General features: G+C 46.2%; 1 protein-coding gene across 1 annotated transcript; it reads right to left on the reverse strand.

The window, feature by feature from the left end:
- Nucleotides 1–49,417: 49,417 nt before the first annotated feature.
- LOC147108362 (zinc finger and BTB domain-containing protein 7A-like) lies at nucleotides 49,418–179,396 on the reverse strand. Its single transcript, XM_086004959.1, has 3 exons — nucleotides 178,286–179,396; nucleotides 75,937–77,091; nucleotides 49,418–61,022 (listed from the first exon to the last, which is right to left on the reverse strand). The coding sequence occupies exons 1-3, from the start codon at nucleotides 178,372–178,374 to the stop codon at nucleotides 60,542–60,544; spliced, it is 1,725 nt and encodes a 574-aa protein (XP_085861085.1). The 5' UTR covers nucleotides 178,375–179,396; the 3' UTR covers nucleotides 49,418–60,541.
- Nucleotides 179,397–237,025: the final 57,629 nt, after the last annotated feature.

The raw sequence follows: 237,025 nt of genomic DNA on the forward strand, positions 1-237,025 counted from the left end.
CTGGGTGACACTGGCCAAGTGGAGGGAGGCATGCAATTATAGTGTGACAGGCAAATGTTGGCATAGGGTGTTGCTATTAATAACTGACGTAAACAACATGATTCAAAAATCATGTCGCATGGTTTAAGTATAACATGGACAGGAAGTGCACACAGTTGCAAGAATTCTAATTTATAACTGACATCCTGTTGCATTTCTCATAATCAGTGAGTGAATATACTAAAGTGACATCTGAAGTGAGAAGATGTATGTGTGACTTTTTTAGGAAGTACAAGTTATTTGAAAGATTTGTATACAAGGGGGCAACAAAACAAAATTCCACATTCCACCTGACAAAATTGAAGCAGGGAAAATATGGTAAGTATATTAAAGGAGCTGTGACCCATTATGTGACATAAATTGTTACTTTTAGGTGTTACCAAATGACACAATCCCAATGTGTGACAAAAATTGTTACACAGGAAGTGTGTGCAGTTGGAGGAAATTTAATAGATACTGAGGAAATTGGGAGCTGGATTTATATTGAAATATAAAGTGTGAGAGAGGAGTTACACTGAGACAGGAGCTGTGTCATATGCAGCCATGGTTTCCTGCAAGGCTTTGAACTTGGAGACAGGCTGGATGATGTATTAGATCTAAGTTAAAATGTCAGATCTTCCTCGACTCAGGGCCTGGAACCTGACGGCAGGCCAGCTGAGGACTGCATTTTAAAAATTACCATGTTCTCAATTCACCGCAGGCAACCAGTGAGCAGCCAAAGAATCAGATTTAAAATTTACAGTGTTCCCTGTTCACCACCTTCTCAATAATTTTTGAACTTGCTCAGTACAGCAAGTAAGAGACTGGTATTAAAATAATTTTAGTCAGCAACTAAAATTAACTACCACAAGGAGTAGTTGAATTGCAGAGATGCATTTAAGGGGTTATATAAGCACATGAGGGAGGAAGGAATAGAAGGATTATACTGTTGTAGATAGATGAGGGTGGGAGGAGGCTTGCGTGGAGCATAAACACTGGCATAGACCAGTTGGGCCAAATGGCCTGTTCTGTGCTTTAAATTCTATGTAATATGTAACTATTTTCCCTCTTATTTTGGTAAATTCAAACAACATTGAGACTAAGATCCTAACCCTCTACATAACAGCATCACTGCACTGGAACTGTGAATTTCAAAAAGTTATCAGGCTATTGCAACAGCAATTTCACTCAACGGGCAACAATTTATTCAGTTTTAATGAAAAAAAGGAACTTGCATTTGTGTGCGTTTCATGTCCTCGGGTGCAATACAGCCAATGAATTGCTTTTGTAGCGTAGTCACTGTTGTTTTGTAGACAAATGTGGCAGATAATTTGTGAACTGCAATGTCACACAAAAAGATCAGTAAGACCAGGTAATCTTTTTGGTAACAACAGAAAATGCTGGAAAAACTCAGCAGGCCAGGCAACATCCGTGGAGAGAAATTAGAGTCAACGTTTCGGGTCAAAACCCTTTATCAAGACTAAAGAGGCACAGGGAATGAAATAGAGATTGAGGCCGGGCTGGGAGAGAACAAGAGAAGAGACATTAAGAGGTATCCAAAACGAGACGAGATGGTGATAGGATTAGTGGAGACAAAAGACGGCTCTAGATTAGGTGTGAAATGCGCTGGCAGAATGGGAGACAGCTGCCATGTGGGAGAGAGAAAAAAAATGGAAAGGTGGGGGGGGGGGGGGGGGAAACCAAAACAAAGGTGTGGATAAAAAATATAAGTAAAAATGTAATAGGGGCCGAGGTTATGATCTGAAATTGTTGAACTCGATATTGAGTCTGGAAGGCTGTAAAGTGCCTAATTGGAAGATGAGGTGCTGTTCCTCGAGTTTACGTTGAGCTTCCGTGGAACAATGCAAGAGGCCAAGGACGGTGAGGTCCGAGTGGGAATGGGGTGGTGAATTAAAATGACAGGTGACCGGAAGCTCGGGGTCACCCTTACGGACTGAATGGAGGTGTTCCGCAAAGCGGTCACCCAATCTGCGTTTGGTTTCCCCAGTGTAGAGGAGACTGCATCGTGAGCAGCGAATACAGTATACTAGATTGCAAGAAGTACAGGTAGACTATCCTTTATCCGAAAACCTCGGGACCAGCCGTGTTTCGGTTTTCGGGAAATTTCGGATTTCGGAAGGTGAGCGAAAACACTTCGGTTTTCAGAGTAATTCGGTTTGCGGGAGTGCGGATAAAGGATACACTATCCCTTATCCGAAAGGGTGGGGGTCGGCGGTGGCTCGGCGGGGGTCGGGGTTCAGTCGGGGTCGGCGGGGGTTGGGGTCATGTGCACGACTTACGCTGAGCGATTTCGGTTTTCAGAAGTCATGCTTTGCGCCACTTTCGGCTTTCAGAGGTTTTCTGGTTTCGGATGTGCGGATAAAGGCTGGTACACTTACGCTGAGCGATTTCGGTTTTCAGAAGTGCGGAAAAATGCTACACTATCCCTTATCCGGCTAAGCCTGTAAGTCGTGCGCCACTCTGGTCATGTCGTGCGCACGACTTACGCTGACCGAAAAAACCTTCAGTTTTTAGAGGGTTTCGGTTTTCGGAAGTTCGGATAAAGGGTAGTCTACCTGTACAAGTAAATCGCTGTTTCACCTGGAAGGGGTGTTTGGGGCCCTGGACAGTGGGAAGGGGGGAGGTATAAGGGCAGGTGTTCCATCTTTTGAGGTGTTAATCTTTTTGGTAGTTTTGGTTGAGGGATAATTATTGGTCACGACACTGGGAGAACTCTTCTTCAAATAATACCGTGAGATCTTTTATATCCACCTGAGCAGGCAACCAGGACCTCAGATTAACATCGCCTCTGAAAGATAGCACCTTCAACACTGCAGCACTCCCTCACAACTGCACTGAATTAACATTAAATAGAGTATTTACAGAATTTGGCAAATAGAAATGGTACAGATAAACATAGAGCAGGATTTGGTAAATGAAGGAAATGTAAACCACCAGTGATTTATTTTTAGTATCCTCATACTGTATGTAACTAACTGTTAAATTATAGAGCAGAATATTGTAGAACAGACTAAGAAAAAAGTAAAAATGCATACAAAACTCGCTTTGTATTCCTTACATGGACAACTGTCAAAGTGTCAATTGTTCTTTTAAAGTTCTGTTTCTCTGAAGTTCAGAGTGACAGTTTACTCATAGCTCATGGGTGATACTATATATAGACTGTTGGTTGTGTAAGCTGTGCACACACCACGCTAAAGGAGACTTCAAAAAGATGTGGCTACGTTTCACAAGATCACACGACAACAGATGAGGAAGGCCATTCGGCCCATTTTCAATTACTCATCCAGAGCGATCCTGCAGTCATCCCATCACAGCATCTGGCGATTTCTTAAATGCCTCCAGTATTCTACCTGAGAATTCATTGCATATGTTGATTGCTATATATGTGAAGAAGAACCTCCCGCCATCAGTCTTAAATTTGCCTATCACCAGTTTAAACCTGTGCCCTTTTTTCCTATTTAGCTTGACATAGTTTTCCAGGTTTACCCTTTCTGTCCATATGTGCCAACCATTTCACACTGATGTTCAGCACCTTGTGGGGCTAGGTCACCCTATTGCTGTTAGCCGACAAAGATTATCAGGCAGGATCAGGCATCTCTCTTAGTCGTGCTCCTACCCAAATCCTGCTGTGAATGCACCAGACCAGTCTCTGCTCCTCTTAACACCGCCCCTAGCACTAATGGGAGAATTCCTGCGGGAAACTCTTCTAAGAGCAGGAAATCTCACTGAACAATACAAAATAAAAATGGTAATTTTGCTTACAAACTTTCTACCTGTTCAACAGAATTATTCACTTATGATCATTGACTTCATGATTTGCATGTATTTACTAATAAATTCTGGGTCTGGATTAGTGTAAGTGAAAGATTTCTTTTCCCTCGCATTTTTATCCCATCCTTTCCTGAACGTGCATGGCTCATTCTAGCACTTGTTTTCCATATCAGGACAAGCCAGCTATTCTTCATCTGTGAGCTTTGACATTGAGGCCGGAATTTTCTGGGGTGTCAGCGGGCAGGATCGGTGGTGGGAAAGTGTTTTGTTTTGACCAGGTCTGGAACCCACTGCAACGTGCCTTTCCCAATGTTAGGTCTGTCAGCACTGAGCAGACCTGACAGGCAGCGGTGGGCAACCCAATTAAACTCATTATAATGCACTTAACAGATCCTTAATCGGCTTTTTTAATTTACTTTTTAACTTCATGGCCATGGGAACCACGTCTGTCAACCTGAGGCAGGAGTTCAGTGGCCATTGCTCCAACTGATTACTTGACAGCTTCAAATGTACACTAAAAGCTCCCACCTGACAGATCATTACTTTCCTCAGTCACAAGCTGTTTCTCAGTCCATTTCCAGCACAGATTTTGCAGGCTTTCTACTTTCCACTCTCACCTCATTGGAAGAACTCTTACCATTGACAGAATGCTTCTGTCATCTCTATTTCACCTGCCATCTATCCCATCAACATGGGTGCCCTTTATAATGTCTCACCTTGGTCCTCAGAATCCGACCACAATGAGCCCCAACACCAGCAGCACCAACAACAACAGCAACCTTCTCCGCAATCACCTGATGCTGCACAGGACAGAGGGCATCAGCAACCGAGCACATTGCTGCACGGGAGGCCAGGGATGGCCTCACCATGGCCAGATTTACTTCACTTGACACTACACCCTGGCTGCCACATGATGTGCCAGGTTGGCACCACCCCACACCAACACCATAAAGCACCCTACAATGTCCAAGGCATTCCTTTCACACCACCATTGTGGGGGGTACCGTTATGTCTCACCATTCACTGCAACTCACTAAGCCACTTCCAAAGGTGCACACAATTCTGTCCAAGAACAGAAAGTGTTGAAAATAAAGGTTTCAATGTTTGAAAGCATATTAACAGAAACTTTACATGAACATTGGATAAAGCACCAAAGTGGCTATCCTTGGGTGTTGTTAGTTGGTATGATTGCACTAGTATGGGGGGTGGCTAATGAGAAGGGGATGTGATACTGTAGATAGGGAGGGATAGGTGGAGGTGCAAGGTAAGTTGGTGTGAGTAAGGAGTAGGGTAGGGAAGGCAGAGTGATGGGGATGTGATGAGAGGCACAGGAGGATGAAGGTGAGTGTGGTTTTTTACTAATGTTTCATGATCTAATGAGATAATTGAAGGATTTGCGCCACTGCACCCAGGTCCTGATGACATCCCTGCTTGTGACCTCTTTTGCAATGTGTAACCAGGCAATTTTGGACTCCTGGGGAGGTGTCTTCCACCCATCAGAAGTGAAGAGGACCCCCCTGCGTGCTGTGACTCCCTCCATAAGCATATGAGGGAGTCATGGGAGAACCTGGGTGTAGCCCTGCACCACTGTGCAGTCATTGTCAGTGTTTGCAGAACTTCAATGCTGTAGAACACTGACAGCAGAAACATCAAAAGAAAGTTGGCCATGGTCCCTTTAAGGGAACCGGCTGATGACGGATCATGAATGACATCACCAGACCCGATTCCTCTAATTGGGCCGGGAAATGCGCTGGGCGGGCATAACAAGCCCTATCAACGTAAATTCATTTTAGGCAGCGGGATGGAGCCAGCAGCGGGGCTGTGACCCGCCACTGACATCACCCATCCTGGACCCGCTGAGGTGAGCAAAGTCCCAGCCTGAGTGTCTGTAGGCCATTCGACTAAAACCGATATTGTCTTTGCTGCAGCTGAAACTGTTTTTGTCCTCCCAACATCCATACATGCATTCACACGCGCACACACACACTTACTTGCACACCTACATGTACACACACTTATCCAGCAGGGCTCACTAATGTTTCCTCTCCCTAGCCCAGGGACACTGTACCACCTCTACTGCCAGCCTGACTAAGACTAACTAATTCAGCAGAAAACAGGATCAAAGATCATGCTACATTTTTTGTAGTTATTTTTCATGGGTTCAACATCAGACCACTCCTGTAGGTGAGTCATAGAAACATAGAAGATAGGAGCAGGAGTAGGCCATTCGGCCCCTCGAGCCTGCTCTGCCATTCAATGCGATCATGGCTGATCATCCAAATTCAGTACCCGGTCCCTGCTTTCTCCCCATACCCCTTGATCCCTTTAGCCTTAAGAAATATATCCAACTCCTTGAATATATTTAATGAATTGGCCTCTACTGCCTTCTGTGGTAGAGAATTCCACAGGTTCACCACTCTCTGGGTGAAGAAATTCCTCCTCATTTCTGTCCTAAATGGCCTACCCCTTATCCTTAGACTGTGACCCCTGGTTCTGGACTCCCCGACCATCGGGAACATCCTTCCTGCATCTAGTCTGTCCAGTCCTGTCAGAATCTTATAAGTTTCAATGCGATCCCCTCTCATCCTTCTAAACTCCAGTGAGTACAAGCCCAATCGACCCAATCTCTCCTCATACGTCATTCCTGCCATCCCAGGTATCAGCCTGGTGAATCTTCGCTGAACTCCTTCCATGGCAAGAACATCCTTCCTCAGATAAGGCAACCAAAACTGCACACAATACTCAAGATGTGGTCTCACCAAGGCCCTGTACAACTGCAGCAAGACATCCTTGTTCCTGTATTCAAACCCTCTCGCTACGAAGGCCAACATACCATTTGCCTTCTTAACCGCCTGCTGCACCTGCATGCTTACCTTCAGCGACTGGTGTACAAGGACACCCAGGTCTCGTTGCACTTCCCCTTCTCCCAATCTATTGCCATTCAGATAATAATCTGCCTTCCTGTTTTTGCCACCAAAGTGGATAACCTCACATTTATCCACGTTATATTGCATCTGCCATGCTTCTGCCCAATCACGCAACCTGTCCAAATCATCCTGGAGTTTCTCGGCATCCTCCACACAGCACACACGCCCACCCAGCTTTGTGTCGTCTGCAAATTTGGCGATGTTACATCTAGTTCCCTTGTCTAGATCATTAATATATTGTGAATAGCTGGGGTCCAAGGACCGATCCCTGCGGTACCCCACTAGTCACTGCCTGCCACTCGGAAAAAGACCCGTTTATTCCAACTCTTTGCTTTCTGTCTGCCAACCAGTTCTCTATCCAAGTCAATACCTTGCCCCCAATCCCATGCGCCTTAACTTTACACGCTAATCTCTTATGCGGGACCTTATCGAAAGCCTTCTGAAATTCCAAATACACCACATCCACTGGTTCTCCCTTATCTATTTTACCAGTTACAGCCTCAAAAAAATTCCAGTAGATTAGTCAAGCACGATTTACCTTTTGTAAATCCATGTTGACTTTGTCCGATCCTGTCACTGTTTTCCAAGTGCTCTGCTATTACATATTTTATAATGGACTCTAGCATTTTCCCCACTACCGATGTCAGGCTTACTGGTCTGTAATTCCCCGTTTTCTTTCTACCACCTTTTTTGAATAGTGGGGTAACATTAGCTACCCTCCAATCCATGGGTACTGTTCCAGATTCCATCGAATGTTGGAAGATGATCAGCAATGCATCTACTATTTCTAGGGCCACTTCCTTAAGTACCCTAGGATGTAGATTATCAGGCCCTGGGGATTTATTGGCCTTCAATCCCATCAATTTCCTTAACACCATTTCCCTATAAATACTGATTTCTTTCAGTTCCTCCCTTTCATCAGACCCTATGTTCCCCGACATCTCTGGGAAGTTATTTGTGTCCTCCTTTGTGAAGACAGAACCAAAATATGTATTTAATTGATCTGCCATTTCTTTGTTCTCCATTATAAATTCCCCTGATTCTGACTGCAAGGGACCTACGCTTGACTTCACCAATCTTTTTCATTTCACATATCTATAAAAGCTTTTACAGTCCTTGCACCGTATGGCCTGTATTTACCTGCCCAATATCTAGATAATTTTTAGCATGCAAAGGGTTCAAACAGTGAACCCTCGCTTTGGCCACTGGTTGTATTACCTGCCCTCACATGACCTTCCTCAATTTCGGATGGTAGTAGAGTGCACATTCATTAGAACGTGGCTTAGGCCATAAACTGGCAAACAGTAAATGGATAAGTGAACATAATCAAATGACACGTTGTAGAATTACAGGCTTAATTATCTCTCTTTTAAGATAGAATATAACAAGTCATGCCTACACTAAACTGCAACGTACACTGGACCAGGCACAAGGTCCATGAGTATTAACCTTAACATAGAGATTTGTTACTGACTGTTCACAGAGCCCCACTCCCCCACCATATCTTTCTCATTGCTTCAGACAGAATACTCAATTTGAACAAGAGAAATACTTTCAAAAGCTGACCAAAAAACAATATTTTAATATTTATCTCAAACTCAAAGAGCAGTTAATCAAAAATATACAAATAAAACCCTATAAGATTATTTGAATTGAAAGAAAAAATGAAATTTATATAGCGCCTTTCACGACCACCTCACATCCCAAAGCGCTTTACAGTCAATGAAGTACTTTTTGAAGTGTTGTAATGTAGGAAACGCGGCAGCCAATTTGCGCACAGCAAGGTCCCACAAACAGCAATGTGATAATGACCAGATAACCATAGGTCCAAAGTCACCATCCCTCCCAAGCATGCTTCACGTACCACATCATGTCTCAAATTACTCATATACTGTATCCCAAATTGTTATTTTTATGTCTGTATCTTCCTGAAGTCGCTTAGAGTCCTCTTCATAGTGTCTGTATCTTCCTGAAGTCGCTTCGAGTCCTCTTCATAGTTAGGCATGTTTCCTTCTGTTGTGTCATCTGCAAATTTTGATATTGTGCCCTATACCCAAGTTCAGATCATTTATCTATATTGAGAAGAACAATAGTCCCAACACTGACCCCTGGGGGACACCAGTGTTTACACTCTTCCAGTCTGAAAAACATCCATTACCCACTGCTCTGTTTTCTCTCCTTTAACCAACTTCCTATCCATGCCACCACATTTCTGTTATTAACATTGGCCTAATTTGATCAACAAGCTTCCTATGCAGCATCTTGTGAAATGCCTTTTGAAAATCCATATACATCGAGTTACATCATCGAGTGTACAACACAGAAACAGGTCATTCAGCCCTTCTGGCCTATGCAGGCATTTATGCGCCACATGAGTCTCCTCCCACCGTACGTCATCTAACCCTATCAGCATATCCTTCTGTTCTTTTCTATGACATGTGAGTATCTAGCTTCCCCTTAAATGCATCTATGCTATTAGCCTCAACTACTCCTTGTGGTAGCGAGTTACACATTCTTCCCACTCTTTGGGTCAAGGAGTTTCTCCTGAATTCCCTAGTGTATTTATTAGTAACGATCTTATATTTATGACCTCTAGTTTTCGACTCCCTCACAACTGGAAACATTTTCGCTATGTGTACCCTATTAAACTCTCTAATTATCTTAAAGACATATATCAGGTCACCCCTCCATTTTCTAGAGAAAAGAGCCCCAGCCTGTTCAGCCTTTCCTACTAAGTATATCCTCTCAGTTGTGGTATCATCCTTATGAATCTTTTTTGCACCTTCACCAGTGCCTCTATTTCCTTTATATAATATGGAGACCAGTACTCCAATGTTCTATATAAGTTGAACATAACTTCTCTGCTTTTCAATTCTATCCCTCTAGAAATGAACCCCTGTGCTTGTTTTTTTTTATGGCCTTATTAACTTGCGTCACTACTTTTAGTAGTTTGTGTATCTGTAGCCCTAGATCCCTTTGCTCCACTACCCCATTCAGACTCTTATTATCCAAGCAGTATGTGGCCTCCTTATTCTTCCTACAAAAATGCACCACCTCACATTATATATGCAACATCCACTGCATTTCCATTTTCAATACACTCTGTTATTTCCTCAAAAAGCTCTATTAAGTTTGTCAGACTTGGCTTGGCTTTTATAAATCCACGCTGGCTGTCATTGCTTAATCCATGTTGGTTTATAACTTGGGATATGTTCTGGGAGGCAACCCCGCTTGGATGGAAAGCTACCTGCTGTGCGGCGTGCTCATAGACAAGACTGTTGTTGGTTGGCAGTGAGATTTACAAGAAGCTCTTTGTATCCATCCCATTAGTCAGCCGCTTGGCTTGTTTTCCGAAAAGACTCATCAGAAAAATAGGTAAACCACTATATTCCACCAAACCATTGTTTAATCATGGTTTGATAAAGTGCTATCCACAGGAAACTCTTGGTGCTTCCGCCTACAATGGCTCACTTCAATATAAATGATCCCATTTGGTTCATTTTTGAGGGTCTCACGAGCTGTCGCCAGATCTTCACTTAAAAGCACAAAGCCGGATTCCCTCCCTCCTAGCAACAACTTGAGAAAAAGTAAATAGGGGATAGTGGAACCCAGAAATCAATGGCCTATGCTTGAAGGCCACTTTCCTGGTATTGTGTAGCCAGAACTCCTGGCTAGGATCGACTCAGGCAGTTTATAACACAAACAGCAATAAACTAGTCTCACCGATAGTCTAAGCAGACCCCTGTACATCTACAGAGGCTGTAAAGGTAATGCCAATGCTCAGGGATGATGTTATCAATCTGGTCACAGTCATCTATTTTCCTACTTGCAAGTTAAAAAGATCTGTAATGGGAAAGAGGCTTGGTCTAAAAACACAACATTATAAAAATTGTGTCTAAGGCAACACACCCAGAAGAAGCATTCAGTGGCATTTGATGTCTGTCTTTTCTTATATTTTCTGCTTCCCTTCATCAGTCATAATTATTTCTACAATATTTCTACAAGCCCACAGTTAATGATGGACTGTCTTTTGTTTAGTGAATAAATATTCCATTATTTCATGTTATCTAGCTGCTTGTGTATAGAATGTGAACATATAGAGTGGGGAGTTGCTGGTTTGCACCGAGCTTAGCTTGATTCTGGGATCTTAGGAGGAATTTTAACCCCCAAAAATGGATGGGTTGATGTCCGGGAGGATAAAGTGTTAAAAAACTGAATTCTGACCCCAACCCGCCTCAACCCCCACTTCCGGTTTTAACAAAGGTGGGGGGGGGGACAGCCAACCCGCTCCCAGGAGGTGGGTTGCCTATTTAAATATTATAATGTGGTTGGCGTGCCTCAGATTTAACCACCATTTCAAATTTAAATCTGACTGGTTGGGTTTCTCAGACCTCGAGGAACCCGCCAGCTAAAGTAAGGCAAGGACTGCTGGATCCAGGAGGTAAGTACCTTTCCACTTACCTGCTGGATCCAGCGTCCTGCCTCACTCACCCTCCGCGATTGGTCAGCCACCCACCGCCCCGGGCCTCCGATTTTCCTCCTCCCCGAGGCCACTGATCGCCTTCCCTGCTTTCCCCCTCTGGTCCCAATGTTCCTCTGGCCCCTGATCCTCCTCCGGCCCCGATTCACACCCCCGAAGCTCCTCCAGCCCCTGACCACACCCACCCTGCCCCCACCCGATGCTCCTCCAGCCCCCAATCACCTTCCCAGCCTCCTCCCTCCAGCCTTGATGCTCCTCTGGACTCAACCTCCACCCCCCCCCCCCACCCCATTGCTCCTCCAGCCTCCTGCCTCTAGCTCCTATTGTCTACTGGCTCCTGACTACCGCCCCCCCCACCCCAATGTTCCTCCGGCCCCAATCATCCTCCAGCCACCCCCCACCCCAATGCTCCTCCAGTTCCTGATTGTCCTCTGGCCCCCAACCACCACCCCCCCACCCCACCGATCCCACCCTCCCTCCTCTCTGTGGCCTACCCGCCTGCAGCCATCCAGCCTCTCCATCTGGCTGGCTGCGGGTGGGAAACAGAGCTTTGAAATGTTAATCAGGCCCTGCTATAAAATTTGGCGGGTCCTGCGGGAAACCCGTTCTCCCGGGTTTCCCACCCGCTTTCTAGCACCCCTGCTCCCAACCCACCTCCAGATTAAAATTCTGGCCATAGGGTGGGGAGTTGCTGGTTTGCACCTAACTCACTGGGTGATGTGCCAAATAACTGCCCGAATCCGTGAAGTTAAAGCTTAAGACTGAAGCCTTTTATTAAGTAAGAATCATGGCAGAGTTAACAGAGTTCATCATCGACCGAGCCCTTGGTAGAACATACCAGAAGAGGGGCGGGGCCAGGGAGGAGCATTAGTGGTTCCCCCCGGTGGAACATTCCAGACATTACAAGTACAAGTACAAATATCAGAACACAGAGTTATTTCATCACACTGGGGCTTCGCTTGATTCTGGGATCTTGTTCTCTTAATTCTTTGGAGAGAAAGCAAACCTGCAGTTCCAAGTGAAAGGCACCAGGTGGTATTGCAGCACATAGAAAGAAAGAAAGACTTGCATTTATATAGTGCTTTTCACGACCACTGGACGTCTCAAAGCGCCAATGAAGTACTTTTGACGTGCAGTCACTGTTGTAATGTAGGAAACACAGCAGCCAATTTGCACACAGCAGGCTCCCACAAACAATAATGTGATAATGATCAGATAATCTATTTTTGTTATGTTTGTTGTGTATGTACCTTTAAGAGAGAACTGTTTTACAGCTCCTGTATACTGTAGTACCGGCAGTGACCACACCTGTATATAAAGCTGGAGCAGGCTTCTGTACTTCAGTCTTGAGACTACTCTACTCTAGTAAACACCTGTTGATTGTTAAGTTACAGCCTCCGTGTAGTTCTTGGGGAAACATCCTATTTAAAGAATCACAGATCTAACAGTGGCGACGAGGTTGATTCGAATCTGCCTGCAACTCTGCATTTCCCGTCAAGGAGTCGCTCCGGGAGGACGGTGGAAGAAAGTCGAGGCCAGAAGCACGGGCGTCGATCACGAGCAACCACCCAGTCATCCGGCAGCAAGTGAACATCGCAGGAGTGGCTGTTGAGAGCCACGACGATCCAGCAACAGACTGGCAACAGGTGCAGCGCACACCCTTCCCGGACAGTGGCGGCGGGAGCCGACCAACGGCGTAGAAAAGCCGAGCAGCGTCGACGGGGTAAGAGAGAGGGTGAAGCGCACAGGGCGCGGCCAGGGGTTAAAGAACCGAGTGGCGTCGAGGAAAAACAAGCAGAGAGAGAGAGAGGGTAAAGCAGCAGCCGGGTTCAGGACCGAGCGACGGCAATGGGAAAGGCGCACAGGAGAACACGCAGAGCACAGCCAGGGCTCAAGGGCTGAACTGCGTCTGCGGGGAGAAGAAGGGAGAGCGCGGGAGACGCCATTGAGCTGCGGAGAAGGGAGAGCGCGGGAGACGGCATTTTTTTTGAAGCCGCAGCGGAGAAGGGCGAGCGCGGGAAGGAAGGAAAGCGTGGGAGACGCCATTTTGTTCCAGCGGAGAAGAAGGGAGAGCACGGGAGACACCATTTAGACAGTTAAATTACACCCAGGGATGGCGAAGAATGGCAGTATCACGGCGTTCGACAATGAAGTCGAAGATTGGGCTACATATGTGGAACGCATTGAGGTGTACTGCAGGGCGACTGAAGTGCCAGATGCTAGGAAAGCACTGGTTTAGTTAAATTCCATGGGTGCAAAAAATTATGGCTTACTGCGAAACCTGATAACCCCAGAGAAGCCCGTGGAGAAGAATTTCGAAAGTATAGTAGAAATCCTACAGGACCACTTATGCCCCACACCACTGCTGATAGCAGAAAGATTTAAGTTCCACAAAAGGAACCAGCATAAAGACGAAAGTAATGCTGAGTATTTAACGGAACTGCGCAAGTTATCGAAACACTGCCAGTTTGGAGCGGGACTATCAGATACGTTAAGGGACAAGTTTGTGTGTGGGCTTCAAAGTGAAGGAACCCAGAAACGGCTTTTATCAGAAAAGGATCTTACGCTGGACAAGGCTTTCAGCATGGCAGTATCACACGAAGCAGCCGCACGGGGCGCTGCAGAGATACAACGGAGACCGCAAGAATACGGCACCAATGAAATGTCATATGGAGCAGGGAAGTGTTATCGCTGTGGCAGAACAACACATGATCAGAAGGATTGTTGGTTCAAGGACCAAGTGTGCAGACAGTGTGGAAAAACAGGACAAATAGCAAGAGTCTGCAGGTCAGGGAAGAAAACCAACAGCAAGAAATCTCCACAGGAGAAGTACAAAAAGGTACATAAGGTGATGGACAGTAGTTCAGACGAACAGGGAAATGATACAGACTCCAGAAGCAAGGAGCTGGGTTGTCTGAAACTACATAAGGTAACCAAAATGGAGGATCACCAGACTATCTGGGTCACACTCAAGATAGACGGAGTCCAAGTGAAAATGGAATTGGACACTGGATCAGCCCTAACAGTCATAAACCAAAGGGACTACAAGCGGCTATTTCCACATATACCCTTGAAAGCTACAGAGATTGTCTTGAAGACGTACACGGGGCAAAAAGTCTACCCCAAAGGAAAAATAAGGGTGAAAGTGATATACAAAGGCCAGGAAATACCTAAAATGGACCTATATGTATTGCCAGATGGAGGACCACCACTACTAGGACGTGAATGGATCCGGAAGATACAATTAGATTGGCATTCCATACAGGCACTGAAGGTTGAGGCCAAAAAGGATGCCGACGCCACACCTGGACGACTGTCAAAAATGCTAACTGACGCACAAGAAGTGTTCCAGGAGGGACTCGGAACAATAAAAGGCATAACAGCAACGATTAAAATAGAGGAAAATGCAAGTCCAAAGTTTTTTTAGGCCAGACCAGTGCCTTATGCGATCCGACCAGCCGTTGAAGCAGAGCTGGAAGGGTTGGAACGTTCAGGAGTACTGTCCAAAGTAGACTGGAGCGAGTGGGCTACACCCATCGTCCCTGTAATGAGGAGGTCATTGAGTAATACGCCTGGGGAACCAAAGAAGGTCCGCATCTGTGGGGATTTTAAGGTGACAGTGAACCCAGTCCTTCACACGGTACAATATCCGCTTCCACGGATTGAGGATATTTTCGCCTTGCTATCTGGAGGTAAACGCTTCACCAAAATTGATCTGGCCCAGGCGTACTTGCAAATGGAGGTAGAAGAAGCCTCGAAACAATACCTCACGATCAACACTCATAAAGGTCTCTATCAATACAACCGACTGGTGTTCGGGGTAGCATCGGCTCCGGCTATTTGGCAAAGGGCACTGGATCAAGTCCTGCAAGGGATTCCAGGGACCCAGTGTTATTTGGACGACATCCTGGTCACGGGCGAAAATGATAGTGATCACCTTGCCAACCTGGAGAAGGTGCTCACTAGATTAAAGGAATATGGGCTACGAGCTAATCGCCACAAGTGCGAGTTTTTCCAGAAGCAGATCTCGTATTGTGGCCACATTATTGATGAAGAATGGTTACATAAGTCTCCTGAAAAGATTGAGGCAGTAGTCAAGGCTCCAGCACCGGAAAATGTGTCACAACTGAGGTCGTTCCTCGGGCTGGTAAACTACTACCATAAGTTCTTACCAAATTTGTCTACAGTAGTACACCCACTGAATACCCTACTGCAAACGGGGGTACCATGGAAGTGGAATGACGAATGTAAACGAGCTTTCCAGAAGTGCAAAGAATTGATCACATCAAAAGAGGTGTTGGCCCATTTCAACCCAGCACTACCAATTCGGTTGGCATGTGATGCATCACCCTGTGGTATTGGAGCGGTGCTGTCGCACAAATTCCCAGACGGGTTGGAGAGGCCAGTAGCCTTTGTGTCTCGGTCACTAACCTCAGCCGAGCGCAACTACGCCCAGATCGACAGGGAGGCCCTCAGCCTAGTATGGGGAGTAAAAAAATTCAACCACTATCTGCATGGGCAGAAGTTCACCTTGCTGACTGACCACCAACCACTTGTCTCCATCTTTAATCCAAAGAAGGGCGTTCCGGTGATGACTGCACAACGGTTACAAAGATGATCCCTTTTTCTAGGGGTGAACCAATATGAAATAGAATATAAAGGCACGAAACAGCATGGAAACGCTGATGGGCTATCACGCTTGCCACTGCCTACTGTGGAGGAAGCACCAGCAGTGGACCCTATCGAGATATTTTATTCGTCAATAATTGAACGATTGCCAGTAACTAACATGGATATAGAGAAGGAGACCCGCAATGATCCGACACTGTCTTGGGTATATGATTTGACGGTGAGGGGATGGCCAACACATGGCGACTCACTGTTGCCAGCATTCTCATCCAGAAAAGAACAGCTGTCAGTATGCCAGGGGACAGTGATGTGTGGATCCCGAGTGGTGGTTCCACCCAAGTTAAGGGAGAGAGTGCTAAATGAGCTTCATGAAGGTCAGCTGGGAGAGGTGACAATGAAAAGCCTTGCTAGGGCTTATGTGTGGTGGCCGGGGATCGATCAACAAATCGAGGACCTAACCAAGAGCTGCTCAGGATGCCAGAAGGTCCAAAATGCACCACCACATGCCCCTCTACACCCATGGGAGTGGCCCTCCTCTCCATGGCAACGGGTGCATATTGATTTTGCTGGTCCATTCATGGACTCAATGTTCTTAATAGCAGTGGATGCTCACTCAAAATGGCCTGAGGTGATAAAAATGTCCTCAACCACTACAGAGAAAACGATTGCAGTCCTACGGACCATATTTGCCAGGAACGGCTTGCTAGAGCAGATTTGCTCTGATAATGGACCACAGTTTGTGTCCGAAGAGTTTCGGAAATTTATGAGAAGGAATGGGGTAAGGCATTACACATCCGCCCCGTATCATCCAGCCACAAATGGATTGGCTGGGAGGTTCATACAAACCTTTAAAAAGGCGATAAAGGCCATGTGCGACGATGAAAGTCCACGACAGCATAAGGTGGACAATTTGCTATTTGCCTACAGAAATGCGACACATGCAGAAAAGACATACTTGCTCTCGAGTCAGTACAAAGAAGGTTCACTCGGTTAATCCCGGGGATGAGGGGATGGACATATGAGGAGAGGTTGAGTAGATTGGGACTCTACTCATTGGAGTTCAGAAGAATGAGAGGCGATCTTATTGAAACATATAAGATTGTGAAGGGGTTGGATCGGGTGGATGCGGGGAGGATGTTCCCGATGATGGGTGATACTAGAACTAGGGGGCATAGTCTTAGAATATTTTATCATCTCAGGCCATTTCGAGTGAGCATCCACTGCTATTAGAATAAGGGGCTGCTCTTTCAAAACTGAGAGGGTGGTAGGTCCATGGAATATGCTGCCCCAAAAAGCTGTAGAAGCTACATCATTACATAAATTTAAAACAGAAATAGACAGTTTCCTAGAAGTAAAGGGAATTAAGGTTACGGGGAGCGGGCAGGAATTTGGACATGAGTCTAGGTTCGGATCGGTCATGGCCCTGTGGGTAGCGGAGCGGGCCCAGGGGCCGTGTAGCCTGATCCTGCTCCTATTTCGTGTGTCTAATTCTGTTGGATTCAGGAGATGGTTCTGTGATAGTAGATTGGCGGTTAGGATCAGATCAGCCATGATCTTATTGAATGGCGGAGCAGGCTCAAGGGGCCGATTGGCCTACTCCTGCTCCTATTTCTTATGTTCTTACCAACCAGACCCCGGCCATGATGTTCTTTAACCGAAGGTTGAGATCTCGTCTGGATTTGCTCAGACCAAATGTGCGAAGAAATGTTGAGGATAAACAATTCCAACACATCAATGAGAAGCGGACAAGGAGCTTCAATGTAGGACAACCAGTCTTGGCCCGTGGCTACCGAACAGAGAAATGGCAACCCGGAACGATATGCACACGGCAGGGGCCATTAATGTACACAGTGGATGTCGGGGAGAACATTGTGAGACACCACGTCGACCAGATCTTAGCGTCACAGGAACGAGTCAACCCCATGTCTCGAGTACCTGGGGATGAACCCGACATACCGGTAGCATCTACCTCAGAAACAGTAGCAGTGGAAACTGATGAACTAACCGACGAAAGGGGGCCAGAATCGCCTCCGCACCAAGAACAAGAACCTCAGGGAAGGCGCTATCCAGAAAGGATCAGGAAGCTGCCCCAAGACTGAATTTATAAATGGACTATTTTCAGTTAATGTTGCATGTTAAAAATGTTAATTGTTAAATGAATGTTATGGTACTGTTAATCTAAAAGGGGAGGAATTGTTGTGTATGTACCTTTAAGAGAGAACTGTTTTACAGCTCCTGTATACTGTAGTACCGGCAGTGACCACACCTGTATATAAAGCCGGAGCAGGCTTCTGTACTTCAGTCTTGAGACTACTCTACTCTAGTAAACACCTGTTGATTGTTAAGTTACAGCCTCCGTGTAGTTCTTGGGGAAACATCCTATTTAAAGAATCACGGATCTAACAATGTTGAAAGAGGACACTGAGGATAACTCCCCTGCTCTTCTTCGAAATAGTGCCATGGGATCTTTTAAGACGGCACCTCCAACAGTGCAGCACTCCTGCACTGGAGCGTCAGCCTAGAGTTTTGTACTGAAGTCCCTGGAGTGGGACTGTGAACCCAAACCTTCTGACTCAGAGGCGAGAGTGCTACCCACTGAGCCACAGCTGACACTGAGTTTACATCTCAGTAAAACACAACTAGTTGGTCAAGAAATATGATTTTGGATCAGACCTATAAACTTGCAATTTAATCGGGACATGCTGATTAGCAGGTGAATTCCAATCCAGTCCTAACTTTGGAGTGATATTCATGAGCTTCAAAATGTTCTCCAAGCCTAACACTTGGTCCTATGACTTTGTTCTGAAGTTAAAAGAGTTCAAGTAGTTCTGAAGTGCTTAATTTGTTCTTTTCTACACTTCCCAATAAGAAGTAACACCGCATTGTATTTTGATGATAATTTAAAGCCTAAATTACAGACCATCAACATATAATAATTCATTAATACTTCTGATTGAGAAGTGCCTTAAAAAAAATTAAGCACATTCCAGACCTAAAGGCCTAGAAATTGGATATGGCCCGAAAACGGACGCAGGCATCGTTCAAAGTGGTGCATGCAGCACGCAAAATTCGTGCTGCCTGCTCATTATAATGATTGCAGTGCTGATCTCAGTGCTAAAAGCATTGCTGATTGGCTTAGTGCTGAACAGGGGGGCCAATATCGGGTGCAGTCTACTGGCCAATAAAGTTTGGTCTGGGCTCTCTGAACTCCTTAAAGGGGAGGTGTTTTGTTGCAGAAGCACCTCATTGTCATTGTGGACAGAGCCATGGCCCAACAGCCAAGGGAAAGGGCAAGGAAATTTTTGGATGCGGCACTGGAGGCCCTGGTCCTGGGGGTACAAAGGCGCCATCAGGTTCTCTGCAGGGGGCAAGAGGCCTTCAATGCTGAATGCCAGAAGGCTGTGGGTGGAGATCCCTCAAGCCATCAGTGCGACGAGTGTTATCCCCAGGACCTGGATCCAGTGCTGCAAACAGTTTAATGACCCCACACAAGTGGTCAAGGTGAGTGAATGCATCATCAAATGCCATATCCCACCATCTGCATCACAAGCCTGACACACTGTTCAATGCACCACACTCTCATCACTCACCTTCCAACAATCTCTAGCAATCACTACTCATACCTCACAATCTTGGCTTTATTTTACCCCCACACGCTTACCACTGTTGCAAGACTCACACTCACATCTCACACCTTGCACACACTTCCAGCTATTCAACCGTGGCAAGCACGTCACCCAAACACATTGCATCACACTCACTGATGCAATGTCAGGCAAAGGTGGCATACAACCGCCAGGAGCAGCAGCAGAGAGGTGAAGGGCAAGCCAGACTTCAGAACCTGACGGAGCTGGAGGAAGAAGTTTTCGACATAATTGGAGGGGCAGTCACAGAGTTCGTGGCGAGCAGGGAGGTTGAAAGCATTGTTGACAATGACGGTATGCTCTTACCTAATCCTTCTTCTCACATCCCACTTCCCCCTCATCCCACAATCTCTTTTCACTTACAAGCTGCTGATGGATAGCTTGCTTCCGCCCCCCCCCACCCCGCCCCCTTCCCTCACCACAACCCGACCCTTGTGCCTTTCTCCTTTCAGATATCCAAGAACTCCCACCTGGCCAGCCAGTCCCTGAAGTGATGGAGGGGGATAGTGATAGAGGAGAAGATGACACACTATCACTGCATCTGACACTCGCAGACACCAGCTCAGAAAATGGCACTGCGCATACTTTAGAGGGTATTACAGAGGTGGGATCTGCACGTGGTGAGTCACTGAGCTCGAGTGGGCTGCAGCCAGGCTGAGGGAAAGGGTAGCTCGAGTGCAGCTTCTCGGAGGGCGAGTTCGTGCACGAGTTCTGCTGCGCAGGACTCAGATGAAGACCTTGATGGGGTGGCCTTCAGTAGAAGGGTGATGGGCATGCACACAGAAATGCTAGGTGCAATGGCAAGCCTGCCAGAGAGTCTCTTGTCAGTGTCAAGGAACATGGAGGAGACCGGCTCCAACATTGTACGGGACTTTGCATGGAGCTTGGAGCCCATGATTTCCAAGATGGAAATGATGGGCAACTCCATGAGAGACTTTGTGGACCCAGCCATGATGCTGCATGTGATAGGTGATGTCGCAGCTTCAATTGCAGAACAGGCGGAAGTGACCCAATGTCTCAGTGCTGCAGCAGAAGCTCAGACTGCTGCCATCGTGGCTGGGTTTACGAGTGTCAAAAGGGGCTTGTCGGGTCTCACAGCACTCTAGCAATCTGTCCCCCAACAGATGGCCAGGACTGCTGAGGTGCCGCCCCGGCAGTGGCTCCGTGGAGCAAGAACCTGCTGTCCTCTCTCAGGATGACAGCATCCATACTTCCACCACTGCCACTCCACCAGTGCCCTTGCTGCTGCCGGTCAGCCAGCCAGCCAGCCCAGACTGCTGCCACCCATGCCGAGGTGGTGCAATCTACGGATGGGTCTTCTAGGCCTAGAGCTGCTCAAGGTCGTCCTGCAAGGCCATCTGCAGTCTCCCCCACTGAAAATCAGCAGCCTTCCACCAGCCATGCTGCAGCCACTGGGGAAGTACTTCGTAGGAGTACTAGAGTAGGAAAAGGTACACATAGGACAGACACTAAGGGAATGCACAAGAGTGATTAGTAAACGTTTTGATTTTCATTTGAAAAATTTATAAATTATGTTTGGAATGTTTGTTTTGTGGAGGCTCTCATTTCACCTTTGTGCCCAGGAGGATGCTGTGATGTTCCATGACAGAGGGATGGTAAGATGTGGAAGCGGTGAGCAACGTGGATCTGGGGTTTCATTCATTGGAACCGGATGCATCTGTCTCATAGTCACCCTCACCAAATGCACTGCATCCATCTTCACTCACTCACAAGTCTGTTTTTTCGCCTCTTGAGGGGGAAGAGATCGCAAAACACAAGGGAGAGGAACAGGACTGGAGGTGGGCAGTTACAAATAGTACAGCTCACAGATACAGAGGAGGATGCCCTAGAGATAAGTGGCACATCTGTGTCCCTCTCAGTTGGAGATGGAGAGACAGTGAGTTCACAGATAGCTGGTGACAGAATTACAATATCTCTGACACACATATGCTGACTTCATTTCATCAATGACTGAACTATGAGAAGACTGAGTATGGTGATTGTCAAGATTGTGACTTTGCCACGACTAAATCATATCCCTTTCTTTTGTCTTCCAGGGCCGTTTCACGTACAGCAAGTGTCACAGAACATCCACGAGGACGATTCATCAGAGGACCTCATTCCTTCTGAGGATGCACGATCACGGGACCTACAGCCATGTACCAGCGCAGATACTCACACTTCAGTGGGTCACACCTCAAGTGTGCACAAGCAGACACTGGTGGCAGGGACAGCTGTGGGGAGTCTGCGTTGGGGGGCGCAATCCTCTCCAAGCTCTGCTCAACTGGACACAGATGCTGAACCCTGGGGGCTTTTGTTGAGAAGGAGAATGCTAGAGGTGCATCAGCAAATTAGTGAGGTACTGACAGACATGCCACGCACACTCTCCACAATAGTGGCGAGGATGGAGGAGTCTAACTTGATCGCTAGTGCTTTGGTGGCGCAGAGAATTGCGAGAATGTCTGCCATGAAGAGAGAGAGTCCACCTCCATGGAGCTTCAAGCAAGGCTCTCAAATGAGTCAACGCAGGCCATGACTACAGCCGTACAGACTTTTGATGCCAACTTGTCTGCCTCTTTAAAAGGATGACAGATACCTTATCCGTGGCCTTACAATGTGTCATTGATCTTCACCAAGCTGCTCTCCAGCAGAGTGATGTGGCGCTGGCCCAGAAGAGGGATGGTGGTGAAAGGGAACATGGAAGTGGGGACTCCACTCAAAGCGCTCCCACTGCTCACCCGTTGCACCTCAGCCAGTACCTGACATGCTGCCTCATCTCTCGATGGCTGAGTCTGTCCCTGCACAGGTGCAGGTGTAGCAGTCTTTGGCAGGGCCCTCGGGCTCCAAAACCCAGAAGGCATCGGCGAAAAGCATCTCAGCAAAAAAGGCAGGGATCTGAGCTTCCTGCCTGTACCTCTGCTGAAGCCACACGGGCTGCACCACGTAAAAGCGGTAGGAAGTGTAAGTTGAAGGAATTGCAATTCACCAAGGGAATGCACATGGGTGTTTGACAAAATGTTATGTTATTAAGTTTCTTTTTTATATAATGCCACATAAAATTTAATGATTTGCACCATTTCCAAGTCTTTCCTATTACTGTGTCCTTCGTGTCAACTCGCCCTTTCTCTTGATGAATGTCAATACATGCCGGGACCCATTGGGCGGATGTGTACTGGGTGGATGAATGGTTGAAGAACTGTTTAGTGGAAAGGGAGGGGGTGTAGTTTGGTGTTGGCAGTGGGAGCGGACAGCAGGATTTCATTTGTTACGTTTCACACCAGGTGAACCTTGACAATACCCGGGCAGCAGTGCAAGCGGCTGGTCTGGCGATGGGTGTAATGTATGTACCTTTAAGGGAGAGAACTACTTTTTACAGCTCCTGTATACTGCAGTACCGGCAGTGACCACACCTGTATATAAACCCTGAGTAGTGATCTGTGTTGTGTATGTAATATGTGTGCTACTTTGAACCTATGGACAGGACTGCACTACTTGTTGGGCGTAGTGATACGCAGTACCACTCCTGGCCATAGGGGTATAAATAGTACTGTGGGTACTGATCCCCCTCAGTTCCCGCCTGTGGGCATGAAGTAAAGAGCTACGTGTAGTCCCTACCTCCAACCAGCAAAGACCTGTTTTATTGTTACTGATTAAGTCTGAGTATTAATTACTTGAACAACTCACAGACTTAACACTGGCGACGAGTCAGGTTCTTACCCTGCGGCAGTTGAAGAGAGGTTTCAAACATCACCACCCCACTAGAAGCGACAGGCTTTAGGACTCTGAAGCCTCCATCAGCGACTGACAGCTTCCAGCGACTGACAGAAGTCTTTCTGCAGTTTCCTTGTTCAACCTAGGTGGTGGGGTAAGCCGTGCAGTGTTGGCTGCAAAGACAGGGCTGGGGAAGTTGGAGAAGATAAGGGCGATCGCAATCCCTGATAAGAGCCGCGGTGAAACGCGCGAGCGGGTAAGCCAGAGCCCGGGAGGGAGCGAGCAAGAGCCGCTTCGGTCGGGAGCCACTTCGCGATCCAGCGATCGCATCCGCTGATAAGGGCAGCACTCGGGCGATCGCGGCGAAGATAAGGGCCGCACTCGAGGGCTGAAGGGAGACGGCGTTGGGGGACGGGTGAAGACCGCCAAGCGCGGGAAAACCGCCATTTTGTGGGCGGAGGACGACGGCAAGAGCGGGAAGCTGCCATCTTGGATAGCAGTAAAAAATAAAAAAATCTGAGAAATTGCAAATCTACAATGCCTAAACACGGGAATATTAGCACCTTTGATAGTGACCTCGAAGATTGGGCCATATATGTTGAAAGAGTAAAAAATTATTGTAAGGCCAATAAAATTCGTGACCAAGATAAAGCTCTAACATTATTAAATTTAATGGGTGCGAAGACATACGGGCAATTGAAACACCTGTTATCACCAGATGAACCGGCGGATAAGACGTTCGATGAGATTGTTACTGTCCTGAAAGATCATCTAAACCCCACGCCGCTGATGCTAGCGGAACGATTTAAATTTTATGACAGAAGGCAGCTACAGCATGAAAGCAATGCTGATTATTTGCTGGAATTGCGTAAATTAGCGAAATATTGCCAGTTTGGAACGGGACTGACAGAGGCACTTCGAGACAAATTTGTGTGTGGTTTATTTAAACAGGATACACAAAAGTGACTGCTCGAGGAGAATGAGCTGACGCTTGAGAAGGCGGTCACTATGGCAGCAGCATACGAAGCCGCAGCGAGAGGCACGGCAGTAATGCAGCTACGGTCACCGGAGCTCAGTGCACACAAATTGGGTGTGAGTTCTGGCAAATGTTATCGTTGTGGAAAGACAACGCATGATCAGAACCAGTGTTGGTTTAAAAACCAAGAATGTAGAACTTGTGGTAGGCTTGGACATATAGCTAGAGTATGCAGGTCAGGGAAGAAGACCAGCAACAAGAAGTCACCGCAAGGAAAATACGCAAAGGTACACAAGGTGACCGAACAGGAGTCCGATTCAGACGCTAGCAGTAATGAACTGGCTAGCTTAAGAGTACTCAACGCTGGTAAGGGTGCAGACCTCCAGACAATTTGGGTCACTCTTCAGATAGAAGGAGTCCAAGTAAAACTGGAATTGGACACTGGATCGGCATTGACGGTCATAAATAAGAAAGATTACGGAAAGTTATTCCAACATATTCCCCTACAGGATACGGGGATTATATTGGAAACATACACGGGGCAAAGAGTGTACCCCATCGGGAAAATAGAGGTTGCAGTGGTCCACAAGGGCGAAGACAGTCAAATAATGGACTTATATGTGATATCTGAAGGAGGTCCTCCACTACTAGGACGGGAGTGGATTAGGAAAATTAATATGGACTGGCATTTCCTACAAACAATAACGAGTGAGAACTCGGTGAAGATAGTCGGCCCAGACTCTGGAACGGATGATGGTAAGCCCAACTCAGGTGCAAAAGACAAAGTTTCAGCACAGAATTCCACTGAGCAACAACAACATAGTTTAACTGTGGATTCTGAGTCTGGCAAGTCTACTGATGTGCCCATTTCTGAGGGACACCGGGCTCGAACTCAACTCCATTTCAAACTACAACAGCAATTAGAACAAATGCTTCGCCGTTGTGAGCAAGAGTTGAATGCAACGAAAGAGTTCTTTGATATAGAGTTGGAGAATCTGGAAAGACAACAGAAGCAGCTGATGGAGAAAATGGAGCAGGAGCACACAAAACGTCTGACGTCAGAGGAGTTAACGGTCAGCCAACTCCTGCATATGCTGAAGGACAGGACTCTGAAATGGGAAAAACTTGAACACGAACTTCAATATTCAAACGAAAGGGGTTCGGAGCTCTCAAAGGTTATTGGAAGAGCTGAGGTGGCAACACAGACTGAGATGACTGCAACAGAGCAGCCCTTGGATGCCAAAAGTACGCTGACTCACGTCAACATAGAACAACAGACCGCTGAAACAGCTGCTCCGGTAGAGGGATTGAATAGTCCGATCAATCAATCTCCAAAAGAAGTTGAAGTAGTAAAATCTCAAATGAGGTCATTAGTAAACGACTTGCTGAAAGCCCAGAAAAAGCTGGATGAAGAGGTACGCATGAAGAAGTCTCTTCAGGAAAGATGTCTGGACTTGGAACAAAAGCTGGCTAACGCCCAGCTGGGTATGGAGGAAATAGAAGACCCTCTCGCTGGCCTAGATCAGGACGACACCGAATATTACTATGTCCTGTCCTGCCCAACTTGTAACTTCGACTCCCACCATACAGAAATCATGGAGGAGCACCGAAAGTCTACGGAACATCAGGAGAAGGTGGCTCTACTACGGAAAAAGGAGGGAGAGAAGGAGGAACTGCGCATGCAGCTGGCAGCTGACAGTGGAGCCCAGAGAGTCTCCAAGAAGCAGAAAAGGAAAAGTCGAAACAGAAGATGACCCATCTGAACCATTATTACCTCTACCAGATCACACACGTGGTCCCTCCGAATGGAGCCAATTCAGTTCGGAAGTTCAAACTGTTAAATCCATGGAAGGACTATTGAATGAGTCACTCCAGCAACGTGAACCGACTCCACCACAGAGATTGAATCTGTGAACTGTTTTCCGCAGAGACTGAATCTGTGATCTGTTTTGACATGAAGTTATCTATGTATCTATGTTATTCTGTTATGTAAACCTGAAGTTATATATGTATATATGTTATTACGTTATGTTAAATGGGGAGATGACTGTAAAGCTAGGAAGGGAGGAATGTTGTGTATGTAATATGTGTGCTACTTTGAACCTATGGACAGGACTGCACTACTTGTTGGGCGTAGTGATACGCAGTACCACTCCTGGCCATAGGGGTATAAATAGTACTGTGGGTACTGATCCCCCTCAGTTCCCGCCTGTGGGCATGAAGTAAAGAGCTACGTGTAGTCCCTACCTCCAACCAGTAAAGACCTGTTTTATTGTTACTGATTAAGTCTGAGTATTAATTACTTGAACAACTCACAGACTTAACAATCTGTACAGTTAGTTCTAGAGTAACCCTCATTCAGTAAACACCTGTTGAATCGTTCCCTGCAGTCTGTTGTCTGATTATTGAAGGACACAACATTAAGATACACGGATCTAACATTGGTGACGTGGCAGATTCGAACCTACCTGCAACTCTGCATCACCTCCCAGGGATTCGCTCCTGGAGAACAGTGGAAGAAGGTCGAGTCCAGAATCACGGGCGTCGACCACGGGCAACCGCCCAGTCATCCAGCGGAGATTTGAGCATCGCAGGGGAGGCTGTCGAGAGCCAGGCTTGGCTTTCCAGTCACGGTGGTCCAGCGAAACGGGCTGGCAACAGGTACTGCGCAGACCCTTCCCGGACAGCGACGGGCTAGAGCCCGACGGAGCGGCACAGAAAAAGGCCGAGCAGCGTCGACGGGGGAGAGAGAGAGGGCAGAGCGCACAGGGCGCAGCCAGTGTTCAGGACCGAGCGGCGTCAACAGGGGAGAGAGGCGCTTCCATTGCCACGAGGACCGCAGAGAGCGGCGTTGGCAGCAGCGCAGGAGCAGCGCACGAAACCCACAGGGCGTCGCCATTTGCCACGAGGACCGCCGAGAGCGGCGTTGGCAACAGCGCGGGAAACGCCATTTAAAGCCGCAGGGGGGAAGAAAGGAAAGCGTGGGAGACGCCATTTTAAGCCAGTCTAACCTCACCCAAAAATGCCGAAGAGTGGCAGTATCACAGCGTTCGACAATGAAGTCGAAGATTGGACGACGTATGTCGAACGCATAGAAGTATACTGCAAGGCGAATGAAGTGCCAGATGACAAGAAAGCGCTGGTATTGTTGAATTCAATGGGTGCCAAAACGTATGGCTTACTACGAAACCTAGTAACCCCAGAGAAGCCAGTAGAAAAGGATTTTGAAAACATAGTGTCAATCCTACAGGACCACTTAAACCCCACACCGCTGCTGATAGCAGAAAGATTTAAGTTTCACAAAAGGAACCACCACAAAGATGAAAGTAATGCTGAGTATTTAACGGAACTGCGCAAGCTATCGAAACACTGCCAGTTTGGAACGGGACTAGCAGATACTTTAAGGGACAAGTTTGTGTGTGGGCTTCAAAGTGAAGGAACCCAGAAACGGCTTCTATCAGAAAAGGATCTTACGCTGGACAAGGCTTTCAGCATTGCAGTATCACATGAAGCAGCAGCACGGGGCGCTGCAGAGATCAACGGAGACTGCAAGAATATGGCACAAATGAAATGTCATACGGAACAGTGAAGTGCTATCGCTGCGGCAGAACAACACACGACCATAATGATTGCTGGTCCAAGGACAAAGTGTGCAGACAGTGTGGAAAAGTAGGATACATAGCAAGAGTCTGCAGGTCGGGAAAGAAAACCAGCAGCAAGAAATCTCCACAGGAGAAGTACAAGAAGGTACATAAGGTGACGGAGTGTAGTTCAGACGAACAGAAGAGTGATACAGACTCCGGAAGCAAGGAGCTGGGTTGTCTGAAACTACATAATGTGATCAAAACGGAGGATCACCAGACTATCTGGGTCACGCTCAAGATAGCAGGAGTCCAAGTGAAAATGGAATTGGACACAGGATCAGCCCTAACAGTCATAAACCGAAGGGACTACAAGCGGCTATTCTCACATATACCCTTGAGAGATACAAAGATTGTCTTGAAGACGTACACGGGGCAAAAAGTCTACCCCAAAGGAAAAATAAGGGTGAACGTTATATATAACGGCAAGGAAGCACCAAAAATGGACCTATATGTATTGCCAGATGGAGGACCACCACTACTAGGACGTGAATGGATCCGGAAGATACAGCTAGATTGGCATTCCATACAGGCACTGACTGTGGCTGACAAAAAGGATGACGACGTCACACCTGGGCGACTGTCAAAGATCCTAACTGACGTGAAAGAAGTGTTCCAGCAAGGACTCGGAACACTAAAAGGCATGACAGCGATAATTAAAATTGAAGAAAACGCAAGCCCAAAATTTTTTAAGCCCAAACCGGTACCTTATGCGATCTGCCGAGCCGTCGAAGCAGAGCTGGAGAGTCTGGAACGTTCAGGTGTACTGTCCAAGGTAGACTGGAGCAAGTGGGCTACACCCATCGTCCCTGTGATGAAAAAGTCGTTGAGCAGCACGCCTGGGGAACCAAGGAAGGTTCGCATCTGTGGGGACTTTAAGGTAACAGTGAACCCGGTCCTTCACACCGTACAATATCCACTTCCGCGGATTGAAGATATTTTCGCCTCGCTATCTGGAGGGAAACGCTTCACTAAGATTGATCTGGCCCAGGCGTATCTGCAAATGGAGGTAGAAGAAGCATCAAAAAAATACCTCACAATCAACACCCATAAAGGTCTCTACCAATACAACTGGCTGGTATTCGGGGTAGCATCAGCTCCGGCTATTTGGCAGAGGGCAATGGAACAAGTCCTGCAAGGGATCCCAGGGACCCAGTGTTATTTGGACGACATCCTGGTCACGGGCGAAAATGACAGTGATCACCTTGCCAACCTGGAGCAGGTGCTCACTAGATTGCAGGAATATGGGCTCCGAGCTAACCGCCCCAAATGCGAGTTTTTTAGAAAACAGATCTCGTATTGTGGCCACGTTATCGATAAAGAGGGGTTACATAAGTCCCCAGAGAAGATTGAGGCAGTAGTCAAGGCTCCAGCACCGGAAAATGTGTCACAACTGAGGTCGTTCCTCGGGCTGGTAAACTACTACCATAAGTTCTTGCCAAATTTGTCTACAATACTACACCCACTGAACACCCTACTGCAAACTGGGGTGCCATGGAAGTGGAGTGACGAATGTAGACGAGCTTTCCAGAAGAGCAAAACACTAATCACATCGAAAGAGGTATTGGCCCATTGCAACCCGGCATTACCAATTCGGTTGGCATGTGATGCATTACCCTACGGCATTGGAGCGGTGCTGTCGCACAAATTCTCAGACGGCTCAGAGAGGCCAATAGCCTTTGCGTCACGATCACTAACCTCAGCCGAGCGTAACTACGCCCAGATTGACAGGGAGGCCCTCAGCCTAGTGTGGGGAGTGAAAAAGTTCAATCATATCTGCACGGGCAGAAATTCACCTTGCTGACTGATCACCAGCCTCTTGTCTCCATTTTTAATCCGAAGAAGGGCGTTCCGGTGATGACTGCGCAATGACTACAAAGATGGTCACTTTTTCTAGGGGCGCACCACTATGAGATTGAATATAAGGGCACGAAACAGCATGGAAATGCTGATGGGCTATCACGCCTGCCACTGCCTACTGTGGAGGAAGCACCAGCAGCGGATCCTGTCGAAATATTCCATTCGACTATAGTTGAATACCTACCAGTAACTAACGCTTGTATCGAAAAGGAAACCCGAAATGACCCGACACTGTCTCGGGTATATGATTTGACGGTGAAGGGATGGCTAGCACATGGCGACTCACTGTTGCCAGCATTCTCGACAAGGAGAGAACAGCTGTCAGTGTGCCGGGGGACCTTGATGTGTGGATCCCGAGTGGTAATTCCACCCAAGTTAAGGGATAGAGTGCTCAATGAGCATCATGAGGGTCATCTGGGAGGGGTAAAAATGAAAAGCCTAGCCAGGGCTTATGTGTGGTGGCCGGGAATCGATAAACAAATCGAGGACCTGACCAAGAGCTGCTCAGGATGCCAGAAAGTCCAAAATGCACCACCACAGGCCCCTCTACACCCATGGGAGTGGCCCTCATCTCCATGGCAACGGGTGCATATTGATTTTGCTGGTCCATTCATGGACTCAATGTTTTTAATAGCCGTGGATGCGCACTCGAAATAGCCTGAGGTCATCAAAATGTCCTCCACCACCACGGAGAAAACTATTGCAGTCCTACGGACCATTTTTGCCAGGAATGGCGTGCCAGAACAGATTTGCTCCGACAACAGACCACAGTTTGTGCCCGAAGAGTTCCGGAGGTTCTTGAAAAAGAATGGGGTAAGGCATTACACATCCGCCCTGTATCATCCAGCCACAAATGGATTGGCTGAGAGGTTTGTACAAACCTTTAAGAAGGCAATAAAGGCTATGTACAATTACAACATTCCGTTGCAGCACAAGGTGGACAATTTCCTGTTCGCCTACCGGAATGCGACACATGCAGTCACCAACCAGGCCCCAGCCATGATGTTCTTTAACCGAAGGTTAAGCTCTCGCCTGGATTTGCTCAGACCAAACGTACGAAGAGATGTTGAGAGTAAGCAATTCCAGCACATCCATGAGAAGCCAACAAGGAGCTTCAATGTAGGGCAATCAGTTTTGGCCCGCGACTACCGAACAGAAAAATGGCAGCCAGGAACGATATGCACACGGCAGGGCCCACTAATGTACACAGTGGACGTTGGGGAGAGCATCGTGAGACGCCATGCTGACCAGATCCTAGAGTCACAGGAACAAGTCAACCCCATGCCTCGCCCATACGTACCTGGTGATGAACCCGACGTACAGGTCGCATCTACCCCAGAAACAGTAGCATCGGAAGCTGATGAACCAACCGACGACAGGGGGCCAGAATCGCCTCCGCACCAAGAGCAAGACACTCGGGAAAGGCGCTATCCAGAAAGGATCAGGAAGCCTCCCCAAAGACTGAATTTATAAATGGACTATTTTCAGCTAATGTTGCATGTTAAAAGTGTTAATTGTAATTAGTTTGATATTTAATTGTTAAATGAGTGTTATGGTACTGTTAATCTAAAAGGGGAGGAATTGTAATGTATGTACCTTTAAGGGAGAGAACTACTTTTTACAGCTCCTGTATACTGTAGTACCGGCAGTGACCACACCTGTATATAAACCCTGAGTAGTGATCTGTACAATTAGTTCTAGAGTAACCCTCATTCAGTAAACACCTGTTGAATCATTCCCTGCAGTCTGTTGTCTGATTATTGAAGGACACAACATTAAGATACACGGATCTAACAATGGGTGTCCCATCTTCATCCTCCTCCTTGTTCTCTTTATCTGAAGATGAGTGATGAGCCCCTTAGTCCTCTTCCACCTGCAGTACTCTCTGCCTTCTGGCCCAAGGGATAGGAGGCAGAGAGTAATGGTGAACGAATGCTTTTCTGACTGGAGAGAAGTATGCAGTGGGGTTCCCCCAGGGTTGGTATTAGGACCAACATTTCCTCTGTGCAGCGCTCTTCCGGTCCCACGCAGCCCAGGACCGGCTTTTCCAATGTTAAATTTCAAGCATATGCGAAACTGTGAATGGGCCGTGCAGCCCTTTAAAGGGGCCCTGCACCCCCAAAAAATTAGGGAAACATTGATTAGGACTATTGCTTTTCTTGTTAGATATAAATGACCTGGACTTGGGTATAGGGAGTACTATTTTGAAGTTTGCGGATGATACAAAACATGGTAACCATAATAATTAGTGAGTAGGATAGTAGCAGACTTCAGGAGGACATAGACAGACTGGTGAAATGGGAAGACACATGGCAGATGCAAATTAATGCAGATAACTGTGAAGTGATGCATTTTGGGAGAAGCATAAGGGAGGTAGTATAATCTAAATGATACTATTTTGAGGGGAACACAAGAGCACAGGGACCTGTGGATGCATATTCACAAATCTTTGAAAGTGGTAGGGCAAGTTGATGAGGCAGTTAAGAAAGCATCTGGGATATTTAGCTTTTAAATAGGGGCATTGGATACAAAAATGAGGAAGTCATGCTAAACCTTTACAAATCTCTGGTTAGATCTCAGCTGGAGTATTATGTACAATTCTGGGCACCACATTTTAGGAAGGAGGTTAAGGCCTTGGAGAGAGTACAGAGGAAGTTTACCAGAATGATACCAGGGATGAGGGACTTCAGTTATTCAAAATTATGAGGTGTTTTGCTGTAAGATTCTATGATTCTATTAACCTGTGTCGTCACTTTTAGTGATTTGTGTATCTGTACCCCTAGACCCCTTTGTTCCTTTACCCTATTTAGACTCTTAGGGGGTGATTTTCCCAGCCCCGAGGAGGTGGGTTTGGAGGCGGGACAGTTGGCAAAATCTGAGGGCGGCTTCGTTCCTGCCTCCGCGCAATTTTGCCAGAGGCAGGTTTGATGGGTGCGATTCGGTCCCACCTCCATCAGTCGGGAGAGGTAGTTAAGACCCTTAAATAGTAGTTAAGGGCCTCTATAATCCAATTTTGACAGGCCTTCGTTATTTTACCACATTTTCAGCGTGTTGCACGACCTTCCTAAACCACGCCAGCTAATCATGGTGGGTTGACAAGTGGGTGGCCTCCTCACAGCTGCAGCTCCACAATTAAAACGGAGCTTTCATCAGGGAACAGTTGCAGATGGCAGAACTTATGTTCCAAAGGTCTTTCAGCACTTTTATCAGGCCTACCGAAGTCGGAGTTGCTGCAGGTTCTATCTCTCAACTGTGGGACCTCCTTGGAAGACCCTCTCCCCACTTGGACTGAGCGCTTCCCCAACGGCAGTATCTGCCAGTAGCATGGGAACCATTTATTTCCTTTCACCATGGACCACAGATTCGGATGAGGAGCAGCCATGGCAGCAGCAGAACCAGGCAACTCAGCAGCAACAGCAGCAGGAGCCCCAACCTGATGCTGCACAGGGCAGAAGGCGCCAGCGCATGGAAGCACGTCGCTGCAGGAGATACCCTCAAAACTGGGTTTACAGACAGAGGATGAGCTACCTCAACATGACTGAGCAGCAGTGCCAAAGGAGGCTGTTTCGCGAGAGGTTGTCGGAGACATCTGCGTACTGCTGCACCAACACCTGAAGCCCAGAGGAGCGGGTGGACACCCCTTACCAGTGGCTGTCAAAGTCACCACCACACTCAACTTTTTTGCCTCAGGCTCCTTCCAGGGATCATCAGCGGCATCTCCCAGTCGGCCGCCCATAGCTGTATCACGGAAGTCAGCGATGCCCTTTTCGCAAAGGCCCACAATTACATCTACTTGTCAAGGGATCAAGCAAGTGTAACCGCGCGTTCAGTTGGCTTTGCAAATATGGCAGACTTGCCAATGGCGCAGGGCGTCATAGACTGCACACATGTGGCCCGTAGGGCACCCCATCAGAACCCAGCTATTTTTGTCAACCGCAAGGGCGTCCACTCCCTCAACATACAGCTGGTGTGTAACCACAAGAAGGCGATTTTGCATGTTTGCCAAGTTTTGTGGTAGTTGCCATGACTCTTTCATCCTGTGGCACTCTAGTGTTCCTCCGCTCTTCAACCCGCCAAACCAACTAAACAGATGGCTCCTTGGTGACAAGGGCTACCCCCTGAAGAAGTGGCTAATGACGCCGATCAGGAGGCCAGCTAACGAGGCTGAGGAGCGCTACAACACCAGTCACATTTTGACCAGATCCATTTTCGAGCAAACCATTGGCTTGCTGAAGATGCGATTCCGATGCCTTGACAGATCAGGTGGAACCCTGCAGTATTCAGCAGCCAGGGTCTCCAGAATGGTCATGGTCTGCTGTGCACTGCACAACATGGCACAGCGTTGTGGCTTGCAGCTTCCTGATGAGCAAGTGGCTCAGTTCATAGCCTCCTCAGATGAGGAGGAGGAGGATGAGGAGCAGGAGGAGGACCGAGCGGCGGCATATCGACCAGCAGCAGCGGCAGCACGCGAGCACATGGCTGCCCATGATGCAAGGGATGCACTAATCCTGGCCAGATTTGCATAGGTTGCCCATTTTGGCACATATCCTTGGCTCCATCTTAACACATGATAGACAATGACATGACTCTCTGGCCTCCTTTCACTCTGGCCACCAACCTGACCACGCAAGTGTCGCGGAGCCTGCAATGTGGAGCTGCCTAAGGCAAAATAACAGATGCCATGACGCCAACAATTTGCCATCACCTCATTTTTATACATTCAAACAGGGATGGCATTTTGTCAATAAACAGAAACAATCACCCAAGTGCTTAACCCTGTGCTTTATTTTTCTCTTACATGTGCTCCTACGTGGTGCTCCCCCTGTGGCTTCAGCAGAAGTGGAGGCCCCTTGCTCACTTTGATGCTGCTCCTGCTTCGACACCTTTGGCAGGCGTCTTCTGGGTTTACGAGCCTGTGAGGGCTCACCAAACGTCTGCTCATCCTGCGGCAGTGCAGGGTCTGAGACGCCCATCTCAGTTGGGTGCGGACTCTGGTGGGGCTCTGACCGAGGGCTACGCAGTGGCATGGAAGTGTGAGCGCTTGGAGAGGAGCCCCCACTTCCTTGTTCTCTGCCACCAACTTCCCTCTCATGGGTCAGCTCCACCTCAGCGCTTGCAAGTGGCTTGAGAGCACCTTGCTGCACATCAGTGGGGCCATGGGGACCCGTCTCTGCACTGGCAGACCTACGCAAAAGGACTTCCATGAAGCTCTGGTTTCTCTGCTCAATAGCTGCCCATCGCTCCTCCAGAGATGTCAGTCTATTCTGAACAATCACCATGTTTTCCTGACTCTGGTGACTTATTTCCTCCATGGCCGTAGCTAGCCTTTCCACAGAGGTTGCCATCCTTTCCGTGGTGCTGCGTATATGCGCCATTGCCTCCCCAACGGCACTGCTCAGGTTGGGGTTGGACTCCTCCATCCTCTCCACACTGGCAGTGACCCTGGAGACAAGACCCGTCAGAGACTCCTGCACCTGCTCCTGGAGTTCCAGCACCGCTCTTCTTCCGGATGGACCCAGAGGCACAGGGTCCACATGCAGCAGAGCAGAGTTAGGAGAGTCCTGTGACCTCCGACGAGGACTCTCCACTGCTGTCCCTGTCTCCACCACCTGCTGATGCTCACCTGTGAGCTGTGATACACCAGGTGACAACACTACTCTATGTCCCGAAGGTCCCACCGAGGTGTGCGTATCTGCGCTGGTGCTGGGTGTGCTTACCTCTGCTGACGCTGCATCCTCAGAGGTTGCAGGCTCCCCTGAGGAGTCTTGCTGCTCAGTCTCTTCCTCGTCGACATGGGGGGGGGGGGGGTGACTCTGTGGATGGTCCTGTGGGGGAGTAAAGGCATGGGTTAGACATTTGACGGAAGTGTGGCATGCACATGCAATAGTGCAGATGCTCAAGTGGCTTTCTAATTATGTACACCAGCAGCCATTTCAGTCACTCAAGCAGTGTAAATGAGAGAGATGCAAAACTATTCTGTCACCAGCTTGCTCTGCTTCGCCCATCTGTCCGTCACCCACTTCCACCTCCACCGGCGATGTCCAGGGCCGTCTCTTCAGCCTGGGTGAGATGGGCTAGGGAAGGTGGCCCTCCTCCTGTCTTCGCCCTTTCCCTTCTATTGTGGGCTCTCTTTTCCTGCAGCGAGGGAGACAAGTGGAGTTGATGGAGTGAGTGTAGAGAGTCCAGAGCATAGATGCTTAGGAGACAAAGATGGAGTGAGGTTCCATGTCCAAGGGCCCTCCCTGTGCATTGTTAGTCGTTGTCATTGCATAACATTGAAAGGGAGTGTGAGGGCAGCATAGTTGAATAGTGAAGTGATTGGGTTCATAGAGTGAGAGGGATGGTGAATGGTGCAAGGGTTGTAAGGGCAAAGTGGGATGTGTAGGAGGAGGTTGACAATGCAGAGTGCTGGTGATGAGAGGAGAAGGGGAGCAGAAGGAGCGTCAAGCTGAAGGTATACTCACTTTGCCTGATCTTACAAGGTCATTGAACCTTTTACAGCACTGCAACCATGTTCTACTGCACACTGATCTGGAGGTGATATCCCTTGCCAGCTGTACCCACACAGCCTTGGTTTCTTTGGGAGGCCTCTTCCTCCCAGATAAGGGGAAGAGCACCTCCCTGCTGGCTCTCGCCCCTTCAACCAGCATACCCAGTGCCTCACTGGAGAACCTCGGGGAGGCCCTTGCCTTGGAGCTGGCCATTGTTGAAGGAGATAACAGCTTGGGGGTGGTGCAGCATTGACTAAAAACCAGTGGAATGAGCCAAGGCAGCAAGCAGCCCTTAAATGAAGCTGGATAAGTGACGTCAGCAGAGGCGAGTTTCAGTCCCAAAAGACTAATTGGCCCAGGGGAACCCACACCTCTGAAATCAACTGGCCAATTAGGTGAAAATCACAAATTTTTCCCACCTCTCAATGGAGGCGGATTTGGAACCCACCCAAACCGAAATCCGCCTCCATTGGGAAAATCGCACCCTTGTAATCCAAGCAGTATGTGACCTTATTCTTCCTACCAAAATACACCACTTCACACTTATCTATATTGAAATTCATTTGCCAATTAAGAACATAATAGGAGCAGGAGTAGGCCATTTGGTCCCTCGAGCCTGCTCCGCCATTCAATAAGATCATAGCTGATCTTCTAACAAAACTCCACTTTCCTGCACTATCCTCATATCCCTTGATTCCCTTAATAACCAAAAATCTATCGATCTCTGTCTTGAATATACTCAACGACTGAACCTCCACAGCCCTCTGGGGTAGAGAATTCCAAAGATTCATCACCCTCTGAGTGAAGAAATTTCTCCTCATCTCAGTCCTAAATGGCTGACCCCTTATTCTGAGACCCCTGGTTCTGGACTCCCCAGCCAGGGGAAACATCCTCCCTGCATCTACCCTGTCAAGCCCTGTAAAAATTTTGTATATTTCAATGAGATCACCTCTCATTCTTCTAAACTCTAGAGAATATAGGCCTAGTCTACTCAATCTCTTCATCGGACAATCCCCCCATCCCAGGAATCAGTCTGCTGAACCTTTGTTGCACTCCCTCTATGGCAAGTATATCTTTCCTTAGGTAAGATCAAAACTGTACACAATACTCCAGGTGTGGTCTCACCAGGCCCTATATAATTGCAGTAAGACATCTTTACTCTTATACTCAAATCCTCTTGTAATAAAGGCCAACATACCATTTGCTTTCCTAATTGCTTGCTGTACCTGCATGTTAACTTTCAGTGATTCGTGTACAAGGACACCCAGGTCGTTCCGAACACCAACATTTCCCAATCTCTCACCATTTAAAAAATACTCTGCTTTTCTATTTTTCCTACCAAAGTGGATAACTTCACATTTCTCCACATTATATTCCATTTACCATGCTCTTGCACACTCACTTAGCCTGTCTATATCCCCTTGAAGCCTCTGCATCCTCCTCACATCTTACATTCCCACCCAGCTTTGTATCATCAGCAAACTTGGATATATTATATTTGATCCCCTCATCCAAATCATTGATATAGATTGTGAATAGCTGAGGCCCAAGCACTGATCCTTGCGGTACCCCACTAGTTACAGCCTGCCAACCTGAAAATGACCCGTTTATTCCTACTCTCTGTTTTGTGTCCGTTAACCAATCCTCAGTCCGTGCTAGTATATTACCCGCAATCCCATGAGCCCTAAATTTGTTTAATAACCTCTTGTGTGGCACCTTATCGAATGCCTTCTGAAAATCCAAATACACCACATTCACTGGTTTCCCCTTATCTATTCTGCTAGTTACAACCTCAAAAAACTCTAACAGATTCGTCAAACACGATTTCCCTTTCATAAATCCTGTTGACACTGCCCAATCCTATTATTATTTTCTAAGTGCCCTGTTACCACGTCCTTAATAATAGATTCTAGCATTTTCCCTACTACTGATGTCTGGTTAACTGGTCTGTAGTTCCCTGTTTTCTTTCTCCCTCCTTTCTTAAATAGTGGTGTTACATTTGCTACCTTCCAATCCACAGGAACTGTTCTAGAATCTATGGAATTTTTGAAGATGACAACCAATGCATCCACTATCTATATAGCCACCTCTTTCAAAACCCTAGGATGTAGGCCATGAGGCCTAGGGGATTTATCGGCTTTCAGTCCCATAAATTTCTCCAGTGCTATTTTTTTACTAATACTAATTTCTTTCAGTTCCTCATTTTCGCTAGACCCTTGGCTCTCCACTATTTCTGAGAAGTTTTTTGCATCTTCTTCTGTGAAGACAGACACAAATTATTTGTTTAATTTCTCAGCCATTTCCTCATTCTCCATTATAATTTCTCCTGTCTCAGCCTATAAGGGACCCACATTTACTTTCACTAATCTTTTCCTTTTTACATACCTATAGAAGCTTTTACAGTCTGTTTTTATGTCTCTCATTCTATTTTCCCTTTCTTTATCAATTTCTTGGTCCTCCTTTGTTGAATTCTAAAATCCTCCCAATCCTCAGGCTTACTGCTCTTTTTGGCAACATTATAAGCCTCTTCCTTTGATCTAATACTATCTTTAACTTCTCTTGTTAACCACGGTTGAACCACTTTTCCTGTGGGGTTTTTTGCCTTAAAGGAACGTATATTTGTTGTAAATTATGTATTAATTCTTTAAATGCTAGCCATTGCTTGTCTACCATCATACCTTTTAATGTAGTTTCCCAATCTACCTTAGCCAACTTGCCCCTCATACCTACGTAGTTTGCTTTGTTTAGATTTAAGACCCTGGTTTCGGATTTAACTAAATCACTTTCAAACTCAATATAAAATTCACACCCATTTTGCAAGTTTATTAAAGTCTTCCTGTATTTTGTTGCATTCTTCCTTTGTATTAGCTACACCTCCCAATTTGGTGTCATCTGCAAATTTTGAAATTGTACTTCAAATCCCAAGTCCAAATCATTAATGTAAATTGTGTACAACAGTGGTTCAGCACATGCCCGTGGAACACCACTTCCCACCTTTTACCAGTCTGAGTAGCTACCCTTAACCCTTACTCTCTGTTTTCTGTTTTGTAGCCAGCTTGCTATCCATTCTGCTACCTATTCCATGACTCCACATCCTCTGACCTTAGCCTCGATAATTTAATTTTGTATTTCCTCTTTGCTTTCCTACTTGTTTGTTTGACTTCTTTCCTAATCTTTTTGAATTCCCATTTGTCACCCTCTCCTTTATTTTCCATGTACTTAGTGTATGCCTTTTTCTTTAGTTTCATTATTGGCTAGTTTGATCTTGTTTTCAATGGAATATATTTCTCCAGTTTTATAGCGCCTTTCATGACCTTAGGTCGTCCCAAAGCGCTTTACAGCCAATTGAGTACTTTTTGAAGTGTATTCACTATTGTAATGTAGGAAACGTGGCAGCCAATTTGTGCACAGCAAGGTCCCACAAACAGCAATGAGGTAATCGCCAGATAATCTTTTAGTGAAATTGGTTGAAGGATATATATTGGCCAAGGCACCCAGGAGAACTTCCCTGCTCTTCTTTAAAATAGTGCCATGAGATCTTTTACGTCCACTTGAGAGGACAGACGTCTCATCTGAAAGACGCCACCTCTGACTGTGAAGCACTCCCTCAGCACCACACTGGAGTGTCAGCCTAGTTTATGTACTCAGTCTCTGGAGAGGAACCCACAAACTTCTGACTGAGAGGCGAGAGAGCCACAGCTGACACTATATACATTTTACCATGTGCTCTCACTCAAAGTTACCAACACTTTCTGCAAGCTGCAATTAACCCTGATCAGTTTTCATTAAGAGGTGTGAAATATTTTGTCTGTTGGGGGGGAATGAGAATCTGTGCACTTAGGGGAGTGACTGGTCCATCAAAGCTGCGAGAATCTGTGCCTTTAAATGGAATCTGGATTCCAAGTTAAGAGTGGGAGAGAAGCGGAGGTAAATGAAGAGCAATGGATAGGTGAGCATTTAGGCATATGGGGGAAAAATTCGGTTGCTTTGCGTCTCCCGTTAGCGCCCAAAGAGCGGCGCTCGTGAAATTGACCAGTCATTTTGAGGCGGCTCTAAACACTACCGCCACGATTTCCTGCGCCCACAGATCGTGACATCAGTCGAGTGTGCAACGCCCCGGTAGCTCCCCGGACCAGATACTGAGTGGCACCCCCTGCCTTTCCGCCTGCCATTAGCAATGACAGGTTGAGGGGAACATGTTGCTGTCGGGAAGGGACTGGGGGAGTGCTATATAAAGGCGGCCGCTTCCTGCCTTTTTTTGTCGGCAACATTTTTGCACCACGCATTCTGAGAGAGACTGAACTTCTGGAGCGATTCAACACTGTGTGAAGGAGTTTTGGGTACTGAGCAGCACTTTGCAGGTTCATTTTGATTTGACCTTCCTTGCATTGATTTAGAAGAGACTATGGAGGTTGCACTCGGAGCTCTTTCCCTGGGCCTCTCCATTGTTCTTTCCAGTAGAATTGATGTACAGCTCTCTCCAGGCTGAGATTCAAGGCTGCAATGAGCAGGGTGTGGATGGGGAGCAAGATCGACCCTCCCCTTTAAGAACTGGTCGGCGCCAGTGTGTCTGTGTTCCATTGCTGACTGACATCACATGAGCTTCGTCAGCGCTCTGAGGTAGCGCCTCGTTCCTCGGCGTTAGCACCTTAAGAGAAGTGTGTAGCACCTGATTTAGCGCTCCAATCACCTCCAGGGGCGACAGAAGCTAAATTTGCAGTCGGAGGCGATAATTAGCGCCAGGTGCTAAACTTTGCGCCCGGCCGATAATTGCGCCCCAAACAGGGCAATACCGAATTTCTCCCCCATAATGCCCACATGGCAATCAGCAGCAGCTTGTCCCACAATTATCACTTCCCCTACCCAGCCCACCAAAATCACTCCGGTGAAAATACTGGGGAGCGCTGAAATTCCAGTAACTGGAGAGTGGGCGGATTGCCCGCTGTGATGCCAGAATTTGGTGCAGAACTTTTGATCTGCTGGACTGGTAAGTTCCAGTCCAAATATTAGTCTGGGCATGGGGTGGGGGTGGTGGGGACGGGGGCATGAGTAAGTCTTCCACCCCACCCACACTGTCTGTCTAGAGACTGTTTGGGCGAGTGTCCAGGAAGTTTCCAGGCTACCCCAAGAATTCCACCCATTACGGTTTCCCTGCGCCAGCAAAATGTTCATCCTATCCTGGATTTTAAAGGCCCCAAAAGGATTTTTTTTTTTAAATGATTGGCCTTTTCTCCCTTTAGGGAATTCAAGGATAATTTAGGCAATTTGTCTTCAGCCCTTTAATGGCTTTTGGCTCTGCTAGTGGCGCACCATGGCGACTCTCTGATTTTCCTTCGGTCAGTTGGAGCGAATGTGTCTGATGCGCCCTGCAGGTGCAGTGTGCCCACAATTATGAAAATGACCTTGTCTCTGTGACTTGGGCCTGGGTCTATGGTTCAGGCTGCAGATGGATGGGAATCCTACGCCACTGAACTTCTGCTTGCTGGGTGGGACTCCAAGAATTTCAGGGCACTGGTTATTATCTTTACATGATGTGTATTGGAGCATCTCTCAGAAATTGTAACTGCGATTCCTGGGACAGTGTCCCTCGCTCTACAGGAATAAGTAATGTGAAGAGGAGGTGTTTTGTTTCTTTTGGGAACTTTGCAGTGAGTCAGGTTAAGGAATGGCATCCCATGGCTCAATGGTAGCACTCTCGCCTCTGACTCAGAAGATCCTGGAACCAAGCCCCACTCCAGAGTACATAATCTATGCTGACACTTCAGTGCAGAACTGGGGAAGTGCTGCATATTGGCTTTCAGATGAGATGTTAAACGGGTCTGTCCTCTCAGGTTAGCGATATTCTTAGATTGTGAAAGGTGCTATATAAATTCATGCTCTTTCTTTTTACTTATACCGAGAAGATAGGGAATGTTTTTGTTTCAGGATTCTAATTGGGGACATTTTTCTTAGTTGTTTCACATGATGCTATTGACATCTTTTGGTAGCATTTTTTATTAAATCACTAGCTGGGGAGCCCCGCGTTGCGAGGGCAATTTTGGGGCGCGAGGGCAATTTTGGGGCGTTTGGTCTCCCTGCCCCTGTGTGTCCCCCCTCTCCCTGTCATGTCCTCTCCCTGTCCTATCCCTCCCTCCCCTCCCCTCTCTCCCTCTCCCCCCCCCCACTCCCCCACTCCCCTCTGTCCCTCTCTCCGGCCCCTCCCCCTGCCTAGCGCCTGAGGTCCGGTGCCGTTGCTGAGGTCCCCCGCGTATCGCGCGGCTGATGGACGGCCGCTGCGGGCGGGCGGGCGGCGCATGCGCGGTGAGTGCGGGCGGCGCATGCGCGGTCAGTGCGAGCGGCCCGCGGGAGCCGGCAAGGCCGTTAGCGAGCGGGAAACTTCGGGCGGCGCGCCCGCGCTCCGTCCGCGACACCTGAGAGGGGGAAGTAGAGAGAGACAGAGAGGGAAGAGGAGAAGGAGAGAGAGGGAAGAGGAGAGAGGGAAGAGGAGAAGGAGAGAGAGGGAAGAGGAGAAGGAGAGAGAGAGAGAGAGGGAAGAAAGAGAGAGAGAGAGAGAGAAATTTTTTCAGCTTCAGGCCCCGAGTCCCCCCTGCGCGAGGGTGAGGAGGAGGGGGGGGTTGCTAAACACAATATAAAACTCAAATAAATTGTTAATTAATTGCCTAACACATAATTGAAATATTTACCTTAGTTCCCTAACACACAGAAAGTGTGGGGGAAAAAATCGTGGAAAATCAAGATGGCGGCCACTCACCTCGGTTCAGAAGGATAAGGCCCGCCCACACACGCACCGATTGGTCGACCGGTCAGGTCACCGAAGCGTAGGATTGGTCAATCGTCGAGTCACTCGACACAACTGTAGGAAGACCTCGACGTCACACGGTCGCTAATGAGATGCTAATGAGTGGAACGCTGAACGTTTTTGGGATACCGTGGGCGGGATTTTTGTCCGGCCGAAACGTAAATACGCCTATGACCGGTCCGGAATCGCAAGCTTTCTTTTGAGGCGACGCGCGCGTCGGTACGCTCTGTAACTTCCAAACGTATAGAGACCAGGCGGACAGACAGACAGACATCGGGACAGACAGAAGAGCCGCTTTATATATATAGATAAGTGTAGGCCCAATACCAGTAGAGTTGTGGGGTACAGAGGACTGTAGGGCCTAGAAATTGGGTTGGTAGCGCCGGCGCGGAGCGCCTAAAGAGACCTAGAATTGGGGCGAAGTGCTATGTTGGGGCGGACGCTATGAAGATAGCGCCAACTCAGATATTGACTATACATTTAGCGCCTGCGCTAAGTGTTTGCACGTGCTCGCGAGCGCAAGCAGCTCATGACGTCATTTCAGTATGCAACGCCTTTTAGGAGCGCCTGAGCGCATATTGGGTGGCGCCCGGAGCCTTAGCGCCCAGCGCTATTAGTGACTGTTCGAGGGAGGGCTAACAGGCCCTTCTCGGAGTAGGGGGGCGCTATTTAAAGGGGACAGCTCTACTGCAGAATCTTCTGCCACTTGGCCTGCTCATTGCGCTCGCTGCTAGAGAGAGTTGGCGAGCTAATGTGGAGCGGAGTTCTGGGATTTGAGCTTTACAGTACTTGGTACCTTCAACCCTGTCCGAAGCACTTGCACCACTACACCTAAAAGCCTTTTGACCAACTGGCATCGGAATGGGAGCTTGTTTGGAGGGCGACGGACCTCATCTGCACTCTGTGCAGCAGTCACGACGACCTGCCTTGCCCTGCGGGGAGACGGTGGCTGAACTTGCCTATCCCCCCTGCGTTGCTCCATGCCGCTTGGTCCGACAACTGGTTCATCCTCAGAGCCACCCCCCCTCCCCTCCAGGGGACTACTATCCCCAGTCTGCAGATGTCTCCGCTCCCCGGATTCTGCAACTGCTGGTCCGGATTCCTCCTGGTCCTCGCCTCCGGTGGCACTGGCACTGGCAGCTTCAGCGCGTTGAGCCCGAGTTGGTGCTGCTTCATCTGAAAGTGGGAGGTGGAAGAGTGGCTTTAGCAAAAGGACAGGTTTGCTGAAAGGCATGCCAGATTGCGGCAAGGCTCTGACATGGCTGCACACTGAGGATGCATGCTGGCGGGGGGACCAAGTGGAAGGCAACAGGTGGAAAAGGTGAGAGTCTTACCCTCGCTGTCGGTAATGGGGTCGGCAGATGCAGTGGTCACTGGACCAGACAGACGTCCTCCAAGTATCTGGTGCACTCTCTCCTCCAGATCCGTGAGAGTGACCACTTGTGCAGGTCCGCCACCAGTTCGACGCTGCTCCTTTCTAATCTGTGCCATCTTGGACTGCAGGGGAAAGAAGGGGAGGTTCTGTTACATGAGGCCTTGAGACCTCATCGCATGCCCCCCATGGTGCAAGAGCCCTTACATGAGGCCTTGAGACCTCATCGCATGCCCCCCATGGTGCAAGAGCCCTTACACGAGGCCTTGAGACATCTGTCCATGTGTGTGGCCAGAAAGGGCCATGGGTGCATACTGACAGATGGCCATTGGCGCATCATTGCAGCAGGGTGCCTGAAGTCAGCTGCAGATGGAGGGAAGCACAAGTTTGGTAAACCATCACTCACTCTAACGGTCCGTGTGAGGTCGTTGAATTTCTTCCTGCACTGAACAGGGGTCCTGGTCGCCATGCTGCTGGAATTCACCCTCACAGCAACCTCCCTCCAAGATCGTCGATAAGCCTTCTGATTTGGCCTCTTGCCATTATCCGGATACAGGACCTCTCGACGGTGTTCAACTGCAGCCACAAAGTGGTCCAGAGCCTCAGCGCTCTGCTCTCTGCCTAACCTTCTCCATAATGCACAAGTTTCTAACGCCAGACAAGGGCGAGCGCCGAATCTGAGGCCTACAGGGCGTTGGGTGTTTAAGCTCAGTCTGACTGACCCGCCCCTTTAAGAGCCGGCCGGCGCCTGCAGGCCTCGTGCTTTCCCGTAATTGAGTTCACCTGCGCTGCGCCCGTCCGCGTCGATATTGAGTAGCGCCTGACCTTTTGCGCCTTAAGAGCACCGTGCAACGGCTGATTTAGCGCCTCAATCCCCTTTGGGGGCGATGCAACCCAATATCGCGCCAGGCGGCGATAAGTTTCGTCTGGCTATAAACTTTGCGCATCGCCATTTCTAACGCCTCAAGCGGGGCTATACCCAATTTCTAGGCCGAGGTATCCAAAAAAAATGGGGATCATTTGAGATGTGTTAAGATGGGAACCCAGCCAGCTGTATGAGTCCAACATTCAGTTACTGTGTGAATCAACTTGGAATGAGATTTGCATGCCCATTCTTACCTAGCCTTGTACTTCTGGACAATTAACCTAACTGAAGGAAAGGTCAAACATTGTATTTGAAGATTTGGGAAATACATCTATCCTATTGGTTAGTCTATGCTGTCTTCCAGATGAGATATTAAAACAAAGTTGTGTCCACCTGTTCAGGTAGATGTACAAACCCACAGCATTATTGAAAGAGCAGGGAGCGCTCAGTGTCCTACCCAACATTCTCCCTCAACCAACACCAGGGTTAACTGGTCAGTTATTTAATTTGCTGTTTGTGGGACCTTGCTGGGTTTGCCTACATAGCTACAACTGGTAAGTAATTCACTGGCTGGGATGTCCTCTATATCTGCAAGGCGCTACGTAAATGCAAGTTGCTTCTTTCTACACCATCCCTAACCAAGAGGGCAAAGTTCTCTCTCCTAAGCCTTTGCTGCTGTGAAACCAGTTAGGAGATACATTAGGTAGGTCGAAGTAACTGACTCCTTCAACTTCCCCCACATGTATGTGGAGCTCCAAAGCAATTAACCCAATTGTCCTCACTAGAGTGAAGGATCTGTGGGAATACCCACATGTACGTTTGGAATGCCATTATACTGCAGCTACTGCTGAAACCAGCTGCATTTATCGATGAGGCACTGGCAGCAGACATAGGAATTTCTAGACGAAAAAAGACCAGTCCATCTAGTTTACCTTCTACCACCCTGGTATTCGCATGATACAACAATAAAGGAGTTGTTGACGAATCATAGCAATCAATTAGTCTACAATAGACCCAGACATGAGGCGAGGATATCCCAGTGGTGGAGAGCTTTGGGAACCATAGGTCCAAAGTCATATGTTCCTCCCAAACACGCTACACTTACAACATGTCAAGTCTCAAATTACTCATATACTGTATCCAAAATATTATTTTCTGAAAGAAATCTATCTAACTTGCATTTGAATGAATGAACATGTAGGATTCGCAAAATTGAACTTTATATTATAAAGTGTCGAATGGCAGAAGAGGCCATGATTTTAAAGACTGTTTTAAAAGAAGCCTAGGAAAAAGGGGCATTCAAAATGGCCGCCAGACCCCGTGACCAACTTATTGGGACACTTTAAAATGGTTCCTGCAGTCCTCAGACAGCTTTGTGGATTCAGCCCACAGTAAGTTCTGGAAGCCGTTTCTGAGAGAACGAAACCAGACACCCACTTATATACATATAGATTGGATGCAGATCCAGTCAAGATTGGCCTGTAGATAAAGGCCATCTAAATGTTTACCCAGACAAAAGGGAACAGTTTCATATTCATGAGAAGAGCATCAAGGACCCATTAAGGACATCACCAGGACATAAAAACAATGAAGGTCATTCCAGACCAGAGGTGGCCCATTACTGGCCATCCAAGAACAGTTTAAAATATAATAACTACCCCGTTGTGCTCCCAGCCCACCAAAATTAAAACAAAAGACTAACCTGATTTGGCGTGAGATAAGGGCTTCTGATGAGAAGTATATCTGGGAACCCGGGGGTAGAAAGAAAAGCAGTCATCGTGGTGCTACCATCGTATCGGTGGTGTCATCGCTAGAAGAAGGAGAAGAAGACGGTTCGAGCCGGCGTCACGCCCCAGGGTAAAACATCGGGAGATCATCGACCAACCCCGGGCCGTTGACGAAACGGGAGGCCATCGACCCACTCCGGCTCGGGAGAAGAGACAATAAAAAACTACAGAAGAAACTATGGGGGCCAGCCCGAGGCTCCTCTGACCGGGGTCGAGCAGACGATCCCCAACCCCGCCGACATCCAGACCAGCCGGTGTCCAGCCGTCCCCGACCCCCACCTCAGGAGAGAGGTGTGGCGCAGCTCGCTGGTGCTCCACCAACCACGTGGAGACAGGACGCCTGAAAGGATCAAACGCAGACCTGTTTCAAAACCTTACACTTCCTAGTTGGATTGGTGAGCATGTTTCTGGCCCTTCATAATCAGATCTAGATAGGTTTAAGGGGTGGACATTTAAGGGTATAATTAACATGAGTTGTTGCCCCTTGATGTTCCGTGTGTTTCCCCATTTCATGGTCGTCGTCGTCGTACGTGTCTTCACACTGTTCCCTTTGGGGAACTGTATGAAGTGGTGGAAGGATTTCTGGCCGCGTTTAACGCTCCTTCCGTGACCGTAACCATCTTCGTACCAGCCATTAGGGTGGTTAGTCCTATGGCGGGAGGGTTTTACGGGCTCCCACAACCCATACGGGGGGGGGGGGGGGCACCCACACCCACGGACGCAAGTATCCCGCTGGATGTCAACCCAGAATTTAGAGCCGGAGCTCCGACTCCACTTGCCGGGACTGTCTGGAGCGGGGTTCGAAACCTTACACCTTCTGGCCCAGCGGCGGGGATGCTACCGCTACGCCGAAGGCCCACTCCCATTTCATGGTGATCTTTGTAGAGTATAATATGCCTGTATTTGCCTTAGTTAGTATTGTGTCATTATGATTTGTTTGTGTTTTTCCCTCCCATGTATCCTCTTATTTGCTTGCATTTGATTTGTTTTACTTTACGCAATAAAATTCCATTTCGTTTCATCAAACTTGGTCTATAAGAGTTTTCTCTACATTGTAGTTCCTGCCCCAAAGTCCAGAGTATAGAATCTAAGGGGCGAGTGGGTCAAACCACTCAGTTTTCCTGTGCAAGAGAGGCCTCTAGAGAGAGAAACCTCTGCGATCTAAAGCCCCTTACAAACACTCTCTGCTTCCACCATCTCCCCAGGGAGCTTTTATACTGCAAATTGACAGACACCAAGCTCTGTGAACATATGCTTTCCGTCACTAATTTTTAATAGTAGGAAAGAAAATTGGGCACAAATCCATTGGCCTCCTAACTTATAAAATGTGGCTTATCATTGAACTGGAGGTGAACTGCCTCACACTGCTTGCCTTGGGTACTTTTCGGTATCATATCGGGATCTGACAGCCGAGTTATACTGGCACTTCACATGTTGCTGTGCACCCAAAACAGCTTCACATTGATGCAATACTGCAATATATATACATCCTAAAATTCCACACACAAGAGGCGAGTCAAACAACAAAGGTGCTTTGCACTCTGCTAAATAGGTGGTGCAGGTTTCTTTGTTGTGATCAGTGCAAACATTTTGCCAACACTGCAACTGGATGGATTAGTGAACAATCAGGCAACTCACTGCAGCTTAATGACTAATGTGACGCAGAGGTTTTTTTTGACAGACTTTTGAAGTTTGCTGAGGCAGTAGTCTGATTTAGTATCTATAGGTTTCTGACCCCAATCCTCTCTGATCCCCAGAAGCATGTAGAAGTGAGGAGTCTTGGAGAAACTGGCCAGTTTTCTATGGGGCAAAAGCAGGTCAAGGAAAAGAGGGATAGATTTTAAAGAGTGTGAAAAGGGCTAGTGGATTTCCTTGTAAAATTTACTGATGGTGGATCAGGGGGATATACACACCCCACTGGCCAGGCTTCCCACCTATTTGCAAGTCCTGGACTGGGCATGTCTCAGACAAGTTGGATTGTCCTCCCTCCCCCACTCTTCATCTCCTCACTCGCATCACTGGTGTCCACAATCCTGGCACTTCCCCATTAAGGGGTGTATTACTTCTTCCTGCCAAAGGTAAGAGGTAATAGTTCAACCCTGCAGGCAAAACCAGGACTCGTTACTCTAACCTGCATAGCTGGCATCAGTATTTGTATTCATCTATAATCTAGTGCAGTATTGTACCAAATCATGGACAATAAGTTTGCTGATTCCTTTGATTTCATGGTAAATGCTGGGTGAACAAATATCCATTATGATTAGATTGTAAATGTAACTAAGAAGATAGTGTGAGGATGATTGGAAAGACAAATTAACCTACCCTGGGAATACTATCTCGGCACAATCTGGAAAATTTAAGTTTGTGAACTATGGAGGCACACGAGGACAAAGTTCATTTTAAAAAAAAGTCACACAAACACATCTTGGGGAAACTCAAAAGTCATCTATTAGTGCAAAAAAAATAACATTTCATTTAACAAGTTACAGTACAATCTTCAAAAAGTAACGTACAGCTTTGATTGCTTCGCAAAACTAACCCTGAAGAGGAGTGAAAACATATTTTTATGTTTAAAAATGGGTTTGAAATCTGCTCGGTGACCGCGACGAGTCTTCGATTCCGTCTGCAGAAATTCAATTACCTTCGTTACACTAAACCAGCACCCTGCTGGCTCCGAGTAGACGGTCAGGAACGGGGAAGTACTGAATGCTCTCAATCTCAGTAAAAGTGACTTTATTCAGTAGGAATTAAAAGCTTTAGGAAGGAATTAAGAAATTTAAAAAAATACATTTGTTAGCCAGTGACAGAGAACAAGTATTGAAAGGCGCCAAACTACATTCTTACTGCCTTGACCAAAACCTGAATTAAATTACTCCTAAGGATTACAAAGATGATGCTCGTGGGCTTATGACTAGCTGAGCTAGGGAAGTCCCAGACTTTATCTTTCCCTCCGCACCGCCCTGCCCAATCAATACTTGATTAGCTGACATTAGCTTGGGGGAGGGGGTCGTAATTGCCATCAGTACCCTTGGGGTTAGGGGGAGAAAACTGGTCAGGCTCTCACTCTCGACACCCACTGCTGGCAAATGTGCATATGTAGATGCTGCCCCTGTTAAAATACCCCGCCTACACATGTGAAGAATTACCACCTGGTGAATTACCCAGCTAGCGGTCAATGCATTTAGTGGAGGGACGGAAAATTGGCAAAGGGGAAAGTGTGTTTAAATGGCCAAGAAACTTTGTAAAACCTACAACAAATCTGAACCGTGTGTTGTTTTCTTCTTTGTTTCTACTGTCAAATCCAGTAGATTAATAACCTCCTAAGCTACATTGGAATTTAAACATACAGACCATGAAGATCCCAGTTCAATTCCAAGTCTGTGATGTTAACCATTGCCCTGGTTGAGCTAAGTTAAGATTGGCTTCAGCACCCATGGGCTAGGAAAAGAAAAAAGCACAGCTAGTGAGCTGTGCTGAAACAAGTGTGTGTGTGCGCATATATACATATTATATATATATTTGTAATAGGGATGTCAGGTGAGGTCAGGAGCAGGTTTGATTGTGATGAATTTCATGATAAAATAGTCTGTCAACACTTGCTGTCTAGGCTTTTGTGTGAAAAATAGCCACAAGTGGGTACCAGAAAGTGGTCAGTGTAACTGCAGCCTTCAGGAGACAAGGGAAGGACACACGAGAAAATTGGGGGGAGAAACAGAGATAGCAACAGATGAATGAACTTGATAAAAGAAAACAGGAACAATCCAATGGTTTGTAGTCAACTCAAAAGCTGTATGTTTACATTTCTGCACAAACAGATTGGTGTTACTGCTCTGCTTTATCTTTTCCTCAATGTTCTCCAGGGTGTTTAAACCCATTAATGAACATGCAGCTGCTACCTGTACCTGTCCTTGTGCCCTGCTAAACCATCCTACCAGCAGACCTAAAACCAGTTTAGACCTAGATGTCCCCAGTTAAACACGGTCTCACAGTTTTTCTGCCATTGTTTGCCCAATTCAGTCAGAGTTACCAGCCTGGCACCTGAACTCCATTTCTTCGGTTTACGTCAGGAAGAAACTGGAGATATGCATTAGGCTGCCTGAATCAGACAGACAGGAATCCCACACGATTCACTGCTAATTTGACCCCAATATTCAGCAAAAAAACACAGGATAATAGGCCAACAATGGTAAGATACAAGCTCGTGTCTGTGATTCCCTGCGTGACACATTCCCAACCATGGTGTGCTGACAGGAGGCAGAGCAGTGATTAAATGGTTCCCACTGAAGTGGGAGGGGGAGTCACAGACAAGAGAACTACTACTCCGGACAGAGCTGTGCAGAGCCCGGTTCACAACAGGAAGTACCTTTCTTACCAATGGGATTAAACTGGGACTTAACAACTATCCGCATTATGTGAAGATTCTAATGCCAGGCGGTTGGCTTGTTCCCAGCCAACACAGACTGGCACCATAGGGAAAGCAGGACGCAAGAGGACCCAGCAGATTTCAAGCTATGTTTCCAGTCTTAATGCACTGATAATCCTGGGGTGGGGGTGAAGTATCTGGCCATGTTGTGTTAAGCTCTTTTAAAGCCCAGGCAGAAGTATAAAAAGAGTTTTTATCATGGCGTGCTCACCTTTGAACTCAATCCAGCCCCAGCAACCTATGCTAAGCGATTCTAGGGACTGGGACTGGGACTGGCAAAGCGTGAAACGAGTTACTGGTGGGACAGTGAGAATGGCCTGCAGTAACATCCAAATTCAATTGCTCACAAAGTAATTACACGGTTGATACTCATATCACAATATACAGAATACAGCTTTTATTTTCTATACTAAATTTGGAGAAACTTAAAAAAAACATTCAAGGTATTTAAATAAAAAACACATTACATTTTTGGGCTTATACCCAATGAATATTTCTTGAAGGTCTACGACATAATTTTTTTTTTTAAATCACTTAAAAAAAGACAAGATGCAGGTTTGGTAATTGGAATAACCAAATTAATAAAATAAATATAGTCGCAGACAGTTCCTGTCATACAGGATTTTTTTTGGGGGGGGGGAAGAAGGAGGGTGATAATGAAACACTAATGTCAAATTTTCTCGAGCAAATTTCAAACCTTGGATCCCACCCTATGATAGAACCTGAGAAAATACCCATCATCCATTACAGTACAGCATGTCATTACACAACGATAACAGTAAGGCATTACATCATTCAGCCACAGCAAGCAAATACAAGGCTTTGGTATCTACCAGACCTGGCTTCCTTTCCAGTTCTTGAGGTCCAATAGACATTGGAGAAACCCAACAGAAAGGTCAGGTACTGTTTCTAGAAATCCACTAACATGTTGAAGAGATTTTTAAAAATGCATGGTTATTTAATTTCAAATTAAAACTTCATTGTGATATATTTGACAGGCATGATGATTGGAGAAGAGGAACAATTTAAAATGTAATATACGTATCTAGGGCGGCAGGTAGCAAGGCCAGAGAGAAAGTGTGACTATAGCCCAGAAATGAGACTTGGGGACAAACGTTTAATGCGTTCACATGATACTCCTTTGTACTGTATCTTAGCAGAGGTGTTAACCCATTTATAGTAAATGAGAATGGAAAGAAATGTCAAACACGTTCAGTGTTTGTCCACTAATATTGACATCACAGAGCTTATAAAATGCTAATAAAAGGTGCTTTCTAATAGAGCTTAGGGTATCTGTTAGATAGTAGACAGGAATGGGCGAGTTTCCATAAGCATTCTCGGACTGGCAGTCTCATATACGTCAGGAGACTGCATCTGCCCATTCCTTCCCTGCTTGAATCTATTAAAAAGTAGCAATGCTGTCAGCACTATTGCCAGGGTCACATAGGTTCGTTTGCAATCTCTGAGCAGACACCTTACACTCCCCTAAGTATTCGGCTTATGTCTGCAAGGCATTTCAAGAGATTAAAAAAAAATCCATAGTGCTGCCAATACAAGAGCCAGGTCAGCACTAACCAGGCGGCCGTGCGAATTTCCTGCCTGGTTCTGAAACATAATTGCCTTCAAGGTTTTGTTTGGTATGTGTAATTTTTCCAGACCTAAACAGCTCTGAAGCTTGTTTTGCTGTTTCATGTACGAGTCTCTCAAGATGCTCTGTGCAGGCGATGTGGTGGTTAGTAAGTGCGAGCTGTAGGACACCATGACACACCGTTGACAGATCACTGGGTTTCTGCGCAACCTGGGTGTCCAGTTCTGCTGTGCCTGTAATGGGGGGTGGGGGGGGGGGGGGGGAGGGGGTGGAGAAGGAGGGTGGAAAGTGACTAGTCCCACAGAAGGAGGGCAGGGAGAAAGTATAATACAAAAACAAAGTTCTGCAACAGGCCTTTTTAAAGATCAAATGCTACGTTAATGACTGAGTGATAAATAACATTACATTGGTCGTACTGAACTGTTGCAATTTAAAAATACTTAAAATCAAAGATATATTACATTTAACTAAGAATCTCACTCCTCAGAATGATTCAAGGAAAATGATGAACTTCAAGAACTGGCAGAAAAGATTCCCACAGATTCCCAAAGCCCTGCCTGTATTCCAAAGCGCATTATTATAAATATAATTCCCAAAACATTCCCAAGCTGCCAGTTGTGTAGAGTAAAATCCTTTAATCTTCACATGCCCCCTATTTTGCTTGTGTGTGTATATGCGTATTTTATCATATATTTTAAATCTTGCCTGTTGGAATTTAGTTTTGTTGTAAAATTCAAAAGGTTGTGCAACAGTGCACTCAAATAAAAGATATGAAACTAAAAAAAGAAATGGAAAAAAATTTAAACTGGGCAGAAAAATTCAAAGTGTACAATATATGCATAACAGTACTCAATTTCTTTGGATTTTTTTCAGTATAAAAACTAAGTAAGTATTTTGGACTACGCTGATTGATTTAGTGGTTTTATTTACAACAATAAAATTTACCAATAGCCCAAAGTGCAATTTTTATATTCTCTCTCTCTTTCCCTCCCCAGCTTAAGAATCTATGCACACAAAGTATGGAATGTTCCCTCTGTGCTTTAACAATGAATTATACATGAGATGCCACTCCACTTCTAGGCTCCTGTGCTGATGCACCATTTCATTTTGGAATAAAGAATGGAAACTCATGAAACACAACAGGAAGTTTTCTAAATCCAATTTTAGCCTGCATTCCTGCATCATAATAGTAACAACCCTCATTTTCCCAGATGATAAACTACAACAAGGAGGGGCTGAGGGAACATTAAACACAAGAAAAGTCAGGGACGCATAAAGGCCATTCAGCCCATAAAGGCCATCTCTCTAACACACGGACTCTCTCAACACAGCATCCAACTGCACCTCGAAAATCCTCTGTTTTCATCTCTACAATACTGCCTGCCAGGCCATTCCAAACCTTTTGTCAATCAGAGTTAAGAGCTTCTTTCCAATATATCTTAAATTTACTTTTCACTCCTCATTTCTAATGCTCTCTGGCCCTACTTTCCTGATATAGTGATTTACTTTATCTGTATCATTTAATATTTTCTACACTTCCAGGAGATGCCCTCTTAGCCGTTTTTGGACTGTAAAGACTAAGCTTCTCTAATCATTCCTCATAGATTGTCCCCTTTACACATGGAATCAGTCTCATTGCTCTTCTCTGCACCCTCTACAATGCTCCAGGGTTATTTGGTTTTCTCAAATTGCACAAGCTGATTTTTCAGTAAAACTACCACATGAAGAGTCAAGGTGGCTTAAAACCATTCATCCTAACATGTGGCATAAAAAACATTTAAGGTGACAGTAACCCTTGTGAACTCAAAAACTCTAATGTCATGGGATATCAGAGCAATTACCCCCAGCTGGGGAGGAGAAAAGATTTTGAATGAACCAACATGCAGTGCAGGTATTGTAGGAGGCAGTCATTCTGGGCTATGGTAGGGTTTCTGACGTGCTTGTGTAGGATTATTGGCCACATGATATAGAACAGCCAAGTTGGATATTCAACTGGCCATTGATTAATTGGGTAAAACTGCACAGATTTAAAGATTAGGTCAATGTTCAGAATTCAGAAGGAAATAAATTTTGACCACTTACTATTTTGTGATTAAAACAATCTCAATTTAAAGGATAAAATCCTCCGGTTGATAACTTTATGCAAGTATAAAACAGCACTTGTTCCACCAAATCACTGACAGGAGGAATTTCATCCCTATAATTTTTCCATCAAGTGTTTTGCAGACACTAATTTAAAATATTTGGAAACAGCTTGCACTGTTTTAGTTTCTCCCCTTCGTTCTAAAACTTACAAAAATATTAAACTGTTAAATTTTAGTCATTATGGGTACTTATTTATCTCCCACATTACTGTAAATTAGCACCCAGCAATGGGCAAAAACAGTGTGCAAGAAAATGTATTCATTAATCCACCCAGAATAGTTAAGTAACGGCTGTAAACACATTAAAAATAATTCAAATTCTTCAACTGAAATGATTTTCTGAATCACTGTTCGCAGGACTCCAGTAAGTACAACCTCCACCTTCTTCCAACTGCTAAAGGGATTCATTAATCATCATCTCAGGAACCACAGCTGAAATGATGCCAAAACAGAGCCTATAGTAGTTATGAGGCGTGCTTACATTACAGCTTAATTCTAAAATTGCAATCTAACTCTGGAGTCAGGGCCTAACCCGATTCTGTAGAGAAGCACGTGACTCCCTGGAGGGGGCAGTCTCTCACTACATACCATTTGACACAGTATGATGGTTAAATGTAGTGTGGCATCAAACCAGGTTTAAAAATGCTCAAGGTGGGTCCCCTACGAACTCCCGAACACTAATAAATTAACTCTGCATGGTTAAGGCTTGAACACTGCTTCCTGCACTGTCTAAATATTTAAATGTTAGCTGCTGGGCGAGGAGCTCTGCCTATTCATGTAACCACATATGCACAGAGTTTCCTCCTGGGCAGGACATGGAGAGCCAACCAGGGCATTGCCCACTGAAACCTGCTAGCAAAAGATCTAGCCAATGTCTATCAGAAACTCATACACACCTGCTCACCATCAAATTGAAAGCTGTGAACACTGCCCTCCCTCATAAATTTCAAAACGTTTTGAGAACAGAAGAAATAAATAAAAAGGCATTTGTATTTTATTCAGAGTTGGTGATAGTACTGGTCAAAGCTGAACTCAAAAACTTCAATCGTACGTCTTCAGAACCAGAGTCAAAATCATGTTGACCTAATACTGACTACATTTGACTGAATGCGACATATTTAGGATGTTAAAACATTTGTTAATACCACATATTTTGAATGGCTTGTCGTCATCCGCCACTTCCCCAGTCACAGATTTGTGGATTAGAGTCCCAGGGACCCCAGTTCTGAGCGGCACTGTCCTAATGTGTCTCCACTGACACTGAATTAGGGTTGCCAATTCTCCAGGATTGTCCTGGATTCTCCAGGAATTAAAGATTCAACTGGACACTGCTGTGAGAAATCCAGGTGAAAAGGGGCGTTAATAAGAAGGGTGTATTTTTCATTTTCTTTGAACACTTTTGTTTATTAGTTATAAAAATATTGGGATATCACTCTACCTCTCTCCTCTTCCTTTAGGTCACTCCTTAAAACCTATGCTGTGACCAAGCTCTGTCCTAATATCTCTATGTGGCTCGGTGTCACATTTTGTCTGGTAATGCTCCTGTGAAGGGGCTGGGGCGTTTTACTACGTTAAAGGTGCTATATAAATGCAAGTTGTTGTTGAGATGGGATAAAAAGCTGTTTGACCGGGTGGGGCGGTTGAAGGCGGGAGGTCATTTGAAGAAACCCTCCAGGAATACATCTGCAAGTGAAATGGAATGATGGAGGGCAAGAGTGATCGAATGGAAGAGATAGATACAAGTCCTGGAATTAAGTAGATGGCATCACAGTCAGCACTTTACTCTTGGGCAATTGTACCCCACGCATTGTACAGAGTGGTCGTTGGTGAATTAAATCATATATATATTTTGGTCATTAAACATTTGCTTTATTCCCCAAAATTATTTTTTATGCAAAGACTTGACATTCACAAATTGTTAACAGCGAGACTTGTTTGTGGCATTTTCCCCCTCCCAAACTAATTTCAGAACGCCAAATTAAACTGTGCGAGTAGGACAAGGGGACCCAGGTTCCAACTAGTGAAAGGTAACATTAAGACCTTTATCAGGAAGCTTTTCTTCAAACACACGGAATCCATCATCACATGGAATGGAGCGATGGTGAAGGCAAACACCCTGGATTCATTTAAGAAAAAACTAGATGCAGCAATTGGGGGACGGGGAAAGTGTAAAGCTGGATGGATGAATTAAGATGGGACGAATGGCCTTCCTCATGGCAAGTAACTTGTGGTTTTAGAGAAACTGAAGGAAGTCATCAGCTGCTCACTACTTTAGATCCAACATCATCTGAAACCCGATTCACTTTCCTTCACCTACCAAGCAAAAAAAACCCACCCAACAGTTGAAATTTTACTACATGGCTTCAGTAGATCGTGTGTGTCAAGACGATTATTATGGTAGGAGAGCTTGATTAAACCAAGACCAAATGCAACATGATGCCAGAGCAGAGAGGGGGACAAGGAGAACAGTTTACAATAATCCAGTGACTAGACAAAACTTCACAGGGACTAGAAATTAGAGGTGGGGGGGAAAGAGAGGATATTTGAATATATATTATATATACATACATTAGACATACATACATATTTGATTGCCCACAGACAAAGATATGGCTCCCCTGCTAATCACTTTGCTCATCCAAAATGAATTGCCTAGTATTTCCATGAGGCACAAGTATTTGCAAAGGATATGGCTCTGAACCTGATCGAGTAGGGTTAGCTGCTCAGTAAGTCCAATTAAATGGCCCAGTAGTTTTCCATACCAGCCCACAACTTCAAAGTTAGATTAACTAATGCTGTGTTTCATGAGAATCCCAAGTACAATGTTAGTCTAGAATTCATACAACACTTTATCACATTCATCATTGGGATACAAGAAGTTAACAAATCTGCACAAATACATGACGAGCCTCTTCATTTGAACACTCTCAAAAATACCACATCCCCGCATATCGCATTCATCTTTTTTACTGCTCCTTCTATAATAGAGAAGCAATATTTAAAAAGAAAAATTTAAACAAAAAGAGAACCCTCCTATATAACACACGCCTTCACACTTTCATACAACTCCCAAGGGTAGCATTTTAGAGAGGGTCTATGGTGTGTGTAAGAATGACAAAATGCTCTGAACACAAATATATATAATTGAGCTTTGACTGTTGGTATCTTGACCTTGCTGACTATTCAACCAGAAATGTATGCTAAAGGTGTATTCTGCATCTAACAGTGCCTGTTCCTGCATGTTGAAGATTTTTTAGTGCAAAAATAAGGAATGTGGTAAATGTTGCCTGTAGTGGTGTCTAACATTCATTCCCCTCTAAGCTCCCATACCTGCTCCTTTTCACACAGTGCTGAAATACACATCTTGCCCCACAAGTTCACTATCAAAAAAAGGCCAATCCATTAAATAAAATCTTATTAAGTGAAATATATATTATTTACACACCCACACTAGGACTTGTTAGCCAGAATGATACACCCAATGTTGCTTCAGTTCTCCATATGAGACTGGATATAGTTTGGAGGGAACAAGACCAACTGGAGAGGGCATTGTGGCCAGCCTGCCATGGTTAACCAATCAAAATCAATGAGCAATTATAGAGTAGTTGGCTATTCAATTAAATAGTTGAGAGAGATTGGGAGCTTCCCTCACCAATTATAAGCACCAAACCTATTGTTGCATGATAAGAGTTTTAGTATACATTCTAAAAAGGTCATTTGAACGCTCCTCTCCTAAATGTCAACCAATCTCTAAAACTCTACTGTAAATAAATGGTCAGCAGGCTCTCCCGTTCCAACCGTGCTAGATTGGTGTGAATGCCTTTGGAGGTTGTGTTTGGCTGCTTTAGGTATTCTATTTGGCTGCTTTAGGTATTCTAGTTGGTAGTTAAGTGTCTGATGGTAACTGGAGGAGTTATTATAGAAATACTTTCATCTCAGAGGCTCGAGATCTACTTTTCTTGTGAGCTCTGCTGGAGCAGCAACCAAAAAGCTCTCAAGCACACCCACAATGCATGCCAAGTTACCTCCGATAAAGGCTATATTGGGCAATAACCTTCATCTTCTTGCCTGGATACACACTGACAAAGCCAAAATTGTACTTGGATTTTACACCAGGCAAGAGTATTGTATGGCCAAATTTAGTTACCTGAAAACAAAAGGCTACAGTCGCCCGATAAATATTAATTGGGATGAAGGCTTTTCTCTTCAACAATGCATCAGGCTGCTAGGATTTCTCAACATCTCACAAGGCTTTCAAGAGGGAATTGCTAGAAAATTAATTTACAATTTCTGCCATAAAATTAAATAAACCTGATTATTTTCTTTTAAAATCAGTTTTCAATCTCATTTTCTTTTCCCCCTGCCTCATATGGACCAAACTGATCAAGACTGGACGAGGGCCTTGTACGACCTAGCCCAAATTGAGCTCTTGGCTATAAGTGCAATGAGCTTAGAGGGTCTATATAATTATGTTACAAAATAGAATTAGTAGTTTTCTCACCCTTTCCCTTTCTCCATATTTGATTGATTAGGGATATCACTTGTAAACATTTTTACAAAGGGTCCTGATCCACATACTGATGGAACCCTCTGTATAAAAGTGCTAGGCCTTCCAAATTTATTGCTAACCTGAAAAGGTGTAAGCCCTTCCCATACCATCTCACTCCCGAATCCTTTCAAATTCACTATTGTCACACACGCTGTACATTCAGTAAACGTTCTTTTAAAAACAACTAAATTCTTAGATTTTAAACCCGTCTGCACAACAGCAAAAGGTTTTTTTTTAAATAAAAATTATGTGGAACCTGACTTTGGAAACAAAAAACTAAATTTTCTTTTAAAAACGCTAAGAAACTTGTTTTACTATAATCGATCTCATTACAGCTGTTCCTGTCCTGTGTTTGTACTGTATATTCATAAGATTGAACATTAAAAAATAAAAGCTACTTACACCAAACTATGAATTCAAAAAAAATATCATAATTTAACGTTACTTTCTAGTTGATTAAAATTAGAAGTTGACCAATGCTAATACTGGGTACCTGTGGTGATATTGGGGTGAGTACCTGTATTAGCCTTGGCCGCTGATACATTAATCAATTAGCATCATTTGCACTGAGAGTCAGCAAACATCTCACTTTGTACCAAGGATGAATACTCAGCAGTTACCAGGGCCTGAAGAGTGTAGCATAGGTCAACTCCTACTTAAGATTCTAGCAGTGATTTCCTTTGTCTAAACTGTAAAACAAGAGGTCTAGCACTGTACTACCAAGCTATTTCTGAATTAAAGTAAAAAATCCTTCTTGCCCATTTTTGTTTAAAAAGGATGAGGAACTACTTATAGAAGGTTTGTGCCCCTTTTCCCTGCCCATCCCCCTGTTACCATGATTTGGTTTAGCTTTCACACAATTGGCTTTTGCTATCCTCAATCATATCCTCGTCTACATTCAGCCTCTCTGGCTCTTCATTCTCCAAAATCTTGGAACAATCTTCTTCAGATCGATCTTCAAAGTGCTGTTGGTTGCTGTTTTCTTCCAACTCCATGCTCAGGTTGGCAGCCTCCTCCCCGATGCCCTCTCCACAACCAGGATCATTCGACCCCTCGGGCACAAGGCCGCTGGTGTCCCTCACCCGAGGCTTGCGTCCCCTTGTGGAGGGGGTGCCATTGCAGCCCTCCTTTTTAAGGTGCCTGTGCAGGTGGTCGGAGCGGACGAAGGTCTTGAAGCAGGCATCACACTGGTAGGGGCGGAGGCCCGTGTGGACGCGCATGTGATTCTTCAGGTCGTAGTTGTGCGCAAACGCAGCTCCGCACTCAATACACAAGTAGGGCTTCTCTCCCGTGTGCTTCCTCATATGAACTTTTAGCTTGTCCTGTCTACATAACAGAAGAAAAAGACACAGGTTAGAAAAGGGAAAATTTCTACTGACTTGACCCTCAAAGAAAATGAGCAAATCTCTAGAACATTTATCCGACCACCCTATATCTTCTCTTCAATCTACAATCTATTTAAACCAAAGCCTTGCTTGGCCTCGTCACTACTCTACTCATTGCTCTTCTCTCCTACTCTATTAAACCATAGTACTGTAGTCTTTGGACTGTGGGCCTCAGCCCTTCCTCTAGGTTTCTACATTAAAAAAACCCTCCTGTGTTCAACCTGTTTCACGGTCCCTGCACCAGGAGCTTGTGTGTTCAACTGAGCACTCATAGGGTTGTGTTTACATTTACTATCATAAAATTTAATTCTGTGCCTAACCAGATTAATTATTCATCTTTTTTAAAAGCATTTAATCAGGCCCATTAAAGGATGATGTGGCATTAATACAGGGTTGATAAAATACCAGAAATTCCAGGAAACAATGCCCTTTTAAGAATGAAATTCAGGATTTAGTAAAGTGATTCTTCCAGGCACTAGTTTCACATTCAAAGCAGTAAGGGCGTAGTCAGAGATGGGAAAAGTGTAGGTGTGAACATGTGGGCAGTTGTGCAGCAAGACCATGGGTGGGGGCGGGATCTGAGGGCAGGTTCACACAGAACATTTCTGACATCTGCCACCTCAGGCTAATTATACAAGGGCGAAGGCTCCAACCTGCAATGGCATAGTAAGCACAATAGCGTGCATGAATTTTTCCTCTTTCCGGCTGGCCCTACTATCCCTGGATCCTAGGACTCATGCTGCCAAGTTTCACCCAGCCCTTTAAAAGAGCTCGAGACAATCCTCACAGATGTTTTTGTGGTAAACACCAATTGTTTTGAGCAATGTATCAGTATGAGATTCCGTGCAAGGGGCAACGATGTGCTATCAAAATTACTGATACAGGTTTTCCAAAACAGCTTAAAGGGGCATTGCCATTCCCTCTGAAGACCGAGCGTTTTATGACTACCACCTGAAGCTGAGATGGGATTAGGGCTCTCAGTTCCTCTGTGGCATTTTCTGGCCCTATATATTTATCGAGGAGTTGTGTTGGGTCTCACTGCTGCTGATAATGGTTCTCGGCCCATTTAAGTATGGTTCGAAAAAGAGCTGATATATTACAAGAAAAATTTTGTTGCCAAAATCCCTATTTTGTGTTGAGCTGGAGATACAGGGGGTTGGGGGGGGGGGGGGGGTTAGCATTTCTACACAGCTGTAAAGGGAGCAATTTTCATGGGCAGAATTTTCACCAGAGTAAGTTCAACAATATAATTATGTGGCTTAAAAAGCTTTTGCGTGCAGATTTGAGTTTTTTTGCTTAATAAGCATGACAGCCAGTAACAATAGTTCGATTTTCAGGACAAGAAGGACAGAGGTGGAATCCTGAAATATGAAATCCTGATGTAGAAAATATTTTCCGTTTTCTGACATCAGCAGATCAACATTACAGCGGAGACGATGTAGGAGTAAGGATCTTACTAAGAGAATGTGTGACCGGTTCGGCAACATAACACAGTGTTTACCACCACACGACTGAGGATACACCCTGCAATGTGCTAATTAGAGGGTAGTGCAGGTGGGGGCAAGGACAAGCCCTAGTATTGTTCAATTGCAGTTGCAAAAGTGATAGGAACTGTAAGCTTGTTACTGAGAATGGCCCATGTACATATCTTTTCAGCTTAATTTTCCTACCCCTTGGGAGTCTTTCTACAGAAACTCCTTTGAAAAAGTGTAGTATTCGTGTGTTCTGGTAGCCTGGGCTTCCCATTTGTGCTTTACTGATTATTAACCAGAGGAGGGTTTCTGACCACTGTTCGCGAGTGCAGTTTGTGTCTCATTTGTCATTGCAAGTCGTGTGCACTGATGGATAGACACTGCCCCTCACTGATGGCCACAGCCGGAGGTATTGAGTTTGCTGCCGTACCAGAGTATTATCAGGAGCTAACGATGATGGGGAGCAGCCCAAGGTTGACCCAAGTCCCCAAGACATCCAGAGGATGTGGCTGCCCAGAGGAAGAGGTGACATCTCTGCCTGAGCTCTCGGCTTGGTACCTCCCCATGGTAGCACAGCTAAGATTAGCAACATGGTGGGTTTGGATTTGGCAATGAACCAGTATCCACCGCTCCATTAATTCTTGTGCGCTGAGCCACCTTACCAGCCTCCAACTAGAATAGCATTGCCACAGTGAGTACCAGATAAAATTAATTTAGACCAGTGCTTGCTCGGGTCAGGAAGATGAGTTTTCACTGTGATGATGCCTGAGCTCTCCAAACACCTCTGTTGAAGCACTACTCCTCAGTAATGATTGTTATGTGTGCGGCTTATGTGTGGGAGGGCACCAATCCTCACCCAGTACTTTTCCCTGGTTTTTCTACACTGAGCAGCTACACAACATCATCACAGTGAAAACTCATCTTCCTGACCTGAGCAAGCACTGGTCTAAATTAATGTTATCTGGTACTCACTGTGGCAATGCTATTCTAGTTGGAGGCTGGTAAGGTGGCTCAGCACACAAGAACTAATGGAGCGGTGGATACTGGTTCATTGCCAAATCCAATCCCACCATGTTGCTGATCTTAGCTGTGCTACCATGGGGAGGTACCAAGCCGAGGTCCGGGGCAGGGGTCGAGGAAGTGCAGGGAATAACAAGGAGAGTTGTCACTACGCTGCTGTTGTTCACCTCTAGCAGGAGACCAAGACTTTGGTCACTCACTGTTGGAGCTTGGTGTGGTGATAGCATTCAGCAGCATCCTGGGCGGCTGAGCAGTCCTGTTTAGGACCGAACCTCTAATCTAAATTGGGAGAGGCTAGGAAGAGGTGCCCTAAAAATTGCTGATTTATCTATTCCCAGTCAGCTATCTCCGGGTGATGGGTCTTCCCTGAATGTGGTCAAAACACAGCAGATAAAGTATGGAAGAGTCTCAGCTCAAGAATGACTGCTTGTGAATGCAAGAACGCTCATGAACAAAGCAGAGTATCCAGAGTGCCTTAGTCACGAGTTAATTCTAGCACATCAACATTGCGGTCCTCAAATAGCAGATAAAGACCTTTTAGAACGTGGTGGGAGTACAATTTTGCAGCTTATGTGAATCTGGACTGATTTCCTATCTGAGGCAGCATTATAAACTGGCCCAAATGTCAGTCAAATCTATTAATCAGCCGATGACCATGCTGTTTCATCAGCGTTCATAACTCTACCACGACAAGCGCTGATGAAACTGGGGATTAATTCACTCATTTTATAATGACCTGGACATTGTCATTGCCTCAATATCACACATAACAAACTACACATCCTTGGTGATTTCAATACTAGAGCTGAAATATTACCCAGAGCAAAGTTTGAAGCAACGGAGACAGCAACACCAATAGCAATGGGCTCCTCTTTCGCACCAAGTATTTAAAAGATCGACTTGTCATCACCATTCCAGTATAAATCATCATGATACATGCAATTATAGATTGTCATTACATGCCAGTGTGAATTCCAAGATACTCAGTGTTATTTTAGTCAAGCGAGTGGAGGTGACTGTTGGACAGAATATCCTCCAGTAATAATTTAATTCTCACTCAGCTTTGCTACTAATCATCGTAGGCAAACTAGCAACTCCTCAGAAATACTGGAGTGTGAAACAACTCCAGAATCCTACAATACAATATATATCATTGCCATCACAGTTAGCAATGTTCAGGGGGTTCAGGCCAATTGGAAGGTGCTCAAAGAGAAGGTCCAAACCACAGTACTGGACACAATTGTCATACTGTTAAGGCTGATTCAACTAAAACAACACTAAGATACAGAATCTCCAACCTGAGATCAGTTGATTTTGGTTGATTCAATGGTGGAGCCTCTGACTCGCGGAAGCCGAGACTGTGCTCACCCAGGTGCAGCACATAAATTTTAAAAATGGGATGTGATTGATGGGACAAGCCAGCAGCTAAGAGAGACTGAGAATATTTATGAAGTTCTGTGCATGAACAGAATAACTCTAGAACTGAACTGCTGAATTGGGAACCAAGGAAAGCTATATGCCTACAGAGAAATCTGAAATCCTCAATCATCGGAAGAAACTTTCTATCTAATTGGATCAGAGTTATTGAAGACACAGACAACACCCCAATCAGGACAGCCTCCTAAACCATTCACTGTCCAGGGAAGTACTTCTCAAGCACTAATTAAGGGAACAATCGCAAGGCCCAGGACAGGATGGAATAGGTTTACATACAAGATAGAACAACATTATTGAAATAATTTGCTGCAGACCTTAAAACAAGTATGGGATGAAAACAAGGTACAAGATCTCAAGACCGCATCTATTGGCACCTTGAACAGACAGGGGAGAAATCAGATTGTAGGCGCAGTACTGGATAGGGTATTACTCAACAGTCTGATAGCTTTGGTCTTGGACTACTCTACCGCAGACTCAACGTGACTTCCAATCGAACTAGCAGTGACAAGGTATATATAGCAAGACAAATACAAGAAATATGCAGGGAACAGAACATGGACTTGTACAGGACATTTCTTGAAATAACAAAAGCTTTCAAAATCTGTAATTGGAGGATCTTTGGAAGCTGCTTTCCAAATTTGACTGCCCTGAATAATTTATTAATAAGTAAACGCGAGTGCAAAAGACAAGGCTGAAGCGTTCGCAACTATCTTCAGTCAGAAATGCCGAGTGGTTGATCCATCTCGGCCTCCTCCTGAGGTCCCCATCATCACAGATGCCAGTCTTCAGCTAATTCAATTCATTCCACATGATACCAAGAAACGGCTGAGCGAATGGAATACAGCAAAGGCTACAGGCCCCTACAACAACCCGGCTGTAGAGCTGAAGACCTGTCCTCCATAACTAGCTGTGCCTCTAGCCAAGCTGTTCCAGTACAGCTACAACACTGGCATCTACCCAACAAAGTGGAAAATTGCCCAGGTATGTTCTGATCATAAAAACGACAAATCCAATCCGGCCAATTATCACCCCATCAGCCTACGCTCAATCATCAGCAAAGTGAAGGAAGGTGTCGTCGACAATGCTATCAAGTGGCAATTACTCACCAATAATAACTTGCATTTATATAGCGCCTTTAATGTACTAAAATGTCCCAAGACACTTCACAGAAGCGTTATAAAACAAAATTGGACACCGAGCCACATAAAGAGATATTAGGACTCACCGATGCTCAGTTTGGGGTTCCGCCAGGATCACTTGGCTCCAGACCTCATTACAGCCTAGATCCAAACATGGACAAAAGAGTTGAATTCCAGAGGTGAGGTGACAGTGACTGCCCTTGACATCAAAGCAGCATTTGACCAAGTGTGGCACCAAGGAGCCCTAGATGGTTGTGGTTGTTGGATGCCAAACATCTCAGCCCCAGGACATGGCTGCAGGAGTTCCTCAGGGCAGTGTCCTAGTTCTAACCATCTTCAGCTGCTTCATCAATGATCTTCCCTCCATCATAAGGTCAGAAGTGGGGATGCTGTCTGATGATTGCATAGTGTTCAGTTCCATTCGCAATTCCTCAGATAATGCAGTCCGTGCCCGCATGCAGAAAAACCTGGACAACATCCAAGCTTGGACTGTTGAGTGGCAAGTAACATTTGCGCCACACAAGTGCCAGGCAATAGCCATCTCCAACAAGAGAGCATCTAAACACCTCCCCATGACATTCAACAGCATTACTATTGTTGAATCCCCCACCATCAACATCCTGGGAGTCACTAAAGACAAGAACCTTAATTGGACTAGCCACATAAATACTGTGGCTGCAAGAGTAGGTCAGAGACTGGGGGCTAGATTTTCGGGGAGCCGTCAGGCGGGGTTTCAGGCGTGTGGGGGGGGAAAAATCCCGACTTTGGGGGTCCCGACACCATCCTGCTCAAAACCCCACCCCACGTAAGTTTCAGGGGCGGCGGGTACCCGCCCCGCACTGGGACCCGCCGAAACCAGGCGGGAAGGGATTAGTGCCGCAGTTTTTAGCCTAATCCCCATTTTGAGGGGTTTCGTGTGGGTTTCCCGACGGCTCCAAACCACGCCAGGTTAGAGCAGCGGGCCGTCGGGTTGAATGAGTTGGAGGGGTCACGCTGTCGGCGCTCAGGTGAGTGATGGGTGCATGAGTGTAAAGGTAAGTGTGTTTGGTGTGTCTAAAGTGTGTAAAGAACTTTTACTTACCTTTACTTACCTTAACAGCCTTTCTTCCTGTAGCCGTCGGGAGCGTATCACTCAGCCGGAACTGAAAGCTGAACGGCTGCGATCTGTCAAAAGTGACAGCCTTCAGCTTTTAGTGCTGCTGAGATTTCTAAATGAGTCAGCGCAGAAGGACTCATCTTAGAAATCAGACTGTCAATGTTTCACAGCTTCAAACAGCTGTAAAACACTGATATTTAATCTGTCAGAAATCTTGACAGATGAAATTTCAGTCTGTGACATCACCTGTTGCCGGGTGGCCCCTAATTGGCCTGCTGAGTCCGCTGGGCGGGCTCAACAAGGTCAATCAAGGGAAAATCGCGCGGATTGGCCGGACGTCGAAGTAGGCGGGTCAGAAACCCGAAAGGGGAAGTCCCGCCTTCTTCCCGACAGGTTCGACAAAATCGACCCCTGGGTATTCTGCGGTGAGCGATTCAGCTCCTGACTGCCACCAGCCCCCCACCCCGCCCAAAGCCTTTCCACCTAAAAGGCACAAGTCAGGAGTGTGCTGGAATACTCTCCACTTGCTTGGATAAGTGCAGCTCCAACAACACTCAAGAAGCACGACACCATGTAGGACAAAGCAGCCCGCTTGATTGGCACCCCATCCACCACCTTAAACATTCACTCCCTCCAACACCGGCATACCGTGGTTGCTATCTGCAAGATGCACTGCAGCAACTCACCAAGGCTTCTTCAACAGCATCTCCCAAGCCCGCGACCTCTTCCACCTAGAAGGACAAGGGCAGCAGGCGCATGGGAACACCACCACCTCCAAGTTGCACATCATCTTGACTTGGACATATATCGCCGATCCTTCATCGTCGCTGGGTCAAAATCCTGGAACTCCCTCCCTAACAGCACTGTGGGAGAACCTTCACCACACGGACTGCAGCGGTGGGGAAATCTCCAAACTGTTCCGTATCTTTAACATTGAAAAGAAAGACTGCATCCTTGGACCCCATCTTTTTGGCTTCATCTTTGTGACCGTGTTCAATGGGAATGGTAGCTTAGTGGTATTGTCACTGGGCTAGTAGTCCAGAGTCCAGAGACGTGAGTTCAAATCCCACCACGGCAGCAGGGGAATTTAAATTCAGTTAATTAAACAAATCTGGAATAAAAAGCTAGTATCAGTAATGATAACCATGAAACGATCAGATTGTCGTAAAAAACCCATCTGGTTCACTAATGTCCTTTAGGGAAGGAAATCTGCAGCAGCAGAATTGTATTCCACCACAATCTGTAACGGGATATGTGTCGGTGCAGGCTCGATGGGCCGAAATGGCCTCTATCTGCACTGTGGGGTTTCTGTGTGTCTGTGTTTCTGTGTGTGTCATGGCCCGGCATATCCCTCACTCTACCATTACCATCAAGCCAGGGGACCAACCCTGGTTCAATGAGTGTAGAAGAGCATGCCAGGAGAAGCACCAGGCGTACCTAAAAATGAGGTGCCAACCTGGGGAAGTTGCAACACAGGACTACATGCATGCTAAAAAGCGAAAGCAGCATGCTATAGACAGGGCTAAGTGATCACACAATCAACGGTGCAGATCAAAGCTCTGCAGTCCTGCCACATCCAGTCGTGAATGGTGGTGGACCATTAAACAACTAACGGGAGGAGGAGGCTCCATGAATATCCCCATCCTCAATGATGGTGGAGCCTCTGTGAATATCCCCATCCTCAATGATGGTGGAGCTCAGCACTTGCAAAAGACAAGGCTGAAGCGTTTGCAACCATCTTCAGCCAGATGATCCATATCGGCCTACTCCTGAGGTCCCCACCATCACAGAAGCCAGTCTTTAGCCAATTCGATTCACTCCACGTGATATCAAGAAACGGCTAAGCACACTGGATACAGCAAAGGTTATGGGCCTCGACAACATCCCGGCTATTGTGCTGAAGACTTGTGCTCCAGAACTAGCTGTGCCTCTAGCCAAGCTGTTCCAGTACAGCTACAACACTGGCATCTATCTGACAATGTGGAAAACTGCCCAGGTATGTCCTGTCCACAAAAAGCAGGACAAATCCAACCTGGCCAATTACTGCCCCAGTCTACTCTCAATCATCAGCAAAGTGATGAAAGGTGTCATCGACAGTGCTATCAAACGGCACTTAGCAATAACCTGCTTCACAGATGCTCAGTTTGGGTACCGCCAAGACCACTCGGCTCCCAACCTCATTACAGCCTTGGTCCAAACATGGACAAAGGAGTTGAATTCCAGAGGCGAGGTGAGAGTCACTGCCCTTGACATCAAGGGGGGGTAGAAATGCTCCACTGGCTGAGGGAAGGGGGGGGGGGGGGAACGCTCCACTGGCTGGAGTCATACCTAGCACAAAGGAAGATGGTTGCGGTGGTTGAAGGTCAATCATCACAACCCCAGGACATTGCTGCAGGAGTTCCTTAGAGCAGTGTCCTAGGCCCAACCATCTTCAGCTGCTTCATCAATGACCTTCCCTCCAACATAAGGTCAGAAATGGGGATGTTTACTGATGACTGCACAGTGTTCAGCGCCATTCACAACTCCTCAGATAATGAAGCAGTCCATGCCCGCATGCAACAAGACCTAGACGACATTCAAGCTTGGGCTGATAAGTGGCAAGTAACATTCGTGCCACACAAGTGCCATGCAATGACCATCTCGAACAAGCGAGAGTCTAACCACATCCCCTTGACATTCAACGGCATTACCATCAACATCCTGGGGGTCACCACTGACCAGAAACTTAACTGGACCAGCCACATAAATACTGTGGCAACAAGGGCAGGTCAGAGGCTAGGTATTCTGCGGCAAGTGTCTCACCTCCTGACTCCCCAAAGCCTTTGCACCATCTACAAAGCACAAGTCAGGAGTGTGATGGAATACTCTCCACTTGCCTGGATGAGTGCAGCTCCAACAGCACTCAAGAAGCTCGACACCATTCAGGACAAAGCAGCCCGCTTGATTGGCACCCCATCCACCATAAACATTCACACGCTCCACCACCGGCGTACCGTGGCTGCAGTGTGTACCATCTACAAGATGCACTGCAGCAACTCGCCAAGGCTTCTTCGGCAGCACCTCCCAAACCGTGACCTCTTCCACCTAGAAGGACAAGGGCAGCAGACGCATGGGAGCACCACCACTTCCAAGTTCCCCTCCAAGTCACACACTATCCTGACTTAGAAATATATCACCGATCCTTCATCGTCGCTGGGTCAAAATCCTGGAACTCCCTCCCTAACAGCACTGTGGGAGTACCTTCACCACATGGACTTCAGCAGTTCAAGGCAGCAGCTCACTACCACCTTCTCAAGGGCAATTAGGGATGGGCAATAAATGCTGGCCTTGCCAGCGATGCCCACACCCAATAAACAAATTTTAAAAAATGTGGCCACCAGAGAGTGGAGAAAGAGGTGTATAACCAGTTCTGTACTGAAGGGAAACTATCCATCTATGAAGGCTCCAGGTCAAGACGAAGGACAAGGAAAAAATTCTTTGGGATCTAGTTCTCACTGATATTACAGAGAATTAAAGAAAAAACTTGCATTTCTATAGTGCCTTTCATGACCTCAGGATGTCACAAAGCACTTTACAGACAACAAAGTACTTTTGAATTGCAATGTAGAAAACATGGTAGCCAAATTGCACAGAGCAAGCAACGAGATAATGGCTAGATAATCTGTTATAGTCATGATGGTTGAGGGATAAACCAGGACACGGGGGGAGGTGAGCGTGCTAACCGCTGAGTCACAGCTGACACGCTAATAAATATTGTAACAGGGAAACTGACCCTTCAGCCCAACCAGTCCATGTTGCAGTTTATCCTCCACAGGACCAGTAGTCTTCACCCCAGTTGCTGCCTCATCCCACCCCGTTCCCATATTCCTTTGGTCCTCAGAATTATTGATGGTATTCCTCCTATTTTAGTATCATCTGCAAATCTGGTCACCACTTCCTCTTGCACTATATCCAAATCATTGATGTACACAGTGAAGAAGTGGGTTCAGAACAGAACCCTGTGGGACACCACTATCTACTTCCCTAACACTGACATCTTGTCCAGGTGGAGGCCATGTTGGTGAAGGTGTAAAGGAATGGGCTGGTTGAGAATGGCAGACAACAGGTCTTTCTGTAATCGGGAGCTGAAGAAGAGAAATGCTCCTCTGGGGCCAAAACAAAGCCCTACAAAAACACCCTGGAACAGAATTCTCAAGCACTATGAAATTCAGTTCAACTTCTGGAAATTACAGCCAAGGTTAAAGTGGAATGGATAGGTTGTAATTTAATAATTCCCCAAAAACCCAGAATTTATCAAAACCAAGAGAGAGAGATAGGTAAAAAGAGTGCTGATTGTAGTCCCCCAGGGACCAATACCGGGAAAACTACTGATTCTAATTTATGATTTGGACTCAGAAACTCAATGCAAATTTATCAAATTTGAAGATGATGCCAACCTTGGAGGGCAGTTAAAATTGAGGAGACAGCTTAGGAAATAAAATTGAGTTGGACAAAATATGACCGTGTACAGAACAATGACAAATGAAATGTAACACGGACAATTGTAAAATACTGCACATAGAGAAAGAAACATGAACGGTGGCATAGTGGTTAGCACTGTTGCCTCACAGCGCCAGGGACCCGGGTTCAAATCCGGCCTCGGGCGACTGTCTGTGTGGAGTTTGCACATTCTCCCTGTGTCTGTGTGGGTTTCCTCCGGGTGCTCCGGTTTCCTCCCACAGTCCAAAGATGTGCGGGTTAGGTTGATTTGGCTATGATAAATTGACCCTTAGTGTTAGGGGATTAAATACGTGAGGTTACGGGGATAGGGTGGGATATGTGTCAGTGCAGGCTCGATGGGCCGAAATGGCCTCTATCTGCACTGTGGGGATTCTGTGATTCTGTGAACATATGGACTCCATGAATGGTTTGGAATAGCTTAGAATGAAACTGAAGGAGACTTGGGGCCTTGGCAGACTCAATGTTCAATATGTCCAACAATTGTAGAGCAGCAATCAACACATCAGATAGAATGCTAAACTATATAGCCAAAACATTGGGGTACAAGGCAGAAGAAGTCATGCTCAAATTGTATAATATACAAGTCAGAACACACCTCGAGTAAAAAAAGAACTTGCATTTATATAATTTCTTTTAAGCCCTCAGGACGCCCCAAAGTGCTTCACAGCCAATGAATCACTTTTGAAGTGAAATGAGCTTCTGACCACAAATCCGCACCATCACTAAGACCGCCTATTTCCACCTCCAGAACATCGCCTGACTCTGCCCCTGCCTCAGTTCATCTGCTGCTGAAACCCTCATCCATGCCTTTAGAAACATAGAAGCAGGAGTAGGCCATTCGGCCCCTCGAGCCTGCTCCGCCATTCAATGAGATCATGGCTGATCATCCAAATTCAGTACCCTGTCCCTGCTTTCTCCCCATATCCCTTGATCCCTTTAGCTTTAAGAAATATATCTAACTCCTTCTTGAATATATTTAATGAATTGACCTCAACTGCTTCTGTGGTAGAGAATTCCACAGGTTCACCACTCTCTGGGTGAAGACATTCCTCCTCATCTCAGTCCTAAATGGCTTACCCCTTATCCTTAGACTATGACCCCTGGTTCTGGACTCCCCCGCCATCGGGAACATCCTTCCTGCATCTAGTCTGTCTAGTCCTGTTAGAATTTTATAAGTTTCAATGAGATCCCCTCTCATTCTTCTAAACTCTAGCGAATTCAAGCCCAATCGACCCAATCTCTCTTCATACGTCATTCCTGCCATCCCAAGTATCAGTCTGGTGAATCTTCGCTGCACTCCCTCCATGGCAAGAACATCCTTCTTCAGATAAGGCAACCAAAACTGCACACAATACCTCTAGACTTGACTATTCCAACGTATTCCTGGCCGGACTCCCAACTTCCACCCTCCATAAACTTTAGCTCATCCAAAACCCTGAGCTCATCCAAAACCCTGCTGCCCATGTCCTAACTCGCACTAAGGCTCATTCACTCATCACCCCAGTGCTCGCTGACCTACATTGGCTCCCGGTCCGGTAACGCCTCAATTTCAAAATTCTCATCCTTGCTTTCAAATCCCTCCATGGCCTTGCCCCTCCCTATCTCTGTAATCTCCTCCAGCCCCACAACCCTCCAAGTTACCTGCGCTCCTCTAATTCTGTCCTCTTGAACATCCCTGATTTTACATCTCTCAACCATTGATGGCCGTGCCTTCAGCTGCCAAGGCCCTAAGCTCTGGAATTCCCTCCCTAAACTTCTCTATCTCTCTTTCCCTTTTTAAGATGCTCCTTAAAATCTACCTCTTTGACCAAGCTTTTGGTCATCTACCCATATATCTCCTTATGTGGCTTGGTGTCAAATTTTGTTTTATAATGCTCCTGTGAAGTACCTTGGGACGTTTTACTACGTTTTATAAATATAAATTGTTGTAGTCACTGGTGTAGGAAAACGCAGCGGCCAATTTGCACTCAGGATGAAATAGCAATAAAATAAATGACCAGATAATCTATTTTAATGATGTTGGTTGAGAGGTAAACTTTGGCCAGGATACCAGTAGATCTCTCCTGCTCCTCTTCGAATAGTGCCATGGGATCTTTTACGCCCACCTGAGAGGGCAGATAGGTCCTCGATTTAACGTCCCATCCAAAAGTGGGCGCCTCCGACAATGCAACATTCCCTCATTACTGCCCTGGAGTGTCAGCGTGGATTACTGTGTCTGGTACTGAAAACTGTGTTTGGTTTAGTTATGAGACACAAAGGAGGCATTCAAGCCATGAGGCAGCTCAGCGAAGAGTCACGAGGCTGGTCCGTTGTGTCAAGCGATTAGTTATGAGGAAAACCTGGACTTTCAACTTTTAAAGGAAGCGACTGAGAGGTGGTCTTATAAGTATACAAGACAATAAATGGTATGGAAAAGGTAAATCTGGAATATTACCTCAAATTAAATTACAACAGGAGAACAATGGGACATTAGTTCAAACTAGTAAAAGGCAAATTTAGGACTGATGTCAGAAGGTTTGCTTCATGTATGGAATGAGCTTATATGGAATAGAGTAGTGGAGGTGAAATTTAAGAAGAAATGAGATGCTGCTGTGGGAAGAGTGGAGGGTCTTTCTGGATGGGTGAGTTATGATGGGCCGAATGGTCTTCCTCATCCTTATTTTTCTGATCTAGGTGATACAGAAGTGGCGGATATCAAAGTAACATTAGATGGAGAGTAGACGCAGGTGGTAATTATCTTGGTCTCTTCTCTTTCCTGCCCTGCTTCCCCAGTGCTGGTGACAAATTCTTACTGCACATTATAGTGATTCAAAATACTACAGGAGACTGGGGGCTATAAAGAAACAACTGAAGCAATAAGACGTCAATAAAAACTTTCCAGTGTCAATGCTACCCCCCACTTTTCTTGAGAATGTTTCTTTTATTCCCCTCCCACCTCCTTCACACTTATGACTAAAGGCAGACAGAGTTAGTTACACTGTAAGCATTACCACTGAAAGAGAAAAGGCAATTGCGAGCTGCAATATTTCAGTGGGTTTATGTCACAATCCAGACATTTGAGTGCCAACAATCTGAAAACGTTCCATTCCCAGTCTGTGAGATCAGTAGAAAATCAATTGGACCTGTTTATATTAAAACAGCTGCTGTAAAATCCAGTGTACAAGTTGCACCTCAATGCAGGTCATAAACCTTGAGGGAATAGCATCTGCACCACAGTGAGTTATTGTTCCAACATACTAGTCTCAGGTGTGACGTACGTACTTTATTTTTAAAACTAAGTACTGTACACCAAGAAACACATGAACATGACAATCACCCAAACCAACCTACGACTCTAGATACCCGCTCTAACAACACAGTCATGCATCATTTCCACTGTTCATTCAGCCCTGAGTAGATGTGTTTTAAACCATGTATAAATCTGTGCTTTAATAGTTAAACTTTATCAGTGTTGTTGTGGAATCCTGTCAGTGGAGACAGCAGATCTTTATAACAAAATTAACAAGTTCACATCAGGTAACCAGTGAATGGCCATTATGAAGATTCCCCCTCACAGTGCTGTGCTTTGTATATTGCCATATTAGTGGCCGTCTCTACTGGTTTGTGAGATGAATTCATCTTGAATTCACACCAATGGTAACTAGTATTGTGATTGATACAGGCCATGGAAGCTTACAATATTAATTTTGGCTGCATTTGAGAATGATGTGATAGTATTTAAATTTAGGTGACATGAGCCACCCAGTCACAATCTGTAATGCAGAATCTTACTGTAGCTCTGCCAATAGATACTGGAGGCCATTGCAGACAGAACCTTATGCCAACTGGTGGCAGTAGCTGCAATACATTCAATCTGTGTAGCTGGACCCAAACTTTTCAACACTCCCAGGTCCTCAGCTAGTGTTGTAAAAATGAGTGCCTTGGCCCCTTCCCTGACAGCTCAGTGAGTTGATCCAGCGAGTAGCTGAGCCACATAGTGCAGGTTCAATCCCAGTCTGCGCTGTGTCATACAATCTCAGCCAGCTGAAGTACTGCAATTGGTCTCTGTGTTTGGTTTAGGGTGAAGGAAAATCTGACATGGTTCCTGCTCTGAATTATCATAAGCCACGAGGAAACGAGAGAAAATGGAGAAAGAAGAAAACACAACACTGAGTTAATATACTCAATATTTAAAATAATACGATGATCTACCTTGTGAAGCGAACACTACAGATGTTACACTCGTACGGTTTTTCTCCCGTGTGAGTCCTGATGTGACGTGGCAGTTTTCCTGCTCCCTGAATCACCTTCTCACAGATTGGACACTTCTGGAATGCCTTTGCTCTCACTTTCTTCTCGCTCTTTTTGGACCAGGAAGAGTAGCCTTCACCCTCGAGGGAAGGGTTGAAAAAATTCAAGTATGAATCAAGATCATTCTCCTCTTTCACTAAGTTCTTGCCGTATGTCTCATCGACTGAGTTTATAATCTGCTCAAGGAAGGCTCTGGAGGAAATGGGTTCTTCGTCTTCCTGGTTTAGCTCCGGTTTTACCTCTTCAGTTGGGATGAAGTTTGGATGCATAGCCAGTTCTTGGTGTTCCAGAAGCCCTTCTTCCTCGTGAAGATGGAAATCACTATAGTCTCCATTCTGTGAGGGGGAAAACGGAGGGCCAGTGACATCCTCCCTCTTGATCCACAGAATGGATTTGTCCACGGTTTGCGTTGGCTGATCGTTTGCCGCCATTTCTGGATAAACCCCTTGTGCCTTCTCTGCCAGCTCTTCACTAACTCCATTTTTAAAGTGCACTCTTGGAAGGTCTTTCAGTTCAAGACCTGCCCATTGGCTGTCAACGTGTCCATTGGCCGGACTGCTTTGGAAGTACTCTAGATATTCTTTTGCTCGAAGGAGGTTTCTCTGATCAATTTGATCTACATAATCTACCATCTCCTTGCTGGCCAGGGCATTTGATACAAGGAGATCATGGCAGACGTTGCTCACACATTGGATCTCCAGTAGTCTTGCCGCATTTAAAATCTCATTTACATTCGAAGTGCTTATAGTCAGGGTTGCCGTGTATGCAAACTCCAGCAGTGCCGAGAGAGCTTCTGCTGTGACAAAGTCTATTTCATAAACATTCTGTTGGTCCACGATGGCTCCCAATGTGAAGAGCTTTTTGAAGTACTGACTGCAGGCTGCAAGGACTGATCGATGGGTCCGAAATTCCTGACCGTCCACTATGATGATAACATCACAGAGATAACCATAGTTCCTCTGCTCATTAAGACTACTGAGAATTTCACTGCTGTGATCTGGGAATGGGATACCTATAGGGCCATCTACTCCACTGGCCATTTTCATGGACAAAAGTCTGGAAGGGGAAAAAAAAGAAAAAGATTTAGCGACATAATTGTGGTCACAAACAATGTTAAACACACTAACAGATAAAAGGGCTAATAAAAAGAAAAGAAAGGCCTTGCATTTCTATAGCACCTTTCACAACCTCAGGAATTCCCAAAGCACTTTACAACCAATGAAGTACTTTTGAAGTGCAGTCACTGTTGTAAAGTAGGAAAGGCGGCAGCTAATTTGCACACAGCAAGGTCCCACAAACAGCAATGAAATAATGACCAGATAAACTGTTTTTTTAATAATGTTGGTTCAGGGATAAATTTTGGCCAGGACACCAGGGAGAACTCCCCTGCTCTTTTTCAATCTTTTGGGATCTTTTACGTCCACCTGAGAGGGCAGACGGGGCCTTGGTTTAACATTTCATACAATAGACGGCACCTCCAACAGTGCAGCACTCCCTCAGAACTCAACTGGTGTGTCGGCCTAGATTACGATCAAACAACCTTCTGACTCAAAGGCTGGATTGCTACCAGCTGAGCCATGGCTAAACCCATAATGTGCAGTCCGGGAATAGGCTACAGCACCGCACACAAAGAGTTTAGAAGAGCCCAAGCTTGTAGAAATTACACCAGATAAAGCAGCAGGTTGAAACAATTTTCAATAACTTGGTGTTTGAATAGCTTACGCTGTGTGATATCTATGTGGAAGCGTCTAAAGGAATTTCTCACCATTAAACAGAGATTGTCTGCACAAGATTTTGAGTATCAGGAGAGGAGCTTGATTTAGAAAAGCTAGGACTGCAAATGCATTACACGTAGACAGTGCTCCTTTAAGTCCTCTAAGCCAGTCTGCTTGAAATGACCTTGACAGGCTCTCGACTGCCACCATACTTGATACTGGGGAGAGACTAGTTTCAGAACAATTCCCTTTAACAGAACAGCTAACAGCACCAAGGTAACACATACCCCAAAACAAATTAACACACACACCTTAAGGAAGCAAGTCATTAGAGGAATTCAAAACTTAAAGCTATCTTTGACCTGTACCATTCGTTCTGGTGTCTTTCTGCAGGGGATGGAAACAATTCATTCGTTCTCTTCTCAACCACCCCCACCCCTCAAAAATGCCTTTCAATTAATGATAAACTTCAGTTACGCAGAGTTAGACTGTGATGGTTATGAGTTCTGTGTTGACAGAAATAGTCTTTCTGCTGCAGAAGAACCTGTGTTGCAGTCAGTTGATTCATCTACAGGCTGTTGATCAACTGGAATTCTGCTCTAACCTTTTACAGTATGACCTTAAAATGGATCAACGGTTGAAGTACTGTCCTTTGCTGCCACTTAACATATAACACTTTAACTATCACAATGAGTTGCCGCTGGTCTCAAAAAGGACAATGTTTTTGTATGAAGTAGTTTTTATGAAATTTTTGAAACTCTGTTGAACAGGTTGCACCAAGTGTTCTGTTGCAAAGCAGCCACAGCGAGGTAGTAAATTACTTGTGGCACTGCCTGTGGCAAGTTGATGAATACAAGTTCTTTTTTGTTACACGATAGTGCCAGAGTGACATCAGAAACTTGCTCCACAGAGCCACCTAACGGTCAGAGCATGCAACCACATCATGATACTTGACAGAGCAACATTGATGGGAAATGTTGACATACCCATTTACAATGATAAATGTTGACAGGTAAAAATCATAGAATGATACATCACAGAAGGAGGCCATTCGGACCATCGTGCCTGTACCAGGTAGAGATAACAATTAATCCCACTCCTTTGTTCTTTCCACAAAGCCCTGCAATTTTTTTCCCCTCAAGCATTTATCCAATTCCCTTTTGAAAGTTACTATTGAATTTGCTTCCACCGCCCTCTCAGGCAGTGCATTCCAGATCACAACAACTCGCTGCATTAAAAAAAGTTTCCTCCCATTGGCAAAATAACCAGAGGCAATCACCTTAAATCTGTGTCCTCTAGTTACTGACCCTTCTGCCACTGGAAAGTTTCTCCCTTTTTACCATTCATGATTTTGAACACCTCTATCAAATCTCCTCTTAACCTCTGCTCTAAGGAGAACAACCCCCGCTTCTCCAGTCTTTCCCCATAACTGAAGTCCCTCATCCCTGGTACCATTCTGGTAAATCTCTTCTGCACCCTCTCCAAGACCTTGGCATCGTTCCTAAAGTGTGGTGCCCAGAATTGAACACTACTCCAGCTGGGGCCTAACCAGTGTTTTCTGAAGGTTTAGCATAACTTCCTTACTTTTGTACTCTATGCTTTGATTAATAAAGCCAAGGATCCCATAGGCTTTTTTAACAGCCTTCTCAATTTGTCCTGCCACTTTCAAAGATTTGTGTACATACACCTCCAGGTCTCTCAGTTCCAGCATTCCCTTTAAAATTGTATCATTTAGTTTATATTGCCTGTGATAAAAATAATAACTTCCGGGAAGTTATGTCATCACTTCCTGTGAACTGTGAACTGTGTACATACCTCACTTCCTGTCATGTGTCACTTCCTGTTGGACTGGTATAAATACTGGTCTGTTCAGTATTGTAAGAGGCTTCTACCAGAGGCATGGTAAAGACCTCTCTTGTATATAGTGTGTTTATAAGTTACTTAAAGCTTACTTTAAAGTTACTTGATGGTAAGCCTCCTTTTTCTTACATCAATTTAAGTAACTTAGTATTTACACTCACGAATACTAGACCTTCGGACAAACTCGGAATTAAGGATCCAGGGAACCACCCATCATGGAGAAAATCCTTAGACCTATTCGTCTGGACTTGGACCCGAATGCACCAGCAGCTGGCAGGGTATGGAAGCATTGGTACCGTACTTTTGAGAATTTTCTGGATGAATGTGAAGCGGATGCTCCTGCTAGATTGAAGATACTTATCAATTATGTGACCCCAAAAGTGTTCGAATATGTTGATGAATGGGATAATTACGATGAGGTGATTCGGGCACTTAAGAAACTGTATGCCAAGACCCCAAATGAGGTCTATGCTAGACATCTACTGGCCACAGCCCGACAAGGGCCAGGGGAATCAATTGACGAATTCCTGCAAGAACTTCGCAGGCTCAGCGTAGATTGTAACTTTCAGGCAGCCTCAGCTGAGCTGTACCGCCAAGAAATGATTCGTGATGCTTTCATCTGCGGGATTGCCTCTCCATTTATACGCCAGCGTCTACTAGAAAGTAAAACACTTGAGCTACAAAAAGCTTTTGACCTAGCTTGTTCACTGGATTTGGCAAAGAGAAATGCAGACCTCTATCAGCTGCCCAGATCTCGATCTGCTGCTGTAGCTGCAACCAGACAATTCAAGCGGTCTCAGGTGAACCCTATCATGGGGGAATCTAATTCTGATAATTCTGATGAAGAGGAGGAGGACGACCCCACTTTAGCAGCCTCTTGGCAATCTAGGAAGGAATGCTTCTTTTGTGGAGATGCTTTTCACCCTAGGAAAACCTGCCCTGCTCGCAATGCAATCTGCAGTTATTGCGGGAAAAAAGGACACTTTGCTAAAGTTTGCCTATCAAGGGCCTCTACGAGGGCCAATCCAGCTAAGGCCTACCGAACTGCCCCAATTAGGGCCTATCAAGATGCTCCAGCTAGGACCTATCAAGCTTCCTCTCGAGCTCTCTCCCGAAGAAGCACACCGAGAGTTTTAGCCACTCTCTGTGCAACGACACCAATTACAGCTGCTTGCCCACAGAACCTGTCTCATGCTGCCACAAAAATTTCAATTAAAAGGGCATATCTTAGATGCCTTAATTGACTCAGGAAGTACTGATAGTTTCATTAAGGAACAGATTGTTGCGAAATTGAAACTACATGTCTTCCCATCGGACCAGGCAATTGCGATGGCCCAGTCATCACTTAATACCAGAATCTCCGGCTTTTGTGTTGTTGATATGACACTTCATGGTCGTATGTATCCCTCCACCCGACTTTCGGTGCTCAAGGACTTATGTAGTGATCTCCTCTTAGGACTGGACTTCCAAAAACAGCATAAGAAACTCACCATTGAGTTTGGTGGATCCAAACCCGGACTTACTATTTCTAATATACCGTCTAAATTACCATTTTGTGCATTATCAGCAGCTTCACTTGATGAACCCTCATTATTTGCCAGTATTCCGCCTCAATGCCAACCGATAATAACGAAATCGCGGCGCTTTAATCAGGAAGACCAATCTTTTATTGCGGCTGAAATCTCTCAACTTCTAGCAGAGGATATCATTGAACCATGTTCGTCGCCCTGGCGGGCTCAAGTCGTCATTGTCAAGAACCCTCTAAAACCTCACAAACAGCGACTATGCATCGATTATTCGCAAACCATCAATCAATATACCGACTTGGACGCCTACCCATTGCCACGCATTGATGATATGGTTAATAAACTGGCCGAATACAAAGTGTTCTCAACTTACGATTTAAAAAGTGCCTATCATCAGTTACCCTTGAAGGTCTCAGATAAGCAGTACACAGCCTTTGAGGCTAATGGACGGCTGTACCAATTTCGTCGCCTCCCATTCGGGGTTACTAATGGAGTGGCTGTCTTTCAACGGGCAATGGATGGCCTGGTTAAGCAGGAAAACCTAAGGGACACTTTTCCCTATCTTGATAACATTACCATTGCAGGTCACGATCAACAGGAACACGACTCCAACCTCCAAAAATTTCGGGATGCCCTCCATCGCCGTAATTTGACCCTGAATGAATCCAAATCTGTTGAGTCGCAACCGACCATCAACATCCTTGGCTACTGCGTAGGCAATGGTATCATTCAGCCAGACCCAGAAAGACTTCACCCGCTCCAAGAGCTCCCGTCACCTAAGAATCCGGCTTCTTTACGTCGGGCTCTCGGTCTGTTTGCATACTACGCTAAATGGATTCCTCATTTTTCGGACAAAATCCAACCCTTGCTGCATGCTAGATCATTTCCACTGGGAACAGCGGCTGTTGCAGCCTTTAACCTTCTCAAAAAACAGTTGGAGAAAGCGGCTCTTCACTCCATTGATGAGAATCTCCCTTTCGTGGTTGAATGTGATGCCTCGGAGGTGGCGATCTCGGCTACTCTGAATCAGGAAGGTCGTCCTGTAGCATTTATGTCCAGGACCTTACAAGGTGCCGAGCTACATTATCCTCCGGTTGAGAAAGAAGCCACAGCCATCATAGAGGCAGTACGGAAGTGGAACCATTTTCTAGCTCGCCAGCACTTTACATTGATCACGGACCAACGATCAGTCGCCTTCATGCTCGATAATCGAAAACGAACCAAAATTAAGAATAATAAAATACAACTTTGGAGGATGGAACTGGCCTCTTTTGGTTATACCATTCTCTATCGGCCTGGCAAGGAGAATGTGGCCCCGGACACCCTCACACGGGCATTCTGCTCCACTATGTCATCCTCCACCCTCATGGATGTCCACAATGGTTTGTGCCATCCTGGCGTTACGCGCATGCTACATTTCGTACGATCACGGAATCTCCCTTTTTCCACTGGAGATGTAAAGAAAATATGCTCAGAATGCCGGCTTTGTGCGGAATTAAAACCTCAGTTCTTCCGCCCCTCAGATGGTATACTCATACATGCAACCCAACCGATGCAACGACTTAGCATCGATTTTAAGGGCCCAGTGCCCTCTTCAACTCGGAACACATATTTGCTCGCCATGATCGACGAATATTCACGTTTTCCGTTTGCCTTCCCCTGCTCCAATATGCTGGCGTCCACAGTAATCTCCTGCCTTGAGCAGGTATTTTCTCTCTGTGGCATGCCGGCTTATATTCACTCAGATCGGGGTCCATCCTTTATGTCGAGGGAACTCAAGGACTACCTCTCAGAACGGGGAATTGCTACAAGCAAAACAACACCATACCATCCCATCGGAAATGGGCAGGTAGAGAGGTATAACGGTATCATCTGGAATTCCGTACGTCTCGCTTTAAGATCTCGGGGCCTACCAGACCAGCAATGGGAAACAGTGCTTCCGGATGCATTGCACTCTATACGGTCCCTGCTTTCTACAGCCACAAATACTACACCTCATGAGCGGTTCTTTGGATTCCAGCGTCGCTCATCTCATGGGACATCACTCCCGTCATGGCTAACTACTCCTGGACCTGTATTACTCCGAAGATACGTTCGGACGTCTAAAAATGACCCTCTTGTAGACGAGGTCGAACTAACCGATGCCAACCCCACCTATGCAAACATACGATATTCCGACGGCCGAGAATCTACCGTATCATTACGGGATCTGGCTCCCTGCCCACCAGGACCTAGTGGGACATCGGGTGATGGCATTTCACCAGGAAACTCTTGGGACCTATCGGGTACTCCTCTCCAGGATCCTGATCGGACACCAACTAGCTTGGTGCCGGTAGAACCCCGTGCTCAAGGTTGCGACCCTCCCAGTACCACGCATGAAAGTACTGGTCTGCCACAGACCAGCTCTGCACCTCCCTCTGAACAGAGGCAGTCTGACTTTGAACCTATTGGGGCTCGTACTCGAAGCCATGATCTCCCCGACCCTTCACAGGGCAATCCAGGCCACACGGACTCTGGCCAATGGCCAACCGCATGTAAGCGGACCAGCGACCCTCTACGACGGGAATCCAAACGGGTGCGACTCTTCCTTGTTCGGCGGCTGCGGACCAAAAGGTAGACCACAGCCTCCTAAACCTGCAGGAGGGAAGAATGTGATAAAAATAATAACTTCCGGGAAGTTATGTCATCACTTCCTGTGAACTGTGAACTATGAACTGTGTACATACCTCACTTCCTGTCATGTGTCACTTCCTGTTGGACTGGTATAAATACTGGTCTGTTCAGTATTGTAAGAGGCTTCTACCAGAGGCATGGTAAAGACCTCTCTTGTATATAGTGTGTTTATAAGTTACTTAAAGCTTACTTTAAAGTTACTTGATGGTAAGCCTCCTTTTTCTTACATCATTGCCTCTCCTCATTCTTCCTTCCAAAATATACCACTACACACTTCTCTGCCACGTGTCTGCTCATTTCACCATGTTCTCCAAATATGGCCAAAAAATTGTGACAACAGGAGGTAAGGTTTGTGGACAGGAAGTGCAAACCTTCAACAATATTTTTCATATTTAGATAATGCCAGGCGCGACGTCTCATCATTGTACTGATGATCAGGTCACCTTCATGTATGAGCAGTCTTTTCCAGTCCTGGACTGTCCCATGCTCCTAATGATATTGGGACATATTGGAGGTGATTTGTTAAATATGTCGAATGATGTCTCATGGGGAATTTCCTGGAGTTCGCTTAATTGCTTTAGGGAGGTGGGCAGATATTTCCCAGAAATTGGCCGAAGTTTCCCGCACCCCTCTGGTATTTACCCCCAAGAGTTAACAGTACTAGCGATTAGGGACGGTGGTGCATGAGGTTGCACTGTCTAATGGGCCGGCTAGTCTTCTCTTTTGCCTTACCTACACAAGCCCTTTGAAAGTTATACACCTTCACTACAGATTATTTGCCATTTTCCTACTGGTGTAAAACATATTCGAAGAGCAGCTCTTCCTGTCAACATTTATTATATTTATATAGCGCCTAAAATGTCCCAAGGTGCTTCACTTTGACACCGAGCCACAGGAGGAGATATTAGGACAGTTGACCAAAAGAGCTTGGTCAAAGAAGTAGGTTTTATGGAGCGTCTTAAAGAAGGAGAGAGACGGAGAGGTTTCGGGAGGGAATTCCAGAACTTAGGGCCTAGGCAATGGCCGCCAATGCTGGAGCGATGAAAATCGGGGAAGCGCAAGAGGCCAGAATTGGAGTAGCGCAGGGATCTCGGAGGGTTGTAGGGCTGTAGGAGGTTACAGAGATAGGGAGGGGGCGAGGCCATGGAGGGATTTGAAAACAAGGATGAATTTTTTTTTTAAATCGAGGCGTTGCTTAACCGGGAGCCAAAGTAGGTCAGCGAGCAGAGGGGTGAAGACTGAATGGGACTTGGTGTGAGTTAGGACACAGGCAGCAAAGTTTTGGATGAGATCAAGTTTATGGAGGGTACAAGGTGGGGGGCAACCAGGAGAGTTTCAGCAGCAGATGATTTGCAGGCTTATTATTTGTGAGATATGATGTCATTGGCATTAAGGAAATGTAGCCGATGTTCTCATGTGAGAAGATGGTAAAAAATGTCCAGCATTGAAACAACAGCTTCAATGGTGGAACATACTGGGTGGGCTGAATGGCTCTTTCGGTTCCTACACTATTCCATCTGGTTGAAGTCAATTATCAGATGATCTATTCAGTTGCTCGATAAGTTGCAGGGCATGTTTCAAAACACAGCAATACCACCACAGAGCATTGCAGGACTGTCAACACAGCCCAGAGGGCACTTTGTTCGAGTGAATTCCTAACTTTGGTCATTCCTACTAGTGTTTCGTGCCATTAATTGCTGTTTCACAATCTGAAATAGTTCCCATATTGGAATTATTTGATAAGGGACTCTGCTACTGCTAAAGCTCTCCTGACTGATCCCTTCAGAGTCTCAAGTGTGAATCTTAATCAATGACTAGGATTCAAATTCCAGACTCCTTCAAGAGTCCAACACTGCACCGATGCAGCTGCCAGGCAACTTGCACTACACCTCATTGTATTTTTAAAAAAGCATTCGTTCTAATAACTAAATGGAACAGACAGACTCGGGCATATCTGAGCTAGTTAGATTACAGCAACAACAAATTGCATTTATATGGCGCCTTTAACATACTAAAACATCTCAAGGCGCTTCACAGGAGCGTAATCAGAGAAAAATTGACACCAAAGGAGGAAACATTAGGACAGATGACCGAAAGCTTGGTCAAAGAGGTAGGTTTTAAGCAGCATCTTTTCCATAGAGAAGATAGACGTTGAGAGGCGGAGAGGTCGAGGAAGGGAATTCCAGAGCTTAGGGCCTAGGCGGCTGAAGACACAGCCACCAATGGTGGGGCGAAGGAAGTCAGGGATGCACAAGAGGCCAGAATTGGTGGAATGCAGCGATCTTGGAGGTTTGTACGGCTGATGGAGGTTACAGACGGAAGGCGAGGGCATGGAGGGATTTAAACATGAGGATGAGACCTGCCTTGTTTGAATGAATCATACTCCAAATATATGACCGGAGAAAGCTCAATTTCAGTAGTCGCTGGGCTTACTCTTGCATTATGTGAAGGATACTGGCATAAACAAGTTTTATTTCTAGTGATGGGCTATTATATTTGTCTCTCATCTTTGGTACGGTATTAAGACTATTTGCCAGCCAGACATCCTTAATTGCATTCTCTTCCCCTGTGACTTCACCTTAATGCTTGTTTCCCAATCCAGTTGAAGGCTGACCTTTCAGACTCCACTCTTCCTGTCCTCTGGAATTCTCTCTCAAAATTATTTTGCTTTCAACCGTTCTCTATCTTAAAAAAAACACCTAGAAATCTTGCTTTGACTGCGCCTTCAGACTTGCCCCTTATACTTTCTTCCTTTTCAGTTCGGTATCCACCTTTCTGCTTTGTTAAGGGCTCGACTATGTTTTCTTTTACATGAGGAGCATTATATAAATTCTAGTTATTAGCATCATTACCTTTTACAAGCAAGATAGAAGAGATGCATGGATTCTATCTTACACCTAATGACTACAACTCATCTATTTATATCACACCCTTAATAATACAAAAATGCTTCACGTCAGCCGTGGCTCAGTGGTAGCACTCTTGCCTCTGAGTCAGAAGGGTGTCGGTTCAAGTCCCACTCCAGGGATTTGAGCATATAATCTAAGCTGACACTCCAGTACAGTACTGAGGGAGTGCTGCACTGTTGGAGGTGCCGTCTTTCGGATGAGATATTAAACCGAGGCCCCGTCTGACCTCTTAGGTGGACGTAAAATATCCCATGGCGTTATTTTGAAGAAGAGCAGGGGAATTCTCCCCGGTGTCCTGGCCAATATTTATCCCTCAACCAACATCATTATAACAGATTGTTTGGTCATCATCACATTGCGGTTTGTGGGAGCTTGCTGTGTGCAAATGGACTGCCACATTTCTTACATTCCAACAGTGACTACACTTCAAAAGTACTTCATTGGCTGTAAAAGCACTTTGGAATATCCGGAGGTCATGAAAGGCGCTATATAAATGCCAGTCTCTCTTTCTTTCACAAATGCATGGGAGAAGAGGTGACGGGAGGTTTCGCTGAAGAGAAGGGTTTTGGAGAAGGCTTTTCTAAGAGAGAGAGAGAGAGAAGCGGAGAGACAAAGCGATTTAGGGAAGGAGTTCAAGGAGAAGGGTCCCCAAGGCAGCTCAAGGCTCCGCCACCAATGTTGGGGTGACCGGGGTGGGGGTGGACAAAAGGCCAGAGTAAATGGCTAAAGGATGTAGGGGATATAAGGCTGGAGGAGGCTGCAGTGATTGGGCGGGGCAAGGCTGCAGACAAAACTGAAGACCAGGATCAGCAGTTTAAATTTAATACCCCGAGGGACGGGGAGCCATTGTAAGCCAACAAGAATGGGAAAGATGAGCAAGTGGGACTTAATGCAGGACAGGATATGGACAGCTGCATTTTGGATACGTTGGAGTTGTGGAGGGTGACAGGCCAGCAAGGAAGGTGTTAGAAAGATTGGGTCTAGAGGTGACACGGATTAGGGTTCATCCAAAAGCATGGACATGCAAAGTGATTGCAATTCAGAGTTGGTTTAGAGCTTGCATGTCCAATCAAACTTGGGGACCATACACTCTCACCCATCTCTTTATATATCAACATATACCTGCTTCAGTAATAACTTTTGCCTCAATTTTCTCTCCCTGTGCTCCTAAAGGTAATGACCTGTTCTACAGTTTCATGGGCGTCACTAACTCTCTGGTACTTCACCCATTCTTTGTATGGTAGCCCAGACTGCGAGTCTTGACAGCCTATTTAACTGTGGGATAGGAAAGGGAGTGGGGCATCACAGCCTAGCCCAGGGCTGCCCTTGCCCACAGATCTTTCCGCAAGGGTCACTGACTAGCAATCGGGAATGGGAAACCAGGATAATGCTTCCATCTTATTTACCCAGGAATGAAAGGCAATTTTAGCATTATGTTATTTGAACTGAAGTACAGAACAGAGAGCAGGAAAAATATAAGTTTGTTAATTAAAGGGCAAACATAGCACATAATAGTTACTTAAGAACTTCTTTCATGTGCTCAAGCTAAAGACCTGAGCAACATAATTCTATAGCCACGATTTAAAACCAGGCTGAGAGGTCAGCGTGGGGGCAGGCTTGCCCAAACTCGCCCATGTGACACCTCGGCCATTTTAACTCCCGAGCCTCATAGCCCAAGCCCGACTCCTGCCCGAATTCAGCAGGAATGACATGGAGGCCAGTGGGCAGGAGCGGGAGAGGGGCAAACGAGTAGGCTGCCTCCAGGTACCCGTGGGACCAGGTCCCAGCAGTCGGGGGGGGGGGGGGGGGGGGGGGAAGAGGAAGTGGCTGCTCCTCCTGACCACAAGGAAACAGTAAAAAATAAAAATCACTGATCTTCTCGGCCCACTGCTGTTCATTGGTGCCCATGTTCCTGCCTAGGCCTGCACAAGACATCGAACGCTCGATACGAAGTAAAAATAGCTTCAGGGTCTGAATGATGTCATCAGACCATGATTTAGGCATCTCAATGAAGCCCTCGCCTGCTTGGGCTGAGGGCCTCAAATGCTGTCCAAAACACGCCTGTTAAAAGACGGCGAGTAGCATGCTGCTGCCATTTTAACCCCCACCCACCCCCCACGCTCCGCTCTCGTTGGGGGGTTAAAATCAGGGCTTATACATTTTGATAGGAAGATAATATCAAACAACATTTCTAACTCTGGCTAAGTCATCCATCACCCCTTAAGTAAAACCAATTTTATCAATGATTTGAGAATATGACTGTCAGATGATGGTTATTGAGCTACTGGGATTATAATTTCCCACACATGGAACTGTAGGCTACTAATGAGCTGGAGCACTGAACCTAAGCAAGGTTTATGGCTGCAGTCAATGTTAAAAGGGCCACGTCACCTTTCAAAATAACCAATCAGAACAGAAGCTCCCAGCAATCAATTCAAGGACAAGGGGAGTGAAGGGCCACGGAGCCTCTTTTGTTGTAATAGGTTTATAATAACAGGTGTCGAGATGCAGTCCATGATGCACGAGGTAATCTAGCTAATTTGTACTATTGACAATGTTCAATTACATTACAGCTGTAAATTCCACATTGCATAATCCTCCCCACGATATTGTGGCATTAAATCGAGGATTTCAGAAGTAACGATTCAGAGTTAAGACAAACGGACAAGATCATCCAACATTTCTTCAGCTGAGGAATTCTTGGCTACCCAACAATTGCAAACAGGTTTATTTTTGCTTTCAGTACAGAGCGCCCCTTCTATTTTTGGTCAGCTGAGTGGCCGACACACATCTTTCAGATGAAATGTTAAACCTAGGCCCCATCTACCTGATCACGTGGGCAAAAAGATCTTAAGGCCCTATTCAAAGAAGATCAGGGAGTTCCCCTGCTGTATTCATCCCTCCACCAACATTTTTTTAAATCTAATTTGCTGTTTGTTGGACCTTGCTATGTACAGATTGGATGCCGTGTTTGCCTACGTTACAACACTGACTGCACTTCAAAAAATGGAATTCATTAACTGTGAAGCACTTTGAGAGGTCCTGAGCACTGGGAAGCTTTAATACAAATGCAAGCTAGTTCATTCATTGTCTGTTGGTCAAGCATCGAGTTCTCCACATCTTGTATAGTACAGGCCAGACGCAGAGTAAAGCTGCATGTACTTCGCCCCACCATTGGCGGCTGTGCCTTCAGCATCCAAGCCCTCAGCTCTGGAATTCCCTTCCTAAACCTCTCCACCTCTCTCCTCCTTTAAGACGCTGCTTAAAACCTACTGCTTTGATCACCTGTCCTAATATCAGCTTCTTTGGCTCGGTGACAATTTTTTTGTCTGAATACGCTCCCGTGAAGTGCCTTGGGAAGATATACTACGTTAAAGACGGGATATAAATGCAAATTGTTGTTATTGTCCCTTCAACATTGCTTAACCTTAACCTCAACAGAGCACCTCCTTCCTCTCCTCATGCAAAGTTTTCCATTTCTCCATCCTTTAAATTAGATCTGCTGCATCTGTCTAAAACTAAATCAGGATGTGAACTAGTTACAGATGATCTCAGTGCCACCCTCCTCCCCCATGCTAGGGAAGGGGAAGAAAACAGCCAGGGCTCCTGCCCCTGATTGCTATCTAATGACTCCATGCTAGAAAGTGTATGTGGTAGCTAGCCCTTGTGTGAAGACCGGATTGGATTTGACTGATGCCTCTATTGTTGAATAACCTGCTGATATTCAGTGGGTTAATTTCTGCGCCTTTTTCCCCCCTGAGGTTTTCCTGGGCTCTTCCACCGAGGTTTTCCTGGGCTCTTCCACCAACGTTACGGCAGGCGAGTGGGAGAATCCCTGCCAATTAAGTACTTTTGAAGTATGGTCACTGTTGTAATGTAGGGAAATGTGGCAGCTAATTTGTGCACAGCAAGGTCCCACAAACAGCAATGTGATAATAACCAGATAATCTGTTTTTTAGTGATGTTGATTGAGGGATAAATATTGGCCAGGACGTAAATTGTGCCATTTTACGTCCACCTGAGAGAGCAGACGTAGCCTCGGTTTAACATCTCAAACGAAAGACAGCACCTCAGACAGTGCAGCACTCCCTCAGTACTGCACTGGTGCGTCAGTCTAGATTTTGTGCTCAAGTCTCTGGAGTTGGTCTTGAACCCACAACCTTCTGACTTAGAGTACAGAGTGCTACCCACTGAGCCACAGCTGATGCCGGACATTCAATGCCCAAAGTGGTAAAGGGAGAAGGGCTTCATCTATCAGCAGTTGATACCCTTACTTTTATTGAGCAGATAAATTCACACTCTTTCCCCTTCCCCAAAAACATCTGAAGCTAAAATACACAACGCATTAAGATTAGCAAAGAAGCATATTGCTCCTCTTAACTCTACTGTGCAGCAGGCCCTGATAATGCACCTCTCTGGACAAACTGCAAAATGCCCTCAGCATCACAGGGTATTGTAATGATTGTTATAGCTACAGCTTTATGGAATTTACACGGCAGGGACTCACATTCGTGTGTACTTCAGCAGTGGGCTGAGCTGGGGGCAGGGGGTGAGGGTCATTGTACTGAACACACAATGGGATTATGGAGCTCGAGTTTGTGTAGGATCAGTGGACCGGTGACAAAATTACAGAACAAAAAGGGAAAAAAGAATTTCATTTAAAAAAAAACATTGTAGAATCCCTTCAGGGCCATGTGCGAAAGGAATTCTCAACAACAACTTACATTCATATAACGTAGGAAAAACATCCCAAGGCGCTTCACAGAGGCATAATGGACGCTGAGCCAAAGAAAAAGATATTAGGCGGGGTGACCAAATGCTTGATCAGAGAAGTGAATTTTAAGGAAGGTCTTAAAGGAGGGAAAAAGAGGGAGATGGACAGATTTAGAGAGCAAATTCAGAACATTGGGACTCGATGGCTGAAGGCACGACCACCACACCAGGAATTACCCCCCCTTTTAAAAAAACAACAAAAGAAAGCTGTGTGTGGATTGCCTGATGCACAACATCTGCTTGTCCATCTGCTGGGACAAGTGGACTGTATCTTCAGGTGACCAATCTCTGGCCAGCACTTCCTTGCTTGCTCAAATTGGTTGGGGCCTAAATGATTGGCCCTTTAGCTACATTTCTCAATTAAAGAAAAATCTAGTCACGAACTGCCTTTACTGGTCAATGCAGGATGAACTAAGAAGAGTATTCTTCTGTAACCAGATTAAAGAAAAAAATTGTATTTATACAATGCTTTATCACATCTCTCAGGAATGTCTTGAAGCTCTTCATATACAATTAATTACTTTGAACTACAGTGACGGTTATGGAGGCAAACACTGCAGCCATTTTGCACACAATAAGATCCCACAAATAACAATAAAATAATTAATCTGTTTTGTGTGGTGTTGGTCAAGGCAGGAATGTTGGAGGATAATCTGATCCTCTTCGATTAGTGCCGGGGGATCTTTAAAGTCCATGTGAATCATCAGAACAGGCAGTCTTGGCCTCTATTTAATGTCACATATGAACAATACAGAATGCCTCAGTACAGCCCTGAAGCTATAGCTTACGCCCTCAAGTCATGAAATGAGGCTTGAACACACAACCTGAGTCATTTCTACTCCCCTACCCAACATGTATTCAGGTGGATAGAGGCAGGAGTGCTACCCACTGAGCCAAGCAAACTCACACAAAACTAATCAAAAAAACAAGCTTAGAGGCCTCTCTGTCACTTCTTTAATTTACCTCAGGACTCTTCTCACCAATGCCGTTTACACTTTAAAGATCACAGACCATGTAAGCTGCAACAGATACTCTGATGAGTCAAGTTTTTAATTGCCTATAGGCAGTGTTGCACAATCAGAAATGCCCAGGCGTGGAACATACAAAAGCTCAGCCAATTAAAGTGTCATCTGCTGTACCTATCTATCGGTTCAATAAACCAAGCAAAGAAGTGATTGTCAGTTGAGGGAGTTGCATAACCGAACGTATAGGAGAGTTTATTTTGCTTCAGATTTGGGTGTAGAGCGTACCCAGAGAGGTTCTGTACTGGGATGGGATGGTCAACATCAGAAGTACAAAACTCCACAGGCCTAGATATGTGCGGGGCGAGTGAGCAGCAATGACCCGAGCATCGCTGCTTTACTGAACACAAGAGATCGATGAAATCACATGATGAAGCCCAGAGAGTTGGCAGTTCTGGTTTTTTAATTTCTCCCTCACCCCATACCTCTGCTCTCGCTGGGGTACAGTTCAACGAAGCCTTGGCAAAATGACCATCACTCACACGCGCTTCAGGAAAATATTTGTCTGAAGTGTCGGAGATCATGGCTGACTCCAGTCACACCCTCCCCCACGGGTGAGACCACGCAATCATTGTTCCAGTTTTTTTGGACCCCAAAGGAAAAAAAATCTATTTCTTTCAGGACTGCAGTTATACATGTGCCAGTGAGATTTTCTTAAAGGCAATAAACCAGAAAATATTGGAAATACGCAGCAGGTCTGTGAAATGATAAAAGTTGTGGACGTGTGCCAAAGAGGGTCTACGCCAAAACATTAACCTTTCTTTTCCCTTTTCAGACACTGACAGATCTGTTGTGTACTTCCAACATGTTCTGGTTTATTTCTGATTTCCAGCATCTAAAGGTTTTTTTTCTTCTCATTTCTAATTGTTCTGATTAATTTTTGTTCTCATGGGAAAATGTCTATCTTGGCTGAATTGGGATGAACATCTGTATCACCACTAAACCATCTTGTTAATCCCTAAATACCAATGGCTCCAGATGTAAAATTCACCCTTTTGTCCGGTGTCACATCACATCATAAAAGGGCTCACAACAGCTTCAGAAATGAATGGCCGACATTTCAATACCATGGGACTTGACTGATAGGTTTGCGAAACTAGGTTTGTCTTTCCTTGATGAATGACGTATCAGTAGTGGGGAATGGACCATGTTTACAAAACAGCCGCATCCAGTGTTGGCAGCAAAGACCTTCAATTCAAATATGGCACGCAATGTAACTTTTTATTGTTAAATGCCTGGTAAAAGATTCCTCTAACCTGCCCCAGCAATGTACCTGAACCCTAACCTCAGTCTGCCCCAGCAATGTACCTGAACCCTAACCTCAGTCTGCCCCAGCAATGTACCCTGAACCCTAACCTCAGTCTGTCCCAGCAATGTACCCTGAACCCTAACCTCAGTCTGTCCCAGCAATGTACCTGAACCCTAACCTCAGTCTGTCCCAGCAATGTACCCTGAACCCTAACCTCAGTCTGTCCCAGCAATGTACCCTGAACCCTAACCTCAGTCTGTCCCAGCAATGTACCCTGAACCCTAACCTCAGTCTGTCCCAGCAATGTACCCTGAACCCTAACCTCAGTCTGTCCCAGCAATGTACCTGAACCCTAACCTCAGTCTGTCCCAGCAATGTACCCTGAACCCTAACCTCAGTCTGTCCCAGCAATGTACCCTGAACCCTAACCTCAGTCTGTCCCAGCAATGTACCCTGAACCCTAACCTCAGTCTGTCCCAGCAATGTACCCTGAACCCTAACCTCAGTCTGTCCCAGCAATGTACCCTGAACCCTAACCTCAGGCGATCAACCTTTTGGACCGTGCGACTTTCCATTGCTCACACCCATCAGCTTTCTGACTTCTTTGCGTCTGACAACTTGATAAGGAAGAAAGAACTTGCACTTCTGTAGCACCCTTCATGTCTTCAGGACATCCCAAAGTGCTTTACAGCCAAGCAATTACTTCTGAAGTGTAGTTGCTGTTGTAATGTAAGGGAACACGGCTGCCAATTTGTGCACAAAAGGTCCCCACAACAGTAATGAGAAATAACCAGATAATCTGTGTTTGGTGGTGTTTTGGTCAGAACACTGGGAGAACTTCCCTGCTTTTCTTTGAATAGTGCCGTGGGATCTTTTACGTCCACCTGAAAGGGTAGACAGGGTCTCGGTTTAACGTCTCACCCAAAAGACAGCACCTCCAACAGTGCAGCACGCCCTCAGTACTGCACTGCAGTGTCAGCCTAGATATGTGATAAAGTCTCTAGAGTGAGACTTGAACCCACAACCTTCTAACTCCGAGACAAGAGTGCTACCACTGACCCCAACAGTCCTAATTATGGGTAGTTTTATACTGTGGACCTTTGACACAAGTTAGAAGTAGCTGGAATACTATTCCCAAATAGTGCAGTACCAACACTGTATGGGATACAAATAAAGTTGTTGCCCGAAGGCTACTACTCCCTCGCCTCATGGTACCTCTGCAACCTCTCTTGGTCTCAGGCCATGCTTGTCACCCTCTAACTCTGGCCTCCCATGCAGCAGTCCCTTGCCATTGGCTGTGGCAGAGCCTTCAGTCATCTTGGCCTTATTCCCTGGTGCTAGCTCCCTAAGTCACCTCAAAACCTATCTTTCTGACCACTATTGGTCATCGCTCCTAACTCTTCTATCACTGCCTGGCAGCCGCATTCTCCTGTGAATCATATAGGCCTAGAAATTGGGTATAGCCCCGCTTGAGGTGTTAGAACTGGCGCTGCGCAAAGTTTATAGCCAGACGAAACTTATCGCAGCCTGGCGAGATATTGGGTTGCATCGCCCCCAAAGGGGATTGAGGCGTGAACTCAGACGTTGCACGGGGTTCCTAAGGCGCAAAAGATCAGGCGCTACCCAATATCGGCGCGGACGGGCGCAGCGCAGGTGATCTCAATTACCGGAAACCACGAGACTTCCAGGCGCCGGCCGGCTCTTAAAGGGGTGGGTCAGTCAGCCTGAGCTGCTACACTCAACGCTCTGTAGGCCTCAGTATCTGCGCTCGCCCTTCTCTGGCGCAAGAAACTTGGTGAGGATGGAGAAGGTGAGACAGAGAGCAGAGCGCTTCAGCACTGAGGCTCTGGACCAGTTGGTGTCTGCAGTTGAGCGCTGTCGAGATGTTCTGTATCCTGACAATGGCAAGAGGCCAAATCAAAAGGCTTACCGGCGATCTTGGAGGGAGGTTTCTCAGAGGGTCAACTCCAACAGCATGGCGACCAGGGCCCCTGTTCAGTGCAGGAAGAAATTCAACGACCTCACTCGGGTCGTTAGGGTGAGTGTTGGTTATGCAAACTTCTGATTCCCTCCATCTGCACCTAACTTCGAGGACCCTGTTGCCATGATGCCCCAATGGCCATCTGTCAGCAAGCACCCATGGCCCTTTCTGGGCACACACATGGACATTTCACTCAAGGCCACATGCAAGGACCCTTGCACCATGGGGGGCATGAGATGATCTCTCAAGGCATCATGTAAGGGCCCTTGCACCATGGGGGGCATGAGGTGATCTCTCAAGGCATCATGTAAGGGCTCTTGCACCATGGGGGGCATGAGATGATCTCTCAAGGCATCATGTAAGGGCTCTTGCACCATGGGGGGCATGAGATGATCTCTCAAGGCATCATGTAAGGGCTCTTGCACCATGGGGGGCATGAGATGATCTCTCAAGGCATCATGTTACAGAACTTCCCCTTCTTTCCCCTGCAATCCAAGCTGGCGACGATGCGAAAGGAGCAGCGTCGAACCGGTGGCGGACCTCCACAAGTGGTCACTCTCACGGATCTCGAGGAGAGAGTGCACCAGATTCTTGGAGGACGTCTGTCTGGTCCTGTTACCACTGCAGCTGCCGACCCCATTCTCGACAGCGAGGGTAAGGCTCTCACCTTTTGCAGCTGTCTCCTTCCACTTGGTCCCCCCGCCAGCATGCTTCCTCAGTGTGCCGCAATCTGCCATGCCTTTCCGCCAACCTGTCCTTTTGCTAAAGCCACTCTTCCACCTCCCTGCTTTCAGATGATGCATCACCAACTGGGGCTCCACGCCCTGAAGCTGCCAGTGCCAGTGCCTCCGGAGGCGAGGATCAGGAGGAAGCCGGACCATCCGTTCCAATCTCAGGGGAGCATAGACATGTACAGACTGGGGATAGTAGTTCCCTGGAGGGGAGGGGGGGGGGCTCTGAGGATCAGGCAGTTGCCGGACCAAGCGGCATGCAGCAACGCAAGGGGGGTAGGCAAGTTCGGCCACCGTCTCCTCGGAGGGCAAGGCAGGTAGTGATGACTGCTGCACAGAGTGCAGAGGAGGTGCGTCGCCTGGCTGAAATGAGCACCCAGGCCCGGCTCAGGCACACTGAGCTGATGGCTGCAGTGGGGAGGATGCCTCAGTCAATAGATACACTGGCAAAGAGTGTGTTGGACTTCGGGGCAACAATGGACAGGATTCTCCAGGGTTTCGGGGCAACAATGGAGAGGTCTGTCGAGGGCTTCGGGCCAACAATGGAGAGGACTGCCCAGGGCTTCGGGGCAACAATGGAGAGGTCTGTCGAGGGCTTTGGGCCAACAATGGAGAGGACTGTCCAGGGCTTCGAGGCCGCTATGGAAAGGACTGTTCAGGGCTTCGGACAATCCCTGGAAAGGTCTGTGCAGGGCTTGGCCGAGGCAGTGGAGCGGTCAGCACCGGCCTTGTCCGAAGCAATGGTAAGAACTGTCCAGGGCTTCTCCGAAGCACTGGCACCTGGCTCACAGGTCCTCACTGCTGCCACGCAGTCACTTGCCGGCCTCGTCCACACCCAGATTGAGGCAACGCGAACTCTCACTGCAGCCACCCTATCTGCATCAGCTAGGATCACCCCGGGCCCTTCCAGTCCCATACAAGGCCAGGAATCAGTGGAGCATGCGATTGTGGCGGATGAGCCAAGCCGGTCCCCTCAGAGAGCCAGTGTGTCGTCCGACAATGGTGCAGGTGTCCTCTCTCGGCAGGTGACCATTCCACATGCCAGCGCTGGCACGTCTGCAGTGCAGCTGCCACCACCTGCAGTGCACACTGCTTCCAGCCATGCTCAGATCAAGCATCCTGCGTCCGCACCCTCCAAGCCCAGAGGTCGGCCAGGCCGTCCCTCAGGGGCTTTTGCGCTTCCAGACAGTCAGCAGGTGTCCCCCAGCCTTCACCCCGCCACTGGGGTTCAATTACGTAGGAGCAGCAGGGAGGGAAGGGGCCGAGCACGAAAGAGAAGTCATTCTCCATCAAGGGGCCAGCAGTAGAGGGAGGTGCTGAGACGTTTCTTTGGCCAAAATCAAGGAGACCCTCACCTGTTGGAATTGTTGGAAATAGTTTGTTTAGTTTGGCGGCTTTGCCGAAGAGTTAACTGTTATTTTGTTAGTTATGGTTTCTGTTGACATGACGTTGTTTTGCTGTAATGAAAGACTTTTGTGACAATAAAGAGAAGTTTAAATGTGCTATGGTGTACGTGACTAATTACAGTGATGCTGGCCTTCAGAGGCTTTCAAACATCCAAAGTGCACAGCAGTTAAGACACTCATCATTCCGCCAGAGGGGCCTCGATACGAGTCCTCATGAGCCTGTGACGGATGGCCCTTCCACTTTCAGGAGCCCTTCCATCTTCCTCCTCCTCCTCCTCGTCCGCATGTTCCTCCTCCTCCTCCTCCTCCGCCTGCTTCTCCAGGGTCAGAGGGAAGGTGATGAATTGACGCCTTCGCCTATAAAGGGCAGCTGTAACTTGCCGGATGCAGCAGTGGACTGCAAACCGAGAGATATTCGCGATGTCCCCAATGGCTCACTGAAAGGATCCGTTGCCATAAAAATTGAGGCCAACAGTCAGTTTAGCAGCCACCGACAGAGGTCATGCACCGTAGATGCGGCTGCAGATTCTCAGCAAGCAGGTGGCACAGCTCAGTAACAACGTCCATCCCGAATCGGAGCCTTCGCACAAACTGCTCCTCCGACATGTCAAGGTATGACACCTGCTGCCTAAAGACCCTCGCAGCATACCCTCGGATTGGCCGACCGCCATTGCCCCTCCTCCTTCTGGCCAATCCCGGCCCTCTCTCCCGCCGTCTCTCTGCCCCTTTATAGTGTTCGGCCATGAGGCCGTCGCCCTCCAAAGCATCTCACATTCCGATGCCAGTTGGTCAAAAGGCTGTTAGGTCTAGTGCTCCAACTGCTCCGGATAGGTTTGAGGGTTCCAAGTACTCTTATGCTAAATTCCAAAAACTCTGCTCCACAGTAGCTCACCAACTCTCTCCACCAACGATTGCAATGAACAGGCCAAGTGGCTGAAGCTTCTGTACTAGAGCTGTCCCCTTTAAATAGCGCCCCCCGACTCCGAGAAGGGCCTGCTAACGCTCCTTTGAACTGTCACTAATAGCGCTAGGCGTAAAGGCTCCGGGCGCCACCCAATATCTGCTCAGGCGCCCCCAAAAGGCGTTGCACAATGAAATGACGTCATGATCTGCTTGCGCTCGCGGGCGCGCGCAAACACTTAGCGCAGGCGTTAAATGTATAGTCAATATGGGAGTTGTCGCTAGCTTCATTGCGCCCGCCCCAACATTAGCTTACGCCCCAATTCTTGGTCTCTTTAGGCGCTAACCGCTGGCGCAAACAACCGAATTTCTAGGCCATAATGTTTTATTATAGAGATGCAAGTTGTTATTGCACACAAAATGCTGGGCCCCACAACGTAAAGGGGATAAGCTTCTGAATTCAATACAATCGCTGCCATTACAAAAATGACACTGAGTTTTACTGGAGATCTGCTTTCAAAACCACTGGACCAACAAGATTGGGAGATTGTTCTGAAGCAATGCTTCTTCAAAAAGATTTTTTTTTAATGCAATGCCCTCTAAAAGGCAATTATGTTTTACACCTATCCTAAATCTTAAGACATCAAATTATTTATTACCCCAATCCAGATTCCAGTTTTCATACTTTGCAACCAATACTTTATTTCTCTAGTATAGTATTGCAGTTGTTGACCTTTGCCCTGCATTACCTTGGTAACCAGAACATGGGAGTAGGGGGCAGGGGGTCTAGGGCAATAAAACTGTTTCTATCCTACATCAGAGTCCAATGTATTTCAGTCTGTTTCACTAATGTGTGCATTTTTATCAAAAAGAGCCCAGTGATTCTCAAGGTGACCAAGGGATCTGTCTGTGCAGGAAACAGGTAGGTGACTCATGACTGCCCCAGTGGGTAAAAAGGTTTTTGCCTGGGGTGGTACTGAGCACCCCCCACCCCCCTACATCTTATTCAAACTCTGGTCTGTGGTTGGTGTTAGATCCGTGATTCTGAGAGTATGATGTTTTTCAATAACCACACGGATGCTGTAACTTAACAATAAACAGGTATTTACTGGAGGAGGGTAGTCTCAAGACTGGGGGTACAGAGGCATGCGCAAGGCTTATATACAGGTGTGGTCACTGCCAGTACTACAGTATACAGGAGCTGTAAAAGTAGTTCTGTCTTAAAAGGTACATACACTACAATTCCTCCCCTTTTAGATTAGTAGTACCCCTAATATTCAAATAACAATTAACACTTTAACATGTACATTAAACAACAATAGTCCATTTATAGATTCAGTCTTTGGGGCGGCTTCCTGACGCTTTCGGGATAGCGCCTTTCCTGAGGTTCTTGTTCTTGGTGCAGAGGCGATTCTGGCCCCTTTTCATCAGGTAGTTCATCGGGTTCCACTGCTACTGGTTCTGAGGTAGATGCTACCGGTATGTTGGGTTCATCCCCAGGTACTCGAGACATGGGGTTGACTCGTTCCTGTGACGCTAAGATCTGATCGACGTGGCGTCTCACAATGTTCTCCCCGACATCCACTGTGTACATTAATGGCCCCTGCCTTGTGCATATCGTTCCGGGTTGCCATTTCTCTGTTCGATAGTCACGGGCCAAGACTGGTTGTCCTACATTGAAGCTCCTTGTCGGCTTCTCATTGATGTGCTGGAATTGTTTGTCCTCAACATTTCTTCGCACATTTCGTCTGAGCAAGTCCAGACGAGATCTCAACCTTCGGTGAAAGAACATGGCCGGGGTCTGGTTGGTAACTGCATGTGTCGCGTTTCGGTAGGCTAACAAGAAATTGTCCACCTTATGCTGTAGTGGAATTTCATCGTCGCACATGGCCTTTATCGCCTTCTTAAAGGTTTGTACGAACCTCTCAGCCAATCCATTTGTGGCTGGATGATACGGGGCGGATGTGTAATGCCTTACCCCATTCCTTCTCATAAATTTTCAAAACTCTTCGGACACAAACTGTGGTCCATTATCAGAGCAAATCTGCTCTGGCAAACCGTTTCTGGCAAATATGGTCCGTAGGACTGCAATCGTTTTCTCTGTAGTGGTTGAGGACATTTTTATCACCTCAGGCCACTTCGAATGAGCATCCACTGCTATTAAGAACATTGAGTCCATGAATGGACCAGCAAAATCAATATGCACCCGTTGCCATGGAGAGGAGGGCCACTCCCATCGGTGTAGAGGGGCATGTAGTGGTGCATTTTGGACCTTCTGGCATCCTAAGCAGCTCTTGGTCAGGTCTTCGATTTGTTGATCGATTCCCGGCCACCACACATAAGCCCTAGCAAGGCTTTTCATTTTCACTCCCCCCAGATGACCTTCATGTAGCTCATTTAGCACTCTCTCCCTTAACTTGGGTGGAATCACCACTCTGGATCCACACATCACTGTCCCCTGGCATACTGACAGCTGTTCTCTTCTGGATGAGAATGCTGGCAACAGTGAGTCGCCATGTGTTGGCCATCCCCTCACCGTCAAATCATATACCCGAGACAGCGTCAGATCATTGCGGGTCTCCTTCTCTATATCCGCGTTCGTTACTGGCAATCGTTCAATTATTGACGAATAAAATATCTCGATAGGGTCCACTGCTGGTGCTTCCTCCACAGTAGGCAGTGGCAGGCGCGATAGCCCATCAGCGTTCCCATGCTGTTTCGTGCCTTTATATTCTATTTCATATTGATTCGCCCCTAGAAACAGGGACCATCTTTGTAACCGTTGTGCAGTCATCACTGGAACGCCCTTCTTAGGATTAAAGATGGAGACAAGTGGTCGGTGGTCAGTCAGCAAGGTGAACTTCTGCCCATGCAGATAGTGGTTGAATTTTTTTACTCCCCATACTAGGCTGAGGGCCTCCCTGTCAATCTGGGCGTAGTTGCGCTCGGCTGAGGTTAGTGACCGAGACGCAAAGGCTACTGGCCTCTCCAACCCGTCTGGGAATTTGTGCGACAGCACCGCTCCAATACCATAGGGTGATGCATCACATGCCAAACGAATTGGTAGTGCTGGGTTGAAATGGGCCAACACCTCTTTTGATGTGATCAATTCTTTACACTTCTGGAAAGCTCGTCTACGTTCGTCATTCCACTTCCATGGTACCCCCATTTGCTGTAGGGTGTTCAGTGGGTGTAATACCGTGGACAAATTTGGTAAGAACTTGTGGTAGTAGTTTACCAGCCCGAGGAACGACCTTAGTTGTGACACATTTTCCGGTGCTGGAGCCTTGACTACTGCCTCAATCTTTTCAGGGGACTTATGTAATCCCTCTTCATCGATGACGTGGCCACAATACGAGATCTGTTTCTGGAAAAACTCGCACTTGTGGCGATTAGCTCGTAGCCCATACTCCTTTAATCTGGTGAGCACCTTCTCCAAGTTGGCGAGGTGATCACTGTCATTTTCGCCCGTGACCAGGATGTCGTCCAAATAACACTGGGTCCCTGGAATCCCTTGCAGGACTTGATCCATTGCCCTTTGCCAGATAGCCGGAGCTGAGGCTACCCTGAACACCAGCCGGTTGTATTGATAGAGACCTTTATGAGTGTTAATTGTAAGGTATTGTTTCGAAGCTTCTTCTACCTCCATTTTCAAGTACGCCTGGGCTAGATCAATTTTGGTGAAGCGTTTACCTCCAGATAGCGAGGCGAAAATATCCTCAATTCGTGGAAGCGGATATTGTACCGTGTGAAGGACTGGGTTCACTGTCACCTTAAAATCCCCACAGATGCGGACCTTCTTTGGTTCCCCAGGCGTATTACTCAATGACCTCTTCATTACAGGGACGATGGGTGTAGCCCACTCGCTCCAGTCCACTTTGGACAGTACTCCTGAACGTTCCAACCCTTCCAGCTCTGCTTCGACAGCTGCTCTGATCGCATAAGGCACTGGTCTGGCCTTAAGAAACTTTGGGCTTGCATTTTCCTCTATTTTAATCGTTGCTGTTATGCCTTTTAGTGTTCCGAGTCCCTCCTGGAACACTTCTTTTGCGTTAGTTAGCATTTTTGACAGTCGTCCAGGTGTGACGTCGTCATCCTTTTTGGCCTCAACCTTCAGTGCCTGTATGGAATGCCAATCTAATTGTATCTTCCGGATCCATTCACGTCCTAGCAGTGGTGGTCCTCCATCTGGCAATACATATATATCCATTTTAGGTATTTCCTGGCCTTTATATATCACTTTGACCCTTATTTTTCCTTTGGGGTAGACCTTTTGCCCCGTGTACGTCTTCAAGACAATCTCTGTAGCTTTCAAGAGTATATGTGAAAATAGCCGCTTGTAGTCCCTTTGGTTTATGACTGTTAGGGCTGATCCTGTGTCCAATTCCATTTTCACTTGGACTCCGTCTATCTTGAGTGTAACCCAGATAGTCTGGTGATCCTCCATTTTGGTTACCTTATGTAGTTTCAGACAACCCAGCTCCTTGCTTCCGGAGTCCGTTTCACTTTTCTGTTCGTCTGAACCACTGTCCATCACCTGGTGTACCTTTTTGTACTTCTCCTGTGGAGATTTCTTACTGTTGGTTTTCTTCCTAGACCTGCAGACTCTTGCTATGTGTCCTGCTTTTCCACACTGTCTGCATACTTGGTCCTTGAACCAACAATCCTTCTGGTCATGTGTTGTTCTGCCGCAGCGATAGCACTTCCCTGTTCCATAGGACATTTCATTGGTGCCATATTCTTGCGGTCTCCGTTGTATCTCTGCAGCGCCCCTTGCGGCTGCTTCGTGTGATACTGCCATACTGAAAGCCTTGTCCAGCGTAAGATCCTTTTCTGATAGAAGCCGTTTCTGGGTTCCTTCACTTTGCAGCACACACACAAACTTGTCCCTTAACGTGTCTGCTAGTCCCGCTCCAAACTGGCAGTGTTTCAATAGCTTGCGCAGTTCCGTTAGGTACTCAGCATTGCTTTCGTCTTTGTGTTGGTTCCTTTTATGGAACTTAAATCGTTCTGCTATCAGCAGCGGTGTGAGGTTTAAGTGGTCCTGTAGGATTTCTACTATGCTTTCGAAATTCTTGTTCACCGGCTGCTCTGGGGTTATTAGATTTCGCAGTAACCCATAAGTTTTTGCACCCATGGAATTTAACAAAACCAGTGCTTTCCTAGCATCTGGCACTTCATTCGCCCTGCAGTACACCTCAATACGTTCCACATATGTCGCCCAATCTTCGACTTCATTGTCGAACGTAGAGATACTGCCACTCTTCGGCATCCCTGGGTGCGATTTAACTGTCAAAAATGGCGTCTCCCGCACGTTCCTTCCTTCCCGCGCTCGCCCTTCTTCTCCGCTGTGGCTTCTAAAAATGGCATCTCCCGCGTGCTTCCTTCTTCTCCGTGGCCCAATGACGTCTCCCGCGCTCTCCCTTCTTCTCCCCGTGGACACTGTTCAGCCCTTGAGCCCTGGCTGTGCTCTGCGCGTTCTTTTTTTTTTTCTTGACGCCGCTCGGTCCTGAACCCGGCTGTTGCTTTACCCTCTCTCTCCCCGTTTTTTTTTTTCTCTCGACGCCGCTCGGTTTTCAACCCCCGGCTGCACCCTGTGTGCTTCACCCTCTGTCTTACCCCGTCGACGCTGCTCGGCTTTCTCTCCGCCGTCGGTCGGCTCCAGCCGCCGCTGTCCGGGAAGGGTCTGCGCTGGACCTGTTGTCAGTCTCTTGGTGATCGTCGTGGCTGGGGAACCAAGCCCGGCTCTCCACAGCCTCCCCTGCGATGTTCACTCTCTGCCGGACGACTGGGCGGTTGCTCGTGGTCGACGCCCGTGTTCCTGGCCTCGACTTTCTTACACCGCCCCCCCGGAGCGAATCCTCGAAGGGAAATGCAGAGTTGCAGGTAGATTCGAATCGACACTCGTCGCCACTGTTAGATCCGTGATTCTGAGAGTATGATGTTTTTCAATAATCACACGGATGCTGTAACTTAACAATAAACAGGTATTTACTGGAGGAGGGTAGTCTCAAGACTGGGGGTACAGAGGCATGCGCAAGGCTTATATACAGGTGTGGTCACTGCCGGTACTACAGCATACAGGAGCTGTAAAAGTAGTTCTGTCTTAAAGATACATACACTGCAGTTGGATTAACTAATTCCAGCTGGGACACCAGTTAGGGAGCTATGATTGGCTTTACTGTCACTGGGCACAAGGTGAAACAAAAATGGAGATGGGGCACTCATTCCTGATCATTGCCCAGTAACCCCTGATAAACTACGGTAGCATCTCTTTCTTAATTTTGTTTTTGCATACACCAATTCAAGCACCCAATGTCAACTTCCCCAGGTAAGGTACAGCACAGCCAGAAACAGAGTAAAGCTCTCTATTCTCCAAAAATGTACCTTAGGACATCTCCTACTGCATCAGTTTTGTCATTTCTCACACCAGCCATCCTGTGAAAGACTGCCAATCAGTGCCAAATGAGAGAGTTTTGTACTGTAGACCCATGCCCACTAGGAACTAGATTGAAAGTTTGGACCTATGATTCCCAAAGTTTTCCACCACTGAGTTTTCCTCATGTCATGTCTGGGTGTCTTGCAGGCTTTCAAAAAAAACTATTCTTGGGATATGGGCATCGCTAGCAAGGCCAGCATTTATTGCCCATCCCTAGTTTCCCTCGAGAAGGTAGTGGGGAGCTGCCTATTGAACCGCTGCAGTCTGAGTGGTGAAGGTGCTTCCACAGTAGGGAGGATTCTGACCCAGTGACAAAATGGACGATATATGTCCAAGTCAGGAAAGTGTGAAACTTGGGGGGAACTTGGAGGTGATGGTGTTCCCATGAACCTGCTGCCCTTGATCTTCACTGTCAGCAAACAAAGACTTTTGTCCCACTGAATCCAAGTCCTAGATGTGAAAGGCCAGTATCTACCCACTGCATCAACCCATTTTTTGCATGCATCCTCCTCTCACAGTGACACACAGATAGACGTACACACAGCAAATACAAGATCAGTCTCAGCTGTGAGAGCCTCAAATACCCTGCTAACACACTGTCTCGGCTCACACACAAAGAACAGCTCTGAAGGTGCGAAGGGTTGTTGACATCCCTGTAACTATAGCCCAGCATGAGGCAGCTCCTTGGGGGACCAAAGAATGGTGACAGGTTAGCAATCTTCCCAGTCTCTTGGACACAAGAAGTTGAAACTAATAAGCCGGTGTCACCTGCAGTATGGGTCCCTTTAAGTGACAATAATTGGCCGTTTTCGAGAAACAAAGTATTCCAACATACTGCATGGACATTGCTGAAACTATGGCCATTCGCTTTCATTCTGACGAAAGGTCATCAACCTGAAATGTTAGCTCGGTTTCTCTCTCCACAGATGCTGCCTGACCTGCTGAGTATTTCCAGCATTTTCTGTTTTATTTCATACTTTTATGTTGGCCTGGTTGCACTGACATTTCATAAGGCCACTTCTCTCCAATTTCCTTTTGAAAGTCAGTACTAAATCTGCTTCCATCACCCTTTCAGACAGTGCATTCCAGATCATAACTCGCTAGTTGAAAAAAAATAATCTTCATCTAACCTCTGGCTCTTTTGCCAATTACCTTAAATCTGTGTAATCTGGTTACCAACCCTCTTGCCAGTTTATCCCGATCTACTCTATCAAAACACTTCATAATTTTGAACACCTCTAGTAAATCTCCCCATAACCTTCTCTGCTCTAAGGACAACAATCCCAGTTTCTCCAGTCTCTCCACATACTGTAATTGGTCCCTCATCCCTGGTACCATTCTAGTAAATCTCCCCTGCAACCTCGCTAAGGCCTCGACATCCTTCCTGAAGTGTGGTGCTCAGAATTGGCCACAATGCTCCAGCTGAGGCCTAACCAGTGATTTACATTGATGTACATCACAGGAATAGGCTATTCGGCCCAACTTGTCTGTGCCAGTGTTTATGCTCAACACGAGTCTCCTCCCAGCCCTCTTCATCTAACCCAGTCAGCATATCTTTCTATTCCTTTCTCATTAAACAATGTAACTTGGCTTGGCAGTTCTAGTAATATTATAAAGGTTTAACATAAGAAAATTAGGCTCACAGGAGTGACTTATATACTAAATTTGACAGTACTTTGCATATGATCCATCAGCACAAACCTCCCGTTACTATATTATCGGTCACAAGATGCTACCATTCAGGTGAAACGTCACGAACCAGCTGCAGTACCCTTAGCCTGCATCATAATCAAGCAGGTCTCATTAACCATCATGAGCAGGCCCAGAAGGAAATACTACTTTCTTTTTAAAAATGTATGCATTTAAATCATCAAAATACCAAGTACCTAGGACTGATTTAACAGCTATAATTATCGCATGCTGACCGATTTAGGATTCCATCTGAACCACCGTAATTGACTTACAACTTTCCTCTTGGCTCCCAGACCTCGATGGTTTACTGCCGATCAAACTGTCAATAAACACACTTGCTTAGTCTGCACTTAATCCAACACTCACCAATAATCTCTCTGTCCCTAAACTTGAGCATCATTCTTCCCCAAAGCCCAGGAGAGTTCTACATTTTGGCAATTGCCCAGTAATTTGCAACCGCAACCCCCCCCCCCCAAAAAAAATTATATGCATCAAAAATAAGCCATTAGTCAGCATCACTTGTGGGGTTCAGGGGGGGGCTTAGGAACTGCTCACTCTTTGCTTTCGCAGTGTATGGTGTCATCCAGAGGCCACGACTGCGTTAAAGCTTCCTGCCCCTCCGTTCCAACACCTGATGAGATGGTGCTTCAGGGACCAACTTGTTTTTGCATTGCTGGCAATTAAGGAACACAAGCTGCTGTGCTTAAAAACCACTGGAACGCTTCCTTGGCACCTGGGAATGCTTAGTTTATGTCAGCCCTTTTTGGTTTCCATCAGAAAGCAGGCAGACTAAATCACAAGCAGTGGCTCACAGTGTATACACTTACCGGGATAGACAGCCGCCTTTTACACAGACAGCATTATTAAAAAAAAAACACACATCAACTTCCCCGTGGCCTTCTGACATCCAGTTATGTGACTCTGTAACAGAGGCCCTGGCTCCAGTCCAGTGACAACTGCTTATAGAAAAGCGAAAGTGGAGGTCAGTGCAGGCAGACTGCAAGCAACGCAGACGGGCAGTTTTTCATGGATGACATTCAGCCTCTCTCAACTTCCGGTTTACTAAAGTTATACTAAACAGAAATTGTGCCATGCAGCATAATCAGATTTAAATGATTTTATTCTGAAACTCTGCAGTAGATTTTTTCCCTGAGCCATAGATTTTTAAATGATTATACTCATCAGCTCATTTCAATAACCTGTTCATGCACTTAATAATAATACAGGATCCAATATGGATTCCATTCCAGAGTGCAACTTCAACATCAGAGCGCTCTCGCCTATTTTGGAGTCATAAGGCCCCAGGGAGCTTCATTTCCCCAACAACACTCAGAGCCCATCCACACCAAGAGCTAGGGGACGAGAAACGATTGCATTTTTTTTTAAACAGTAGCCCACAACAAAGAAACAGAAAGATATATATTTTATTTATTAGCGTGTCAGCCGTGACTCAGTGGGTAGCACTCCCGCTTCTGAGTCAGAAGGTTGTGGATTCAAGTCCCACTTCAGAGGCTTGAGCACAAAATTCTAGGTCGACACTCCCGTGCAGAAGGAGTGCTGCACTGTTGGATTTGCCGTCTTTCGGATGAATGTTAAACCCGTCTGTCCTCTCAGGTGGACGTAAAAGATCCCATGGCACTATTCAAAGAAAAGCAGGGGAGTTCTCCCCATTGTCCTGGTCAACACTTATCCCTCAACCAATACATAAAACAAATTATCTGGTCATTATGCCATTGCTGTTTGTGAGAGCTTGCTGTGCGTAAATTGGCTGCCATGGTTCCTACATTACAACAGTGAGTTTTTTTCCCTGGGCCTTAAGTAGAAATAAATATAATCAATAAGTACTTCATTGCTGTAAAGCACTTTGGGACGTCCTGATTTTGTGCTCAAGTCTCTGGAGTGGGACTTGAACCCACAACCTTCTGACTCAGAGGCGAGAGTGCCAGGGCTGACATCTCAATACACATGAAATGTCACTACAAAGGCACAGCGACACAAAATTTATGGGTTCAAAGCATTTCTGGGCAGTTGTACACTCAGCTACAGTTCTAATGTTTCTGTGCGAGAACCAACGGTTAATTAAGAACATCTAGGACAACATCAATTAAAATAGCAAATTTGGGGGGGGGGGGGGCAGTTTTGAGGAAATAAACCAACAAAATAAGAGACATTTATACGAATTCTGGAATTATTAGAATTTGTAGGACCATCATACATTTACTGCAATAGAATTCTATCTTGTGTTCAGCCATAATGTTATTTACCTGCAAAAATAAGCAGCTGGGGGTTCAATAGCACACACATGGCTGACGTTGCTCACAAAGGCTGTGGAAGCTACATCATTAAATAAATTTAAAACAGAAATAGATAGTTTCCTAGAAGTAAAGGCAATTAAGGGTTACGGGGAGCGGGCAGGAAATTGGACATGAGTCTAGGTTCGGAATGGTCATGGCCCTGTGGGTAGTGGAGTGGGCCCAGGGGCCGTGTAGCCTGGTTCTGCTCCTACTGTGTTCTAATTCTGTGTTAGATTTCAGGAGATGGTTTTATTCCTGTTCCTGGCTGGGGGGGAGATCGCCTTTACAGAAGGTAAGTACTGTAGAAAACATAGGGACAGTGATCTCCTGGAAGAATTTCGATCGCCTAGATGGGTCGGAGAGGAATTTCCCAGATTTTTTTCTCCCAAATTGGCCATTGGGTCTTCATCTGGTTTTTCGCCTCTCCCGGGAGATCACATGGGTTCAGGTGGATGCAGAGTGATAGAAGATTTGAGGTTAGGATCAGATCAGCCATGATCTTATTGAATGGTGGAGCAGGCTCGAGGGGCCGATTGGCCTACTCCTGCTCCTATTTCTTATGTTCTTATGTTCTTAAGATGTCACTTGAAATGGAAACCGCCCAGATAGCCTCGTCACTTCGAACCCTGCTCCCTGCCTGCAGCCATTAATGGACACATGGCATTAATTAGTACTTGTTGAACTAGGGCTATGATCAGGGGCACTCGTTTACAACAACTGAGCCAGTCAAATTCCATTGTTATTACACGGGATTCCAGGATTTTAACTGGTGTTTCAGGAACCAGATTCTGGAATTTTGTCTATTTTTCCTTGAAAGCCGTAAATCAGTGGACTCGGTTATGGTAAATCCATTGGGTAGCCAGCTTCATTTCTAGAGAGGGCTTTAAACTAACTAGTGGGGGGGGGGGGGGGGGGGGGAGGTTCCTGGAGAGCAAATAATAAAAATAACAACAGAGAAGGTCATAGACTTAGGTAGCAGTGGGGAAATTAAAAACCAGAGTGTGTCAGGAAGGGGCAGAAGGTATGGAGTAAAAGGTAAAGTAATAAAAAGGGCAAAAGCAGGAACTAAGTGTCACAAAACATATTTGAAAGTTCTCTATCTGAATGCACGTAGCATTCGTAACAAAATAGACGAGTTAATGGCACAAATAACTACGTATGGGTATGATCTTGTGGCCATTACAGAAACATGGCTGCAAGGTGACAATGCCTGGGAATTAAACATACCAGGTTATTTAACGATCAGGAAGGACAGGCAGGAAGGAAGGGGAGGTGGGGTGGCTATGTTAATAAAGGAAGGAATCACTGTAATACAGAGAAATGATATTGGGTCAAAAGATCAGGATAATGAAACAGTTTGGGTGGAGATAAGGAATAATAAGGGGAAAAAACACTAGTGGGCGTAGTCAATAGGCCTCCGAACAGTTGCAACTCGGTTGGACGGAGTATCAATCAGGAAATAGTTGAGGCTTGTAATAAGGGAACATCTATAATTATGGGGGATTTTAACTATCATATTAATTGGACAAATCAAACTGGGCAGGGCTGCCTTGAGGATGAGTTCATTGAGTGTATTAGGGATGGGTTTCTTGAGCAGTATGTAACTGAACCGACCAGGGGACAAGCAACCTTAGATCTGGTCCTGTGTAACGAGACAGGATTAATTAAAAATGTCCTAGTAAAGGATCCCCTTGGAATGAGTGACCACAACATGGTTGAATTCCATATTCAATTAGAGGGTGAGAAGGTTGGATCTCAAACAAGCGTGCTAAGCTTGAATAAAGGAGACTATGAAGGTATGAGAGCGGAATTGAGTAGAGTGGATTGGGAAAATAGATTAAAAGGTAAGACGATACATGATCAGTGGTGTACATTTAAGGAGTTATTTTACAACTTCCAAAAAATATATATTCCACTGAAAAGAAAAGGGTGTAAAAGAAAAGACAGCCATCTGTGGCTAAGTAAAGAAATTAAGGATAGTATTCGACTAAAAACAAGGGCATATAAGGTAGCCAAATCTAGTGGGAGGATAGAGGATTGGGAAAACTTTAAAAGACAACAAAAAATAACAAAAAGATTGATTAAGAAAGGGAAGATAGATTATGAAAGTAAATGAGCAAAAAATATAAAAACAGATAGTAAGAGTTTTTATAGTTATATAAAAAGAAAAAGGGTGGCTAAAGTAAATGTTGGTCCCTTAGAGGATGAGACCGGGAAATTAATGGTGGGAAATATGGAGATGGCAAAAACACTGAATGAGTATTTTGTATCAGTCTTTACAGTAGAGGACACGAAGAGTATCCCAACACTGGACAAACAGGGGGCTATAGGGGGGGAGGAGCTAAACACGATCAAAATCACTAAGGAAGTGGTACTCGGTAAAATAATGGGACTCAAGGCGGATAAATCACCTGGACCTGATGGCTTACATCCTAGGGTCTTGAGGGAAGTGGCGGTAGGGATTGTGGATGCATTGGTAATAATTTTCCAAAACTCCCTGGACTCAGCAAAGGTCCCGGCAGACTGGAAAACTGCTAATGTAACACCCTTATTTAAAAAGGGCAGTAGGCAGAAGGCTGGAAACTATAGACCGGTTAGCCTAACATCTGTGGTAGGTAAAATGTTGGAGTCCATTATTAAGGAGACAGTAACAGGACATTTGGATAATCATAATTTAATAGGGCAAAGTCAGCATGGTTTTATGAAGGGGAAGTCATGTTTGACAAATTTGCTGGAGTTCTTTGAGGAAGTAACATATAGGGTGGATAAAGGGGAACCAATGGACGTAGTGTATTTAGACTTCCAAAAGGCATTTGACAAGGTGCCACACAAAAGATTATTGCTTAAGTTAAAAAATCACGGGATTGGGGGTAATATTCTGGCATGGATAGAGGATTGGCTATCTAACAGAAGGCAGAGAGTTGGGATAAATGGTTCATTCTCAGACTGGCAATCAGTACAATTTTTTACAATTTAAATCGCTTTATTGGCATGATAAGTCACATCTTATGTTGCCAAAGCATCAAAATACATTTATGGTTTAGCAGATAAACGCAGTTCTATTCATACAGTGTATAAACAGGTATATCCCTGAGTGTATAAACATACATTCGCATTGTCTATATATATTTTTTTTTTTTTTTTTTTTCTTAGTTTACTGGTTGTCCCTCTGTTCATGGCAAGCTGTAACATAGTGCGCCGCCAGTGTTATACAGCTTCTCTCCTCTCCCAGTAGGAATGGGAGTTTTTGGTTGTCATTCAGTAACTAGTGGTGTTCCGCAGGGGTTAGTGCTGGGTCCCCAACTCTTTACAATCTATATTAACGATTTGGAGGAGGGGACCGAGTGTAACATATCAAAGTTTGCAGATGATACTAAGATGGGAGGGAAAGTAGTGAGTGAGGAGGACATAAAAACCTGCAAGGGGACATAGACAGGCTAAGTAAATGGGCAGAGATTTGGCAGATGGAATACAATACTGGAAAGTGTGAGGTTATGCACTTTGGCAGGAAAAATCGTAGAGCAAATTATTATCTTAATGGCAAGAAACTGGAAAGTACTGAAGTACAAAGGGATCTGGGGGTCCTGGTGCACGAAACTCAAAAGGTTAGTATGCAGGTGCAGCAAGTGATTAAGAAGGCCAATGGAATGTTGGCTTTCATTGCTAGGGGGATAGAATATAAAAATAGAGAGGTATTGCTTCAGTTGTACAAGGTATTGGTGAGACCGCACCTGGAATACTGCGTACAGTTTTGGTGTCCATACTTAAGAAAGGACATACTTGCTCTCGAGTCAGTACAAAGAAGGTTCACTCAGTTAATCCCGGGGATGAGGGGATGGACGTATGAGGAGAGGTTGAATAGATTGGGACTCTACTCATTGGAGTTCAGAAGAATGAGAGGCGATCTTATTGAAATATATAAGATTGTGAAGGGGTTGGATCGGGTGGATGCGGGGAGGATGTTCCCGATGATGGGTGAAACTAGAACTAGGGGGCATAGTCTTAGAATAAGGGGCTGCTCTTTCAAAACTGAGATGAGGAGGAACTACTTCACTCAGAGGGTGGTAGGTCCATGGAATATGCTGCCCCAAAAAGCTGTAGAAGCTACATCATTACATAAATTTAAAACAGAAATGGACAGTTTCCTAGAAGTAAAGGGAATTAAGGGTTACGGGGAGCGGGCAGGAATTTGGACATGAGTCTAGGTTCGGATCGGTCATGGCCCTGTGGGTAGTGGAGCGGGCCCAGGGGCCGTGTAGCCTGATCCTGCTCCTATTTCATGTGTCTAATTCTGTTAGATTCAGGAGATAGTTCTGTGATAGTAGATTGGCGGTTAGGATCAGATCAGCCATGATCTTATTGAATGGCGGAGCAGGCTCGAGGGGCCGATTGGCCTACTCCTGCTCCTATTTCTTATGTTCTTATGTTCTATTTCGCAAAGCTGTGCTCCCAGCAAGCACCAGACTCAAACTGCTGACTAGGGACATTGGTTTACTGTGACTGAATGAGTCAAAACGTTTTACAGGGAAAACCAAAAATCAGTGGCCTTCTCTAGAATGTATAAAGTGACCAATATGCCCGATAATCACCGCCAGTAATCTGAATGAGTTCAATCCAGTGTTTCTTCCATAGAATTCTGGAATCTTTACTGACATTCTGCATGCCACAATTCAGTTCATTTTTCGAAGACTCGGGGCTAAAAATTGAACAGTGCCCCATTTGGGGCGTTAACTTTGCCAGGACGCTACTTTTAGCGCCCCGGAAAAATTAGTGCCCACGTGCCGGAAATTGAGTGGTTGCGCCCCAAGAGGGAAGCAGGGTGCTGCTGGAAGCGCCCCGCATCCCTCTTGGGGTGCTGCGAGTCAATATCGCGGCAGTACGCGACGCAGTACTGCAGGCCTTCCTCCCCTTCTTAAAGGGGAGGGACCTTGCACAGCGTGACCTGGGGCCCCCGAGGATCGAGAGTGCTGGCAAAAGAGCCCGGCACTCAAAAGAAGTGCCGGGCTCTTGGAGCGCAGCTGGCACTCCACCGGGGTGGGGTGCTGTTCAGGAGGCCACGGACGGGAGCGCAGGCAGGTGGCCAGCAACAAAAATGGCCGCCCGCACCGCGCCTTTAAATTGCGCCTCCCCGGCTGCAGGTAGGCCCCACTGACCCCGTTGGACATAGCGTCTGGCGGTAAGTCAGGGGGCGCTCCCAAAGATCGCGGCCGGGGTGCGAGCAGGCCGCTGCGCATGGCGATGATGTCATCGCCGGCGGTGCAGCGCCGCGGGGCGCTACCAGTTGGCGCCGCTGCTAAATTTCATGGGAGGCGTGGGTGGCACTGTGCCCGGGCACTAGTTGCTTTGCGCTAATGGAAGGCGCAAAGCAACCCAATTTCCCCCCCCCCCAAAGGTCTTGCTCTCAAGATGTCTTTGTTCCAGCTGTGCCTGGCTCTACCCGGTGACATTAACCAGCATAGACAATAAAAAAAAGCAGACACTTGTACAGAACTGGACTTAATAGTCAGCTGTTTGCTGCTTTATAAAAAGGGACTTTTTAAAAAATAAAGCTGCTTAGTTCCTGGAACAATATTCCCCTAAAAAAAACCTGAACCGGACCAGCTAATATTGAGTGGGCTGTATTAAGTTACAGCTATTAGTGTTAGCTGTGGGAGCACTCTCGCCTAAATCAGAAGGTTCAAGCCCCACTCTAGAAACTTGAGCACAGTACTTAAGCTGACACTCCGGTGCAGTACTGAAGGGGTGCTGCACTCTGAGGTGCCGTCTTTTGGATGAGATGTTAAACCAAGGCCCTGTCTGCCCTCTCAGGTGGATGTAAAAGATCTCACGCAACTATTCAAAGAAAAGCAGGGGAGTTCTTCCTGGGATTCTGACCAACATTTATCCCTCAACCAACACCTATAACAGATGATCTGGTCATTTATTTCATTGCTGTTTGTGGGAGCTTCTGTGCACAAATTGATTGCCCCACTTCCTACATTACAACAGTAACTGCTTCATTGGCTGTAAAGTGCTTTGGGACATCCTGAGGTTGTGAAAAGCACTGTATAAATGCAAGTTCTTTCTTTAATGAAGGCTTAATTGTGGAATCACATAATTCACACCCAGGTTACATCGCGGAGAACATCATTTGTGTATATAAAACCCAACTGGTTCACTGGGTCAGATGGCTCTTTGAAAATGGCAGATGGAGGATACACCAGCCAGTGGCTGCTCACAACTGCGCTCTTTCCAGCTGAACTTCCTGTAACCTGAGAGCAGATGCAGTTTAATGCAAATCTACCGATTGTGCCAGCTTGTTCCAAACATGCCAGAGCTCCGTTAAACTGTGAAATCATGCTGATTTAAAATATTTACACGAGTCGTTCAGAATAGGCAGAGACAAAAATGTGTTAATAGTTGCAAAAGACATTCTGTACTCAGAGGGGTTGATGTTATGAATAGGATAAAACTTGGGAGTCAAGGGGTTCTGCTGCGCTCAAATCTTGGGTGCCAAGTTCAAAGGATTTAAGAAGCGCTGTCCTTCTGATGAGATGTTAAACTCTCTCAGGTGGACATAAAAGATCTCAAGACACTATTTTGAAGAAAAGCAAGGGAGTTGGCTGCCACGTTTCCTACATTACAACAGTGGCTACACTTCAAAAGTACTTCATTGGCTGTACAGCGCTTTGGGAGGTCCTGAGGTCATGAAGGATGCTATATAAATACAAGTCTTTCTTTAGTCAGCAAAACATGGAAGATCATCACACAAAGCCCATCATTTTTCAGTCTTTAGTCATCTCTCTCTATTTGCATTTATACTAGTTACCCCCACTGATCCAGTTGTCTGCCAGGACTAATGTACTTTTCTGGTTACAAAAAACACTACAGACAACAGAAACAGTGGCCAGTTGTCCATTATGGAACTGAGCCCTGCAAACCAAGGTGGTCATAGGTTCAATTAAAGGTCTGTGCCTTGTTGGCTGATCCGAACTAGGACAGAGGTGGGGGGTCTAGGGGTCATACCATTGACCTTAGTAAGCCTGGGTTTGAGAGGATTACATTTAAAAATCTCGTAAGAAAGGTAAAAATGCCAAGCACAATCTCTCAGCTGTGAATGTAGTATATTTGGATTTCCAAAAGGCATTCGATAAGGTGCCACATAAAAGGTTATTACACAAGATTAGGACTCACGGGGTTGGGGGTAATATAGTAGCATGGATAGAGGATTGGTTAACGGACAGAAAACAGAGTAGGGATAAACGCATCGTTTTCAGGTTGGCAGGCTGTAACTAGTGGGGTGCCGCAAGGATCAGTGTTGGGGCCTCAGCTATTTACAATCTATATTAATGACCTAGATGAAGGGACCGAGTGTAATGTATCCAAGTTTGCTGATGATACAAAGCTAGGTGGGACAGTAAGCTGTGAGGAGAACACAAAGACTCTGCAAAGGGATATAGATAGACTAAGTGAGTGGGCAGTAAGGTGGCAGATGGAGTATAATGTAGGGAAATGTGAAGTTATTCACTTTGGTAGGAAGAATAGAAAAACAGAATATTGTAGGAACGGAGGTTCCTATCTGAATAAGGTATTCGACTCGATGAATCAAATCAACAGGTTTTAATGAACAACGAAGTTAACAGGGAAACTACAGCAGAAACGGTACACAGGTCTATACAGCTTGCTGGGCACTCGACGACTACTGGAAGATTCTGGAAGCGGACGTCATGACGTCATCGCGTTCTTCGCGCCACTGGTGGTCACGTGAACGGCGTCATGACGTCATCACGTGGAGTGCAGGAAAACACTATACAGTACAGTTTAAAGGTGCAGTCCGCGGTTGCACTACACTGTAGTTAAAGGGATTATTACCAATTGTTCTGAGACCCTTGGTGGCTCCGCCACAGGCGCCCCCCCCAGAATCCACTTTAACGGACATTGTCAACCGAGTAGGAGGCTTAATGATCCTGGCCGAACGGCGACGAAATTCAGGCAGCGGAAACGGGGCATTAGTGGAAGGACCAGTGCCGGATTGCGGCAGAAGCGGCGTCTCGGCCGAGGCAGAAATGGTAGTCAGAGGCGCAGGCGCGTCAGAGGCCGAATCGGGCTGTTCGACGGTGGGCTGGTGCACGGCTGGTCTGGCGGCTAACATCGGCCGCGGCGAGGCGGTTGGGCAACCACGACAGGCTCACTTCGATCCAGGTGGGCTGGTTTGAGCCAGTCGATAGAGACGGTATCAGACTTTCCACCGACTTCGACTGTGAAAAACTTTTCCCCTGGTGCGATGACACGAAAAGGTCCGGTATACGGTGGCTTGAGTGGGTCTCTGTGACCGTCCTGTCGAATAAAGACATAGTCCGAACTCATGAGCTCTGCCGGGACGTGAGGCCTCTGCAGGTCATGGTGCGAGGTTGGGATGGGCAGGAAATTCCTAGCCGCCTCCTGATGAAGTAGGAGCTGTTGAGCTGCAGACCATGGTTCGGTGTGTGGAGGGAGAAAGTCACCTGGTACTCTGAGTGTCTGGCCATAAACCAGCTCAGCCGATGAAGACTGAAGATCCTCCTTTGGTGCTGTCCGGAGGCCTAGCATCACCCATGGAAGCCTGTCCACCCAGTTGGGTCCCCTCAAGCTGGCACGGAGGGACGCTTTGAGAGACCGATGGAACCTTTCGCACAGGCCATTCGTCTGCGGATGGTACGCGGTGGTACGGTGCAGCTTGGTTCCCAGGCCTTGTGCCACTGCGTTCCACAGCTCTGATGTGAATTGCGGACCGCGGTCCAAGGAGATGTCCGATGGCACCCCGAACCGAGCCATTCATGACGAAAGAAATGCCCTGGCGACGTCTGCTGCAGTGGTAGCGGCCAAGGGAATCGCCTCTGGCCACCTGGTGGTCTGGTCTACCACCGTCAGGAGGTGTGTGAATCCCCGCGACCCGGGAAGGGGACCTACTAAATTCACGTGAACGTGGTCGAAATGGCGTTCAGGCAGCGGGAAGTTGGCCACCGGAGCCTTGACGTGACGGTTGACTTTGGATTTTTGGCAATCGACGCAATTGTTTGTCCAGTCCCGGACGTCCAAATGCATGCCTTTCCAAACGAATTTGCGGGACAGTAGCCGCTGAGAAGCCCGCATCCCCGGGTGGGATAACCCGTGGATTGCCTGGAATACCTTCTTGCGCCATTCGACCGGCACAATGGGCCGGGGCACTCCCATGGATGTGTCGCACAAGAGCGTGGTTCCTGCCGCTTGAAACGGCACGTCTGCAACCTGCCAACTGGAAGGCATAGTCCTAAACGCTTGTACCTCTGGGTCTGCCAGTTGATCCTCTGCCAGTCCGACGAAATCGATGCCCAGGTGGACTGCCTGGACTGGAACCCGGGAAAGGCAATCTGCCACGAGATTATCCTTGCCTGACATGTGCCTCAAATCCGTTGTGAATTCGGATATAAACGTGAGGTGGCGCTGCTGCCGAGCTGACCAAGGTTCTGCCGTTTTGGCCATGGCGAAGGTGAGCGGCTTGTGGTCCACGAATGCAGTGAACGGACGGCCTTCTAGCAGGAAACGGAAATGCCGGATGGCCAAAAACAGGGCTAGCAACTCTCTGTCAAAAGTGCTATACTTTCGCTCGTTCTTGCGCAGTTGGCGGCTGAAAAAGGCTAACGGCTGCCAACCTCCGTCGACCCACTGCTCTTGAACCGCTCCGATGGCGTAGTCGGAGGCGTCCGTAGTGAGGGCAACAGTCGCGCCCGGGAGTGGGTGTGCTAGCATAGTTGCATCCGTCAACGCCGCCTTGGTATCGCGGAATGCCTGGTCCATTTGCGGTGCCCAAGTGAGAACATCCTTGCCCGACTTTCCTTTTAGTGCTTCGTACAGAGGTTGCATTAACCGGGCCGCCTTGGGGACAAAACGATGATAAAAATTTACCATCCCCAAGAACTCTTGTAGGGGTTTGACCGTGTGAGGCTGCGGGAATGCGGTAACTGCCTCTACCTTGGTGGCTAGTGGGACGGCGCCTTCTGGGGTAATCCTGTGTCCCAGGAAATCAATGCTGGATACTCCAAATGTGCATTTAGCCGGATTGACAATAAGGCCGTGTTGGCTGAGTCGGGCGAAAAGTGTACGTAAATGGGCCATGTGAGCTGTCGTATCCTTGCTGGCTATTAGGATGTCGCCAAATATACAAAAATGAAGGGCAGGTCCCGTAAGACAGAGTCCATCAACCGCTGGAATGCTTGCGCTGCGTTTTTCAGACCGAAAGGCATGCGGAGGAACTCGAAAAGGCCGAACGGAGTGATGACTGCCGTTTTGGGGACGTCTGGAGGGTGCACTGGAACTTGATGATATCCACGAACGAGATCCACTTTAGAAAATATAGCGTTGCCAGCCAGATGTGCCGAAAAATCTTGGATGTGGGGAATAGGATACCTGTCTGGTGTCGTGGCGTCGTTTAAGCGTCTGTAATCCCCGCACGGTCGCCATCCGCCACCTGGTTTGGGTACTGTATGCAGTGGGGAGGACCAAGGGCTGTCCGAACGCCGGATGATCCCGAGTCGCTCCATGGTCTGGAACTCAGCCTTTGCGGCTGCCAGCTTGCCGGCTTCTAATCGCCGCGCCCGAGCGTAAACGGGTGCTCCGGTCGTGGAGATATGGTGCTCCACCCCGTGCCGTGTGCTTGCAGCCGAAAACCTAGGCCTGGTGAGCTCCGGGAATTCGCCGAGCAGGCGCGTAAACCCGTCTTGTGATGGAATCGCACAGGCCACCGACCAGGACACAGCGGTGCTGCGGTGGCAGGGCACTGCGTGGAAAGTGGACGCATTAATGAGGCGGCAGTGTTGGACGTCGACCAGCAGACCGTTTGCACAGAAAAAATCAGCACCCAGGATGGCCTGTGAGACCTTAGCTGTAATGAAGTCGCAGACAAAACGCTGACCGGCGAAGGTTAAGTTTACCGTCCGTTTCCCGAACGTACGCATGGCAGCGCCATTTACTGCCACGAGGGAAGGCCCCTGGCCGCCGGATAGTAGGTCCAGCTTTGAAGCAGGGAGGATGCTGCACTGGGAACCAGTGTCGCACAGGAATCGTCGGCCCATAACGGAATCCGTAACGTAAATGAGTTTGCCCGCTGAGCCCGCCGCCATAGCTAACTTGCTGTGCTTTCTAGACCTTGTCGTCCGTCCGGTAGGACGCGGGCTTGTTGGAGTTTTTTTTTTCTTGAGGGAAACTGCAAGGAGGCCGGCAGCATCGAGCTTTGGCGCCAAAACGGACGTGGTACGCGCACCATCCTGCTGGGGGAGGGCTGGGCTTCGCTCGTGTGGGGGAAAGGCGCCTCGTGGCTGCACAACATTGCTGAGTAACAGTAAATATCTTGTCTGCCTCTGCAGCGAGTTCAGCACCATCTGTGATGGCAGTGTTGGCCAAGGCCGCCTGCACCGGTTCGGGTAGCTGGCAGAGGAAAAGCTCACGGAATAAAAAGCATTGGGGTTCCGCGCCCAACAGCGTGAGCATTTGACTCATCAGCTCTGACGGTTTTGAGTCCCCGAGGCCGGGCATGGAAATAAGCTTGCGTGCCCGCTCCGACTTATTAAGATCAAATACCTGTAGCAAACGGGCTTTAAGCGCTTCGTACTTGCCCTCCTCCGGTGGGTTTCCAAGGATGCTGACGACCCGTGAGGCCGTGGCACTGTCGAGAGCGGCAACCACGTAATAATAACGGGTCGCATCCGCTGTGACCTCCCGGAGAGCGAACTGTGCTTCTGCCTGGAAAAACCATGCTGCTGGCTGCTGTTCCCAGAACTGCGGCAGTTTAAGGGCGACGGCGTTCGTGTTCATCCTCGACGAAAGTTGTCCGACGAGATCGGGGTCACCAATGTAGGAACGGAGGTTCCTATCTGAATAAGGTATTTGACTCGATGAATCAAATCAACAGGTTTTAATGAACAACGAAGTTAACAGGGAAACTACAGCAGAAACGGTACACAGGTCTATACAGCTTGCTGGGCACTCGACGACTACTGGAAGATTCTGGAAGCTGACGTCATCGCGTTCTTCGCGCCACTGGTGGTCACGTGATCGGCGTCATGACGTCATCACGTGGAGTGCAGGAAAACACAATACAGTAGTTTAAAGGTGCAGTCCGCGGTTGCACTACACTGTAGTTAAAGGGATTATTACCAATTGTTCTGAGACCCTTGGTGGCTCCGCCACAATATTTTTTAAATGGCGAGAAACTTTCAAATGTTGGTGTTGAGAGAGATTTGGGTGCCCTCGTGCAAGAAACACAGAAAGCTAGCATGCAGGTACAGCAAGCAACAAGGAAGGCAAATGGCATGTTGGCCTTTATTGCAAGGGGTTTGGAGTATAAGAGTAAGGAAGTCTTGCTACAATTGTACAGGGCCAGGCAGATACCTGAAGTACTGTGCACAGTTTTGATCTCCTTGGAGGCGGTGCAATGAAGGTTCACTAGATTCATTCCTGGGATGAGAGGGCTGTCCTATGATGAGAGATTGTGTAGAATGGGCCTATACTCTCTGAAGTTTAGAAGAATGAGAGGTGATCTCATTGAAACATACAAGATTCTGAAGGGGATTGACAGGGTAGATGCTGAGAGGTTGTTTCCCCTGGCTGGAGTGTCTAGAACTAGGGGGCATAGTCTCAGGATAAGGGCTCGGCCATTTAAGACTGAGATGAGGAGAAATTTCTTCACTCAGAGGGTTGTGAATCTTTGGAATTCTCTGCCCCAGAGGGCTGTGAATGCTGAGTCTTTGAGTTTATTCAAGGCTGAGATTGATAGATTTTTGGATTCTAGGGGAATCAAGGGATATGGAGATCGGGCGGGGAAGTGGAGTTGAGGTCGATGATCAGCCATGATTTTATTAAATGGTGGAGCAGGCTCGAGGGGCCGTATGGGCCTACTCCTGCTCTTATTTCTTATGTTCATACATTAGACATGCCCAGGCTTTTAGCTGTAACATGCACACCACCTCTCCCCCCCCCCACCTCCGTTAAACCCAAAAATAGGCAGGTTGGAGTCGGGATTCACATTTTTAACACTTTAACCTCCCACCCATTCTTTGGGGTTATAAGTCCCCCCATGGCCTCGTCATAACCACCACCTTGTTCCGTCAGAGAGATAAGTACAAGGCTTCATGGCAGCACCCTCGTTCCAAGCACTGGCATCTGCTGGACTACGTCATCATCCGAGTGAGGGACCGCAAAGACGTCCGCATCACCCGCGCCATGACAGGAGCGGACGACTGCTGGACAGACCACCGCCTAATCCGCTCTGTCATCTCCATCAATGCAGCTCCAAAACAGCGGCGGCAACAGAAACAATGCCGCAGGAAAATTAACGCTGGAGCACTCAAAGACCCCGCTAAGAAAGCCCTATTCAGCCTGCGCCTCACAAATAACCTGACGACTCCCAGTGATGCAGAGACACAGAGTGCCCACAGCGTCTGGTCTGCACTCAAGGCCTCCATAATCAACACCTGTGAAGAGACGCTCGGTCACTCAACCAGGAAACACCAAGACTGGTTTGACGAGAATGACCAGGAGATCCAGGAGATAATAAGCTGCAAGCGCAAGGCATTTCTGATCTGGAAACAGCAACAGAACTCGAGAGCAAGAAAGCAGCTCTACAGAAAACTCGCGACCTAAAGAACAGATGGTGGGTGGAGAAAGCGCAGGAGATCCAGCAGCTAGCCGACAGCCACGACGTGCGTGGATTCTTTAGCGCAGTCAAGACCATCTACGGCCCAAGCACCCAAGGCCCTTCCCCACTGCGGGCCAAGAACGGAGAGGTACTCGTCAAGGACAGGGAAGCAGTCAGTGCCCGCTAGAAGGAGCACTTCGAAGATCTCCTTAACCACGACTCTGTCTTCGACACGAGTGTCCTCGACTCCATCCCACAGCATGCTACCCGCCACCATCTCAGCACAACCCCAGCCCGGCATGAGGTTGAAAAGGCCATCCGACAACTGAAGAACAACAAGGCCTCAGGAGCAGATGGCATCCCCGCCGAGGCACTAAAGCATGGCAGAGAAGCACTACTGGCGCGAATTCATGAACTCATTTCTCTTATCTGGAAGGAGGAGAGCATGCCAGGGGATCTCAGAGACGCCATAATTGTGACCATCTTCAAGAAAGGTGACAAGTCCGATTGCGGTAATTACAGAGGAGTTTCCCTGCTATCTGCCACAGGGAAAGTCATCGCAAGAATCCTCCTCAATCGCCTTCTCCCAGTGGCCGAAGAGCTCCTCCCAGAGTTGCAATGCGGATTCCGCCCACTAAGGGGCACAATGGACATGATCTTCACTGCACGTCAATTACAAGAGAAATGCAGGGAACAGCACCAACCGCTGTACATGGCCTTCTTTGATCTCACAAAGGCCTTCGACACTGACAACCGTGAGGGATTATGGAATGTCCTCCTCAAATTCGGCTGGCCTCAAAAGTTTGTCACTATCCTCCACCTGCTTCATGACGACATGCAAGCCGTGATCCTGACCAATGGTTCCACCACAGACCCAATTCACGTACGAACCGGGGTCAAGCAAGGCTGTGTCATCGCACCAACGCTCTTCTCAATCTTCCTTGCTGCAATGCTCCATCGCACCATCAGTAAGCTCCCCACTAGAGTGGAGCTAATTTACAGAACAAACGGGAAACTGTTCAACCTCCGTCGCCTCCAGTCCAGATTCAAGGTCGTCCCATCCTCTGTCGTCGAATTACAGTATGCAGACGATGCTTGCGTCTGCGCTCACTCGGAGGTCGAACTCCAAACCATCGTAAATACCTTCACCGAAGCATACGAGAGCATGGGCCTTACACTAAGCATCCGTAAGACAAAGGCCCTCTACCAACCTGCCCCCGCCACACAGTGCTGCCCCCCGATTATCAAAATCCACGACAAGGCCTTGGACAACGTGGACCACTTTCCATACCTCGGGAGCCTACTGTCAACAACGGCAGACATCGACGACAAAGTCCAACACCACCTTCAGTGTGCTAGTGCAGCCTTCGGTCGCCTGAGGAAGAGAGTGTTTGAAGACCAGGACCTCAAACCCGGCACTAAGCTCATGGTCTACAGGGCAGCAGTGATACCAGCCCTGCTGTATGCCTCAGAGACATGGGCCATGTACAGCAGGCACCTCAAAGCACTGGAGAGGTACCACCAACGCTGCCTCCGCAAGATCCTGCAAATCCATTGGCAGGATAGGCGCACCAACGTCAGTGTTCTTGCTCAGGCCAACATCCCCAGCATCGAAGCTCTGACCACGCTCAATCAGCTCCGATGGACGGGTCACATCGTCCGCATGCCCGATATGAGACTCCCAAAACAAGCGCTCTATTTGGAGCTCCGGCACGGCAAGAGAGCCCCAGGTGGGCAGAGGAAACGCTTCAAGGACACCCTCAAAGCCTCCTTGAAAAAGTGTAACATCCCCACCGACATCTGGGAATCCCTGGCCCAAGACTGCACAAAGTGGAGGAGAAGCATCCGGGAAGGCGCCGAACACCTCGAGTCTCTTCGCCGGGAGCAAGTGGAAACCAAGCGCAGGCAGCGCACGTCAACCCAAGCACCCCACCTACCCACCCCTTCAACCACTGTCTGCCCCACCTGTGACAGAAACTGTAGGTCCCGCATTGGACTCATCAGTCACCTGCAAACTCATTTTTAATGTGGAAGCAAGTCATCCTCGGTTCCAAGGGACTGCCTAAGAAAAAGTCCCCCCGAAGTGTCAGCCGTGGCTCAGTGGGTAGCACTCTCACCTGTGAGTTGGAATGTTATGGGTTCCAGTTCCACTCCAGAGACTTGAGCACAAACTCTAGGCTGACACTCCAGTGCAGTGCTGAGGGAGCACTACACTGTCAGAGGTGCCATTTTTCAGATGAGAAATTAAACCGAGGTCCCGTCTACCCTCTTAGGTGGACATAAAAGATCCCACGGCACTATTTCAAAGAAGAGCAGGGGAATTCTCCCCGGTGTCCTGGCCAGCATATATCCCTCAACCAACATCATTAAAAAAATAGATTAGCTGGTCACGATCACATTGCTGTTTGTGGAACCGTGTGCTGCATAAATTGGCTGCCACGTTTCCTACATTACAACAGTGACTACACTTTAGAAGTACTTCATTGGTTGTAAAGTGCTTTGGGACATCCTGAGGTCGTGGAAGGTGTTATATAAATGCAAGAGAAAAAAAAATCACATTACAGCCCATGAGGCACCTCGTGGTATTGAACTCCTCAATCTTGGGGTGTGGTGTGGTGTGATTTGGCTATGCAACCTATTTTGCCTACAGAGGGGGTTCTTACAAGAGTGATTTTTAACAGGAGCCTGAAAAAGTGTTCCCCATCACCCTCCCAAAAATTCCAATGGCCAGCCGGCACTACGTAGCCATTCACAGCTGCTGTGGCAGGAACAGGTCACTTCTGAAACAGTCAACTTCAAATAAAACAATCATTGCTGGACTCCAGGGAGAGCCTGTGCTGCAGCCAGTGTGGTATCTCTGGCAGAAGCAATGACCAGGATGCAATGTTTGTATTTCGAAGATTAACTTAAGATGTAGTGACAGGTACAATGTTTTGCTTTATAGACTTGGTAAAATGGTGTGTGCATTACTTTGAAATGACCATGGTGTGGAGATGCCGGAGTTGGACTGGGGTGGACAAATGTAAGAAGTCACACAACACCAGGTTATAGTCCAACAGCTTCGAGACACACGACAACGCAAAATCGTCGAGCAGAAACTGATAGCCAAGTTCCGTACCCATGAGGACGGCCTCAACCGAGATCTTGGGTTCATGTCACGCTACATGTAACCCCACCTGACGCAGGGTCATCCAGACTCGAGTCGACATTGGCTTGTTCTCTCTACACAGACGCGGCCGGACCTGCTGTGATTTCCAGCCAAAAAAAATGTTTTTTGTCTGTTTTTTTGTTTTTCATACAGACATCAGCATCTGCAATATTTGACCCCTTGTGACCCCACCTCATTGTTCTTTGATGTAATGTTTCCCTGACTGACCTGTTTGGACACCATTCACACCTTTGACTGCTGTGATTATCTCTCTGCCGAGGTGTGATAAATGGCAGTTGGAAAGGTTACCTGTAAACATCTGACATGATTCTCTGACTATATAAGCTGTGTCTTTATGCATTTCTCCACTTCACCTGAAGAAGGAGCAGCGCTCTGAAAGCTTGTGATTTCAAATAAAGCTGTTGGACTATAACCTGGTGTTGTGTGACTTCTTACATTTGAAATGACCTGCAGTGGTAGCAGGGTGGAGCTTTCCCCCTGCCTCTGCCAGAGGAAGCAGTTCTTGGAATTGGGATTTTTTGAAGGGCTTTTTAAAAAAAAAAGTCAAGGCACATCCTTTTAAATTCCACCTGATTTCCAATCACTTCCGACCACGATTATTTGGCTGAAGATGTAGGGGAGTTCAGGCTCCTGTTAAACATCACTCCTGTACGACCACACCTCTATGGGCAAAATAGGTCTCAAACCAAATCACACCTGACCCCAACTTGGAGGAGTCCAGTATCACGAGGCCCTGTGATGGATTGTGCCAATCCTGCTTCAGGACATCATTATGTCCAGTATTATGGACTGGCCAGCTCGTGGCCACTTTCAGTTAATCACCACTTTTTGCACATGGTTGTTCACTGTGTACCAGCTGCCCAGTGTAACTCCAGTGGACAGAATATCCTTTGGGAGTTGCTCCCCCACTTTTTCAGGGATTTTCCTCCAATAGTGATGGGCGATGTAGAATTTACCCAAATCTGAAGAGACCCAATTCACGGGGTGCTGAAACGAAGGGAATAAGACATCTGACGCAAATTTCCCATAATTTATTTGCAACCACGCAACGCTGGGCACTAGGAATTCCCGTGCTTTCATGGATTCCAGTATTACAATGGCTTGCAGAGTTGGTCATTTCAATTTTAAGTGGCCCGGAGGGAATCAAATTGATCTTAGGGAAATCGATTTAGCGCCCCAGCCCCATGAAAGCTACATGTTTCAAAAATAAACTTCAAACATCCTCTTCAGCTGACCCGCAGCCAGCTGTCCTCAAAGCACCAGAAGCCATTTTCTGCATTCCAGATGAGACGTTAAACTGAGGCCCCGTCTGCCCTCTCAGGTGGATGTAAAAGATCCCATGGCACTATTTGAAGATAAGCAGGGGAGTTCTCCTGGTGTCCTGCCCAACATTTATCCCTCAACCAACAGCAGTAAAACAGATTATTTGATCTTTATGTCATTGCTGTTTGTGGGAGCTTGCTGTGCGCAAATATGTGTTTCCCACATTACAACAGTGACTACACTTCAAAAGTACTTCATTGACTGTAAAGCACTTTGGGACGCCCCGAGGTCATGAAAGGCACTATAGAAATGCAAGTTCTTTCTTACTTTCTGCCCTCAACCCACCCAAGGCTGGCTCCCCGACAGACATGGGAATCTAACAGGAAGCCCAACTAAAATGCATTAATTACTCAGATGCAGGCCAGGATGTGGAGCTCAGGGCTGGGCTACTGGGGTGCACAGATCGCTCACCCCGGCAAAGATACGCTGGAATTCTGCCAAATGTTTACCTATCTCGTGCTGATGCTATCTCAAAGATGTGTGGCGTGACCTCAGTCTAAATGGACTACTGAATGAGTGTTAATTGGTTACGTCTATCCATTCTTGATAACGATCAGAAAACGTAGTGCTGGCCAGCCTACCGAAGGGGTAAACCATTACTCTCTATTTGGGAGATTCTTTGCAAGTGTAAATACCAAGAAAACTGGTCAGGCATTTTTATATGCATCTCTGAAACCTATTCATAATTAGCAGCTTTGCTTAATTGTGAAAGAAATAAAGACTTGCATTTATATGGTACCTTTCATGACCTCAAGACATCCCAAAGTGCTTTACAGCCAATTAAGTACTTTTGAAGTGTAGACACTGTTGTAATGTAGGAAATGCGGCAGTCAATTTGCGCACAGCAAGCTCCCACAAACAACAATGACCAATTTAACTCTTGATAATACAAGATAGCCTTTTATTTTCCTTTGGCCCAGTTTGGAACTCAAAGCAAAGAGGGGTATAAGGTGGTATAACCGTTTTTCCGTATCAAGGTTTCTTCAGTGTATTCCTCCTTTGGCAGTTAGCTACAAGCTAGGACTAGGGGAATACTCTATGAATATCCAATTAAACATCTACACATGACATCACGGACATTGGCTCAAAGTAAAACTGTAACATTGTAGACAACAGCCAGGAGGTGGTTAATTATTTGAATCAGGGACTTAAGTCAATTGAAATTCTATAATCAAATGAAATCTGCTGGATTTGCTCTTGCTTCTGTTTAATTTTGCTTCTGTTTAATTTTACTTCTGTATTGAAAGAGATTGTAGATTTGAGGCCTGAAATATATGGTTCGTCAGAATGCAATTTGCCTATCAAAGAGAGCAGAAGCTGACAGCAACCAGCGAATCATCCTCATTAGGGATGAAAGTTTGAACATTAGGCATGCTTGGGATTGAACATTCTGAAAGGGGGCCAAGCACTTGCCCTCAATGCCCTAGAATGTTGAACTAAAGATGCGGAACTACCCGAGTTCCAACACATTAACAGACAATTACATAGTGAACAAATACATAAGCAGTTTCATGTCGAGATTCAGATGACTTCAAATGACAATAGCAAAATATATCAATCGGCTGAATCCTCAGAAGAGATTACAGTGTTGAAAGCACTATGATGTATTTATTCTTACAAAAATTGTAATGTTCGTGGGGAGTAGTTTTATTCCCTTCTCGCTCAGTTATTCCCCCACCCTACAGAGGGAGAACATACATAAAATTTATCAAATAGTTTGTGCATTTACGAATAGTTGAGAGGAAGCAGATGTAGATCCAAATGAGAGTCAGGGGGTCAAAATAATTACAGTAAAAACCAGTGTATATGTGGCAACTCCATAAATTCTACATCAAGAGCTAAAAAGAACACTGGTACACCAACCTCCTCCCTGGTTCACATTATCATTCATCTTCACTAGCTTAACGCACTGTACTTTAGAAAAAAAAACCTTAGTCCCAGATCAAAAAGTGTCATTGATTTCCATCTGTACCACTCAGTCTCTGGGTATAGGGCGCACAATTCAGAGTAAAATCATTAAAACCGGGAGCAAGTGTCTGCGAGGATGTGGAAATCACAACTTGCAACAGAATGTGTGCAACGGTCATGAAGTAAGATGGCGAGACTCACCTAATTAAACCTTGAAAAGGTCAAGGCTGGTCACTGGCCAGCAGCACCTACGCTGGAATCTAAAATACTGATGCCTAATCACATTGATTATTAGTATGTGGGGCGGAAGCATGCTGGTTTGGTTGCGTAGCAGATGCATCGAATTAACTTTATTTTGTAATTGCCCATGTTATAAAAATATCTAAGCCAAAAAATTCCCATGTGGGCGGTTTGGTGAGGTCACCAAAATCAGGTACTTGCGTTTTTAAAACCTACACGCTACAATGTCATTCTCAAACTGTTCCAAGTTATGAACATCAAAAGGTCATTCTCCCCACCCCGCAATCAATTTCTCGGCTTCACCAACCTCTACAGCCCGTTGACAGGAGAGAGAAAAGACACTGGTTGTGGTTTACCTTCAAAAGCACATCTTCCCATCAGCACTTTCCATTACTGAGGTTTTCAACCAGTCCTAAACTTTCCTGTCTCAACTTCTGAAAGATTATGTCAGCTGCCCAAATGAAAATAGCCCTTCTCTTGCAGAAAATGTGTTTTTATTAATATAAAGCAAGAGCAATAATGTGCTAGTTATAAAGAAAAGAACTTGCATTTATAAAGCACTTCATCACTACTTCAGGGCGTCCCATTGCAATTTACAACCATTTTTGAAGTGCAATCACTGGAAACCCAGCAGCCAACTTGCACACAGTAAGATTCCACAAATAGCAAATAAATCAACCAGATAGTCTGCTTTTGGTGATGTTGACTGAAGGAGAAATCAGGAGAGGAGATCTTTTATCACCACCTGAGCAGGCAGACAGGATCTTGGTTGAAGTCCTCAGCTGAAAGACAACATTTCTGACAATGCAGCACTCCCTCAGTCTGGCACTGAAGTGTCAGCGTAGATGGAATCTGGCGTGGGGCTTGAACCCACAATGTTCTGACTCAAGAGGCAAGAGTGCTTCTAATGAACCAAAGCTGACACAAGCACAGGATAGAAACCAAAGTGGTGCGCCGATAACAACCTGGCCCTCAACATCAAGAAAACCAAAGAAATCATTGTGGACTTCAGGAAGTCGAAAGGCGGAAGTCACACCCCCATCCACATCCATGGGGCTGTGGTGGAAAGGGTGGACAGCTTTAAGGAGGCTGAAGGGATGTAACCTGTCACCCCTGATCCTCTCTAACTTTTACCGCTGCACAATAGAGAGCATCCTGACGAACTGTATCACAGTATGGTATGGCAGCTGTAGCTACTATGACCGGAAAGCCCTGCAGCGGGTAGTCAAAACTGCCCAACGCATTACCGGCACCCGGCTACCGACCATAGAGCACATATACCAGAAACGCTGTTTACGGAGGTCACGGACCATCAAAGACCCTACCCACCCCAGCCACAGTCTGTTCGCCCTCCTGCCATCTGGGAGACGCTACAGATGCATTCGCACCCGAACGACCAGATTTAGGAACAGCTTCTTTCCCAGGGCTGTCATCCTACTGAACTCCACAAATAAACTCTAAAGCCTGCACATCTGCCAATGCACTTTATTATGGTTATGTTTATGTTAATGTATTACAAGCCAAATGAATGTTGAATGTTTAAATGTCTTAATCTAAATGTACACTCTCAGGAGCCGCAAGCCTACATTTCGTTGTACTGCACTTGTGCACTAACAATGACAATAAAGTTGATGATTATTATTATTATGAGCCTACTGCTTTTCCATTATGCAGCCTCTAGGATCCACAGACCCCAGTTTGAGAACCCATGCATTATAACAATGCAGTTAAGTTTGGACAGTACTTGGTGCAGTGAGGGTCTGATAGCTCTACCCAAACGCAGCAGGGCTTTGGTGTATACAGTGTGTGGGTTGATGGTGGTGGAGAAACGTTTTTTTTTATGCTTGGGTCACAGCATCAACTATTGCCACAGCAACTCAGGTGAACCTCTTCTCTCTCCCTCCCTCACCCCGAAAGAAAATGACTAGTAGAAATCTGCACCGTAGCTTCTCACCAATAGGGAAGTTGCACTTTCGAAAAAATATATACAGGAAACTTTTTTTTAATCCGGCACCGCCGTGGTGCCGGTTCATCAAAAATTCCGGATAACCGATAGTAAAAGATACAGAGAGCTGAGAGCTCCGTATAAAGCAACAAACCCTGTTGCTCAGGTGCAGAACAATGGCCACAAGTTCCAAGGATCTCTGAAGCTTAGCAACAGCTGCAGCCACACCCAATTGCACAGCAACAGATCGAGGAAGGCAAGTAATATGAAGTAAAACTTACCTGAACCTACTCCTGAATTTTGCCAGTTAACCGAGATTTCCAGTTATTTAGGTGCCGGTAAATCGAAAGTTTCCTGTATCTGCCGACACTCAGCTGGCAAATATGTAAAGGGGTGATGGAAGAGTTGAGCAGGCCTCAAAGGCTGGGAGGGACCAGGAAGACTGAGGGAGATGAATGGCCAAATCAGATACAGAAAGCACTTGGATTATTTCCCAAGGGGCTTTAATGTTTAATGAATCCAAATACAGAAAATAATTAACAAGCCGAACAGTAACAGCCCTGAAGTTTGATAAGTTGCAGCTCAAAAGGGAGACTGAAGATCAAGTTGATTTTTTTTAAAATTAGGTAATGGCTGTGACAGTATAAATATTTCCCTTTTTTTTTTGCTGTTCTTTAGATTGGAGCACACAGTGAGTCATTCTCCAGCCGAGGGCTGAGACACAGCACATTCTCAGGCCTCTGGCTCTTCCTGCCGCTGTTTCAGTGTGGAATCTGGGAGACCAGCATTCATGAACTGCCTCCAGCCATTTTACACTACTAAATCCAGTTCCTTTGTTCCGTTTCTCATGGGTCTATGAGCCGTTGCCAGGAATAAGGGAGCATGACAAAAAAAAAATCTGGGAATAAAAAGCTGGTATCAGCAGGTGACCATGAAGCTGTCGGATTGGTTCACTAGTGTCCTTGAGGGAAGGAAACCCGCCGTCCTTACTCGGTCTGGTCTATGTGACTCCGGACCCTCACCAATGTGGTTGATGCTTAACTGCCTTCTGAACTGGCCTAGCAAGTCCGTTGTATCCTAGAAATGGGCAATAAATGCCGGCCTTTCCAGCGACAACCACATCTCATGAATGAATAAAAAGTATAAAAGTTGGGAACCTGCGCCTAGACATGGTTTTCACGAATCGGAAATAAAAGTGTGGAAGTATAAAAGCAGCTTTAAACAATTTCTCTGGGCAGAGGAGAGAGAGCGCCACACTCCCAAAGAAATGGTTTACGGCTGCTTTTATACTGGCGCTGGATGAATGACACTTGTTTAACTTTCCTCCTTCCTGGAGGGGAACACTTCCTTCAAAATTCCAGGCAAATAAGGCGTTCATCATAACTCAAAGGTGGGGGAGGGGGGGGGGGTGCGGGAGAATGAGAAGAGGGGAAAGACAAAAAGCTGTATCTAATCACGCTGAAATGCAAAATGTTGCTGGACCTACACAATTCAATAGCAGCACTAATGCTCAGAGAAAGAATCGCCTTTGGTGCTGCTCAGCTTGTTACCTTACCAGGCACACGTTGCTATCTCACATTTGGCTGCTAATTGTCAAGATTAATTTTGACTAGAACACAAAAATCAAAAATTACCATAAAATGCAAGGTGTTGATCATTTATTACAATTTTTTTTTTTTTTTAAAAACACAATCCTTTTGCACAGACTCTACTGCTACGGACAGATGCATGTGTAGGAACACGCAGTGATTCATTCACTGACTAAAAGGGAGGGCTGTGCCCCCCCTCTACCCCAAGCAGGATGTGGCTGTCAGTGGCCATCACTGGCATTTTGTTTTCAGTCGATGAGTAAAATAAACCATGCCAGCTAACTGGGCTTGGCTAGATGGGCCAGAGAGGCATGGCAGAGTTACGAGCTTCTGCCCTTTTACTTCATGACAGGGTTTTGAGGAGGGAGAAGGCCCCAGTGTCATTTGGTCACAGTGGGGAACAATGCTGCTGTTTGCCACCAGTAGTGAAAGTGTAAACACATACGCTACTGATTTTGGTTCGTAGAAATCTTCCTTCTAAGTTACACGAGTGTGCATATTTGGTGCTTTTTGACACTTCATGATGTGTCTCTGCAAGCAAATGAAAGCCGGCTTGCCAAGGGATCTCGCATTGGGGCAGTGACCTCTTTTAAAAAATAAAAAATAAAAATATATATTTTTTTACAATGACAACCACACCCATCTATATAATAGATGCAGATCATTTTCACGGATTAATCATTACTACAGCTTTAGTAAACTTGCCCCCTTCCTTGATTGAGGGCATGTAGGTAAAAATATCAGCTCCTGCTTGGAACTGTGACCTCCTATTGGAAAGTGAGTTTGTTGGATAGCAGAGCCTACATTTTCCAAACCAGATCACCCGTTTTACTAGTGTAAATCGGTTTGGGTTTACACTGGATTGGAAAATGGGCCAAAGTAGTCAACCAGAACCCGGCCCACTTATGTTCCGCCCCTTTTCCCCACCGTAATTTCCAGCAGACAGGAATATGGTTGGGTGGGGGTGGGGGTGGGGAGGGGTGTCCTGCATGCCATTTCCTGACCTGGCGTTGGTTCCAACCGATGCCCGTGTGAAATGAGCATTCAGGGTTGCTAGAAAATCCGATGCGAGCGATAGTTCACTTAAACGGCACAGCAAAGTAAATTCATTTCTTTCATGGTTTATTTTCTCCATTGGCACTTGGGCCTTTGAATGAATTGCTTGAAATGTTGTTTATGCCCCCAGCACCATTACTGGCACTGATGGGAACCTACCTAGCTGCCAGCTTTGGAAGGCAAGGAGGAGGAGGACACCAGCAGTAGAACGATGATCAGATCAGGCAGGTGACCTCCCAACAGTACCTGCAAAGGCAGACATACGAGAGCTCACTTTGCCATACGATTAGTGTGGAAACAGCCCGATTCCAATCTGGGCACCAGACCCAAAGGCAATACAAAGTTATGTGAATGTCTGATTAACAATAATGTTGGATGTTTCTTCTGAAGCACCCCATGTCGTGCTTTAACTGACAGTTCATGAACGGGTGATTACCCTGTGTACCTGATCGGACATCGCCATGATGCCAATCATATGGACAGGTCTTGGCTCAGCTAACTGGCAATGACTATGGAGAACGGCCTTCACAGGCTCCCGGTCATCACAGAACAAGATTCAGAGCAGTGCCAGCGCCTGCAGGTACCATTGTAGCTCGGAGCTGGTTGAAGAGGTACGGTAGTGTAGTGGTTGTGTTACTGGACTAGTAATCCAGAACAAGATTCAGAGCAGTGTCAGCAGCTGCAGGTACCATTGCAGCTCGGAGCTGGTTGAAGAGGTATGGTAGTGTAGTGGTTGTGTTACTGGACTAGTAATCCAGAATAAGATTCAGAGCAGTGTCAGCAGCTGCAGGTACCATTGCAGCTCGGAGCTGGTTGAAGAGGTATGGTAGTGTAGTGGTTGTGTTACTGGACTAGTAATCCAGAACAAGATTCAGAGCAGTGTCAGCAGCTGCAGGTACCATTGCAGCTCGGAGCTGGTTGAAGAGGTATGGTAGTGTAGTGGTTGTGTTACTGGACTAGTAATCCAGACTGAGTTCAAATACCACCACGGCAGTTCGAGATTGGAATTCACTTAAAAAAAAATAATAATCTGGAAATAAAATATAAAAATCTGGTGTCAGTAAGTGACCATGAGGCTGTTGGATTGTCGTAAAAATTCCAAATATGTCCTTTAGGGAAAGAAACCTGCCATCCTTGCCCAGTCCTATATGTGACTCCAACAACAACCTGCATTTATACAACCCCTTTAATGCAGTAAAACATCCCAAGGCGCTTCCCATACCAAAGCAGTTGACTTTTAACTGCCTTCTGAAGTGGCCTAGCAAGCCGTCAGTTGTATCAAGTGCAGTTGTGTTTAATTGCTTGGGCAACTTGGCATGGACAAGGGAAGGTTGCCAGCGACACCCACATCCCGAGGATGAATTAAAATAAAATCAGTTCAGGCTCTGATGACCCACATAACTGTTGACACTCACTACCCGGGGTCATAGCCACTCGGTCAGGAGCCAGAGAGCTACCACAGTGGTACCCAAGTGCATCACCAACCTTTAGAAGAGCAAGGGCAAAAATTGGAAACAATAAAAAAAAACCTAGAACACAGTATTTCACCTAGTTTATATTCTAGCAGATGATAAAGGACTCAACACCCAGAATTGAAAACCCAATCCAGGGATATCATTCTCTTGAACCTTTTACTTTTAGCACAATGCCAGTTGGCTCCTGGGGGCTGGGACAATACCAAAAATGACCTCGCTGCATCACTTTCACCTTTTGTATATTTCAGATTACCACCTGTCTCCTGTGAGCCCACTCAAGGCCCTTCAATTACTGCAAGATGGGCTCTTCTGTGCACTGAATGAGCAGGGGGAGTTGGCTAATCCAACAGCAAATCACAAGACTCAGAAAATTGGACCCGTGATAATGTTGGCTGTGTGGGGTTCCGCCGTTACATTAGCGATACCTGTGTCAACTTTGGATCAGTTGACTACACTCTTGCCTCTGATTGGGGTTCCACTCCAGAGACTTGATCACATAATCTAGGCTGACACTCCAGTACTGAGGGAGTGCTGCACTGTCGGAGGTGCCGTCTTTCGGATGAGATGTGTTGCTGCTCAACTGGACTATCTGAAGAAGAGCAGGGGAGTTCTCCCATTGGCCTGGCTAATATTTATCCCCCAACCAACATCACTAAAACAGATCATCTGCTCATTCCTGTTTGTGGGACCTTGCTGTGCGCAAATTGGTTGCCACTTTTGCCCACATAAAAATAGTGCCGACACTTGAAAAAGTACTTCATTGGCTGTGAAGCGCTTTTGGACGTCCAGAGGACATGAAAGGTGCTATTTACAGTCAATGCCTCTTGCGTAAGGCGTGGTTTGCAGGCTGCAAGTTCGGACAGTGAAGTCATTGCAGCTGGCAACGTACATGTGCCGCTTGTGTGGAGATGGGGACGGACAGACACACGGGGTGAATCCATGTAGGCCGGCCAGCCCAGCACTTTCTCCCCCTCCCTCAGCCACTCACACCGAGAATGACAACTCGGAGGAGGTTAACATGAGAGTGACTCAGCTTTCATTTTTAGAAAAAAGGAATTGGGGGAAAAAAAAGACTCTACAACTTGACAAATTATTAGTGGCAAAATTATTTTACCACTCACAAATTCAGCCTGCAGCAAGCCTGCCCTTTTAACAACTACAGAATAGTCTGGGGCCACTCGGGCAGTAGAAACTCCAGAGATGATCTATCTGATCTGATCAAAGTCCATTGAGCAGGATGTGCAGAAGAGAGGCAGGTTTACTGCTTTCCTGTGACAAAGAATTCATTGGAGTTTGGGAGGACCACACACTCAAGTACAATAAAGCCCACACCAGTTGCTCAAAGAATCAGTTTGTAAGGGCAGTGTGCACAGTAACCATGGCGCCCGGTTCAAAGGTTGACCTTGTGTTCTCAGCCAGGATGGCAATAGGCGGAGCTACACCTGGCCTCAGTGCCTGTAATTTGAGTAAGGGAAACCCAGTGCATGCTCCAAAACCCAGTGATGGCCAATCAGTTCTGTCTGCGTAAAGAACATCAAAGGCAGCACCTCAGGTTGCCGAGGCCACTCATGACCAAAGAAAGAATGAATTTGCATTTACAGAATGCCTTTCATGACCTCAGAACATCCCAAAGTGCTTTACAGTCAATTAAGTATTTTTGAAGTCAATGTTGTAATGTAGGAAACGCAGTAGCCAATTTGCACACAGCAAGATCCCATAAACATCAATGTGATAAATGACCAGATAATGTTTTACTGATATTGGTTGGTCGTGAAAGGCGCTATATAAATGCAAGTCTTTCTTTTGAATGAATGTTTTGATTTTTTTCCCCCACCAATTCATAAACTAATCATGGGTATTGAGCCAGGCTTAGTGAGGCTATTGCATCAGCCATGGTGACGTTACCCACCCTTCTGTATATGAACACTGTAAAGTGATGTGTAAGACATCACCATGACAGCACAAACTCTATTGATAGCACAAATATACATTTGCATTTGAAAACTGTGCCTCAGGGGAATTAAAGGGGCGGTGTCCAAATACAGGAGTGTGTTTGGGCAGGCTCCACTCCCACAATTGCCAACTGTGAGAATCGTGCAGCTTCACTGTGCGCTGGGCCGCCTCCCACTAGAACTGCGGCACCCCTGTTGTACCCCCAACACTAGAAACGTGCGTTTTAAATTAGTGTTTAAATGACAAGGAAAATTCATTTCAAACACCAGATACGAATATGCTTTTCTCTCCACTGTAGAACCACACAGCACAGGAGACCGTTCGGCCCATTGCTCTTGTGCCAGCTCTCTGACAGAGCAATCCAATTAGTCCCACTCACCTGCTCTTTCCTCATAACCCTGCAAATTTTTCCTTTTTATGTATTGATCCGATTTCCTTATGAAAGTCACTGTTGAATCTGCTTCCACCGCCCTTTCAGCAGTGCATTCCAGATCACAACTCGCTGCATAAAAAAAACTCATTTTGCCCCTGGGTTTTATTTGTCAATTACCTTAAATCTGTGACCTCTGCTTAGTGACCATTCTGCCACTGGAAACATCCTTATTTGCTCTATCAAAACCATTCATGATTTTGAACACCTCTATTAAATCTTCCCTTGATTCTCTGCTCAAAGGAGAACAATCCCAGCTTCTCCAGTCCCTCCACATAATTAGGCAGAATAAAAATTGGTACATGAAGACTCAGCAAAATCATGCTGGGGTTGTAGGTAAACCAAAGATTGCCCAGTGCATCCACACCCTGGCTCAACAAGTGATGGGCGATCAATTGTGGTTGAATGTCTGAAGAAAGATGGAAGGTGTTGTGTATGTACCTTTAAGGGAATAACTGGTCTTAGACTGCAGTACCGGCAGTGACCACCCCTGTATAAGAGGCCCTAGCAGGCTCCTGTAGTTTCAGTTTCAAGCTGGCTCTTGTTCAGTAAAGTACCTGTTAAACTGTTCTCCCGAAGTCCGTGTATTATTGAGGCGCGGACTTTACAGTGGCGACGAGTAAGTTCAAACTCACCTGCAGTGTGGCATCATCTCACGGGGATCTCGCCTGAAAGGAAGGTCCTGGAAGGTCGTAGTCTGAGCAACGGGCGTCGACCGAGGGCAACCGCCCAAAGAATCCATCGGTGTTTGGAGAATTGCGGGAGAGACTGTGGTTCCAGCGAATCGTGCTGGTAGCAGGTAGTGCGCTGACCCTTCCGGACTGCGGCGGGCTCAAGCTCGATCGAGCGGCTCTACAAATCGGGCCGCGCAGCGTCGCCGGGAAAAGAAAATGAGAGAGGGTGCAGCGCACAGGGCGCGGTCGGTGCTCGAGAACAGGACAGCGGAGAGAAACTAAACGGGGGGGGGGGGGGGGGGGGAAAAAAGGAAAGCGAGACGCGCCGAAGCTGCGGGTCACTGCCATTACCCCGTAGAACGCTAGGAGCAGCGTGGCAGTAAGGGGAAGAAGCAAAAGCGCGGGAGGCGCCATTTTATCCCGTTGGGGGAAGAAGCAAAAGCGCGGGAGGCGCCATTTTATTCCATTGGGGAAGAAGCAAAAGCACGGGAGGCGCCATTTTAAATCGCCCAAGATGCCGAAAAGTGGCAGTATCACTGCTTTCGACAACGAGGTAGAAGACTGGACCACGTATGTGGAAAGAATTGAAGTGTACTGCAAGGCAAATGAGGTGGCTGATGGAAAGAGGGCGTCGGTATTATTAAATCTGATGGGTGCGAGTACGTATGGCCTATTGCGGAATTTAATTACCCCAGCTAAACCAATGGAGAAAAGTTTTGAGGAGATTGTTGATATCTTACAGGAACATCTAAGCCCTACACCACTGCTGATAGCAGAAAGATTCAAGTTCCATAAAAGAAACCAGCACAAAGATGAGAGCAATGCTGACTATCTTACGGAACTACGCAAGTTATCAAAGCACTGCCAGTTCGGAGCAGGACTGGCAGACACCTTACGGGATAAGTTTGTCTGCGGGCTCCAAAGTGAAGGAACCCAGAAACGACTACTTTCAAAAAAGGACCCGACGCTAGAACAGGCTTTCAGCGTGGCAGTATCCTACGAAGCAGCAGCACGGGGAGCTGCGGAAATACAACAGAAACCACAAGAATACAGCGCTAACGAAATGGTGTATGGAGCCGAAAAGTGCTATCGCTGCGGCAGAACAACCCATGAGCAGAAGGACTGCTAGTTTAAAGACAAAATATGCAGGCAATGCAGGAAAATGGGACATATAGCAAGAGTCTGCAGGTCAGGAAAGAAGACCAACACGACAGGAACTACTAAGGAACAGTACAGGAAAGTAAAGAAACTGACAGATAGTAGTTCAGAAGATCAGGAGAGTGATAAGGACTCCGGGAGCAGGCGACTAAGTTGTTTAAAGTTACACGTGATCGCAAAAGAAGATCACCGAACCATTTGGGTCACCCTCATGATAGCAGGGTCCCCAGTGAAGATGGAATTGGACACAGGATCAGCCCTAACTGTCATGAATCGACGAGACTATGAGCGGCTATTCTTACACATACCCTTAAAGGACACGTCCATTGTATTGAAGACATACACGGGGCAAAAGGTCTACCCCAGAGGAAAAATAAGGGTGCCAGTTGAATATAACGGAAAGGAAACACAGAAACTATACATGTATATACTACGAGATGGAGGACCACCATTATTGGGACGTGAATGGATCCGAAGACTACAATTGGATTGGCATTCCATTCTGGCACTAACTGTGACTGACAAAAAAGATGATGACGTCGCACCTGGACGTCCGTCACAAATTCTATCTGATGCGGAAGAGGTGTTCCAACAAGGACTTGGGACTCTAAAAGGAGTAAAGGCAACCATAAAGATTGAGGATAACGCAACCCCAAAATTTTTCAAGGCCAGACCGGTGCCATACGCGATACGCCCAGCTGTGGAAGCTGAACTGGAGAGTCTGGAGCGTTCGGGGGTGCTGTCTAAGGTGGACTGGAGCGAGTGGGCCACACCCATCGTTCCTGTAATGAAGAAAGCATTGAGCAGCACGCCTGGGGAGCCAAGGAAGGTTCGCATCTGTGGGGACTTCAAGGTGACTGTGAACCCAGTGCTGCGCACAGTACAGTATCCGCTTCCGCGGATAGAAGATATTTTCGCCTCACTATCTGGAGGGAAACGTTTTACAAAGATTGACCTGGCTCAAGCGTATCTACAAATGGAGGTGGAAGAAGCATCTAGGAAATACCTCACGATAAACACTCACAAAGGCCTTTACCAGTACAATCGACTGGTATTTGGGGTAGCATCGGCCCCGGCTATGTGGCAGAGGGCAATGGAACAAGTCCTGCAAGGGATCCCGGGGCCCCAGTATTATTTGGACGACATCCTGGTTACGGGCGAAAATGACAATGAACACCTTGCCAACCTGGAACAGGTGCTCACGAGATTGCAGGAATAGGGGCTACGAGCCAACCGTCCCAAATGTGAGTTCTTCAGGAGACAAATCTCGTATTGTGGCCACATGATTGATGAGGAAGGGTTGCATAAGTCGCCGGACAAGATTGAGGCTGTAGTCAAGGCTCCAGCACCGGAAAATGTGTCGCAACTGAGGTCGTTCCTTGGGTTGGTGAACTACTACCATAAGTTCTTGCCGAATTTATCTACAATTCTGCACCCACTGAACGCCCTCCTTCAAGCTGGTGTAACATGGAAATGGAGTGATGAGTGTAAGCGTGCCTTTCAGGAATGTAAATGCCAAATCACTTCAAAAGAAGTATTGGCCCACTACAACCCAACACTACCGATTCGGTTGGCATGTGATGCGTCACCTTACGGCATTGGAGCGGTGCTGTCACACAAATTCCGTGACGGTTCAGAGAGGCCAATAGCCTTTGCGTCGCGCTCGCTAACCTCAGCCGAGCGTAACTACGCCCAGATTGACAGGGAGGCCCTCAGCCTGGTGTGGGGGGTGGAGAAGTTCAATCACTATCTGCACGGGCAGAAATTCACCCTACTGACTGATCATCAACCCCTGGTCTCAATTTTTAACCCAAAGAAGGGCGTTCCGGTGATGACGGCGCAACGGCTGCAAAGATGGTCACTTTTTCTAGGGGCACATCAGTATGACATAGAGTACAAAGGTACGAAACAACATGGAAACGCTGATGGACTGTCGCGCCGACCGTTGCCTATGGCAGAAGAAGCACCTGCAGTGGACCCGGTAGAGATATTCCATGCGACCATAGTCGAATGTTTGCCTGTTACAAACGCAAATATTGAGAAGGAAACCCGAAATGACCCGACACTCTCTCGGGTCTATGATTTGACGGTGAAGGGATGGCCAGCATATGGCGACTCACTGTTGCCAGCATTCTCGCCAAGGAGGGAACAGCTGTCAGTGTGCCGGGGAACCTTGATGGGTGGAATTACCACTTGGGATCCACACAAGTTGAGAGATAGAGTGCTCAATGAGCTTCACGAGGGTCATCTGGGAGGGGTAAAAATGAAGAGCCTAGCCAGGGCGTTTGTGTGGTGGCCGGGAATTGATAAAGAAATCGAGGATATGACCAAGAGATGCACAGGATGCCAGAAGATCCAAAACGCTCCACCACAGGCCCCGCTACATCCATGGGAGTGGCCCTCATCTCCATGGCAACGGGTACACATTGATTTCGCTGGTTCATTTATGGACTCAATGGGCTGAAAATTCAGTAGGGTTAGCGCCCATTTTGCGGCGCTAGAGGGCCTAGCGCCGCAATGATAGCCGTTTCTGAAATTCACTTCGGCGCTGCCATCGGCGTTAGCCGGTTGCGCTGCGCCGGCACCGATGACGTCATCGGTGTGCGCAGCATCCCGGTTGCCGTGGCAACGCGCCCGAACGCCGAAATTCAGTTGCGGCCGCCTCGCCCGTGGCAGCCGCAACTAAGACTCTGGCAACCGAGTCTTACACAAGTTAGCGCCGGCGCATTAAGGTCGCGCGGCGGCCGGCCGCTTTCCCGCCGGCCGCCTGCCCGCACCTCCCTCCCCGGACTCCTCCACCCCCCCCCCCCCCGCGGAACAGATGCGTCTGGCCTGCAAGCCCGGCACTTGTCCGAGGTGCCGGGCTCATTTTTGAAAAAATCAAACGGCCAGCGATCGGGTGAAGGCAGTGCCTCCTTAACGGGAGGAGGAGGCCTGCACTTCCCCAGCCTGCCGCACCGCATCGGGTGCCGCAGCGCCGGATTAGCGCCGCAATGCGGCACTCAGCGCCCATTGGGAGGCACTCACGCCCGCCAGTAGCGCCGGCAGCCGTCTGGGCGCGGCGCTACTGAATTTTTGGCGCGCGCAAGGGAATTAGCGCCGGCGCTAAATTTCCGGCGCTAAAGCCCTGGCGCGGCGTCAACTCAATTTCTAGGCCAATGTTTCTAATCGCTGTGGACGCCCATTCGAAATGGCCAGAGGTCATTAAAATGTCCTCCACCACCACGGAGAAAACTATTGCAGTACTAAGGACCATTTTCACCAGGAATGGGTTGCCAAAACAGATCTGTTCCGACAATGGCCCACAGTTTGTGTCTGAGGATTTCCGGAGGTTCCTGAGGAATAATGGGGTGAAACATTACACATCTGCCACATATCATCCAGCCACAAATGGATTGGCTGAGAGGTTTGTTCAGACCTTTAAAAAGGACATAAAGGCAATGTATAATGACGACATACCACTGCAACACAAGGTGGATAACTTCCTGTTTGCTTACCGGAATGCGACACATGCAGTAACCAACCAAACTCCAGCCGTACTGTTTTTCAACCGGAGACTAAGATGTCGCTTGGATTTGCTCAAACCAAACATAAGATGAGATGTTGAGGATAAGCAGTTCCAGCACATAAATGAGAAGCCAACCAGGAGCTTCAAGATAGGGCAACCAGTCTTGGCCCGCGGCTACCGAACAGAAAAGTGGCAGCCAGGCACGATATGCACACAGCAGGGACCACTAATGTACACAGTGGATGTTGGAGAGAGCATCGTGAGACACCATGCTGACCAGATTCTAGAGTCACAGGAACAAGCCAAACCTGTACCACAAGCATGTGCACCTGGTAATGAGCCCGAAGTACAGATTGTGTCTACCTCAGAAGCAGGGGTATTGGAAGCTGACGAACCAACCAATGACAATGAGCCAGAATTGACTCCACCGCCAGAACAGGATACTCGAGAAAGGCGCTATCCAGTCCGGATCAGAAAGCCTCCTCAAAGGCTGAACTTATAAATGACTATTTCAGTTGATGTATATATTACTGAGAAAATTGTAATTGTAATTAGTTATTATTTAGTTGTTAAATGAATGTTATGTACTGTTTATCTAAAAGGGGAGGAATTGTTGTGTATGTACCTTTAAGGGAATAACTGGTCTTAGACTGCAGTACCGGCAGTGACCACCCCTGTATAAAAGGCCCTAGCAGGCTTCTGTAGTTTCAGTTTCAAGCTGCCTCTTGTTCAGTAAAGTACCTGTTAAACTGTTCTCCCGAAGTCCGTGTATTATTGAGGAGCGGACTTTACAGAAGGTCACTGACCTGAAAAATTAACTTGCTTTCTGTCCCCACAAATGCTGCCCGACCTGCTGAGTGTTTCCAGCATTTTCTGTTTTTATTAAAGGTGCAGGTTGATCAGGCCATTAATAAAAACTAATGTAATTCTAGATTTTATCACAAGAGGTATTAAATATAAAAGCCAAGCAGAAATGATGAGCCTGTATAAAACCTTAATAAGACCCCAGTTAGACTATTATGTGCAGTATTGGGCCTCACACTACTAATAATGAGGGTTTAGAAAGGGTACAATGCAGATTCACAAGTATCTTACAAATAAGACAGACAGACTTTAAAAATCGGGATAAAAAACAGAAAATGCTGGAAATACTCAGCAGGTCAGGCAGCATCTGTGGAGAGAGACAAACACAGTTAACGTTTCAGGGCAATGGCAGTTCTGACGAAAGGTCATTGGTCTGAAACATGAACTCAGTTTTTCTCTCCATAGATGCTGCCTGACCTGCTGAGTATTTTCAGCATTTTCTGTTTTTATTTCAGATTTCCAGCAACCACAATATATTGCTTTTTTAAAAATTGGGTCTTTTTTCATTTGGATAATGCAGATTAGGGGACTATATGATAGAAGTGCTTAAAATTATGAAAGGATGGGACAGGGTGAATCGAAGCAGACTGTTTCTAGTAATTAAGGGGTGTAGATCTAGGGGCCATAAGATAGAAGATTAAATGCAATAGAGAGAAGATAAATTTTGTTACACAGAGGTTACCAGGGGTGACGGCACAGTGGTATACAGTCGTGAAGGAGTGGCCCTGGGAGTCCTCAACATTGACTCCAGACCCCTTGAAGTCTCATGGCTTCAGGTCAAGCATGGGCAAGTGAAACCTCCTGCTGATTACCACCTACCGCCCTCCCTCAGCTGATGAATCAGTACTCCTCCATATTGAACACACTTGGAAGAAGCACAGAGTAGCAAGGGCATAGAATGTACTCTGGGTGGGGGACTTCAATGTCCATCACCAAGAGTGGCTCGGTAGCACCACTACCGACCGAGCTGGCCGAGACCTGAAGGACATAGCCACCAGTCTGGGCCTGCGACAGGTGGTGAGAGAACCAACACGAGGGACGAACCTACTTGACCTTGTCCTCGCCAATCTACCTGTCGCAGATGCATCTGTCCATGACAGTATTGGTAGCAGTGACCACCGCACAGTCATTGTGGAGATGAAATCCCGTCTTCACACTGAGGACACCCTCCATCGTGTTGTGTGGCACTACCACCGTGCTAAATGGGATAGAATCAGAACAGATCTAGCAACTCAAAACTGGGCATCCATGAAGCGCTGTGGGCCATCAGCAGCAGCAGCATAGTATTCCACCACAATCTGTAACCTCATGGCCCGGCATATCCCTTGCTCTACCATTACTATCAAGCCAGCGGACTAACCCTGGTTCAATAAGGAATTTAGAAGAGCATGCCAGCAGCAGCACCAGGCATACCTAAAAATGCAGTGCCAACCTGGGGAAGCTGCAACACAGGACTAAATGCATGCTAAAATGTGGAAGCAGTATGCTATAGACAGAGCTAAGCGATCCCACAATCAACGGATCGGATCAAAGCTCTGCAGTCCTGCCACATCCAGTCGTGAATGGTGGTGGACCATTAAATAACTGACGGGAGGAGGCGGCTCCATGAATATCCCCATCCTCAATGATGGTGGAGCCCAGCACGAGTGCAAAAAGCAACGCTGAAGCGTTTGCAACCATCTTCAGCCACAAGTGCCAAGTGGATGATCCATATTGGCCTACTCCCGAGGTTCACCACCATCACAGAAGCCAGTCTTCATCCAATTTGATTCACTCCACGTGATATCAAGAAACAGCTGAGCACACTGGATACAGCAAAGGCTGTGGGCCCCGACAACATCCCAGCTGTCATGCTGAAGACTTGCGCTTCAGAACTAGCCGCGCCTCTAGCCAAGCTGTTCCAGTACAGCTATAACACTGGCATCTATCAGTCAATGTGGAAAACTGCCCAGGTATGTCCTGTCCACAAAAAGCAGGACAAATCCAATCCAGTCAGTTACCAGCCCATCCGTCTACTTTCAATCATCAGCAAGGTGATGGAAAGTGTCGTCGACAGTGCTATCAAGCAGCACTTACTCACCAATAACCTGCTCACTGATGCCCACTTTGGGTTCTGCCAGGACCACTCGGCTCCAGACCTCATTACAGCCTTGGTCCAAACATGGACAAAGGAGCTGCACTCCAGAAGCGAGGCGAGAGTGACTGCCCTTGACATCAAGGCAGCATTTGACAGAGTGTGGCATCAAGGAGCCCTGAAAAACTGAAGTCAATGGGAATCGGGGGGAAAACTCTCCACTGGCTGGAGTCATACCTAGCACAAAAGGAAGATGGTTGTGGTGGTTGGAGGTCAATCATCACAGCCTCAGGACATCGCTGCAGGAGTTCCTCAGGGCAGTGTCCCAGGCCCAACCATCTTCAGCTGCTTCGTCAATGATCTACCCTCCAACAAAAAGTCAGAGGTGGGGATGTTCGCTGATAACTGCGGTGTTCAGTGCCATAGATAATGCAGCAAGACCTGGATGACTGTCAGGCTTGGGCTGATAAGTGGCAAGTAACATTCGCACCACACAAGTGCCAGGCAATGACTATCTCCAACAAGCGAGCATCTAACCACCGCCCCTTGACATTCAACGGCATTACCATCGCCAAATCCCCCACCATCAATATCCTTGGGGGGGTCACCATTGACCAGAAACTTAACTGGACCAGCCACATAAATACATTGGCAACAAGAGCAGGTCAGAGGCTGGGTATTCTGCAGCAAGAGTCTCACCTCCGAACTCCCCACAGCCTTTCCACCATCTACAAGGCACAAGTAAGGAGTGTGATGGAATACTCTCCACTTGCCTGGATGAGTGTAGCTCCAACAACACTCAAGAAGCTCGACACCATCCAGGACAAAGCAGCCCGCTTGATTGGGACCCCAACCACCACCTTAAACATTCACTCCCTCCACCACCAGCGTACCGTGGCTGCAGTGTGTACCATCTACAAGATGCATTGCAGCAACTCACCAAGGTTTCTTCGGCAGCACCTCCCAAACCCACGACCTCTACCACTGATGCGCTATCAATTCTAATAAAAGGCTAGGCAGAGTTCAGAACAACAGGCTTTTATTAACTACTGAATTGCACTTCAGACAGATCAGGACTATGCCTCTAGTGGACGACCGAATGCCAGGAGCTGCCATGCGGCCGCTCTTATACTCGGTAGCCCAGGGGCGGAGTCAGCTGAGGCATAGTCAGGCACAACAGTGAAACAAGAGTGAACGACAACAACAACAACAACAAGTGAACACAGTGAACTACAGTGGTTTACCACAACCACCTAGAAGGACAAGGGCAGCAAGCGCATGGGAACACCACCAGCAAGTATCCCTCCAAATCACACACCATCCTGACTTAGAAGTATATCGCTGATCCTTCATCGTCATTGGGTCAAAATCCTGGAACTCTCTCCCTAATAGCACTGTGGGAGTACCTTCACCACACGGACTGCAGCAGTTTAAGGCGGCAGCTCACCACCACCTTCTCAAGGGCAACAAATGCTGGCCTTGCCAGCGACGCCCACATCCCATGAACGAATAAAAAAAATGTGGAGACTGCGGAATTCACTTCGAGAGTTAGTGGTTTAGGCAGAAACTATGTCAACATTCAAGATTTGATTGGATGGAAGAATGAAGAAGGGATATGGGAAAAGAACCGGTAAATGCGATTTGAACTATTTGCTCATGTGGAGAGTAAATACTGGTAGGGCTGAATGGCCTGTTTCCGTGTTGTAATCTCTATGTATGACAAGCACCAAGGGAGGAATCCAAACAGAAAGGGGGGGGGGGGGGGGAAACAGTAGCAACACCAACAGCTTGCATTTATATAGCACTTTAATGCAAAAAAAAATCCCATAGTGCTAGAGGGGGATAATAAATAAAAATCAGATACCAGGCCAAGAAGGAAATATTAGGAGGGCTGACCAAAAGCTCAGTCAAAGAGGTGGATTTTAAGGAAGGTCTTAAAAGGAGGCGGAGAGGTAGTGATGTCTGTAGACACCTCTCAATCCCCTCTTAGCATGGAAATAAGTTTTGACAAAGTCACTGTTTACCCATAGATTGGTCGATCTATGCAAAGGAGGCTCTGAAATTACCTCCTTTTACATTTTAAATTTCCTGATTTTTAAAAAAAAAAACAGGTTCTCAGTGAATTAGATAATTTTACCATGGACTTACTACTGACCTGCCCCAGAACCCCACTAAACCCAAAATAAAAGCTACAGACCTCAAGCTCCTGCAGAACCAGTCAGTCACAAGTTTCCTTTATACTGGCCTGGTTTCAGTTCAGATTCCGGGAGAGCAGCAGGGGTCAATCAGCTCCGACTGTTTACACTGCTAAATCTGGCTCCTTTCAACTGACAAGACATGCAGACCCAGTTTTTTATGGATTCTGTGGTTCTGCCACTGGGGTGAGGGAGCTGGATTTAGTGTCAATGTCAGGACACAGTTCACAGATGCTGATCTGCTGGAACCTTCAATATAAAAGCAGCTGTAGTCTTCCCTGCTTCGATATCATGGAGTGACACTAACAAAATGCAAGTGGGTGAAAGAGTCTCCAGAGAATGCAGGGAGCTTGTAGGGTCAAAGAATTGGTGCCCCTCCGCCACCCCCCCAACAAACCCAATTACTAATATTAGTCCATGTAGGGCACCAAAGGATCCGCTTCCGGGCCTTTTCCAAAGTCTCTGAACTGCCCACTGGAAGACATTGAATCCTAGCACAGCGAGAACTCCCCAGTGCATTTTATGTCCCCACTCCCATCCGTACACCCTTGACTCAGTGACTTCCCACAGCCACGGACATAGTGAATTCAGAATGCATTTTGGGAGGAAGAATTAAGAGAGTAAATGGTAAGAAAAAAAGGTTTTGCATTCTGTAACATCTTTCACGACCTCAGGACGTCCCAAAGTGCTTTACAGCCAATGAAGTACTTTTAAAGTGTGGTCACTGTTGTAATGTAGGAAATGTGGCAGCCAATTAGTGCACAGCAAGATCTCAAAAAGCAGCAAGGAGATAACCACCAGATAATCTGTCTCAGTGATATTGGTTGAGGGATAAATATTGGCCAGGTCATGGGGGTGTGGGGTGGAAACAACGCCTCTGCTCTTCTTTGAAATAGCCATACAATGTTCCCTTTAAGCTGTGCGGCTGTGTAGCGGTCTTGAAGTCCCGCGCAGCCGCCTCACCGGCCTTTAAGTGGAAAAACCGTCCACGCGCGGAATTTTGAATGGGTCGTGCAGCCCAAAAAGGATCAGAGTGAACATTGGTGCCATGGGGTCTTTTACATCCACCAGAGAAGGCAGAAGGGGCCTCGGTTTAACGTCTGACCTGAAAGCTAGGACCTCCAACAGTGCAGCACTCCCTCAGTACTACACTGGAGTGTCAGCCTGAATTATGTGCTCAAGTCTCTGGACTGGGGCTCGAACCCACAACCTTCTGACTCAGAGGTAAGAGTGCCATTGTTTAGCCACAGCTGACAAGGGGGCGCAGGAACAGAGAGACCTGGTGGTCTACATACACAAATCTGTGAAGGTGGCAGGACAAGTTGAAAAGGTTGTTAAAAACACAGAGGATCCTTGGCGTTATTAACAGAGGGAGAGAGTACAAAAGCTGTGCTAAAACTTCATAAATCACTGGTTAAGCCTCAGCTGGAGTATTGTGTTCAATTCTGAGCACCAAAATTTCAGAAGGATATAAAGGCCTTAGAGAGGGTGCAGAAGAGATTAACCAGAATGATACCAGGAATGAGGGACTTCAATTATATGGAGAGACTAAAGAAGCTGTTCTCCTTAGAGCAGAGAAGATTAAGGGGAGATTTAATAGAGTTGTTCAAAATTATGAAGGATTTTGATGGAGTAAATAAGGAGAAACTGTTTCCAGTGCATGAGTTCTGGTAACCAGAGAATTTTCTTCACACAGCGAGTGCTATGAGGAGAAAGTATTTTAGACAGCGAGTTGTTGTGATCTGGAATGCGCTGCCTGAAAGGTGGTGGAAGCAGATTCAATAGTAACTTTCAAAAGGGAATTGGATATAAACTTAAAAAGGAAAAATTTGCAGAGCTATGGGGAAAGAGCAGGGGTAGTGGGACTAATTGGAGTGCTCTTTCAAAAGATTCGGCACAGGCACGATGGGCCGAATAGCTTCCCTCTGTGCTACAAGATTCTATGATTCTAGGACAGAGGAGAAAACCAAGCCTGCATCCCAGCACACACCGAGACCACAAAGTGGTGCTCCAGTGTTGCAATGGGTACTGCGTCCTTAAAGATACAGTAGAACCCTTTTTTGTGATCATTCCTCTGTTGGGATGTTTTTCTACATTAATGGCACTACATAAATGCAAGTTGTAGCAGTTGCTGATTGGTAAAGGCCTTCCAGAGATTAAATTCAGTTCCTAAATAAAAGAGCTTGCAACAATGTTGTCAAAGCCTCCAACCATATCTACGGACAACTTGAAACCTTGTATACTCGGAAATTAGAAATCAGAAAACTCCAGACAACCCGGCCTTTCAGAAAAAACCATCTCAGGGTCAGAACTCTCTGCCACTGGTTGTTTCATCCATTACTGAAACACTACATCCCTGATGGATATTCAAGGTATGTTTGCTATCGGAAACTCAAGGGCAGGCTGAGTCAGGGGTAGCAACTTTATATTCATGAACAAACGCTACATTTTGCATCATTGTGGGTTGGAATCAGGAAACCAGATTACACAAGTTCATCCCGGGGTCTGGTGCAACGCAACTTTTAAAGGGGCATCCAAAGGATCTCTGAGCAGCCTGTCCATTGAACTGTACCTGCCTGAAAACTTTCCCTCACAGAAACCACTCTAAGACACTGTCGAGAGATAAACAAGTCAACAACTGAAAGCATTTTCACTTGCACAGCTCACCATAGGCTCTTAATTTGGAAAGCCCACCCTCATCAACAACAATGACAAATTTAAATAGCACCTTTATCGTAGTAAAACATCCAAAGGTGCTTCACAGGAACATAATTAGACAAAATTTGACACCAAATCGCATAAGAAGATATTAGGACAGGTGACCAAACGTTTGGTCAAAGAGGTAGGTTTTAAAGAGCATCTTAAGGTAGGAGAGGTTTAGGGAGGGAATTCCAAAGCTTAGGGCCTAGACAACTGAAGGCACAGTCGCCAATGGTGGGGGTGAAGGAAATCGGGGATGCGCAAAAGGCCAGAATTGGAGGATCACAGAGTTCTCGCAGGGTTGTACAACTGCAGGAGGTTACAGAGATAGAGAGGGGTGAGACCGTGGAGGGATTTTAACCCTCATTGAAGAAGCGCGCAATACCTGTTTTACAAAGCATAGCGACTCGATTAGAAATGACCAAAGACTGAATGGTTCAGTTGGTAAGTGCACTGCCTAGTAGGGAACTGAGCCAGACAGGTAAGAAGGCGACTGTATCGCTGACCTGTACTGATTTAGCTGATTTCATCTGGGCTGAGCGCACAACAGTTCCTCTTAATGCTCCTCAGCTAAGCTGAGCAATAAAAATAGAGGCAAGGTTTCTGTTGATGATCGTTATTCAGCGCTGTCCACCCCCTATGGAAACTACACTCACACAAGAATCTGTAGCCTAGTGGAGTCACACACAAAGAATAGCCACGGGCAAGACCCTGGAGGGTGATTGGTGGATGTGGAACTTTACCCGAGCACAAACCAGCATTTGAAGAGAATCACAGAATCATGCAGCAAAGGAGGCCGCCATTCGGCCCATCGTGCCTGTGCCGGCTCTTTGAAAGAGCTATCCAATTAGTTCCACTTCCCTGCTCTTTCCCCATTGTCCTGCAAATTGCTCCTTTTCAAGTATATATCCAATTCCCTTTTGAAAGTTACCAATAAATCTGCTTCCACCACCATTTCAGGCAGTGAATTCCAGATCATAACAACTCGCTGGAATAAAAAAAAGTTCTTCTCATCGCCCCCTGTTTCTTTTGCTAATTATCTTAAACCTGTATCCTTTGGTTACTGACCCATCTGCCACTGGAAAATGTTTCGCCTTATTTACTCTATCAAAACCCCTCATAATTTTGAACACCTCTATTAAATCTTACCTTAACCTTCCTTCCCTGCTCTAAGGAGAACAATCTCAGCTTCTGTAGGCTTTCCACATAACTGGTGCCTCAGGTATAATTCTGGTAACTGTCCTCTGCACCCTCTCCAAGCTCTTGACATCCTTCCTAAAGAGCGGTGCCCATGATTGGAAACAATACTCCAGCTGAGACCTAACCAGTGATTTATAAAGATTTAGCATAACTTCCTCACTATTGATTGTAATCTTTTAGTATGCACGTGACAAAAAAAAAATGATGATATGGTGAATAGTAGAAGGTTGAAAGTGCAGGATGCATAGTCCAGGAGCTCAGAAAGGTCAGGGTGATGCAATTTTTGCCCATGCACAGTGCACGATTTTCAGATCAAAAATAACGACGGCGCTCCTGGCAGCTGAGGCTCCCTTTTGGAAAATTACCCAGATAAAAATGTACAAGAATAGTTAACGAGAGAGAGATTTCAACATTAGGAAATTGCTATTGAACCAAAGAGGAGGACAGATGGTTTCAGTTTCAATGAATGAACTGCCACTCCTGCAGTCTGAATCAGCTGCTTTCTATTGTCCATTGCCAGTGTAATCGGATTGTTTATCAAACCAGACTTGCTGCTTTGATTTCCATTCCAGGGCCTTCATGAGGAGACGGAGGCCTGTAGAACAAACCGCCTTAACTCAGGACTTGGATCCGTATTCCCAAATCCAGGGGATTTACTCCCTTCCTTGATAGTCAGTCCCAACTTCTGCTTCCCATCTCACCATCATTTTACTAGGCCTTTATTTTCTTTTAGGAGGTGCCGTCTTTCAGAGGAGACACTAAACCAGGGACCTGTCTGCTCAGGCGGGTGTACAAAGATCCCATAGCACTATTTGAAGAACAGCAGGGGTGTTGTCCTGGACTACTTTTAACCCTCAACCAACACCAAAAACTGATTGTGGTCATTTATCTCACTGCTGTTTGTGGGATCTTGCTGTGTGCAAATTGGCTGGTGCATTACCCCACATTACAACAGTGACAACACTTCAAAAGTAATTCATTGGCTGTGAAGCGCTTTGGCAAGACTGAAGGATGTGAAAGGTGCTATAGAATTGCAAGTTTTTTCTTTCCATTAATATTGTCTTTGAGGGCCATGCAAATCCGACAGGGTGCACTTAACAGAGGGAGCTTTACGGGCTCTTGATTTAGTGAGGCAGTTGTAAATAATGCAGGTTATATCATAGAACATGGTGTGCCAGAGACAGTATTATACTGAGCAACACAATGCAGCACCAGAAACCTGAGCTAATGACTTTTCCCTCTGAATTATTGGCTGGGAGGGGGGATTTTGGCTTCCGAGCCAAGGTAACTCGAGCCAATCTTATTCCTCTCGGTCATTCATCTTGGAAGGTTCAATTGTCTTCTGCACCCATCCAGTTAGACCTTCCGTCTTGGAGGTGTCGACTCGGCTGGGGTACAGCCCCCCCTGGACACAGCACTTCCTTGCCTGGCTGATCATTATTTACATGCGAGTAGTAATGGTGTGCACTGGCAGGCTGCGAGGTCGGCCGCAGGCTGCATAGCAACCGAGCCCAATACTGTCCTCAACGAACGTCCACAATGCATGCAAACTCATCATGGGTCACTAAACAGTGATCGGAAGGAACCCTGACCAATTTCTCCCCCTCCATAACTCAGGGGCACTGAGGCCAATTAGGAACATGAGGAGAAGGCCATTCAGCCCATTGAGCCTGCTCCACCATTCAATTAGATTATGGCTGATCTGTACCTCAATTCCATTTACCCACCTTTGCTCCATATGCCTCGATACCCTTACCCAACAAAATTCTATCGATCTGTCTTGAAAGGTCCAATTGCCATACAGTCATAGAGTCAGAGTTATACAGCACAGAAAGAGGCCCTTCGGCCCATCGCGTCCGAACCGGCCATCAAGCCCTGTCTAATCTAATCCCATTTTCCAGCATTTGGTCCATAGCCTTGTATGCTATGGCATTTCAAGTGCTCATCCAAATGCTTCTTGAATGTTGTGAGGGTTCCTGCCTCTACCACCCTTTCAGGCAGTGAGTTCTAGATTCCAACCACCCTCTGGGTGAAAAAGTTCTTCCTCAAATCCCCTCTAAACCTCCTGCCCCTTACCTTGAATCTATGCCCCCTTGTTATTGACCCCTCTACTAAGGGGAAAAGTTCCTTTCTATCTACCCTATCTGTGCCACTCATAATTTTGTACACCTCAATCAGGTCCCCCCTCAGCCTTCTCTGCTCCAAGGAAAACAACCCCAGCCTGTCCAGTCTTTCTTCATAGCTGAAGCGCTCCAGCCCAAGTAAAATCCTGGTAAATCTCCTCTGCACCCTCTCCAAAGCAATCACATCCTTCCTATAGTGTGGCGACCAGAACTGCACACAGTACTCCAGCTGTGGCCTTACCAGCATTTTGTACAGTTCCATCATAACCTCCCTGCTCTTATATTCTATGCCTCGGCTAATGAAGGCAAGTATCCCATATGCCTTTTTAACCACCTGTTCTGCTGCCTTCAGGGATCTATGTACATGCACACCAAGGTCCCTCTGATCCTCTGTCTTTCCTAGGGTCTTACCATTCATTGTGTATTCCCTTGCCTTGTTAGTCCATCCAAAATGCATCACCTCACACTTTTCAGGGTTAAATTCCATTTGCCACTGTTCCGCCCATCTGACCAACCCATCTATATTGTCCTGTAGCCTGAGGCTTCCCTCCTCGCTATTTACCAACCCACCAATTTTCGTGTCATCTGCGAACTTACTGATCATACCTTTGACATTCACATCCAAATCATTAATGTAGACTACAAACAGCAAGGGACCCAGCACCGATCCCTGCGGTACCCCACTGGACACAGGCTTCCAGTCACAAAAACAACCTTCCACCATCACCCTCTGCCTTCTGCCACTAAGCCAGTTTTGCATCCAATGTGCCAAGGCACCCTGGATCCCATGGGCTCTTACCTTCCTGACCAGTCTCCTATGCGGGACTTTATCAAAAGCCTTACTGAAATCCATGTAAACCACATCCACTGCACTACCCTCATCCACACACCTAGTCACCCCCTCAAAAAATTCAATCAAATTGGTCAGACATGATCTTCCCTTGACAAAGCCATGCTGGCTATCCCTAATTAATCCTTGCCTCTCCAAGTGGAGACTAATTCTGTCCCTCAGAATTTTTTCCAATAATTTCCCTACCACTGATGTTAGGCTCACTGGCCTGTAATTCCCTGGTTTATCCCTGATATGCCTATCAATTAGTCCAATAAAAGGCGACGAGTTAAGAACGTAACTGAAGGTTTTTATTGGCTAAATAACAGAGCCCACCCTCGTGGGTGATCCGATCCAACAGGGAGGAATACTAGCCAGTCAGCTACCTTTATACCTGGGCAGGTAATGGGCGGAGTCGGAGGTGGTCAGCCCAGGTATAACAGTGCGACAAGAGGCGACCTCGTGTAGTGATGTGACAGTGAGAACAGTGAGAACAATATACAGTGATAACTATAACAGTGGTTTACCACATTCACCCCTTGTTTAGATTAGAGTCCGGCGGGGTGAAGTGTATTACCAGCTCTGGTATGTCAGTCTGTCCGGAGGCTTCGTTAGCCTCTCCGATCGTCGCAGCGGCGGTGTTACATTATCCGGTGTTAAAGCTGGTGTCTGCGTAGTCGGCAAAGGCTCGTGGGGTTCCGGCATGCCGTCTACCTCGGCTGGACTCGGGGGGTTGGGAGGGGGGGGGTGAGGGTGCGAGGTCTCATAAGGAGACAGTGTCCTCCCGTCCGTCTGGGTAAGCCACATAGGCGTACTGGGGGTTGGCGTGCAGGAGGTTCACCTTCTCGACCAGGGGGTCCGTTTTATGGGCCCTCACGTGCTTTCGCAGCAAGACGGGTCCCGGAGAGGTCAGCCAGGTTGGTAGGGTGGTTCCCGTAGTCGACTTCCTGGGGAAGACAAACATTCGAGCATGGGGGGTGGTGTTAATGGCAGTGCAAAGTAGTGACCGGATGGAGTGCAGCGCAATCGGGAGGACCTCTTGCCAGCGGGAGGTTGGGAGGCCCTTAGACTTTAAGGCTAAGAGGGTGGCCTTCCATACCGTCGCGTTCTCTCTTTCCACCTGGCCGTTCCCTCGGGGGTTGTAGCTGGTGGTCCTGCTTGCTGCAATACCCCTCTCCAATAGGAACTGACGGAGTTCCTCGCTCATGAAGGAGGCGCCCCGGTCACTATGTATATAGTTCGGGAACCCGAACAAGGCGAAGAGTTTGTTCAGGCATTTAATGACCGTGTTACTGGTCATGTCTGGGCAGGGGAAGGCAAAGGGGAAACGGGAGTACTCATCAACGATGTTGAGGAAGTACACATTACGGTCGGATGACGGTAGGGGCCCCTTGAAGTCGATGCTCAGACGCTCGAAGGGGCGGGTGGCCTTGATCAGGCTTGCTCTGTCCGGCTTATAGAAGTGCGGTTTGCACTCAGCACAGGTCTGGCAGTTCCTGGTCATGGTCCTGACCTCCTCGATGGAGTATGGCAGGTTGCGGGCCTTAATGAAATGGTAGAGTCTGGTGACTCCGGGGTGGCAGAGGTCATTGTGGAGGGTCTGAAGTCTATCACTTTGCGCGCTGGCGCATGTAATGCGTGAAAGAGCATCAGGGGGGTCGTTCAGTTTACCGGGCCGGTACAAGATCTCATAATCATAGGTGGAAAGCTCGATTCTCCACCTCAAGATTTTGTCGTTCTTGATCTTGCCCCTCAGCTTGTTATTAAACATGAAGGCAACCGAGCGTTGGTCGGTGAGGAGGGTAAATCGTTTGCCTGCCAAGTAGTGCCTCCAGCGCCGTACTGCCTCCACAATTGCCTGGGCTTCCTTCTCGACCGACGAGTGTCGGGTCTCGGGGCCCTGTAGGGTCCTTGAGAAGAAGGCTACCGGCCTACCCTCCTGGTTAAGGGTAGCGGCTAGGGCGAAGTCGGATGCATCGCTCTCCACTTGGAAGGGGATTGACTCATCCACTGCGTGCATTGTGGCCTTGGCCATGTCTCCCTTAATGAGGGAGAAGGCCGCGCACGCCTCTTCCGTGAGGGGGAAGGATGTGGTTTTCAGGAGGGGTCTGGCTTTGTCCGCATAATTGGGTACCCATTGGGCATAGTAGGCGAAAAGCCCCAGGGTTCTCCTAAGTGCTTTTGGACAGTGGGGGAGGGGTAGCTCCATGAGGGGGCGCATTCTTTCGGGGTCGGGGCCGATGACTCCGTTCTCTACTACACAGCCAAGGATGGCAAGGCGCGCTGTGTTAAACACGCATTTCTCCTTATTGTAGGTGAGGTTCAGCCGTTGGGCCGTACGGAGGAATTTCTCCAGATTCACGTCATGGTCCTGCCGGTTGCGGCCGCAGATGGTGACGTTATCGAGATAGGGGAAAGTGGCCTGTAGTCCGTTCTGGTCAACCATCCGGTCCATCTCCCGTTGGAAAACCGAGACCCCGTTGGTGACACCAAAGGGGACCCTAAGGAATTGGTAGAGGCGGCCATTCGCCTCGAAGGCGGTGTACTGGCTGTCCTCCGGGCTGATGGGGAGTTGGTGGTAGGCCGACTTGAGGTCGATGGTCGAGAATACGCGGTATTGTGCAATCTCATTGACCATGTCCGATATGCGGGGGAGGGGGTATGCGTCCAGCTGGGTGTATCTGTTTATGGTCTGGCTGTAGTCGATAACCAGGCGATTTTTGTCGCCGGTCTTGACTACCACCACCTGGGCACGCCAGGGGCTGCTGCTCCCCTCAATAATGCCCTCTTTCAGGAGTCGCTGCACCTCAGAGCTAATGAAGGCTCTGTCCCCAGCGCTGTACCGCCTGCTCTTAGTAGCGACAGGTTTGCAGTCGGGGGTGAGGTTAGCGAACAGGGAAGGTGGCGGTACCTTGAGGGTGGATAGGCTGCAGGTGTTACGCGGTGGGCGGTTTAACTTTCGCTGGTTGTCGACTGAGTGGGGGGAGGGGTCCACCGTAAGCTAGGGTTACACTTTGGAGGTGGGATTGGAAGTCCAGCCCTAGTATGACGGCAGCGCACAGCTGGGGGAGTACGAGGAGTTTAAAATTTTTATACTCTGTCCCTTTAACCGACAATGTCACGACACAGTAGCCGCTGATGTCTGTGGCGTGCGACCTCGATGCCATCGAGATGCGGCTGCGCGTTGGCAGGACGGGGAGGGAGTAGTGGCTCACCGTGTCTGGGTGGATGAAGCTCTCCGTGCTTCCGCTGTCGAACAGGCAGGTCGTGGCGTGGCCGTTGACTTTGATGTCCATCATTGAGCTGGCCAGGTGGTGCGGGCGGGCTTGATCCAGGGTCACGGAAGCTAGGGTGTAGATGAGCGCGTCGTTGTCATGACAAGATGGCGGCGAAGATGGCGGCCCCCGTAGTTCACATGAGGCTCTGTTTAAATCGTTTGCCCCGCACAAAGATGGCCGCCCCTGCTGTTCCCATGAGGCTCTGCAGGCTTCGGCTGCCCCGCACAAAGATGGCCGCCCCTGGTTTTCCCATGAGGCTCTGCAGGCTTCGGCTGCCCCGCACAAAGATGGCCGCCCCTGGTTTTCCCATGAGGCTCTGCAGGCTTCGGCTGCCCCGCACAAAGATGGCCGCCCCCAGGGTTCGCATGAGGCACTGCTGGCTTCTGAGGATTTGCTTCTGCAGGCCTTGGAGAAGTGGCCTTTCTTGAGGCAGGTTTTGCAGGTCGAGTTTTTGGCTGGGCAGCGCGACCTCGGATGCTTCTCCTGGCCGCAAAAGAAGCAGCCAGCGGCCCGATCGGGGTTGCCTGATGTCGGGGCCGGTACCGGGGCTAGCGGGCCCGGTCGGATCCGTGATGCAGACGCTGAGGTAGGTCCCGGGGGCAGCGCTGTGAAGGGTGGTGGGGTGGGGGTCGGGCCCGAGTCCCAGGGTCGCGAATAGTACCTGGCAAACGCTTCCTGGTCTTGCTGGGTGGCCTCTAGGGTGAGGGCGAGGGCTTCGGCCTTGTCCAGGTCTATGTCCTTAGCTTCAAGCAGTCTTTGCCGTGTGTAGTCGGAACGTAGGCCTCTCACCAAGGCGTCGCGGACATTGTCTTCCATGTTCGCAGTAGCCGTCACCGCTTTAAAGTCACAGTTCCTGCCGAGTTGTCTCAGCGCTCGTGAAAATTCAGCTATCGATTCTCCTGGCTGTTGCTGGCGAGATCTTAAGAGATGCCTAGTGTACATGTAGTTTACCGGGCTCCGGTACTGCTGTTTCAGTAGGTTGATGGCGTCGTCGTACGTAGTCATGTCCTGGATGAGTGTATATACTCTCGGGCTCGCTTGGGCTTTCAGGACTCTTAGTTTGGATCTCTGAGGGACGACGGCTTCCTCCAGGTACGATTCGAAGCAGTCCAGCCAGTGTTTGAAGTCGTTGGCTGAGTTTGGTGCCTGTGGGTTTAGATCCAGGTATGGTGGTTTCAAGGCTTGCAGCCAAGCCGGCTGGTGTGGCCCGTTGTCTGGAGGCTGCTGTTGCTGTGCTGCTGGGTGAGCTCCTTGCTGTTGCTGTTCATTATCAGACATCTTTAAAATTTAGCCAATAAAATTGATATGCCTATCAATTAGTCCAATAAAAGGCGACGAGTTAAGAACGTAACTGAAGGTTTTTATTGGCTAAATAACAGAGCCCACCCTCGTGGGTGATCCGATCCAACAGGGAGGAATACTAGCCAGTCAGCTACCTTTATACCTGGGCAGGTAATGGGCGGAGTCGGAGGTGGTCAGCCCAGGTATAACAGTGCGACAAGAGGCGACCTCGTGTAGTGATGTGACAGTGAGAACAGTGAGAACAATATACAGTGATAACTATAACAGTGGTTTACCACAATCCCTACTACCCTTCTTGAATAATGGTACTATGTTAGCTGTTCTCCAGTCCTCTGGCACATCCCCTGTGGCCAGAGAGGTTCTGAAAATTTGTGTCAGAGCCCCTGCAATCTCCTCCTTTGCCTCACATAGTAGCCTGGGATACATCTCGTCCGGGCCTGGGGATTTATCCAGTTTTAAGCCTGCTAAAACCGCTAGTACCTCCTCCCTCTCGATGCTAATATGTTCAAGTGTATCACAGTCCCCCTGCCCGATTTCTATGTCCACATTGTCCTTCTCCATAGTGAACACAGATGCAAAAAATTCATTTAAAACCCCACCTACATCTTCTGGCTCTACACACAGCTTGCCACTTTGGTCCCTACTCTTTCCCTAGTTATCCTCTTGCCCTTAATATACTTATAAAACACCGTAGGATTTTCCTTTATATTGCTCGCCAGCATTATTTCATGGCCCCTCCTCGCTCTCCTAATTTCTTTTTTTTAAGTATCCCCCTGCACTTTTTATACTCCTCTAGGGCTTCCGCTGTCTTTAGTCCTTTGTATCTGCCAAAAGCCCCCCTTTTTTCCCCCTAATCTATTCTCGTATATCCCTTGACATCCAAGGTTCCCTGGGCTTGTTGGTCCCACCCATGACCTTTACGGGAACATGTTGCCATTGTACTCTCTCAATTTCCTTTCTGAAAGACTCCCATTGCTCCGATGTGGATTTTCCTTCAAGTAGCTGATCCCAGTCCACATTGGCCAGATCCTGCCTTATCATATTAAAATCAGCCTTCCCCCAATTTAGAACCTTTATTTCCGGTCCATCTTTGTCCTTTCCATGACTACCTTAAATCTCACCGAATTATGGTCACGGTCACCAAAGTGCTCACCTACTAACACATCTACCACTTGCCCGGCCACATTCCCTAGAATTAGGTCCAGTACCGCCCCCTCTCTTGTAGGACTTTCTACATGCTGGCTCAAAAAGCTCTCCTGGATGCACTTTAAGAATTCTACACCCTCTGAGCCTTTCACACTCTGACTATCCCAGTTAATATTGGGGAAGTTGAAATCCCCTATTATTACCCTATTATTTGCACACTTCTGAGATTTGCCTACATATCTGTTCCTCTATCTCCCCCTGACTGCTGGGAGAGTACTATAGGCCCCCAAACAAAGTGCTTGCCCCCTTTTTGTTTTTAAGTTTAACCCATATGGCCTCATTAGAGGAACCGGTTAATATATCATCCCTCCTTACAGCAGTAATTGACTCCTTAATTAATATTGCGACACCCCCGCCTCTTTTACCCCCCCCACCCCCACCCTCTGTCTCGCCTGAAGATTCTATACCCCGGAATATTGAGCTGCCAGTCTTGCCCCTCCCTCAACCATGTCTCCGTGATAGCAACAATATCATACTCCCATGTGTTCATCAACTTCAGTTCATCCACCTTATTCGCAAGACTCCTTGGCATTTATTTTAATGCATTCAGCCTTGCCCTACTCCCTTGTGCCACTACATATTTGCTCTGCCTTCCAGTCTGACTTGTTTTTTCCTCTATATTTGGCTGTACATCACCCCCTATTATAGCTCCACTCTGTATCCCATCCCCCTGCCAAGTTAGTTTAAACACCCCTGAACAGTGCTAGCAAACCTCCCCGCAAGGATATTTGTCCCGTTCTGGTTCAGGTGCAACCCGTCCAACTTGTACAAGTCCCACCTTACCCAGAAGCAGACCCAGTGATCCAGGAAACTAAAGCCCTCCCTCCTGCACCAACTCTTTAGCCACGCATTCATCTGCTCTATCCTCCTATTCCTATACTCACTAGCACGTGGCACCGGGAGTAATCCAGAGATGACAACCTTTGAGCCCCCCAGCAATTGGAGAGAGTTTGGGATAGAGATTTCCAGGTTTCTACTGCTCTGTGAAAAAGTGCTTACTGATTTCCAACAACAACAAAAACTTGCATTTATATAGCGCCTTTAACGTATGTCCCAAGGCGCTCCACAGGAGCGTTATCAAACAAAATTTGACACTGAGCCACATGAGGACATATAAGGGCAGATGGTCAAAGATGTAGGTGAGAGAGAGAGAGAGAGAGATAGATAGATTGATTTGGGGGGGATTCCAGAGCTTAGGGAAAGCCAATTTGAAGATAAAAAAATAATTCCTCCACTTCACCATTCAGCTGAACCCAAAATATAGTTTCAGATCACAGTTCTATGATGAGATCAGTTGCAAATTATTAAGAAGCTTGACGTCAGAATTTATTTTAAAAAAGGAACCTGTCCAAGAAGATCGGTGAAACAAAACAAAAACACAGCAGATTTCCTAGATTTCTATGGGGACCTGCTGGCAATGTGTCAAGACGAGGCTCTGCAGGTACATACCTGGCCTATACCCATGCTGCACTTTACAAACAGCCATCAAAAACAAGAGGAGGCAACATCAGGCACGTATACAAAGTGACAGACCTCATTCTAAACACAATACAAGAAGCAAAAAGTTAATTCCAATCAGTTCCGCTTCTAGGCCCTTCAGCCCCTCGAGCTTGTCCCACCATTCAATTAGATCATGGCTGATCTGTAACTCAACTCCATTTCCCCGCCTTGATTCCATATTCTCATACCTTTGCCTAACAAAAATCTATCGGTCTCAGTTTTGACATTTTCAATTGATCTTCAGCCTCAATGGCTTTTTGGAGGGGAGAGTTCCAGATTTCCACTACCCTTTCTGTGAAGAGCTTCCTGACATCACCCTTGAATAGCCTAGCTCTAATTTTAAGGTTGCGCCCCCTTGTTCTGGGCTCCCCCACCAGAGGAAATAGTTTCTCTCTGCCTATCCTATCAAATCTTTTAATCATCTTAAACACCTCAATTAGATCACCCTCTTAATCTTCTATACTCAAGGTTCATATTTCCATGTCAAGATGGCCATGCAAGGCTATGTGGATGTCCAACACATGTCATGAATGGAGCAGGGTAGTTAAAACTATAAACAAAAAAGAGTCAAGTCAAACGGACATTTCAGCATCTTCTTGCTTTTTCACCCTCACATTATGGGGGCGATTTTTACCCTACTCGCTCAGCAGAAACCTGGCAGGTGGGCAGTTAAAATTGCCCTGGCTCTTACCTGTCCGAAAGACGCCATGATCGCAACATCTGCAATTTTAACCTGCTCTCCTTAGCAGGCAGCAAGGACACATGCTTGGAGCCAACAGGGTCCTTCTTTACACATGCATGTTGTGGCCCGATGACATCATTGAGGCCCGTCTGTAATTTTATCTTAGGCCTGAGCGGGTAATCCACCTGGAGTTAAATCTTGGCCTATAAGTCGCTGGGTAGCACTCTCGCCTCTGAGTCAGTAGGTTGTGGGTTCAAATCCCAGTCTAGAGAGGTGATCGCACAATCTAGGCTGACACTCCAGTGCAGTACTGAGGGTGCGCTGCACTGTCGGAGGTACGATCTTTCGGATGAGACATTAAACTGCCCTCTCAGGTGGACGTAAAGGATGCACTTTTCATATGTTGGCAAATATTTAATCCTCAACCAACATCACTAAAATACATTATCTGGTCATTATCGCATTGCTGCTTGTGGAAGCTCGCTGTGTGCAAATTGGTTGTCACATGTCCTACAGTACAGAAAGTACTTCATTGGCTATAAAGCACTTTGGGACATCCTGAGGTTCTAAAATGTGCTATATAAATCAAAGTCCTTCTTTCTTAGTTGGCAATGCAGTAAAAAGATTCTGCAGGACTATCAGAGCTTTAGGCACAATCATTTATGGGGATTTATTAAAAAAACCACAATAACCCTTTTGCAGTAACATAAACAAGATATTTATATATTTAAAAATATTCCTGCATTGCTAAACGATGCCAGCTAAAAACGCCCTGGGAGCTGCCTTTCCAGTTTGAGCTGGTCAACCCCACCCAGTGCTGTCTGCTAATGCTCACCATCCCCAAGTAATGAAATGTGACACACAAGGAATTGGAAAACCACCAGCAACCTTTAACCCGCCCGCTTCCCAGCAGCCTCCGCAGCTTCCACAGAATTCACAAATTTTCTGTTCAGTAATTGCATCTAAAAAAAGAAATCCATCCCTGGCACGCTTCTAACACCTCAATAAATCAGAAGCAAGGAGAACTGACCATTCCTTAAAGCTGCACTGTCCCATATTAAACATATCCAGCAAGCAGCTACGACCATTTCTCCATCCTCCCTGTCGTGCGACTCCACGGCTGCTCGCAACCTTCTGGTACTGTACCTCACCCATGTGGTCTTCTCATTCAGCCTAGACCACAGATGCTCAAATTAGGGTTCACGTGCCCGTGTCAGGGACCCCCAGCCTTTTAGAGCTGGGGATTGATACACGAGCCAATACCAGATCTGATTCCACACTAATGCAAGTCCCACATACACAGAAAAAGCAAGAGTCCCTTCACACACAGAAGATTCAAGCCCCTCTTTTCCCCCATCTTTCCTCTGCCTTGCCCCCTCCGTCCTTTCCCCTCCTGGCCAAGTTAGAACATTTCAACTGTTCAGGATTCCCGGGTATGGATGGCAGGTTAAGGCAGATTCCTGATTGGTGCAAAAAAAATGCAGCTCCCTGAATGAGACGTTTGAATAGTTGAAGCTTCCAAAAACACAAGTGTGCAAAGAAAGGAACTGGTGGGAACTTAGTCAGCCCGATCAAAGCATCCTGGCTGTGGTTGACCTGGGGGTCACGCCCGAGCAACCCGCCTTAGTGAATCCATAGGGGGGTTCTATGAGATCATCACCTTGTTGTCCATCTGGGGGTTGGGCGCACCGTATACTGATCACCTGTGTCTCATTACTTCTGTTGCTAAATACCATTAAGAAATGCATTCTGTAACAGCAACATATAGCTGACACTATGGGGTGGAATTTCCTGTGGGGGTGAAATTGGGAAGTTACACCCAAAATTATGCCCATTCTGCCAATATCTATTTACATCCAAGTTTCCTGCCAATCTCATTAACATAAACCAGAACCTTAAAAAATGGGCATAAACAATCGGAAATCAGGGCCTGAGCAAAGCTCGGAACTCAAACTATACATTCCTTCTTTAAGTATGAAAATTAAAGTTTAAAACCATCTAGCCATCATCGATGCACATTAAGAGGGGAAACTTGATTGAGGTGCATAAAATTATCTGAGGCCTAGTGTCAGCTGTGGCTCAGTGGGTAGAACTCGCTGTGGCTTGGTGGGTAGAACTCTCACCTTGAGTCAGAAGGTTGTGGGATCAAGTCCCACTCCAGGAACATGAGCAGAAAAGTCCAGGCTGACACTCCAGTGCAGTACCGAGGGAGCGCTGCACTGTCGGAGGTGCCGTCTTTCAGCTGAGACGTTAAACCGAGGCCCCCATCTGCTCTCTCGGGTGGATGTAAAAGATCCCATTGGCATTATTTCATAGAAGAGCAAGGGAGTTATCCCCGGTGTCCTGGCCAATATTTATCCCTCAGTCAACATAACAAAAACAGATTAACTGGTTTCTGGGAGCTTGCTGTGCGCAAATTGGCTGCCGAGTTTCCTACATTACAACAGCGACTACACTTCAAAAGTGCTTCATTGGCTGTAAAGTGCTTTGTGACGTCCGCTAGTCGTGAAAGGCGCTATAAATATACCAGTCTTTCTTTCTAGATAGATAGAGTTGACAGGATGGACCCATTTCCCTTAGCAGAGAGGTCAATAACCCGGGAGCAGAGATTTAAAGTAATTAGAGAAGGATTAGAGGGGCGTTAAGGAGAACTTTTTTCACCCAGAGGGTGGTGGGGGTCTGGAACTCGCTCCATGAAAAAGGGGGGTAAAGGCAGAAACGCTCATCACATTTAAAAAGTACTTGGATATGCACTTGAAGAGCTGTAACCTACAAGGCTACAGACCAAGAGCTGGAAAGTGGGATTAGGCTGGAAAGCGCTTTTTGGCCGGCACAGACACAGTGGGTCAAATGGCCTCCTTCTGTGTTGTAAATTTCTATGATTCGAACACTGTGTTTTAGAACCTGCAATCAGCAAAGCTTTTCTATTTTTAAATGACTCAAACTGAAGCTATAAAAATATATTCAAACTAAAACAGAAAATACCGAGCAGATGTGTGAGGATAAATTAAAAAACACAAAACACCAGAAAAATTAATTGATTTCGGCTGCATCTAAAATTCTGGATGTAATTTTACACCTGTTTTGAGCCAGTGTAATTGCAGGAAATTTGCATGTAGAGCACTTTAGCCTGGGGGCGGAGACATGATAATGAGCCGGGGTGTGTTCGAGCGCAAGGATCGATAAACGGGCGTAAAAGAGAAAATAAATTTGGGCGTAGTGTAATTATGGCCATAATGCACTTGCACCCGCGTATCCCCGAGCCGGGTATTGGCTTTACACTACAATTTGTGTCTTTTAACACAGGAAATTCCACCCGTGCTTCAGAAATTAGGACGGACTTTTCCCTGGAGTATGCCAATATTTGTAGGGTGCACCCATCTTCCCCCCACATTGGCACTAGACTGCACAGCAAATATTGAAAGGGAGGTGGTGTCGGAAATCATACCCAATCCCGATCCAATCTGCAACACGTGCACTTTGCAGCAGGAATCACTGCAAAGTGATTAGGAGCAGGCTGTCAATGTCAACAGTAGACCCCCACCTCCCCGGACCAGCTCCTCATTCTGCAGAGACCGTCCAGCTCTGCACGGTTCAGTACCTCTCATGAGCTACGTGGAGAGACCCCCCACTGTATTTTGCCTTAAAAAATTCTACCTGCCATCTACTATCAATTTCAGGTCTGTGAGGGGATAGTCGGGGGAGGGGGGGGGGGGGGCTTGTGGCGCATGGTTCCCATGCCAATAACAGTTGGAAAGAACTTGCATTTGTATAGCGTCTGTCACAACCTCAGGATGCCCCAAAGCTCTTTACAGCAATGACGTACTTTTGAAGTGCAGTCACTGTTGTAATGTAGGAAACACGGCAGCCAATTTGCACACAGCAAGATCCCACAAACAGCAATGAGATAAATCAGCAGATAATCTGTTTTTTTTTTTAGTGATGTTGATTGAGGCCAGGACACCGGTGAGCGAGAACTCCCCAGTTCTTCTTCGAATAGTGCCACAGGATACATAGATACATAGAAGATAGGAGCAGGAATAGGCCATTCAGCCCTTCGAGCCTGCTCCGCCATTCAATGAGATCATGGCCGATCATCCAAATTCAGTACCCGGTCCCTGCCTTCTCCCCATGTCCCTTGATCCCTTTAGCCTTAAGAAATATATCCAACTCTTTCTTGAATATACTTAATGAACTGGCCTCCACCAGGATCTTATATGTCCACCCTGAGAGGGCGGATGGGGAGGTTTAATGTCTCATCCAAAAGACAGCACGTCTGACGGTGCAGCACTCCCTCAGTGTTGCACTGCAGTGTCAGCCTGGATTTTGTGCTCATATCTCTGGAGTGGGACTTGAACCCACGACTTTTTGACTCAGTTGCGAGAGTGCTACCCACTGAACCACAACTTCACAAACCGATGATACTGAAGAGATTTTTTTTTTTAAATATTAAGACCATCAGCTGACCATAAATAGAAATGACAAACAAACAAACATGGAGAGTCTAGGGCACTGTGCTCTGTCACAGCACTTGATTTATGGGAGAGAACTGAAGTAAACAAGTGTCAGTGTGGAGAAGTCCACAGTCCGCCCTTTGCCCTGAGGTACACACCTGGGATCTCGGGAACGTGTGCTTTTACTGCACCAGTCAAACCCCACCCCGCTCACACTCCCACTAAAACAGGAACCACACGGCAAAGGGTTCAACCCTAAATGAAATGAATCCAGGCCTCACTAGGAGGACCACTGCAGACTGGCACCACGATATCGGAGTGCTCAGAGAGCCTGCAATTAAAATAGAACATTCCCCCCAATTTTCTCTCCTCTTCTTCTGAAGGTGATAATCTTCTGCGGTCATACAGTTCCACCTACCGTACCTCACGCAAAACAGCCTTACTTCATGTGACTGGCTATTGAACCATGTCATGATTCCACCCAAACCTGTTCTCAGCTGAAACCCCCATACAACACACATAATAGAAAGAAAGTCACGAGATAGGAATCAGGAGTGTGATTTTAGCCACCTCCCCAAAGCACTTCCTTAACCCTAAGCACTGTAGCCAATAGTAGTATCGGAACTGGTCCTCAGGCTGCCATTGCTGGCAGCATGGAGATGGGACCTGGGACTGGCTGCTCCGGATGGCCTCTTGCCTCGTATCTCACCCATTGGCAGCTTTAAGCAACGGCCAACAGGAAATCCGACCGACAGTTTTAGATACTGAAGAGAAAACACTCCACCCGTCTTGACCTCCTGTCTGCTAGAGACGCTTTCATTAGGAGACAACTGCTGGTATAATTTATGGCAGCTTCTTAAAACATTTCATCAATCGACTCTGGGTTCACATACATTTTTAATCTGCTGCAGAAAGACTATTGCGGGTCTCAAAGGCTTGCTGTACTGTTGCAGTTAGTCACTGCAGCAACGATGTTTGTGTAATGAACATTTACTATTGCTGCTGATTTGAATAGCAGTGTTCTGGCAGTTTAAAAGAAAACCATCAAAGCTTATGCAATATTTTGTCCTCGCCAATTGGAAATAGTTTTTTTTATTTACAAGTCTTGGACAAGGAAAATGCAGACAAAGAAAGCAAATGCTACAAAGAAAGGTTTGCGTTTACATAGCGCCTTTCACGACCTCAGGACACGTACTAGTGCACTGTTCCTGGGGGTCTGGTGTATTACTATGAACAACACGACACACATTCTACAACAACTTGCATTTATATAGTGCCTTTAATATAGGGAAATGTCCCAAAGCACTTCACAGGGGTGTAATCGGACAAAAATTGACACTGAGCCACATAAGGAAGTATTAGGACAGGTGAACAAATGCTTGGTCAAAGAGGTGGGTTTTAAGCAGCATCTTAAAGGACAAAGGAGAGGTAGCGAGGTGGAGAGGGTTAGGGAGGGAATTCCAGAGCTCAGGGCCCAGGCAGCTGAAGGCACGGCCACCAATGGTGGGGTAAAAAGGAAGTTGTCGATGTGCAAGAGGCCAGAATCGGAGGAACACAGAGATCTCGGGAGGGGCGAGGCCATGGAGGGATTTAAACAACAACTTGAACAAGGATAAGAATTTTAAAATTGAAGTGTTGATGGACCGGGAGCCAATGTAGGTCAGCAAGTGATGGGTGAACAGGAATTGCTGCGAGTTAGAATACAGGTAGCAGGGTTTTGGATGAGCTCAAGTTTATGGAGGTACTTTGGCCTGTGGCAAGCCTGATCACACACACTTGCTGCATGTAAAATGTTTGATTTCATACCCACCCCCCCACCTCAAATTTTCTCTTCAGTTCTCTTACGTTCAGTCCGTAAGGATGACCGAGCTTCCGGTCGCCTGTCATTTTAATTCACCGCCCCATTCCCACTCAGATCTCACTGTACTCAGGCTCTTGCATTGTTCCACGGAAGCTCAGCGTAAGCTTGAGGAACAGCACCTCATCTTCCGATTAGGCACTCTACAGCCCTCTGAACTCAACATAGAGTTCAACAATTTCAGATCATAACCTCGGCTCCCATTACATTTTTACTTATATTTTTTATCCACACCTTGGTTTTGGCCCTTCCCCCCCTTCTTTTCTCTCCCACATGGCAGCTGTCTCCCATTCTGCCAGCGCATTTCACACCTAATCTAGAGCCGTTTTCTGTCTCCACTAGTCCGATCACCATCTCGTCTGGTTTTGAATACCTCTTAATGTCTCTTCACTTCTCTTTTGTTCTCTCCCAGCCCCCAAACTGGCCTTTTAATCGGTTTCATTTCCGGTGCTTCTTCAGTCTTGACAAAGGGTTTTGACCCGAATCGTTGACTCTATTTTCTCTCCACGGATGTTGCCTGGCCTGCTGAGTTTTTCCAGCATTTTCTGTTATTTCCAATTTTCTCTTGTTTTGTGGTTACATTCCACAAAAATGTCAAAGTGTGAGCTCAGACAGCAGGTGATTCAACTGCAGGGGGCATTTTAGCCGAATCTGATCCTGCCCACATACAAGCATTCTCTAATAAATATCACTGGACAACAATCTGGATCAAAAATCCCGGCTGATTAGAGACTCTGCAGGGGACTGTTGTGCTCCTAGCCGAGATCAACGAATTCACCACAGATCCTGGGCCTATTGTGACGTAGTACCATACAACACAAATTACAAAATACAAAAATTGTCATGCGTTACAAAAATAATCCTTTTGGGAAAAAAAGGAACTGGTATCCTTGTAGGGAAAAATAAAACAAAAAAAACCCACCAATCAGCCAGAGTTCCTGCTCTTGATCGTTACCCGGTCTTTAAAGGGAGCGACAGAGACGAGTTTGGCTGTGGGGACCCTCATGATCAGGTGGAATGTTAACAGAAAGCATGCATACTATGGGGAGGTATGGAAGGGCTGCTGTTACCACCGAGACCGTGCCCCAGTGTGAGACCAGTGTGCGAGACTGTACCCAAGTGTGTGAGACCATGCCCCCAGCGTGCAAAAATCTGCCTGCGAGACCGTACCCCCAGCCTGCGAGATCAGTGTGTGAGTCAGTGCCTCACGGGGAAAGAGAAGATTAAAGAGAAAATAAAACCCACTACTGAATACTGGGTGTGGTGCAGCAATCAAATATTTTGAGAGAGGGCTAGCCCACAAGACACACCCATGCGTTGAGCCATTTGGCACTGACTCTGCTACACCCCCACTGGCATGATGAGGCCTTTTGTTACCATTTTCTAAATGAATTTGAATTTGAAAATCCAAAAGCTTTTTTCAGCGTTGTAACTTTTGGGATTCCTACTGACCAATTCATCCGAGCTTCCATCAGTTTTCGTTAAATCACTTAAAAGTACATGAGCTCTCCAAGTGGTAAAGTGTTCCATTCCTCAGTGTGGAAATCCCTCACTCGGACCAACACAAAGATAGGGCCCAGGTCCAGACACTCTCGTGCACTAAAGGACGCTTGATTCCGTGTGATGAACTCAGCCTCCCTCAAGAGACCACAAGTGACCCAAGGGAAACTGCCCTTTTGAGTCAGTCAATCTAGTCATCTGGAGTCAGGGGCCACACACAAGAGCAGGGAACGGATGGAAGTAAAATAAAAGTATCTTAGCTCTGGCACCTATGAATGAGGACGACAAATTTCCATGGAATCTCTGGTTCAAAGCTCAAACCTACCCAATCACGACACACTAGGTCATCCTCTGTGGCATGGTGCGGGGGGGTAATTGTTAATATACGAGGAGAAAAATACCCCATGGGAGCTACTTTGCTCAGGTGTTGCCAGATTTCTTCTGTAATGGGCACTCCATGCTCAGTTCAAGCTAGTGTTGGGGTCCTCCGCTGAGCAATCAGGGCCAGTCATCGATGCTGTTGAGCCTGGCTGGAAGACTCTAGAAAAGGTTACATTTATGTAAAAAAAATAATAATCCTGCGCAATGGGAAAGGGGACACTACTCTGGAAATATTACAGGCTGTGGCTTTCATTCCCAGGCCATCAGAGACAGTAATGAATGCTCGAGAGCAAAGCACATCAGGGCTCTCCCTTGGCACATCTGCTTCCTTCAGATTCAGAAACACTAACGGCCGTTTCCATAAACCACCACCCCCTCTATCCCTCGCTCTCAGCTGACTTCACGGGCACAGCTAGAAAAATGCGCAATTCTCAGAATCGTCTTTCAGTCCAGCCCACGAGATGCTTACGAGTGCCAACGTCTACGTTTGACTACACTCCACGCCCAACTCATTCGTTATCAATCCTTCACATTGTCCTAAAGGCTGAGAATTGCCCAAAGTGGACATTTACTACGATACAACCATAACGGAGCGGGTTTTACAGCCTTTGGTCTATATTCTTTTTCAAATAAAAGTATCTGCACCTCGAGCCCCCTTCATATTCCTCTATCAAACCAAATCAAAATGAAAGCCCAGAACACATAGCCAAATGAAGTCACGCTAAAAGTCCCTTGCTTTTTCACCATGACTCAGTAGTGACCTTGGACCTGCATATTGGATAGAGTGGAAAACTTTCCACTGAGAATGCAGTATCTGACCCTCCCCTTCAGGACCCTCCCACTGCAGCACTCCAGGATCTTTTAATTTAAAAAAAAAACAAAGCATCTATTCTTGTATATGGACTTCAAAAATCATCTTATTTTGGTTGCCAGACATCTCCAGTTCCAGTTTAAAGGATTACACCATACCAAACAACCACGGTGATATCATGAGGATGTATTCTTGGAGCTTTCCTCACGTGACCTCCCCTCCGCCCGCCCCCGCTTCTCCCCCACCCACTCAAACAGCCTTTTCCCCCTCCATCCCCCACATCTGCAATATTTTAACAAAAGCATTCAAAGAAAATAGGGAAAAAAAACACAATCTTTTGTTAATGATTTTTCTCCTGGGTTGCTGGCAGCAGTGTCCAGGAGATTAATCTTTCATTTCTGGAGCCTCCGAGACTGTCCCATGAACCGATTCACCAACCCTGTCTCTCCGCAGCACCATAGTGCTGCCCTTTGACCCTAATTGAGAAACGTGCCACAGCTTCCTGGTATGATATAACTCATTGACAAGCACCTTCTGCTTACAATACACACAGCAGATACACACAGTGCAAGGCTGGAATACCTCGAAACTCAAAATGAATGAGGCAACTTTGGCTCAAATTAAACTATACAGTAAAATGTGCCCCAATAGACCAACAACCACTTGTATTTATATAGCGCCTTTAACGTAGTAAAATGTTCCAAGACACTTCACAGGAGCGTTATCAGACAAAATTTGACACCGAGCCAGATAAGGAGATATTAGGACAGATAGCCAAAAGCTTGGTCAAAGAGGTAGGTTTTAAGGAGTGTCTTAAAGGAGGAGAGAGAGGTAGAGAGGTTTATGGAGGGTATTCCAGAGCTTAGGGCCGAGGCAGCTGAAGGCACGGCCACCAATGGTGGAGCAATGAAAAATTGGGGATGTGCAAAGGGCCAGAACTGGAGGAACGCAGAGATCTGGGAGAGTCGTAGGGCTGGAGGAGGTTACAGAGATAGGGAGGGGCAAGACCATGGAAGGATTTGAAAACGAGGACGAGAATTTTAAAAATCGAGGTGTTGCTGGACAGTTAGTCCCGCTGCCCTGCTCTTTCTCCATAGCCTTGCAAATTTCTCCTTTTCAAGTATATCTTCAATTCCCTCTGAAAGTTACTATTAAATCTGCTCCTACCATCCTTTCAGGCAGTGCATTGCAGATCATATATAACATACATATATCTAAAGCTGGCTGGTGAAGATTTGGTTGCAATATGGTTACTCTGTAGCTGTAAAACTATAGAATTGTAAACTTTTGCCTCTTGCCTTGCAGAGGTGACCTTGAGTGCGTGACACTATCCTCAGTTTGCAGCATTCTGGCACTTGCTCGGCCAGTTGTGTGGTCGACAGGATCGAGCCCTTACCTTAGAGCCCTCTAACTGCAATTGATTATTTCAATAGAGCCACAGGAAAAGAACTACATGTAGGAACTGAACTACATATATTTTCTTCAAATGATGAACGGGAATACTTTTTTAAACCGGTTTCACTTTTAATTCACTGATATTATCACAGCAATCCAACTTAGCCATACAAGAGCCTCCAATCAGTGTGATTGACTGGAGTGTCTCCCCCCTCCACCCTGCCAACCCATCCATCAGGGAAATAAGGTGCTGTTTCAAAATTAACTTGGTTCTACACACAACAACAAAAAACCAAACATTAGTTTTCTACATGAACACTACATCAGTAAAAAAGTGTCATTACCATTAATATAAACCAACAAAAAACTCTCCTTTTACAATGAGGTGTACTACATCAAAATATTACCTGAGGGAGTCGGCATTGCAGATGCTAGAAAGAAGGACTTACATTTATATAGCGCCCTTCATGACCCTTAAGGCCATCCCAAAATGCTTCACAGCCAATGAAGTTCTGTTTGAAGTGCAGGAAAGGCAGCAGCCAATTTGTGCACAGCAAGTTCCCACAAATGGCAATGCGATAATGATCAGATAATCTGTTTCAGCGATGTTGGTTGAAGGATAAATATTGGCCAGGACACCGGGGAAAACTCCCCAGCTCTTCTTCAAAATAGTGCCATGGGATTTTTACGTCCACCTGAGAGTGCAGATGGGGCCTCAGTTTAATGTCTCACCCAAAAGCCGGCACCTCCGACAGTACAGCACTCCCTCAGTACTGCAGTGGAGTGTCAGCCTAGGTTATGTGCTCAAGTCTCTAGAGTGGGACTTGAACCCACAACCTTCTGACTCAGAGGAGAGAGTGCTACCAACTAAGCCACAGCTGGCTGATTGGGGAGTTTTCAGGCAGGTCGCTCTGATGCGTTCTCACTGCAGCCGATGCCAACACTTGTAGAGATGTAACTCTAGTATTGTGCCTGCTTTGATTTAATAATGGCACAGAGGCACTCACTCCTGGTGCCGAGTGCACTGGCTGGAATTTCTCCGGTAACGGCTTGCAATTCTAAGAACTGGGAGGACGTCTGGAGACAACCCTGAACAGAGGTAAGTGCACAAGTGTGCAATTATTGAATATAGCAATCATCTCAACACTGACAATCCTTAGTGCCTATGAGCTTTGAAGAAGGCAGGAGGAAGGTGTAGATAGAATCATGGGCAGGGTATTTGCTTTTGTCTAATAATCCTCTATGGAGTATGGTACTGTAGTTATGTTACTGGACTACTAATCCAGAGAAAGGGAGCTCAAATCAAACAATGGCAGTTTGAGAATTTGAATTCAGTTTAAAATAAGTTTGGAAATAGAAAGCTGGCATCAGTAAAAGTGACTACGAAGCTGTCGGATTGTCAAAAAAAAACAACTGGTTCACTAGTATCCTTTAGGGAAGGAAACCTGCCGTCCTTAACTGGTCTGACTCTGGTCCCACACCAACATGATTGACTCTTAACTGCCCTCTGAAGTGGCCTAACAAGCCGCTCAGTTGTATGAAACCGCTATATGGTCCCCACCTAACAGCATTGTGGGAGCACCTTCACCACACGGACTGCAGCGGTTCAAGAAGGTGGCCCATCACCACCTTCTCAAGGGCAACTAGGGATGGGCAATAAATGCCAGCCTTGCCAGCGACACCCACATCATGAGAATGAATTTTTTTGAAGTGCTGGTGTGTGGACTTTGAGTAGGGAGAAGGACGAGATGTGGCAGTGTCATCACCCCACGGTGCAACAGCCTCTGCGTGAACACACACGTACATCAATGGCAGCATGAGCAAAATGCAGGAGGGGAGCTGCCAGTACTCCAGCAAGTTAGAAGAGGGAGGGTGGAGAACCGGAAGAAAAAAGAAACACGACAGCTGCTGTGAAAAGCGACTGAAGCTAAACTTAAACATGGATAGGGTCATAAAGACTGAGGTAAATCAGTCTAAACAGTCATTTGAATGCTAAAATTATAGTTGCCGTGGAAATGGAGCACTGACGCTGTTGGGCTGAGAGACTGGAGACAGCACTTCAGATAGCTCCAGCACGATTTCAAAGGCACTCTGCAAGATACATCAGTTGGCAATGCCCCTGCGATTGTCCCTCAAAGTTACGCAGAGAAGTGATGCCAGTCTCCTGTTCTGAACGCTACCTTTGGCACCACATCTTGACGACATTTGATAAACATCAATTAAAAAAATATGGAAGTTATAGAGGCACTGTTGGCCCAGGGTGAGATACTGATGTAGGATCTGTCCCAAATTGTTTGGGGCCATGATGTGACTGAATATAATACTGTTTATTTTCTTCAAATACTTACATGTCCAAAACAGACAAGGTAATCTCCTTGCCCCAAAACAGATGAACAAAATTTGAATGAGTCAGCCGTGGTTCATTGGGTAGCACTCTTGCCTCCGAGTCAGAAGGTTGTGGGTACAAGTCCCACTCCAGAGACTTGAGCACAACATCTAGGCCGACGCTCCAGTGCAGTACCGAGGGACTGCTGAAGGTCAGGAGGTGCCGTCTTTTGGATGTGACATTAAAATCGAGGCACCATCTGCTCTTAGGTGGACGTAAAAGAGCCCATGGCACTATTTAAAGAAGAGCAAGGGAGTTCTCCCAGTGTCCTGGCTAATATTTATTCCTCAACCAACACCTGAAACAGATTACCTGGTCATTTAGTTCATTGCTGTTTGTGGGATCTTGCCGTGTGCAAATTGGCCGCCACGGTTCCAACATTACAACAGTGACTACACTGCAGAAAGTACTTCATTGGCTGTGAAGAACTTGGTGATGTCCTGAGGTCATGAAAGGCGCTATAAAAATGCAAGTTCTTTCTGTTTTCCTTATTATTTAAACAAAAAGGTATAGAGTGTACCCCTAACCACATTTACAATCTTGAAAAATCATTGCTGCTGTTTGAGAAGGGCAGACTAAATAAGGTCTGAACAAGTGCCAGGCAAACAGACACTGGAGAGGAAAGTAATTGCCACGCAATGCAGGTCCGAATGCTCAAGAAAATAATATGGACACTCGGACTCACAACGTACATGTGATATTGCATTTGGAATATACCAAGGGATAAAGTACAGTGTGTTTATAAGGTGTTGATAACACAAAAGAATGCAAACTTAATACTGTAATGTTGCAATATGCCACAGTAATTCCGCATTGCGTGTCAATAGCATCACCCCTCAGTATCTGCAATCCCACCCAGCCAGCCACACCGTTTTTAACCCACGTATCGAATGGAATTATTATTCCTCTGCCGTGCCCTCTATAGTTAAGTAGTCGTTTCTATTTGGGTCTTTTGCTTTAAGTCACTGTGTTCACTCTGAAAAGGGGCGTGTTTTGGGGGTTTTTTGGCAGCCAAAGTTCCTGGTTTAGCCGCCTCTGGTGTAGTCAAATTATCTGTGAGGGAGGGGAGGGAGGAGAAAGAAGAGTTGGGAGAAACTTCAGCAGTAACTTTAGACTCTTTTTACTGGAGTGACTCATGCTCTGGTTCAGTTCCATCCCGGACCAAGGCAGCCATTATTCAACTTTCAGGAGACTATTCAACTGCGGGGGAACCATCAGAGGAGCCCAATCTACTCCAGTCCTCACCCAGTGCCACACACTTTCCAGTCATTGGATAGCAAGGAGGAGAGGGAATAGCTGACTCCTCCCCCTCAATACATGGACAGCCGGATGCTACGTTTTGGTCTCTAACTCCAACAGACTAGGGATCTCACCTGGGATGGAGTGTGTGTTTTTTTGGCTCAGTACCACATCATTTACTCGCTGTAACCTTTCACAATTTAAGGACATTTTAATTAAAAGCTCGGATAAAATATCTCACACTCACCAAGGCCACTGTCACACTGCTCTGTGTGGAAGCAGGATTAATGAATGAGTATACAAGACAACTTGCCCATTTAAAAATGGAGCTTTTTTTCCCCCCCTTCTATATAAAAGCCAACCATAAGAGATCAAGACCCAACACATCAAAGGATTTGCCCTAAACTGATGGGGTCGAGCTTTTACCTTTGAGATCCAATCATGTTACTGTGCCAGAACAGAATTATATTTTAGCCCAGCATAGCCACAAGCCCAATAAAAGGGAATCTCGGGCAGAAACACACAATACACCCCAGGAGATTAATGGTTACTCACAACCTTATGATCTTGTGCATTCTTGTACACTGATTACAAAACAGCCTACCCATCTGCTATTCAAACATACAAGACCAAAGCTCCTTAGAAAAGGCTAGCTAACCGAGGTCCATTTTAAGAGCCTTTGAAATGGTCAAGTATATAAAACATCATTGTGGAATAATGAGAACTGGGGAGGGTTGAGACAACTTAATGACAGGGAATTCCACAACTATTTTTGGGGGCGGGGGGGGGGGGGGGGGGGGAAGGAAGTACCCAGCACACACGGGTTCTCGGAGAGACACTGGAGCAGAGAAAACTCATGCCATACAGCACTCCTTCAAGACGAAGGGGAGCAAACAGGAAGGCAAAGCCACACCAGGATGTGCAGATCTGCTCCGAGCTGACTCAAGAGCAAGACTGCGAAACACTCTGGAGTAGGTCACCTGACGTGGTTAGGGTGGGACGTAACACTCGGGAGCAAAGAAAGTTTAAAAACAAAACTACTCACATTTTATGACTGACATTTTGCTTCCTCTGCCGGTCTTTGCAGTTGATCTTTTGGTAATATTTCTGTTTCAACAACATGGATGAAGACATCGTTGCGAACCAGCCGGAGGAGTTTAATTGTACCTGACAGTACGAGGAAGCTAAATTAACAGACACAAATTGACATTGGCTAAAAACATCACGAAACTCGAGGCACCCAAAAGGAAAAAGGACGATCTTTTACTGGTGCCAATTCAGGTTCCTCGCACTACAAGGTTCAGTAACTCCTCCCAGCCAGCACCTTGCGTGTTAATGATTGTATCTCCACTGGGGTTAATTTAGGTCTCTCACACTGACAGGGCTCAGTGACTCCTCCCAGTCAAACACACAGAAACAAGCCTTTAACACAAGGAAGCTTTTTCTTCCACAGATTGAAAGATCAGACACCAAAGCTGCAATTCCATGCACTGAAATCTTACACACAACTGCTATCTAGCCCCATCCTGTCAATTTGTAGGAATCCCCACACCAGTTTTTTTTTAATGGATAATCCTCTTTAAGCAGTGGGGAAGTGTAGGTCTCAAAAGACTTTACTCAAAAGTTTCGCCATGGGTTAAATTGGCAAGCACCAGCTTGCTGCTGGCTGTCGAGGTTATTAATTGATTGGTGGGCTGGTCCAAATCACCCAGAAACATTGCTATAGTAACATGACCTGAAGCAAAGATGGCCAAATGCATGACCAGATTCACATGGGCATCAGATGAAGAGACACTGTCGGCACTCAGTAACGACACCGTTCGGCCTTAAACAAACCCGTTTTTCTGGTCAGCGAGCGGGGTGGCTTGTGCCCAAAAAATTACAAGCAACGTGACACAGTTTGACTCGGCCCCTCCCTGCAATTCCCTCACCACCGTGGTTAAAGTGCAAGAAAGCTCAACCGTCTTTTTTTGTGACCAAGCCCCGCCTTTTAAAGGGGAAGCGTCACCATAAATGGCAACTTTTCTGGCACAGCCCGCTTTAAGGACGAAGGCACCAAGTTGTCAGCTGCAGGCAATTTGTGCTGCAGTTGCTACTTTACCAAAGGCATTTTCAGATCTTTAAATTGTAAAAAAAAATTAAATCAATTCATGGCATCAGATCATTGTATTCTGCATAAACGTGATATAAAAGGACTCTCAGAGCATTGTAACAGCTTCAATGTCTTCACCCCTGCTCTGCCTGTCCCTACCATACAAAATGGATGCCTGATCTCAAATCAGCACCACACAATACTCGGGTTATGTAAAGCACCCACCGACATTCTCATAAGTAGTTTGCACACATTCATGTAATAAAGTACCGGCCTTGGGCTCTGTTGCACTCCCCAAAAATTCAAGCCATCTTTGCCACACCCAATATAATAATACTGTTCTAATCCAGGGCACAGTGCAAGGTAACACAATTAAGACTGCAAGGGTAATAGCTTTAGTTTATTGATAAACACTCACTGGAATGTATGAATAGTGCTGCATAATCTAGGCTGACACTCCAGTTCAGTACCGAGGGAGTGCTGGACTGTTGGAGGTGCCGTCTTTCGGATCAGACGTTAAACCGAGGCCCCGCCTGCCCTCATAGGTGGTCGTTAAAGATCCCGTGCCACTACTCAAAGAAGAGCAGGGGCGTTCTCCCCGGTGTCCTGGCCAATATTTATCCCTCAACCAACATCAATAAAACAGATTATCTGGTCATTATCACATTGCTGTTTGTGGGAGCTTGCTCTGCGCAAATTGGCTGCGCGGTTCCTACATTACAACAGTGACTACATTTTAAAAGTACTTCATTGGCTGTAAAGGGATGTCCTGAGGTTGCGAAAGGCACTATATAAATGCAAGACTTTCTTTTTATTTCTCAAAATCACCATTTGAAACCATTAACTGAATAGGGACGAATTCAGATGGCTGTTCGGGTACAATTACTTCAATAAACACCGTTTCTAAATCAAAATATAAACTGGATTACAAGCAACAACTTAACGGAGGGAACAAATTAGGTTCTTGGATTATATTCACGCTGCATTAAACTTAGTGGGGGTGAAATTGGTCTTGGTCGGTATCGTAACACGAGCGATAATGAATTGGCGGTCTGTTTTACACCCTCTGGAAGTCAATGGAAAAGAAAATGGTGTACACCTGCTGCTGATTCGCTATCGCCCATTCGGGGGTCCTACTGAAGATAAACTTCACCTCCAGCGTTCCTGGGCTGAGAAGGAGGGGAAATATCAGCTAGGTTCTCTCTCCTCATTCCTTTCATAGCCAAGGAGTAAGCTGAAAGAGATCTGGGGGTTTTAGTAGACTCTATGCTCAACTTGTGCAATTGTTACAAAGCAAGCAACAATAGAATGGTGAACTAGAAAAGGCAAAACAGTAAAGTAGAAATCGGAAGAAGTAATGATCAAACTGTACAAGGTGCTGGTCAGAATGCATCTCGAGTCCTGTGTCCAGTTCTCGTAAGCGAGGCACAAGGGAGAGAGTGTCAAGCGCCCGGAGGCAGTGCAGAGAAGAGGCACAAGCTGATCCCTCGAGCTCAGAGTTATGAGGAAAGACGAGAGAAACTTGGGCTCTTTGGCCTTGAATGGAGAGGACATAAATCATAGAAAATGGTACATGGAAAAAAAATGTACATCTGGAACACTAATTCAAACTTAACTGGGTTCAAAAAAAGGGGCGGGAGGGGGGGATAAACCCAGCAATTACAGTCCTCTCAGCCCAACGTTGGTGGTGGGGAAACTTTGAGATATTAATCCGGGACAAAATTAATTGGCATTTAGAAAAATATAGGTTAATAACTGAAAGCCAGCACAAATTTGTTAAAATCAAATTGTGTTTGACTAACTTGATGGAGTTCTTTGATGAAGTAGCGGAAAGGAGTGATGAGGGTAGTGTGGTTGATGTTCTGCATATGGACTTTCAAAAGGCGTTTGACAAAGTACCACATAATAGACTTATTAGCAAAATTAAAGCCCATGGGATTAAAGGAGCAGTGGCAGCATGGATGTGAAACTGGATAAGGGAGTGAAAGCAGAGTAGTGGTGAGTGGTTGTTTCAGACTGGAGGGAATTATACAGTGGTGTTCCCCAGGGGTCGGTATTACGATTACTGCTCCTTTTGATATATATTAATAACCTGGACAAAGTTTGCAGATGACACAAAACTTGGAGATGTAGTAAACAGTGAGGAGGATAGTAACAAACTTCAGGAGGACATAGACAGACTGAAGAAATGGCAGACACATGGCAGATAAAATTTAATGCAGAGAAAATTGTGAAGTGATTCATTTTGGTAGAAAGAATGAGGAGAGGCAATATGAACTAAATAATACAATTTTAAAGGGGTACAGGAACAGAGAGACCTGGGGGTGTGCATACACAAATTTTTGAAGGTACCAGGACAAGTTGAGAAGGCTGCTAAAAAGGCATGTGACTTTACAAATAGAGGCAGAGAGTACAAAAGCAAGAAAATTAAGCTAAACCTTTATAACACACTGATTAGGCACAAGCTGGAATACAGGAAACTTTGGTTTATCCGGAGGTTGTATGTCCGGAAACCTCGATCCACCGGCAGAAATCAGGAGCCGTTTTGTTAGCTTTTTTTTCTTCTCGTGGCTTTTTTTTCTTCTCGTGGCTTTTTTTCCCCAACAGTCAGGCTCTGCAAAGTCTCTCTGAAGCTGTTGCTAAGCTACAGAGACGCTTCCAAGGTACGGCGACTGTTTAGAAGCTGTTGCTAAGCAACAGTGTTTGTTGCCAGATACGGAGCTGCAAATCTCCGTATGCTTCAACATTAGTGTTGGTTTGTCCGGCAGTTTTGATAGATCGGCAACAGCTCGGTCCCGTCGGTGCCGGATATCACAAAGTTTCCTGTATTGTGTACAATTCTGGGCACCACACTTTAGGAAGGATGTCAAGGCCTTGGAGAGGGTGTAGAGGAGATTTACTAGAATGGTACCAGGGATGAGGGGCTTCAGTTATATGGAGAGACTGGGGTTGTTCTCCTTAAAGCAGAGAAGGCTAAGAAGGGATTTGATAGAGGTGTTCAAAATCTTGAAGGGTTTTGATAAACTAAATGAGAAACTGTTTCCAGTGGCAGAAGGGTTGGTAACCAGAGGATTTAAAAGGTATTTGGCATAAGAACCAGAGGGGATATGAGGAAAACATTTTTTACTCAGCAAGTTATTAAAATCTAGAATGTACTGTCTGAAAGGGTTGTGGAAGCAAATTCAATAACTTTCAAGAGAATTGGATAAATATTTGAAAAAGTAAAAAACAGCTGGGCTGGGGGAAAGAGTAGGGGAGTAGGACTAATTTGATAGTTCTTTCAAAGAACCAGCTCAGGCACAATGGGCCGAATCTATGATTCTATGAAGAGGGTAAAGAGACACAGGTTCAAACTAGTAAAAAGCAAAAAAAGTTAGGATTGACAGCTGGAAGTTCTTCACACAGAGTAATCAACACGAAATGGATTCTTCAGTCCTCTGATTGGTTGAGGAGGACAGACAACAACTATGGAATCACAAACAGTTGGGTGTTTTGATGGGAGGGGTTGGGGTGGTGTCTAGTCTTTCTGGATGGATTAGCTAAAAGGGGCTGAATGGCTTTCCTCTGTATCTATCTAGTCATTGCTTTTTAGCGATCCCTACTGGAAAGTACTGTGTGTGTGGATGGTGGGCAAGAGTAGAAGGCTTGGCTGTGATGTCCTCCCCCACAGCCGAATAGCCAGGTGATGCTCTGTAAACGCACACATAAAGAATGGCCATTTGGGAGGTCAGTCAGTGCCCATGCAATTGTCCCCCAGCAACTGGCAGTGTCTTCAGGAGAGACGAGATAAGAAAAAAGGAGAGTAAGTGGACACGGTAAAACATGAACAGGAGAAGGCCATTCAGCCCCTCGAGCCTGTTCCACCATTCAATTAGATCATGGCTGACCTATAGCTTAACTCCATCTAGCCGCCTTGGTTCCGTAACCCTCAATACTCTTGCCTAACAAATATCTATCAATCTCAGTTTTGAAATTTTTAATTGACCCCCAGCCTCAACAGCTTTTCAGGTAGAGTTCCAAATTTCCACTACCCTTTGTGTGAAGACATGACCGACCTCCCATCTTCCACCCTCCATAAATTTAAGCTCATCCAAAACGCTGCTGCCCAAATCCTCACACACTAATGCCATTCACCCATCACCCCTGTGCTTGCTAACCTACATTGGCAGCGCCTCGATTTTAAAATTCTCATCCTCGTTTTCAAATCACCCCATGGCCTCGCCCCTCCCCATCTCTGTAACCTCCTCCAGCTCCACAACCCTCCAAGATCTCTGCGTTCCTCCAATTCTGGCCTGTTGCGCATCCCCGATTTTAATCACTCTACCATCAGTGGCTGTACCTTCAGCTGCTGAGGCCCTAAGCTCCGGAATTCCCTCCCTAAACCTCTCCACCTCTCTTTCCTCCTTTAAGATGCTCCTTAAAACCTACCTCTTTGACCCAGCTTTTGGTCATCCGCCCTAATATCTCATGTGGCTCGGTGTCAAATTTTGTTTGATAACGCTCCTGTGAAGCACCTTGGGATGTTTTACTGTGTTAAAAGGTGCTATATAAATGCAAGTTGTGTTTTTTTGTTGTGTCCGTGTATCTTAATGTTGTGTCCTTCAATAATCAGACAACAGACTGCAGGGAACGATTCAACAGGTGTTTACTGCATGAGGGTTACTCTAGAACTAACTGTACAGATCACTACTCAGGGTTTATATACAGGTGTGGTCGCTGCCGGTACTACAGTATACAGGAGCTGTAAAAAGTAGTTCTCCCCTTAAGGTACATACATTACATTTTTGACATCACCCCTGAATTTTACCCTATCAACTCCTTTAATCATCTCAATTAGATCACCCCTTAATCTTCTATACTCAAGAGAATACAAGCCTAATCTATGAAAACTGTTCTCATAATTTAATCCTTTTAGTCCTAGTACCAATCTACGCTGCACCTCCCCAAGGCCAATATATCCTTCCTGAGGTGCGGTACCTAGATCTGAATGCATTTCTCCAGGTGGGGTCTAACTGGAGCTCTGTACAACTAACATAACTTCCACCCCTTTGTATTCCCACCCCTCGGAGATAAAGGCCAACATTCCATTCGCCTTTTTAATTATTTTTTTGTACCTGCGCACTAACTTTAGGTGATTTCTGTATAAAAGAATAAAAAGGAACTAGGATTACAGGAAGGTTTGACATAAAATGTACCGCATACAAAAATATTGTGGCCCCCCCCCCCCCCCTCAGCTCGGATCATATTTCCAAAGCATTTCCTATTTTTTTGTTCCTGCCACTATAACTTGAAGCAGCTCACTTAACGTGTTCGCTGCACCTCAAATCAATAACTTACCATTTATGTAGCACTCCTCGTAGAGACAAACATCAACGAGCACTTTGGAAAAAGGTGAAGGAATGTGGGGGGGGGGGGGGGGGGAGAAAAGAGAGAGAGTTTAAAAAAAAACAATTGGGTTTTTGATGGCCAGACAAAGTATCTTCAGTAGAGAACACCAGAGAGCAGGGGAGAGTGACTAACATATCAAGCCCCTGATGGTGAAGCAGGAGGCAAGCAGTAATCCAGATCCAGGTCAGAGTGCAGGCCGGGACATAGGCTGCAGTGAGGCTACGAAGGGAAATGAAGATGATTCAATGGGGCACAGGAGGCCAGTAAGGCTCTGAGAATGATTGAGATGCAGGAGAGGAATCAGGCCGCAGATTTCTGGGCTAGCTACAGCTTGTAAAGAATGCTAGTGGTGGGGGGGGGCTTGTGAGGAGAACATTTGAGATGAAGATGTGGCTAAGGGTATCCTAATAGCAGTGGGGGTGAGGTAGGAGCACAAATAGGCAATCTTCCAAAAGTGGAAGGAAGTAATCCGGTGTGAGGTTTAAAGCCTTTAGGTTGCACAACACGAGTGGGCAGCCAAGGAGGTTTTTGGGAGTCACAGCCAATAGGCGTTGAAGGTCGAGCAAGATGGCTTCAGTCTTAACGTTGAGCTGTAGATCAGCTCATCGAGTCTAGATATAAGACAGTTGGACAGCGCAAGAACAACCCTAATATCAGTGGGGCAAGCGATGCAATTGGGTATCATCAGGTAGGTGGACATGGTAAAATATAGCAACAGGAGGCGGCCATTCTGCCCACGAGTCTGTTCCGCCATTCAATTAGATCATGGCTGATCTGTATCTTAACTCCATCTACCCGCCTTGGTTCCGTAACCTTTAATACTCTTTCCTAACAAAAATCTATCAATCTCTACCCTTTGTCTGAAGTGCATCCTGACATCACCCCATATGGCCTAGCTCTCATTTTAAGGTTATGCCCTCTGGTTCTGCACTCCTCCACCAGAAGAAATAGTTTCTCTCTATCTACCTTATCAAAGCATTTAATCATATTAAATTAATAACCCAATAGCAGCCAAATACAAAATTCCAATGGACCAAAGTCCTTTGTCTACAATTTCAATGAAGCCAATGGCTTCCCTTTCACTCCCATTGAACAGGGCAAGCTAATCCGAGAAGAACTTTGGGGGGGGGGGGGGGGGGGGGGGGGGGAAAGAGAGAGAGAGAGAGAGAGAGAGAGAGAGAGAGAGAGAGAGAGAGCACGAACAGGTTTGGTTTTCACTTTCTCTTATATTGATAACCCCCCCATCTTCTGTCCTGATGGCATTGACTAATGCTGGGGATGATCCTGGGGTGCCAGTATTTCACCGGTATGGCCTTTCATCATGTGAACCTGAACAGTAAACGCTGGAAGTTGTTCAACCATGGAGAAAGGGGTGCAGGAATCACATCCAACTCTGCTCTCAGAGGTCCATAATCATAGTCTTTGCACCGGGAGGAATTGGATACCAGTCAGAAGCAAGAACTTTGGCTGATATTTTATCCTTTGTGCACTGAGACACTGAGGCCAATTAATGCCATGGCTGAGATCAGTTAACTCAAACTAGACCAGGGATCCAATACTAGGACTTGCTTAGATCACATCATTTGCATTTGCCCAATGAATTGGTTTACGTCATGACTCGCCAGAGGTGCTCCCAAGCAGAGCAGTTAAATATGAAAATCCTGATTCAACACAAAGAATATTCTAATATCTGGTTTAATTCCAATTACATCTTGGCAAAGCATTATTTACTTTGTATTTTGTTTGAATTCCTCACCATTCATTAATTGGGCTTCGGTTCCCAATCTTGGACTTTTATTTGGTTAAAGCCTCTCAATTTGTTTTTTGTTTTTTTTAAATTTTTTTAAATTTTTTAAAAAGGCCACAATTCAAGACACAAATGTGCTCGGCAAACTAGCTGTGTGTTTAGCAGGATCAGACTGTACTGTGTCACAGACTATAAACTTTCTGTAACAAAGCAAAAGGAGGGACTGGGTTCACGGTGCTTTTGAATCAGCACTGCTGGTTCAAACAGGGAATAGTTGAGCCATACAGATGAGGAAGGACCCAGGATTGATCCCTGATCTGTGTGAATATAAATGATCTCAGCTAGGGTGGGAATAGGAGCACTAAAATTAGCCTCAGCACCCTGGGATCTGAGGGGGCGGGGAGTGATATCAGCCAACTGTCCCAATCCTGATCACTATCTAGAGACCTCTGTGGGAACATATGGACATGGGATAAAGGACAGATGTAGGCTGAGATGCAATGTGCCCAACTGCACACACACAACCTTCACGGTCAAGGCTCAGATGAATGAATGGCCACTTGGACGAAGTGTTGGTGGGTGACCGGTACCCATGGGACAGCAAGTACCCCAACAAGCGGTCAATACCTTCAGGAGGGCAGGAGTGGACAGAAAGAAAATAAAACGGAACATTTAAAAAGAGAGGTACAAAAAGGCAGTAAATGCCAACAGCACAGTGTGTATGCACAGTGGCACTCCCAAATTTCAGAGGAACCCACAGTACCCAGCACGTGTGGATTATTTGGCCCACACGCTCCATCTACCAGGCATGGGGGAGGAGGAAGAGAAATAATTTGCATTTATATAGCACCTTTCAGGACTTCAGGTTGCCCCAAAACAAACACTTTACAACCAATAAAGTACTTTTTGAAGTGTAGTCACTGTTGTAATGTAGGAAACACAGCCAATTTGAACACAGCAAGCTCCCACACACAGCAATGAGATAATGACCAGCCAATTAGTTTTAGTAATGTTGGTTGAGTGATAAATATTGGTCAGGACAGTGAGGAGAACTCTCTTACTCTTGTTGAAATAGTGCCATGCGATCTTTAACATCCACCTGAGAAGGCAGACGGGGATTTAGTTTAAAGTCTCATTGGCAAGGCGGCCCCTCCGACGGTGCAGCACTCCTTCAGTACTCCACTGAAGTGCCAGCCTAGATTACATGTTCAAGTCTCTGAAGTTGAATTTAATCCACTGACTTCTGGCTCAGAGGTGAGAGAGCTATAACCGAGCCATGGCTGACACCGTAGAATAAAAAGTGTCCTGGCAAGGCAGCTTCAATGCTCATCATAGGTATTTGCTTCTGGAGCAGTGTGCTGGCTCTCCTTGCTGACAACATGGTTTTCTTCAATGCTACGTTGCCTATTTGGATGGGCTCCCGGGCAGGAAGAGGAGCCAAACTGAAGTACAATTCGACTGTTCCATGCCAACATTTCCGTGCGGGATTGACGCAACAGTACATGTAAAGTTTGAGCAAAAAATCTTAACCGAACAAAAGAAGCTGAAAAGCCCTGGAACTCAAGGGAAGGGGCAACAATCAGGTGAACTCCCTAAACCCATGTTAAAAAACGTTTGATGCCAATGCAAACAGCAAGGGCGTATAGCATTATGAGAAAAGTAGGAAAACAGCGAGGCTGCTCTAATATTTTGATAAAAACTTTAAATACCATCCTCACTAGTTTAGGACTGGTGCACTTCAAGCTTCCCTCGATGACTCAGTGAGTTTAACTAAGGAGTTGAACAACATTTGTTTAGCGCCTTTAACGTAGTAAAACATCCCAAGGAGCGTAATCAGATAAGAAAATTGACACTGAACCAAAAGGAGGACAGGTGGCCAAATGCTTGGTTAAAGAGGTAGATTTTAAGGAGTGTCTTGAAGGAGGAGAGGTAGACATGCAGAGAAGTTTAGGGAGTAAATTCCAGAACTTCGGGCCTAGATGGCTGAAGACTCGGCCACCGATGGTGGAGTGAAGGAAGTGGGGGGGATGCACAAGAAAGATCAGCCATCATCTCACTGAATGGCGGAGCAGGCTCGAGGGGCCGAATGGCCTACTCCTGCTCCTATGTTCTATGTTTAATAGCACTTTTCATGTCCTCAGAATATCCCAAAGCTCTTCACAGTCAATTAATTACTTTTTGAAGTGTGGTCTCTGTTTTCTAGGCAAACATAGCTGCCAATTTGCATATTCAGTTAATCTATTTTGGTTGAAGGATGAATGTTGGCCAGGACACCAGATGTCTCTGCTCTGGAAGGCTGAATAATAGCAATTTGGTAGTACAGTAAATGTACCAGCAGTGCTTAAGGAATGGTACCCCATTGAGGAGTCAACACCTTCAAAAGTGGAGGTGAAGGGGCTAAATTAGATAGGAATGACCGATACACATCAACTTACAAGAATCCCTTCCACACAGTTTGGTTACATATATTGGTCGTCTGCACGCATCCTGTATGGCATATTTTACACACCACACGTTGGTCACAATTTTAAAATCATTACAAATAGTGATAGAACACCAGTTTCTCCATCCCAGCAAAATACAGGAATTGCTACACGGCTAGTAATTGTATTCATTTCCAAGTATTCAAATACATTCAAAACATTAAGCATATTTACACAAATTTCAATTTGCCTCAGGAAAGACCCTGGGCTGCCCACAGTAGTGTCACAGTACAACATACCAAATTTACAACAGATTAAACGGAAGGTTGCAGTCAAGAGAAGTCAATAGTTTCCTTTTACAAAAAACTACAGACATTTTCTTTTATTCTACAATTGTTCTTTTGATGAGCTTTTTGATTGGTTAAAGATTTCAGTAAATCAGCTTGCAATAAACAGAGATAATAGGAGTTGAACAGAAGAATGGGATTGATTCAGACGGAGGCAACTGGCAGCCAATATGGACAAGATCCACCCCATTCAGAAAATTCTCAATACATTGACCGTCAGAAGATCAGACTGATTCGATCTACCTGCTGTTCACATGGTTTCTTGATTTTTACACTATAGGTGGTTGGGATTTACAGTCTGAGATCCACCTACGCTCATTAGAAAGCTCTCCATTCTAACACTACCTCTGAGGTACATCCCAGATTCATTGTATGGCTTAGAGTTGCAAAACTCACACACTCAACATCATGAGGCTTTTAATCTCCGACATGCATTCCATCCTCATTACAAAGTCTATCACTTGTGACACCATCTCGGTTATACTCCACCCGCATTGCAAAACTCCCAGTTCCCACATTACTGCGATTGTAAACCTGTAAACCCAACATTATAAGGCTCCTGAGCTGACTGCTCTCAGTTGCAAGACTGCAGCATCTGGTTATTTAACGCCATGTTAGAGGATACACAGTGGCAGGTACTGGATTATATTGACAATTTATGAGTCTTGCAATATCTTTATCAGCTTTTATGAAATAAAATTGTTCTCGGGATGTTGGCAATGGTGGCAAGGCCACATTTATTGTCCATCCCTCGATGCCAGGAAGGAGGTGGTGGGCCTTCTGCTTGAGAACAGCTGCAGTCCATGTGGAGATGATGCTCCCACAAAAGGTGCTAGGCAGGCGATTCCAGGCTGTTGATTCAAAGACGATGAAGGAACAGCAATATATGTCCAAGTAAGGAAATAGTGAGACTCGGAGGGGAACTTAAGACACGTTTGAGTCCCACAGCATTGCTGCTCTTGTCCTTTTTGGTGATAGAGGTTATGAAGAGGGAAGGACTATCAAAGTAAGCGCTGAGAGTTGCACAGTGCATCCTATAGATAAGAGCTACAGTGCTTCGGTGATAGGGAGGGTGCATCCAGGTAAGTATTCCAGCACATCATGACTTGAACCCTGTAGATGGTCGAGAGGCTCTGAAGGGTCAGGAGGTAAGACACTTGTAGTGCACATTCGACATGCTGTGTGACACTTATAGCCACGGTGTTGATGTGGCTGGGCCAGTTAAGCTTCTGCTAAATGGTGACCACCCAAGATGTTCATGGTTGTGGATTTGGTGACAATGGGAGATGGGTGTATTCCGAGTAGCAAACCACTGCCTACTCAAGCGCATTTAGTATCCATTCTCTTTAACAAACAAAGATAGTGACCTTTTGAAGAAGAGCAGGGAACCCCCCTCCCCCAAGTGTCCTGACCAACATTCTTCTGTGAAACAAACAAATTAACTGTTCATTCATGTCCCTGTGGTTTGTGGGACCTTGCTGTGCACAAAGTGGCTGCCACATTTTACCTACTTAACAACCATCACTGCACTTCAAAGTAATTAATTGCACGCAAGATGCTCGAGACATTTCTGAAAGATGTCATAAGGCGTCTTTCTTCTTTCCTTGTTTCAGCACAATAAACATCGTTTTAAAGCAATTTCATCTCTGTCCAGAGGAATTTACAGTTTAAGTATATTACCTTATCTTGAGGAAATCAATGTATAAATGAAAATCTACTAGCTGAATTTTTTTATTTATTTATTTTTTTTTTTTTTTTTTTAAAAAGTGACTTGGTCCAGCAAGATAATATCACAGTCCAGCCCACCACAGGCCTAGGGCAAACTACAATCTTTGACTATTTGCCAGTGGGTCCTGTTGGCTCAAAGTGTTTGGCTCAGTGGTCTGTGTAGTAATGAAGTGTAAACAAGGATAGGGAAATGTTGGTATCCAGAGGGACCTGGGTGCCCTTGTACACAAATCACTGAAAGTTAACACACAGGTAGAGCAAGCAATTAAGAAAGCAAATGGTACGTTATACTCAAATCCCTTTGTAATAAAGTCTAAGAGTAAAGAAGTCTTACTGCATTATATAGGGCCTTGGTGAGACTACACCTGGAGTACTGTGTACAGTTTTGGTCTCCTTACCCAGGGAAGGATATACTTGCCTGAGAAGGAGTGCAACAAAGGTTCAACAGGCTGATTCCTGGGATGGAGGTTGTCCTAGGAAGAGAGATTGAAGAGACTAGGCCTATAATCCCGAGAAGATAGAAGATCGAGAGATGATCTCATTGAATCATATAAAGTTCTTACAGGGCTTGACAGGGTAGATGCTGGGAGGATGCTTCCCCTTGTTGGGGAGTCTAGAACTAGGGACCAACCAGTTAGGACAGCGATAAGGAGAAATTTCTTCATTCAAAGGGTTGTGAATCTTTGGAATTCTCTACCCCAGAGGGCTGTGAATGTTCAGTCGTGGAGTATATTCAAGGCAGAGATCGATAGATTTTTGGATATTAAGGGAATCAAGGGATATGGGGATAGCACGGGAAGGTGGAGTTAAGGTAGATGATCAGCCATGATCTTATTGAATGGCGGAGCTGGCTCGAAGGGCCAAATGGCCTACTCCTGCTCTTATATGCCATGTGTAGGAGCAGGGAGGACAAATTCAGTTTATCCAAACTGATTAGTTAGTTTCAAAGTGGGTAACAAGAAGCAAGAGGTTTAAAAAATATATTTCAACACAGTGAACGGTTGCCACCTTTTGCCCATTTCTAATTGGGAGCAAGATAAGGGTGAGGCAGTGGGTAGAATGGTGGCAAGAGAAGGATGGCTACCTGGTTGATGTAAAATGCAGTAAAACCCATGTATTGCAAACTTGCAGCAGCCAAGTGAGAGAAGCTTCACAGTCCTCAGTACCAAGATAACGCTGGGACCACAGATGCCACAATGTCATCTGGGTTAGAACACATTTTCTGGACACAAAATCTAGACCATCAGTTTCTGGACGGTTGGTACCTGTACATCTAAAGTAGGACCTGAAGTATATTAAATATATCTCAAATCATTCTATTTCTGAGGGGGGTGAGGGGTGGGGGGGGGGGGGGGGGAAAAGAGGAGAAGGTGAACAACCAGAGGTCGTGGTCCATAGCAGTATCAACGACATAGGCAGAAAGAAGGATGAGGTCCTACAGGCAGATTTTAGGGAGCTAGAAGAGAGATTAAAAAGCAGGACCTCAAAAGGTTGTAATCTCCGGATTACTCCTGGTGCCACGAGCTAGTGAATATAGAAATAGAAGGATAGAGCAGATGAATGAGTGGCTGGAGAGATGGTGCAGGAGGGAGGGCTTTAGATTCCTGGGGCATTGGGACCGGTTACACCTCAATAGAGGGTTTGCTAGTGCGGTTGGGGAGGGTTTAAACTAATTTGGCAGGGGGATGGGTACTAGGATGTAACATTAGAAAGGAGAAACAAAGTGCACAAAGGATTGGGAGAGACAGCTAGCACTAGAGTAAGAAATAGTAAGGTATTCGGTGGGGTCAGACTAAGAGAATACAAGAAGGTCTAAGATGGTTTACAGTGCACGTGAGTAAACGCACAAAGTGTGATAAATAAGGTTGGTGAGCTGCAGGTGCAAATAGCCACATGGGAATATGATGTCGTGGCAATAACGGAGACCTGGCTCAAAAAAGGGCAGGATTGAGTATTAAATATTCCTGGATAAGATGTTCAGGAAAGATAGGGAAGGAAAGAAAGGAGGTGGGTGGCAGTATTGGTTAAGGAGAATGTTACAGTGCTGGAGAGAGAGGATGTCCTGGAGGGGTCAAGGGCAGAATCTATTTAGTTAGAGTTAAGAAATGATAGAGGTGCCATTACAATACTAGGCGTATTCTATGGGCCACCAACTAGTGAAAGGATAGAGGAGCAAATTTGCAGGGAAATTACAGAGAGGTGCAAGAACTAGAGTAGTGATAATGGGCAAATTCAACTATCCTAATATAGACTGGGATAGTAATAATGTAAAGGGCAGAGAGAGGGAAGAATTTCTGAAGTGTGTTCAGGAGAACTTTCTTGACTCGCATGTTTCCAGCCCAACGAGGAAAGAGGCATTGCTGGATCTGGTTCTGGGGAATGATGTGGGGCAAGTGGGGCAAGTGTCAGTAGGGGAACATTTAGTTAACAGTGATCATAGCATCATAAGGTTTAGATTAGCTATGGAAAAAGACAGGGAGCAATCTGGAGTAAAAATACTTAATTGGAGGAAGGCCAGTTTCAGTGGGTTGAGAACGGATCTGCCCGGGTAAATTGGAATCAAAGATTGGCAGGCAAAACTGTAATTGAACAATGGGCTGCCTTTAAAGAGGAAATGGTTCAGGTACAGTCGAGGTACATTCCCACGAGGGGGAAAGGTAGGGCAACCAAAGTCAGAGCTCCCTGGATGACGAAAGAGATAGAGAGTAAGATGAAGCAGAAAAAGAGCGCGCATGACAGATGTCAGGTTAAGAATATAAGCGAGAATCAGGCTGTATATAAGAAGTTCAGAGGGGGAAGTGAAAAAGAAAATAAAAGAGGGGCAAAGAGAGAGTATGAGAATAGATTAACAGCTAACTTAAGAGAATTCAAAAGTCTGCTATAGGCATATAAATAGTAAACAGGTAGTAAGAGGAGGTGTGGGGCCAATTAGGGACCAAAAGGAGACCTACGCATGGAGGCAGAGGGCATGGCTGAGGTAACTAAAATGAGTATTTTGCATCGGTCTTTACCAAGGAAGGAGATGCTGCCAAAGTCATAGTGAAAGAGGAGGTAGTGGAGATACTGGATGGAATAAAAATTGATAAAGAAGAGGTACTAGAAAGGCTGGCTGTACTTAAAAGTAGATAAGTCACCAGGGCCGGATGAGATGCATCCTAGGATGCTGAGGGAAGTTAAGGTGGAAATTGCAGAGGTACTGGCCATAATCTTCCAATCCTCCTTAGATGCAGGAGTGGTGCCAGAGGACTGGAGAATTGCAAATGTTACACCCTTGTTCAAAATAGGATGCAAGGATAAACCCAGCAACTGCAGGCCAGTCAGTTTAACGTCAGTACTGGGGAAGCTTTTAGAAATGATAATCAGAAACAAAATTAACACTTGGACAAGTGTGGATTAATTAAGGAAAGCCAGCACGGATTTGTTAAAGATAATCGTGTTTAACTAACTTGATCGAGTTTTTTGATGAGGTAACAGAGAGGGTTGATGAGTGCAATGCGGTTGACATGGTGTACATGGACTTACAAAAGGCGTTTGATACAAGTGCCAAAAAAGTTGAAGCCCATGGAATAAAAAGGGACAGTGGCAGCATGGATACGAAATTAGCTAAGTGACAGGAAAGGGAGAGTAGTGGTGAACGGTTGTTTTTCCAGACTGGAGGAAGGTACACAGTGGTGTTCCCCAGGGGTCGTTACTGGGACCACTGCGCGTCTTGATATATATTAATGACTTGGACTTGGCTGTACAGGGCACAACTTCAAAATTTGAAGATGACGCAAAACTTGGAAGTATAGTGAACAGTGAGGAGGATAGTGATAGACTTAGACATAGACAGGCTGGGTGAAATGGGCGGACACGTGGCAGATGAAATTTAACTCAGAAAAGTGCAAAGTGATACATTTTGGTAGGAAGAATGAGGAGAGGCAATATAAACTAAAGGGTACAATCCTAAAGGAGGTACACAAACAAAGAGACCTGGGGGTATATGTGCACAAAATCATTGAAGGTGGCAGGACAGATTAAGAAAGCGGTTAAAAAAGCATACGGGATCCTGAGCTCCATAAATAGAGGCATAGAAGTTGTGTGTACAAATGCAAGGAAGTTATGATGAACCTTTATAAAACATTGGTTCAGCCTCAACTGGAGTATTGTGTCCAATTCTGGGCATTGTAATTTAGGAAGGATATGAAGGCCTTAGAGTAGGTGCAGAAAAGATTTACGAGAATGGTTCCAGGGATGAGGAACTTCAGTTACGTGGATAGCCTAGTGAAGCTGGGGTTGTTCTCCTTGGAGCAGAGAAGGTTAAGAGGAAATTCAATAGAGGTTTTAAAAATCATGACGGGTCTACACACAGTAGATAGAGAAAATGTTCCCATTGGCAGAAGGGTTGAGAACCAGAGGACACAGATTTGAGGTGATTTGGCAAAAAGAACAAACAGCGACATGAGGATAAACCTTTTTACGCAGCGAGTGGTTAGGATCTGGAATGCACTGCCTGAAAGGGTGGTGGTGGTAGTAGTCTCAATGAAAAGGGAATTGGAGAGGTACTTGAAGGAAATTTTTTTGCAGGGCTATGGGGAAAGTGGGGGGTGGGGGGGAAGAAGACTGGGACTAGCTGAAGTGCTCAGAGAGCCGGCACGGACTCGACGGGCCAAATGGCCTGCTTCTGTGCTGTAACCATTCTATGATTCTAATCAGATAGTTGCTCTAAATCCAGTTATGCAACAGCTTAAAAATGACAACTAGAATGGAAAAATGAGAAGAGGAATTAATTGCCCAGTATCTACTACTGATACAGAACCTTCTCAGGTAATTTACAGCAACAACCCAAAAGGATTTCAGAGGACATCCATAAACACCTGGGCTGCGTTCGGTCAGTAAGCTCTTGGGCCTTCTACAGTCTCGATTAGATTCCTGCTTGCCTTGTTGCCTACCAAGAAGCAGCCAATGCCTTCGACAGTATGTGGCAGCTAGGTTTACACAATGCTTTCTGCAAGAGAACTGCAGAGTTAGCACGCGAGTGTAGTGTAAACAGGTTAAATAGGAAAAATAGTTTACCTCCCGAGAACGACGAGTTGCTTAGTGTCTCATTTAAAAACAAGCTGATCTAGTACCAAGGGGGACAGGGCAAGGCTGGCAAAGCGACTCACATACAAGTGCCTTTACCTATGGGACCAGAGCCCAAATCAAGCCCAGGCTGAGAGACTGTAGTGCTGTAGGACAGCCCTGTTCAGTCAATGGTGGGCCCAGCTGAGACAGTAAACAAGCACTTCTATTAGCAGAAGAGAAAAAAGACAGGCTTATGTTTTGGGTAGACCCTTCATCAGGACGGGAAGATAAACAAGTCTCTTTATAGAATGGAACAAAACAGGTGGTGGGAGAAAGAGAAAAACAGCCAGAAGTCAAAGTATCAGGAGTGTGATCTCTTGTCACGGGGAGGCAGTTAATGGATTTAATAGCTTCAAAACAGGTTTTGTTAAAGCCAGAAAGGGATAGATGACACAAAGATTTCAGAGAGGCAATGAAAAAAGAGAGCAAAAAGACATTGAATAGCTAAATAAGGGAGTTAAATGTCATGAGAAAACTACATGAAAAAAAGGAAGGGGATGAAATGTCAGGTGGATGGGAGGAATAGGCAAGAAAATGGAGGAAACAACTACAGTCTGATTGTTGAAGTCAACATTCAGACCAGAGGGCTACAGAATGTCCAGGAAAATTAGGAGATATGTTCCTGAATTGAGAAAAATGTAGAAAGATGGGCTTGAAGGAGAGAGAGAAAATGTTCCGAGAAGGATGGTTATTTGGTAAATCATTACTAGTGGGAAACAAATAATGAAAGAGTGGTGTTAAAGAAGTTATACTTATTTTTAAAAATAAGTAAAGTGCAGTGCTTTGATGTTAAGATCCTGCCTGAATAATCTGCTATTTTGGAAAAGGGGGGGGAAAGAATTGTTCTGATCTGTTGCCTCCTTAAAAATCACCATGACCGCCATTTTGATATCAGGCTCTGAGTATTTAGCCTACTCATTAGCTTGGTATGGTACCACAGTAATTTGGAGTATATCGATTATGTAAAAAAAATATAAGATTCCTGTCAAAATGCACCCAGCATACTGCTGGCAAGTACCGCAGGGCAGTTATTTAACAAAACCACACTTAAGATATAGAGCTCCTTAAGAGTGGTGGGAGTGGGGTACCTCTGTCTCTCACGCTCTCTCAACTTGAAGTTGATAACCAATTAGAGCCAAATGCATAATCCGGTGGAGGTATGACAGCCAGTGATCTTCCAGGCCAAGCCAAGCCGAGAGTTTCACCTCTGCTTGAGTCAACTAGACTTGGGTCACCTTCCAAACTCAGCACAGGTAGTTTCAAAGCCCACTCAAAGTGATGTATCTGATGGAATACTCACCATTTCCATGGATGGATGCAGTCACAACACCACTCAAAAAGCTCAACACCAGCCAGGACAAAGCAGTCCGCTTGATCAGCACCTTCTCCACCACCTTAGACAACCATCCCCTCCACCACCGGTGCACCGTGGCGGCAGTGTGTACCATCCACAGGATGAAAAACTACTCTCTCATACTGCCCAAATACATTCTCTCCCAAATATCGATCCAGTTCCCTTTTGAACGAAACCTTCCTGCCTCAAATAAACTTGAACACAAATGCTGATCACCTTCATTTTGTGCCCAACTTTTAATTTTCTTTAAAAACTTGAACTTCTCTTGCACGCTCAGAACACTCCTTCAGTAAGTAGCTCCCAGCTGCAATTCATTTTGTCTACACAGCATCAAGTTCCAAAGCCAAGACTCTCTGTTTACAGAGAACCAACAGATGATGTCACACAAGGAAATCGCTACTGCTGTCAACATTGGGCATTTTCCTTTTTAAAAAAATAATAAGAGTTGGAGGTTCTATAAAAACAAGCTCGAGCAGTGATAAATGGTACATTTTCAGTGATAATGCCTATCCATTGCTAAAAGGAAAATGTAAAATAAAAGACACTGAGCTCTTAGATAACCCAAATACTGTCATCTAACAGTGACATCATCATGTAGTCGTGAGAGGCTGGGAACAATTACTCCAAATAATTAAAGCTGCTTTTAATCAAAAGCAATACCATTTGAAACTAGCTTTTCCTGTGCAGGCAGAATGATAAACTAATTAGAAATGAGATATTAGTAATCTGCGTTTTAAATTTATTCTCAGGATGTGGGTGACATTAGCAAGGCCACATTTATTGTCCATCCCTAGTTGCTAGAGATAAAAGGTTTGAATGTCTTCTTACTGGTGCCTGTCCAGCTTTTCTCATGTCCAGAGCTGATGCAACAACTGTCTTCACCGCATCCTGCCCCCCCCATCTAATGTTCTCGGATGAGACGTTAAACCGAGGCCCTGTCTGCTCTCAGGTGGATGTAAAAGATCCCGCAGCACTATTTCAAAGAAGAGCAGGGGAGTTCTCTTCGGTGACCTGGCCAATATTTATCCCTCAACCAACATCACAAACAGATTATCTGAAAATGTTCACATTGCTGTTTGTGGGAGCTTGCTGTGCGCAAATTGGCTGCCGTGTTTCCCACATTACAACAGTGACTCCACTTCAAAAAGTACTTCATTGGCTGTAAAGCACTTCGAGATGTTTGGTGGTCGTGAAAGGCGCTATAGAAATGCAAGTCTTTCTTTCATTTTTCTTTTCCCTCATCTCCTGAAGACACTGACTCTCTCTGCAGGGTGGGGTTCCCCAGATGCTAGCAGAATTAGCTCTTCAGACAATTGCAATGAGAAACTGACTCTGGAGAGTGTCCTGAAGAAATGATCAACATACAAAAGGGTGGTAGACTTGATCTCTCTGCAACATTTTGTGAATGAGAATCTCTGGCACACAAGGCAGGGATTTCCAATGACAGGTCTGTCCTCTCGAGCACCCTCTCCAGCAACTCTCCTAGCAAGAGTACCACGTGTAGTCCTGGACTTTGCACAGTGGATCCGTGACCTGACTGAATTTAAATCTGAAAATATACCTCCAAGCACAGGCATTTGAACAGTTAGCATTATATTCACAACCGAGGATGGACACAGTTACACTATTCATTGTGACCTTATGTTTGTTAACTATAATCCTCCTAGACTAGGTTTTGAGGCAATGTTCTTGTATGCTTTTTCCTCCTCTTATGAAGATGCCAAGATATTGTTCCATAGGCCCATGCCAACTTCTGGTTCCTCCCGGCAGTCAACGTCGACAGGTTACGAGACTGAGGGGGGCATCCCCGTCAAGTCATATCTGGTCCTCACCTAGACATCCACACACAAGGCACTTTCCATCATGACTCACTGGATAATGATTTAAGAGTGGAAACCTTGGTTGTTTTTTCCTTCTGAAGCTTTTTTATTTTTAAATTAAAGACAGTACAGGGGCTGGAGAAGAGAGCAAATACTGCACACTAATCACACTGCACTTCAGATTACCACCTCACTCGTAGCCTTGCTTTGGTCTGCCAAAATTGGAGATGACCATCTCCTCAATCACAATGTTTCATATCTGGATCTGTGTAGTGGCACCGTGTGGCTGGAAACAGCAATGTTATTAGAAGCAGAAAGAAAGAGTTACACACTGTTGCTCAGTGTTTAATGTGAATTCTGCTGCCTGACTGAAGTTACTGGGCAAGTTCAGCTGAGCTTCTAAAGGGTCAGGTTCAGACCACAAAATGTGATATTAAATTGAGTCTCACCCAGAGAGTCAATGAGGATGGCTGGAAATGTCATATCAGGAGACTGCTTATCTGAAAAGGGGATTAAGGCACATTGTTATGCCAAAATATCGGAAGCTTTGCTATATCTGGCCTGGTACAGTGATTGAGTACTCGTGAGACTTGTGCAACATAACTGCAGAAGGGTCACACTGGCATTACTTAGAAAGTCGGAGTTGAAGGGTTGGACAATTAGCGTGTATTGGAACTGCACAACTCTAGTTTTTTCAATTCGCTGTTTCCTCAAACTAAGATTGCCCTTTAAATGAGATGGAGAATTACGTTTCAAAGCTCATCATCATGGACTGTGGAATGTACCAACATTCATGCTTACCCACCACTTCTATGCTCTATCCTTACCATCACTTCAAACTCCTTCCCTCTCCACCACCCCCCCCCACCCTCCCGCACAAGCCTACAATTTATTAAAATAAATTTAAGTGGGAAGTAAAGCAGACATCAAATATTTGTATTTTCTTTAAATTAAAAGCCATTTTTCTGTATATTGAGGCATTGGTTATTAAAATTATTGAAGAATTTGATGAATTTTCATGATCAATAAAGCAAATCTCAGAACTGAAGCCATGATCCTGCCCTCATCTCAACCCATATGCTTTTGAGTTGGACACTTTCACTGTTAATCTCTATTTATAGTAACAATGATCCCAGCCAGCAGTCTTCTGCTTTTTGAAAAAGAATAATTCTATAATGGGGTGAATCAGGAGGGAGTGCATCCTCAGGCAAAACATTCACTGGTCCAACAAACACCGTTTGAGCCTCAAGACACCGTTCTGTTTGAAACCCCTCCGACATATTCTGCATTCTACTTCTGCTCATCAGCCCGTGTGGGAACGGCCCCAGGAACCCAACCCCCTAGCTGTGGCGGCAATTAGCCCAGCCAACAACCTAGCCTCCTTACAGGCCGTGTATGACCCTTACTCTATAGTCCTTGCATGGCACTAGCAGGGCCAGCCCCTGCCAGCTCCAGCCTCATAGGCCTTGCTCACCTTCCTCTACCGGGACGCGATCAGCGCCCGGACGCCCACCCTCATGTATGGTGATACCCCGGATGCCTATGTCACCTGTGTTTCCCCCGTCTATGAGGCAAACTGTTCAATCTGCTACATGCCCACCCAGTAAGGGGACATTGGCCCAGAAATTTGGGTCGAGGCTCCCCGTGGGTGCAAGCCTCCGACCTGCACTTACCTAGCGCGCCGGCTGTTGTGCTGTGGGCCCGCGTGGGATTCCGATCCTGGGCTTGCTCCAACTGCCGGCGCACAGTGCTTGCGTATCCCAGGGGCGCAGTTAGTTCGAAGCCTCCCCTGGGATCACGTGGGCCATGGAGAGCCAATGGTAGCAGAGAATCTGTATTCATAGATTTGACAGGAATACCTGTCAAATCTATGAATACAATTCAGCCCCAAAACATCACTAAAACTTCAAATAATTTTTTTTTTTAAATCACATTTTTAAAATAACTATAAATTACATAAAATAACTTTTAAAACAATAATTAAAATTTTTGAAAAAATTAATTACAGTTTCTAATGGGGCTAAAAATAAACACTTTTCTTTAAAGTATTTAAAAATAATAAACCCGCGGAAAAAATGTTTTAATTTAACTTAATTCACCACTTACCTTGTTAAAAGCAGGCCTTGCGGCTGCTTTTTACAAGCGTAGCTCCTGGAGACTTACCCTCCCGAAGAAACCTGCAAAAAAACAGAAGTTCCAGACGTGCACGCTGCCTCTCCGGCGCACGCGTTCGACCTGTGAACCCCTTCCTTTAAGGGAACGGAAGTTCCGGTTTCCCGCGAATGCACAGTGCATGCACGAAACTGGCACTTTCGTTGGGCCTACAGGTGAGTACCCAGCGCGTACTCACCCGTGGGGACCTGAAGTTCTGGCCCATTATTCTGCAAAGATTACCCTAGAGAAACTATCCACCATGGCCTGATACCCCGGCTGTAAAGAGGACTTTGAAAACAGGGTCCAAGGTGCCTTGCGTGTCTTCAGCATGACCCAGGCAATCACTAATGGACACGACTACAGCGAGCGCCACCACCAAACGGGCCTTGGACACATGTCCAATCACTAATGGACACTACTACAGCGAGCGCCACCACCAAACGGGCCTTGGACACATGTCCAATCACTAATGGACACTACTACAGCGAGCGCCACCACCAAACGGGCCTTGGACACATGTCCAAATTGACTATAGGTCCTCTAGCCACAAAGCCCCTGGGCTACAAGTACTGTCTGGTCCGGATAGACAAATTCACAAAATGGATTGAGGCCTTCCCCTGCAAAGTCAACACCGCTCTCACGGCAGCAAAACTGCTATTGTGTGAGGTGGTCTGCAGGTGGGGAATCCCGATCCAGGGGGAATAGTGACCAAGGGTCACACTTTACCGGGAAAGTCTTCACTGAACTCCAGAGACTCCTGGAAATCCCCCACAAACTACACATAGCACACCACCCACAATCATCAGGAGTGGTGGAAAGGGGGAACCCAACCCTTAAAACTATGTTGAAAAAGTTTTGTGCAGACCACCCCACACAATGGGCTAACATGCTGCCCATGTGCCTGATGGCTATGAGAGCAACCCCCATAGCACCAGGGGTATTTCACCTTACCAGGCTATGACGGGGCGGCTAATGAGAACACTGGCCCACCTCCTCACTCCATCTCTCACCCCACTCCTGCAGGGAGCGACCAACCAAAGGTGGTTAGAATCAATGATAGAACACATTCAGAAAACAAATGAGTTCGTTGCCCAGCAGACCGGGAAAAGCCAACAACAGATAAAAAAGTACTTTGACAAAAAGGTTCGGCCTTTTGAGTATCAGGTTGGGGATAGAGTCAGAGTTTTATAGCACAGAAAGAGGCCCTTCGGCCCATCGCGTTCGCGCCAGCCATCAAGCCCTGTCTAATCTAATCCCATTTTCCAGCATTTGGTCCATAGCCTTGTATGCTATGGCATTTCAAGTGCTCATCCAAATGCTTCTTGAATGTTGTGAGGGTTCCTGCCTCCACAACCCTTTCAGGCAGTGAGTTCCAGACTCCAACCACCCTCTGGGTGATAAAGTTCTTCCTCAAATCCCCTCTAAACCTCCTGCCCCTTACCTTGAATCTATGCCCCCTTGTTATTGACCCCTCTACTAAGGGGAAAAGTTCCTCTTTATCTACCCTATCTATGCCCCTCATAATTTTGTACACCTCAATCAGGTCCGCCCTCAGCCTTCTCTGCTCCAAGGAAAACAACCCCAGCCTGTCCAGTCTTTCTTCATAGCTGAAGCGCTCCAGCCCAGGAATCATCCTGGTAAATCTCCTCTGCACCCTCTCCAAAGCAATCACATCCTTCCTATAGTGAGGCGACCAGAACTGCACACAGTACTCCAGCTGTGGCCTTACCAGCGTTTTGTACAGCTCCATCATAACCTCCCTGCTCTTATATTCTATGCCTCGGCTAATGATGTGGTTATGGTCCTAAACTATCCAAGATGGGAACGTGCCTTTGAACCCAAATGGGTAGGACCCTGCCCGATCATAGACCGAGCCAGCCCCGCTGAATACTTGGTCCAGATCCCGGATAAGAAAGGGAGGAAGAGACCCAGGTGGTACCACATTAATCAGTTGAAAACTGTGAAAGAATAAATACCCCACATTTTCTGTTGTAGGTCACGGCATAAGATGGCTCCGCTCAAGATTCTGATGGAACTGACAGCAATCATCAGCATCATCCACCCGATGAACATCATTGAGAAGCAAGGATCGATCCTCCGTCCTACTAACGAGATCACACAGGACAACACTTGGACTATCCCAGAAGATGGGTGTAATATGACTTTCTAATTACTGCGGCTGGGAAAGACCCTATGCCGACAGACCCCGTGATATGAGCACAGGAGGGAGAGGGGTTAAAGGTAGCATGCCAGTGTATTAGAGATCAGATTAGTGCAGCACCAAGATTCCAACTGGGAAAGGGGAGCTATGAGGACCTGGGATTTGGATTTGGTTAGGATTACCCCCAAAGAGTGTACAAATCCACTGCCTAGGGCAAAACCATAATATACTAAACTGGCCAAAGATAAGCAAGAGGCAGATGGGATGTTTTAATGCAGACCCCCTGGACCATCCAGGTAACAGGCAAGGAAGGATCCAACAGATTGAGGTACATAAAGAGGAAAAAGGCAAGAGCCAGGAAACAAGCAGCACCAGAATGAGGAAATGCCCACAGCTAGAGAAAGGGCCAAGAAGTGGGTTAGTGGTCACCCGCACCTAGAAGAAGCTGCACAACGACATGAGGTATGAAATACTGCTCGTTCTACTCCACTTCGGAAATTTTCCTCTCCTGCGGGAGCTATGCCCCACAGGATACCATACCTACTTCAATCAGCTGGTGGGAAAAACGGTGAAGGATTTCTTAGCAAAAAACCAGGTACAGGTCAACTGGGGATCGTGGGACAAGAGGTGCTAGCAGAAGTAAACATGACCAAAGCCAGAAGGAAACAAAGAACGAGAAGGGGATTGGGGGAGTGGATTGGAATAGGGGCAGCGGCAGGGACAGCTGCCTGGAATCGGGTCGATGTAGAGAACATGTGGGAACACAATGAAGAGGCAATTAAAAGGGACTCTATCAGGGGCAAACAAAGAAGGGCAGGATGTAATCCAAGAACGGTCCCAAAATCGCTTAGTCAGGGGAGAGATAAAGGTGTTCCGGCAGATAGAAAACAGTTAATAAAATCATCAAGGATAAGGCGGAAGCAGAGAAGAACATAGCCAGGGTTATAGTCTGTTCTGCTTACGGGAGTTATACGCTCAGCCAGATAATGAACCGACTTCGAGATATAGGAGACAATCGAATTCCATCCTTCATAAATGACAGCCTGATTAGCAGATGCTTCGCCTGGCACAATCACACCAGAGGAGCCAGACAGCACGAGCTATCTTACCTAGTTAAAGGAAACGGGGTTCAGGGAACGGGATTCAGGGACGTGTGGTACCAGTGGTCGTGTGGCTACCTCACCTCCAGACAGAAAGCGAGTGGGAAGTATTCAAGGTAGAATCAATAGGGACCGTAGATCAGGATATCCACACGTCATATGAAACTCCCCCCCCACCACCCTGATCAACCAAGATCAGACGTGGGATAGCCCAAACACAGAGTGCTGCTCTGATCGAGAAGGAGGCGCCTATTTGTGCCACTGTGATGTAAGGAATCCAGGAAAGCCAGCCTGTGGCTTCACCCTGGATTCAGGGTCCCCTCGTGCGACATAAGCATCTGACGGTGGGGGCCAAATAGTGCAAAGTATGCGTACCTCCAGATGGGGAAGTACTGCGTCACAACCAATGCCAGGACGATGAAACATGGGAATCAGGAATGTTCCATTCAGAGCCCTGCATTCTGTTTTAAGCCTACCCAAACAACCATAATAGGGGGGTCACGTCCTACTCCCTGTCTCAGCTCACATCACAGAACTCAGAGTTAACATCTCCAAGCAGAACGAAGCTCTCGAGGCTGTGACCCAGTTCGGCCACCCGATTCCCCCATTGTCCTTGAACCTCAAATCAATCTTAGACAGGACTAGCACCTCGGAAAATCATCTGGTCAAAATGACCCAACAGAATGAGGAGATGGAACAAAAAATCCAAAAGCTAGGGGAACAGAAGCGGTATGAATCAGTCTACAATGTTAGCCAAACTCCCTGGTTAAGAATGCTGACCTTATTCTTGGTAATAGCCCAAGGATCCGTACTGATAGTCTTGGTAATATTGGTATGCTACCTACGGCACCTGATCAAAGGGATAGGGAGACGAGCCAATAACTTAGAATTAGCTAGAATAGTCAAAAGTAAGTTGTGAGAAGTCAATAAGGATATTTTTCCTTCTCAAAGAAGGGAATTATAAGAAATAGCTGTTAGATTTAAAAAAAATTGGGTTTTAATTCTTAAGGAACAGAGACTGACAACAAACTGAAGAAATGGGGCCGGGAACAGATGGCAGGAATATCAGCAAGGTCGGATAACAAGCACAAAAGACAAATGGCCGAGGCCAGGACACGGAAGTGATGAGGGAGTCATAAAATACAAGACAACATGAACCAGAAAGTCATAAAATGTTCTTAAAGAAACATAACAAGATCTTTAGAACAGAGATAAGGAGGAAAATGACCTCATGAGGCTGGGAGGGGGCTGTCAGAGATACCCTCTCCCTTGTAATTGGACAGTGGGATGGATAAAAATGATTGACACCAGGTATCCACAAGCCCATCGAAATAAGGTATAAAAACAGACAACCGAGAGAGGAAAACAGACAGTGAGGAGCGAAGGCTTCCTCGAGGTGGAAATCAGGGCTGGCTTATGCCTAACACCTTGGTCAAGTTTAGCCTCCGAGGTGGACCCATGCTGGTTCATAACCTAACACTTCCAACAGCTCGAGGGACGAACTAACAGAAGTGACTACTGCTGCAGGGATCCACTGACCAGAGACCTCCATGCTGTCTCATCGGGCATCTAACCGTCTGTCCGTCCATCTGGTTGTGGCATTACGCTTCGGGAGTTGTAAATCGCTCTCTACTGTCACGGGTTGTAGGTCCATTATACTTATCTTAACCACATGCAATATCTGATTAGGCTTTGAACTGTAGCTCTAATAAAATACCTTGAAACTCCCAAAACCCTTTGGGTACATGTGTGTGACCTGTGATCCTAATCCTACAGTGGCCGGGACCTCGGAGAGCTCCCGCAATCTGAAATGACTAATCCTAATACACTGAGGTGGAGGGGTGTCCAAGATTGTGAAACTTTATATCAAGGGTTAAGGTAGGCTGCATACCAGCATCAGGGAAAAGAAAACACCTGCAATAAATAGTAAGGTAAATGCTTCAAAACCTTGGGAATAGCATGGTGCAAGAGCTTATGGGAGTCAGGGAAAACAAAAAGGAGTGAGAACTAAAAAAAGGGACTACAAAAAGGTAATAAAACAATTTATGACAAGTAAATTCAAAGGGGAAAGAGGGCAGTTAAAAGTAATAACATTCAAAAGTAATAGATAAAAGGGAGTTGACAAATCAAAAGCAAATATCGGAGATAGGAGCATAGGAATAGGAGGAGGCCAGTCAGCCCCTCGAACCATTCAATTCGATAATGGCTCCATTTACCTGCCTTTGCTCCATATCCCTCGATACCCTTAGAAACATAGAATGATACAGCACAGGAGGCTGCCATTCAGCATTGTGCCTGTGCCAGCTCTTTGGTAGAGCTATCCAATTAATCCCAATTTCTGTTCTTTCCCCATATCCCTGCAATTCACAGAAATCCCACAGTGCAGATAGAGGCCATTTTCGGCCCATCGAGCCTGCACCGACACATATCCCACCCGGTCCCCGTAACCCCTACACCAACACATATCCCACCCTATCCCCGTAACCCCACGTATTTAATCCCCCCTAACACTAAGGGTCAATTTATCACAGCCAATCAACCTAACCCGCACATCTTTGGACTGTGGGAGGAAACCAGAGCGCCCGGAGAAAACCCACGCAAACACGGGGAGAATGTGCAAACTCCACACAGACAGTCACCCGAGGCCGGATTCGAACCCGGGTCCCTGGCGCTGTGAGGCAACAGTGCTAACCACAATTGTTTTCCCTTCAAGTATTTATCCAATTCCCTTTTGAAAGTCACTATTGAATCTGTTTCCACCACTCTTTCAGGCAGTGCATTCCAGATCATAACTCGCTGTGTAAAAAAAAAAGTTTCCTCACATCGCCTCTGGTTATTTTGCCAATCACCTTAAATCTGTGTCCTCTGGTTACCAACTCTTCTGTCCATGGAAACAGTTTTTCTTATTTACTCTATTTAAACTGTTCATGATTTTGAACACCTCTAGCAAATCCTCTTAACCTTCTCTGCTCTAAGGATAGCTTTACCTAACAAAAATCTATCAGTCTTGAAAATTTCAATTGACCCAGCATCCACAGCCTTTTGGGGGAGAGTTCCAGATTTCCACAACCCTATTACAAAAAAAAACTAAAAAAGGAGAAATGGGAAAAAATATAATGAAAAGGCAAAACAGCCGAGAGGAGTGTAACTAAGATGAGAACCACGATGAGTGTTTGCCGTGGGTGTTCACAAATGAGAAAGCCAGACAATACCCAAGTGAAGAGATGTGAAAACTATCTGTTAATCAGTAAGCTTAAAGAAAGAGTAATGGCCTTTGGTGGCCGTGCCTTCTGTTGCCTAGGCCCTAAGCTCTCCACCTCGCTACCTCTCCTCCTTTAAGATGCTCCTTAAAACCTACCTCTTTGACAAGCTTTTGGGCACCTGTCCTAATTTATCCTTATGTGGCTCGGTGTCAAAATTTTTGTCTCCTGTCCAGCGCCTTGGGACGTTTTACTACATTAAAGGCGCTGTATAAATACAAGTTGTTGTTGTTGCTGTTGTGAGAGCAAGGTACATGAACTTGCAGGGACAGACAGAAGGAAAAAAAGGTCAAAAGGATAGTGTGATAGTCAGTAAGGTGAGTCATCCCAGGTAAATGGGGCCAAGCTTGCATCAGATCTCCAGAGTAGACATTCAGGGATTGGAGCTGGACACCAGTACAACCTGGAGACTGGTGTCAGGACTGAAGGAAACAATGGAAATGGGGATACTGGATGGTTTACAGTTGGTAAAAGAAACGGGGAAGGTAGGAAACCCTGTGAAGTTAACTTGAAATGTTAGTGAACAGACACCAGACACAGTCCAACACTACAGATGGTAATAAGGTCCTAGAAGAAAAGGTAGTTTGAAAGAGAGAAGACGGCCTAGACAAAGATGCAGTTTGTGGGTCAGAGATTGTAGTCATTGGTGATTCTTTGATCAGGATAGCCATACAAGTCATGAGGACAATATCGACATGATAGCAAGTTGTTTACCTGGAGCTCGAGCAGTACAGACTTTTTAAAAACTATTCATTCTCTAGGTGTGGGTATCGCTAGCACGGCCAGCATTTATTGACCATCTCTAGCTGCCCTCGAGAAGGTGGTGACAGGCCTCCTCCTTCAACCGCGACATCGTAGCAGTTTAATACAACTGGGTGGCTTGCTAGGCCACTTCAGAGGACAGTTAAGGGTCAACCACGGTGTGGGGTTGGAGTCACATATAGGCAGGTTCCCTTCTCTAAAAAGGATATTAGGGAGCCAGTTGGGTTTTAACAACAATCCGACAGCTTCAAGGTCACTCTTACTGGTACCATAAAAGTGAAGAAAGGTTGGAAAGGATACTGAAGGGGACAGGTAGGGACCCAGTGGCAGTAGTCCACATAGGGGTAAGTGACACACGGAGAAATAATATGGGGGCCTTAAAAGCCAAAACTCAGATAGAGGATGCAAAGTAATGCTCTCAGGTATATCTCCGGGAACGATGGAGAGTTCACCAGAAGAGTGGAGGAGGTAAACGAGTGTCTGGCAGCATGGAGCGAACAACAACGCTACCTTCATAAGTAACTGGGAATTCTTCCACAATAAAAAGGACTGGCATAGGAGGGACAGGCTGCACTTAAACCAAGTAGGGATAAAGAAAGCTGCAAAAAAATTGAAGCAGCACCGAAAAATCATTTAAACCAGATAGGTTAGGGGGGGCGGGGGGGAGGCAAGGAAGGAATGGATCCCAGACAACACAGATTGTAGGGTACAAGGTAGGTGTCTAGACACAGATACTCAAAGTACTGCAGAGTAGTCATTAGAAAAGTTATTTCAGAGTGGGGGAGGGGGGGGAATTGTGAGGAAAGCACTGAGTAGTGATTAATCCCAACTGTGCTCTGTCAGACTGCAACTTGAACACTGCATCCAGTTCTGGTCGCCAAGAAACAAGAGACTCTTTTCAAGCACTGAAGGCAGTGCAGAGAAGAGCCTGGAGGCTGATCTCTAGAGACAGGGGTCGGAGTTACAAGGAAAGACTGGAAAAATGTGTGCTTTGCAGTCTAGAAAGGAGGCATCAAAGAGGTGGCCTTAAAGATGTCCGCAGAGGGAGGGATTAGAAAGAGTTAACCTGGGATATTACTTTAAGTTCAAGTGTGGGAGTAGAACTAGGGGGCACAGATTTAAACTAGTAAAAGGTAACTTTAGGACTAATAGCAGGAAATTCATCTTTACACAATGTGTGGAATAAACTTCCAGATAGAGTAATCATTTAAGAAAAAAAGTGGATGCTCCGGGGGGGGGGGGGGGGGGGGGAACATTAGGATCTCTCGGGATGAAGTAGAATGGACCAAATGGCCCTCCTGATCTGTAATTATCTTGTGATAAATTCTGTTCTTTACATCATTTTCCTCAGCCGTGTATTCCCAACTGACGTGCTCGCTGCATTTCTGAATCAAGTAAATTTGCCATAAAAGAAAGAATGGAATATATACGAAAGTTAATAGAATGGATATCACAAAGCATGGAATGCATCTTAACTACATGTAAACAAAATTTGATTCATTGAACAACAAAGGATTGGAGGTTTTTGACTGTGGCTCAATGATAAAACTATCCAGAACAAATACAAATATGGAGGAGATGGAGAGAATCACAGGCCGTGTAATATTTATAATCATATTTTGGGGCTGCATGCTGTACAGAAAAGGATTTTCACTGACCATTATTATATTTGCTTTCTGTGGTCTGCATAGGTTGTTGGCCAAGACTAGATGGTATTGTTGATTTGCATAAAAAATATAAACATTAGTAATGATAACAATAAATTGAAGATTTCTTAAATATTTTTTCCCCAGAATAGTTGTCATTGACTAAGGGAGGAATTGGAAATTTTGAAACTCCTCCATTTAGGAAAATCATATCACACACTTCCCTGTGTACAGGAATAAGATTCCACACAAGCAGTCTTAGGCTCAATAGCAAGAACACCAAGCTCCTCAATAGGAAACAAAATGTGGAAAAATCAAATCAACAGGCCCCCGCCCCCCACGATAGATCTGCTAGTGGGCAGCAACATCCAACTGTATAGGCTTGTATTTAAACTCTTCTCAATTCCACCCCCCCCCCCCTCCCAATCCAGAATGTGCTGGGCTATAGTTCCACAGATGCCACCACCATTTTTCCCAAGCAGCCATTCTGCTTCTGAGAGTCTTAGATAAGGGAAGTCATACTATTCAACTGTTTTTTTTTTTTTTTTTAAAAACAGAGTTTACAACACAGAAACAGGCCATTCGGCCCAACTGGTCTATGCACCACACGAGCTTCCTCCCACCCTACTTCATCTCACCCAATCAACATGTCCTTCTATTGCTTCCTCCCTCATGTACTCATCTATTTTCCCCTTAAATGCTGTTCGCCTCAATCACTCCATGTGGTAGCGAGTTCCACATTCTCACCACTCGCCACGTAAATGAATTCCTTCCTGGATTTATTAGTGACGATCTTATATTTATGGCCCATTTCACAAGTGGAAACATCTTTTCTACATCTACCCTACTGAACCTCTTCATAATTTTAAAGACCTCTATCAGGTCACCACTCAGTCTTCTTTCTGGAGAAAAGATTCCCAGCCTGTTTAGTCTTTCCTGAAAGTTGTACCCACTCAGTTGTGGTACAATCCATCTAAATCGTTTTTGCACTGTCTCCGGTGCTTCTATATCCTTTTGTAATACGTTAGAGGGCATTTTAGTCCGTTCCCGTCTTCATCCAGCATTCACAGTCAGCCATTTCAGGATTATTCCCCTCCCTAGCCTATGGGCGCTCTGGCCAGTTCTATTTCCCCTGCTCCATTCTGGCCAAGATCAGTTAACGCAACACAATTCAATTATCGCTCGATATGTTTGTCATCACGATTCTTCCACCAACCCAAACGAGAGAGGCCTTAGGCCCATCCCCGAGATCAACTCGGATAAAACACAACTTAAGCAGGTCAAGATGAGCATCAGTTTCCTCCCTCCATCTGGGAGTTCAAACACCTGTCAGATGGCTTCTCGGGGGAAAAACAAACATCACTTGAAAGAGCGGCCCACCGCACTTGCTTCTCCTGGGACTTTCAGAGGAGGAGGGTTTTGACATTCCTCCCTAGTGTAGGCATAGGACTCATCTGCAACAAGTACATTTCATTCCATCTGCTTACGTCCAGTTGTTTTTTTAATATCGAACATTTAGTACACAGCTGAGCACCAGAATGGGAGTCGCTCAATTAGCTGTTGGTGCCACTGTGTTTTTCCTATCCCTTCAGCTACTGTCTGAAGGTGCAGCCTGTGGAAACTGGAATGACTGGCACGCAGCAGGGTTGGGACCCTCTTTAATCCAGTCACCATATTCTGGAATAACAACAGAAAACACTGGAAAAACTCAGCAGGCCAAACAGCATCCGTGGAGAGAGAGAAACAGAGTTAACGTTTCAGGTTGAAGACCTTTTGTCAGAACTGGAAAAAAGCAGGAAATGGAAAGCAAGTTTAGGGGCTGTTGGGGTGAAAGGTGAGGACAAGGGGAACTCTAGCGTGGTTCCGGGAGGGAGGGGCAGGGGTGAGGGCAGAAGTGCGGGAGATAGAACGGACACGGTCAACGGACCATCCTCCGCCATTTCTGCCACCTCCAGCGTGATCCCACCACCAAACGCATCTTCCCCTCATCTCCTCTTTCAGCATTCCATAGGGACCACTCCCTCCGAGACACCCTAGTCCGCTCCTCTACCACCCCCAGCACCCCTTCCCCTGGCAAGCGCAGGAGATGCAACACCTGCCCCTATACCTCCCCCCTTCCCACTGTCCAGGGCCCCAAACACCCCTTCCAGGTGCAACAGCGATTTACTTGTACTTCTTGCAATCTAGTATACTGTATTCGCTGCTCATGATGTGGTCTCCTCTACATTGAGGAGACCAAATGCAGATTGGGTGACCGCTTTGCGGAACACCTCCGTTCAGTCCGTAAGGGGGACCCCGAGCTCCCGGTGGCCTGTCACTTTAATTCACCACTTCATTCCCACTCAGACCTCACCGTCCTCGGCCTCTTGCATTGTTCCACGGAAGCTCAGCGTAAGCTCGAGGAACAGCACCTCATCCTTTGATTAGGCACTCTGCAGCCTTCTGGACTCAACATAGAGTTCAACAATATCAGATCATAACCTCAGCCCCAATATATATATATATTTTCTTTTTTTTTTATCCACACTTTTTGTTTGGCCTTTTTTTCTTCTCTCCCACATGGCAGCGGTCCTTCATTCTGCCAGTGTAATTCACATTTCATCTACAGCCATCTTTTATTCCTTAACCTGTCCCATTGCCACCTCCTCTTGCCTTGAATATCTCTTAATCGCTCCTCCTTTTATATCCTATCACTGACCTTCCCTTTTGTTCTTTCATCCCCTCCCCCTTTTCCCAGCCCCTAAACTTGCTATCCATTTCCTGCTTTTTCCCCCAGTTCTGACGAAAGATCTTCGACCTGAAACGTTAACTCTCTCTCTCTCCACGGGTGCTGCCTGGCCTGCTGAGTTTTTCCAGCTTTTTCTGTTGTTATTTTGGATTTCCAGCATCCGCAGTATTTTGCCACCATATTCTGGAATTAACCTCATTATCCCTTTGTAATTTAAAAATTATGAGACCATTGCCAGGTCATGCACTAGACTATAGATGCACTGTCATTTATATATTTATTATATATGCGTGGTAAGTTACCAGAGTTGGGCATTTGAAGTGGATAGCACAAATGGGTTCACGAGACAATTAGATGTGCTTTGGTACAGAGGATGGACCAAGGGATATGGTATTATCAAAAAGGAATGCGCTTGTTGGGCCTAGAGGCTTGTTTCTGTTTCTAGAAATTATTTTCCTCTTTCACAAAACGATTGGTGGCAGAGTTCAGGGCACTGGAAGCACTCAAAACTGTTTTCTAAAAAACAGACTTTGACAACTTCGGCGTTGTTTTCAAAGAAGAGACAGATTAGTTATGTATCAGTTTTCTCCTGACATCACATGCAGTTTATTTGCTATTGGCGTTTCTAGATTCCTACAGAGCATTGTTTGTTTACAAACAAAACAAGCTGGGAAAAAAACAATTCCCTCAAAGACTCTGCCCTTTTAAACTTTTTTTGTTGTCTCAGATAAAAACCAACGTTGATTCACACCCTAAACCAGTTTCTGCTGACTTGAGTCATTCCAAGTTCGGATCCCACCCCACCCACCACTGCTCAACAAGAACAGATCCACTGTACAAGAGGACGACTTATTAGATGGGAGCGTGAAAGAGGAGGAGGAGGGAACAAAAGACCCCCAATAAAATATTAGAGTCCACTCGGCTGAGAGAGAACCTGTCTTTGAGATGCACTGCAATTCCACAAAATATCTCCTGGCATCTATTAACCAGGATCCTACAAACACAAGACTCAATCAGGGATAAATATGCATTTTAAGGAATTTTTCCTGTCATGTCAGAATGCAGGGCGCATGATCAGTGAAATTAAGCATGGGGCTTGCAAAATGTTTCTGCCCACCAGATCCCCAGTAAAACCTTTAAAAAAGGTGCAAAAACCTCAAAAGATCCTGATTTAGGCTCAGATTACTGACACTGTGATGGACCAGAGTCCTTCTTGCTTTAGGTCTTCAGAATTTGTGCATTATGCAAGAAAAAAGAACAAACTTGCATTTCTATAGCACCTTTCACAACCTCAGGACATCCCAAAGTGCTTTACATCCAATGAAGTACTTTTGAAGTATAGTCACTGTTGTAATGGCAGCAGCCAATTTCCACACAGCAAGCTCCTACAAACAGCAATGAGATAATAACCAGATAATCTGTTTTTAGGTGTTGGTTAAGGGATAAAAATTGGCCAGGGCACTGGGGAGAACTCCTTTACTCTTCTTTGAAATAGTGCCATGGGATCTTTTACATCCATTTCCAAGGGCAGACGGGGCCTCGGTTTAACGTTGCATCCGAAAGACGTTAACTTTCATAGGGATGTGTAGCAAAGCCAATTTTGTAAAAAAAAGTAAATGTCTTCAGTGACTGCTTTCTGGAATAGATCATCAGAAGCCTTTGTGAAAGACAGAATGCAAGCTGTCCCCATTAGGATGAATGCTTTGGCCATCTCCTCAGGCATGTATGCGAAAGAAAGAGCAGAGCCATTATATGTAATGTCTGTCTCACCCAGGGAAGGAGGTAGATGCACTTGATTGACCCACTTATTAAAAGAGGATCTAGGGCTCTTTGAAGAAAGTTGCTTGAACGAGGGAGACACTTTTGTTCTAAGATGTGAACAGGCCGTTTGGACCAGGGATAACCTAATGGCAGACTCATGTGTGTCATAGAAAGAGGCTGCAAGGACTGATAAACCTTCAATGGAGTTAAAATGTAGCTCAAGATTCTTGCTGGTGATCATCAATGTTACAAGTGTCATACAGGTGAGCCTTAGATAGTTTCCTGGGTACAGTGGTGCTAGTTAATCCCGTAAGCAGTCAGTGTCTTATATTTAGGGGTCATAGAATGATACAGCACAGAGGAGGCCATTTGGCCCATCATGCTTGTGCAGGCTCTTTGAAAGAGCAATCCAATTAGTCCCACTGCTCTTTCCCCATAGCCCAGCAAATATTACAGGTGTGACTGTACTGCTAAATACAAAAACATAACCCAGGGGATTAACAATATTACTCCCTGGTGATTGGAACTGGATATTCATGTTATTTTGCAGGGGTGTTTCTTCAATCCCCTCCAAGGCAAACTGACAACACCGGTGAGACAAGGCCATCTATGAATTGTTAAGCTGCTTTATTTCACAGCACATGAATATACAAAGCAAAGGTTATGATCAGATTCACTTACTGCAAATCAGTACAACTAGTCTTTGCGTAATAATAAAGAATATGTTACAGCTTCCTACATCTGTAGATCCTCTCACTTGACTTAAGCAGAATAACTCTTAACTGCTCTCCTCAATAGTACTCTGAGCCTGGCCAAAGTTTGCCCTCGCATCTTTCTGTGCGAAGACTTAACTGACCACCTGCGTCTTTTACCTCCCTCTACTTGCAGCCAGAAACAAAGACTTCCCAACACAATGGGTGTGATATATTTATCGATTGTCAAGACAGGTAATTGATTTAAAAAAAAAAAAATTTATACAGTCTGCAGGGAAACAATATTCGACGTTTAGCTCATTATCATATTAACCGGTCGTCTCTGTGCCTTTAAAAAAGTGAATATATTTTGCTTTAAAGCCCCAAAACTAGCTCTTTGTTCCAAATTCTTTGTGGAAAAATGGGTCAAAAATCCCAAAACGTAAGAGTCATACTGTGAACAATGCTAATAATCTACCTACTGGTTTGTACAACAAGTTTAAAAGGAGCCTGTCCAGACCCTGGGTAGCCCAGAGCATCTAGTTCAAACTAATGACATTTATTTTGAAAGCTAAATGGCACTTTTTCCCCCAAAAGTTGCAGAAATTTAATTGGTGGTCTTGATCTCTCACTTCTCCCCTTTGTTTTAAATGGAGTTTACAAATTTCTCATTTAACCAGCTTTTTATACTTCAATTTTGGATTACATTTTAATATTTCACAGGCTACGGCATGTCAACTTCAAATATAACTTGTGTTAACCTGCAATCTCAATTATATTTCAGCTCTAGGGTATCTTCCAAGTATTACTGAGGACGATGTTATAATTCAGTAAAAGATAGGATGACTTACCCCCCCCTCCCACCAATTTTCTCTCCTCCCCTGCTGAAGGCACTGATTTACGCTGAGATATACTTCCATTGGCGTCACCACCTGTTAACTTGCCAAAGTGGCCAGATTGCACTTGAGCTTAAAACAGCAGGCTATTTGAGCATGAGGCATCGTAGCAGAGCCGGATTGCGTCCTCACCCAAACGTACAATCACGCACACTTTCCATCGCTGAATAGCGATAAGGAGCGTGAACCCTGGCTGATTGTTCCCCTCCCGAGCCCAGTAGTGTGGAGGTCAACGTCAGCGGCCTAAATGCTGCCCCAGCTAAGAGCAATTAACTCATCAGATTAAGGATTGCTTCTGCGATTTTCCCGATATATATGGCTTAGAAAATGAACACTTTTCCTCAGAGGGTACGAAAAGAACTTGCATTTATGTAGTGCCTTTTATGACCTCAGGACGTCCCAAAGTGTAGTCACTGTTGTAGGTAGGAAACATGGAAGCCAATTTGCACACAGAAAGCTCCCACAAACAGCAAGGTCATATTACTATAACCCTTGTCCATAAACATTTTCTCCCATCCATGCTGTTTGTTCATTCAGAAAGGTTGCTCCATTGTGGAGACACTGACAGTGATCCTTCATCCCAAGGATCTGACGGAAGTACAATTTTTTAATTTTCAAAATAAACAAGCACGTGTTGTAATTAATAAGCAGCAGCTTGGAGTGTACTTCAAGGTAGCAGCCTGATTTCAGGTTCGAGATGAATTGTATACTAGTGAAACTCTGACGTTATATCGGTGAACCTCTCAATTGTGTTAAAGCGCAATGCGACTCCTTATATAATGAATCCTTCATAAAGTAAGGCCCAAAAATTTGCACCCATTTCAAATTGATTCTTTCCTCAGCAATAAAAATAAAAAGGAGAAACTTGCAAATGAATTAAAGAAAAAAAGAAATTCTGTATATACTCAGCAGGTCCATCAGCATATGTAAACAAAAAGAAAACAGGTTAATGTTTGAATGGCAATCCTTTCTCACAACACAGTCCAGCTTGGTTCATTTAGAAGCACTCTCGCCTCAGAATCAGAAGGTTCAAGCCCCACTCAATGACTTGAGCACACAATCTAGGTTGACACTACAGTCCATTACTGAGGGAAGTGCCTGTACTCCTGGGCTCTCATCCTCATGTTCACATCTCTCCATGGCCTCGCCCCTCCCCATCATTGTAACCTCCTCCAGTCCTACAATTCAAGAACTGCATGCCCCCAACTCTGGCCTCTTGTGCATTCTCCACTCCCTTCGGCCCATAGCATTCAGCTATTTGGCATTCTCGTAGGTACCAATGTATTTAACTCGGTGTTAATGGGTTTCCATTAATGTGAATGGTCTTGTAAATATGCCACACCTACAAAATAATTCACAGTATGTGAAGCATTTCTGGGACATCCAGAGAGATGTGATAGGCACCATATAAATGCAGGCACTTTCTGAAATGGAATGGTTCCTTTTCAACCAGAGCAACACAACGAACGTGCTTCCAACTGCATCGGGCTCATTTCTGCTGTTTTGTATTAGAGCCTGTAATCTTGCGCAACTCCGATTTCCAGGTCCAACCATTGGCAGCTGTGTCTTCAGCTGTCAAGGCCCTAAGCTCTGGAATTCCCTTCCTAAACTTCTCCATCTCTCTCGCTCTCCTCCTTTAAGACACTCCTTAAAACCTACCTCTTTGACCAAACTTTTAGTCACCCGAATATCCTAATATTTCCTTCTTTGGCTTGGCGTCAGTATCAGTCAGATTATGCTCCTGTGAAGCGCCTTGCGACATTTTCCTACGTTAAAAGGCACTTATATTTAGGTACATGTTGTTGGATTCACTTTTGACTAGCTGTTATGTTTTGGGGGTTTTATTCTAGATCTTTTTCCACTGGTTCGGCATCTCAGACCACTCTGGTAGACAAGCCTTCTTTCCCTATAACCTGGAGGGTGAAATATCAATGTAATTTGCAGTGAGTTCTGCCAGCGCATTTCACACCTAATCTAGAGCCGTCTTTTGTCTCCACTAGTCCTATCACCATCTCGTCTCGTTTTGAATACCTCTTAATGTCTCTTCACTTCTCTTTTGTTCCCTCATCCCCATTTCCCAGCCCCCAAACTGGCCTTTTAATCTGTTTCATTTCCTGTGCTTTTTCAGTCCCGACGAAGGGTTTCGACCTGAAACGTTGACTATTTCTCTCTCCACGGATGTTGCATGGCCTGCTGAGTTTTTCCAGCATTTTCTGTTGTTATATCGAATAGAAAACCCTTGTACAGGAAACTCTTTTATATCCGGCACCGATGGGGTGCCGGTTTATCAAAAAGTCCAGATTACAGAGAGGTATAGTAAAAGGTGCAAGAGCCCTGTACACAGTAACAGATCCAGGCGTCCCTGTTGCTTAGCAACAGGTGCAGGAACCCCAGTTACACTGCCACAGATCCAGGAACGGCCACTAATATGAAGTAAAACTTACCCGAACCTACTCCTGAATTTTGCCGGTTAAGAGATTTCTGGGTTTTTAGGTGCCGGTAAATCGAGAGTTTCCTGTACTGTGCTTTCTACTGGCTAGATCAAGTGCCCTCAGGTGGTCTTACTCAATCTGGAAGCAGATAAAGTAAACACTCCACTAGACCATGGCTTGGGCTATAAACGGTCAGGACTTATTAACCAGTAAATAGAAGTAATGACACACCATAGGCAGTAAATGCTGGTTAACTATCCTCCTTGGAAGATAGAAAAGGAACAGTTGCGTCTGTTGTGCTAAATTGCAATGGAAGCTGGATCAGACACAAGGTTCCTGAATATTAACCATTACACAATGGTCTGGTACTGACCATACGCAGAAGAAGTCTTCTTCTCAGGCAGTCCCTCGGAACAGAGGATGACTTGCTTCCACATTAAAAATGAGTTCTCAGGTGACTGATGAGTCCAATGCGGGACCTACAGTCTCTGTCACAGGTGGGGCAGACGGTGGTTGAAGGGGCGGGTGGGTGGGGTGCTTGGGTTGACGTGCGCTCCTTGCGCTGCCTGCGCTTGCTCCCAGCGAAGAGACTCGAGGTGTTCGGCGCCTTCCCGGGTGCTTCTCCTCCACTTTGTGCGGTCTTGGGCCAGGGATTCCCAGGTGTCAGTGGGGATGTTACACTTTTTCAAGGAGGCTTTGAGGGTGTCCTTGAAGCGTTTCCTCTGCCCACGTGGGACTCTCTTGCCGTGCCGGAGCTCCGAGTAGAGCGCTTGTTTTGGGAGTCTCGTATGGGGCATGCGGACAATGTGACCTGTCCATCGGAGCTGATCGAGCGTGGTCAAAGCTTTGATGCTGGGTATGTTGGCCTGAGCAAGAACACTGACGTTTGTGTGCCTATCCTGCCAATGGATTTGCAGGATCTTGCGGAGTCTCTCTGGTTGCTACAGACGAATTACTTAATTTGACCAAGACAGCGTGAGAAATACTTCTCAAACTCAAAGTGAGCTGCCAAATCAAACATATGTGAAAGAAAACCCATAAGATGCTAGAGCTGAATTAAAAGGCTAGACGGCTGATCAGACACATCTATTATCTGGCATTATTGTATGAAAATAAGCTGGGACGTTGTCAGTGAATGATTTTTTTTTTTTTTTTAAACCCATAAGTACTGCGACAGGAACAAGCCAACACCATAATATCATAGACAACAGGCCCTTGTTCTGGGTTTTTTTTCCTAGAGGGAAGGATCATTCTCTATATATTCTGACTATTCCCTTCATTATTTTAAACACCTCAAATCAGATCACCCCTTAACCTTCTCATCTTCAGGGAACACAACAAAAAGTTTATCCAGCTTCTCATAATTGCCAAGTCCCTTCATCCCAAGTACCTTCCTGGGGAACAGTTGCTGGACTTTCTCCAGGCCCAGTATATAGTGCCTAAGTTGGGATGTCCAAACAGAACTAAACATGCCAAACACGCTTTTATAAATACAATAGCATTTCCAAACTTTTATGTTCTACATCTTGTGATCAAGTCCATATCCTATTAACCTTTTTAAATTGCTTTTGTATTTGCAGCTAGTGGTTATTGACTAATGTATCTGTTCATTTATCCCCCTACCACCCACTTAGACCATGCCTAAATAATGCAGGAAGACCTTATGCACACTATCACTGTTTACAGATTGTTAATTGGCATCACATAGAATGCATGCCTAAACTTATGCAATTTTCCTGCAGTCTTTTGCAGACTTTTTTTTTTCCAAATTGGTGTGCTCCACATCACAATGAGCCATTCTGTTAGCTGAAGACACAAGAGTGTCATTGTTCGACATATTTCAGTGTTGGCCTCAAAGCTGGACTAGCAAAGCGCCTAATGGACAAAACAACTTGCATTTAATTAAGCATTTACTATAGAAAATGTCCCAAGCCTCTTTGTTTAGCAGAAACAGATACCAAGCAATAGTGGGAGAGTCAAAAGGGACCAAAAGCATTGGTTGAATAGATAGGTTTTAAGAAGGCTTTTAAAGAGAGAGAGTGAGGAAGTAATGTGAGAGGAGGAAGGAATTTGCTGCATTGAGTGAAGAGATAGTTGAAGACCCGAACACCAAGGAAGGAAATGGACATGGAGCCAAAGTAGGAGGATTGAAAGGCACAGCACGAGATGCAATTCTGAAGGAGGTTGTGAAGCTAGGGTGGGTAAAGGCCACACAGGGAATTTGTCAATAAGTGAGTAGAGGTTGGCGAAGACTGAGGTGATGGACAAAGACGGGACATGAGCAGGAGCCTAACAAAGAGGGCATTGGAGAAGTCATATCTAGAGGCAGAAGTGGACAGAAAGGTTTCAATGGGAGGGAGGTAGAAGCAAAGGCCAGCAATGTCTGGAGGTGGAAATAAGCAGTCTTGGTGACATAGGTATGGGGTTGAGGCTCAATTCTGCATAAAACAGGATAGTGAGGTTTGTGCGCCATCAGATTCAACCCAACAGGAAGGGGTTGAAGGCGGTGGCTAGGGTATGGATTTTTTGGCAGAAGCTGAATAATATGGCTCTGATATTCCCAATAAGGTGGCTTTGATCTTCCCAATATTCAATTAAAATTCTGGCTCATCTGTGACTTGATGCCAAGCAAGCAGTGCAACAACAGCTGCAGAAGTAGTAGAGAGGTGCAGCTGGGTGTTCTCTACATACATATGGAAACTGACTCTATGCCTACTAGCAAGGGAGGGAAATGGAGCCTTTTAATAATAGAGTAGCACTTAAACAAATCAATCTCCAACAGAACACAAAGAAAATACTGCAGATGCTGGAAATCTGAAATAAAAACAGAAAATGCTGGAGATACTCAGGTCAGGCGGCATCTGTGAAGAGAGAAACAGAGTTAACGTTTCAGGTCGATGACCTTTCGTCAGAACTCAACTGACAAAAGGTCATCGACCCGAAACGTTAACTGTTTCTCTCTTCACAGATGCTGCCTGACCTGCCGAGTATCTCCAACATTTTCTGTTTTTATTTCAATCTCCAACAGGTCAGGAGCTCGGACCTGAAGTCTTCTGAAAAATGACTTGGCTGCACTTAAACAATACTGAGTTCTCAATTATGATTAAAAAGGTAAGATTGTACTAAAATGAACAAGGGTTAGGCTGGCACAACCAGCATGCTGTGCCATGGATTGCTAGGGTACGAGGTTTGATGAGTTTCCCCATGCTATATGCACTCCGTCTTAATGGGATTAAGGTAGGAAAACAATGTGAAACAGCAGCTCACAATTTTTTTTTTTTAAATCTAGCTATTGTAAATATGAACTATCACCTTCCCATTCTGTGGCTTCAATCCACTTGTATTACTTCTCCCCCACTCTACAAAAAAACTGAATTAATAATCCGACATTTTGTGACCCGGTGCGAAAAGGGTTAAACTACGAGGACAGGTTGCATAGACGAGGCTTGTATTCCCGAGTATAGAAAAGTAAGGGGTGATTTAATTGAGATGTTTAAGATGATTAAAAGGAGTTGATAGGGTAGAGAGAGAGAAACTATTTCCTCTGGTGGGGGGAGTCCAGAACAACGTGGCATAACCTTAAAATTAGAGTTAGACCATTCAGGGGTGATGTCAATAAGCGTTTCTTCACACAAAAAAGGGTAGTAGAAATCTGGAATTCCCTCCCTCAAAAAGCTGTTGAGGATAAGTCAACTGGAAATTTCAAAACTGAGATTGATAGATTTTTGTTAGGCAAGGATATTAAGGGTTCTGGACAAAGGGGACTGGAGTTAAGATACAGGTCAGCCACCTGTCCTTGGTTTAAATGGAAGACTCCAAGAATTACATTTCCTGGTCGGATTCTTGTCACGGACACCAACAGGCTGGAGAAACCCAGTGTGTTTTTATTTCAAATCTGCTACCCTTACAAAACACTGTACTGGGGGGTGGGGGAGGAAAGATTCCTCACACAAGTGCTGTGCGCCAAAAAAGCTTTGTGCCAAATGTTGCCAGGTTTCCCCGCCCCCCACCACCTTTGAGGCCTAGTATGACTTGCTGTCTCAAGTGGTTACATCCCCTTCATATACAGCAAGAAAGTGAATAAATAAGCAACAGGAATTTCTACCAGCGCCCACTGGCATGAGGGTTTTTTTTTTGGGGGGGGGGGGGGGGGGGGGGAAGAGAGAAAATCAAATTAATGAAACAAAGTAAAAATCACAAGAGTGAAGGGAGATGATTTCACTAATGCGACCCTGTAACTGGTTGCTAGAAGATATACAAGGCGCAAGAGGGATGGGTCTTTTCATTTTTCTTTTCCCTCTCTGTGTAACCCACAATGAGCACACAAGATGGCGGAAATCAGAAGAGATGTGAAAACTCTTTCCCTACCACACCATAGGACAGCACACGATGGTCCCAGCCTGAGATACTAATCATTCTAGTATAACCCACAGGTTTTAACCATAATGCAATGTTTAAGCACAGTCAGTCATTCTTCAGAATGCAAACATTTTGGAAAACAAGAGCATCTCTGGCAGCATTGCTCATGGGTCCGAGGCAGGGTCCAGGCAGCACTCTCTTCCTGTGCTATAACCTGCTCCATCTCTGTCTGCCTAAGGCTATTGCTGTGCCTCTACTACCACCACTTTGACTTTCTCTCATCACTGCACAACAAGACAAGCCTTGGAAAATGATCACATCACAACTGGAGGGCAAGTGAACTCACAGCAGGACCAGTAATGATACAGGAGCAACATAGAATCAGAATAGTACAGCACAAAAGGAGGCCATTTGGCCCATCGAGTCTGCGCCGGCTCTGAAGAGCAATCCAGTCAGTCCCCACTCCCCCACATCCTGGCAATTTTTTCTCCTTTAAGCTCATCATGGTCTAGATTAGCTCATCCCTCAGCATCCTAAAAACAACAAATTATACCACCTCTCAACCTTCTCTTTTTCAGTGAGATATGCCCAATTTACATAATCGCTCCTCATAATACTGTGTATTGAGGGGCTGGAGGGATTGGATTAAGTACGGTTCACACCAATGATTTATAAAATGGCAGGATTACCTCAACATTTTGATTCATTATTGACCTTTCAATTCATCCCAACATCCGATTTGTTTTACACATTACTACTGAGCGTGAGTTGGAAACACGGAAGAGGCAGGCAGGTTTCAAATGGTAAGGTTACCTGACTAAGAGGAGGGCTTACAACATTAACAATAATGCTCATTATGGATTTAAGTCCAACGGTACTGCATTTTGACTTAATGAGCATTTCTGCAGCTTGTCATTATTACAATAACATTAACTTGTCAAATCCCTGCTCCTGCCTTTAACAGAAGAACATAAGAAATAGGAGGTGTAGGCCATTTGGCCCTTCGAGTCTGCTCTGTCATTCAATAAGATCATCGCTGATCTTCTACCTAAACTCCACCTTCCTGCACTATCCCCATATCCCTTGATTCCTTTAATAGCCAAAATTTACTGACATTAATCTAAATCCTAGTCATTCGGACACACCTATCAGAACAACCACAATTAATGTTGGCCAGTGAGATTTGTAGAAAGCTACCATGGCCATGTGATTATTATTAACCAATGAGATTTGTAGAAAGATACCATGGTCATTATTACGTCCGTGAATGATTGAGACACGGACAGCAGGAGTTAAACAAAAACACGTCTTTACTGGTGGAAGTCAATAGTGAAACTAAAACAAGAGGCTCACTAGCGCCTTTTATACAGGGGTGGTGACTGCCGGTACTGCAGTCGGAGACCAGTTATTCTCTTAAAAGGCACATGCACAACAATTCCGCCCCTTTTAGATAAACAGTACATAACATTCATTTAACAACTCAATGATAACTAATTACAATCACAATTACTGTTGCAAGATACATTGGTTAAGTTTAAGCAATTATAAGTTCAGTCTTTGAGGAGGCTTCCTGATTCTGTCTGGATAACGCCTCTTTGGGGTATCAGGTCCTTCTGGCAATGTGGAGTCGAGATCAATGTCGTTGTTTGGTTCATCTGCTTCCAATATTACCGGTTCTGCGGTAGCTGCAATTGGAACGTCGATTTCATTACCAGGTGTATCAGATCGTGGTGTGGAGTTGACGCTTTCCAGTGACTCTAGAATCTGGTCAACATGGCGTCTTACAATGCTCTCCCCAACGTCCACGGTATACATGAGAGGTCCTTGTCGTGTACAAATCGTTCCTGGCTGCCATTTCTCAGTGCGGTAGTCCCGGGCCAAAACTGGTTGACCTATCTTAAAACTCCTGGTCGGCCTTTTCATATTCTGAAACTGCCTGTTCTCCACATCTCTTCGGACGTTTGGCTTAACCAAATCCAAGCGGCATCGTAGTCTTCGATTGAAGAACATCATGGCTGGAGTTTGGTTGGTAACCGCATGTCGCGCATTCCGGTAGGCAAACAAGAAGTTGTCCACCTTGTGTTGTAGGGGTATATCTTCATTACACATTGCCTTGATTAGCCTTCTTGAATGTTTGGACAAACCTCTCGGCCAATCCATTAGTGGCTGGATGATATGGGGCAGATGTGTAATGCTTAACGCCATTGTTCATTAAGAACCTCCGGAACTCTTCAGACACAAACTGTGGTCCATTGTCAGAGCAAATCTGTTCAGGCAGCCCATTCCTGGCGAATATGGTTCGTAAAACTGTGATAGTTTTTTCCGTGGTGGTTGAGGACATTTTTATTACCTCTGGCCACTTTGAATGTGCATCCACCGCAATTAAAAACATCGAGTCCATGAAGGGACCAGCAAAATCAATGTGCACCCTTTGCCATGGAGATGAGGGCCACTCCCATGGATGCAGAGGAGCTTGTGGTGGGGCGTTTTGGACCTTCTGGCATCCTGCACAGCTCTTGGTCATCTCTTCGATTTCTCTATCGATTCCCGGCCACCACACAAACGCTCTGGCCAAGTTCTTCATTTTTACCCCACCCAGATGACCCTCATGAAGCTCATTGAGCACTCTATCCGTCAACTTAGGTGGAATTACTACTCTGGATCCACACATCAAGGTTGCTCTGCACACTGACAACTGTTCTCTTCTCGGCGAGAATGCTGGCAGCAGTGGTTCGCCATGTGCTGGCCATCCCTCCACCGTTAAATCATAGACCCGTGATAGTGTCGGGTCATTCCGTGTTTCCTTTTCTATGTTTGCATTCGTCACAGGGAGACATTCGACTATGGTCGAGTGGAATAACTCCATTGGATCCACTGCAAGGTCTTCTTCTTCCACCGTCGGCAACGGTAGACGTGACAATCCATCAGCATTTCCATGCTGTTTAGTTCCTTTGTACTCGATGTCATATTGGTGTGCCCCTAGGAAAAGGGACCATTTCTGCAGCCGTTGTGCTGTCATTATCAGTACGCCCTTCTGAGGGTTGAAAATGGAGACAAGAGGTTGATGATCGGTTAGTCGAGTAAATTTTTGACCGTGCAGGTAGTGATTGAACTTCTTCACCCCCCACACTAGGCGGAGGGCCTCTGTCAATCTGGGCGTAGTTACGCTCGGCAAAAGTTAACGAGCATGACGCAAAAGCTATCGGCCTCTCTAAACCATCAAGGAATTTATGTGACAGTACCGCCCCAATGCCTTAGGGAGACGCATCACACGCCAGTCTGATCAGCAGTGCTGGGTTGCAGTGAGCCAATACTTCCCTTGAAGTGATTAAGTCCTTACTCTTCTGAAAAGCACGCTTACAATCATCGCTCCATTTCCATGCTACCCCCGTTCGTAGCAGGGCGTTCAGTGGGTGCAGAATTGTCGACAAATTCGGCAAAAACTTATGATAGTAATTCACCAATCCGAGGAATGACCTCAGTTGCGACACATTTTCAGGCGCTGGGGCCTTAACAACCGCTTCAATTTTGTCAGGGGACTTATGTAACCCCTCTTCATCAATCACGTGGCCACAATACGATATCTGTTTCTTAAAAAATTCGCACTTGGGGCGGTTGGCTCGCAGCCCATGTTCCCGTAGTCTAGTGAGCACCTGTTCTAGGTTGTTAAGGTGTTCACTGTCATCTTCACCTGTCACAAGGATGTCGTCCAAGTAACACTGAGTCCCCGGAATCCCTTGCAGTACTTGTTCCATCGCTCTTTGCCATATCGCCGGAGCCGATGCTACTCCGAATACCAATCGATGATACTGGTAAAGACCTTTGTGAGTGTTTATCGTGAGATACTTCCTAGAGGACTCTTCAACCTCCATCTGCAAATATGCTTGTGCTAGGTCAATTTTTGTAAAACGCTTCCCTCCAGACAGTGAGGCGAAGATGTCTTCTATCCTTGGAAGAGGATATTGTACTGTGTGAAGGACTGGGTTCACCGGCACCTTGAAATCCCCACAGATGCCCAGGGGCCGTGTAGCCTGATCCTGCTCCTGTTTTTCGTGTGTCTAATGCTGTTAGATTCAGGAGATAGTCCTGTCATAGTGGATTGGCGGTTAGGATCAGATCAGCCATGATCTTATTGAATGGCGGAGCAGGCTCGAGGGGCCAATTGGCCTACTCCTGCTCCTATTTCTTATGTTCTTATGTTCTTCCTTGGCTCCCCGGACTTATTGCTTAACGTTTTCTTCATGACAGGAACGATGGGTGTTGCCCACTCGCTCCAGTCGACCTTAGACAACACACCCGCCTTCTCCAGATTCTCCAGCTCTGCCTCGACGGCTGGGCGAATTGCATATGGTACTGGTCTTGCTTTGAAAAACTTCGGAACTGCATTCTCTTCTATTTTTATCGAGGCGGTTACGCCTTTAAGCGTGCCCAGTTCTTGTTGAAATACCTCTTTGGTGTTAGCTAAGATTGTTGACAATCGTCCAGGAGTGACGTCTTCATCTTTTTTACCGTCCACCGTCATTGCATGAATGGAGTGCCAATCTAAGTTTATCTTCCTGATCCATTCCCGTCCCAATAACGGTGGTCCACCATTTGGCAGTATGTAGAGATACAATTTCCGTATTTTCTTGCCGTTGTATTCGACAGGCACCCTTATTTTTCCTCTGGGGTATACTTTTTGCCCCGTATACGTCGTCAAGACGATGGATGTCTCTCTCAAGGGTATGTGTGAAAATAGCCGCTCGTAGTCTCGTCGATTCATGACGGTTAGCGCTGATCCTGTATCCAATTCCATTTTAACTTGGGACCCTGCTATCGTGAGGGTGACCCAAATGGTTCGGTGATCCTCTTTTGCGATTACATTGTGAAGTTTGAGACAGCTTAGTCTCCTGTTCCCGGATTCACTATCGCTCATCTGGTCTTCGGAACTACTGTCCGTCAACTTTTGTACTTTCTTGTACGGTTCCTTAGTAGCCTTTTTGTTGTCGCTGGTCTTCTTCCCAGACCTGCAAACTCGTGCCATGTGTCCCATCTTCCCGCATTGCCTGCATATTTTGTCTTTGGACCAGCAGTCCTTCTGGTCATGGTTAGTTCTGCCGCAGCGATAACATTTTGCAAATCCCCGTGTCATTTCGTGGGTGCCGTATTCCTGTGGTTTTTGTTGAATTTCTGCAGCTCCCCTGGCTGCTGCTTCATACGATACCGCCACGCCGAAAGCCTTATCTAGCGTCAGCTCTTTCTCCGCGAGTAACTTCTGTGTTCCTTCACTCAGGAGTCCACAGACAAATTTGTCCCGTAGGGTATCTGCCAGTCCTGCTCCGAACTGGCAGTGTTTTGATAGCTTGCGTAGTTCCATAAGATACTCAGCATTGCTCTCATCTTTGTGCCGAGTTCTCCTGTGGAATTTAAATCTTTCTGCTATCAACAGCGGTGCAGGGTTTAGGTGTTCCTGTAGGACAGCAACAATTTTGTTAAAACTCTTCGCCTTCGGTTTGGCTGGGGTAATCAGGTCCCGCAATAGGCCGTACGTTCTAGCGCCCATTAAGTTTAACAATATCGATGCCATTTTCTCCTCCGCTATTTCGTTTGCCTCAAAATATACCTTGACTCTTTCCACATACGTGGTCCAGTCCTCTATTGTATTATCAAAAGCAGTGATACAGCCAGTCTTCAGCATCTTGCAAATCTAAAATGGCGCCTCCCGCGCTTTGCCTTCTTCCCCGATTTAACAAAATGGCGCCTCCCACGCTTTGCCTTCTTCCTCGCTGTTGTTAGCGCTGCTTTCCGCGGTTCCCGTTGCAACCTGCAGCTCCTCACGGTTTCTTGCGCGTTTAATATATTTTTTTTTTAAATTATTTTCCCGTCGTGGAACAACCCTGTGGGACTCTTGCCTCCCTCTTCGCGGGTCTATACGCAGCCCGGCTTCATAGCACCCTGTGTGCTCCACCCTCTCTCTTCTTCCCGACAACGCTGCTCGGCCCCGTTGCAAACCACCCGCTCGAGTTCGCGACCGCCGCAGCCCAGGAAAGATCAGTGCACTACCTGCCACCAGCCCGATTAGCTGAAGCACCGTCGACAGGAACCAGGCCCCGCATCCGACAGCTTCTCCAGCAATCTTCAACTCTGCAACACAGGGCGGATGCCCACGGTCGACGCCCGTTTCTACTGCCTCTTACTTTCTTTTCTTCTGGCCTCGACCTCTGCTCACTTCGCTGTAGGAATGGATCCCAGGAAGTGGGCAGCACGGTGGCATAGTGGTTAGCACTGTTGCCTCACAGCGCCAGGGACCCGGGTTTGAATCCAGCCTCGGGTGACTGTGTGGAGTTTGCACCTTCTCCCTGTGTTTGCGTGGGTTTCCTCCGGGTGCTCCGGTTTCCTCCCACAGTCCAAAGATGTGCGGGTTAGGTTGATTGGCCATGATAAATTGACCCTTAGTGTTAGGGGGATTAAATACGTGGGGTTACGGGGATCGGGTGGGATATGTGTCGGTGCAGGCTCGATGGGCCGAAATGGCCTCTATCTGCACTGTGGGGTTTCTGTGATTCTGAGGTGGTGCAGACTGTAGCTAGGTTCGTATCTGCTCGTCGCCAGTATTACGTCCATGAATGATTGAGACACGGACAGCAGGAGTTGAACAAAAACACATCTTTACTGGTGGAAGTCAATCGTGAAACTAAAACAACAGAGGCTCACTAGCGCCTTTTATACAGGGGTGGTGACTGCCGGTACTGCAGTCTGAGACCAGTTATTCTCTTAAAAGGCACATGCACAACAGTCATGTGATTACTATTCACTATTAAGCTGGCTCCAAAACATCAACTTTTTGTTTTAAAAGCAATGCTAGCTGATCTCCCTTGGCATTGTTCATGGTCAGAAGTCTGGAGCACAGTTGTAAAGTTTAACTGCTGACCTCGCCTGTCCCCTTAAGGCTGGTGCTCAGGTGCTTGCTGTAATGGGGAAGTGTCTACAATGGTCCTGAAGTCAATTAGAGGTTAACTACTGTTATCAAAGTTCTCTCTAGATTGGTAGATGCTTGGCTCCTCTCCTCCTGATCTCAACAATGTCCTCAGGTTATCTCAAGGTCAGAATTAAACACCAGGAAACATCGGTTTAGTTGTACTTTTTTTTTTGAAGATGGTATAAAACAAATCCTAACTGAACAAAGTGCGATGAACATGTACTATATTAAATATTTACGGATTTCTGTGGCATTGCTCATTGCAAGAGACGATATACTATTTTACAAGGGCAGCAGTGTTACACCGTGTAATCCAAGGGCACGTGTTTTAATTGTCAAGTATGCGGGACCTCATGGAAATCAGAATTAAATCATTTGTAAGTTTCAGGCTGCAGGTCAAAAGCATTCAGCATTGCAGTCTGGCTTTCATTTTTTTTTAAAAACATTGTTACGAATATAAAATTCAATGTAATCTCTTGGAATATGACAAAAAACATATTCGGTACACAAATACAATACAAATAGATAGAGCCAGTGTACATACAAGTATTAGATCAAGTGACAAATTTGAGAACAAAGCTTTGCTACTTCCTCAGCATCTGTTCCCCAGGACCTGGTAACACTTTGTATCGCAACTCGCTCCAACTGCTACTTTCCGGGTTTTTTGCGCTACTTTAAAACAAATTGGAATCACTTTTAACCTTTTGAATCAACAGATCAATCAATTAGCAACTGCCTCCCCCCACACTGGTTCTTCAGTCGCTCAAAAGGCACTCGCTCGCACATTCTCAAGGAGTCTGCCAGTGTTATTGGCAGATGCATCCCAGCCCATCTCGTGTTCCACCTTTCTTTACTCCATTTCCCCAAATCGCCCTCATTGTCTGCGTTTTATACATCAGCCTTTCCAAATTTACTTTATCCGAGTGCATTCTAATACTGTGCTTTTGATGGCAGAATGTCAAAGTGCCACAGTGACAAGAAAAAATTCATTAACTGATTTGCTGTGCATTTTCAGCAACTAAACTATACAAATATGGACCATTTGGGACGATGTCAACTTGCTTTTTTAAAAAAAAAATATTCACACCACCCCTCCCCCAGCACCAACATTGTGAAGTTAGTTATGTACAGTAGTTCAATGAGCACTGCGGCATATTTTACCCCCTCCTTAGTCCAGAGGCACTGAGGCCAATTGTAGTGCCCCAGCCGGGATCAGCTCACTCAATACTGATTGGGAACTGAACCTGGGGCCTTTGTGTGACACAGTACCATACACCACAGCACATTTAACCACTGGGCAAGGTTCTCAAGGGCGATTCTCAAAAGTAGAAATAAAAAGATTTGCTGATTGTAGTCTCCATGCTTTACCACCCAAGTAAATATATTGAAATGGAGGAACAGAGGGCAGCCCTGAAGGCAAGGCACATTCCCTGACCCCCTCAAAAAATATGCCTATGGGGCTGGGGGGTCACTATTTGCAGAATAGAACAGGGCTTTGTGATACTGTCAACTAACTGCCCCATACACAAAAGAGCAGAGTGAGGCTCTGTCAGTAGACGCGATTCACTCTGCACGATGTACAACATTGTTCAGTCAGTTGCCAGGACTTGCTCGACATTTTTTTTACAATCCGGTTTCGAATCACGGCGGCAATTGCAACCCGAAGTTACACTTTTTAAACTGCCCAGTGGAAAACGAGATTTAAAAAAAAAGTTGTTCTACACCATCTTACTGGTCTCATCATCCTGCGCTTAGTGTCTGATATCATCTTCGGTGCAAACTTTGTACAGGAAGCAAGTACCAAACTCTAGGTACTTTTCTCCGTACAAGATTTTCGATGCGCTTTTACTAGCGAGACACCTCCGTGCATTGCTCTCCCCTCATCACGCTGCAGGGCTCGGAGAAAGACTCCGAGAGGAATTTGCTCCTCGTCACAATGGCGGCGTATCTTCATCAGGGTAGGTCGTCCACCCTTAATCCAGGGCTCAGGATAATTTAAATCATTAGAGTGGACGTCAGATTGGTGGGGAGGGGGGGTGTGGGCAGAGGGAGAGAGAGAGAGAGAGAGAGAGAGGGGAGAAACTGATGTGGTGCCATGTAGCAGCAGTGTGGCTGGTGGTGCAGGCTGAAAATCTTTACCTTCTGCAATTTTGAACTTGCCGCCTTGTCAAATGAAAAATCGGCAAGTGCACTGGGCAAAGCAGCTATTTAAAATCTAGCCCACTCCTCCACTGTACGCAGCAACACTGGATGCCAGCAACACACTGGAGTTCCTTGTTGGCAAGGCGCAAATGCCCCCTTGACTCCATTCCCACTAAACTGTTGATGACCAAACCTCCCTTCCTGGCCCCCCATGCAAGCTGACATTGTAACTGGTTCCCTCTCCCGAGGTACTGTACCCCTCCCTTTCAAAACCACCATCACCAACCCCACCCTAAACCACCCTGTCCTTGCAAACAACTGCAACCTCCCTATTCTATCCAAAGTCCTTAAACATGTTGTGGCCTCCCAAACTCTGCAGCTCCATGGTTGAAACTCTCCAATATATGTTTCCTCCTTTGCCACAGCACTGAAATGGCTCAAACCAAATGTCACAAATGACAACCTCTGTGACCTTGATGCACTATTCATCATCGTGCTCTCTGCAGCTTTTGACACCATCCTGCTCCTACTCCTCTCCATCATTGTCCAGCTCAGTGGGACTGTCCTTGCTTGGTTCCATTCTTAGCTAATTGTAGCCAGAGCATCTCCAGCAATGGCTTGCTTATCTTTCCATCCCCACACTGTACCTCCAAAGTCCCCCAAGGATCTATCCTTGGCTCCCTCATCCAGACATTGAGTCAGCTTCCACATGTATGCCAACACCACCCAGCTCCAGCTCTCCCAACATGTCACATCCCATTCAAAGCCTCCGTGCTGTCAGACTGCTTGGCCGACATCCACTTTTGGATGAGCCGCAATTTCCTCTGGTTAAACATTAGGAAGACTGAAAGCATCATCTTTGGCCTCCATCACAAACTCTGCAGTCTTGCCACTGATTTCATCCCCTCTGCGTTCACTGTCAAATATCAGCACCCTACTCAACCCCAGTTCATCTTCCAACCCCATATCTTCTCCAACACAGACAGCCTACTTCATCTGTAACATCGCCCGCTTCTGCCTCAACCTCAGTCCCTCTGTTTCTAAAGTCCTCATCCATGCCTTGGTCAACTGCAGACTCAACTATTCCAATGCTCTGCTGGCGAACTTCCCATCCTCCATAAACTTCAGCTCATCTAAAACTCTGCAGCTCGTATGCTATCCTGCACAAAGTCCCACTGACCCATCACACCTGTTCTTGCTGATCTAGGTTGGCTCCTGGTCCACCAATGCCTCCAATTTATATTGGCATCCTCACATTTAAATCCTTCCACAGCCTCACCACTCCCCATCTCTAAACTCTTCCAGGCCTAGAAACTCCCGCAGTTTTTCGGACTCTGGCCTATTGTGCATCTCCCCCCTCCTCCTCACTCCACCATTGGCAGCCATGCCTTCAGCGATCTATACCTTATGCTCTGGGCTCCCTCTCCACCTCCTTGACCAAGATTTTGGTTACCCCAAACATCTCCTTTAGCTCAGTGTCCATTTTTGCCTGATTAAGCCTCTGAAGCACATTGGGACATTTTTCAATGTTAAAGGCGCTATAAAAATGCAAGTTGCAGTGATTAGTAAAGATGTGCAGGCTGTCAATGTCACAAACAGTTCAAAAACGTATGGTTTTTGACGACCTTGTTCTTAAAAGTGACGATGCAGCAATATAATTGCATGCATCTGGCAGCTTCCCAGAATGCCTAACAAGCAAACACAGGCCTATAAAAATGAAGTACATATTACAGAGAAGAGGTGTGGCTAGTAGATGCCTGCTAGGAACTTCCAATTAGTGCATCCTGGTTTTTGGGACACATTCTCCTCCAGAATTTTTTTCCCACCCCTCAAAATATTTCCAGCCTGAAAACAAAGTAGCTAAATCAAGCTTTCTGCTACTGATGCCTCTGAGGAGAGGCTGATACAGTGGTACTGTATCCTAGTGATTTCCCCTATTCATCAGAGAGAGAGAGAGAGAGAGAGAGAGAGAGAGAGAGAGAGGGAGAGGGGGGGAGAGAGAGAGAGAGAGAGAGAGAGGGAGAGAGAGAGAGAGAGGGAGGAGTGGGGGAGAGGAGGGGGGGGAGTGGGGGAGAGAGGGGGGGGAGTGGGGGAGAGAGGGGGGAGTGGGGGAGAGAGGGGGGGAGTGGGGGGGGAGAGAGAGAGAGAGAGAGAGAGAGAGAGAGAGAGAGAGAGAGGGAGGGGGGGAAGTGGGGGAGAGAGAGAGGAGAGAGAGAGAGAGAGAGAGAGAGAGAGAGAGAGAGAGAGAGAGAGAGAGAGGGAGAGAGGGGGGGGGGAGTGGGGGAGAGAGAGAGAGAGAGAGAGAGAGAGAGGAGGTGGGAGAGAGAGAGAGAGAGAGAGAGAGAGAGGAGTGGAGAGAGAGAGAGAGCAGGATGGCAGAAAAGGCCAGCAGGGAATTCCCCGAGGCGCGGATCGTGATCTCCACACTACTGCCCAGAAAGGACACCCCAGCCTATATAATCCACAACACCAACAGGGAGATCGACACGAGATGTTCTGTCCTCCCCAAACGTCTCCCTGGCCCATCATCCAAACATCAACACAAGGGACCTCTATGACGAAATACATCTACTCAAACAGCAGATGTGGGTCTTCGCAAGAAACCTCATAAACACTGCCAAAAGACGCAGCCCTCCCACCCCCTCTACCATTGGGGAGCCCAAACAGGACCACCAATGTCCCCCCACCCCCCCTTTACAAAACCGACAACAGAACCGTGCTTTTATACCTGACCCAAAGACCTCCCCTCTAGACCACAGACTGTAGACCAAGAACTGAGAAAGATCATGACGATGCTGAACAGCCTGATAGAAAGCCGGAGAAATTATTAATATTGTTATTTATCATTATCATTATTGTTATCTTATCAGTATTATTACTATTATTAGATAGATATATGTGCATGCCTCATGAAATTTATACTAAATCATCACTTAGCATTATAGAAAATAGTGTTTCCACACTCATCCCACAAAATAGGTCCATTTTATTTCGTTTTATTGAACTATATAAATGCGTTCTTTCCACATAAGCTGCTGGAATATCCAGGGCCTCCGCTCCTCAACTTTTGGGATGAAGAGTACAGACCCTGAATTCCTAAAAGCTATAAAAGACATTGATATAATTGTGTTAACAGAAACATGGTGCCAAAAGGACATGCCGACCCCACTGTCCTCCAATGTACCATGAAATCATTGTGCCCTCAGTAAAGAACACTAAAACACGCAAGGGCAGAACCTCCGGGGGAATATTGGTGTGGTATAAGGGAGAACTGGACAAACACATCTCACCGGTAAAACAGGGGGAAATCACACGTATGGCTAAAACTAGATAAAAATATAGGAATAGCAAAAAAAGATGTTTACTTAATGTGCGATCTACATACCTCCAATAGATTCGCCATATTTCGAAGAGGAGTTATTTGATACTCTCCACATGGAAATCAGCCATTTCCAGGCCCAAGGAAAGGTGATAATATGTGGGGACCTAAATGCAAGGACCGGTTGTGAACCTGACTTCATAGACCCACAGGGAAACAACCATGTGTTTGGCCAGACCCCTTTAGATGTCACACCAGCCATCGCAAATCGGAACAACCTTGATCGTGAAATAAATAAAAGCGGTAGGGAGGTAGTGCAACTCTGCCGAGCCTTAGGCCTGTACATAGTTAACGGTAGGTTCAGAGGGGACTCCCTAGGGAGACTCACATACTCCTCAACTCTTGGGTCTAGTGTGGTGGACTATACAATCACTGACCTGGACCCCTGCGATATCAACGCATTCACTGTCAGGCAACAATCCCCCCTCTCAGACCATAACCAAATAAATGTGTACCTTAAACTTTCTGCCCAAACTACAGACACAAAAAAGGAACACAGTAAGCTACATAAAATAAACCAGACATACAGATGGGCCCCAGACAGTGGAGATAAATTCATCACAGCACTAAATTCACCTGATCTCACAAGTAAAATTTCAAAATTTAAAGAAAATCTATATGAGATCACCAGAGATGGTGGTAAACACGGCCATAGAGGATATAAATATGATCTTCCATGAGGCAGCTGTAAAAGCCGACCTCGTGAAACAGAAGAGGAAGCATCACAAAAGACAAAATAAAAATATGAAATGGTTTGACCACGAATGCAAAAATGCCAGAAAAGACCTGAGAAAAATATCAAACCAAAAGCATCGGCAACCAAACAATCCGGACCTACGTACTAGATACAATGAAAACCCTCAAAAGATATAAACACACCATTAGGAACAAAACACAAAACTATACCCACAAAATACTCGAAGAAATTGAAAACTCCACCAATCCAAAACAATTCTGGGAAATGTGGAATAACCTGAGTACAACACAATTGCAAGCATTACCAATCCAAGATGGCGACATCTGAAGAACACATTTTGAAAACCTCTACAAAGACATCCCAATAAACGAAACAAACCCAAGTCAACATCAGGTCACAGAAAAACTCCACACATTAGAAGCAACAATTAAAGACAACCAAAACCCTCTAGACTCCCCAATCACATGGAAAGAACTGGCCACAAAAACAAAATCTCTCCACCTAAAGAAAGCCTGTGGCCCAGACAACATCAAAAATGAAATGCTAAAGTTCAGCAATATGGAGATGCAGGGTGCGATACTCAAACTATTCAACATCATATTACGCTCAGGCTGTTTTCCCGATATCTGGTGCCAAGGACTACTCTCCCCCAT

The sequence above is a fragment of the Somniosus microcephalus genome, chromosome 13, assembly GCF_052327205.1.
Source record: "Somniosus microcephalus isolate GS21.2 chromosome 13, FLI_Smic_1.0, whole genome shotgun sequence".
NCBI classification, from domain to species: Eukaryota; Metazoa; Chordata; class Chondrichthyes; order Squaliformes; family Somniosidae; genus Somniosus; species Somniosus microcephalus.

What these genes read in the sequence shown, in the direction of transcription:
- LOC147108362 (XM_086004959.1), bottom strand. Translation starts at nt 178,374, where the DNA reads ATGTCTTCATCCATGTTGTTGAAACAGAAATATTACCAAAAGATCAAC. An exon ending in CAAAATGTCAGTCATAAAAT is followed by an intron (nt 77,092 to 178,285) that starts GTGAGTAGTTTT and finishes TTCCCCTTCCAG; the next exon opens with ACTTTTGTCCATGAAAATGG. An exon ending in TGTAGTGTTCGCTTCACAAG is followed by an intron (nt 61,023 to 75,936) that starts GTAGATCATCGT and finishes TCTGTTATGTAG; the next exon opens with ACAGGACAAGCTAAAAGTTC.